The sequence below is a fragment of the Vanessa atalanta genome, chromosome 30 (genome assembly GCF_905147765.1).
Source record: "Vanessa atalanta chromosome 30, ilVanAtal1.2, whole genome shotgun sequence".
In the NCBI taxonomy this organism is placed as follows: Eukaryota; Metazoa; Arthropoda; class Insecta; order Lepidoptera; family Nymphalidae; genus Vanessa; species Vanessa atalanta.
Genome location: NC_061900.1, coordinates 1,592,798 through 1,869,844, shown reverse-complemented (window position 1 = coordinate 1,869,844; position 277,047 = coordinate 1,592,798). Strand labels below are relative to the sequence as shown.

Here is a 277,047-nt window from a genome sequence, read left to right as displayed (position 1 = left end):
CTAAAGTGGAAAGAAACAGTTAAATAAGTCTCAACAGTGGTTAATATAAACCATGTCTCTTAAAATCTTCTGAGCAGGCGTAGGCAAGTAATCTCTTGTTACTTGGGGCAATCCGCATTCAAGAACTTTGTCTTGAACGAATACAAGACGGATTGTTGTAGCATGAAGGTATACGCGCCTTTACCTCAGATCCGTTTAGTACTATTTGTTCCATCAAGAAATGAAGAATGTAATTTTTGTTTTGTAGGTACATATATAAAATAATATAAAAATTTAAATTAACATGGTCATTTTTATTACTACAAGTATTTAATACGGGATATTTACCATGTTTTTTATTTTTATTTGGTGGAGCTCGATATTTCGACGTTATCACGAGACTCGTGAACAAGACATTCGTATTCATTAAAACGTAACGTATGTACGTATGATTAAAACTTCTTCGACAATAAAATATTGTCAAAACGTTTTAATATTAAACAAGTTTTCGTGCTTAAAATAATTGTTATGATCTATTAACGGAAAAGTCACTCGATGTTATTTGACTATTTTTTTTTTAATAAATAAAAATCGTTAGTTTTGCTTTTGGATTGTGTTTATTTGAAGTCTAATTTATTTTTCATGAAGTAGAGAAATTCATATCGACTAAATGGAATCGAATCGATATGGTCAAAAATTTAACGGGCCCGATTTTTTCTTCGGTCTTGCCAGAATTTCCGGTGATGGGAGCCCACATTACTGAATGAAATTATCTTTAATGGCTTCAAGCCTGAGGCTTGTTAAAATAAGTGACTTTAAAAAACGGTTAAGCCGGACGATTTTGACGGCCAGTGCAAATCACCCAAACGAAAAATTAATCCATAAATTAACTCCTCAGAATTCGTTGTCGGGTCGTGCAGTATAAGCCGTTGCTCTATCCTGATGGAGCCACATGTTCTTAAGTCCCAATTCGTCCAGTTGTTAAAAGAAAAGATCGTTGTGCATGGCCTTGTAACGTTCGCTGGTCACAGAAGTGGTTTGGCCTTCTTACTCCTCCAATGTAAAAACAACACCATATGCCATTCGCCGATTTCCGATGCCCCAGAAACGGTAATTCTGCTTATTCACGCATCCATAGCGATGGAAATGGGTCTAATCGATCATGATTTTTTTTGGCATAAATGGCAAAGGAGCAATTGGCTCACCGGAAATGGGTAAGCTCTCTTATTGAAGGTTCCCAAATTGTATTGAGTCGACAAAAGCTGGTTCCACAGAATCTGCCTTAAAAATCGTGCTGTTGTAAATTTCTAGACATCAAGATGTTGATTATAAAATTTAATAGTCAGGTTGGCTTGAGAGTAGGTTACACGCATTTGAGGGGTCAACGACCAGCTAAATCAGTGTCTGCACTTTGTAAGGGAACATCTTCAAGTACCAAAAAAAGACCACTACCAGAAAATTATCGGTATCGACCGCCAATTGCTTGGTCGTCCGAGGACCTCGGCGACATCTTCAGCCTCATCCGCAATATTCTCAGCAAAGCAACTACTCCAGGGCGAAGACCTGACAACATACCGTGTTGTCCTATACTTTTCTAAGCGAGCAGCTAAACGCCGTACTGTTAGTGGTTGTTGGTTGGTTGCTCGCCGTGCATTTGGTGTTGGACTACGATACAACTTCACCACCGACGAAATTACCCAAAAATATCAAAACAATTATTCCGCATTCGTGAGCCATAGTATAGCGATTCATGACTTATTTTATATCCGTTTACTCCACAAATGACCAAGACATTGTGACTGATTAGTGATGACTTTTGCGCCACCAACAAGTCCGCAGAGGCTGTCTTCGTTATAATCTCACGGTATTATCCTTACTTATTCCTGAGATACATCTACTATCCCTTGCGAGGCATGGCAAGTCTGAATATTCTACCACCTACCACTACCGTAGGAGTCCCATTGTGTTTATAATACAACTGTTCTTAAACTCGCGTAGAACACTCTGGACAGATGAAGCTTGGTGCTAATTTTGACAGTATGCTGGACACATCTCAAATCAATTACCGGATGTATGGGACACGTCCCATATACATGTTAGACAAGCAGATCATTGCCACGACAAGCGAACATGTTCTATCTTAACAGTTCCATCTTGGGCACATATCAAACCATTAAAAAAATAGTACAATTTTCTATGTCAAAATCTCATAGTCTTTGATTAGCCTTAGAGGGTATATGTCATATAAACTTATCAGTGATAATAAAATACAATAATAATATAAAAACATTTAAAAAATTGGGGTACGCCTTTTCGTTTTAAGACTTCTCCATTAAAAACAACTGAATAAGCATAATTTTATATAAATATTCCGATCGTTCACTATCTGTGGCAATTCTTTACAAACAATATTAATAATCTTTTCTTAACGGATTATAATTACATACGATAAAACTTACATTAGAAACATTCAATTATTGATTTACTTACAAACTTCAACGATTACGACTAATCTTGTAAAAGTTTATTGATAGACAAATCGTACTCTTGGGACTAGAATTAAGATAGACGACTCTACCCAACAGACCGTGAAATGTCATGACCTTGCTATTAATGTGGGCGGTTGAAAGTTCTAGTGAGTCAAGTAGAGTTATCAAGGTTCCCGGTTCGGAAAGCTCTGGATATCTACCGATAATAAGTTACTCCTTGCAACCATTCCAATTAAATTTATACACATCCTGCCTAGAAATCAACAAATACAAAGTCCACGCTTTTTCGTTATAAATATAATCTTGTATTGAATTGGATAATATGCTTTATTTATCAATGTTCTTTTGGCACGACTTTTAATCTTTTAATAGATATATTTGTATTGAAACTATGGCCGCTAGACCGACACAAAAAACAACTTATCGACACTGGAAAAAAAAATCTCACTGACAATTGTTGATAGACGTGCATGGCCCGCGACGTTAGGCGAAGATTGAAGGGTCTATCGGGCTGTGTTATACTTCTCAATAAAAACAATATTTTCAATGTCTGACACGTACCTAGCACGGTCATGGAATGAGACGGTGTAATGGGCGGTCCTTAAGTCATATTTAAAAACCATAGACTACATTTATGACACCAACAAACGACAAATGATAACACAACAACAACCCCCCATAAAAATCCCCCCCCCCATTGATATTTCCAAAAGATCCTTTCTTTTAGGACGCTCTTACATTACAAAATAACATATGTTTTAAATAATACTTACTAGACTATAGTTCTGGTAGTCAGTCGGTACATATATCTAGTGATTATAAAACTTTGTCAAATAATAAATATAGACATATCACAATTCACGAACACACTACAACAATTGATTATGATACACTATGATACACTTGTATATTCTTTGGTACAAAATATCTTCATCCTTTCTTTTCATACGCAAGAAAGAGATAGCAAGCTAGTGCGTTACTAATCATTAAGTACACTGTCCACTTAAATTTTTTTTTCAAGTATTATACATAACATTACGATATTATTTTATATTATTATTTCCTTTATGTATCACCATTGAATTGTAAATACCGTCAGATTGTAATCTATCTCGCGAGATTGTAAACAGACGAAATATTGTGAACGGTGATTTAACTCAAAATAAAACCTTCAAAAATTTCGATAATTTATGATATATCGGTTAAGTTGTGTTTATAATTTAACTGAAATTACTCACTTCGATAGAATATAATCTACCTGCTTAAATTGTAAGAAGTATGATACGGTTAACAATCTTTCGATAGTTAACAATCTCGCGAGATAGATTATAATCTAACGGTATTTACAATTTTACGGTGACACTACTTCAATAAACAAAATACATATCCTGACCAACGTTCGTTCAGCTTTGTGCAATTGTCGGCACAGTTAGAAAAAATAATACAAAAACGTATATTTATACTATTCGAATTTAGAATTCGAGTTGACATTGAATTATAATTAATCTATTTCATTAACGTTCTTAACGTAATTCAAAACGACTATATTTTATAAATTGAACAAAATTTAGTTTAAAAAAATATTATTTAAATAACTTAAAAATTGTCTTACACATAATTCTATCAATTATTAATCTTCAAACGTAGAACTTTTTACGTTACTCATTTACTAACACGTACACAATGTTTAAAGACTTCACTAGACGACCCAACAACTGTATACAGAACAATTACAAAATATTCAAGCCAATACGAGCATAACAATATAAAAAATTCAATTAATTTAAAACCGCCATCTTAGTTTTCTTTCAAATGTCAAAACATTTTATACAATTTAACCGTAATTCTCTTGAACATTCACTATCTCATTCACTCCTAAACATAAGAACGAGACAACAGTTCATTCGCCCTTCCATACACATAAATATTTAATTAAAACTATCTTAATACTAATAAACAGTCTTCTTTCTTCGGGTACAATAAATGAAACTTCAATTACTTGTATTATTTAGTCAAATTAACTTATATTTTATTACAATACAAATAGTCGACTTATATTTAAATATATCTATAATTAGAGGGGATACTGGGATGCGATCAATTATTTCAATTCAATATAGTATATACCAATCACAGAAGAGACAAATAAACAACCTTGACCTTGAATTGAAGCGATATAATTGGTCGAGATTATGAATAATCTGTGGTGTTCATTTGTTTTTTATTCTTGCTTTTATTTATGCCAAGAGGGCACAGATTATTTCGCCAATGTCACGTGCGATGGAGAAGACACAATGGAGATTGAACGGTACGGGGGTGTTCATTGTGGATTCGTAAATGATATTTTTAAATGTCGAAAATGTTCCACTTCGGGATTCAAATTAAAGTGTATATGAGTAGTTAAGTGGAATAGTAATCGATTATAAATAGAGAGATAAGTCACCTGTTTGTGCACAATATAGCGGAGCTATTACCAAATCGCATGGAATATGAAAATCAACGGTTCGTTTACCTTAACTCCTCCTGCCATTGGAATAGACTACAGTACATTTCGACATCAATATTATGTATTACATAACATCAAATCGTTCTTAAAATGTCGATCCAGTTGCAATAGATACATTTTTAATCGCACACACATTTCAACATTACCAACGGACCCACACAGTATCCCTTACCCCCTCTATTCTACTATCTCACATATACACAAAGTTAAATCTGCACAAACTCTGCGACAGGGACGATATTATTGGTCCATAGCCCTGTGCGTTGTCGTACAACTCAAATAGAGGAGCTGCTACTAACTTATAGTTCTTCGGTACGGCGAAAAGTGCTCTGTCTTGTAGTTGAACTAGGAACAGACGTTTGTGCTCTTTCGGTTTCGTTATGTGCGGTGGAATGTATGGATATTGAGGAGGTTCGAAGTTTGGGCGCCACCAGTTACCTGAAATTACATAAACTTATTTATATATTGCAACAAAATAATGACATCCTTATGAGTGTTGTTGATGCGGCTATTATCAAAGACTTTTTATCTTATCAGATTATGAGATTGAGGGATCAGTAGTGTTACATAGATATTCCACCCCCCAGATAGTTAATAAGTCGATATAGGTATTCAAAATCTCTGTTAAACATAACTTTCTCAAAATTAGAGACGACAAATGTTTTTATTACATAAAATACTTTATACAAAGCTTGGAATTATTATATAATTTAGTACATATTTTTATTCTTTATTATACTAGTTATATACATTTGTTTTAAGTATTATGTATAAGAATTTGTACATACTAGTATGTATGTATATAATTGCAGCTAGTCAGTTACTATTTCAAGTTTCATTGTCGGAAGAAATGGCTAATTGACCACACAAATGAGTGAAAAGTTGCCGGGAGTCTAAGGGTTAAAAGTGTCCAAGTGTAGTAAATAGAAACAACACTAGACTAATAAAAACGTGTTATAAACATTGAAATCTCAAATATTTAACAAAGGCAAACCAGAAACTATTTAAGATGACGAGTTCAAATTTTGATCCTTCGAGCCGGATAATGTATGCTTCAACTTTTTAGTTGATGTTTTTACATCACAAAATGTGCTTAAACAGTGTAGTAGAATTAAACAGCTAGTCTAGTATATATCGAATACATACCAATGGTATCTTCTATGGACCACTCCTGTTTGACACCATCTTGTCTACCTAGCGTCTCAGTGAGTAGTCTTTTCAATCCTTCAATTTCATCCTGTAATAAAAAGAGCGTGATTAATTATATTGTCAATGTTACCATTTCAAGTCAAGTGTAATTGGAAATTGTAGACGGATATGTGATTCTCACCCAAGCCCAATCATGCCCCCTGGACAGAACGTTTATTTATTTAGCTATGATTTTGAACGTGCATCATGCAAAAACTGATGATGATGAGATTGCTATTTTCTACATGTAAAATCCTTTATAAGTATAATTTGATTTAAATACCTCTCCCGGATTCAGTTCTCCACCCGGTAACTTGAAGAAAGCTGTGCCCAGCTGGAGAAGCAGCACATGAGGTAGACCATGTTCATGAACCAATAGCACACCTTCTACTGATCTGAAATATTCATAAATATTTATAGAGAATTAACTTATATATGTGGTAATATGTATAGTTTTAAATCTTAAGGTACACAGCTTCGTCAGCATCTTATAAGAGTATGTTAAGAGTACACTGCATTTTTTTTAGTATATTATGTATACATCAAAACAATACTGTGTATCTCGATAATGGCTCTAAACGTGTATTTCCTGAAAAAAAGGCATTTTTTACAAAATACACGAAAAGAAAAACATCAAAGATTAATCACCCAAGTACTAAGACAATATTTATAGTTCATTAACGCTTAATAATATTTATTTATAATGCAAAATATATTCACAATCCATGTCTATACTAATATTATAAATGCAAGAATTACTCAGTTTTGATAAGTTAAGAGCGGAAATGCAAACACCATTAAGATGATAAAAGACTTTATTGTCAACACGTTCCAGCACATTCCAAAAACAAATGAGGGAGCTGTCATAAAAAAAAAACTAAACAGCTGAGAATCATTATTCGAGACCCAATTATTATTAACCATTTACACAGTTATATATATGTTATAAATTATAAATTGTTATATACCTTATGACATAGTGTTTATTATGACAGCTCTAATATGTTTGTCTGTTATGCTGAAACGATAAAATTGGTATGAAGCAAACATGAACCTCAAGATAGGACATAAGCTATGTTTTGACATCTCAAACCCTACAACGTACCCCTAAAACGCAAGGGAAGCCATTGATGACAACTACATATGAAATCATTTGTAGGAGCTTCAGTCTAAGAATGACTTTCAATTGTATAATCGAAAATAATTTCGCTTATGTAAATTTGGTATATAGCCAAGTGTGTACGGATCTCTATTTTCAATAATTTCTATGTAAAATTGTATTTGTATTTCGATTACTAGTAATTCATATACTGCCCGATTCTGTTTACAGACGATTACAATCGTCTATATGACAATATATGATAGGTTTAAGTTCCAATTTCCTTGACTACAAAATCAAAACACAGAAAAGGCAGAAAAATAAACAAAATCAAAAGGTAACGCCACTTATACCACCTACTATGCCCAGTAATCGATATTTTTTGTTAAATTAAAATGTTTTACGAACCTTCGCATACCAATTTTTCCAAACTCCTCGCGCATCCTTTGAAACCTAGCTGGTACAGATGCATCTTTCTCAAATAGTGGTTCCTTGGTTCCAAATGTGTAATTTGTTAAGGGGTAAAGATTTATAGTTCTGTTTAATGTTAAACTCGCATTGCTTTGACTATTTTGATGCTGTACACCTGGCCTCGCTGGCCATTGCTTGTTACCGGCTCCTTGTACTGCCGCCATTTTAACCGTTTCACACCCTTTGGGCAATTATTTTATAAAACTAAGTTCGGTTTTTCAATGACGAAAGTTTAATTTAAGTATTTTATTATAAAATATAATACAAAATACAGTTTTTACTACAAAGTAAATTTATAAAGAAAACAATACACTCGCGCAAGCTTCGGTCCGCCATGTACAAAATTACAGATTAAAAATGTAAGTTTCAATATACACGTTTTTGAACTTGTTGATAATTAAGATATATTGTATATTATAAAAATATTATAATTAAAACATCATTAGCTTTATTATTGTAATTGAAATAGAAAAAATAATTAATATCTTATTATGAATGATAAAAATTAAAATAATAAAATGATGTAGGTATTTAAAAATTTTATCTATTTGAGTGTGACGTTTTTTACTTTGGTTTTAAAATATAAAAGGAAATAAAGGCCAATATAAATGTTTCCGTTACATAGCTAATATTTACTAGAATATTACCTTATAGTAGTGAAAATGTTATCACAGCAATTAGAACTATTATCAGAGAGCCCTTTGCAATGGACATCTGTTTCTTATGTTACCCCGGAAATACAGAAAAAGGAAATCCGACCATTTGTTTTGTGTAAGTTTTCCAAAGTTTTAATAAATAGAGTTCGAGTGTAATGTTATTTGTTGCGCTATATAGAATACTGTTTAATCAATTAGAGTATTTTAAATGAACACTTTGTAAAGTATAAAGCGTATAGGATATTTTTTTTTAGTCCTTCGACTTAATCGAAGCGCCACCCACTTTTGAAAAAGTAAAAAATTCTGCTTATCAACAGTTCAGCATCACACACATACTAAAGTATTCTCGGCATAAAGATATGAATATTTAAAGAACCTTGCTATAATTTTACAAAGAGAAATTTGTGTATTAACTTTTAGTGGCTCTGAAAGAGTTGGAAGGTGAACCAGACAGTAGAACGTCCAGTTTACAGAATGCTAATAAGTTTGCAGCAGTCAGATCTATCGTAAGGCATGTTGCAAGGTCACGCTCGGCTACCAAAGAGCCGTGGAGTGCTAGCGACATGCAAATATTTTTAGAAGGACTAAGGTTTGTGTTAATTATTTAAAAAAAAAAAAAATTACTACTGGTGGCCTCTTTTCTTGACTAATAGAATTTGGATCTTGACCAAGATGCTCTTAGCAAAATATAACATATGTCTGGATATCTTTTGATTCATTTTTTTATTTAGTAAAAGTAGAATACTTGCATATGTGTCAGTTTATGGTAAATGGTCACCACTGGCTATAAACATTGATAGAGAATAAGACTAGCAACATTGTCCCGGCTAATTTTTGAATATAGAAAAAGTTATGATACAATTATGCAGTAGGCAGACCTTCTGGTAACTTCCCAGAAGTACTTACACATAGCCCCATCTAATACATGTCAGTCTTATTCACAAAGCTAATCAATAGATGCATGTTCTTTATAAATTAATGTTGTTAGATATTATGTATAATCCAAGTTTATATATTTGCAGACTTTCTCCGGAGTGTGCGGCCGAGTTGACAGCATTCCTTTGTACAGATAAAATATATGAAAACATACCGAAACATGTACGAGTGAAACCTGGAATAGTTAATATGCAATGGAAGATTGATTTATCTTTAAGGTAAATGATTTTCTCTTAGAAATTGAAGACCAGTTTTTTTAATTATAACTATTTTTAGCTATGTATCAAGACTTTTGGAATCAGAATCAGCCAGTGTAATCACAGGCACAAGGGACTTAACATCTTAGTTCCCAAGGTTGGTGGCGTATAGGTGATGTAAAGAATGGTTAATATTTCTTACAGCGCCTTTGATCATGGGCGGTGGAGACCACTTACCATCAGATGGACCAAATGCTCATCCGCCAACTGATACCATAAAAAAAAAAAACGTAGTGGGATTAAAAAAGATACTATAACCACAAATATTAGGTTATTTTTAAGAAATTGAGTCACTTATTATTTACATTATTAAGCACTCCTTTACATATAACCCTTACAAATTGACCTGGCTTGTGGGAGAATCGGGGTTGCCTTTTGTGGCTATGTGATAATTTTGATATAACGCGTCTGCGTAATACCCCCCTTTACGGTGCTCTTTGCGCATGAGGCAAAACTAAGCGAAAAGCGAAAGTAGAGACTTGTTCAATCCGGAAGAGAGAACTGCTTCTCATGTTCAATTTGTCATAATCCTGGCTACTTTATCATTGCTTCACTTGAATTCAATGGGACTTGCGTCAGCTTGGGGACTGATAAAGCCATTCTGGCTGACGTCCTCCGTTAAGTTTTTTAAAAGAACGGCTTGTGAACCATGCCCAAAGGTTGTTACGTGATCCTTTACAGACATCATCCCTACATCCACGAGTATGTTACTGACCCCAGACTACAATCTTTTGCAAAACTTGTAATGATTGTAAATCAAACCTGCTACTTGACAAAGACAAACTAACTGCTAAGATGTATACATGAATTTAAAAAGTTTTAAACCTTTCTTTCCAGCCAATCAAACATACAATTAGAAAATGCAACTCCACAGCGTTCAAAAGAAATCATGAACAGAGATACGCAGGTTATTCTTATATTTAATTTAACAGATGGACAGACGAAGACATACAGATTGTCTATAAGTAAATTTCACGAGCTAAGATATATTGTCGCAAGTGCCTTGAAAAGTATGATAATATTGGAAAAGAGGAAATGTATGAAAAGGGACTGACAAATACATTTCTGGGGGTAGTTTAACTTTTGGGGGTGAGCTGAGATCCATGAGCCGGACGAGCCTAAACGACCCATTCAATGTTGTGAAATCATTCGAAAGAGACTAAACTGTTTATTGTGTTAATTAACTCTATGTTAATGTTTATAAATTATAACAGAATATATTCATATTTAACGACGCTTGATGCGCCATCTTGTTTATTCAAGATTTTGAATGCCACTGTCGATCCAAGATGGCTGACTCGCTACCATTGACGCGACGCTTGACAAGATGGCGCACCATGCACCGTCATGTTTATTTATATGTAAACAATAATTTTAAATTTACTCCTGTCAAGTTAATAGTCTAATCAAAATATACTTTGTTAAAGTAAGCTCTTGTGAGCACATTTAAATTTTTATAATTAAATTTAAATTTACCTCTGGCGTGGAATGAACATTCTTCCAAGAAGAATCAACAAGAAAGTCAGTAGTTAATCGTTTCAACCATTTTAATTACAGATTATGTTAATAAATTACAATTATATTTATATATATCCTGCCTAGAAAATAATAAATACTAAGTCAACGTTTTTTAATCTGTGGTATAAAGCAGGTGAATCGTCATATTACAGCGTTAAATTTAATACCGATTCAGAAAGTATCTATCGAGAGGAACCGGCAAGAAACTCAGTGGTTACTCTTTTCCAACAATCATTTACATAGATTATTAAATATAACGATTGAATTTATTATTGTATTTATTACGTAATAATGGAAATCAACGAATATTAATTTCAATTTTTTTTTTAAATTGTTTATCAAGTAATATGTCTCACAGTCTCGTGAATCTAAAGTTTTATTATAGACGCGATCGCCTTGTCCAAAGATCAATTGACTTTGATACATCTTCTCGGTTTAGTATTTTTTCAGTGGGGCAATACAAAATCTTATGTAAATATACAAATTATTGGCCCATACGTAACGTCACAACAGCAAGAATGTTGGGATTGTGCCAATATAGTAGTCAGTTTCCCCTGCGGACGCCACACGTCATTGTCCCCCTGTGCCCATCCTTCTTTCGTCGGGTACATCACTGCTCTGCCCGCAAAGTAATCAGCGATGGTTCTTCTCAAGGTATGCTGGCACACTGTGGTATCTCATTCCCTCTTTTATAACTTCCCCGGGCATGGTGTTGAAGGCGTTGGAAATATCCAACGACACTGCCAACAGTACCAAACCCCGGGAGACCTCATCCTCTGCCAGCTCCCTTATCCTGGCGATCGCATCCAGCGTCGAGCGGCCGGGGTGAGAGCCGAACTGGAACTCGCTCAGGCCCTGCTCCATATTGCCGACTGGACGGGCTGCAAGTATACGCTTAAAGAGCTAGCTCGCCTTGCCGAGCAGCACGGTATCGGTATCGGTAGGCCGACGGCTGATCGGGGGCTCGTCCCTGCTTACGGATGAGTACGAGCCTACCCGTTTTCCACCGATGCAGAAACCTACCCTGAACCAGGCAGGCGGACAACAGCTGGCGGACGCTATCGCCTATCGCAACGGTCTCCCCCACGGATCTTTCTCGGGCGTCGCGAGCCATTTTTGCCACGCCGCTTCCTTCGCCTGGGCTATAGCCTTTTTCAATACATCGCGGCGGCTCTGTAGGCGGCGTAGAGGACGTCTTCCAAATTGTGATCGCGGACTCTCCTCCTCCTGCACCGAGCGTATTGGCGTCGGACGGCAAAGCATGCTCTCCGGAGTTGTCGGAGTTCCGAGCGCCAGTACACACGGCGTGTTGGAGTCTGAGGCTTCACTCTCCGCTCAACAGCGGGCTGGACGTCGTGAACCGCGGAGACATCAAATCGGATATATCTGTGATCCGATCCGAAGGTCGGCGATTTCGGGCGACCACCAATAGATGTGCCTTCTCAGCCAGCTTCCCTGCCTGCTCCGCTTGGGCCCTCGGTAGCTCGAGTACCCTGGCCACTGTCGCCGTCCGTCTCACTTTCAGGGCGCCACAGATGCCGAGGTCTTGGAGCTTCACTCCTTGCTCCGCCCTCTCCTTGACCTGAGCGTAAGTGACGCCCTTCTCCTCAGCCGCCGGCTGCAGCGTGAGCACGATGGCAGCCGTGCGCGGAGTGGCCAACTTCGGCTTGGCCACCTGAGGCTTCCCTTCCTGCCCTTCTTCACCACCGTGGACCAGGACGTCTCCTGGTTCGGTGTTTGGGACGTCGCCGATGCAACCGCTCACCGTCGCACATGAAGGACCTGCGGTTGGCGATTGTGCCGCTGGTGGGGCCGTTTTGCTGGCCTTTTTCGGTTTCGCCGACTGGCGGGCCGCCGACGCGTGAGACGGAGTCACCTCTTGCGGTTTATCCGCCGCGGAGGGACGTCGCTGCATCCTCGCAGGGAGGCGCTCCTCCAGGCCCGCCAGTAGGTCCTTCATCGCCGCGCAGGCGAAACCTTGTGCAGGCGGTTGTTGTCCGCCCGGAGCCTCCTGCTCTCCTCGGCCTCCGTCCGAGAGGCGAGGGCCTCGACCACACCCTCCAGACAGGTCGCTGCGTCTTTTAGTTTTTTAATAAACCCTCCTTTTAGGTTGGAGGATTTAAGTGCGACCTCTCGTATCTGGGCCGCATTTCGGCCAGCCTCCGCGCGGAGCTCCTCGGCGCTTAGGTCGGCTGGGTCTGCAATGTTTTTTGCAGGGGTCGGCTCGTTGACCACAGGCGCCGCAGCCGGCACCTTTTTAAAGGCTCGGCTGCGCAGGGTACGCTCGAAGGCGAGTTCCCTATCTTCCTCCTCCTTCTTTTTTAATTCAGCCCTAGCTTGGCTGAGCCCGTTCTTTGTGTTGCCGCGGCGGTCGGCAGTGGGTCTCGCCGAGTCGGAGTCCGAGTCGGAAACGTCATGGTCGACGAACCGGACCAAGGCGTCCGACGCTGTCTCCATGTCCGTATCCATATTTTAACTTGCAAAAGCAGCTAAAAAGCAGCTTCCCTCAGGAAGTACTGGGCTGAGGGTGGCTCTAAGGCATCATTTACTAATTATTTATGAAAAATGTACTTCCGACTGACATGTAATCCAGCCTCAACATTACCTTTTTTTTTTTTTAGTTTTACTAGGAGGAAATGCATTGACGCATTACGCCCGGCCGAAGGGGGGGACCGGGACTGATATGTGGGACTCACGGGGCAGAAGGCCCCGTCCTACGCACTAAAACCTCCTAGGATTTTCGCCTCACCGCAAGGCAACAGGGCTACGGGAACGCGCGTGGCTCACCACCGCGGCCCTGCCAGCGGCCGTCGCTGTAAAGTGGCGACCCGTCACGAAATGTACGCCAGGGTGTTACGGCGTACCTTCCGACTCCACCTCCGTCAGAACCGCGACGGACTGCCCCCGAGTCCGCCGCTGGAGGCTAGGCGGCAGCGGATGTAAAGTTCCGCCGCCGTTTACAATGTGTCAAGTCCGGTTTTTAGGGCATCCGGCCTAGATGGTCGCGGCGCCGTCGACCAGGTCTCCGTCGACGCAGCGGGAGGGAGTTGGTGTCGTCCTCCCGCTGTCGCTCTGCCGCCTCCTTTGCGGACATTACGGTTTCGCTGAAGACCCGTAATGCCGCCCACGCCTCTGCACTCGCGACCATCTTTCGCACTAAGGCCGGAAGCGAGATGTCATATCCGATAGCCGTGAACAGGGCAGCGCGAGGCTCCGCCCAAGCTGGGCACTCTGCGCGCGTGTGTTCGGCCGTGTCCACGGCTCCGTTGCCACAATGGTGGCACGTCGTTGTCGGCTCTCTGCCGGCCAAGTCACACAGATATTTTGCAAAACATCCGTGGCCGGTCAGAAGCTGTGTCAGGTGGTAGACGTTTCCGACTTTCAATGATGGCCTTATGGCCGCTACGAGTTCCCGACTCACTCCCGGATCCCGTAGCCTCTCTTTCCATTTTTCGAAGTGCCTTCCGCCGGCCTATTCCCTCCAGCTCAGAACTTCCCGGGGATGGGGTCGGTCTCCCTCCGCTCTCGCTGCCTTCAGCCGCCAGTAGACGCTCGAGTTGATCTCGGCCTCGAGGTCCCATGGCGGGCTTCCGGACAGCAGGCAGGCTGCAGTGAATGACACCGTACGGTACGCCCGAGCCGCCCTGAGCGCCATCGCTCGCTGCGGACGTCGCAGGGACGCGACGTTGCGTGTAAACTCAAACTCAAATTCCTTTATTCAATATAGAAGTATTACACTTTCTTATTGATTGTCAAGTTAAACACTACCACCGGTTCGGAAAAAGAAAACACCCTGACCTGAGAAGAACCGGCGAAAGAAACTCAGCGGGACTTTTTTTTTTTTTACGTCAAATTAATTATATACATAATTATATATGAGTAGAAACAGCCAGGAGGCGATCGTTTCATTCCCAAGGTGTGCTATCAAACATAAACTCACTAATTGTATAGTAACCTTTCGCACACAAGCGTTCCTTAACAATTTTTTTAAATTTCGCAACAGAAGCATTTTGAACGCTTTCTGGGATCCTGTTGTAGAAGCGTATACATTGCCCCACAAAAGAGTTACTGACTCTATGCAGTCGAGTAACAGGAGTAACAAGATTGTGTTTGTTCCTTGTACCAACGTTATGAGAATCACATTTTCTCATAAAAACATTAATATTTTTCCGTACATACAAAACATTACAGAATATATATTGAGAAGCAACAGTCAATATCTTAATTTCTTTAAATTTATACCTCAAAGATTCCTTGGCTCCCAGGTTATAGATTGCTATTGACTCAGAGCGTCCGCCCATATCGGCGCCCCGTACAGTGCCATCGATCGCACTACGCCGATGTACAGGCGCCTGCACGAGCCTCCCGGTCCTCCGACATTGGGGAGAATCCGCCCCAGCGCTCCGGCTGCAGCCACCAGTCTTGGGGCCAAGCGCCGGAAGTGCTTTTCGTGAATCCCAGGTACTTCATCGTCGACCCGATGGTGATGGAAGTTCTGCCCACTGTGATGTGACTTGTGCAAGGCCACCTCGAGGCCCAGTGCACGGATGCGGTGAACCGCGTGTGCGACGCCGGCTGTGGCTCGATAAGCCGCCTCGCGATGGGAGCTGCCGCGGGCCGACACGAGGGTGTCGTCGGCGTAGCATGTGACGCTGACCCCCCGCAGAGTGGCCCCGCGCAGCACCCAGTCGTACCCGATGTTCCACAGAAGGGGCCCCAGTACCGAGCCCTGTGGAACACCGCACGTCTTCTTCTCCAACCGTCGCTCGTCGGGTAGGAGACCGCTCTGCCCGCAAAGTAGTCACCGATCAGTCGCTGCAGGTAACACGGCACGTTGTGGTACCTCAGCGCTTCTCGGATGACTTCCCAGGGCAGGGAGTTGAAGGCGTTGGATATGTCCAACGAGACAGCCAACAAAACCCCACCCTGAGCCACCTCTTCTTCTGCCAGGTCCCTCACCCTGGCGATCGCGTCCAGCGTCGAGCGGCCGCGGCGGAAGCCATACTGGTCCGGCTCCATGCTGTCGACTAGGCGGACGGCGAGCACACGCTCGAAGAGCTTGCTCACTTCGTCGAGCAGCACGATAGGTCGGTAGGCCGACGGCTGATCGGGGGCTCGACCCTCCTTACGGATGAGTACGAGCCTTCCCGTTTTCCACCGATCGGGGAACCTGCCTTGAGCCAGACACGCTGAGAATAGGCGGCGGATGTTCTCACCTATCTCTTCTGAGACGATCACCAGGGCGCGCCCCGGAATACCGTCTGGCCCCGGGGCTGTCCTCTTGGAACGGAGCCTAAGGACAGCCGCGGACAACTCCGCCTCGGTGACCGGGAGCGCCAGATCTCGTTCGTCTCGTTCGCTGCGCAGTGGGGCCATCGATGGAGGGACGAACTCTCGACGCTCCGGGAACAGCGCGCTCGCAACGCTCTCCAGAAGGTGTGGCTGGAGAGTGGTGAGCGGGGGTGTCCAGGGTCGGAGTTTTTGTCTCACGACCCGGTACGGTCTCCCCCACGGATCCCTGTCGAGGGTGCCGAGCCACTCCGTCCACGCCGCTTCCTTCGCCTGTGCTATGGCCTTTTGGAGCGTAACACAGGCGTCTCTATAGGCGGTGTAAAGGGCCGCCTCCAGATCGTGGTCGCGGACTCTCCTTCGTCTGCATCGGGCGTACTGGCGGCGGGCCGCAACGCAGGCTCTCCGTAGCTGACGGAGTTCCGGCCGCCACCAGTATACGCGGCGACGTGGAGTCTGAGGCTTGACTCTCGGCATCGCCACATCGCAAATGCGGAACAGGGCGGCGCCGAGTCGGTCAGCCTCTCGGTCGACCTGGACAACCGGGTCGGAACCGGCGCACCAGGCCTCCACGATGGCCGCCTCTTTTGCCAACTGGCTGTCGAGACGGCCCAGACTCCACCGCGGACCTTCTGACCGCACAACAGCGGGCCGGACGACCGGTGCCGCGGAGACATCGTATCGGATGTATCGATGATCCGATAGAGTCTCCACGGCCGTCTCCACCCTCCAGTCTCGAACACGGCGGGCTAGGGCGATGGACGCGAACTTTACGTCCACGATCGACTCGCCCTGCTGCCGCACGCACGTGCTCTCCGACCCACTGTTGATCACCGCGAGGCCCAGTGACACAGCCCACTCCTCCAGCGACTAACACCGGGTTGGGCGATGCCTGCCCGACCAGAGCCCCGACCTCAACGAGTAGCTGTTCAAACTCCGCGAGACTCCGGTTGGGCGAGGCGTAAACGCCCACGACCGCCATACCCCCGACTGCAGCGACCACGAACCCTCTGCCCCTGGCTACCCCTTCGATAGCAGGGGAACCAGCGACGGCAGGGGCGACGATCGCCACCACTCCCTCGTGGTCGGACACCCAGTCGTCCCATAAATGAACGACATAGGGCTCCGAGACCACCGCCACGTCGATTTGCCACTCTGCCATGCTTTGGACTAGTAGGTCCTGGGCCCTGGCAGAGTGGTTGATGTTCGCCTGGAGACAGCGCCGGGCCATTATTGGGCGGTCTCCATAGGCTCCTCCACAGTCCTTTGGGACGCGGTGACGGGCCCTTTCGCCACCGCTCCTCCCTTTCTTGAGGCGAGACGTACTTTGCTGCCCTGGCACGCCTTACTACCGACGGCATGTGCCGCAGGCTTACCGGCCGCTGAGCACACGATACAATTGGCTTCAGCGGCGGTACACTCCCTGGCCCTGTGATCGGGAAGGCCGCAGCGGAAGCACAGACGGCTGCGGTCGACACCCCTATCAAATTTGGCCCCCATGTGGCCCCCCTCCAAGCACCTGAAGCAGCGCAACGGCCTCGGCTCGAGCAGTCTCACTCGTGCCGAGACCCACCCCACCTTGACGCGGCCCACCTCCAGCACTCTTTTCGCCGCCGCCACCGGGCAGCTCATCCAGAGGGAGCCGGAGCCGCCGGAGCGCCGGGCAATAACACCCGGTTTTATTGCTCCGGCGGAACAACCCCCCTCTTCGGCGACCGCAGACACCACCTCCACCGCAGTCACCGAGTCGTCTAGGTCCGAGACTCTCAACTCGACACACTTAGTCGGTCTATGGACCTGGACCGCGTCCGAGCTGAGGACCTCGCGGAGCTTGACCGCCAGGGCATCCGCCGCCTTCTCCGCGTCGTTGGTACCCGGCGGGACCTCCAGCATCCGTGCCCCCGTTGCCTTCGTGCGGAAGCGCACAGAGGTGAGGCCTACCTCGCCGAGCTTAATTCGGCTTTTGGCCTCGGCGAGAACATCCTCATACCTCACCCCTTTCTCCTCGGCACCGGGTTTTAGGGTGATCGTAATCACCGCGGTGCGAGGAGGGCGAAGTTTCCCTTTAGGGGCCTTCTTCTTCACATCACTCGAATCCGATTTCGTCTCAGCACCGGGCTTCAGGGTGATGGTGATCACCGCGGTGCGAGGAGAGCGGAGTTTCCTTCCGGGACGCCTTTCTTTCGGCTTCTTTTCCGGCGCCTTAGGCTTCTTGGGCGGCTTATTCGGCTGTTGACGAACAACAGCCGCCCAAGATGCTCCGGAGCCGCCTGGCTTCGGTGCTGGCGGAGGAGCGGTTTTCTTCGGTTTTTTTGCCAGTTTTCTCAGAGATTTTGGCAGTGGGCGGCTCGACTGGTGCCGACACCCTTACTGTTTTGCTGCTAGCTGCAGCTTCTGCCTCCTTGCGGTCTGCAGCTAGCGGAGGCCGCAACCGAGGCTCCGGAAGGAGGCGGCGCTCGATGCCCTCCATCCGGGCGTTCAGCATGTTGCCGAACTGCTCTCGGCTGGACCGCAGCGCCTCCTCCATGATGCGCTTGAGGCCTTCCTCGTTGTTATCCTGCGGTTTTCGGCGCATCTCGGCCACCTCTCTGCGCAGTTCGGCCAACTGGCCCGAAAGCTGTGCGTTAGCAGCTTCCAGGCGGGCCACCTCCTCTGACATGGTCAGAGCTCTAAGTTCCGCTACCGCACCTTTGATGGTGTCAGCGGCAGTCTTCAGAGCCCTGACGAAAGTACCCTTCAGGTTGCTCGACTTGTCGGCAACCTGGAGCACCACGTCTAACGCCTGCTGGACTGTCGGGTGTCGGAGCGTAGTCGGCACCCTCTGGGGTTCCGCCGGCCTGCGAGAGGTGGAGATCTCGAATCGGATGTACCGGTGATCCGATAGAGTCTCCACCTCCTCCTCCACTCTCCAGTCGACCACTCTGCGTGCAACGACAGGGGTGGCGAACGAAACGTCCACCACGGAACCCCCCTGATGTCGCACGCAGGTGTGAACCTGCCCCCTGTTGAGAAGGGACAGGTCGGAGAGCAGGGCCCACACCTGGACGGCCCTCCCTCGCGTATTCGTGGCGGGGTTGCCCCAGGCACGCGACTTTGCGTTTAAGTCGCCGAGAACCAGTATCGGTTTCGGCGACTGCCTGGCCACCGCAGCTCTGACTAAGCCGAGATAAGTCTCGAACTCAGCCAGGCTGCGGTTAGGGGAGAAGTACGTACCGACGACGACATACTCCCCCCACCCCACCACTACGTATCCCGAGCCCCTCTCGATGAGTGAGAGGGGGGGGCCCGTTCCGCTCCTCGTGAGAACCGCCACGGTGTCGTCCGAGTCCCCCAGCCAGTGAGGTAGGGGAGGGACGAAGTAGGGCTCGCAGGCCACCGCCAGGTCTACCTGCCACTCCGCCATGGACTGCAGCAGAAGGTCCTGCGCTCCGGTGGAGTGGTTCACGTTCGATTGTAGGAAGCTCAGGTGTGCTGGCATACTTGATTCTTCTGAGCTTCCTCCGTAGCCTGGCGGCTTTCCTCGCGCGGGGCGGTCCTGGTTCCTTGGACCGCTTTACCCTTCGTGATGGGGGGGTTGCAATCCCTGGCCCCCATCAGGTGCCCTGAAGGCTTGCCGGCCTCCGCGCAGACCGCGCAGCGCATCTTGGCCGTGCATTCCGCCGACTTGTGGCCGTCCGAGCCACAGCGGTAGCACAGGCCTCCCCTCTCCGCCTTCGACGGGCAGAGCGCCCGTGTATGGCCCAGGCCCATACACTTGTAGCAGCGCATAGGGCGCTGCTCCACGACGGCCACCTTGGCCGAGCTCCACCCGACGAGGAGGCGACCGGCAGCGGCCAGCTTCTTCGCTGCCGTGAGGGGGCAGGTGACGCGGACCATCCCCATATAGCCGGGTCCGCGCTGCATCACTCCGCACTTCACCGCCTCGGAGGAGCAGTCACCGGCGCGCGCGATCGCCGCGGCCAGTTTCTCCAAGGTGACGGAGTCGTCGAGCCCCGTCACCTTCAGGTCGGCCTTCTTGACCGGGCGCACTACGTCAGCGACCCCGTCGAGCACTGTGCGGAGCTTCGCCGCCAACCTATCGGCCTGCTCCGCTTGGGCTTTCGGCAGCTCGAGAGCCCTGGCTCCGGTCACCGTGCGTCGCACCTTCAGCCCACCGCTGATTCCTAGGTCCTGGAGCTTGACACTTTGCTCCGCTCTCTCCAGGACCTGCGCGTAGGTGACGCCCTTTCCTACTGCTTCCGGCTGCAACGTGAGAACGATTGCAGCCGAGCGAGGGGTGGCCAGCTTCGATTTGGCTGGCTGGGGCGTCTTCGGCGGCGCCTTTGCGGCCGTAGCGTCGGCGGAAGGGGTGGTCTTGCTCCCCTTCCTGCCCTTCTTCACCACCGTGGACCAGGACGTTTCCTTGTTCGGTGGTGTCTGGGACGTCACCGGTGCAACCGGGGCGCTTACCGTCGCACATGGAGGGCCTGCGGTCGGCGATTGTGCCACTGGTGGGGCCGTTTTCCTGGCCTTATTCGGAATCGCCGGCTGACGGGCCGCCGACGCGTGAGACGGCGTCACCTCTTGCGGCTTATCTGCCGCGGAGGGAGGTCGCTGCATCCTCGCAGGGAGGCGCTCCTCCAGGCCCGCCAATTGGTCCTTCATCGCCGCGCCGATCGACCTGACGATGAAGTCCTTGAGCTCCTCCATCGAAGGAGCGCCTCGCGGGGTGTTGGCCGCCTCGGTCGCCGCTGCCACCGTGGTACGCATCTCCGCGTACTCACGGCGGTGGGCCTTTAGCTCCGCCTTGAGGTTTTCAACCTCCCTGTGCAGGCGGTTGTTATCCGCCCGGAGCCTCCTGCTCTCCTCGGCCTCCGTCCGAGAGGCGAGGGCCTCGACCACACCCTCCAGAGAGGTCGCTGCGTCCTTTAGCTTTTTAATAAACCCTCCTTTCAAGTTGGAGGATTTAAGAGCGACCTCTCGTATCTGGGCCGCATTTCGGCCAGCCTCCGCGCGGAGCTCCTCGGCGCTTAAGTCGGCTGGGTCTGCGATGTTTATTGCGGGGGTCGGCTCGTTGACCACCGGCGCCGCAGCCGGCGCCTTTTTAAAGGCTCGGCTGCGCAAGGTACGTTCGAAGGCGAGCTCCCTGTCTTCCTCCTCTTTCTTTTTTAGTACAGCCCTAGCTTGGCTGAGCCCATTCTTTAAGAGAACTGAGTGAGGTATTTTTTTCAGATTTTTACGACAATAAATGGAGAAAAAATTTTGAAAAATGTACTTCCACCTAAACATTACCTTTTTTTTTTTTTTTAGTTTTACTAGGAGGAAATGCATTGACGCATTCCGCCCGGCCGAAAGGGGTTGACCGGGACGGATATGTGGGACTCCCGGGGCAGAAGGCCCCGTCCTACCCACTAAAACCTCCTAGAATTTCCGCCTCTCCGCAGGCGACAGGGCTACGGGAACGCACGTGGCTCACCACCGCGGCCCTGCCAGCGGCCGTCGCTGTAAAGGGGCGACTCGCCACGAAAGGCACGCCAGGGTGTTTCGGCGCACCTTCCGTCTCCGCCTCCATAAGAACCGCGACGGACTCCCCCCCAATCCGCCGCTGGAGGCTAGGCGGCGACGGATGTAAAGTTCCGCCGCCGTCCACACTGTATGTCACGTCCGGTTACTGCATCCGGCCTAGGTGGTCACGGCGCCGTCGACCAGGTCTCCGTCGACGTATTGGAAGCGAATCGGGATCGTCCTCCCGCTGTCGCTCCGCCTCTTCCTTCGCGGACATTACGGCCTCACTGAAGACCCGTAATGCCGCCCACGCCTCTTCGCTCGCGACCACCTTTCGAATAATGGCCGGAAGCGATATGTCCAATCCAATGGCCGTGGACAGGGCTGCGCGAGGCTCCGCCCAGGCTGGGCACTCTGCGCGCGTATGCTCGGCCGTGTCCACGGCTCCGTCGTCGCAATGAAGACATACCACCGACGGCTCTCTCCCGACCACTTCGCACAGGTATTTGGCGAAGCAGCCGTGACCGGTTATGATCTGCGTCAGGTGGTACGTCAGTGGGCCGTGTTTGCGATCGACCCACTCTCTCAAGACCGGGCGAATCGCCGCCACGAGTTCCCCACCGGCATCCGGAAATCGTAGCCGATCCTCCCACTTCTCCATTAGGCGGTGTTTTGCCTCATCTCTCCACCGTTGTATCTCGCCCGGATGGGGTCGAGTTCCTCCTGCTCTTGCAGCCTTGGCTCGCCAGTAGACGCTCGAGTTGATCTCGGCCTCGAGGTCCCATGGCGGGCTTCCGGACAGCAAGCCGGCCGCGGTGTATGACACCGTCCGGTACGCCCGAGCCGCCCTGAGCGTCATCGCCCGCTGCGGACGTCGCAGCGCGGTGACGTTGCGAGCGCTCAGAGCGTCCGCCCATATCGGCGCGCCGTATAGTGCCATCGAACGCACCACGCCGGTGTAGAGTCGTCTGCAGGAACTCCCCGGTCCTCCGACGTTGGGTAAGATGCGCCCCAACGCTCCGGCTGCAGCCACCAGTCTTGGGGCCAAGCGCCGGAAATGCTCCTCGAACCTCCACCTGCCATCGAGGACGAGTCCCAGGTACTTCATCGTCGACCCGATGGTGATGGAAGTTCCGCCGACAGTTATCGTCAACCCTTGAGGTGGCGCGTTCCGAGGTCCATTGAAGATTAGGGCCTCAGACTTGTGCAAGGCCACCTCGAGGCCCAGAGCACGAATGCGGTGGACCGCATGTGCCACTCCCGCCGTGGCGAGATATGCCGCCTCACGAGGGGTTCTGCCGCGGGCCGACACGAGGGTGTCGTCAGCGTAGCAGGTCACACTGACCCCCCGCAACGTGGCCCCGCGCAGCACCCAGTCGTAGCCGATGTTCCACAGTAACGGCCCCAAAACCGAGCCCTGTGGAACACCGCATGTCATTGCCCTCCTGCTGATACCATCCATCGTCGGGAACGCCACCGCCCTGCCGGAGAAGTAATCGGCGACGGTTCGCTGCAGGTAGTCCGGAACGTTGTGGTACCTGAGAGCTTCAAGCACCACTTCCCAGGGCAGAGTGTTGAAGGCGTTGGAAATATCCAACGATACTGCCAGCAACACCCCACCCCGAGAGACCTCCTCCTCTGCGAGCTCCCTCAGCCTGGCGACTGCGTCCAACGTGGAGCGGCCCCGGCGGAATCCGAACTGTGAATCGCTCAGGCCCGGCACCATGCTGCCGACCAGACGAGCTGCGATTATACGCTCGAAGAGCTTGCCCGCCTCGTCGAGCAGCACGATGGGTCGGTAGGCCGACGGCTGATCGGGGGCTCGTCCCTCCTTGCGGATGAGTACGAGCCTTCCCGTTTTCCACCGGTTCGGAAACCTACCCTGTGCCAGGCAGGCGGAAAACAGCCGGCACGTGCCGTCGCCCAACTGCTCCAGCGCGATCGTCAGCGCGCGTCCCGGTATCCCGTCAGGCCCGGGGGCTGTCCTTTTCGAACGGAGCTTCAGGACAGCCGCGCACAACTCCGCCTCGGTAACCGGGGACGCTTGGCCCGCCATCTCTCCGACGTATTCCGGTTCCATCGCCGGTGGGACGAACGCTCCTCGCCGCGGGAAGAGCTCCTCCGTGATTCGTCCCAGAAGCTGCGGCTGGATGGTGGTGGTGAGTGGGGGTGTCCAGGGTCGGAGCTTCTGTCTCACGACCCGATACGGTCTCCCCCACGGATCTGCATCGAGTGAGGCGAGCCACTCTACCCACGCCGCTTCCTTCGCCTGCGCGATCGCCTTCCGGAGTGATACGCAAGCCTCCCTGTAGGAGGTGTAAAGAGCCTCCTCCTGGTTGTGATCACGTATCCGTCTCCTCCTGGACCTGGCGTATTGGCGACGGGCGGCAACACACGCTCTCCGCAGCGTCCGCAGTTCCGGGCGCCACCAGTACACACGACGACGTGGAGTCTGAGACTGCACCCTCGGCATCGCCACATCGCAAATGCGGAACAGGGCGGCACCGAGTCGGTCAGCCTCTCGGTCGACCTGGACGACCGGATCGGAACCGGCACACCAGGCCTCCACGATGGCCGCCTCCTTTGCCAACTGGCTGTCGAGGCGGCCCAGACTCCACCGCGGACCTTCTGACCGCTCAACAGCGGGCTGGACGACGGGAACCGCGGAGACATCGAATCGGATATATCTATGATCCGACAGAGTCTCCACCCCCGTCTCAACCCTCCAATCCCGAACACGGCGGGCTAGGGCGATGGACGCGAACGTTAAGTCCACGATCGACTCGCCCCGCTGCCGCACGCACGTGCTCTCCGATCCACTGTTGATCGTCGCGAGCCCCAGTGACACGGCCCACTCCTCTAGCATCTCTCCTCGGGCATCGGTCGCAGGGGAACCCCAAGTCGTGGATTTGGCATTGAAGTCCCCCGCGACTATCACCGGTCTCGGTGAAACCTGCCCGACCAAAGCCCCGACCTCAATGAGAAGTTGTTCGAACTCGGCGAGACTCCGGTTGGGAGAGGCGTAGACTCCTACGAACGCGTTACCGTGCACAATTGCGGCCACGCACCCTCTGCCTCTTGCGACCCAGTCGATCGCTGGGGAACCGGCGATAGCGGGAGCAACGATGGAAATTACTCCCTCGTGGTCGGATACCCAGTCGTCCCGTAAATGAACGACGTAGGGTTCCGCCACCACTGCCACTCCGATTTGCCACTCCGCCATGCTCTGGACTAGCAGGTCCTGGGCTCGGGCGGAGTGGTTCAAGTTGGCCTGGAGACAACGCAGGGCCATTAGTGTGCGGTCTCCATGGGCTCCTCAGTCCGTAGGGACACGGTGACGGGCCCTTTCGTCACCGCACCTCCCGTTCTTTTGACAGGGCGAGCTCTGCTGCCCTGGCACGCCTTACTGCCCAAGGCGTGCGTCGCCGGTTTACCGGCCGCTGAGCACAGGATGCAGTTCGCTTCAGCGGCGGTGCATTCGCGGGCCTTGTGGTCGGGTTGGCCGCAGCGGAAGCACAAACGGCTGCGGTCCACACCCCTGTCACAAGCGGCCCCCATGTGCCCTTCCTCTTGACACCTGTAACAGCGGAGTGGCCTCGGCTCGAGCAATAACACCCGCGCCGAGATCCACCCCACTCTGACTCTGCCGGCCACAAGAACCTTCTTGGCCGCCGCGACTGGGCAGCTGAGCCACAGCGACCTGCAGCCGTTGGCGCTCCGGACGACCACGCCCGGCCTGATAGCGCCCTCGGAGCAACCTCCATCTTTGCTGACCGCTGCCACCACCTCCTCCGCCGTCACTGAGTCGTCCAGATCCACGACCCTGATCTCGACGCATTTCGTCGGTCGATGGATCTGGACCTCGTCCGGACTCAGGACGTCGCGGAGCTTCGCCGCAAGGGCGTCCGCCGACTTCTCCGCGTCGACGGTGCCCGGCGGGATTTCTAGCATCCGCGCTCCAGTGGCCGTTGTCCTGAAGCGCACCGCAGTCAAGCCGACCTCGCTCAGCTTGATGCGGCTCTTCGCTTGCTTCAGGACAGTTTCGTACTTCAATCCTTTCTCCTCAGCACCGGGCTTCAGGGTGATGGTGATCACCGCGGTGCGAGGAGGGCGAAGTTTCCCTTTAGGGGCCTTCCTCTTCACATGACTCGGATCCGATTTCGTGGTCTTCGTTTTGTTCTTCTTGGCCGCCTTGCTCGGTTGTTTTTGAGCAACGGCGGCCCACGATAGCGACGAACTGCCTGGTTCTGCAGATGGAGGGGCAGTTTTCTCCTTTGCTGTCGCTGTTGTTGCTGCAGCTTCTTGTGCAGCCATGTTCGGTCGTTTTGCCTTCTTCTTCTTCTTCTTTTACGTGACAGCATCGGCGGGCGACTCGGATGGTGTCGTCACCCTCGATGTTGCGACTGCGGTCTGGGCTGATTGTCGGTCGGCGGCCAGCGGAGGTCGCAGCCGGGGCTCCGGAAGGAGCCGGCGCTCGATGCCCTCCATCCGGGCATTCAGCATTGTGCTAAACTGCTCCCGGTTGGAGCGCAGCGCCTCCTCCATGACACGCTGGATGTTAGCGTCATCCATCTTCGCCGGCTGCGTGCGCATCAGTGCCACTTCCCGGCGCAGCTCGGCCAGCTGACCAGATAGCTGCGCGTTGGCTGCTTCCAATCGCGCAACTTCCTCCGTGATGGTCAGGGCTCTGAGGTCCGCTACCGCGCCTTTGATGGAATTCGCGGCAGCCTTTAGAGCCCTGACGAACGTGCCCTTTAGGTTGCCGGATTTATCGGCAACTTGCAGCACCACGTCCAACGCTTCTTGGACGGCTGCGTCCAGAGCAGCTGACGTCTTCGCCGCCTCGTCAGTGGACACGTCCGGTTGACGCCTCCTGTTTCGGGCCACCCTCTCCTCCATGGCCACCTTGGCCGCTTCATTATAAGCGGCCAGCGCGTCTTCGGTTTCCCGTCTCTCCTCTTTCTGGGACAGGGTGCTCAGCTCCTCCATTGACTTGCCCAGTCCGACGTATCTTCCGTGGGTAGATGGTCGTCCACGCCCCCTTTTGTTAGCAGGCTTTAACCACCTGCTAATAGAGGACTCCGAGTCGCTACGCTGTATTGTGGCGTCGCTATCGGAGTCCGAGAGGGTGTCTTCTCTGTGGGGCCGCTTCTCCCCTTTTCTTCTTTCGTTGCCGACCGACGAGACCGACTCGAGAGAGAGTCGTTCTAGCCGGACGACGGGTACCTTGGGTGCGCCTGGGTCGTTGGTTTTGGTGTGCGCCATCGGGGCGCCCACTTCCACCACCATGTCAACTTGTCCTGTCATCGTGCCTGTGTCCGTTATGCTCGCGGTATGGTCGTCGGGAAAAATCGATAATGCATCTTTGTCCCCCCCAGAATTCGAAGTGGGACAGCCCGATCCGTGAAGCGGATCGGAGAGGGATTGGCACCCTCCTGGGGTAGTTTTACTTTGAGCTGCATTCATTTTTAAAAATTTTGCCGGGGCTGCCGGCAGGAAGAAGGAAGGATAGGAGGAGGAAGGAATAAGGATGTGGAAGGGTGGGAAAGGAAACGCAGTCGGGACCGAAATACCCTTCGGCCATGCATCCCATCGCGCTGCGAGGCCACTTGGGATTCGGGGTGATTTTTTATCGAGGTTTTCTTCCTCAAAACAACAAAACAAAATTTACAAATTTATATACACCTAATTAACAAATAACAAAATAAAAATGAAATATGTATAACAACTACGACTAGATATTTACAAATATACAACACCCTCATTTGCCACGAGGCCGCGCACACAGTCCACTCTGGTGATCAAAGAAGGACCGGGGGCGACCCGTGGCCTAACCGCCGCGTCAGTCTTAGCCGTGGCCGGCGAGTAAACTCGAGCCGGCCCCGTTGCCCAGGGTACGCCACGAGGAGGCGACTGACATGTACCCCACCTAAACATTACCTAACCCAACCCAACCTAACCTAAAATCCTCCGTTCCGAAGATATTGGCCTAAAAGAAGATTGTGATTCTGACCTCAAATTTAGGTTGTTTATCAACAATTTCGAAACTAACTTCGGTGTTATAGGGTGTGTCTTCTATAGGAGGTATCTTAAAAAAAATCACTTTAGGGCTAAGACCGACAAGATCTTATGGAGTCAGAGTTAACAGTTTTTTTTTATGTTAGAGGTGGCAAACGAGCAGGAGGCTCACCTGATGGAAATTGACTACCACCGCCCATGGACATCTGCAACACCGGGGTGCTTGCAGGTGAGTTGCCGGCCTTTCAGGAAGAAGTACGCTCTTTTCTTGAAGGTTCCTAAGTCGTATTGGTTCGGAAAAACCGCCGGCGAAAGCTGGTGCCACTGAGTGGTTTTGCGAGGCAGAAAATGTCTTAAAAATCGCTCTGTTGTGGATGTTTTCATTCGGTGGTGCGGGTGATATTTGGAATTTTGACGAGATGTCCGAAGGTGAAATTCAGCAGCCGGGATTAATCCGAACCATTCCTCGGAACATTCCCCGTGATATATTCTGTAGAAGATGCAGAGCGATCCAACATCTCTACGCAAAGCCAAAGGATCAAGCAGATCGTCTTGATGGAATGAGATGGAAAGGGCTTGATCGTCGATAATTCGAACCGCTCTACGTTGGATACGGTCAAATGGAAGGAGCTGGTACTGGGGAGCACCCGCCCAGAGGTGAGAGCAGTACTCCATGTGTGGCCGAATTGTGCCTTGTAGTGTCTTAGACGGTGGGCCGACGTGAAATACTGTCTTGCCTTGCTGAGCACACCGAGCTTTTTGGATGCCAATTTGGCTTTGCCTTCCAATTGGCCGCGGAACTGAACGAGGCTTGAAATATCGACGCCAAGTATTCCGATACTAGCTGTGGCGGCTAACGGAATAATGATAATGATTGAACTGTATAATTTTTCATCAAATTTTTTTCGTCAAAATTCAAAAATCATGGCATTCGCCTTTTACAATAATAAAAAAAAAAGTTGTATTTAATGCTAAAATGTAAAAATTCCTTAACGTAAAATTATCAAAAGCAATATTAGGGTAATGTAAAGTTGTGTTTATGTAAATATTTGGAAATAAAGCAATAATTTATCTTCAAAGTTGTTTTATTTTTGTTTGTCTGAGCTATTTCCGAGGTAATATCTCGATAGAAGAGTGGTACGGGTGAGACTTGTGCGAAAATAATACTACAATTTTGCATCGTATAAATTAACCTACTAAATTACTAAATAGCATTTCAGTCATTCGTTTATATAAATGAATATGTGTAATTTCAGTAGTTCGGGATGGCAAAATAAAATTATGTTGTACCATGATGTTTCAATCTCTCTCTATATTTTACAATGCCCCCAATCATCCAATTGTTTTTCTTATGACAGCTCAATCACTTTTAAAATAAGAAATAGTTTTACATGCCAAGTATTAAATGTTATAAAATAATACCATAAGTTGTACAAATTATTGATCAATTAATTACAATAATATTTGTAATAATATGTAATAATAATAATGTGACATTATTAATTATGATATCCTATGACGTAGCACCGTATTGGAGGCTAGGGCTAGTCTCGTAACATATGTTTAGTTAAATTCATTAATGTTAAGAATGTAATGAAAATTTTGTGGAACAATGTCCTTAACATTCGGAAACTGACCTGACCAATACCCGGTCATTGCCACGGGTGGAACTAGCAACTTTTTAAAATTTCTTTTGACTAAAATGTAATATTCTAAGAAGTTTAGAGAGTATTTTGCATTTTCTACATTTAAAGCTATCTCATTTAATGGTTGCAATTGAATTAAGTGATTTATTATTTAATAAATATTTGATTTCATTTTTGTAATTCGTTTCGAAAATAAATAATAGTAAGGGCAGATTGAGGATTAAAATCTGGGGCACAATATGAAAATACACTGAAATTACCTTATTTTAACGAGTTGTTACGTTCCTACTCATGTAACACGGCTTGCACCATGATCGAGTTACTTTATAGAAATCATCAATTTCATAATTAAATAAATTGTTTATGAATTAACGACGGAATGTATTTATTTCTATCGGTACCTTTTAAAGCAATAATTAGTAAAATTGTTATAATTTGACCATATCTAGATATTATTTAACTCGTCGGAAACTTTGATGTAGGCCCCGTCTCATGCGGAGGCCCCAGCCCTGCAGTAATTTTTCTATCGGTTGGGTTTTTTGATAAAGGTCTGATTTATTAATGCAATAAGATATTATTACTTAATTAACCATTAGTTTTATCTGATCTTTGAATATTTTGATTTTATATTTTAAAATTGTATGCATTTTTAAAGCTGAATATTAGCGAGTTGATAATCAAATGATATATTAATTATACCTTCTGTTAACAATAAACATGCAAAATACGTTCCAAGAATCGGTCGAACTAACTGCTTTTAAAACTAACAACACTTCCTTAAATAAATATTATGCCCCTGATTTAAAATTCAATCAAACAAAAACACAATCAGGCGAGATTATTTATTCATAATTATAAATATTATCACAATTATTGAGATTCCTTGAGCATTTCAGTTCGTTTCTTGTTATCGTTCTTCAATTTCACTTCTGAAAAAAAAAACAAGACTAATTAAAATTTATTTCATTTTCATCCTTAAATGTTGCTATACAACTAACTGCCTGGTTTTCCTTAGATTCGAGCTTATAGCCAATATCAGTTATTAGGCTTAAGTTTCAAATATTTTTAGATGCAAGTCAAGTCAGTTATAGGTTAAATAATACTCTCATGTCTCTTGCAAAGTAGTGTTGGGTTCCTGGTCTCTTGGGCTGTGTTCTATTGCACTAGTACAGTGAGCCAAGAGTGTTTGAGTTCTCCTATGTAATTAATTATTCTTTTATTTATTTAAAATACTTTATTGCACAACACAGGAACACATAATGGAAACACAAAACATTAAATAAACCGTGCGCAAAGGCGTTCTTATCGCTTATAGCGATCTCTCACAGACAACCTTTGGTGTTAGAAGCTTAGAACGAAAACAGGTAAGTGCAGAAATAGAGGGAGGAGATAAAAACTATAATATAAAAATATTTATACTAAAGTATAATAAACTACACATAGCTACATCCCAATAATACACACATAATAGTATAGTATATATTATATAATTATCGACTATATATATACTTTTATATTGTCCACTATAGCTGCGATTTGGTTAGCAAGGTATTTAAAATTATATTGAATGTACCTTGTGCTTAGCGGCGCAGTGCGCTCGGAGGGCGGAGGCCTGCGCGAAAGCGGCCCCACAGGGGCATGTGTGCGGTCGCTCCCCTGTATGCGTACGCATATGTACACGCAGGACATATTTACGCTGAAAATAAAAATAAATATTAAAGTAATTTAAATAGAAATAATAGCTCCATGTTCAATAATAGTTACTAGAATTATTACACACAGTCCACTCTGGTGATCAAAGAAGGACCGGGGGCGACCCGTGGCCTAACCGCCGCGTCAGTCTTAGCCGTGGCCGGCGAGTAAACTCGAGCCGGCCCCGTTGCCCAGGGTACGCCACGAGGAGGCGACTGACATGTACCCCACCTAAACATTACCTAACCCAACCCAACCTAACCTAAAATCCTCCGTTCCGAAGATATTGGCCTAAAAGAAGATTGTGATTCTGACCTCAAATTTAGGTTGTTTATCAACAATTTCGAAACTAACTTCGGTGTTATAGGGTGTGTCTTCTATAGGAGGTATCTTAAAAAAAATCACTTTAGGGCTAAGACCGACAAGATCTTATGGAGTCAGAGTTAACAGTTTTTTTTTATGTTAGAGGTGGCAAACGAGCAGGAGGCTCACCTGATGGAAATTGACTACCACCGCCCATGGACATCTGCAACACCGGGGTGCTTGCAGGTGAGTTGCCGGCCTTTCAGGAAGAAGTACGCTCTTTTCTTGAAGGTTCCTAAGTCGTATTGGTTCGGAAAAACCGCCGGCGAAAGCTGGTGCCACTGAGTGGTTTTACGAGGCAGAAAATGTCTTAAAAATCGCTCTGTTGTGGATGTTTTCATTCGGTGGTGCGGGTGATATTTGGAATTTTGACGAGATGTCCGAAGGTGAAATTCAGCAGCCGGGATTAATCCGAACCATTCCTCGGAACATTCCCCGTGATATATTCTGTAGAAGATGCAGAGCGATCCAACATCTCTACGCAAAGCCAAAGGATCAAGCAGATCGTCTTGATGGAATGAGATGGAAAGGGCTTGATCGTCGATAATTCGAACCGCTCTACGTTGGATACGGTCAAATGGAAGGAGCTGGTACTGGGGAGCACCCGCCCAGAGGTGAGAGCAGTACTCCATGTGTGGCCGAATTGTGCCTTGTAGTGTCTTAGACGGTGGGCCGACGTGAAATACTGTCTTGCCTTGCTGAGCACACCGAGCTTTTTGGATGCCAATTTGGCTTTGCCTTCCAATTGGCCGCGGAACTGAACGAGGCTTGAAATATCGACGCCAAGTATTCCGATACTAGCTGTGGCGGCTAACGGAATAATGATAATGATTGAACTGTATAATTTTTCATCAAATTTTTTTCGTCAAAATTCAAAAATCATGGCATTCGCCTTTTACAATAATAAAAAAAAAAGTTGTATTTAATGCTAAAATGTAAAAATTCCTTAACGTAAAATTATCAAAAGCAATATTAGGGTAATGTAAAGTTGTGTTTATGTAAATATTTGGAAATAAAGCAATAATTTATCTTCAAAGTTGTTTTATTTTTGTTTGTCTGAGCTATTTCCGAGGTAATATCTCGATAGAAGAGTGGTACGGGTGAGACTTGTGCGAAAATAATACTACAATTTTGCATCGTATAAATTAACCTACTAAATTACTAAATAGCATTTCAGTCATTCGTTTATATAAATGAATATGTGTAATTTCAGTAGTTCGGGATGGCAAAATAAAATTATGTTGTACCATGATGTTTCAATCTCTCTCTATATTTTACAATGCCCCCAATCATCCAATTGTTTTTCTTATGACAGCTCAATCACTTTTAAAATAAGAAATAGTTTTACATGCCAAGTATTAAATGTTATAAAATAATACCATAAGTTGTACAAATTATTGATCAATTAATTACAATAATATTTGTAATAATATGTAATAATAATAATGTGACATTATTAATTATGATATCCTATGACGTAGCACCGTATTGGAGGCTAGGGCTAGTCTCGTAACATATGTTTAGTTAAATTCATTAATGTTAAGAATGTAATGAAAATTTTGTGGAACAATGTCCTTAACATTCGGAAACTGACCTGACCAATACCCGGTCATTGCCACGGGTGGAACTAGCAACTTTTTAAAATTTCTTTTGACTAAAATGTAATATTCTAAGAAGTTTAGAGAGTATTTTGCATTTTCTACATTTAAAGCTATCTCATTTAATGGTTGCAATTGAATTAAGTGATTTATTATTTAATAAATATTTGATTTCATTTTTGTAATTCGTTTCGAAAATAAATAATAGTAAGGGCAGATTGAGGATTAAAATCTGGGGCACAATATGAAAATACACTGAAATTACCTTATTTTAACGAGTTGTTACGTTCCTACTCATGTAACACGGCTTGCACCATGATCGAGTTACTTTATAGAAATCATCAATTTCATAATTAAATAAATTGTTTATGAATTAACGACGGAATGTATTTATTTCTATCGGTACCTTTTAAAGCAATAATTAGTAAAATTGTTATAATTTGACCATATCTAGATATTATTTAACTCGTCGGAAACTTTGATGTAGGCCCCGTCTCATGCGGAGGCCCCAGCCCTGCAGTAATTTTTCTATCGGTTGGGTTTTTTGATAAAGGTCTGATTTATTAATGCAATAAGATATTATTACTTAATTAACCATTAGTTTTATCTGATCTTTGAATATTTTGATTTTATATTTTAAAATTGTATGCATTTTTAAAGCTGAATATTAGCGAGTTGATAATCAAATGATATATTAATTATACCTTCTGTTAACAATAAACATGCAAAATACGTTCCAAGAATCGGTCGAACTAACTGCTTTTAAAACTAACAACACTTCCTTAAATAAATATTATGCCCCTGATTTAAAATTCAATCAAACAAAAACACAATCAGGCGAGATTATTTATTCATAATTATAAATATTATCACAATTATTGAGATTCCTTGAGCATTTCAGTTCGTTTCTTGTTATCGTTCTTCAATTTCACTTCTGAAAAAAAAAACAAGACTAATTAAAATTTATTTCATTTTCATCCTTAAATGTTGCTATACAACTAACTGCCTGGTTTTCCTTAGATTCGAGCTTATAGCCAATATCAGTTATTAGGCTTAAGTTTCAAATATTTTTAGATGCAAGTCAAGTCAGTTATAGGTTAAATAATACTCTCATGTCTCTTGCAAAGTAGTGTTGGGTTCCTGGTCTCTTGGGCTGTGTTCTATTGCACTAGTACAGTGAGCCAAGAGTGTTTGAGTTCTCCTATGTAATTAATTATTCTTTTATTTATTTAAAATACTTTATTGCACAACACAGGAACACATAATGGAAACACAAAACATTAAATAAACCGTGCGCAAAGGCGTTCTTATCGCTTATAGCGATCTCTCACAGACAACCTTTGGTGTTAGAAGCTTAGAACGAAAACAGGTAAGTGCAGAAATAGAGGGAGGAGATAAAAACTATAATATAAAAATATTTATACTAAAGTATAATAAACTACACATAGCTACATCCCAATAATACACACATAATAGTATAGTATATATTATATAATTATCGACTATATATATACTTTTATATTGTCCACTATAGCTGCGATTTGGTTAGCAAGGTATTTAAAATTATATTGAATGTACCTTGTGCTTAGCGGCGCAGTGCGCTCGGAGGGCGGAGGCCTGCGCGAAAGCGGCCCCACAGGGGCATGTGTGCGGTCGCTCCCCTGTATGCGTACGCATATGTACACGCAGGACATATTTACGCTGAAAATAAAAATAAATATTAAAGTAATTTAAATAGAAATAATAGCTCCATGTTCAATAATAGTTACTAGAATTATTAATTTCAAATTTAGATAAAAGGGGTCAACCATAAAAATACGTTACACGACTTTTATGGATTTTTTTTAAGATAAAATTGAACTGCTGTGCTAATTTAATCAAGTTTATTGGTAATTTGCAAAATGTGTGACGTCACCAGAGAGTGATAATTGTGACCACCTGTGACAAGGACTGGAAGGATAAAAAAGTCAAGTCTAAGTTAAGACAACATCTATATCAAACATTGCGCCATTGAAGTAGTAACTATTTTGATCGTTTTGTGCCATTTAGAGTTGCCATAACGATTGACAAAAATTTACTAATGATTCTTATTTTGTCTGTGTTTTTTGTTAATCTAAGTCATATATAAACAAAACAAAAAAAATCTTCAAAGCCATTCAACTTCATAATATTACTAACACGAAAATTCGTGATCATAGATTCTATATCTTAAATACATTCCAATACAATTACAAAAAGAGAAAAAACAATTATTATTTTTTTGTCAACAGTACTAGTCGTATCTATGACGTCATTTTGTAACGGTCGACAACGGCCAACTCGACGCGAACGCATACAGAAGACCATCACAATGAGAGGGAAAAGAGAATACACATATCCTTGCGTGCACCCTTGTACACTATACCACGTCCCGCATATATAAATATATGTTAGAGATAATTAGTTTACACTGGTATACGACCCCATTTATTAGAATGACAATAACACACAACGTGATTAACGTTTTAAAGATTGTCAGCACGTATTTTGTTACACTGCCGACTGATGGAAATATAAAGATTTAATGATGTATCTGTCAGTGTGTGTTCCCTTGTTGAGTGAGGCACTCGGTCTCTCGGCCTCGGGACAGCGCCAGCGCCAGACGTGCGAACTGACTGAATTAGTAAAATCAACGTCGGACGACAAAAGTAATCGTTTAGATGGCTATCCTTATGAATCTCCAACATATATACAGTATGGTCTCACGGAGAAGACGCGGTCGCAGAGCGGGCAGGGCAGCGCGTCGTGCGGCGGCGCGTGCGCGCGGCGGCGGTGGCCGCGCAGCGCGTCGGCGCTGCTGTAGCGGCGCGCGCACTGCGCGCAGCGCGCCGGCTTGTCGGCGCCGTGCGCCGCGCTGCGGTGCGTCGCCAGCGTCGACGCCGAGATGAAGCGCTGCTCGCAGTGCGGGCACTGGTGCCTGCGTAGCCGGAGTGTTACGTGATCGTTGGTCTCGCACTAGCTCGGGGGGCTCTAGATCTCGTAGGTTCTGAGTTCAACCCCAGATCAGAGCAAGGTGTTACTGGGTTTTTAACCGACTCGAAAAAAAAAAAAAGTTCTATATTCTCAAGGATTTGAAATTTTAGGTGTACTTTCGATTTGGTCACATTTAAATTTGAACGATAAAATACTATCTCTGAGGAGAGAAATACACAATTTATAAATAAATAATTTATCTACTCCAAGTATTGTTTGAAAAATAAGTTAATCATTTTATTTTGTAACTATAATAGTACATTACAACTTGTCAGTATTCACCATCATATATCTTGAAATGCGTTAAGCCGTTGTCATTGGCATGAATTTATATATCTATGGTCAGTTCGGATAGTCCCCCCCCCCTTTACATAAAAAAAGCTAGGTAGAGTGCGTATCTACATCTAAGAACAGTTGGCAATTCTTTCCTAAGATTGTCTATCAGTACCGAAAACGATCTGAAGGATCATTACATAAAATTTACTAAAACTTCTAAAATGCAGATGAAGCGCACGTAAGATTACAGTGAAGCCACAAAAGCGAATACACATTCAATTATACATACGAAACGACATCAAAAGTGCTGTTACTTTAATTATCAATTATATTAAATTCATTAAACCAACTCACTTGTACGACGACGAGTCGCGGTGTCTCTTAGCTCGTTTTAAATGCTGTTTCAAATTATCCTACAAAAAGAAAAATATAATTCCCTCAGTACAGTAGTATATAGCGATGGGGTACCGATTGCAAGTTTACTTGGTGGTAGGGTTTTGTACAAATCCGTCTGGGTAGGTACCACCCACCCATCATATATTCTACCGCCAAACAGCAGTACTCAGTATTGTTGTGTTCCGGTTTGAAGGGTGAGTGAGCCAGTGTAACTACAGGCACAAGGGACATTACATCTTAGTTCCCAAGGTTGTACAGTGCCATTGTCTATGAGCGGTGGTGACTTACCATCAGGTGGCCCATGTGCTCGTCCACCTACCTTTATAAAATAAAAAAAAAGAAGTAACTCACCATCGATTTGAACATTATATCACATTCCACGCAATAATAGTCCTTACGCTCATGCACCGACTGCATATGTTTCGTCAGCTGGGTGGCGTAGACGAACGAGCTGGTACACAAGTCGCACTGATGCAACTTTTTACCATCGTGACGCCTGGTTTGAGGAGAAATTGCATTTATTCAGTCAGAACATCGAAGAAGTAACAACAGTACCAACAATGTCGGTAACCGAATCACACCAGAACGGCTGAACGGTTGACCGTGATTCGTTCCAGTAATGGTGCCGTGAAAGAACAACGGACAGACAAAGTAACAAGATAATATCAGTAGATACATACTAGATATAAAATAACTTACATAATATGCACTCGCAGTGACTCCTTGCTTTTATAGAATTTTCCGCACAATTTACATTTCAAGGGTTCGCTCGTCGAATGCAGCCTCACGTGACGTTGCATCACTGTACGTTTACTGAAATAAATAATAATAATATACTCTAAATAATAATAACTGTTTGGAGGGGCCAGTGAGCCAATGTGAAAACAACCACAAGGGACATAACATTCTAGATAGTATTCAAGTGAATACTTACCATAACTTGACCTTACATATGCTCGCCTGGCTTCAAAAAAAAACAGCAATAAAAGATCATAAGTATTTAAGGGGTATGGGGCACATAGGACATTTATAATAACGCTAAAGTTCAAAACTACTAAAGGCAACAAAAGATGATAAACGCTTAGCGAGACGTGGGGCACTTAGGACATATTTATAGCTTCGCTAAAATCAATAACAGTTCATACGTACTTAGTGGTGTGGGGGCACTTGGGACATCTGTACAACGCAGCTGAATCCGTGTGCTCTAGCGAGTAGTGTTCCAGTATGTGCTGTCGCGATAATCTTATTAAATCGCACAATTTACATTTATATCTGAAAAATAATGTGTTAGTTACGATAGTTGCAGCCGTAGATGCCAAAAAAACTCCAATATTTAACCCAAAATGATGTTGAAATGCATCGTGTGCGGTACAGAGACATAAGGCTGGGCACACTTGGGTTTCTAACACTAGTTATTCATCTTCGTATGAAGTAAAGTTGGAAGCATACCGATAACGCGGTGTTAGGCTAGTGTAACATGTTAGTAAATATTTACTCGTTTATCCGACATCCGACTTTATTATCCGACTAAGCTATCGACAAAAACAAGACAAGTACGATTGATAGTCCACCAGACAGACAATATCCGAACGGACACAGGAATCCTAACATTTCATAAAGTTATGCACATATTTAGTAATAAATACCATGAAAATCAGTTACTACCTATTTTTATAATGTTGCTATTAGACATTCAGATAGGGGGCTACTTTGGTCCAAACCATCTCTTTGGTAAGGCAATTTATTTTATTCTTTTTCGTTGAATTTTTTCAAGATTAAAATGCTAAACAATCTGTTAGTGATTAAATTAAAACAGTTCGGAGAGAGTAACCGAAAAATTTTTGTCCCCTCTAGACGACCTTTCCTTTTCTATCCACTATAAACGATTATGTTTAAAAAAAATATTGGTTAACTTTACACGCGATTCTTAATAAAAAAATTATTTCGTTGCGTCTTTTTTTTATGATATCGGTAGGCGGACGAGCAAATTAACCACCTGATGGTAAGTAGTCACCACCACCCATAGACAACGGCGCTGTAAGAAATATTAACCATTCCTTACATCACCAATGCGCCACCAACCTTGGGAACTAAGAGGTTACATCCGTTGTGCCTGTAGTTACACACTCACTCTTCAAACCGAAACACAATAATACTGAGTACTGCTGTTTGGCGGTAGAATATCTGATGAGTGGGTGGTACCTACCCAGACCGACCTGCACAAAGCCCTACCACCAAGTAAATTGTTATTTAATACATAATATGCAACGAAAGCAACATCGTTAAACTCATTGGCATTTATTTTGGGCCAAAAATAATCCCAGGTGTACACAGCCTTACTACATGTTCACCAGAACCGTATTGATGGTTTAGAAACGTACAGAGGACGACTATACACTGTTATTTAGATAGATCTCTCACCTCGTTGAATGCGACTTCATATGACCCCGTAATGACACTTTACTTGGACAATATTGCTCGCATAGTTCGCACCGAAACGGCCCATTGCTCTGTGAAAGAAAACTCATTATTAAGGCGATTGTTTTTTTAATCTTCGTTTTGTCTTTAACATAAAATTTTAATTGTAAAATACGCCTCACTGTGTCCATGTTACTGCGCCTTAAATAAACTGTCTCTCAATCTTTACATTTTCAAATTATTTCAAACGATTCGATTTTGAAAATTTTGGAAAATATGAGTTGGTACCAAAATTACTTTAATTCATTTTGTCGCCTTACATATCATTGGAATGAATCTTATTAACAATTAGGGAAGCATAAATAGTTCTATAGGTAGAAATCCTTATAGAATTCTTAAATAAATAAATAAATATTGGACAACATCACATACATTACTCTAATCCCAATGTCAGTAGCTAAAGCACTTGCGTTATGGAAATTGAAATTAACGGCGGTACCACAAACACCCAGACCCAAGACAACATAGAAAGCTAATGAACTTTTTCTACATCGACTCGGGAGTGGCGTACCCATGAAAACCGGTGTACACTAAGCATTGCACTAAGTACTTACACTAAGCTTAAAAACATCGTAAATAAAAGATTACTAACAGGGGAGTGTTTGTCCATATGTGATTGCAGAACGTCCTCAAAATTGAATCCTCTGACGCACTTCTCACATTTATATGGTAATATTTTATACTTCTCGCTGTTCGAATGCTCCTTCATTTCTTCCAATATCTAAAAAGATTGGGATACATTTAAAATACCCTAACTTAGCCCTACGCCCTAGCCTGCACGAGCCCCAGACTGTGACTGTTCTACCTATCCTGTAGACAGGGCAGACAGACTTAGAAAGTTAAATGGAAAAAATTAAAAATGGCCACCTGTGACCACCAGAAATATTTCTCTTATCAATACTAATAATACAAAGAGGTAAAATATGTTTGTTTATATGTAAGCGATAATCTCCGGACCTAATGTTCTAATTCCAAAACTGTTTCATTGGTAGCAAGCTATATTATTCTTTAAAGCAATATTGGGGGTATATATTTATGTCATATCATGAGAAGTGTAAGAAAAGATAGAAACGAAATGGATTACTACATAAGAAATACTAAGCATTCCTTAGATCACCAATACACAACGAAGCTTGGAAACTAAGATGTAACATCCCTTGTGCCTGTAGTTACACTGGCTCACTCACCCTTCAAACCGAAACACAACAATACTATGGCTTTTTTTGTGTAAGTGTTGCTGTAGTGTGTGTAATAAGTTATGTCTGGTTGGTGCCCAACCAGGTGAGCTTGCACAAAGTCAAGTATATTACTTACCTGTTCCTTAGTCAGTTTGATGACAACATACTCATTCGTCTCAGTAACCATTCTTGATGTAAATCCTTCTTTTACTTGTTTCTTCTTAGTCTTCTTTGTTCCACCGTTCGGAATGATATCCTCTAAATCTTCGAACCCTTCCTTTTTGACTTCCATTTTTTTATTAGATTCATCCTAAAATATCACAGATAATATTCGCTCTTTATCAAGTCATCTGGGGGGCTAATTCTACTAACAGCTGTTACAATAAGTTTTCGATTCTATTCCGATCCAATTTCGACAATTCCTCAGAATAAACCTCAGCTTTATCGCAACTTAAGGAAATCTACTTATTTATATCAGTTACGATACGATCCCAATTATTTTCAGATCCAACATCAAGTGAACCGTAACTCGTTCGTTGTGTTAGTTAAATAGGAAAACGACTTTACGATAACGTTTCGAAATTGGCGCCCTGGACATGGTATCGACGTGATGTTAAAGCGTATAATGCTTGAAACTGTTCACATGTGCTGTGAACCGTTTCACACAGTAACAGCCTGTAAATTTTCCACTACTGAGTAAATGCCTCATCTCCCTTTGAAGGGAAGGTTTAGAGCATATTCCACGAAATTAGACACCTGCAGGTTTCCTCACGATGTTTTCCTTCACCGCCGAGCACGGGATGAATTATGAACACAAGCACATGAAAATTCAGAGCTTCCCTGGGTTTTGACCCGCAATCATCGATTAACACGCACACGTTCTAACCACTGGGACATCTCGGCTTCGTTGAAACTGTTACCTTATCGGAAAATGTCGAATATTCCTCGACAACGAAATCCTCTTACAGATTTCAAGTCCTGGACCCAAACTCCTGGTCGGTTCGATAAAAGTTATTGGATTTGTCTTTTGGAAAGCACGTAAAGCGGTTGTTCCTGCACCTGAACTCTTTCCATTGGCGTCGGATTTGCGGTCCAAACAGATCATAAGAGTGAGGGAACAGAGAGTGCACCTGTGTTTGCGGACACGCTTGTGTCTTGCACGTAATCAGCTGATCTAAACTTACCAGTGGCTCTTCGTAATCATTACAATCTTCATCGTTGCTGTGATTCAGTAACACTAATGGTATATCGTCTTCAGCATCTGATTCCTCGTCTTTGAGAGTATCTTCTGTGTTCAAATCTATATCGTTATTCGGTCCTATGTAAAAGCAGGTTGTTTTCGATGTACTTAAATGCTCCATTCTCACTTTAGGAAACACGTCTGGACTCTGTAAAGAACACTTATTGTTACGTCAACAATATTTTTGACGATATGACGACCTCCGTGGTCGAGTAGTGTGTACACCGGTTTTCATGGGTACGCCACCCCGAGGTCCCGGGTTCGATTCCCGGCCGAGTCGATGTTGAAAAAGTTCATTAGTTTTCTATGTTGCCTTGAATCTGGGTGTTTGTGGTACCGTCGTTACTTCAGATTTTCCATAACACAAGTGCTTTAGCTACTTACATTGGGATCAAAGTAATGTACGTGATGTTGTCCTATATTTATTATTTTCTAAATACAGTTCACCTCCGCTAATCTGACAAACATTATCCAAGACGACGTCGGACGATCGAATTTGTAGAACTATAGATAGAGTACCGCCACTTATAGTACTAGTTGTCAAGCACTAGTACATAGCTACTGAGTCGCGAACAAGTCAACAACAAATGTTTGTTTTTTTATGTAGGCAGTCAGATTAGCAAATAAACCATATGATGGTAATTGGTGACCACTTTAGACACAGTGGTATTGTAAGAAATATTAATCAGTCCTGATAACACAAATGCTCTACAAAAATTGGGAATAAAGATATTACATCCCCGGTATCTGTAGTTAAACTTGCTCACTCATGCTTTATATTAGAACACAATCATACTTACTATTACTGTTTTTATTTACTGTTGTATATGGGGTGGTTACCTGCATTTTCATGGACAGTGGGTTTTTTTTCATAATAAAAATAGGCGGGCGAGCAAATGGACCACCTGATGGCAAATGGTCACCGCTCATATACAATGGCGCTGTAAGAAATATTAACCATTCCTTACATCGCCAATGCGCCATGTTGTTACACAACACATTCACCCTTCCAACCTAAACACAACAATACTGAGTTCTGCTGTTTGGCGGTAGAATATCTGATGAGTGGGTGATACCTACCAAGACGAGCTTACATAAAGCCCTACCACCAAGTACCAAGGACGTTTGCCACTTATAAAAAAAAAGTCCTACCAAGTCGGACTTGCACAAAACCCTACCTAGCTCTATTAAATAAAACATAATATATATACCTCTAAGCTTACCTCATCATAATAATCGCAGTCTCCATCACCGTTGCTGTGATTTAGTAACACTAACGGTATCTCGTCTTCGTCATCTGATGCCTCGTTCTTAAGATTACCTTCTAATTTCAAATTTAAATCATTATGTTTAACATAATTGTTCGATCTTTTCGATTTAACACAATGATCACTTTTAGCTTTACGTAGTACTCCTGGGCTCTAGAAAGGAAACTTATCAATTAAAATCAATTTCAAAGTATCATTAACAAATCAGCTTAAGAGTGGTAGTAGTGCTTAACTGGGAACTCGATTCCTCTCAAAAAGCACCAGAGAAAAGAAGGTACGTACTTTCTTACAAATACAAATCTCATACTTCTTACAAATAGGTGGACTTACAAATAGGCAACCCAATGGTAAGTCTTTCATAGACATTGCCGCTGTAAGAAATATTGAACATTCCTTAAATCGACAATGTGATACCGACCTTTGGTAATAATTTATGTCCCTTGTACCTGTAGTTTTACTAACTCACTTACACTATGAACTTCGGTTCACACAATAATAATAAGTATGCTACTTGGCAATAGGATATAGGTATAGTATATTTAGGAATATAGTAGGTGATACCTATGGCCCACTCCATAGTAGGTGATACATATGGCCAACCAAATAATTTCTATGATCTTAACTTACCGATTCTTCATCATATTCATTGCAATCTTCTTCACCATTGCTGTGACTTAATAACACTAAGGGTATCACACCCTCATCACCAGCTGCCTCGTTTTTAAGATTACTTTCGACTTTCAAATCCATATCACTATTTGGCCCCACGTAATTGTATGTTGTTTTCGATATACCCAAATGGTCAACTCTGACTTTAGATAGTACTTCTGGTTCCTAAAAAGAAAAAAGATTAAAGCAAAATAATTTGACGTAAGTTCCCATTATGACATTGTTTTCTAAGTTTCATAAAAAAAGAGGCGAACAAATGGGCCACCTAATGGCAAATGGTCACCACCGGTCATAGACACTGGCGTTGTAAGAAATATTAACCATTCCTTATATTGTCAATGCACCTATGAGGAATTTGTGCAAACCCTTGTAAAAAGAGGACTATTCTAATACTTGCTCGATATTTTTTATTAATCCCATAACAATAACAGGTATTATTATAAAAATAAATAAATATTAATAATTGATACATAACTTTAAAAAAAAGAAAATAAAAATCTATCAATGTGGGTCAAATCATTCGAGAAGAACGACGAGCTCCAACTCCAGCGAAGACCTGCTGATGTTTAGTAAATAAGAAAAACTGTAAACCGCTACATCCAACCAAAACCAAAAAGCGAAAAATGCACGGACAACAGAACAGTGGGTGAAGTCTAATTTAAAAAAAAACTATATACAGCCAATAAAATACTTACTTTACTGAGCGCTTCCTTTATAAATATATCTGAGAGGTGACATTGCTCAATAAATTTCACAATTCTTCTCAGGATGCTTTTACAGTATATACAGATATACATAATAACCAATGGATCTTCTACCTAAAAAAGTATAAAGACAAATGAAAGTCCTGACGCACTCACTCTATGTAAATAAATTATAAAAATAAAAGTGCCCCATGTGATGATAACTTATGTGCCCCATAAAATATTCTTGGGGCACAGTGTGTAATTTTTTCAGAAGATTTGTAGAAAACTTTAGTTAATATGTACTATATTATAATTGATTTTATGCACCAATAGAACAAATTCATACAGCAGCAGAGCCGAGGATTGTTTTATTCACAGAAAAATGTAGGGGCCGAAGTGTGATGTGTTAAAGTGCAGATATATTTAAATTGATTGTTGTAAGTAATCTTATTGATTCTTGATTACTAAATTTTATTATTATCACACTAGCGTCCCACCCAGTGTTTTCATAGGTGCAATTTATTAATATAGAAAATTATATCATATAATATTATTAAGACCTAAGACAGGCCAATGGAATAGAAAGGATTGCATGATCAAGCCCACACAAGATCCACTGAATTTCCTAAACAGATGGTATTTTTTGGTTTATAATTAGTCTCGTGCTCGGTGAAGGAAAACATTGTTAGGAAACCTACATGTGTCTAGTTTCAATGAAATTCTACCACATATACATCCACAGCACCAGACCAAACCAGCAGTGAAACAATTACAGGTTTACTTAACTTTTTTTTAATACAATTTATACTAGCACTCAGGAATAATGTAAACATATACTGGAGATTTTTTTTTTAATTGTATTTCTAGTTCTAGAGATTATTACCAACACACAAACAAACCTCTTTATAATATTAGTAAGGATCTAAATTAGCCGACCAAAAAACTTTTATCACTTGTAAGAAATGATGTTCAATTTTTAACTATTTCAGTGTAGGGTCAACTGGAATAAATGATGACGAAACTGTATCATACTTATCATGAACCCAGAAACTCATAAGTTTTTAGGCCGCATTAAATAGCTAGGTTTTAATAAATAATACCTTCGTTATAAATAAGCGGTAACGTTTTAAATCTTCGACAGACATGGGATGAATACAATCGCCAGTTCTTAGACAGGCTTGGCATATTTCCATATTATATGTTACTCCTAGTTTAACATTCATAAGCGCTTGTTTTTCTTTCTTCAAGACTTTATAATATACGAAAACGGCAGACAAAAACAATGAACACAAAATCGTGTTTTTAGTATTCAAACAGTGTTTACATTTGTCAAAGTGTTTTTTTTTTCAATTTTCGAAACTTCAATTCAGTACAATGCAAAAGTATTGCGTCATACGGTCAAAAGAAATTTAGTTTTAAAATTTAACCTCCACTATATTTTTGCGTTAATCAAATTTATTTATTATTATTTTTTTACAAATGATATACAAATTTACTTTCTTTGTAATAAATCTAGGAAGCCAAATCACCACTTTGTTGATGTCTAATATCCCTTTGTTGAGTTTATTACTAATTTAAAAATAATTAAAATAATTATTTCATTCATATATTTTTCTGTCTTTTGTTTATTACAGTAGGTGATTAATTACTCTTTTATTTTTTATCATGTTTTTTTTTTCATTTATTGCAAATGGTATAAACGACGACCTGTATTGTTAGACTATACTTAAAAAATAATGCAAATATTTTTATTTTTATCGAATTGACAGTAGCTGTTGGCCATAGTAACTTCTAAAGCCTCTGCCGGGTGTTGAGAGCCTACTGAATTTTGATGGACTTAGAGTAGGCACTTTCTAAGGGCACCTCCAGCCTAGGCGCGGAAGGGTGGTAATATATGAGGAACCTCAAACGAGGTCTGTTTGTATTTATTGTGTAACCTAACGAGTTAGCGTTCGCCGATTTGATCGGTTTTCTAATATAATTATATTTTAATTTTTTTAATAATTTAATAATAGCTTTGACGGAAGTGTTTAAAACGTCCTTGGGCGTCTATGCATCGGATTAGTTAAAGCAATTGACATATCTGTTGATTATTTTGGAACACAGCACTGATTGTACATTATAGAGTATTATAAGGCATTTTAATTGTTGAAAAAAAAATCATATTTTAGTAAACTATGTTTTTTTTTTCGACTTTATTCTTGTCGTCACGACGTTATAGTTACGATTTATAATCCACAAACATCGACGCATAAAATCGAAACTTCCGTTTTGCGTCAGACATGTGTAATTTTTTTAACAAAACGTTAAAATATTAAAAACAAGCATGTTTCTTATATTTTTGTTTTTTAAACAACGTAGTGATATTTTGTTCTTTTTCATTGTACGACGTCGGAATTGAGTTATGGTTCACTTGTGCGCGCTCTAATAGATCAACGCAGTTTAAACATGATCAGATAATTAGGGAGTTAAAATCTTGGTTTTTTTTTATGGCATTGGTTGGCGGACGAGCACATGGGCCACCTGATGGTAAGTGGTCACCACCGCCCATAGACAAAGCCGCTGTATGAAATATTAACCATTCCTTACATCACCTATGCGCCACCAACCTTGGGAACTAAGATGTCCCTTGTGCCTGTGATTACACTGGCTCACTCAGCCTTCTAACCGGAACACAACAATACACTGTACTGTTATTTGGCGGTAGAATATCTGATGAGTGGGTGGTACCTACCCAGACGGGCTTGCACAAAGCCCTACCACCAAGTAAAGAGATTTTAGAGAAAAGAAGAATTTAGAGAAAATATGGTTTTCACTTTTTGCGGGGAGGGTGTCGATTTATACTTATTTCGTCCTAGTTCTCATCGTGCAAGACGCGCAATAAACTTCAAGTAAAACATAAAAAATAAAAAAAATATTTATCGAAAACAAACTTTATTAATACTACAACAAAAATTATTAAAATTTCAAATTATATTAAATATATTATTACAGTATTATATACAGATTAAGTCATCGTCTGAGTTTAAAAAAATACAGGTTCATAGACAATTTACATTTTTTTTTTATTGTATCACTTGTTAAAATATTTATTCAAGTAGGCACTTTTAAGTCGCCACAGAGTATAAGCCGTCACCTTTATACATTTACTCTAATATCCACTATTCGACTCATATAAGGCCTTCTGAATTAAGCTTCGCCTAGCCTATTCCAATCGAAGACAGAATAAAGATAACCAAACTTTAGCTCAAGCCGAAACATTACTTTATTTATAATACAAGACTATTACACTTACAGATCTAGACACTTTAAGGCTGGCCCCTACACGTTAAATTAATTAATATTCAAAAAAAAAAAACTTAACACGACGACTCTTTTTTCGACTCAAGCACACAAAGACATCTCGTAAGCACTAGCGTAACTCACTCATACTATTTAAATCTATAACTACTTATGTTTTTTCCAAAGTTCTGATAACAACTCTGCATGAGTTTAAAACGCCTTTTTTTGCTAATCCGTAATGATTATCACAGATTATCTAAGCTCTCGACCAATGATAACGCGTCAATTCAACATCAACCTTTTTTATTTGTCTTAACTCTTCCCGTGGACAGAATAGGCTATAATATGGAGGGTGGGGGTAAGAACCTTTGCGTATGAAGTGTCAGAATGTTTTTAGACGGCACTGCTAGAATCAGATGGAGAAAACTGAATGAACGCGCTAATACAAGATAACGTAAAACGGAAATTAAGACGTTAGACGTCCGCCTTCAAAGGGAGCTATTTTCAAATGAATCCGTCACTAAAAAATTATAAATAATTTCGGATACCTTCAGCCACCCTGACATTTGATGACACCCTCATCAGATACTTTATACCACTGGGCCAATTAGACCGGGCAAGGAGGGCAGGCAGAAGAGGCAGGAAGACCACGATGAAGTTGGTATTATGGAAGATAGTCCATATCTCATACCAACAGTTCAAGATACAATGATCGATTCATTGTTATATGCCATCGGTATACTACGGTACAGCACTGTACTGAATAACAATTAAAAAACAATGAATATACATAAACTTCAATTTATTCGTGATTGTTTCAAAATACTGACTTTTAAAGATCTATGTAACATTAAAAGTGCGAAAGTATTGTCTGTCTTTGTGTTACGCTCACAAAGCTAAAACGCTGAACTAAATTTGATGAAGTTTTAACCATGAGAAAGAATATAGACTACTTTTCTATACCAAAAACCTACGACCCCGAAATGTATATAGTCATAAATAAATTAAAGTAAATGTACGTACTAATATCGTAGTAAATATGTCAACAATAAAACTATCAATATAAATAATTTAAATAAATAAAATAAGATTACATTATTTATGTACAAGGAAAAATATGTAAAGCATTAAAATGAGTTACATTAAATAATTTATGTGTATAATTTATATGTATAACTAAATGTGATGTTAAATAATCTCGCCTCGGTTATACACCATTTAAATATCGTTTTTTTTTTTTGGAACGATTCGAGTAGACGTAATCGAAAAAGTTTTACCTAAAACTATGTATAGATCTATTCATCCAAGAAGGTCTCACGTTAAATTAGTATCGGCTTAGGTATGTGTGAGTGATGCACGTGCTTACAAGATAGCTTAGTGTGCGTGAGACGACTAAGAGCGAGAACAAATTAAAAACAAATCTGATTTTAAATTTTAATTCTATTCTATTGTAAAAAAAATAATTTAACGCAGAAGAGCACGACTTCGTGAATGAAGAGATCTATAATATATCAAATAATATATATAACGTAACGTAGTCTATTCCACGAGTCGAACTCCCAAGAGAATCAAATACTCGCACCTGATTGGTCGACGCAAAGCTAGAGACAAGCGAGACGAATTTGCCTTGAATTCTAAGAAATGTTTTGGCCAATGATGGTCACGCATATTAACCAATCAGCGCACTAGGATAATACCCTTCGGAAGCTCGTTTCGTGCAATGTATTAGTGTGTGTGTACCTGTATGTATCACCATTACATATGTAATCCTTAAGCTTTTCAGCTAACTGAATTGTTCATTAATTATTGCAATAATTGCAAGTGATTAGCCTTTTCAAGGTGGCTCCAAGCCTATTGATTGGTCAGTTTAAGGCAGGAGGACGGATAAACTAAAAACTTACACATTTCATGTAATACGCTATTTGACAATGCGAAAAATAAAGTGTCAATGATTGTAATCAGTATATATTATGAAATTAAAAATGGTTATTTATTAACGAGAGTCGAAAATAATAATTAATTCATTCAAAAATCCATAAATAAAAATGCATTATTTTAAACGTTTATCACGTGACACAAAGCGCTCCTGATTGGTCGGGCTTATGATGACGTCACTTGCTTGTTAAATTCGTTGGCCTACTGTATTATGTGCCACAGATTACAATACAGGCAAGTGACGCCACCGACCCCATTGCAGCGCCATATTGTCAAAGTAGCTTTTTCCCGCTATTTAACTATGGAATTTTTAATTTTGTAATTTTTCAGCAAATATGTACTAGAATTAAAAAAATAAAGAAACAACTTTTACTGGGTTCCATGACCTCTACTAAATAATATAAAATGTAATAGTATAAAAAACCAGTCAAATAGCCTATTTGCTAAATACTCTGTTTATTATGCACCACCAAATGTTCTCAATTATTATTTCCTTAGAATGCAATACAGGTCCACTTTTTACAACAATACCAAAAATTATTAAGATCTCGACCAATGATATCACGTCAATTCAAGGTCAAACTTGTTTATTTATCCTTAGCCTTTGATATCGAGTTTGGAGAAACATATCTAGATAAACTTGAAACTCTGAACATATTACGTATATACAAGTAAAATAAATTAAACAAATACAGAGTGAGTTCATCACAAAATTACAAACGATAAAAATATTGCGTCAACTTTAATCCAGTAAGGGTAAGCCCCCAATCATAGTATCACTAAACAGTATACTTTATATTTGTCTGAACAAATTTAAATGCTACGGTTAGTTACGCATTAACGATGAAATAAGGTCTTTAAACTTCACCTGGTGATTGGTGGTCAAATTAATTATTATTATTATATTCTTAATGACATTTATTTCTTGATAAAAACAAAGCTATAAAACATAGGAAATCGGTTGACAAATGTCAATACCACTATATCGATCCAACTTCGACTATTTCACACAAAAATCAACCTCAACTGAATCGCAATTATTCTACTAACTTATAACCATTACGATACTTTACCGATTCTATTTCGGTTTAACTTCGATCGAATCGCAACTGGATCGAAAAAAAAAACGCCTAAATGGCGACGATTACGTTTCCGATCAATTGCGATAATGTATCGATTTGTTAGAAGTAATCGATCTAATGATCTGTTTTGGTTTTGCCTTTTTATATACAGATAGCAGGAATGTTAAAAATGTCTTAAAACAGCAAAAACATAAAGATCACTAATTAATAAAATTCTGTTATTATTGGCGATTGAGCAAATTGACATCTAAAAGGTATAAGAAATTCTACGCATGGCATTAGGGCACGTAGAAACGATAGTTAATTACGTTAACAAAAGTATTACATTAAAAAAAGTCCCCGTTCTAAAACAACTAACGGCCAAGCAAGAGGGGCGTCCCCGAAAAAAAAACGTAAAATTGCGAGACGAGCCTGTAACAGGCAAGTCACAAGGATATGTTTCGTTTTACGTTTTAATTCCATCTAGTTAGAACTTTTGGTCCTTTTGGTCCTGACTTTATCCTATTCGAGGGTTGGAAGTGTAAACACTGCGTACTTACAGACGCTGACTTGCTACGCGGAATTTTTGGATCGAAAAACCCAATAAGCTTTAATTTGTTTGAAACGAGGCCTTAATCTAAACCTCAGGATCAGCGGCCTTGTGTTATTTTATAAGGAGCTATACGAGATAATTGCAGGTGGTTGGTTACGCAAAGAACACTCACTCTCGGAAATCCAGTACTTAAAACAGGATTACAAACAGTCAACTCGACACTGGCGACAACACGTACCCAGTAATGAGATGGGTTGACGATGTGGAGACCAACGCGGAGATTTTTGGATGGTCTCCGCTACAACAGTTATTGGTAGCAAGACGAGCACTCACTGATACAGCGGCCCTTTGGCTACGGGCGGAGCGGCCGTTTAAGAGTTGGGACGATTTAAAAGCAGCCCTGATTAAGGAATTCCCGGATACCGTGAACGTGAAGGCCATACATGAGCTTATGAGTTCCAGAAAAAAGAAGTCGACGGAAAGCTGCCTCGACTACATGCTTACAATGAAGGAGTTGGGAAAGCGCGGTAAAATGCCCGACTATGTCGCAATTAAATATATAGCTGACGGAATTATCGATATTGAGATGAATAAGATAATTTTGTATGGTATAACAACGTATCCTGAATTAAAAGAGAAGCTGAAAATTTATGAATTGATTACACGAAAAGCAGGAAAGCAAGAAGGGTATCTGAATCCACTAGAAAAGGAAAGTATTCCATTGCATACACTCCATGTGGATCATATAGGACCTTTAACGGAGACAAGAAAACAATACAATTATATACTAACAGTAGTAGACGCCTTCACCAAGTTTACTTGGATATTTCCTACTAAAATTACTTCTAGCAAAGAAACCTTAGATAAATTAAAAATACACCAACAACATTTTGGCAACCCTGTAAGAATAATTACCGATCGAGGAACTGCATTCACTAGCAATGAGTTCAAGGAATTTTGTCAGGAAGAAAATATTGTGCACGTTTCCATAACCACTGGCGTTCCCCGAGGAAATGGGCAAGTGGAGAGAGTGCATAGAACCATCATATCGGTTTTAACAAAGTTATGTTTACAGGACCCATCAGTTTGGTACAAACATGTCACCCGCCTGCAGCGAGCTCTAAATGGTACATATCAACGGAGCATAAATACATCACCATTCCAACTGATGATCGGTACCAGGATGAGATCAAAAGAAGACTTTGAAATTAAACAATTATTGAAGCAAGAAGAAATGGATCAGTATGATAAGGATAGGGAAGAGCTAAGGATGAAGGCGAAACAACAAATTCTTAAAGTACAAGAGGAAAATAGAAAAAAATATAATAAGAATAGAAAACAAAGTTACAAATACAAGGAAGGAGACCTTGTGGCTATTAAAAGGACTCAATTTGGAACAGGCCTTAAGTTAAAGCCTAAGTACCTTGGTCCCTATCGAGTGATAAAGGTAAAATGTAATGATCGATATGAATTAGAAAAAGTGGATCCTAACACGGAGGGCTCTAATAAAACTTCTAGCTCAGCTGACCAAATGAAAAGGTGGCCATGCCCGGATCCAGAATGATGAACCAGGTGATTCCTTAGAATAATAGACCCATATGGTAATTTAGGTTGAAATTGGCATTGTATTGTTGTACTTACCTTACACTTACTACTTACCTACCCTTAATATGTTATGTTACTTAGGTTTAATGATGAAATTGTTAATAGTTTATTTAAGTTAAGTATGTAAATGTAGCAAGCACGCAACAGCTATGTATGGAGGGAATGTCTGGGGTCAGACATGGTTGCAGGATGGCCGAATGTGGGAATGTTAGGTGTGTGATTAGGAGGTACAATGTGAGAGCGAAAGTATAATAGTGTAATGATGACAGAGACAGCATGACAGAGGATTATGTAGGAGTGAGCGAGAGGGAGAAAGAGTAGACATGATGGCGGCACGACGTATTGAGGTGTAACGTACTTTTTTGTGAATTCGAAGCAAATAATATAAATTGTGGTTATTTTGTGGTTTCTTTCAACCCTACATCTCACATAAATGAAGTCTAGGAATGAAAATCCAAATCCCATCAAACCGTGGAATGATAACAAATATTGAGAAACATATTTAAATAAGTCTCAAGCATCGGATATCACGCTTAAGTGTCGTCAGCATACTGGAGTAATTTGCGTCTGTCAGATGCGATTACGCTGAAGGTTCTGCTTTATAAGTAATTGATAATCAGACCTCATCTAAGAAAGTGAGATATTAAAACTATCGTGATGCCCTCGATAGGAAGGCGTACGTACGAGGCAGCCCCGGCATTTCGGTCAACGCTAACTTGAAAGACTGCTGAGGTAAGACCATGTGAATAGAAGATAACTTGAGTACATCGTAAAAGTAACTTAACCTTGATACCAGGACAGCGATGAAGAAGAATGTTGAAATGTACTGGATAGAGCAAAATGGAAGACAAAGAGCAGGAAGGCGGATCCCGTCACGAGATGGGACCAACGCTAAGGAGTATATGGGTATATACATATATAGATAACACCAATCTATACTAATATTATAAATGTGTAAGTAACTCGTCTGTCTGTCGCTCTTCCACTACCAAACCAATGAACCGATTTTGATGAAATTTGGTGTGAAGCAAGCTTGAACTCCAAGGAAGGACATAGGCTACTTTTTGCCCAACACATGACAACCAACCCCTAAAACGCGAACAAAGCCGCGGGCGAAAACTAGTATAGTATAAATGACAACCCAAAAATTGAGCAAGATAGCATGAGATCAAGAAACTCTCAATACAACTCTCTTCGTAAAAGGTATATTATCACAAAGATCATCATATAATATCACAAGAAAAGCCCCCCCCCCCCATACAATTTATATTTAAATCAAATGTGACTTAAGAAAATCAAAAACAATACTATGTTTTGTTCTAAAAGGCACAAGAAATAAGCCATCAGTGAATGGATTAGTTTAATTGTACATAAGCAAAGCTCCAAAAAATAAACAAGAGAACAAGAAAACAAATCGCCATACCAAAACATTAAATTCCAAATTTAAAATTGTGAACCAAAAAAATACCTTCAGACCTAGCAAAATGACAAATCTATAGTATACTCTCATTATATTAACACTTCTGAACTATAAAGGCCCCAATATAAGACATCTCACAGCTGGACTTAGGACTCCACTGCCTTTGAGAAGTATTTCAAAATCATTCCAAGTAAAATGATGGTGTGGTGGTAGTAGTGCCAAGCACATTTCAAGTAAAATTGTGGTGTGGTTGTAATAGCCCAGATTTAAACTTAAAACAATCATTACTTATCATCTAGTCCCTCTTTCATTACTTGTAATTATTTATTTATAAATTAAAAACAATGTCCCATAATTTCAACTCAAGAAACATCAGGAAGTATTAATTCCATACTAATAAAATTGTGACTAAAAACTAGTATAATTGTAAAACACAATGAAGGCAATTTGAGATATTATCATATCTTATCATGAAATATATTCAAACAGGAGAAGTAAAGCTAAACAAACCCTACAAATTCCATACGATTTGCTAATAGCTCAGCTATATTATGCACCACTAACCATTCTTTATTAATTTATCTTCAATCTTCAACTCTGTAACAATAACTACTTATATCCACTTTACTAGTCCTTCCAAAGTTCCGAAACAACTTCGTCGAATCCACAATGAACACCTCAGACTGCTTGACGGCACGTCACTTCAAGGTCAAAACTATTTATTTATCTCAAATCCTGCTAGCGGTTTTGGCTATAGTTACACTCGGGCCTGTCGACCTTGGAACAGACTATTTGAAACTCTTTAAAAAATCAAAAGATTATGTTGCTTTAAAGCAAATATTTATCAACAATCCATTCCACGAGTCGAACTCATAGGGAACTAAATTCTCACACCTCATTGGTCCAAATGACAGTGCAGTTAGACATAAGCTAAGCGAATCCGGAAAGACAATGCTCAGAAATGGTTTGGCTTATGAAGGTTAAGTATTACAAAATGAGCGCACAAGGGGTTTCCCTTTGGGAGCTTGTTTCGTAGAATGGACTTAAGATGTATTATCATACCTGTATGGGTGTTAAGCTCTCAATTTTACTAATCTTACATTGTAGTTTATTTCGTTTCCGTTTCTTTTTATTACATGTGTGACGTACGAAGAAGTACGACCGTTTAAATGTCATATTACAATTATTACAGTGATGTTTCTTTACTTCGCTGTGTTTTTCATCGTAATGCTTCTTGAAGTCCCTATCTAATATCACCATTTTACATATTTCACACTCTGTCGTTGTAACACGGTTACCCGTTGGATATAACGTTGATAAATCCAAAAGGACCTTGCATTCTTGTACCCTTACTTGCTTGTTATCAGTGTATTTTCTTATTAAAAGTACATTATTACCTGATTTCTTAATTTCTACAATACTGTCTGTGTTTAGAACCTTTTCAAACCAAACTTGATTGATTTGCTTTTTACTGTATGATGGTATTTTCGTTACTAGATTGAAGTGTGATCGTCTTATGTGGTACTTCAGCCCTCCCTTGTTAGCAAATGACTTCTCACAGGCACTACAGGTGTTGGACGGTAGCTGTTTTGTTTTCAGACTGTAAATAAAAGTTTTTAATAAATAATGTGAATATCAAAATATAATGTTTACTTTAGTGTTCCTATTAAAACTTAGTCTAGTATTTATTAAAGTATCTTTATGACTTCTTTATATTCCTAAAATGGTCCTGAAAAATATTTATAAGTAAGCCTGATTCTTTTTATTTATTTAAAATGATCTGGTATATTAGCAACCTGTTGGTAAGCGGTCACCACACATGTACATTGACACTGTAAAAATTAGGAACCATCCCTAACATCACGAATGCGCCAAGAACCTTGGTAACCAAGATGTTATTTCCCTTGTGCCTGTATCAACACTGGCTCATTCAACCTATAAGCGGAAACACAATAATACTGAGTATTACTGTTAGATATTACAGTATAGGATAAGTGGGTAGTAGACGGGCTCGCACAAAGGCCTACCAACAGCCAAGTAACATTTGAATATATTTCATAAAATTTAACACAATGCTAATTTCCATATACTAAAATCATTACATATAGAAACTACTTTTATATCCTAAGTCAGGAAACTATTTCAAATTAAACATAATTATATTTTATTCAAGTAGGCTCGTGCAAGCATTTTATAATTGTAATTTTATAATATGTAATTATATTCAAAAGTTACTACCAGTTACTATAAATAATACTGAGAAAAACAAGCATTTATATTAGTATTATTATTATCAAAATATAATACAAAATTTAATTAAATACGATCATATGTATTGCGCGAAAATCCACAAATACTAACTCCATGTTCTTATCATCTCTATAAACTTTCGTTCCCGTGATGTGTTACGTTTCAGTCTCTAACAATATCAACAATATCTTAAAAACGTCTTGTTAATATTGTATGCATTCCAACTTTGTTAAAAACATCGCAAATATATCGTTTATCTGTATTACGAACCTTTTATCGTTGTGGATGTAGTACGCATGTGTAACGAGATTACCACGATTTTTAAAAACTATATTGCACCACTCGCAAGTCCTTGCACTTAGGCAAGTTAGTACATGCTTCTCGATAATTTGTTTCGTTAAAAATTTCCTTTCACAATAATGGCAGATGAAATACTTATTAAAACTACTTGTATGTTCAAATTTAAACTTATTCTCTTCAGAGTTTGAATATGTGCTTTTTAAGAATGCCATTGTTTACAAAACTTTTGACCATTTTATGTTATGTACATGTTTATTTATGATTTTGATACAAGTTTTAAGATATCATTTTGTATGGTTCGTTTCGTAAGACCATCTGTTTGGATCTTTGTTTATTGTTATGAAATATTACATATACATTTGGCTTTGATTAAAAAAAAAAAGTACATTTTTGAACTGTTGACATTTTTGTTTGTGACAACAAATGGAAAAAGGTAACAACTTAAAAGTTATATAGATCAACAAAATTTGAATGATTTATTCCATTATCGAATAATTAATCATAATATCAACTATTGCAAAATATTCGATAAAATATTACAATAAATGTTTTTTTTTCTATCGTATCTGTGATTTTTAGATACATAATTAAAAGCTATTTTATATATAAAAATTAACTCAAAACTTTAACATTTTTATCTCTAAGAACATTTACATCGAGATGGGCAAACTCGAATGATACATATATTTTCAACGATATTATTATTATATTTTATTATGAAATATTTTTTACTTAATTGGATAATCCGAATGACGTGTATTTTAAATTAAGTATTTGAATTCTGAATATTGTCAGTTATAAATTGTAATAGGCGCCTTTGTGAATTTAAATTAGAACCAGTTTAAAAACATTGTAATATTCTTATTTTGTATTAAAAAATTTTAATGCCTTGGCAACATTGATAATAACATTTCTTTTTTTTTTGTTTATGACGTTTAACAATAATTACAATAAAATATTGAAAAAGTATAATTACGTGATGATTTACTTTCATAATATGTGATGTGTAAAAAAACTATTTGCTAATTATTGAAACTGTATCCTAGGTTATAATTGTTTTAACGATTTCAAAATGGGAAAAAACAAAATGATAGCGAAAAGCTGTCCGAAATGCGAATTACAGGTAAAAACTCAATTAATTATTTTTTATTTGATTTTGATTATATAATATTTATTTGAAAAAAAAACCTTACCAATAAAGGCACAAAACTTAATATACAATATATTTGTATACGTAGAAGTTCGGTCGGTACGATGTTTTTTTTAGTAGATAGGATTTATTCAGAGGTGTTATATATCCTTAATAACTCTATGAAGTTGATGCCAAATGGACCTCCATCAGAGTTGAAGGCCGTACATTTAACAAAAATCTTAGGGTTTGTTATTATATTTCATATTTCAAGGAGTTTTGGTAATGTTAATATTACCAAAACCCCTTGAAATACTTTCACTCTTTTAGGTCTTGCAATAAAGAAAACATACGTAAAATTTAAATGAATCCAAAAATCTGTTTGTTAGACTCCAGTTTTAGGGGGCACAGATGATTATTTTAAACTGCTAGAACCTCCAACAATAAGCACATATTTTTATTTAACACCACAAACAAGGGTACAACCTTGTGACTAAATATAATAAAAATTAAGAGCTAATACATTATCACAGTACACAAAATAGTATCCAGTTAAGTTATATAACTTGTATAAATATTTTTACACTTGTCATCATGATTTAGGCTGTACATGTAAGGTGATACTTGGTTGTAGGACTTCAGATAAACGTGTCCGGGTAGGTAACACACACTAATCACATATTCTAGCACCAAACAACAATATTCAGGATTGTTGTGTTCTTGTCTAAAGGGTAATTGAGTTAGTGTAACAGCAGGCGCAGGACTCATCATAGTTCCCAAGATTGGTGTTGCATTAGTGATGTAAGGAATGGTTAATATTTCTTTACAGCACCAATGTCTATAGGGTCTATCAGGTAGCTCATTTAACAATCCTGTACCTTTTCTATGTATGAGAATATTGTATTTCTTTCTATCAGATTTATAGCAGTCAGGCTTAACAAACACTCACATCCTCTCAATCGTTACTTATATTTATAACAAATATACATTTTGTAGAAGTAGGGAATATTGAGTTTAAAATGTAGGTAATTCAATAGTATATTAATAAAATAAAAGGACCAATTTATATGAATACTCTTAAAATTTTAAGCACTGTTCAATTTTGTAATTTCATGTTTACAACAAAGATCATATAAATTGGACATAGTTTCTCAAAAAGGATCCAACCCACAACCTAATCCAAAATGAGTTAAGTATACCACAGTAGTCGTAAAGGTTGATATTTTCGATTAGATTAACTTATTTGTATAATATGATACATTTATACAAATATTTCTCCAGGAAGCAATAAATACAAAAAAGTACAACAGTATAAACAATTACAGGTAAAACTTTAAACTTGAAGAACTCAGATGTAACGTTTTGTTGTTTTGTTTGGGCTGAATTTTAGAGAAACTATGTCCAATAAGAAACCAAACATAACCCAAGTCATAGTGGCACAGGTGAAAGATGTTAATTTATATTATTATGTAAACAATTGTAAAATGAAACAGGTTTACTATTACAAAGAGGTAAAAGTTAGTTATTTGTATGTAAATTCTCTGGAACTAATGATTCAATACTAAAAATGTTTTCACTGGTAGAAAGTTACGTTCCTGTGTGATAAAGGGTATAATAATTATATACAAAATATAAAACTTCGCCCAAGCAAAGCTATGTTGCTAAAAAATCTTGTTTAATTTAATTCAGAGTTAATTTATAAATATACATAAAGCAAAGAAAAAACCAACAAGCAATTGTGTAATCGTTAAAAATTTGAAAACAAGAGTAAACATAGGCCACATTTTGTCATTAGAAGACTATCATTTTGTTAAACTAGGCTTTTGTTTATCTTACAGTGCTTCGGCTATGGTATAGCTATGGTTATAGTGTCTAGATATAAGGCAACACATCTTGAAGTCCTGTGTCAAACCCCATGTTGGTAAAATATTCTCACAACAGCTTGGGGTCTGGAAGTTGGATATATGTACACTCCCAAGCCTTACAAAACACTTAAGCAGTTGATTCTGCTCTTCAACTCTTATTGCTGAGATTTGCTATTCCATCGGAGAAATAGAGATTGTTTTTGCATTTTAAAGTTGGTCAGTCTCTCTTGAGATTGACATTCGTGGCAGAAATCGGTCAGAACGACATCATCATGGTTGAGGTGAAAACTTACCACATCGTTGCTCATTTGCCATAAAGGTTACGAATCTGTTCATTGCTCATAACGCAGGTAGCGGTTGCATCAAAGTCGTGTAAATGCGGCCACACGTTCTTCGCAGCGAGGCGCGCAGCCGACACTCTGCCGGCTGTTGAAGATATTAAACGCAGGACCGGTAGAGTGAGGCGTTCGCAGCCACAGTTTTACGACGCGCAGCACTATCAGAAACAGAAGAGAAAGGTTATTACTATTTGAATCGGGTTACTTGTGGTGATAGGTATTTTTGTTGGGGTTTTTTTTATTGATATAGTAAGGCGGATGAACAAATAGGCTCCACCGCCCATAGCCTTGAGAACTAAGATGTTATGTCCCTTATGCCTGCAGTTAGACTGGTTCATTCAACAATACTGGGTACAGCTTTTTAGTGGTAGAATATCTGATGAGTGGTTGGCACCTACCCATACGGGCTAGCACAAAGCCCTACCACTAAGAAAAAAGTTAAAAGATGTTTAAAGTGTGAGTTAGACAAAGTAATTTCAGGCACAAGGGACACGACATCTTAGTTTCCAAGGTTGGTGGTGCAATGGCGAGGTAAGGAATGGTTAATATTTTTCACAGCGCCACTGTCTGAGGCTGTGGCCTCTTACTATAAGGTGGCCCATTTGCACGACCGCCTACCTATACCATAAAAACTATTGTAGTTAGCTTAATTTGCATTATGATACTAACATACTCTGTGCAGGCATTAAAATATTTTAAATATAAATTAAAGTCTTATAGATAATACATAAAAAATATCGTGATGGGACTCCCGGTTTGAGTGGTTATTCTATGTTAAGTCAAAATATAAGATCTCTTTTCATAAATTCATCCAAGTTCGTTCCGTGATTGAGCAAAAAATTTCTTGTAATATTAACTGGATAATATTTTATTTCTATTTCAGTCACCGAAGAAGAGGATAATATCGAAAACATACAGCGATGAAGATTACAAAGGGAAGGGAAAAATCGAAAGTGGTATGTTTATTTGTAAGTGAATCTTTGAAAGGTCATAAGTTGCTGGGCAATTATATTTATAACAATAATTATTATATTATTAAGAAAATAGATATTTTTGTCTCAAGCGTATTGTCTGTCAGCGTTTGTTCGTCACTGTTAGCGTCTGTTCGTCACTATCGGCGTCTGCTCTTCTCTGTCAGCCTCTGTTCGTCACTATCAGCGTTTGTTCGTCACTGTTTGCGTCTGTTCGTTACTATCGGCGTCTGCTCTTCTCTGTCAGTCTCTGTTCATCACTGTCAGTGTCTGTACGTCACTGTCAGCGTCTGGTCGTCACTGTCAGCGTCTGTTCGTCACTATCGGCGTCTGCTCTTCTCTGTCAGCCTCTGTTCGTCACTGTCAGTGTCTGTTCGTCACTCTCTGCGTCTGTTCGTCACTGTCGGCGTCTGTTCGTCATTGTCAGTGTCTGTTCGTCACTATCGGCGTCAGTTTTTCTCTGTCAGCGTCTGTTCGTCACTATCAGCGTCTGTTCGTCACTATCAGCGTCTGTTCGTCACTGTCAGCGTCTGTTCCTCACTCTCCCGTTCGTAACTGTCTACATGACACCGTTTCTTCCTGCGTCCGTCCGCGTTCTTTCGTATCGCTTTTATGTGGATTAACCTCGTTCTTTAGTGTTACAAACACGGTTTGTAACACTAAAGAACGAGGTTAATAAAAATTATTTTCTATCTAAGATTAGACATTATATAATATAAGTCACCAGACAAATTTTATAGATTTTTCAAAATATATTTAGCAACAGCACGGGCTAGACGTCGTCGTGCCCTCCGTAGAGCCCAGAGGGAGCCCCCCCAGGTCGACAGAACGAGGGATCCGACCCCGCAGCTCAGGCCGGCACAGCTAGCTCGCTGTAGATTGATCTTATCTGAGATTAATAGGAAAATGCGCGCTGTTACGTGGCAACCGCCAACGGACGGTTGAAAGTGTAAATTTTAGTATTAAATTAATTATAAATAAATCGATATTGTATAAAGTTACAAGTTTAAAATGAAGAATTAAAATCGATTATTTCTATATATCGATTACATTTTTAATCGATTTTGTATAAATATATCAATTTTATTTGAACGTGAATTAAAAATAAATAAATCTGTTATAAACTACAATAGGTCTAAGTAATCTACTAGTATATTGATTCAATTTATATTATTTATTGATTCAATTTATATAAGTATTATTTTATATAAATTGAATCAATTATTAACTATTTCGTTAATACAGACAGACAGTCGATTCCAATGGGAAGACCAGTAAAGAAAAATAAACCACTTTGATCTAGACATGCCATCATTGGAGCTCAAATTAACAGTGCTATTAATTGTGCATTTTTTTATATAAACCAGGTAAACCCATATGTCCCCACTCCACCCGATGCTAAGTGGTAGAGGAGGCCTAATCACATAAAAAAAAAAACCTGTGCGTATCGGCAATGTCGAAGTGATAACTTAAACTAAGTTGAACTATTTGATATTAAAATTTGAGAAAAGCTTAAGTTAGTACTTAAATTTTATTGATGTATATCAATATGATGACCGCTGCCGTATGCGTAACAGAAAAGGAAGCCAGACAGACAGGCGCCGTAACGCGTTACGTAACGAAGCGGTTTACCCCCCATTAGAAGTTATCACTTCAAAAATGAAGGAAAAAATGAATTTAAATGAAAGTACTGCCAAAGTTTTCATATGAAGTGGTTAAGTGGAATTATGTTGTATTGTATATAAAGATATATGATTCGAGAACTGTTTATAGTGTACAGTATATCAGAGCAATTAGCAAGTCGCATGGAATATGTAAATCAAAGGTTTGTTTCTCTCTCTCTCTCTCTCCTGTTATCTGTACTTCTCTTGATATTGGAATAGTCTTATGATTTATTGACAGTCACAGATAATAAAAATTGAACAAATAAATGTATACAAATAAAAAAAAACCGGAAAAGTATCGAGAACGAATTTATTACATGTAATTAGTTATTTTGATTAATTTTGAATTTACGATCTCGTTTATAAGTTTAATTTTTTAATGTGTAATAAAATATTTTTTTAGTCTGTCAACATTAAGTTTATTATATTAAGTGTAAAATAAATTTATTTCCTATTATTGTATCATAAATTTTAATTGTAAATAAATAACTATTATTAATAAATATTTTATTGTTTTAGTCTGATTCTTAATGGAATTATATTATTTTGAATTATATAAAAGCGACAGATAACTCATAATAATTTTCATTAGTATTAGATTGGGGGTGGAAAGTTAGGTACCCTGTATTCTTTTCGGTATCCCTGACGTTTATGCAAAATTTCTTGATGTCAAAACGTTAATTTGAAGAAAGTATCATAAACAAACGAACACTTTCGCATTTAAAATATTAGTATGGAATTATATTTTTATGCCTTGTGGCAATAAAAAAAAAAACAAAAGACAAAATGTTAAAAATATACTTATCATTTAAATGAAAATAGTTTAATTTTGTTTCATATTATTAAAAACATATGTTTAACATCTATAGATACTTTTAATTGTATGAATTTCTATTTTTATTACTTACCTCATTCATAATGCATGAGTTTGTCCGCAAACACAGGTGCACTTTTTTACCTCTCTCATAATCCAATGGTGCGGTAAATGCGAAATGGAAGGAAAAGGCGCAGATTAATAATATATATAGTTATATTATTTTCGAACCATAACAGGAAAAAGCCAAATAAACAACATTTGACAGCAAATTGACGCGATATCATTGGTCGAGAGCCTGATTAGTCTATGATATTCACTATGGATTTGTCTAAAAATGGCGTTTTGAACGTCGACGAAACTTATTGGAATTTCGGAAGTAAAATTTAAATGGAAATAAGTAGTTAAGTTCTATTATAAATAAAGATATATTCGTAGTGCCCAACATAGCTGAGTTATTAGCATATTGCATGAAATACATAAAGGTCTAAGGTTTGTTTTTTTTTCCTGCTTCCATTGGAATAGTTTTTAGCTATGTGTACTGTGTAGTCAGGCAAAGGAAATAGAAATGTTTGTCATAGCAAATATGATAAGATATGTTTTGTTTTTTTTTTTTTTTATTGCATTTGCTTTGTTTCAAATAATTTCATATATCTATAAAAAGGTTTAATAGAAAATAGTACCATATTAGTAGTATCAAGGTGTCAATTCAATAAATATATTATTATATTTATTGAATTAAAGTATTCAGTAACAGACAACTTAACTGCAATTATCTAAGAAAAACTGAACCGCAAGATCAGTGTTGTCATGTGTTATATATGTATAATAACATTATCCTCGTTGAATATATAGACATCTTATTTCCAATATCAGGATTGTTCGTGATCAGTGGGCGTATATTCAACCTATTATTCACAAATTCAGTAAGTTTTTTATTAAACGAATCAACTACACAGATAAATTCACAATAGTCAGCAATATTGTTTCGTTAATTTAACATATACACAAACACATATACTATTATAAAAGACAAAGATAATCGGAAATTAGTGAATTCGTCGTATACGTGGTGCGCGGGAAACCTTGAATGTAACTGACAACTGTAACCGTCGATCCAAGATGGCCGCACCGCTGTTATCGAGGTGACGCTTCACTAGAGCGCTGCCCAAATTCCATAGTAACTTTTTTCCGACAAGTATAAATAAACAAGATGGCGCAAAAAAATGTCCACGAAAATCATTTTGTTGCTAAATTTTATTTATTATATATAGCTAGAGTTGCCAGGTAACTAATCCTAATAGTCGGACAGACCAGACAGTTTGGCCGGACATTCTGGTGAAAAATCCATACACACTACATGTAAAATCAAGCTTTTGTGATGTCTTCTATAAATCTTGTTAAAATCGAATAAATAAAGACAATTTCAGTAGTAGTGTGTACACCGGTTTTCATGGATACGCCACTTCCTAGTCCCGGGTTCGATGTAGAAAAAGTTCATTAGTTTTCTATATTGTCTTGAGTCTGGGTGTTTGTGGTACCGTCTTTACTTCTGATTTCCATAACACAAGTGCATTACACAAGCTACTTACATTGGGATCAGAGTAATGTATGTGATGTTGTCCAATATCTATATTTATTAATTCATTTAAATAAATAAAATATAAAAATCCTAACCAAAGCCAGACACCGTTTATTTCGGCCGGACACGCAAACAAAAAGCCTAAATATGTCCGGCTTTATCCAGATGCCTGGCAACCCAATGCAAGGTCAAATAAGCTATCTGACGGTGACCACAACCGCACATACACTTTTGTGCTATAAAAAATATTAAGCACTTTTCACATCGTCAATGTGCTAACAACCTTCGCAACTAAGATGTTACTTACCCATCAAACTGGACCACAACAGTATTGTTGTTTGGTGATACCTAACTAGATGGACTTGCACATAGCCCTACCACCAAGTCCACCGAGGTACACTTTATCCTCACTCTCATAATCAAGGCAAAATGCGATTTATTTATGTATAGCTAGACAAAAGATAATAGAAGAATTGCGCGCTATGAGAATGGGATGAATCTATGTCTAAAATGGCAGTTCTCAAGGTTAGAAGCGTTATCAACGAATTTCTGAACAATAATTATCCAACTCTGACAAATTCAAAACGAAAATGAGATTATACTGGATTGCCTATGTAAGTGATTTTATATATTAAGTAATAGCAACCCGCCTCTGTTTCGCACGGGTGCAATGCTGCCACTAAATATACTATAGAATGTCTCACAACGTTCGTGGTTTTTAGTCATTAAGCAGTACAAACCGCTATGTCTGTCTGTCGCCTGCATTTTAAATCTGTAATATCTTCGAAAATATTCATTTAAATTACATGCTGTTAAGGCATTTTGCTTTTAATATACATCTACATTGATCTGTTTTAAATGCACAATGTATTTAAGGTACTTAGTTGTATATAAGTTAATGCTGCATTGCCTAAAATAGCTTCGAAAATAAGCCATTATTTATCGTAATAAGTAAAGAATAAAAAATTTGTTATTGTGGGCTATCCCTAAGAGATAGACATATACCATCGCGGACTTTTATGAAGACCTTTTTAAGGTTAATTAAAGACCTTTCACGTAGGGTTCAGCCAGCGTTTACAATGTAAGCGCAAAAATATTGTTTATTTACGACATCATTTTAGAAACCTCTAAAAGAAGTGTTTCTCTACTATACTGAGCATGTATTATATTTATAAACCTTCCTCTTGAATCAATCTATCTATTAAAAAAAACAAAAACCGCATCAAAATCCGTTATGTAATTTTAAAGATCTAAGCATATATAGGGACAGAAAGCGTCAAGCGACTTTATTTGTTTTGTATGTAAGGATGATTTCGTGTATGATTTTTAAACATGTTACCTCTCCAGTGATTATTCTAATCTAATACAAATCTTAACTCTTAAATAATTGTACAACTATAAAATAACGCTGAAACAAATCACGAGTAAAAAAATTCACATTGACAAATGCAGAAACGTCTCGCCGCTAGCGAGCATCGACGCGAGTTTGCCGTCAATGCAGGCGGACCGCGCGTAATTCGTAGTTCAAAAAGATCAAATTCGTAGTTCAAAAAGATCAGAACCCATTCGATCGCGCACTTATTATATGCGATAAATTGTAGTTATTGATTTGTAAGACAGATTTGTAAACGTGCATGTGTCAAATTATACATAATGATTTCAATCAATTGGACACACACCGTGTCCAAAGACGTGCTAACGCTTCACGTGAAAATTATCTCACTCGAAGGGAGCCACAGATGAGATAATAGGCCTGTATATATAAACTTGTTTATTGAGGAGTTCCGTTATTAACACTTATGAAACATGAGAGAATACACGAAATGGTGCCTGGTGCTATGTGTGCTCGGAGGCGCAAATTGTTATGTGTAAGTTTTTTTTTTAATTTACTACGAAGATGAAGATTATAGAAAATATGACGGCTTATTTTTTAAGTGTGTTTTTGTTTAAAAAAATGTAGTTTCGCTTTTGGAATTAATAAAAATTACTCACTACAAATAATAATATAATTCAAAAATATTATAAATAATTCGAGCCCATTAAAAAACACACCAGTATGCTTTCCATTAAATTTAATCGGGCCCCCAAAAAAAAATATATTTCCTACACAGAATATTGATAATTATTGTACTATTATTTATAATATAATAATTATGATTATATAATTAATTAATCCCTTTTTTTTGCACATTACAATTTTTTTGTATATTTTCTTTTATAATATGACCAAACGGGATGTAAACAGGATAAAAAAATAAATCCAATTACAAATCGGTTTATAAATGACGGTAACGGTAACGACCGAATTGAAAATCACCTTTGTTTATTAAGATAAAAATAAAAAAGTCGCAAATAACCAAAAATACTGCTGAATTTTTATTTTACGCTTGTGTCACTCGATAGATTGAATGTCATTATAACATTATTCTACTAAAAGCTATTAAACTAAGAATCTAATTGAACATTATTCTTGCTGAACATGTAAAAATGGCTTAAGCAACATAGTTCGTCCGTGACAAAAAACTGAATTTGATAATTATTTTTTAGCCGTTACACTAACTAGGACAAAATAATGCTAGTGCTGTGTACGTTTTTAGTGTAAATTTGCTAAAACCTAACCCAAAGGACGATCCTGTCTATAATGTCTGTAACGACAAGTCTATAATGTCTGTAACGACAAGTCTATTGCGGTTAGGTTAGGCTATTAAATACTAGTTGCGGATTGATATCAAATCAAAAAATTATAAATCATCATTTTGGACCTATGCAGTAGCATAATACTCCATACTGATTTATCGACCGCAACATTAGATTGAAATTGATAAGCACATATCAGATTCAAGTATATATTTATATTTTGTTTGTCTCTCTATTTGTTACTAATCTCGGAACCGACTTTGACGGCAATTCTAGTGGCAGATAGCAGATGTTATGAGGCTGCTTATGATACATTTATTTAAAAAAAAAATAGATTTTAGCGCGAAAAAATTAAACTCCATGAAATATTCAACAAAATTGCAGCTAGCCGTCAGTATATATGTATATTAGAAAGGCGAATGTGAGTCTGTTTGTAATGCGTTCACGTGATCATCGTTTCGAGCGATCATCATGAAAATGATACCTAGGTGTTGCTAGGGATATAGAAAAAGACATAAAGTTTAAAGATCCCCCTACCTCTCACTTGGGTGATGTCAACTACACTCTATTCCAACCATAACAGGAAAAAAGCCAAATAAACAACATTTGACAGCAAATTGAGACGATATCATTGGTAGAGAGCTTGATTAATCTGTCTTAGTAACTATGGATTAGCGAAAAAATTGCATTTTGAACGTCAGCGAAACTGTTATCGGAAGTTTGGAAGTAAAATCAAAGTGGAAATAAGTAGTTAAGTGTAATAGTGTTCTATTATAAATGAAGATATATTAATCATAAACTCTCAGTACTGCACAATATAGCTGAGTTATTAGCAAATCGCACGGAATACGTAAATCTAAGGTTTGTTTATATTTTTTCCATTTCCTATAGGAATAGGCTATAGTAGCATGTTGAAAATTCAAAACAATTCGTAAATAAGATAGTGCGTGACATTCACCTTATTTTTAGGGTTCCGTAGCCAAATGGCGTAAAATGGAACCCTTATAAATTCATGATTATCTGTCTGTCTGTCCGTATGTCACAGCCAGTTTTTTCGCAAACTATAAGAACTATACTGTTGAAACTTGGTAAGCAGATGTATTCTGTGAACCGCATTTGGATTTTCACACAAAAATAGAAAAAAAAAACTAACAAACAAATATTTAATTTCATAAATATAAACCTTGTTACTTGCTTCCACGGAACTCTTTATGGGCGAGTTCGACTCGCACTTGGCTGCTTTTCAATGCCGATGATGTTTTATCTGTGGTCGTAGGTGAGAGATACTGGCAAGGTTATACATTAATTAGACATAAATTTGTTATTTAGTTATATAAACAAATAGAAGTAATTCAAAATGTTATTGTAATAATTGACGCATTGGTTTAGTGGCTAAATAAGACCAAAGATAACAACAAGCTTTTATTATGGTTTTCTAGACGCAATAACTTTTAGCAGCCCGTAAATGTCCCACTGCTGGGATAAAGGCCTCCTCTCCCTTTGAGGAGAAGGTTTTGGAGCATATTCCACCACGCTGCTCCAATGTTGGCGGAATACACATGTGGCAGAATTTCGTTGAAATTAGACACATGCAGGTTTCCTCACGATGTTTTCCTTCACCGCCGAGCACGAGATGAATTATAAACACAAATTAAGCACATGAAATTTCAGTGCTGCCTGCCTGGTTTTGAACCCGAAATCATCGGTTAAGATGCACGCGTTCTAGCCACTGGGCCATCTCGGCTAATAACTTACGTCAAAAGAATTAGGGATGGGCGTGCCATTATAATTCCCGCATTTAATAATTTACATATACAATCTTTTTAAATAAATATAAATAAATATTGGACAACATCACATACATTACTCTGATCCCAATGTAAGTAGCTAAAGCACTTGTGTTATGGAAATCAGAAGTAACGACGGTACCACAAACACCCAGACCCAAGACAACATAGAAAACTAATGAACTTTTTCTACATCGACTCGGCCGGGAATCGAACCCGGGACCTCAGAGTGGCGTACCCATGAAAACCGGTGTACACACTACTCAACCACGGAGGTCACAATCGATTATGACATTAGCCTTAATTTATTTTTTATCACCAATTGAATTAGGTCCTGACCGACTTGGGCCTCATCGACGGTTTTCATGTTGTAATAAAAACAAAATTGGAAACTAAAGTGTACGCAAAAGGGTACACTTTAGTTTCCAATTTTGTTTTAAAAATTTGAAGGCGTGTCGAAATCAATACAACTCGAAAGAATTCCAACGCTTTAAATGTTTTCCAAGGCACGGGATGGCAAGCACTGTCAACTTCCTGATTTCCTATCAGGCAGATACCGATAATTCCTTACCGTTCTGCAGACTTATAAGCTTGTTACTAGACAGTCATTTTAAGAGCACTTTTTAATTTATTATCAAATACATACGAATAATATATCAAAATCAAAACATACATCATTCAGGTAGGCTTTTAGAAGCACATTTGAATCGTCATTTTACAAAACTACATTAAGTGTTGGTACCACCGGTTAGGAATGTAGATTCTACTGACAAGAACACATAACAAACTAAGTAGTTCTTTTCTGACACTTATAATACAAAGTTAGTTAAATACAATTATATCTATGTTACAGGGTTATTGGTAATTCGACGTATTCCCGTTAGGTGATAGGGGTGATTATTCGCGATAATTTTAACCCCCATATGCATGATGCAAAAGTTAACCATTTTTGAGTTAGCACGTTTTTAAGATTTTATCAAAGTAAGTCAAAAATGCAACTACAAAAAATTATTTAAAAAAATGTATCTATATTTTTCTTCTGATTTATAAAAACGAATAAACACTGGTTATTGGTAAATATTAAAACAATAATTATCGGTCCAAATTTAAAAATGCGAGACGGAAAAATATGTTATTTCAATTTTTTTTTTTCCACAAAAATGCCTTAATAACAAAAAAAATCGTTATGAAACTTGTCCTGCAGATTAATTTAAAAACATAACCGTTTTATCAGCTCTCCAAAAATGTATAACAACTAGGATCTTATTTCAAAACAACCGAAATAAAATGACTACAAAGGACGACGGTGGAAATTCGTATTCAATTTACTAATAATCCTGTATATATCACAAATCCTGCCTGGAATTCAACAAGTGTGTAATTCAACAAATCTGTAAAAGACGTGAATTTAACTTCCTTTACATAATTAATTATGAATATCGTTACTAAATTTATTTACTATTTAATGATGACGAATAAATCAAAAAAAATAATCCGTTATGAGATCAGAACTAATTATAAATACTCAAACTTTTTTTATTATTTAACATTGTTGATAAAAAGATTGCATTACTATGATACTAATAATATTATCATTTATTGTTAATATTCAGGCCGTCTCGCTTATCACCTATTTTGTGATAAGACCGTAAATGATGAAACGAAATGTTAAATGATTCAATTCAATTCTTAGTTTAATAGACTTTTAGTTGTGCCACAGGGCACAGATTATATCGCCAATGTCACGTAAGATGGAGAAGACACGAATGAGATTGATCGGTACGGTAATTTTAAAGCCAAGTATAGTAGTAGTAATTTCCTTGTTAATCCGTAACCTAGAACAACACAAACATTAAGGGTTAATAATAGGATAAATTACAAATAATTGTTAGTACTCTAAACTATATATAATAAGATATATCACTCAATTGGACTATTCACAACTTAATTTTATTACATTTAATATATTTACACAAAAAAGAACAAAATGGACTAAACACAACAGTCAACAAACATTCAACATTTATACTACGAGGAACTTTAGGAGGGAGAATGTCGTAAATGGGACGAAGAAGTTTAGGAGAAAGGAACAGGATGTGGGTAGCGGAACCTTCGTTTAGGCCACATTCACACAGCGAGTGATCTCGAACTTTTATCTTTGCTAGGTGGGTAGGTGTGCATGAATGGCCGAGGCGTAACCGACAGATAGTGGAAGTGACCCAACGGTCAGCGTGCCTGTGAAGTGAAAACCGAGGTCGCCTCGGAATTTCATGTTGTATCGCCGAATAATACTTACCCTTAACCGATTTTGATGAAATCCAAAAAGCATTCCGGGATTTACCCATTTGAGCTTTCACAAGAGTGAGCAAGTCTCGAGAGGAATTGTCAAAATGCTCTGATGAACCAGATTGGATAGTAATCTTAGCATATGAGTCAGCCATCTCATTTCTAATGACTGACTTGGAATCCAGACCAGCAAAACTTGAAGGCCTTGTTGGTGACAGGACAACAGGGCCTCTCTGATCTTAAAAACGATAGAAAGTCTTAATTTGCTAAGAAAAGGATTTTCTTTATTGGCCAACAGACAGCTTAATGAGTCACATAAGATAAGTGATTGTTGTATGTTGTGTGACTGGGCATACATAATAGCTTCCAGTAAAGCAATGGCCTCACCGGAAAATATAGAGGTTTCAGGGGGGCATTTAAATAAAAGGGCTATTTTATATTTAGGTATCCAGCAAGCTGCGCCAACGCAGCCGGTCGGTGAGAGCTTAGAGGCATCAGTATATATAGGGAGGTGAATTGGCTAATTTTGATGAAACATTTTTTGAAATTGGGCACTAGTATCAGGGGAACCTTTTATATTATAAATAAGAGTTTTAAAGGAGGTTGAAAAAAGAGGATTAGAAGGAAAAGTGTAAAAGGGATGAGGGAGGTTGGTATACTTGAGGAAACTGTTTAATAGGAATGAGGATTTCGGACTGTCTGGGTTGTAGAGGTGGGATAATTTGTTTAATCGGTTCAATAGAGGATGGGAAGATAGCTGTAACAATTTGAAGATAAAGCGGTCACATAAGTATTGCCTCCTTATATGTAGAGGAGGGTCAACACACTCAACCTGCAGAGCATTAGTAGGGGTGGATTTCATCGCACCCAAGATTATGCGCAAACATTTAAACTGAATTTTGTTTAATTTTTCTGAAGCTGATTTATTGAATGGATCTAGAACAAACAGTCCATAGTCCAAATGACTTCGAACTATTGCGTTATAGATCAGCTTCAATGTATAAGGGTGAGCTCTCCACCATACTCCAGATACTGCTCTAAGGGCATTTATTGATTTTTCACATTTCTTGGCTAAATGGTCAGAGTGTGAAATTCCGTTCAGTCGGTGATCGAGAATAATACCAAGAAATTTTGTTTTGTCTACAAAGTTAATGCGTTAACCCTCATAAAACAAATTAAAGGTAGGTATACGTCTTTTTTTAGTAAATACCACTGCTTGACTTTTAGCTATCGACAGCGATAAGCCATGGTCAGAGAGCCATTGGGATAGGTAATGCAAAGCAGAGTTTAATCGAAATGTTAAATTTTCAATGGAGCTAGATCGATAATACAAAACAGTGTCATCAGCGTACTAGAGTATGTTACAAAAATTGTTAACAGACAAATCGAGATCATGGGTGTATATGCTGTAAAGCAGAGGACTGAGTACTGAGCCTTGAGGAAGACCTTTCCAGACAAGTCTGGGGGGAAGTGAGAGATGTTGGTGTCTAACCGTTATTGGTCTGCAAGTTAACAGATTACATATGAGATGAACTATCCTCGGTGGAATGCTCAGCTGTTGCATTTTCTGCCTGAGCAACGGAAGAAGTACATTATCATATGCAGAAGATATATCTAGAAAGATTCCCACAAGGTACTCTCCTTTTGCAAAGGCAATTTGAACGTCTGTTGTGAGTATGCTTAGACTATCATTGGTGCTCAACCCTTTCCGAAAGCCAAATTGAGAGGGAGCAAGTATATTTCTGCTTTCCATTAACCATTCCAGGCGGTTATTCAAAAGATGTTCAGTGATCTTTGCCAAAGCTATCAGTCTATATGAGTTGCAATCTGAAGGGTTCTTACCCGGTTTAAGGATCGGGATAACAATTTGTGTCTTCCAAGATTGCGGGACAATTCCTTTGATAAAAACCGAGTTAATTATATTTAAAAAAAAAATTTTCGCTTTATCATTTAATTTAGAAATAAAAGAGTAAGGAACGCCGTCTCTTCTCCAGGAGTAGAATCAGATAAACCATTTAACGCACATTGAAGTTTGGAAAAAGAAAAGGGGGCATCCATTATATCCAAATTGGATGTGGATGCTGGCGTAGAATTTAGAAAACTGTCCTCATAAGGGACAAATGGCCAAGGGGGCAAGGGCAAGCTTGTCAGCGAAATTGTTAAGCCACTCAAAAGGAGTATTTGAGGAAGGGACAACAGAATTAAGGTATCGGCAGATTTTTTTAAGTTGGGACCAGACTACAGAGGAAGAGGAACGAGGACACAGGGATTCACAAAAATGAATCCAACTTTTTTTTTTTTTAAATAATTGTTTAAATTTGGCGTCGATTTTCTGATACTCACAAAAGTTATCCAAAGACATACACGATGAGTATGATGATGCTTCAGCCACTGTCTCTGTTCAGATAATCGTTTGCGTTCCTCATCCCGCCAGGGTGTGAGATGTGTTGAGGTGTGTTTTTTAGGGAAGTGGAGGTTAGCTGCAGTTAAAATACCATTAATGAAAAGATTACAGCTAAGAATTACATTTCCATAGTCTTGTGAAAGAAAGAGGGTGTCGTTATATGTATATATATCGACACCTCTTTGTACTGCCTGGAATTCAACAATTGTGATCTGTAAAAGACGTGAATTTAACTTCCTTTCCATAATTAATTATGAATATAGTTACTAAATTTATTTATTTAAAGATGACGAATAAATAAAAAAGATAATCCGTTATGAGATCACAACTAAATATAAATACTCAAACTTTTTTTGTTATTTAACGTTGTTAATAATAAGATTGCATTACTATGATACTATGTGATAATCGTTTATTGTTAATACTCAGGCCGTCTCGCTTATCACCTATTTTGTGATAAGACCATAAATGATGAAACGAAATATAAAATGATATCATAATCGAATAAGTCCTGTCTCCGTCACAACACTAAGGTAAGCACGTGTGACATTTAACGTCAATGTTATAAATAATCAAATAAAGTGGTGTATTTGTGATTTTTCATTTTAAAAATAATTTTATAATACTTAGATCAAGCCTATATGATTACGTAACACAAGAATATTGGATTATTACGAGTATATAGTATTATTCTGCGTAGAACGAAATATCTTACTACATATTTAAGGTTTGTTTTTAATTTTTTTTATGCAAAATTAATAAGAAACGGGTTTATTATCACGTTTGAGATAAAAGCTATTGCTCGATTCGTTATGTCTTTGTTTATTCTTACAATGGCAGTTAAAATGCTAATCATAAAAGTATAACGACGTTTTAATTATAATTTACGTATTGTTAAACATGACTGCTACAAAACTTATTAAATATATAAATAATTATATATAAGTTTCTAAATAATATTAATATAACAAGTGAGATAAAAATCAATAATATAATTTTTATTACTGTTGGCAGAATATTTTGCGCTCAATTGGCGTAGATAAGCGCAAGAAAAAAAAACTATAAAATATTTTTTTTGATTTATCTTCTTTACAATACCTACATGGACCTAATACACCTAGATATATATTTATAATTAAAAAAAATAAGCTTTGAATATCTATTAATTTTAACTATAAAAAATAAAAGAATTTATACCCAAACAAACTAACATATTCAACTGTTACCTGGCACAAATATCATAATATCATAGGCTGCTAATGCATAAAACAAATAAAAATTGCAACTACAATGTTAAAAAGATTATATTTAAAAATATTTTGTGGCATGTTGGCACAACTAAAAGCCATTAAACTAAGAATTGAATAAAGTTAAAAAATTAATCACATAATCTTAATCACTAAATTATAGTCACTCGATTTATGCTTCCTCCTCTACCCTTCCAGTTCTAGGCTAAATTAATAATTTGTACATTATACAAACATTTTGACGGGACTTTCTCTAGCACATAGTTGATGTAATAAGGACTAACTTAGGCTAATTTTATTTTAGAATTATATGTAAAATAATAATAAAGTCACACTTTTTTCATTAAATTCAAATGCACACAAAGTTGCGGGTGCAGCTAGTTTATAATAAAACACTAGTCCTTTTAAGTACTTATATCCGCTTTAATGTTACTTCCAAAGTTTTGATAAGAGCTTAGTTGACATTCATTGAGGCTTTTTTTAAGTCTATAATGTATATCTCAGATAATTCAGGCTCTCAACCAATCATATTGCATTAGTTTATTATCAATAGTCACTGGGGATATAGCGTCTAGATAACATAAGGAATGATTAATATTTCTTAAAGTGGTATCGTCTATGTACGGTGGTGACCACTTGCCATCAAGTGGCCCAAGCGCCAATCTGCCTATCAATCATCGGTAAATGTATAATTGACAACACATTATATGTATTATAATGTAAATTGCTTAATGCATAATTTTGTAACATATATATATGTGATTACCACAACTGATATAATTTACAACACAAATGTAATTTAAGCACTATTTAAAAAAGAAGCAATCCTTTTTTAAAACATCGGTTGCTAGTGACAATGTTTTTGACGAAATTTAAATATTTGAAAATGTTCCGTATACGAAAAATTACTTTTTTAAATTGTAAGTGTTTCAATGTGTTACCAAAGAGGTAGGAATATTTAATTTTATTTCAAATCAGTTGCTCCATTCGGTAATACTATACAAAAGATTTTTCTATGTTGACTGATTGATTCCGAATTTTGTGAGGTCAGACAAACCCTTCACTTCCATAGTTAGTATAGTTTTATACAGGGTTTTTGGTAATTCGACGTATTCCCGTTAGGACCCGTTAGGGGGTGATAGGGGTGACTATTTGCGATAATTTTAATCCCCATATGTATGATGCAAAGGTGAATCATTTTTTACTTATCATGTTTGTTAGATTTTTTCAAAATAAGTCAAAAATGCGACTTCAAAAATTTATTTTAAAAAAGTATCATTTCAAATCTATTTTTTCTTCTTATTTATAAAAGCGAATGTACAGTTCTTAGGATGGTCGCAAGTTTAAACAGCGATATTCTTCCAGATTTATTTATTAACACTATTTTCACATTTATTTTACCCACTAATCCGTGTCCCGTATTCTCCAAATCTCCCTATAATTCTAATTATTTAAAAACAATAATCATTATAACAAAACACTGCCGCCGCGTTCGATTTCTTGACATTCTTTTTCTTACCGGCCCGTATCAGACATACGGCAAATATTAATCGTGAAAAATTAAAATATTTAAAATTTAATTTAAAAATTACAGCATATTCCAAAAATAGTTAATCGGCATATTATTAATTAAATTACTCTAATAAATTATAGTTATACAATGTGTAAAAAAAATAAAAACAATGGTAATGGTATATGTCTATCTCTTAGGGATAACCCACAATAACCATTTTTTATCCATGATTTTGTTCGTTACCTTTTAACGTCAAACACTTTCAGTACAGGGTAGGATAAAGGGTAATTAACACATCGACTCTCCCCCCCCTTTTTACACGCAGAAAATAGTGCTAAGTATTTCATTCCGCAGTTCCACTATGCCTAATAACTATGACACTATCGTGGTCGGTCTCGGCTCGGCTGGCGTGACAGCTGCTTCTACCCTCGCGAATGCCGGCAGGAGGGTCCTTGGCCTTGAGGCTCAAGACCGGATTGGAGGGAGAGTTATGACTGTCCCATTCGGTGATGGCGTTGTCGAAGTTGGGGCTGAATGGTAAGTACCGTGTATATGTTAGAGATAATGAATTTACACTGGTATACGACCTCATTTATTAGAATGACAATAACACAAGACGTGATTAAAGACGTGATTAATTTTGTCAGTTGAGAGACGTCAATTGTAGAAATTATAGGACGAGCACGTATTTTGTTACACATGCATACGCCTACTGATGGACATATAAGATTTAATGGTGTATCTGTTAGTATATTTTCGGAATTAAATTCAGATAATATTTTTTAACATTTAAAAATACAAAGTCATGTTAGTTAAATACAATTATATGCCTCTATGCCTGGAAGTCAACAAGTATTAGATCCACGGTTTTTTTATCATCTATTCTATCGGAACGTCTACTTACAACGCCAATGTCTACGGGCAATGGTGACTTAACATCAGGCTGTTAATTTGCCAGTTTTTCTGTCCATTTAAAAAAAATCCCTAAGCACTACTAATGTTATCGTTTCTTTGATAGGATACATGGAACGGAAGGAAGTCGCGTCTACCAGACGGCTATCCGGAACAACGTTTCGGTCTTACCCCAGGACCTGAGCTTCCAGGTGTACATGTCCGACGGGAGCCTCGGTAACAAGGAGCTCGTTAACGAGCTCATAGAGTTCTGTTTACAAACCGTGGAGAAACCGCCAGAGGAGCCCGAGGCCCTCGGAAAGTTTATTACTAGAGAGTGAGTAGGTTTTAATTACCTTTAAAACATGATGGCGGTGATCGATTCGATCGTGTTTGTTATTTCAGAGCTCCGTCATTTATTAGCTGATTTGGCTTTTTGCAAGCGACTGGGTCCACCCACCCGGTGTCCTATAGGTCGGAAAAATGGACCTTTTGGTCAGTATTAGTTAAAGTCCATACCATATTTGGCGGTGTATGAAATTTCAATAATTTCTATCATAACAAATGCGCCACCAACCTTGTTAACTGTGAGGTTATGTCCCTTGTGCCTGTAGTTACTCTGGCTCAGTGCAGGAAGCAATTAGCAGAATAGTAAGCATTGCTGTTTGGTGAAAGAATGTCTGATAAGTGGGTACCTACCCAGACGGACTTGCTCAAGTACCCATGATAGATCTAGTTCAATCGATGTTGTCGGATGTTCATAAATGCAAAATCAGATGGAGCAGTGCGTCTATTGCGCAATAGTTTACGGGCCGACTAGTGATGTAAAAAGTTCGATCGATCCTGACCTCTGGGCTATTGTCGTCCCTAACACAAGCTTTAAGCTTAGCTGGAGGAGTATATAATAGCAACAGCCTGTAAATTTCCCAATGCTGGGCCAACCGCCTCCCTTTGAGGAGAAGGTTAGGAACATATTTCACCAATGCTGCCCCAATGCGGATGAATGGATTTCTACGTGACAGCATTTCGTCGAAATTAGACACATGCAGGTCTCGTCACGATGATTTTTCATCCCCGCCGAGCATGAGATGAATTATAAACAAAAATAAAGCACATGAAAATTGAGTTAAGCTTAAGCCGCGGAGCCAAGCCGCGGGCGTTAACTATCACGTAAAAACTCATCTATGTTTTCAGATTAATGAAATATATAAATGATAAACACCCAGAACTGTTGAACGATAAGGATTTCATCGCAGAGTTCCTGGAAATGATGAACCTGTTGATCAACAACTACGAGGCGTCGAACGATTGGAATGACGTCAGCGCGCAGACGAACTACGAGGAACTCGCTGGGCATCAGCACACGAGTTGGCACAGACACGGCTACAAAACCTTCTTCGAAATTCTCTTAGTAAGTGTCGATTTTAAGGAAATCTTAAGATTTTCCAGTAAAACCCAAGATTTACCGATTATGAATGGTAAATGTCCATAAAACTCTGGGATTCGAATTTTTACCATCATTCGCTTGGTAAAACTTTGGATTTACATGTTAGGTTGGGTTGGAATGGTAAAAGTCCGAAAAAGTCGTCCCTTTATAATAAATATATGTATGTAATCGAATTGTCAGTGAAAAGTAACTACCGAGTTACGTAAAACGTCATGAGGTAATTCGCCACTAATACAAGCGACTTTGTGTTTAAAACGAATTCATTTTAATTTTATGACCGAATGAAATTTGATTGTTTTGCGGGGTGTTATCTCCGAAACTAATGATCAGATTCTAAGAAATATTTTACTGGTAGAAAGCTACATTTTTTTTTTTATAATCGGTAGGCGAACGAGCAAATGGGCCACCTGATGGTAAATGGTCACCACCGCCCATAGACAATGGCGTTGTAAGAAATATTAACCATTCCTTACATCACCAATGCGTCACCGACCTTTGGGAACTAAGATGTTACGTCACTTGTGCCTGTAGTTACATGGACTCACACGCCCTTTAAACCAGATCACAAATACACTAAATATTGTTGTTTCGTGGTAGAATATATGATAAATCCCACCACCAGGTAAATAAGAACCAGAAGTACATTAAACAATTATATAAGTGAATTGAGTTTAAGAGCGAATATTAATAAATTAATCAATCCTGCCAACAGAATACGTACAACAACGGCACGGGCTTACCAACGTTAGACATCAAACTAAACAAGGAGGTAACATTAATAAAATGGCCGAAAAATGCAACGGGCAACGTCCAAGTCGTATGTAAAGATGGCGATGTTTATACAGCAAGTAACGTTATAGTAACTGTCTCGCTTGGGGTCTTGAAAGAAAGGTAAGAATCATCTAATTATATTTGACGACCTCCGTGGTCGAGTTATGTGTACACCGGTTTTCATGGGTACGCCACTCCGAGGTCCCGAGTCGATGTAGGAAAAGTTCATTAGTTTTCTATGTTGTCTTGGGTCTGGGTGTTTGTGGTACCGTCGTTATTTCTGATTTTCCATAACACAAGTGCTTTAGCCACTTACATTGGGATCAGAGTGATGTACAGATGTAGTGAATAATCCTTTCCTATCGGCAAAACTCGGAACAACGATAACACCCGAATGGTGCCGTGAATGTGGTGAATGGTGGTGGTGTATGAATTACTGTATTATTAAATTACGTGTAGGTATCAAATAAATCGCATACTTTATTTATCAATGTCAAATGTCAAACTGCTCGTTTGACGTATATTACAATGAGATGTTAAAACCACCCCGATTCTATAATATAAAGAATTCCTTAGGTAAACAAAAATATAACTAGTTACCGAGGACGTTTTATTTCAATAAAACGCACTGATAGAAAACCAAATTCCGGTTGAGATGATCTAATGATTCTATAAGGATTGGAACCCCAAAAGTCTAACTATAAGTCAAAACTACAGTAGGATTTTGCAGATCTTTTTATAACAATAAATTTTTGTAATTAATTAAAAATACTATGACATAACAAAAAAGACACCTCAACATAAAACAAAAAATACCAGCAGAGAAATTAATATAAATAAATATGATTTGTTAATGTGGATCGAATAAAATCAATGTTTATTATTTACAAAAATGACAGACAAGAGTGAAATGTAAAAAGTATATCAAAATATAGGTGGCCTGCATTAATACACGAGTCCATGAAGTTTATCACAAAATCTAACATAAATATCAACAAAATATTTCTGTGGTATTAACTACTCTATATAGATACTTCCTCTTGCAATGCGACCGTTCCCTACGTTGTCTCGATGGGTACTGAGTGCGAGTGAAGTAGTAAGACAAAAACGAACATTTCCGAGAAAATACGAAAGGAAAGGATTATTCACTACATCTGTATGTGATGTTGTCCGATATTTGTTTATTTAAATAAAAACGTTTTAAAGAATCATGATTTAATTATAATTGCATTGGACGCCCGGTAAACCGGCCCTTGGCTAATCCGGCAGCCGCTGTAATCCGAGATATCTATTTAATATTCTTTTGACAATCTTCGCTAATGTCAACTGATATAATGATATCAACGTAGAATTTTTAATATTGTTAGATTATAATCTACTAGCAATCCGCCCCGACTTCGCACGGGTGCAATGCTGATACTAAATATACTACAGAATGCCTTACAACGTTCACAGCTTTTTATAACATTAGACAATACAAACCGCTATGTCCCTGCGTTTTAAATTCGTAATATCTTCGAAAATATTCATTGAAATTACATGCTGTAAAGGGCCATATTGATCTATATTAAATGCACAACGTATTTAAGGTACTAAATTGGATAAATATCAATGCTGTATTGAATAAATAAAGGGGGGGGGGGGGGGTGTCGATTATTGTGTATACTTATTGATAATAAATTAAAATTGTAAATAGATACTTAATACATGTTCTAGACATTTTATCGTCATAGTAAGTTTAACCGTTTCGTTGGTCTTAAGGCTAGGTTTGAAAGCTGCAGAACCACTGAAGTCTTGGGATTTGTGGAATTGGTCTCTGTCAAGATATTCTTAATAACATGTCACCTTTCAGACCGCACCATAACAATACCGATTATTGCTGTTTGACGGTTGAATTCTGATGAGCTGGTGGTACCCACCCAAACAAAGCCCTACCACCAATTATATTTTTGCCATAAATTGATGAATTGCCAGTATTGAAAAAATGCTTACAAAGACAATCATTAAGGAATAAGATAAGTTTCGACTTTCACCCAAAATCCTCAGTGAATTAGTATCAGCTTGTTAATGTCCCACTGTTGGGCTAAATCCTCTCCCGTTCGATGAGAGATTTGGAGTTTATTCCACCACTCTACTCCAGTGAATTCAGTGATTTAGATTTGATTAAAAAATATAATTACAGATATTCATCCCTATTCTCACCACCTATACCCGAAGGGAAAATAACGTCGATAAATAAATTATCAATAGGGGTAATAGGAAAAATTATTCTGTCGTTTCCTGAGAAATGGTGGAACTACAACAGTTACTTATTCTTCTGGAAGAGTGAACATAGGAAACTGTATAGCCACGATGATTACTGGGTCACCAAGCTTCAGGACACGTCGTTTCCAGCCGGATCCAGTAACACGATGACGTTTTGGACTTCCGGCGATACAACCAAATTGGTCAGTTGCTTCGATACCACACTAATCAGTCACTCAGAGAATGACATCCATTATAATCAAAAAAGAAATAGAAAAAGAAGTAAATTTCGCGCTCAGTACTGGCCCATAACAGAAGTGAAACTTCTTAAATATTCTTCTCGTTAAAAAGCGAAATGTGGTCGAACGCGACGCATGCTTTATATTTAAATTTTATCAGGAAGTTTCACTTCAAATCTGCTGTACCATAGTTCTTGATGAGTTCTTGGGAGTCAAGCCTGGGCGTGGCATTAGGTTGGGCTTATCATAAAAGTGCATTGTTATTGGATCTGTACGAAGGAGGTAACCTCTCCAACTACGCAAAGTTTGGTCTAACTAACGTCAAAGTCTGTGAAAAATTAATTTAAATCGATTGCACAAGGTTTCATTCATTTGCTTTATTTTTCATAAATTTGCATTAAAATTGGATTCAAAAGACGTTATCCGTCTTAAATTTGCATGTTTCGTGATGTATATTATATTGGTATTTATATAATTTGGTAGCAGACGACGGTTTTGTAAGAAAAGTTAACCTTAGCTTACGTCTTAAATGCAATACCAGCTTTGAGAACTTAGGAGTTGGTAAACGAGCAGGTGAGCACCTGATGGAAAGTGACTCAACCGCCTATGGACATCTGCAACAACAGAGGGCTTGCAGGTGCTTCTCGAAGGTTTCCAAGTCGTATCGGTTCGGCGAAAGACGGTTCATTTAAGGTGCGGATGATACTTCGAATTCTGTCGCGATTTCTAAAGGTGAAATTCAGCAGCCGGGATAAATCCAAACAATTTCTGGGAACATTACTCGTAAAAAATGTGGTGGAAGATGCAGAGTAATCCAACTTAGAAAAGCTTAGAATCAAGCAGGTTGTAAAGGTGTTCGGTGGTCGATAAATCCCATAAGACAGGAAAGGGTTCAAGCGCGGAACCAACGACTTCACGTGCTCTCCGAGGAACGGGAGTGTGCACACTTCTAGACTCCGGGCTGTTACTGAGAATTTCTATAGAAAAAAACATTAAAATTTTATCAGCCGAACCTATATCTGCGGCCATCTAGACCAACGAAGTAGAGAGATCAACAATAATAGGTATTCGAAAAATAAATCGACAGAGTAACCTAATAATGCTACCACTTGGTGAATTTCGAAACGAAAAGTGACAGATGCCGGTGAGGTGTCGTGATTTACGCGTTTATATCCTATGAGTTCTTCATCGTCTAAAATATATAAAAATAGGCAAAGGTGATAAGTACACTACCTTTTTTTCTCTGTTTAAGCAACCGACGTTCTTTTTTTTTTTCGATATTTTAAATGTTGTCTATAAGAATAATTAGAAATGTTTTCCTCATTTATGGCGAATAGTAGTTTTGATAAAATGTCTAGAATGTATTTTTTTTTAATACGGTTAATTGCATAAAGGAAAAGTTATAAGGTATAGAATTTGTATAAAGTAAATAATAAATTGAACTGACAACTAATTTAAGTATTCGTTCGTAACTTATCAACAGTCGAAAGTGATTTATCAAATTATGTAAAGAATAAACACTAAGTACTATTAAATGAAAAAAGAATTGAAAATATTGCCATTGAAAAAAAAATTAAAAGGAAAAATACGAAATTTTCGCTTGCAGACATTCACATCTTTTCTTACCGTCATTGCCGCAGGAAAAGATTACGATAATTGAGAAAATGTCGATAGGTGTTATGGACAAAGTGATATTGAATTTCGAGAAGCAATGGTTACCGAACGGTTCCTTCTACGGGTTCATTTGGAAGGGGGAGGATAAGAAGAAACTAAGTGACGATGATTACTGGACGACGAGGATTTTCGGGGTTTCGACGCCCATGGGTTCGAAAACTTCGCTGACTTTTTGGACGAGCGGCGATGTCGGTAAAATGGTATGTCATTGACTATAAACGTTGTTTTATCTGTGTTCTTTTTTGACGTTTAAATATTTACGCGGGAATTGGAATTGAGAAGTTCATAGCGAATGTCTTAATTTTTTTTTATTTGAGTGTAAAGTGTTTATATATATATATATATACAACTGAATACAAATATGTATACGAAATTATAAATTGAATAAACTTGGACCTTCAAGACAAGATAATCAGTGATAACAAAGATGTTAAGCCTTTGACATAAAATACGGTTAAAAAAACAGAAAGACGCGTTGCAACAAATGGCATGTACTGGTTTATAAGTTAGTTTAATCGGGGGTTATGTTAATTCATTAATACATTATTCATAAATGCATGTAATTACTGGGTATCGTTATTAAATATCTTGATTGGGTGTTTGTTAATTGATTATTTCCAAATTAAATGTCATATTACAATTTATTCTGAGATTGTGATTGTACTGTCAGACGAGAACTGTCAATTTGAAGGACAGTTTATTTCCATAGATTAAAAACATATACAAAAAATTGTCGTGAACAGTAATTTAAAACAAAAGAAAATTTAAATTTCGAAAACGTCAAAATTCTCCAATTGTAGAAGGTCGGTTTTTTAATACGTGTGCTTGTTTTTGTTCTAGACGACATCGATTTTTTTTTTGCAATAATATATTAATACATGCAGACGAATTAATTACTTTGTGTTATTAATAGGTAGAAACGTTACCTGAAGACGTTGTTAAGAGGAAAGCGATGGAGCTCCTGAGGAAGTTCATGGGGAAAAATATGACGATACCGGAACCAACAGATATGATAAGGTATGTTAAGTTTAGTCTATTAATAATAATTATACTACATTCCATGAAACGAGCTCCCGAAGGATTTTTTGCTTGCGCTCTCATTGGTTAAAACGCGTGCGGCGTGACCTTCATTGGCTAAATTATTTCTTTGGATTGTTTAGTCTCTAGTTGCGCGAATCGACCAATGACGTGCGAGTATTTTGTCCCATAGGTGTTCGACTCGTGGAATGGGCTGTAATTGCACGTCACGACTTCATACATAGTTACTACCCTACTCCATTTTTTTTTTATATGTCATGGCCGTGGCCGATAATATAGATGGCAACTGTACAACGACTGCCCATAGAGAACCACCCCTTATTAACCCTCCATTGTAATGTTTGGAACTATAGACTATTACAATGGAATTGGCATGAATCCCTACCATCAAGTAAAAAAAATATATTTCTTGCAGATCGACATGGTTTTCAAATCCATTCACAAGAGGCAGTTACACTCACGATAATCTTCTCATGCACGAGTATCCGAACGCGAGAGCAATCCTCGGGGAACCCCTCGTCGACGATTCGGGGTCTCCCAAAGTATTGTTCGCGGGTGAAGCGACAGATTTGAAGCATTTCTCAACCGTCCACGGAGCTAGCGACTCGGGTTTCAGGGAAGCAATGAGGCTCTTGCCTAGTAGTAAGGTTTAAAAATATATTTTTATGTATCGAAAATACAGTCAAAATCTGTTATAACGATGTCGGAGGGATTCTTGATTTTTGTTTTGTTTTTTATCATTTTTTTTTTAAATTGTTATTCATCTATTCTTAAAAAGACCATCTACTAATTTGTACAACACTTGCGCTGGTTCTGATGTATTACACGAGGACACTGTTATATGCCCCCACCTCCCCGCAATAATTAATTAAGCGTTTAAATCAGCTTCATTAATATCGGAAGGTCGTTAAAGCCGAAAAACAAAACGTCGCAACAACCAATGACGGTTTTAAGGCACAATGTCGCTTAAATATAAGTCCATAAATAATATACTCGTGTAATTTTTTTTAACGTCTAATGTAAAAAATAACGAGAATTGTTGGGACACTCGGATGGAAGGAATTAAATAAATTACCAACTTTTGAGAGTAATTAATAGATAATAACAAAATTGTTATGGAAAATCCAGAGTGAATCAAAACTACAACAAAGAATAAGTTTAATTAATGGTATATTAAAGAGAAAGAGACAGAGAGAGAGAGAGAAAGAGAGGGATAGGTTTCTGTCGGTTCACTCTACAGTAAGCGACGTAAAAATGATTTGCCTACCTTATACGAGTAAAATTCATGGTTGACATTTTCCAAACTTTCTTAGCGCGTCTACGTATCAAAATATACTTTGTAAGTATAATCTTTACATGATAAAAATTCAATTTCGCTCGCGACTAGGCCTAGGGGCCTAAGCGATGTCGTAAACGGTTATGACTGTATTTTATTTTTTACACTTCCTTTTATATTTTTCAAACTCAAACTCCAATTCCTTTATTCAATATAGAAGCATTACGCTTACTTGTCGATAGCCAAATTAAACAGAAAGAGAAGAACCGGCGAAAGGATTTCAGAATTTTTATAATATGTACTTATGTTATTGTGGAATCTGTGTCAGAAATGTTACATTTAAACATTGCACACAGTTTTGACGTAGAATTGTTACTCCCTATCACCCAATTATGTCCAAAAATGTTTTAGAAAATCTTAATTTCGTTATTAAGGCTAACGAATGTTGTCATTGAAGTTTGTGGTGAAATTGTTCCTAATGAATATTTCCATATTTAAATCAGAGCCATTTTTTTTAATATATATTTTATCGCATTTAAAGATAATAAAATGTTTTTTCTTATAAGACTTACAGTGTAGCCATGTCTGAATTTATTAAGGCCCCCGCCTGAAGGGGGCCTCGGAGTATCGTTCCAGTGTTACTCGTACAGTTTTGCTAAAGTTGTATTAAAATATGACGATAGAGCCTAAATATTTTCTATTAGGTTCTTAAAGGCCCTATACGCCAAGTCGAATGGACCCTAAGACAGCTCTATTTGTTTTTTTTTTATATACATTTCTAATAAAATAGATGATTACAATTTTATATATTTTATACATATTTTATACAAGGACACATTTTATTCTTATATAACATACATACATAAATATGACTATCCCGATCTCTATATATAAAACTACTCAACATAATGTATTTTGTTTAAAATAATTGCTACAATATAATTATTCAATCTGAGCTTGATTTAACAATAATAAAAAAAAAAAAAAAAATTCTTTCATTCTCGATTTCAGAGAAATATCTAGAAATACTTTGCTATCTCTTTTTATCGTTGCACGCGAGAAAGAGATGAAATATCCGTCACACGTCTCAACGGTTACGATATCCGATTCTGTTCCAATACTGCCAACTGCCACCGAACTGCGATTATGGAAGTTAATCATTGCGATACAGTTGTTTTTTGTTAGAATTGGTCGCAGTACTAATTATTAGAACTCGAGATAAATAATAGTTAATTATTAATTTCCAAAATGTCACGTTGAATATTGATATGAAGTAATTTTGGTCGAAATTCTAGATAATATTTAATCTATATAGCCAAATGTATTACCATGAAACCGTGTTTAAATAGGGTCAGACGTATCGATGCTAATAAAGATGACCGTTAGTAAGGTCACTTTATAATCATTTAGGAAAATTAACTTTCGAGACCTGATAACATCGAGCAATATGAATTTTGTCTTAGAAATAGAAAAAAAATTATGGCGCCAATATTTTGACATTCTGCCAAACCGTCCGTCACAAAATGAATCCGTAATAAATTTAAATTTTTTATACAATCTTTTATGTATATTGCGAGTAAAATTCAACTGAATTATTAATATGTTTTACTAAACCTATTGAGCAGAGATTATCTTTTGTGTAAAAAAAATCTCGCAAAATAAATTCGTTTTATTTGTATTTAAAAGTGTGTTTTAGTCTCGTAAACTATTTTATTTATTGCTATTCTGATTTTTTAAATTTTATTATTAATTTGAATTAAATAAGCTACTAGATGTCTATCACCCCTTTGTCATATCAAATTAGGCATTTAAAAAAAAAATGATGTTGTCATTTCTGGTAAATATTTTCTAGTTTGTATTTAACTTGTTATTATATATTTAATCATAAAATAAACATTTTTAACATTATAATATTTAATTGTATGTTTAAATAATGCGCTATTTAAAAAAATACGTTTTTTTTTAAACTTAGAAATTACTTTGGACTATATGTGAGATAAAAAGGAATTGTACGATAGCCATTTTTATACCAAATTTTAAGAAAATAATAATAATATATTTTATATTAAGAACTATTTATATATTTATCTTCCAAATATGAAATGTTATGATTGTAATACAGATGTATTATTTGTACCATTTTTACAGCTTTTAATAAAATATGAGGAAAAGTTTTTTTTTTTTTTGTTCTGGTAAAGAGACTTAAGACGTGATTGATTCTGATTTGTAATTATTTTTTATAGCTTTGAAATTCAATTTAATTCGCATTATTTTTAACATTTCGAACTTTATTAAACAATGAATCGTGAAATAGATTTCAACTATATTTTTCTTAGTATTTTTTTATTAAAAACAGAGAGCGTTCCAATTGACACGAATTCGTCGAAAATAGCGGGAAACTATGATATTGATGCCCATTTGAATTTCGAACATGTCAGAAATATTTGCTCGAATAGTGTTCCAATTTGTAAAAGCAACGATTCGAATATTTGTGCCACGAGATTTATTAATGAAAAAATGGAATACAAAGATTTTGAAAACTCCTGTTTTTTATTCATAAATAACATGTGTCATAATTATGGTAAAGGTAAGTCTTACATTATAATTTTTTTTTTTTTATAAATTTGTAAAGAGTTAAGCAAAAATTGTCATTGGACTAAATTATTTCTTCTATTTGGTTGTTTAACCGGTACAGGCTGATTCGTTATTGTTCCCGTTTTATTTGTTTTTTATTATTTTAGTAGAATCAATTGCTCATTTGTTCACAACTGGAGCCTGTAAATTTCCCACAGCTGGGCAAATGCTTTTACAAATTATCATCCAGATTAAAACGGGTGTCACCACGATGAAGCCCACCAACACCGAACAAATGATAAAAAAAGTTAGCACACACTTGACTGAATTTAAATTCACAACATTCGTTTTTAATTTTATAAAATCCGTACAAGGAAATAATTATTAAGTCTATCAAATAATCTTTTAGAGTTCTCGATTATTACGACTGGACGATGTTCAGATTATTTCAAATATAGAAGGAGTGATCTAAAAAAGAATAAAAATAACGTGAAAACTAGTAGTGATAAAACTAAGACGGCTGTCACTTCGAATACTACGAAAGGGGGTAAATTAATCACGCCTTATATTATTTAAATATCTAGATATAGTGTCGCACTACAAAATAATAAAACCAACGTGCCAACTTTATTATCTAGGGACGCGTGACAGCTACGCTTGACAGTTGACACTCGCCAAACGTCACACCACTTAGGTACCTAGAGTGCGGGTATTTTTCTACTAATACTTTTTTTTGACTCGTTCTCACCTTGACAGACTAGACATATATATAATCAAAGACCCTAACAATCATTTTTAAAGAATATATAAACTAACAGTATTTAAAACGGGATATTTACCATGTTTTTTATTTTTATTTGGTGGAGCTCGATATTTCGACATTATCTACGAGTCTCGTGAACAAGACATTCGTAAAAACATGGTAAATATCCCGTTTTAAATACTTTTAGTAATAAAAATAACCATGTTAATTTAAAATCTTATATAAACTAATTTAACCAAGTTGGTTTTCCGTAGAAAAAGATTAATATTGCAAAACTTACTTTAGATTTTTTTATACATTTATAAATAATTCAATATGGCGCTTGATTTTAACGTTGCAACGTTTTCGCCAACATTTTGTATTTTCAACCGTCAGGTGCACCAACACGCAAATTTTATCTGCAATTATAAATACAAACCGTATCCGACTGGAATAGTTGTTTAAGTCTTTGAATTGCAGTTATTGCTTTTTATTTTCTTAAATATAGTCCGTATTCTTAAGTTGGTATTAAAGGTTTCCAAATTTTTTTCACGATATTACTTTAAATACATCGTCATTAAACAAGTGATTATTACATATTAAGTAACGGTAGATGTATTATACTAACATTATAATTGCTTAATATTATATTAATCAATAAAATACATAGACATAGTTATATAATTAAAATTTGTCGTTGAAATATATAAATATGTAAAAAACCATTGAACTAACCTTAAAATTAATGGTTTTATCTATACTGGTATTATAAATACTGATGCTTTTACATCAAATCATCTTAATTTTCATGAAAATTTATATATATGAAACATGTTTGATGACATAAACTTAGGCGAACGAAGCCGCTGTCAACAATTATTTTTTAATAAATTTGACAAATGATTAGGTTTTAGGCATAGACTTGACATCATACAGCCATTTTTTTAGTGACGAAGAAACAAATAAAACGTTCGGAAACAACAATAAGCCCTCTATATGAAATAGACACGGCATTTGATTTCCACATCTGTCCTCTGTCTTGTCCGAACGTCTACAGCCCTGTCTGCGTCGGCGTGAACCGTGGCCACGGCTTGTATTACAAATTCTATACGTTCGTTAATCACTGTTCCGGCGATTTGTATTATTGTAAGAACTGGAGAGGTAAGTATCCCAACATAAGTCAAATAAATAAATAATTTATTATTGAGAATCTTTCGAAGAACAGCTTGTCCGAAATCAAAAATATTCTTTTTTTTTATGATATCGGTAGGCGGACGAGCAAATGGGCCACCTGATGGTAAGTGGTCACCAGCGCCCATAGACAATGGCGTTGTAAGAAATATAAACCATTCCTTACATCACCAATGCGCCACCAACCTTGGGAACTAAGATGTTACGTCCCTTGTGCCTGTAGTTACACTGGCTCACTCACCCTTCAAACCGGAACACAACAATACTGAGTACTGAGTGGGTGGTACCTACTCGGGGTACATGTCAGTCACCTCCTCGTGGTGTACCCTGGGCAACGGGGCCGGCTTGAGCTTGCTCGTCGGCCACGGCTAAGACTGGCGGGAGGGATGCCGCGGGGCTGCTCCTGGTACGTCCCTGATCGGCGTCAGGGCGGACCATGCGAGTGGCCTCGTTGGCTAGGAGGGAGTGGGAGGGCTCGCTACTCGAGCCTCCCAGGTGTTTTACACCGGCGGTCAGCGGCGGAGCCTACCATCTTATCCGCCGCAAGGCGTCAGCTTCGTTGACGCCCAGCCTCCAGTGGCGGACTCGGGGGAGTTCGCCACATTCCCGCGTGGAGGATGAGGGGGAAGGCGCGCAGTAGGCGCGCTTTCCATGAATATTCAGCCGCCTTACGGCGGCTGCCGCTGGTGGGGTCGCGGTTGCATGCCCTTGGCGATCCCGTGGCCTCACCACTCGGCGGCATGGTGGAAACCCGAGGATGGTTTTAGTGGGTAGGACAGGGCATTAGCACTAGCGTGCCCTGGCACGGGGCATTAGTTCCCGGTTGAGTCCCACATACCCGTCCCGGTCCCCCGACCGGGCGGCATGCGTAAATGCATTTCCTCCTCGTTACCAAAAAAAAAAAAGGGTGGTACCTACCCAGACGGGATTGCACAAAGCCCTACCACCAAGTAATTCAAGTAGGCCCATAAAAGCACTGAATCATCATAATACAGTGTTCAATTAAATGTTGTCCTTGTACAAAGACCTCCTCCAAAGACTTCCACCTATCTTAGTATCATGCAATTCAGATCCATTCTGGCCTCCGCCATCTCTTTTGAGGTCATCTTTCCAACGTTTCATTTAATATTAATAATAATATTTTTATTGTTTTACATATATCAAAGAGGCCTTGTACCCCTAAATTAGGAGGAACATGCTTTCGTGGATACATCTGTGGCATAATTGGAGACCCAGTACCCATGGAGGTCCCATGGGTACTGGGTTATATACATACATTTGCATGCCTTTATAGGAAAGGCTGTAAGAATACGTCAGGTGTTAGTAAAAGTGATCTTATTTATTTATTAATCTATAATAGAGTTCATACATAGCCTTCTGGGGCTTCTGGCGTACACTAATCTCAGGTCCAAAGTCAATGAGATTTACATAAAGACGATTTTACTAATTGTTATATTCCTATCGAAAGGAAACTAAACAACCATACTTAGCTTTATAACCTTTTAATTTTTTTTATGAGAATTCAGCCCTCCCCCTGATGAAGAGGAAATGGTAAAAAGTTCACCGTTGAGCTGGTCGTATTGCGCAGCAAATAGGCAAGTCGAATATTACTATGGTAGTTAGTTTTAACCTTGTGGTCGAGCAGCGCTCGTTACATTTTATGTAAAATGAATGGATGACAGATCGGCTACTTGGGGTCAATTCTACTTCCAAAAAGTCGATTTTACGAAACGTTGGCCTTAATTTTAAGCGATTTTCCTATTTTTACTTTAAAAAAATATCCAGTTTTAGTTCGGTCGAAGTTGGATCGGAATAGCATCGGGTACGTATCGTAATCATTGTATATTAGTAGAATTGGTGCCACTGATGGCAAGTTGTCACCACGCCCATCAAAAGTGGCGTCGAAAGGAATATTACTAGAATACCAGCCCTTACGTCTACAAAGCACCTCCAACCTTGGGAACAAATATGCCTGTAGTTAATACTAGGTTAGTAACTTTATAGGTATTGCAGGTGGAAAACGTTATGAGTGAGTGGTACCTACCCAGACGAGCTTGCACAAATCCTTACCGAGTGCTTTTTTCTTTAGTTCTTATGTGGTTTACTACATAGTCCTAGATATTTGTTATTATTTCAAATTTATTCTATTAACATTGATGAGGTTACCTTACTTTTAAATATAAACTACCAAAAGTGGATTATTTATCATTGAAATCATACGTTTAAAATATCCTTTAGTTGAAACAAAAAGTACAAACTTTTTCGTTACTCACCTGCAACCATAAGCTGGATATTTTTCTGTTATAAAGCACTTATCAACCCTCTTTTAAGCATTACAAGCATCAAATGCAAGCAGTCTTCTGGTGTTCCAAAATAAGACTTCCATGAGACCGAGAGCGTAGACCATCTTAATAGATGGTCTACTAGATGTAGATAATTCTACAACTTGACTATTATCAGCAAGACGCCCTAAAATGGGCTTAGACTGACACTTATCAAGATTCCATATTTTAGATACATTCAATTCGCAAGGTTCACCGAGATGACGTCATCGATGGGCCACTACGGCTGGCTGGCTGGTGATCACAGGTATGTTATATCATGTTAGTCTTATATTTAAGTCATTATAGACCTGTGGTGCTATTACGGTTGGACCATAGCAACGGTTGCTATCAAATATTTGTTGCGGATTGATATCAAATCAATGGAGCATGCAGTGGCATAATACTCCATAATACTGATTTATCGACTGCAACAATTATCAATAATCGTAATAAATCTCCAAGCGTAATAGCTCCACTTGACTTTGGACCCAGTAAAATCAAGATAGTTGTTTTCGTTGATCACTTTATATCATAGAATTTAAAACTATAATTAACTTTTAAATACATAACTGGTTATTATATAAACAATTACACTTTGCGTAATGAATCAATCTCTCCTATGCAAGCCATTTAGATACGTGGGGTATCTAAATGGCTTCTCTTTGAACTTTCCACTACCGTCTCACACTTCATACACTAGCACCTCCTCTTTAATTGGTCTTCACTTTACTTTACTCGTTACAGTATACTAGCGGTCTAATTTTAAATACTTCCCGATCGCAGCACCACCTACCGAGTCAAATCCAAACCATCAAGGGAATTATTAAAATACTCCCAAAAAATGCACCAAAATAGGTCCAACCGAGTTTAGGAGTTCAGTTACATACATACATACAGAAGATTCATTGATCATTACGATGAGATTAAACAAGATACATCTGCTAGAAATTGGTGAGGAGTTCGGTATCCTGTTAATTCTAATGACGTTGCACCATCAGATCTGAGTAACCTCGTTATTGTAATTTCATTGAAATCACACAATACTAAATATTGAATCGATTGTATCGGTAAAATTTAGCTTAAAACCTCTTTACAACTAGAAACAGATGTCTTCAAACAGATTTTATTTAAACTAAGAACACTCTCGATCAAGTCGTTTTTCAAATAAAGAGTTACGAAACTACGACGTTACATACAGATACACACGTTAAACTTCTAACACTTTCCTGTTTATTTATTAAAAAAAGATACATTAACAATAAATATATTTTACACTAAATAAGAAAAACATAGACTTCGTAACATTCATACGTGTATCAATTAAACACTGTCCACAACATTCACAAATAACATGTAAACTCATTTTAAAATACATTATGAATAGGAAAAAAGAATGAAAGTTTGATTAGGTGTGTTGTTTAATTGGAACTTATTCAATTTATTATTTATTCCGAAAATTGTTTTGCCTATTTCAATGGAAGTAGGAGAAAAGATAAACAAACCTTAGATTTACGTATTTCATGCGATTTTCTAATAACTCAGCTATACTGTGCACTACTGAGAGTTTATGATTAATATATCTTTATTTATAATATACAACACTATTACATTTAACCATTAAAGTGGAAATAACTTTAATTTTCCTTCCAAAATTCTGATAACAGTTTCGTCGACGTTAAAACGCCATTTTTTCGCAAATCCATAATGAATATCATAGATTAATCATACCCTCGACCAATGATATCTTGTCAATTTGCTGTTAAATGTTGATTATTTGGCTTATGGTTGGAATAGAGTACATTATGTATGTTTGCCTCGGGTGTAAAAGATTGTGACTAGATGTTTATTTTTCAGTCCAACTCACATCGTAGAACCGCACGAGCGAATACCAGGTTATGGATGAAGATAATAAACGAAATATTAACTGATGGTGTTTTAATTATAGCTAATCAGCCATTTTTGAAGTGAATACTTCTTTAGCCGCGTTGAGGACTTATTGGTAGGGGAAAATCTTGTTGGGGTGCTGTGCGCTTTGGACGCTTTTTTGATTGATGAATCTCATGTGTTCGCGGCACTAAAATGCTTAATAGCAGTATATCTGTAGCTTTACACCAGTGGGGTTGTTACGGGGGGTTGTTTTTTGTTATTTGGATTGATAATTGGATGTTGCTACGGCATTGTCCATGATACTGATTTATAATTTTTGATTTGATTTGGTATCAATCCACTGACATATTGTGCAAAATGTCTACCTTGTATACGTTGTTTTTGTTCGATTATTATCTGAATTTCCAATTTAAACATTATGTAATTTAAATAGTAAAAGTTTTAATTTTTCACTTCCATCGGTAGTCTCTGTAACTGTCAATTCTCTATGCCGATAAAGTAAGTGAGCCAGCAAATTGCACACCTCATGAAGTGTTCGTCACTGCCCATAGACATAACTACTGTGAGATATATTAACCATTTCTCAAATCACCAATACGCTACAAACTGCAATAAATAATCTGCTTAAATAAACTCCATAATTACCACTAATCAAGTACTCAGTCGTATTTAACTACTTATATACTTATTATTAGTATTAGTCTTCCGGCATACACCCTAATATAACATAACCTTCTGCCGTACTGTCAAATATAAGTTCAAAGACAATTAGATTTAGACGTAGACAATTTGAATACTTTTTACTAATTTTTATATAAGTAACAGGTACTAAGATGGGATGTCACTAGTGCCTGTAGTTCGCTCACTAACACTTTAAACTGAAACGTTACGATCTTGCTGGTTGGTGGTAGAATGCATGAGTGGCTACCCAGGGTTGCACTGGCAATGACCTCGCCCACAAATTAGTCCATTGAGTTTACAAGGCTACTCGATCCGCAACTGATTCTATTGAGTTTACAATGCTGTTTAACTGCATTGTTGCTTATTCCAACAAACTCCTTCATGTTTGTTATGTAACTGAATCTTTATATTAGTAAAATTGGAAACGGCTTGATATCAACGCTTGCGTTTCGATGCGATTGCGATAAAGTAACTTTTCGTTAGTAGAATTAGCCCTCAGTTCTTACGGATTAACTAGTGTACTAAAAAAGAGTTCAGCAAGGGTCAATTTTTGGTCAGTTTTTGTTTTTAAGGTATATAAATGATATTCTATCATATATAATACTGCTGACACAGTATTTATTGTATTATATATGTATGTAACTGATATATTTCATATTACATACATAAACACTTATCACAATTAATTCGAGCGGCGAGTTAAGAGCATTAGTATAAATAAAATAGCAGTTCATAAGTTGTTTATAATTTAATATGATAATATAACTATTTTTATTTCAGTATAATAATTAAACACATAGGAAACCGTCTGAGGTTTCACTTGCGTCGGAGGTGGTAGGGTGTCAGATGTAAGAAATTCATCTCTTGGAATCGTGTAGGCCAAATTTTATAATGGTCATTTAAGTAGTAAATATACCGAGGCAGCGCGAGAGTTGGACGTACTCGCTCACTCGCTCCCCGCACAGCTTCCTTTGACTGCAGCCGCCATTACTTTAGGTTAATAATTTTGTGAATGAATAGTTCGGAACGGCAACTTTTGACATATTTTGGCCGTAAGTTACTGAATCGCTAGTATTTATGTAACAATATCTCCGATATTATTGTAATTTAATGAAATGAAAAAAAAAAATGTTCTGTGGCTTGTTAAGTTTGTTAGTTAGTTAATGATTGTATTTGTCTTTTTGGTCTTAAAACGAGGGCTAGGAAAACCATTCAAAGCATTGACGTCACAGACACATTGTATATATCTGTAGAATAGTATGGATTATCCCTAATCACGTCATAATACCGTGAGTCCTTAATATGGATATATCTATAACCTTCTCATTTACGGATTGGTTCGGATGGTGTATGAGGTGCAGGAGGATCCTGGGCTTGCTGTTCGACGACCAATCACATAGGGCGCATTTAAACGTGTCACTCTTCGCCTTTTTATATCTCTTGTCCGGTTTCCCGTGTTCCATTATCTTGTGAACCGTCAACAGAGTTTTCGTGCACGTCTTATGGTTGCACTCATCGCACTTTTTCTGTGCCTTCTTGTGCACGCTCAACGCTTCTTTATCGTCGAAGATTTTATCACAGGTCACGCATTTCGTTACGTTTTTATCCGTAACGTGACATTTCCTCTTGTGACACGCTAAACCCCGTCTGTGTTTCGCGATGTAGGTGCAATTCGGACACTTTAATGGATTGTCCGGCCGATGTATTAGTTCGTGCTTCTTCAAATTCTTCTTGGAGACGTTCGTGTGTGGGCAGAAGGAGCACTTGTACGGCTTTATGCCCTGGTGTATTCGCACGTGCTCTTCGAACAGTACCTTATTGCATGTGCTGTAGTCGCACATCGCACATTGGAACGGATTTTCTCCTCTGTGTATTTTTCTTATATGACGAATTAACTGTTCCTCGTTTTCGGCTGTGTATCTGTTACACTCCGGACACTGTATACGTCTAAAAATAAAAAAAATAAAAAATTAAACATCAATAACTTGAGTATTGAAATAAGTCTTGACGAAAAGGATTTTGTGCAAGCCAATCTGGGTAGGTACCACTTATCATATAGCCTACCGTCAAACAGCAATACTTAGTATTGATCCAGTTCGAATGGTGAGTGGGTCATTGTCCCTACAGGCACAACCGACATCATATCTTAGCTTCCAAGTGGTGCTTTGTGGTAGCTTGGTGGCGCATTGGCGATGTAAGGAACAGTTAATATTACAGCGAAAATGTCAATGGGCGGTGGTCAAAATTTACCATCAGGCGACCAATATGCCTGTTTCCATCTATTACATAAAAAAATACATTAAATAATTGTGCAAATCCTGTCCGATTTCGACCATAATGACGTAACTCAAAAGGACATGTTACGGTGTACTAGTGTGTGGACAAACACAAGTGTACTCAATTGCTTCACCAATGAAGGAATATTGATGGGAGGGTCAATTCAACAGAAGGAGAAACAGTTCAGGCACAAAATTAACCACCTTCCGAGGGACTGGTGCGTATGCTCTAAAATCATGACAATTCAGAAACTTAAGTCTGATGCTAATAATAGCATAACCATATTAGCATAGATATTCCTATTCTAATAAAGGGGGTCGAAATGTATAAACAGATTTACATATACCATTCAATTTGCTAATAGCTCTGGTATGCACAACGAATAATTCTTGATACTTGCCGTCCAATTGTCTCCATAACGGTGTCGACTAAGAACTTATTTTAAATATCCATATAAAATAAAAGAGACTATTTTGCTTCTGTTAATATATTTTTTTTTATTATATATGAATATTATCAAAACAAAAGTAACTCCATCTGTTACATCTGCATTAAACCGCTGCAACAATTTAATTGATATTCAGATGTATAGTTTGAATCCGGAGGAAGGACAAAGGTATTTTTTTCAATTCACTCTCGAGGAGGTAAATTTGCGACCGATGATTTATGTGCTAAAGGTTTTATAAATTTCGCAGCAGGTTTCACATATAATACAAATTTAACATCGGTAAACAGTAAACAGGCAGAGTACATTATTCGATACGAGATTATATTGATGATAAAAAAGCATGGAGTTAATGCTTGTTGACTTGCAGGCAGGAGACATGACATACTTATATAATTGTATTTAACTAACTTGACTGTATTTTTAGATGTCGAAAAAGAGTAACTACTGAGTTTCTTGCTGGTTCTTCTCGGTAGAATCTACATTCCGAACCGGTGGTATCTTTACTTTAAATAGTTTGTTAAGTGACGATTCAAAAGTGCTTGTAAAAGCCTACTTGAATAAAGTATATTTTCATTGATTGATTGATCGAGTACTATTAGTATTAAATCAACTCACTTTGATGCAACTGTTGTGTATTCAACATCATCACTGTTCAAATTCTCGGCCACTTCTATGAATATTGGTGCATCACTTGTTTTTTCTTCCATTTTGTTATTTATTACTAAGTTTAACTGCAAGAGGATGTCTTTATTAACACAGATAGCATTTGTTTACAACATTGAAAGTCGACACAGAAAATGATTTAAAAAAAGAATGCTTGTTTTAATTCTATATTTTGTATAATAAATCTTTACTAAGAAATGGTGCAGTATATATTATTTCTGTTTAAGCAATGTCTTTGCCTCTTCTTTGAGTTTTAAAAAGTAGGCATGTGAGTTTTCACTTCTAGTGCACCAACTTAAACAGTTATCCTACTCCTAAACCATATGGTATAATGGCCAGTAATTACAGACATAAAGAACAAAGCTCTTGGATACTTTATTTACCAGTAAATTAAATGTAAGATGTTTGAGATGGATCATATGCCCAACTGATTAAAAAAAAAAATGTATAGTTTTTTTAGTACACAGGGTACACCTTTATTGTGTAAAAGATGCTGTTAATTATTAAACTTATAAAAAACATTAAATAATATGGAATGATTAGGACTAAATAGCATTTAAGCTTTTATAACAGTTTCAAGTTATAACTTTATTTTCTTCTCATCCTAATTTTGCCGCCCTGGATACTAGTCCCGTGTGCTAGTAGAATAAATTAAATAAATCAATTTTTTTTTTTGTTTACATATAAGTAGTTTGTTAGATTACATATTTTCTTTTAAAGGTTTCAACATTTCATGAAATAAATACTATACATATCTTACCTTATTCGATTTTATGTCTTGATAATTTAAATTTTAAACAAATAGTTGAATTAAAGAATTATAGTTTGTTGTGTTTCGGCTTATGCCATTATTACAAATATATACGAATTTACGATTATGATTTATGACATTCCATCGTTTGTTTTGATACATTCCTTTTTCTTCTATTGTCTATTGCTTTGGATACTACAGTTTTAGCCCACGGTGAAGATGTTTTTTTTAAAAATCATATTTATTTTTTAAATAATTACTATCATTATGCAACATCTTTATTATTAGTGTGCACTTCCTATACGACATCTTTCCTAAGCGTAAGTGTCGCACGGCTGGGCTCCTCTCTATGCAAAGAGGAATACAAATAAGAATTTATTCCATCAAACTGCCACAAAGAGATACGTTGGTATTCGAGTGCCTGCAAATCAGAAAAACTTAGCAGAAGGAGATTCCTTCTCTGTATCTGTAGTTTAAAGACATTTACAGGAATTTCTGCCTGTTTATGAATCAATTTTGCTACTATATGAGAAGAACCAGCTCGTAGTAGAACTCACTTACGGCCCATATGTGGTGGACGCTCTCAAGCACTAAACAATGTATTTTTGTGAAAAGAAGTTAAGTTATACAATAATACTAAACGGTGTTGTCTTTTTCGTCAATATTTTAGTGCACCGCGCTTTACTTTATGCCATAATGCCAATGCCTAATCATAGTTGAATTTTCGATGTGTTTATTTTTTGAATACTGTCTTGTAAGCATTTATATAATATACCAACATTGCTATAATTTATCAGAATTTGCAGTTTTTAATTGGACTTCGATCCTTGTCTTGCAAAATTTATTATAACACATTTTTATATATTGTGAACTAATTTATTACAAGTCATTTAGTTAAATGTTTTTGAATATATTTTTAAATATTATTACATTTGTGAATAGATTTTATTATATTATACAATTAAAAACATTTGGTATCATCTATTACTTTTTTGTTATTTATGGTTAACTAAACATTATTTTGGTTTTAATAAAAAACGTTATGTTGATAATTTTACATCAAAAATAAATTTTAAATATTGGTGATTTGGTGAAAAGGAGGTTGCGTGATTTTCTTAAAACATCATAACAATATATTTTTGGTATCTCGGGCATACTATACAGCATAACATAATTTTGAATGTCATAAAAGTTGTTTAATTCAAATTTTTATTTTTTGAACATAATATTGAAAAATACCCTCACTGATTCGAATTCCATAAATTTGAATCCATGAACATTGACTTAGGGAAACGGGATTGGTTGAAGATGTCTACACCAGCTTTACGAAGACCTAAATTTTCAAAAGGATCGGATAAAAAGAATGTTGTTGATCAACAGTTTATAATATTAACTTTAAAGAACGGAATGAAATTAGTGGTATCCTCAGACAGTTTCCATGGAATTGTCATGATAGGAAAAACATTTAGGTGCGTGTTATGTGACGTGGAAATAGAGACTGCATTCAAAGAACATCATAAGAGTTTAGTTGAACACAAAAAGTTACTAAACAAATTTCCATATGTTACAGAATTTTCTGAAAATTTAATAAGACAGGTATGTTAATTACTTATAGATTTTTTGTGTGAAAAGTTTCTCGAAAATATATTTTTTATAATACAGTATATTTCAATCAGTATTTTTGAAATTGGAATTATACTTGAAACCTTATTACTTCCGAAATATGTCCATTAAGAAATATCTAAAATCAAAATTCGTTAATAAAAAAAGAAAATTGTTCATGATTTAGTAATTATTACAAACAAATCATTTAAAATAGGTTCTTGCCTTTTATTTACGAAGATGCAATGTTATTTTGGATAAAACAATAATTTAAGGGTGCTTGTATTTATTCAATGAAATATAGTTAGATTATTAAACAAATCTTTTCATTTCTTCAAGCAGATAAAGGTTTAAATAATTTATCACTAAGTTGATATGAGTGACCCATCTCGGCATTGCACGGGTGAGATTTATTATTAAAGAATGTTTTGATATAAAAATAATTCATATCCTATAGCACTCAATAATAATGCAGCATTCTACCAGTGAACTTTTTTTTGGAATTGGATTATTACATCCAGAGATTACTCATTACATATAAATAAAAATTATTACATCAAGAGATTACTCATTCAATACAAAAAAAATACTATTGTTTAATATAAGTATAGTTAGATTAGATTACACAATTAATATTTATTCCAACAAATTAATAATGAATATTTAATTTTTTTTTTTAATCTGTATTCATCTTATTTCATGATTTGTTACAGATAAACAAAATAAATTGTTATTGCACAATTTGCAATGTAACCATGGGATCGGTATCAGTAATGCTTCATATTAGGACAGACGAACATATCCACAAACTTAACAGAGCCATTTTAAGAGCGGACACTTATAAACCTCTTGATGTAAACAACAATAGTACATAAGTTTAATATATTATAATGTTTTTCAATTTTTTTTTGTGTAATTCTTAATAAAAATACATTTATATTATTATAAATATAGAGCCTTATTGATATTTTAGGATTTATGATTATGATCATGCGCATAAATGTAATGGTGAATTAAAAAAAAAAAACAGCTTGTTAATTTAAAGACTATATTTTTTTACTTAGAAACATATCTTACATGAAATGTAAGGAATAGTTAGTGTGGCTTGGAATTTTAAGTTTATAGTACATTTTTCAACCTTCAGCAGGACTTTTTTGTATAACCACATTCATAAAAACATTGATGCACTTTGTGGCAATTGAACTGGTTAAATATTGTTAAATAAAAACACATTTTTTATATACACCTATGGGACTTTACTACCGTCGACGTTTCTTTGATTTTTTCTTTAAACCTTTTTTTGTTTGAGTTAATTTCGCAACTTTTCGCTTGTGCAGCCAAACTGGATACTGGCCGTTTTGGTCTTTTAATGTTTTCGTGCTGAAGATCCGTTTTTTACCATTATCGGCGGCGACTTCCACTTTTTCGTCATCTGAACTCATTTCAACGTCTTCTTCCTCTTCAGGTGGCTTTTCCTCTTTCTTCTTTTTACCAATTTTTCCTGCATCCAAAAATATAACTTGGTCAGACTCCATAACCTCATTTTCGTTAACTTTTTCTTCCTCTTTAATGCCTAACATTTTCTTTAAACGGGCCAGTTCTTTTACTGCATATCGTTCTCGCTTTATTGCCCGGCATTTCCTCTTCCATTTGCTTCTGATTGACTTCGCCATTGCTTTAAAATTTGTTTTTATTTAAAAATAAATACTTGACTTCTGTCAAGTAACACGTGAAAGAAAAATTAAAAACAAATTACTAAATAAGTGCTGCCAGTCGACTTAAAAATAATTTTTTGAATAGGCAACATTATATTAGATATTTATTAAAATACTTAAATGATAATTAAATATTGTATTTAAATTTAATATTTTTTATAATATTATTATTGAAACAACTATATTTTTCCAAAATAGTTGAACGTTACTTCCTGAACTCCCATAAACTAAAAATATATGATTGTTGTCTATTACTGTAATCGGAAATCGGAATATCAATTCTTGTTTTTTGCTGACTGCTGGGTGCTGTCATAATTTTCTTATTTTCGGGTATTTGGGGATGATATTGCCTTTAGCTTGGAATCGTTCCAATTTCGTAAAATAAACTGTTTACCTCTTAAGATTAAGCTTACTCACCGGGTCATCGTAATGAATCCGCAGTCCTTTGTGTCGTGCGTATTTTAGTATTGACTTCGAAGGAAGTCAATAGTGGTATTTTGTGGGTCTTATACCAGTATTTCTGCTTTAAAATGGGTTCAGTGCAAATAGAATGTGATACAAAACGCGAATTGGATGATAGCGGCTGCGTACAAGATGGTAGTATAATAGATTTCAATTAAAACCTTTGTTTTCTTTGACTTAAAAGATCGCTGTCGATAATCAATAAAAACAAATTGGTATTGATTTTATAGGAAAAGTATAAATAAATATATGAAACGATTATATTGTTTTAAATAGTCGTCCTCCTTGGTGTATTATCTATTTATTTTTATTTTTTACGAAGTGATCTTTGTCTATTTTGCACAAGAAATAAAAAAAAAAACTTGTTTTCGTTGCATATCTGAAAGAATATGTTTAAAATTTCGTAATAAGATATTAGTATGTTTTATTGATTTTTTATTTATATCCAGACTCCATTCTTAATATCCTCATTAGATATTTTTTTTAAATAGAGATCAAATTCAATTAAAAACTAAACAATTATTTGCACAATATTTACATAATTAATTGATCCTTATGATTATTAAAAAAAAGCAAATAATTGCACAGACATTAGTAAAACATTTGTTTTATTCTTCTTTTTAAGTTATTTCTCTTTACACATTATTTCTTGTATTCTTTTTATATTTATAGTCCTCAAAATTACTTAATTTAATAAGTTTGTTTATTTTAATATCTTTTCAAACCATGCTTATAGGTGGGCAGTAAATATTATGACTGTAGCTATAACACTTAGTGTAAAAAAAAATGTTCTATTTTCAAATGTTTAATCATTTTCAGTAAATATTTTGTGCCCAATTATTTTAAAATTATGTTCAAACAAATACTTCGAAACATGATTCAATGAAGTTATTTCTATTTATTTTCGAAAATTTATAATTAATTTGAATACATTTCTATTTATGTTTGAAATAAATAATATTTAAAAAGAATCTTTATTGTTTAGTGAATATAATCAAATATCCTTTCCAATTGAAGAGATTTAGCTTTTTCATTCAATTGCTGGTAGGACTTTGTGCAAGCCCATACACCAGTGTATACCACCGTACATACCACCCACTTATCAGATATTCTACTGCAATACTTAGTGTTGTTGTGTTCTGTTTTCAAGGTTGAGTGAGTCAGTATAATTTATTTATTTTTTTTTAATTTTGGCTTTTATTTATGCCAAGAGGGCACAGATTATTTCGCCAATGTCACGTGCGATGGAGATTGATCGGTGCGGTCGAGATTACAGGCTTAATTTAATTTGAAGGCATAATAGAAGTTGACTCTCTGTTAGCCCATAACCTAAAACAACACAATAATGAATAATTAGATAAACAAATTATTATTAAGATAACATATATGAACAAACACAAAAATATTTACAACTTAATGTTATTAAGCTCAATATAGTTACATAAAAATTTACAAAATGGACTGAACACAGTCAGTATAATTAAAGCACAAGGTACGTAATTTAGTTGCCAAGTTTGGTGGTACTTTGGTTAAAATTTCTTATGAAACTGATATCTACACTCTATTCTAACCATAAGAGGAAAACAGCCAAATAAACAACATTTGACAGCAAATTGACACAATATCATTGGTCAAGAGGTTGATTAATCTATGATACCCACTATGAATTTGTGAAAAAATTGTGTTTTGAATGACGACAAATCTGTTATCGGAATTTTGCAAGTAAAATGAAAGTGGAAATAAGTAGTTAAGTGTAATAGTGTTTTATTATAAATAAAGGTATATTAATCATTAACTCTCAGTAGTGCACAATATAGCTAAGTTATTATCAAATCTCATGAAAAATGTGAATCTAAGTTTTGTTTATATTTTTTCCTACTTCCATTGGTATAGGCTGTATACTCCATTGTGCTAGTCTGCCTTGCGTGTTAAAAAAAAAACAAAAGAAAAAAGCGTAAACAAACCATAGATTTACATATTCCAAGCTATTTGTTACTAGCTCTGTAATATAGTGCACTATTTTACATAATTACTTATATACACTTTAATTTTACTTTTAAAGTTTCATTAACAGCTTTAATACATACATTATTTAGATCTCGGCCAATGATATTGCATCAAATCAAGGTTAAAGTTGTTTGTGTGTGTACTCGTCCTGTAATTGGATTAGGCTGTGCACATTATTAATTAAAATGTGCTGTGCTAAGTGTTTTGCCAGAATAATTATACTAATTTGTTGTAAATTATCCTATAAATATGGAAGTGAGTTTGCTATGCTTTTATGTCTTAACGAATCGATCGATTATCATGAAGTTTTATATAAGCATCGTAAAGGGTAGGTTTAAAGAGCTAGACGTCTTTTTCTCTCCCCGACAACCCCACTCAAATGCGTGTGGCTAGTAAGAAATATTTGAAATGTTTTGTTTCCTATTAGCAATAATTCTATAAAGTAACGTCACTATGAAGTCTCCTTTTATAAAATTCTGTACTTGAATTCACACCAATATGGTAAAATAAGTAAAATTTTTGCAAATCCTACTTAAATATTTTTAAAATGTTTTTTTTTTAATTAATAAATTAATTTTCTTAGCTAAATTTATATTTATATACTAACTATAGGCACAGTTATTCCATATACATATAGTAATATTGTACTGGTGACATTAATTTATTTTTAGTCGTGAAGGAGAATTTACAAGTTCATTTTCTAGAAGTTATATCTTCTTTTACTTCTGCGTTTTATTCTTTTACCGATCATTAAGTCTGACATTTTAATGATAAGGAATTATTATACTATATTGAATGGTTAATTAAAAAAATTGGAAAGAAAAAACATTTGAATTTTTTTTTTTTAACAAATTTGGCCAATGATATTTGTCACACTGTCCACTTAAAAAGTTGATAACTTATAATTTGTGTTGTAAATCATACAAGACAATATACACAAAGAAAATTTAGCTGAGGCACAGATAATAAAAAATTGCCAATAATTAAATACCATAAACATCATATGAAATTACTACGCTATAACTTTACTGATCCAAGTTCACTCTGAATATTACTGACATAATTTTTGAAAACTAATGAGTTGCTTGGAACATCACCCCACAGGATAATAATTAACTTTAATTCTTTCTTATATAGGCAAAGTTAATTTATTTGTCCGTATAGTCTACTTACGTAGTACTTTACAAAAGAATTTAACCAAACGAGCCAACTGTTCGTTCTCAGTCCTTTGACCTTTGACAGTCTATAGACTGTCATTAAGAGATATCAATAATCAAAGTAAATAGGCTTGATTGAATGACCTTAAGCAAAGAGGTTTGGTGTTGTTAGGTCTTACATCGACTATGCTAATTGAGATGTTATATCCCTTGTACCAATAATTACATTCGGTCAAGTAACTGGGATAAGCAATTATAATATAGGTATTATTAATATAAGGGTATAATTAAAATGTTTAAAAACTGTTTTGATATTAAAGGCAGTCATATTGAAGGGATATTAATTCACATAGGTGGGTTTTCTTACTGGAAAATATACATAATATATATATATATATGTTAATTTATATTCGATGGGAGGTCCGGCAAATAGACAAACTGGTGGTAAGCAGGCTCTATCGCCCATAGACATTGGTGCTGTGAGAAATATTGACAATTAATTTTATTGCCAATGCGCCATCTACCTTGGCAACCAAGACATGGGCAACCCTTCAAACCAGAACACATAAATAGTATTGCTGTTAGAATATATGATGAATGGATGGTACCACCCAGATCTGCAAAAAGCCAGCACAGCAAATTTTACAAATTAATGAATTGTCCACAGATTTCGTCCACCACAGCTACAATCAAATAAATTTATTGGATTTATCCGATGATGTTCTACTCTACGTTCTACGTTATTGTTCACCGAGAGATTTGAAAGCGCTTGGATTGTAAGTAGAGTTTGCCTATTTAATTATTTTTTTAATTCTATATCTATATAATAATTGTTTGATTTTCTACGATCTCACTGGCAACACTGTCGCTATTGCTGATACTATCTAATTAAACTGGATAGTGAGAGCAATCAGTACCACACCCATTCATAACATTTGTGTCTCTTCATGCACATATAGGTGCAATGCGATTTATCTAAAATTCAAATGTCGTATAAATAAACACTTATACATAACGAATTACCAACTTAAAATTATGTTTAACACTTATCCGACCTTTTTTTTATAAGAAATAATTAATAAAAGCTTTTTTTTTTAATTTAAAAATTGTTGCCATATATAAATAAGTATATGAACAAGTTAATGAGTTAATTGGGGTGTTTGGAAAGGCCTTATATTATATATAGTTCGATTTTATCTTCAATTGTAGTGATATATATCCAGATCTTACCTAATTCAGCCCCCCTTTTACCTATTTGTGGCCATTCATTTATTACCTAACTAGCGACCCGCTTCGGCTTCGCACGGGTGCAATGATGGCTATCCCTAAGATATAGACATATACCATCACAGACTTTTATGATGGCCGTTTTAAGGTGTACAATACTGTAGTACATTATTCTGATCTATCTCGTAGGGTTCAGACAGCGTTTGCAATTTAGGTGCAAAAATGTGTTAATTTACGACATCACATTAGAAACCGTAGTTTTTAAGATTTAAGCTTAAACAGGGACAGACAGCGGGAAGCGACTTTGTTTTATACTAAGTAATGATGATACGATTTTTACTTGTTTTTGAACCCCTCCCCCCTAAATTAGAAAAAATAAGAATACGCCGACCCCTTCCCCCCGTTTAATATTTATTACGTAAGAATCTAAAGGATAGAAATGAACATACGCTTGGTTGGTTTTGTATCGACGTTCGATGTTGCCATGGAAACATTTAAGCTATGCGCATCCGAGCGCATCTCGGCACTCGCGCAGTTGGCCACGCTTTTTCAAATATTAACTCTGTCTATATTTGTGATCTTACGTAAGAGAAAATAAAACGTGGTTGAAATCTCCTCTCTCTCCCCTAAAATGTCTTATGTAATAAATGAATGTCCCCTTTCGCCTGCGTGTTAGGGGCGGAGGTCGTATTTGTGAGGTAAAGCCTGTGTGCTTTCTATGGGTTCTGCTGCTTCATATCAAATTACATTAAATTTTGTTCTTTGGTCGTGAAAGCGTAACATACAGACAGACAGAGTTAATTTCGCATATATAATCTTAGTTATAAGTATATACGTCAATAGCGCAATCTGTATCGACTTGTTGCGTTACTGCGTCACGTGTTCCGAAGTCACGTGCACTCGTTGCTCGCGTTCCTGTAGTATATATAGCATTTGGCGAATTAATAAGAACTTTTAAAAATGTTATGACCATTGAAGGTTTTGTTGGTAGCAGAGAATTTTCATTCATCGCCGAGCACGAGATGAATACATATACATACATAAACAGCCTGTAAATTTTCCCATTCCTGGGCTAAGGCCTCCTCTCCCTTTGAGGAGAAGGTTTGCTCCAATGCGGGTTGGTGGAATACAAATGTGGCAGAATTTCGTTGGAATTAGACATATGCAGGTTTCCTCACGATGTTTTCCTTCACCGCCGAGTACGAGACGAATTATAAACACAAATTAAGCACATGAATAATCAGTGGTGCTTGCCTGGGTTTTGAACCCGAAATCATCGGTTAAGACTCTCGCGTTCTAACCACTGGACCATCTCGGCTCACGAGCACGAGATGAACTATGAACAAATTAGAACCTATAGTCCATTCCATTAAACGAGTTCCCAAAGCGAATTGCATTTGTCCTCTCATTGGTTAATACGCTTGACTTTCATTGGCCAAATCATTTCTTTGGAACGTCTTATACGTTTGATTAATATCGCTTATGTCTAGCCGCGCGCGTTGACCAATGAGGTGCGGGTATTTTGTTCCCTAGGAGTTCGACTCGTGGAATGGACAATGTTTGTTGGATTTACACTTTTTCCGAGCTTAAGATTTGGTGCTCTTTCCTAATAACACACACGTCGGAACATGCACCATTGTCATTTATGTAAAGCTTCCAATTTTATAAGTTTTTTTTTAATTAGTCTAATCTATACTAATATTATTATAGGCTATTTGACAATGCGAAAAATAAAGTGTCAATTATTGTAATGAGTATATATTATGAAATTAAAAATGGTTATTTATTAACGAAAGTTGAAAATAATAATTAATTTATTCAAAAATCCATGAATAAAAATGCATTTTTTTAAACGTTTGTCACGTGACACAAAACGCTCCCGATTGGTCGTGCTTATGATGACGTCACTTGTTTGTTGTATGTGGATTATATGTGCCACAGATTACAATACAGGAAAGTGACGTCACCGACTCCATTGCAGCGCCATATTGTCAAAGTAGCGTTTTCGCGCGCTATTTAAATATGGAATTTTTAATTTGATATTTTTGCGAAAGTAACTGTGTGTCTCTCTACTCTTTATCGCGGCAAAACGCCGGAACAGAATTTAATGAAAATTAGTATAAAGTGAGCTCGAAATCCAAAGAAAGACTTGAGCTACTTTTTTTGTCTAATACTCACAACTGGTATAGTATAATTGGAACCATGCCCTTATTGCTAAAAATTAAAAAAAAACTTCTCAATTCGCTGCCTGTCAAGTCTTCCTTCCAAGGCTCAAGCCTCTGATGAATCTGGCTTTGGTTTAGATACGCTTTAATTTACTGATAACTAAACAGCTCAGATGTATTAAATCTCAAAATTTTAGGTCGCCTTACAATTTCGCTAGTTTTATTATGAAATAAAAAATGTGAAGCAAATGTATGACGACTTCCGTGGTCGAGTAGTGTGTATACCGGTTTTCATGGGTACGCCACTCCGAGGTCCCGAGTCGATGTAGAAAAAGTTCATTCGTTTTCTATGTTGTCTTGGGTCTGGGTGTTTGTGGTACCGTCGTTACTTCTGATTTTCCATAACACAAGTGCTTTAGCTACTGACATTGGGATCAGAGTAATGTATGTGATGTTGTCCGGTATTTATTATTTATTTATTTAAAGCAACCGAATGCATTTGATAAAATTGTGTTTTTTTTTAAATGTAATATGTAGGGGGACCGGCGTATGTTCCACCTGATTTTAAGTGGTCACCACCGCCTATACACATTAGCGCTGATAGGAATATTAACCATCCCTTACACCACCAATATTATGTTATGTCCATTGTACACTGGCTCACTCACCTTTCAAACTGGAACAAAATGAATACCAAGTATTACTGTTTAGCGGCAGAATACCTAATGAGTGGGTTCACGGGCTCGCACCAAGTGGTGTCGATGATTGTTTTTAAAAATACATCCCTTGCTAGTCGAAGCCAGAATTTTTCGGATGTAAATCTGCCACCTGGAGCAGCGTGGTGTAATAAGACAAATAAAATAAATAAATAAAAATAAATTTATTGACATGAAAAGTTAACATAGTCACAAAACATCCAGTGGTCCCGCACTAGGCAAGCTTGTCTTGCGGGTACCAACTACCGGTTACAATTTCAAATGTTTAAACGAGAGCTCGGACGATATACGATCCCATAAAGAATTACAAAAAAAAAGCACTAAGTAAAATAAATGAACAATAATTATTATAATTGATAAGAGAGCTTATATGGAATAATAATATGTAAGTGTCATTTAATGAGAATGGAGCTTGAATGTACTACTAGTTTAGAAGCTAGTTTAGAGGTGCCAAAAAAAGTTCAACCTCGTCGTATGTCATGGAATTTAACCAGTCAAATAGTTTTTGTTTTGCTTTGCGAATATTTAATTTTTTGATATTGCATACACTGGTTACTTTATTGTAAATAAAATAAGATACAAGCCTTCCCAGAAAGTTAGACTAAGCCCACCAGTGGCACATTGACAAGTTGTTATTTGTGAACGTATTTCCATAGCTCGTGCATTCGTCTCGGGCGTCTCGTCCGTGAGCGCTCGTTGTGGAGGCGAGTCGACACGACCGCAGTACCCTGCAGCCAAGCGAGGCTGAAATGGTTCCTCGATAACACCCTCCATCAAGATACCCGAGCGTTAATGATCTCTGGATACTCAAGGAACGCTGACGGGTAAGTGTGGTGTATTTCGATGGCAAGATGATTAATAAACTTTGACCTTGAATCGACGCGACGTCATTGGTCGAGATTTAAATTATCTGTGGTGCTCGTTTTGGATTCGTGAATGGCGGTTTGAATGTCGAATGTGATTGAATGTGATTGGAACTTCTGAAGAAGAATTTAAGTCTATATAAGTTAATTAGAATAGTGTTGTATTATAAATAAAGATATTAATCAAGAACCCTTTGTGAATAAAATCACATAAGGTTCGTGTATCCTTCTATGTACGTACTTGTGGTTGTGATCGAAGATTTGTGAAGTAATATGGATGGAATGTGATCACCATCGCCCATATACATTGGCTGTTATAATATCAACCGTCCCTTGAGTAAACAATTTGCCAGCAAACATGGGAATTATGCCCCTTGTGCCTGTAGTTAAACTAACTAACTCCTCAAACCGGAACACAAGAATACTCAGTATTGATGTTCGGCGGTTACATTGGCACCGGTCTTCAAATCGGTATATGAAATATGTTCCGTTTGAGTTGTCGAGCCCCAACCAGGGTTGTCATGATTAATTTTCACGCTGTTCCTAGATGTCTTGGACTCATAAACGTCACGCGCAAGGAGGCCGCCGAGGAGAAAGACGAGTCCAGCGAAAGCGAAGCAGGTACGAACAATGAACCTAATATATGTGGTGAGTTTTTCATTATATGTAATCTCTTGAGATGGCGGAGCGGGTAGAACATAGTGCATCTTAATCGGTGTCTGCGGATTCGAAATCAGGCAAGCAAAGTTCAATTTCTCCTCCTCCTCTGGTAGAGGAGGCCATAGCTCAGCTGTGGGACATTAAAAAGCTGTTACTTTCATATTTTTTTCTTTGTATTACCCCACTTATAGTTAATTACGGTGGTAGACACCCCATGTCAATCGGTTGAGTAGCTTAAACGTTAAAGCGTAACAAACGAATTAACAAACTCGTGTTAATATTAGTTAGCTTAACGTAAATTTGAGGACTATTAAGTGTTTTTTAGGGTTCCGTAACCAATGGGTAACACGGAACCCCATTACTAAGACTCCGTTGTCCGTCCGTCTGTCGCCAGGCTGTATCTCATGTACCCGTGATAGTTAGACAGTTGACATTTTCACAGCTGATGTATTTATGTTGCCGCTATAACAGCGAATACTAAAAACAGAATAAAATAAATATTTCAGTGGGGCTCCCGCACAACAGACATTTTTGCCGTTTTTTATAGATAATGGTACGGAACCCTTTGTGCGCGAGTCCGACTCGCACTTGGCCGGTCTAACCGATCATTGCGGAAACCCAAGCAATCACCCATAGGTGTTTATAAAATTAGCTCTTTAAACAGCTGATGAATTTATTTATTGGCGATACTAGTACGAGAAAAGAATGGGCTGATCGTTCTAAGAATACGTGTCTCTTGTCTTCAGAACAGATCCACGAAATCCCGATCCCGGTGCACTTGGAGAGGCATCACGCGAGGCTTTTCATCAGTGCCCAGAGGACTCCAAATCTGCCGAGGTGAGTGTCAACACTGCACTATTATTCTGATCACACTACGCACTAGATGATAGAGATGATAGAGATAGATGATTGTTTGTCTAATTTTAATCTAATTATGCCACATCTAAGCTCTAAGCCATCTCCTTAAAGGGAGGGCAGGCCTTAGCCCAGCAGTGGGATATTTACTTAGTTACTGACACATTGGTGCCCAGAAACGGTGAATATAATTTTGTAATGTCATTGTTTTGTTCATAGATATCGTGGCTTTCCGTCGTGGACCGACGAGACCGACCTGGGCCGCAGTGGGCCGCAGCGGTGCAACGGGCCGCAGTTCTCGTTCTCGCCGAAGCTCCTCCAGCAGCTGGTCGCCACCTGCACGCAGTTGACCACGCTCGCCGTGGATTACTGTAATATTGATTGTAATCGGGTAATTATTTAATATACCTTCCTACTAATCAACTACTTTTGAATTAACAATTATAATATACTACTTTTCCTCCACGGTCTGTGTGTGTTGGGTGGGGGGGGGGGCAAAGCCACCATCTTGAATTTAAAGAGGTATTTGGTTGCCATTTTGAATTTAACTTACCAGTGGCTCCCTCTAAAGGTTAGAGGAGGAGAGGAGAGTTAGGTTAATAAATTGTAGGTTTGATATCTATACTACTTTTCGTCCACGGTCTGTGTTTGGGGGGGGGATTAGCCACTATCTTTAATATAAAGAGGTATTTGATTGTCTCTAAAGGTCATAATATGCTAATTCGTTTCGTTCGTTTTTATTCCAGACGAGTCTCGGTCACTTTCCGAAGATGTTGAAGAAGCTATCGCTCCGCGGGACGAGGTGCTTCAATATGGCGGTCGATAAATCGTTCCTGTTCAAGATTCAAGATCATCTACCGTTTTTGGAGGTGACTTGATTATTATACCGTATAGCCTTATAACTGTTGGTTTACGCGGCGTTAGTAAAGCCGGCATCGACTGTGATGTGATATTTTAGTCACTTTACACGAAATCTTTAATTAAAAAAAGCGTGGAGTTAATGCTCGTTGACTTCCAGGCAGGAGACATGACATACATATATAATTGTATTTAACTAACATGACTGTATTTTTAGACGTTGAAAAAGAGTAACTACTGAGTTTCTTGCCGGTTAGTAGTGGTAGCTTTACTTTAAATAGTTTGTTGAATGACGATTCAAAAGTGCTCGTAAAAGCCTACCTGAATAAAGTATATTTTTATTTTTGATTTTGAATGTCGAAGAGTGTGCGCAATGGTTTGATGTGTTGTAAAAGGTCGCAGGATCGATCCTGACCTCTTGGGCTATTGGCGTCCACACTCCAAACACAAGTCATTAGCTTCAAAGGAGAGAGAGTTCCTTAATTAATTCGGATCATTGCTACTATTCTTTAAAAAAAAAAAAAAACAGATTAAACCCTTATGAATCACTCCGTTTGTAATAAAATAGTATGAATATCCGTTCGGTATTCAGACAGACGTCTTTGCGGGGAAGAGTCAAAATCAAAATATACTTTAGTCCGAGTAAGTTCTTTCAGGAGTCATTTTACAGAATTATAATTAAATGAAGCTAACACCGGTACGGAATGTAGATTACTTCGAGAAGAACCGTCAAAAATTCAGTTGTTACTTTTTTCTATGGTTTAAAATACAAAATTGTATTTAATTAATGGTTATTTATTAACGAAAGTTGAAAATAATAATTAATTTATTCAAAAATCCATAAATAAAGATGCATTTTTTTTAAACGTTTGTCACGTGACACAAAACGCACCTGATTGGTCGGGCTTATGATGACGTCACTTGCTTGTTAACCTCGTTTGCCTACTGTATGTGGATTATTATGTGCCACAGATTACAATATAGGCAAGTGACGTCACCGACCCCATTGCAGCGCCATATCGTCAAAGTAGCGTTTTCGCGCGCCATTTTAATATGGAATTTTTAATTTGATATTTTTCAGCAAATATGTACTAGAATAAAAAAAAAAAAACAACTTTTACTGGGTTCCTTGACCTCTACTAAATAATATAAAATGGATTTAAAATATAATAATATCATTGGTCGAGAGCTTGATTAATCTATGATATTAACTTTGGATTTGCGGAAAAATGGCGTTTGAACGTCGACGAAACTGTTATTATAATTTTGGAAGTAAAATTAAAGTGGAAATAAGTGGTTAATTGTAATAGTGTTGTATTATAAATAGAGATATATTAAACATAAACTCTCAGTAGTGCACAATATAGCTGAGTTATTAGCAAATCGCATGAAATACGTAAACCTAAGGTTTGTTTATCTTTTTTCCTACTTCATTGGATCTATAGTGGTGCTATTGTTTTGATTACAGAGTCTCAACGTGTCGGAGTGCGAGTGGATGGATCCAGCGACGCTGCTGCCGCTCAGCAAGATGCCGAAACTCGAAGAGCTGTTCATGCGTGACTGTCCCAAGCTGGCCGAGTTCGTGGCGTACGCTTCCCTGACATCCAGATACGGGTTCAGAACTTTGAGGGTGGGTGACTTCAATAAATAGTTTAATTTAATTATCGTTGGACACGCAGTTGGAACGAAGTTGTCTAGACGCTCTATATATTAAGTATTAAATAACAGACACAATGAAATAAACTAACAATGTTTGAGAACAATTTAATGACAAGAGATATTAATTTTTAATCTATATATATATATGTATGTATAAGTGAAATACTACTCCCTGATTAATCACGAAGGATTTTACGAAACTCCACCCCTGAGGGGGTAAAACGGGATTGGAAGTTTGCTTTTTATAAATTTCGCGCGGGTAAGCCGCTGGTTTAGTTAGTGTTAAATATCTCGTTCAAAGTTTAAATAATGTTACATTAAATCGTATATGGAAAGAGACGGAGAGATAGAGAAAGAGAGGGGACGTAACGCTGTTTCCTTAGGCGAATTAACTCCACTGTAAGCCGCGTCTAAGAACTTTGTTCCAAAAACAACTCGACGAATGTATGGGGCCCGTCTCTCACGACCCCCTCGCCTTGCAGTCGCTGGACCTGCGCGGCTCGCCGGTGGGCGACTCCGAGGTGTCGGCGCTGGGCTGGCTGCCCAACCTGGAGAACCTGTGGCTGGCGGCGCGGCGGCACCGCTCCGTGCGCTTCAAGCACCACCACGCGCACTACGCCGACGACCCGCGCGTCGCGCACCACCAGCTCGACCGCTGGGAGGCGCGGGTGGGTGGACATTGCTACACGGCCGCCTCGTCGCCCGAGTGCCTAGCTCGTGAAATCCTATCCTGACGAAATATTCTCAGTAGCGGGCTGATATTTGAGGCTAATATTTGCACCTGGAATATCCAGTTTCATAAATTTTAATACAGAAAAGGACATGAGGAAACTAAAATCTTAACTCCCCCCCCCCAAATACTCCTGACGTTTGCCAAACGATCCTTCATATATGTCCTATAATAAGTTTATTGAAGTTGTAATTTCCTAATGTTTTATTTACGCTTTACAGGAACCGGATTACTTCAAAACGAAATCTAGTTCGGATTCGAGCGAATGCACGGAGACGGAAAATCCTCAGCCGTCGAGCAGCCGCACGGTGCCGGTCGCTGGGGGTCGTGCAAAAAACGAGACGTTAGTAAATTATACTTTATCGTAACCAAGGTACATTATGTGTATATATTATTTTAATATATAAACTCACACACACATAGACGTAAACTAACACATACATAGTTTATTTTACACTAACATCTTTCGTTTATAAGCTCAACGGACGTTATATCTTAGTCTTCGAATTTGCGTATTGAACACTAAACATATTGTCACAGTTAACAGGTAAGATATAGTATATATGTTACTGTAAAAACTCGCACTAAGGTAAATCTTAAGATTTTCCAGTAAAACCTAAGATTTACCGGCATGAGATGGCCCAGTGGTTAGAACGCGTGCATCTTAACCGATGATTTCGGGTTCAAACCCAGGCAGGCACCACTGAATAGGCTAGTTGACAAAATTTGGAAATTAGTTTAAAACTATAGCTTAGCATCTATTTCACCCCAAAAATATACTATTTTAAGAAAAATAGGTTTTTTATGTTAGTATTTTGAGTTTTTAGAAATGAACTTGAAATTGACCGCGAAAAAGGCCAAGACTGTCATGGCGTCTTGAATGACGTCACACCTCGCGAAACAGCCGTGTTTGTGTATGACAGTCAATTGTGTTTTTTAATAAATAATGAATTCCTCGTATTATAAATACTGTATGGTGCCCCAATGTGAAAGTACAACGATAAAAACGCCAGACAAATTATTCATATACGTACCAAACAATAAATAAATACGAATTAAGTGGTTAAAAATGGCATGGAGGCAAGATGCTCTTATTTTGTCAACTACCAATTTCACAATTTATTTCTGTGAAGATCATTTCGATGTAAGTATTAAATACAACTTGATATATCTATTTATAAATGTATAGTAAAAGAAATGAATTTAGCAAATATAATATATCACACATAACCTATAAAATGTTAGGACTAGAATAGGATTTTATGATTTGTTTGAGTTAAAATATTATTTTCGTTTTATAAAATGTAATAATTCAAACTCTTCTTATTTTTTTAGTTGCCAAATGATATGACTAATTAAACAGAGTATCATATTATGGGTAAAGACACAAGTGCGCATGAAACCAGGTTGTATACCAACGAAGTTCGAATGCCAAGAAGATATATGTTGAAAAAACAAAGTTTGTCAATAATCGCAGAGTGTTTGAAAGATCCAGAACCAAGTAGTACCCCCAGTTTATCTGCCATAATGATAATTGATAGCAACAACGTAGCGTTCCGCGCTTGTTTCGCGAGGTGTGACGTCACGCAACTCTGATTGGTGTTTAATGTCACGTGATTAAATGCCTCATTTTGTCGATTTTATTTTCCAAAAATATAATTAATCTTTTATTATTTTTGTAGAAAAGTTGTTTTTTTATTTACTAATTATCATGGTTAATCATTAGAAACTCAAAGCCATCCGATTTATTATTAGTGGAAACAAGCCTATTTTCATGTGCTTAATTTGTGTTTATATTTCATCTCGTGCTCGGCGGTGATGGAAAACATCGTAAGGAAACCTGCATGTGTCTAATTTCAACGAAATTCTGCCACATGTGTATTCCGCCAACCCGCATTGGAGCAGCGTGGTGGAATATGCTCCAAACCTTCTCCTCAAAGGGAGAAGAGGCCTTTAGCCCAGCAGTGGGAAAATTTACAGGCTGCTAATGTTAAAAAACATAACATGAGTGAGACCACTGCTGGGATTAAACATTTTTTTATTTTATAAATAAATAAATAAACAAATAAAGATTGGACAACGTCACATACATGACTCTGAGCCCAATGTAAGTAGCTAAAGCACTTGTGTTGTGGAAATCAGAAGTAACGACGGCACCACAAACACCTAGACCCAAGACAATATAGAAAACTAATGAACTTTTTCTACATCGACTCGAGACCTCGGAGTGGCGTACCCATGAAAACCGGTGTACACACTACTCGACCACGGAGGTCGTCAATGTTTAGAATGTTTAGAATGATTCGACAGCTTCAGGGTTTCAAGCGATGATCTCCTTCACCGAGCACCATTTAATGATGTATTTGTCAGTAGAGTTTGTCTGGATGTGTTTAGGTTAAGAACCACTACCAAGTCAGAGATTCTCGTCATGTCTATACACTTAATTTAAGGCAAATTAATCTGCGAAGCGCAGGTACTTATATACTTATAATATTGTATATAAAAACTTCTTATATTCTTATATTTACATTAAAAATAATTTAATCGTTCATTTGATACTAAATGTCGTCTGCGGTTTCGCCCGTTTAAAAAAATGTAGCCTTGGAGTTCAAGTTTGTTTAAATTTCATCGAATTTACTTCAGTGGTTTGGTCCTGAAAACGTGACCGACGGACAAACAGAAAGAGTAACTTTCGCTTTGTAATATTAGTTAATAAGAGTAGATATTAATGTGTAAAAAATTATTCTTTCAGATCGGACACGTTCAGTACTAAGACCGACAGGGATAAAGAAGGTTCCTCGAAGAGAAAACCCGAAGACGGTAGCGGCGATGGCGCCGACGTAAACGGTAAATCCCCGCTGAACAAACGTCAGAAGGTCAATAACGATTCGAATGAAACGAACAACGGTAGCACACAAAACGCGGGCCCGACGAACAACATCGCCAACGATGCTCAGAACCAGAGTAACGATTCAAAAAACGAGGAATATCCCAAGAATAGGATTATGAAAATCAACTGCGAGATAAATGTGAACGTTATCGGTGTGATCGAGACCGATAGTGACGATCCCGACGCGGTAAACGACGACGACATCGACAGATTCGATAACCCTGAACCGAGGAACGAGAACGATAACGCGAGGAACGACGAAAACGGTAACAACGCAGAACCGAACGCGCAAAACGTTCCAAATTTAAATAGAGAAGCTCAGGGCAACGACAATGCGAGGAATGAAAATTTTCGTATACAAAACGCTAGAGGCGGCAGTCCCGATTGTATAGTCGATTGTATTAAAATCGATCAGCTCATCGACGTCGGGGAACTCAGATGTGGAAGGCAGAACGAAGTTATCGTAATAGCGAGTACATCGCGAGCCAAAGTGAACAATACAGCTCGCCAGGAGGACGGACACCAATCCAGACCAGGAGGCCAGAACCAGGAGGCCGGGCAGGCTGATAACGTTAAAGTCGAGGAAACCGCGAAGCCGAAAAACGACGAACGGAACGATCCGGAACCCAAGCAGAATCTAAAACGTCCGAATGAGAACGTCAACGAGGGCGCGTCGACTTCGAAGGACGGAGAGAAGTCCGAAGAACCGAAAGAGAAGTACGTCTGTTTTCGGAAAAATCAAGAGCCGGTCTACGTGAACTGCTCGCCCGAGAATGCGGCCAATCAGAACCAGCAGAATCAGAGGCGGGAACCGCTGCCGCCAATCCAGTACCAGATTGAGCCGCGACATCACGTCCTGTACGTCAGCGTCGGCCCCCAACTGAACACGTACCGCTTTCCCCGCGATTCGTCCGAACTAGATCGCCATTTGAATTTGAACTTTCGTTCCACGCACGTCGACTCGAGTTCGCTCGTCACGGATTTCGCGATGCGACGTTTCGGTCGCGCTGACGGCGAGGACGTTAACATAATCCACATCGGTCCCAATGGTCCGATGGTCGTCGGTCACGATACCGGTTCTAGACCGGACCGGTCGAATCTACGTTTTCTGTCCGTCACGGGTTACAGGAATATCACGGATCGGAGTCTAGTTCACCTCGCGACGGCCGCTCCGAATTTGACGAGGATTGATTTTACGGACACAAACATCAGCGAAAACGGCGCGGAGAACTTCCGAGGCATTCGACCGGATTGCGAATTGATTTTTAGCAAATACAGAGATAATATGGATTAATTTGCATTCATCGTCCGCCTGTAAACAGATCTCACTAATTGATTTTAATTTTACTCGAATTTTAATCGATATAGACCGACATGAAGGTTTTAATGGATATTTTTTTTTTTAACGTTTGAAATCTTTAAAAGGAAATCATCGGACCTCATCTCGGAATGTTTCAAAATTATTATAATAAATTATTATCATAAACAGTAGTTTATAGTTAATGATATTTTAATTAAATGTTCTAAGTGTATCGGTGTAATAAATGTAAAGGTGGATGCGTACTGTTAAAACGACACGCTGTATGATAAAATCTATAATAAAATATCTTCATCGTGGATTATAATACTCTGGATTTACATAATTTTCAGTTAATATCGCACTGTTGGACCAAGAACTTTCCGGTCAAGTAGGTTTCCTTATGATGTATTTATGTTGCATGAAAAATAAACACTCGCTGAGCTATCTTGCGGCAACATGACTGAACATAGGTAAGATCCTAGCTACCGACGTCAAAGAAGTTAATTTCAGCCCTCCATACTTCAAATAACCGAGGCCGGCTTCGAATCACAAACATTCTACGCGACACTGGCGCTTGAATTGCAAAAAATAATACATTATTTACGCAACAAATTAAAATATCGAATGGAAAATTTTAGCCGCCATTAGATGTATAACATCAAAACGGATGGTTATTGAAAAAAATATATAAACATAGCTTCGTTACTATCATTTATATGTTTTCTTGTCGCCCGTGGTTTTGCTCACGTGTAAGACAAAAAAAGCAACCTTTAACATCACTTCATAGCTAATTTCAACAAATTTCGTTCAATGGTTTGTCTGCAAAAGAGCAACACGGACAGACAGAGTTACTTTCGCATTTATAATATTAGTACAGATGAGTATCACACACGAGACGGTAGAGATCGGATCGAGATTTTGCCGTAACGACATCGCACATAACTGAACAGCGTGTCGTTTTAACGGTGTGCTTCTATCTTAATAGTTTTTTAATTGATGTTTCATAAAATGGAGTTTGGACAATGTCAAAGTGCTATTATTGTGTAAGCGACTTCGGAATGGAGATGGAGATGGAGAGAGGGTAGCGATCGGAATGTAGAATTCGTGTAGTTTTTCATCTATCAGTGTATACGTGTATATAAAGTATTAGGAAAAGTAATTTGTTGATATCGTAGCGGGATTATCGTATCGTTGTGGTGATTAGTGATTAGGGAATGGTATTTTTATATCCCAAATGTGTAAATTATATTATGATTTGACACGAGCAAGATGCATTTATAATATCAATCAAGTTGTTTTTTTTTTTTTATTGGTAGGCAGAAGGGCATATGTTTACGTCCATGGACATCGGCGCTAATAAATGTTGATTCCTTACGTCAATGCGTCACCAACTTTGTTAACACAGTAAAAACTAAAATATAATTTATTCAAGTACGCTTTTACACTTTTGAATCGTCGTTTTAACAGAACTGTGTTGAAAGTAAAGAAATATTACTTTCCTATTTACCCCTTCAAACTTATCACTTGTGCTAGGAGTGGGGACGACAATAGCCCAGTTTAAATTCAACCGCCAAGAAACTCAGTAGTTACTCAGTACTCTGTAGAATGTTTATAATAAAACTGTCAAGAGGATTAATTTATTTGTATTTGAAAAGGAAAATGCCATTTATTTAAAGTATATACTTTTATTAGATAGGTATCTACGTACATAGTAGGTAATTAACGCCAGTTATAATTTTAAGATCCAGCTTAGACTTAAAACTTATTTATATTATTACAAAACTAGTAAGTTTTCAGAATTGGGGACAATAAGGTCTTATTACTGGATACGGGACAAGACGCAAAATTCCGGGACAATCCCGGATTTCCCGGGCCTCTGGCAAGTATACCTTGAACCGACCTTGCTGAGTTCAAACTTAACGTAACCCTCTTAGGAGTAACGTAGGACTCTTAAAATATCTCTTGATTGTCGTATTTGTTCATAATATCGAAGTGATGATAATTAAATAAATGAAATGACTCATCCATAGTTTTTTTCTTTTTAATTTCGGATTATAGTAAAGGATTTTTTTTCTCGTCCTTATTTTGTTCAAATCCATAACAGTTATTGAATACTTGGAGAGAAGATAATATTAGTTTTTGAGTTTCGAACACTTTTTTTTGTACTTGTATGTAATTTTTTTTTATTGATAACACTAAGGCTCAATTCATACCGGGAGAGCAGCGGCGCGGCGATGTTTTCAGTGTGAAATAATTTTAAACTTTATCTACATAACTAAGAGATCAAAATCGCTTGAGAAGTTCGAAAAGGGCGGCCGCGCGCCTATAGTTCACTTACCAAATAAAAATGCGTTATTAGGTACGCGCGTAAGACGATCTACTTTCATGCAAATATTTAAGAATTTTATTAAACAATAAATAATAATTATGATTGTTATGAAGAAAAATATCTTTTTTTTTTTCACCATTACGATAAAACATTAACTATTTGAATGTTTATTAAAACAGTAATAAAAAAAAAAAATCGTTTGAAACGGTGAAAACGGCACACGGTAAACCGTTTTACCTTTGTTGCCTAATCATCTTTGTCAATTTATACATGGAGTATTATTATAAAAGTTGAACTAAATTATGACGTACACATATCCGTCTTGATATGGATGCGTTCAGTTTTAAAAACTCTTAAACGAACTCGTAATTTAATTAATTTATTAACACGTACAATGTAGTACACGTGTAATTTATTCGAAATCTTAATGAATTATACCTAAAATCTATTCCAATGAGAATAGGAAAGAACCAAAAAATATCTTCATTTTTATAGGTCAGAATATTCTGACAATGTTTTCGGTAGGTTTTGAGTCCGTCGCGTTGAGGGGGGGGTTTACTTGGTTCGATAATATGTAAATTTATAAATCCCACTACGATATTAATTAAACATAAATAAATAATTAGTCTTTAAGACCTTTAATTGTATTGTCATCCATTTAGAATTAATAATCAAATTAGACTTCTAATATTATTTGCACAAGCCGAAGCGTGTCGCACACACAAACACGCGCCATAATAGTATTATATGGTTTATATTGTGATATTGGGTTTGTATGTTGAGATATATCCTAGTGGAAGGTCGGAGTTTGTAAGTTTGATATAAGATTCTATCGGAACGAAGGAATAGTTCACGCACACTTGTGAACAATTATATCTTTAGTGTTGTTGTCTAGTCTCAAATATAGGGTATCATCATCGTTTTCTTCATCATCACCACATCCATCATAATGACTCACCACCACCACCATAGTCATCATCACCATCACCATCATCATCACTCACCACCATCATCACCACCACCTACGTCATCAAAATCACTAACCACCATCATATATAACATAGAATTTTATGTTACGATATCTTAAAACAAATATCATAGTATCTTAAGATACAACAATGAAGGATACTTTTGACTTAAAATATTTGATTGTGCGAAGAAAGAAAAGCTTAAGCGCCATAATTGTGCTTTTGGAAAATGAGATTTAAACACTTTGTAAGATTTAATGTAAAAAAATTGTACGCTCTCGAATTGTTATTGTATTGTCTTTTAAAATTATGGAATTTTATTTATCATAGATATGGATGTTGCGGGTGTGTATTCCCGTGCCTCGGAAAGCATTTAAAAAAGCATTTAAAAAAAAAGAAAAGTAACGGTCAAATTCCTTTATTCAATATAGAAGCATCATATTTACTTATTGATAGTCAAATTAAACACTACCACCGGTTCGGAAAAGGAAACACCCTGACCTGAGAAGAACCGGCGAAAGAAACTCAGCGGGTCTTTTTTTGTCAATTTTATTATTTACATGTATTTAATATGAATAGAAATAGCCAGGAGGCGATCGTTTAATTCCCAACTCACTAATTGTATAGTAACCTTTCGCACACAAGCGTTCCTTAACATTTTTTTTTTAAATTTGGCAACAGAAGCATTTTAAACGCTTTCTGGGATCCTGTTGTAGAACCGTATATATTGCCCCACAAAAGAGTTACTGACTATGCAGTCGAGTAACAGGAGTTAAAAGTTTGTGTTTGTTCCTTGTAACGATGCTATGAATATCACATTTTCTCATAAAAATAATATAATATTTTTCCGTACATACATAACATTATATTTACATTACAGAATATATATTGAGAGGCAACAGTTTATATAATTATGTCATTAAATTTATACCTTTATAATTTGTTGTATCATTGGATTATGTTTTGGAATAAAGAGTGCATCTGTGTGGACACACACATGAGCAACTGATATGTCCTTTATAGTTGGTTTTTCCCTTGAGATTGACCACCTTTGCCGATCAAGGAAATCCAGCTATAATTTCAGAAATAATTAGAAGAAAAAAAAAATTATTTAAGGTTATATATCGATATTATGGTGTCTTAAGATACTGTTATGTTTAAATAAAATCATCATGTATTGTATAAATACCAAATGTTTCTGAACCAATGATCAACGTCGGATGTTTGATATCTGTCAAAATATTAAACTCTCATTGGTCGAATATTACGTCATTTGTTGCCGTCGACCAATCACGACTGATCAGCGTTTCAGAAACTGACGGTTAGTGTGCGACGCGCTCAATTCTAATGTACACTATTTCTAAACTAAATTATTTTAACAGAATTAAAATTATTGATATACTTCTAACTGGCTTTTATTTATAAACGGACTAAAGTATATTCCGCGGAACGAACTACCAAGCGGAATTGCCCTTGTACTGTAATTGCTCTCATTGGATAAAACTAATATTACTTATCGAGTAGCCGCGCAAATCGACCAATGACGTGCCAGTATTTTGTTACCTAGGAGTTTGATTCGTGGAATGGGCTTTAGTATTTTAAATTGTATTATTTTATGGGTAGGATGAACTATAAGCTTATTTAAGTTGCTTGGTGGTGAGGTTCAAGCTAGTCTGGGTAAGTACCTCCCACGCATCAGCTATTCTACCGCTAAACACAAATATTTAGTATTGAGTGCCCAAGGAAAATAACATCTTAGCTTCCAAGGTTGTTCGCATTTGCGAGACAAGTATTGTCCATTTGCACGTGCGGACGATAAAAAACTATCAATTACAGGCTAGCAACAGGCAAGAGTAAGCCAAGCATAGTTAGGATTGGTTTATACTTTTTATTTATATTCATGTGTAGATAGACTGTCAAAGTTAAAAAATATATATCAAAAGCGCCCCAAATTCGTGGGTGCCCAAGGGCCCCAGCACAGCTTGAGACGGCTCTGGTCACGAGTAGCTGTCACGCGCACCGAGATAATAAAGTTGGCTCTGACACTCTTCAAGATATAGGTATAAATAATCTAAGCATGTTTAGAAAAAAAAGACCGTCTGCATGGCAAGATGGTTTGGGTAATTTACCACCACGCTGCGATCTACACTTGCAGGTGACTCTACGATGTTCAACGAAGTGTTCAATGTACAGGAAATTACGTGGTTTCCCGCTCATATCCGATACGAGCACGCAGTGAAGTGCAAAATTCTATTTAGATATATAAATAATCAAAGTAAAAAGTATTCGTAACCATACCGAAGAAGTAGTCAACAAATATCATTCAATCCTGAGTTATATTCAAAACTAGCGACCCGCCCCGGCTTCGCACGGGTGCAATGTGGGTAATCCCTAAGAGATAGTCATATAGCATCGCGGACTTTTTTGAAGACCGTTTTAAGGTGTACAATACTGAAGTACATTATCTTGATCTATCTAGTATGGTTCAGCCAGCGTTTACAATGTAAGCGAAAAAAATGTATAAATTTACGACATCACATTAGAAACTTTTAAAATTATCAGTGTTACTTAACTATATTGTCTATATACAAAAACCTTCCTCTCGAATCACTCTATCTATTTAAAAAAACCGCATCAGAAAAAGCGACTTTGTTTTATACTATGTAAATATTGCAACGCTACGAATCATTCTCGGATATGGACTGTTATCCAAAGCAACTTAATTAACAAATTAATGTAGACGCTTGTAAATTTCAGAGAATATTCGTGTGGAAATATCAGAAATATTGACGGGCCGTATCTACATCAACTAATAAACTTATTTTTCTTTGAATCTGGACAATATATGATTATGATGGTCCCATTAGAGATTAGAATTTATGATAAGAGCAATGAATTGTGTTCTTTCCACAACAAGAGCCGAGATAGCCCAGTGGTTAGAACGCGTGCATATTAACCGATCATTTCGGGTTCAAGCCCAGGCAAGCACCACTGAATTTTTACGTGCTTAATTTGTGTTTATAATTCTACATCTCGCGTTCCGAGAGGAAACTTGCACGTGTCCAATTTCAACGAAATTCTGCCACATGTGTATCCACCAATCCGCATTGGAGCAGTGTGGTGGAATATGCTCCAAACCTTCTCCTCAAAAGGAGAGGAGGTCTTAGCCCAGCAGTGAGAAGTTTACAGGCTCTTAACGTGTTCTTTCCAAAACATTTAACGCTTCCCCCCATTTAAAATACAAATCTGATATCTAACATAGGGTAGTTTAATTGGATTTCGTTGTTTTGTTGTTCATACGAAAGAGAACCCGTGACGAACACTGAAACAGAGATTACCATCACCACCGCTACCACAAAGTACCAGGTGTACTAGGGCGTGCTAAGACTTTGGCACCGGCACATACCCCACATACCTCGGAAAAATTAATCCAGCATCAAAAAAAGGTAGTCAATAGTAGTTTTAGCAAGTAAAGTAACTTTTAACAATAAATTAATGTATTACTCCAGAGAATGAGCATATAATGTTTGATATATTTTTATTCAAGGAATTTTAAAAATCCTTTCAGAAAAGCTTAAGTATGTCATTTATATAACTTAGAAAAAAAACCGGATCATGAAAACATCCCTGAGGGACACATCCGTTTTTATGTCGCAGAAGGAGGCAGCGGAACGGGAGCGGGAGGTGGACGCTGCTGCAGACCCGATCCGCCGAAGAAGACCGGGGAGGAGGAAACAACGCTACGCGCACCTTCTCCCCCCGCCTCAATAGGCGCCACAGGGGCTAGGAGGGTTCTCAGTATCCCGGGAATCCCCCCTAGGAATTGGAGGCCCGCATAGGTGGGCTGACCGTCAGGGCGTCACGGTAGCATGCGAAAGCGATCCCGTGGCGCCTACCGATGAGACGGAGAGGGTACCGCTGGTTTTTTAGTGGGTATTCCGGTGTGCCGCTAACATCTTGGGCACCGGCGAGTCCCACATACCCCCTCACTTCCACGTGGGGGAAACGCGTAACGCGTTTTTCCAGCGATAAAAAAAAAAAAAAAGGGACACATCCGTTTACGTTAATTTGAGATTTTTTGGAATTTACATCAACTCTCTGAATTTCAGAACGAATATTAAAAGATTAATCGTAGACATTAAATTTAAGAGTTTTATTTTTAAAGTGATAACTTCTTATGCGAGCGTAATCCGCTTCGTTACGTAACGCGTTACGTTGCCAGTCTGACTGGCTTCCTTTTCTCTTACGCTTACGGCAGCGGTAGGCAGTATTGCCTGCCTAACAATAAACACACACAAAATTCTAATCAACACAAATTCAAAAATCTTTTATTAATTATAAAATATATTTTATAATTTCATTGATAAACAACCTTTCCGTACATTATCATATTCATTTACATAAAATTTAAGTATTAACTTAAACTTTTCTCAAGTTAAACAACTTAAATATTAAATAATTCAACTTAAATTAGTTTAAGTTGTCACTCCTGTCGGGCGTCCCGAGACCAACACGTATTTCTTTATTACATTAGCTATTATACTAATTTTATTATATATTAATACATTTTATACGAATATATAACAAGTTGGTTAAATTGTGTTTAAACTTGTGCAAACAAAATTATCATTTTCATAGAATTTCCGCCATTTTGACCGCACGTACCATAGCTGTAAACAGCCACGTTAAAAAAAGAACATCCCATCGTAAACAGTTCACTGGCGCGACCAAATAAAAGGTTTAATGTTATTAATCGTGACGAGCTTACAACGAACAGACAAAATTATTCTACAATAATATTTACTTCGACAGCTTGACAGATATTTCCTGTTAGGAATACATGGAATTAGTAAAAAGTAGTAAAATTATCTATGTTTAAATCTCATTGTCTATGATTCGAGATCCGAGATGACTGTTAGAACGCGTGTATCTTAACCGATGATTTAAGCACAGGCAAGTACAGCTGAATTTTCCATTTAATTTAGGTTTATAATTTACGACACATGCAGGTATCCTCATGATTTATTTTTAAAACATCCTGTGGAAACCTGCATATGTTTAATTTTAGTGAAATTCTTCCACATGTGTCCACCTACCCGTATTGGAGCAGCGTTTTGGAATACTCCAAACCTTTTCCTTAAAGGGAGAGAACTTAGCCCAATTTACAGACTGTTACTATGTTGTGTGTCTTTGATTTTTTATGCATTAGCAGCCCGTAAATGTCCCACTGCTGGGATAAAGGCCTCATCTCCTTCCTTGTCTTTGATTAGTATATATTATATTTAATAGAACACAAAAGGCTCTTGGTGGTAGGGTTTTGTGCAACCCGCCATTTTCTGCCGCCAAACAGTAATACTCAGTATTGTTGTGTTCCGGTTTGAAAGGTGAGTGAGTGAGTACAGGCCCATGGGATAACACCTTTGTTCCCAAAGTTGGCGGCGCATCGGCGATGTTACTAATGGTTAATATATCTAACAGCGCCAATGTATATGGTCATATAATGACATCTTACCATCAGGTGACCCATTTTCCTGAAGAAGTGAAAGATCACATAATGTCTCCGTGGCAAGTTCCGTAACGGCGGTCAACCTTAAAGTTTTCGATATTACAGGGCACGGAAGTGGTGATCATCACTCACCCTTCAAACTGGAACACAATAATACTGAGTACTGCTGTTTGATGGTAGAATATCTGATGAGTGGGTGGTACTTACCCCGACGGGATGTAGTGAGGTTATTATTTAACGTTATATAATTAAATTGTGGAACCCTAAATTCTTACGGAACCATTCAATCCCAAAAACTAGATCTCGTGCCTCGCAAATTTCCTTTAACGGATAACGGTAAAGTTTTGTTAACGCATGCGCGATAATCAGCTGCCCTACATCGTGGTCCGGTGACACTTTTAAGCTAAACGAAAGTTCAAATGATTCGACATTAAACTTGGCTTAGTAAATCAATGAGTAGAATTGATAAAGAATTTTCGAGAACTGTTTTGTTTATTTGCATTATACGATTAAATTTTATGGTCTCAGATGGCACGATATTTACGAAATAACTTAAATTATAACAGATAATATTTATAAAATTCTATTCGAAAAATTATAGCACACAAACTTTCACCCCTCATTTTACCTCCTCGCTGCACGACTGTTGCTACCAGATGGACGACCTTCAGTCAAAAACTATGAAATCCTTTTATAAAACACGTTACTCTGAACCGACATTAATGACATAGAGGAAAGGTAAATTTTCATTATGATTTTTTCTTTCAGTGAATAAGTACGACATTAATATAGCACATGAAAAACTAACATGAAAAAACACAACGTTGGTTTATCCGGATTTTATATTTTACGATCCTAGAAAAAAATAAGCAAAACAACCATACAAATCGAATGAAGTTCACTTTTATATTAAGAACCTTAGTTCAATTTTATATAAAAAAAAAATTCACATTTATTTATTAATCTGTGCTTGAATTACCGTTTAGAGAACTAATGTCACTTGCCAGTTAGTGTTCTTAACGCTAATTTTAAGTTAAATAAAAGAAATATTATTTGTGAATTGTGTTTTTACGAATTTGTTACTGTGACAAAATATGACAATGTTTTTTAGACCTCGATATAATAAAAATTTCAACTAGGCTGTATAGATTAATGCGTTACCTTGACAAAGATCTTTTAAAAAGTATCCTTAATGGTTGGGCTTTGTGCAAGCCTTTCTGGGCAATAAGTAACAATCCCTAGTTGTGTTGCGGTTGGAAGGGCGAGTGAGTCAGTGTAATTACTGGCAGAACAGACATAACATCTTAGTTCAAAATATTCGTGCATTGGCATTATAAGGAATTGTTAAGATTTCCAACGGAAAAGTGATCGGCGCCGTGAGCTGTTGAATAATTATGTTAAAATGTTTACTTATAATCTTCATCTAACTTTTACAAGTAAACGATACTTGATAATATATTTTCTTACCACTATATTAACGAGCAAAATTAAAGTTTTAAATGTCACATAAAGTTTTTTACAATTTGATATGCCAATCAGTGGCGTAGCTATCGTAGGGCCAGGTGGTGCAGTGCACCAGGGCCCCGGAGCTCAGGGGGCCCTCTAACCTAAGCTTTGAATAGAGATGACATATGGATTTAGCCTACTAATGATAAGTTTATCTCAATGTATCCTGTATCCTATTTTTATTCCTATTTATAATTTTGAAGTGCAATATAAGTTAAAGAGGGGGTGAGGGCTCATTTCTTTTTCTATGCACCGGGGCCCTTGTCCGCCTAGCTACGCCACTGATGCCAATACATATCTCTACATTGCGAAATCGCTTCCCGCCGTCTGTACGCTTAGCTCTTTTTAGTATGCGACAGATTTTAATGCGGTTTTCATCAATAAACAGACAGACACTCACTCAGAAGTTTATATGTGTAATCATTGCATACTATAGTAGAGCAAAAGCCGAGAATTTCAACATTACTAGCCAGAAAAAATAATAACTTTTCTGTATTATGTTTGTTCTTTAATCTAACTAGCGACACGCCCCGGCTTTACACAGGTGTGTGCTGAAAGACCTTTTAAAGGTGTACAATACTGTAGTACATTATTTTGATCTATCTCGTAGGGTTCAGCCAGAGTTTGCAATGTAAGCGCAAAAAATGTGTTTATTTACGACATTAGAAACCTCTAAAATTATCAGTGTTTCTCTATGTTGTACACATATAAACATTCCTCTTGAATCAATATATCTATTAAAAAAAAACTCATCAAAATCCGTTGTGTGTGTGTAATTTTAGAGATCTAAGAATTCATAGGGACAGACAGCGGTAAGTGAAGATTGAGACCTTTATTATACCGGTGTTAAGCAGGACGGATACCTAAAGAATAATAAAAATAATTGTATTATTTAAAAGTGTATTGATACTAAATTTTATTATACGAATAAATTAAAAAAAAAAGCTTAAACTATGACATTTAACTGGCTATTAATAGCATTTAAATTAAACAGGTTAGCAATTGTGAATTTTGTTTACACATCACAAGAGAATCACTACTTTCACAAATACTAGCCTCTGAATAACTCTGGCCGTGCGGAGTGTAACGTGTTATTATAAAGATAGAAAGAGATAGATGTACATATGACATACGAACGATTGAAATCGTTTTTATATATTTAAAGGTGGTAGGTAAGTTATATAAAATTAGGTAGGTCATTGATCATCTTTGACAAATGAGTTATCTGATGGCTGTATACGGCAAAAACAAAAGAAAATCCTATCCTATTTATCATCCCTTATATTATAGTCAATGCGTCTTAAGAGCTATGATTGTTACCGACTTTAGATATTTAGATTTAGAGCCTATTCCAATGGAATAGGAAAAAAAATAAACAAACCTTAGATTTACGTATTTCATATGATTTCCTAATAACTCAGCTATATTGTGCACTACTGCTACACTACAGCTATATTAACCACTTATTTCAACTTTAATTTTAATTCCGAAGTTCTGACAAATGTTTCGTCGATGATCAAAACGCCATTTTTTCGCAAATCCATAGTGAAAATCATAGATTAATCAAGCTCTCGACCAATGATATCGCGTCATTTCGCTGTCGAATGTTGTTTATTTGGCTTTTTTCCTGTTATGGTTTGGAAAACATTAGTTAATAAAGCGTAAATATAAAATATTTTAACAAATCACAAACTATATCCTACAAATATTTTAGTATTTCAATTGATTCTTTCCATTCCAATAAAATATTTATTTTGATTAATAGTATGGTTTTTATTTTGACTCGAAATTAAGCGTACAGTAAAAGTCGGACAACCAGCCATTCGTTTGGCTAGATACGAACAAGAAAGATGTGCTGTCAAATAAATACCTATATTATAAAAATAGTAAGTGTCTTTAATTTTAAATCTAACGGCCTAAAGTAAAGTTTAATAATGAAAAATAAAGTGTTGTGAAGCTTAAGTGACTAAGATAATAATGCCGTAACATGATGTTATGTCCTTAGTTAGCCTGGTTCACAAACCCTTCAAACCGGAACTCAATAACGCTTATTATTGCTGTTTGTTGGTAGAATATCTAACAATCTGGTGGTTAAACAAGTCGGTAGTGCACAAAGCCCTACCATCAAGTAAAGTGGTTAATAGATAGATATATAGATTCTAAATTTAAACCCGGGCAAGCACGAGTATATTTTCACGTGCTTAATTTTTGTATATCTGTGTCTGTACTCGTGGTCGATGGTGAAGTAAAACATCGTTAGAATATTTATATGTGGTGGACGACAATTCGCCACATGTGTCCACCAACCCGTGTTAGGGCTCCGTCATGAAATAAGCTTCAAATCTTCTCCTCCAGAGAGAGAGATTATAAATTAGCCCATATAGATTTACAGGCTATTAATTCTGAAATCTTGCGATTAAATCTCATCTGAATAGGACATCAATGTGTTTTATTAATAATTAAAGTTATACTAAAAATACCAAATGTATTTGTTACATGTACATAATAAATGATTCAGTTGATAACAAATTCATATAAACAAAGTTAAATCAATGAACGCAATCTCGTGATGAAAAACGCAATGAAATTATAGATAGATATTTAGATTCAATATTCGTTAATATAACGGCAAATAATAACTACAATAATTTCTTACTAATTCTTCTTTGTAGAATTTACAAACGATTAGAATATTTAATTAGCCGTTCCGCTTGGTTTTACAAACTTTAACCTTACGTAATTAGTAATATTACTATAGTTTAACTATATCTAGATATCTAAACATATATTACATTAAAATTCTTAATTCTTCAGAACCTTTATTGTGGCCCCCGTACGGTCTCCCCTAAGTACATCCCTGGTTACTGCTCCACTCCCGTGGTAGCGTAATGTTATATCGGTTAACACTTGACTTAGTATTAGGATGGGGATCAATTCTACTAATAACTGTGAAGATACGCTCCGTTTCAACTTCCTCGCAAAAATTAAGGTTCGCAACTAAATACTATTCTACTTATTTATATCGGTTACGATTATATTTCGATGCAAGTTTATCAGAACGGCAACGATTGCGTTTCGATTGCGATAAACTGTCAATTCATTAGAAGAATTGGGGTCCTGGTTCATCCTGAGTTAATGACGTCCACTTCCATGACATCGACATTTTCAGCAAAAACCTTAATTTTTGCTGTTGAAACACTAGGCTCTTGGAGTAGTAGTGCAAAAGGCTTCACTAAAGTAACTTAACTAATTAACATTTTTCAATTTGTGTTGGTTCTGTGCTGGCTGATACCAAGCTCAAAAAAATTGTCGACATGTCTATTGAATTAGGGATATCTTAGACAAATCCGTTTTTGAATTCACTTCACACTTTTCACACATTCACACAAATTTGAGCACGAGATGAATTATAAACACAAATTAAGCACATGAAAAATCAGTGGTGCTTGCTTGGGCCCATAATCATCGGTTAAGATGCACGTGTTCTAACCACTGGGCCATCTCAGCTCTCCTCCATAACATAAACATAACATAAGCAGCCCGTAAATGTCCCACTGCTGGGATAAAGGCCTCCTCTCCTTTGAGGAGAAGGTTTGGAGCATATTCCACCACGCTGCTCCAATGCGGGTTGGCGGAATACACATGTGGCTGAATTTCGTTGAAATTAGACACATGCAGGTTTCCTCACGATGTTTTCCTTCACCGCCGAGCACGAGATGAATTATAAACACAAATTAAGCACATGAAATTTCAGTGGTGCCTGCCTGGGTTTGAACCCGAAATCATCGGTTAAGATGCACGCGTTCTAACCACTGGGCCATCTCGGCTCTCCTCCCCCAATTTTTAATTCAATCAAAACGATAGAGATACACTTTAAGCAAATTCGATCTGACAAATTTCACTACACGAGTGTACTATATACGAAGAAAAATATATATTCATTTAAATTAGTAAAAGTCTATACTAATATTATAAATGCGAAAGTTTGACTCTGTTTGTCTGCGTGTCTTTTACGTTTTTACGGCCAAACTACTGTATAAATTGCAAGGATAGAATAAGGCTAACGTAACACCTAACGACCAACCCATAAAACAAGTAATTTAGTATAAATAATAATTGAAGTTCTCATAAAAACCTACTCTATTTTATTGTAATATTTTGATTCCCCGCACTCAGCGACCATTAGTTACGGTCAATTTTTCTAATTGACTGTGTAAGATGCGTAATCTGACTTATCGATTACTACTAACAGCAATTTTGTGGTTTTTTTACGTCAAAGAAAGGAGATGTTAGTGCACTGGTACCGTAACCGAGTAGGCATATGACTCTATTCCACCTGAAGGTAAGGAGTAGTGAAGTCTAAACACGAAGCCGGCCAATACAGTCAGGGAGAATGAACTGCACTAGTCACCATCGCATTCTTCATTTGTAGTTTAAAAAATAGTCATTATTCATATCACCAACCTTGAGAACTAAGATAATATATCCCTGGTGTCTGTAGTTAGACTAGCTCACAAACTTTTCAAGTTAGAACGCCACAATACTATTGCTATTGAGTGGGTAGTGTCTATCCAGATGGGATTTGTTTGTACAAAGCCCTAGTAACAAGGAATATTGTGGTATATTCGCTTTAAAGAGCGAACGAGCTAGTTCCATACTATAAGCCGTGATAGCCCAGTAGCTTAAATAATATTCTATAACATAATATACAAACAAAATTATAGTAAGTTTTGCTGTTTGTCATAATATACGATGAGGTCTGAGGTCCCCGAATGGGTTTGCAGTTTGTACAAAGTCATATCTTAAAATGAAAACATCATTGGTTTACATTCAGCTTCATTCATATTTGAACTCATGCTAAATTTATTTTTTTCCATTACCAAATAAAAAATAAATCAAATATTCTCAAACATTCGTTAAGAAAACAGAAAACATTGTATACCATACCCATTATATGTACCATATTCGTCACGGTCATGTGAAAGCGATCCCGTAGCGCCCTGGCTAGCTTTCGGTCTGAGAAGTCATGACCGGGAAATATTCGCAGATTATATATATATAGATTATAGATATAAATACTAGCTATGCTCGCGGATTTATCCGCAGCTATTTCACTTTCTAATTGTAAGAGTCTTATTGTTACTGAATTTAATTAAAATACTTAATTTGGATAACCGGTTCAACAGATTCAGATTTTATTTATTACAAACAAAGAAATTTTTATTCATAATATTATTTTATACGACTCGGATGGCACGGTAAAATACTTTTTATTGTTACAATAAAATATTTTCCTTATAATAGTAAGTAGTTGTTTACAATAATTCTTATACTTAAATATCATTTAAAATACTTCTGCCATAATTACGTTAACTTCAAGAACATTGGACTTTCATACAAACCATCCCCTGTTATAACCCCAGAAGGGGGTTGATTTCTAATGATAAACAACACCTCCATACCATAAATAGAGCATACATTTAAAATTTCAAGTCTCTTACTTACAAAATGCAGGACTTTCGTACAAACTGCCAACCCCGTTTTATCGCCTTAGGGGTAGAGTTTTGTAAGATCCATTCTTAGCGGACATCAGTCTTAGTCTACACCCTATAAGGTGAACACACTTCCAACTTCCATACTCCGGTCTTTAACGGCGAATTTTTGTATAGTAAAAATTATACCCGACTTGGGGTTTTATCCGGCACTTCGAGATCTGCCGCCTTATGTATAGTTAATGTCTTGCTACTACACAACAAGATTAAGTAACATTACTGTTAATGATAACTTACATAAGTAATTAATATAAATTTCGTAACATTACCCGAACATACGTTCTTTTTTGGGTAATAAATCTTCTATATATATATATATAAAAGCGAAATACTACTCACTGATTAATCTGAACCTATAATACCTACAAACTTGAAATTTGGCAAGTAGGTTCCTTATAGGGTTACATCCGCTAAAAATTTTACAAAACTCCACCCCTAAGGGGTTGGAAGTTTGTGTTTTATATATTACGCGCGGGTAAAGCCGCCGGTTCAGCTACTGTCTCTATAAACCTATGGTTCTAGATTTAAGTCAGTTAATATTACTTGTTTCTTGTTAGGTGACATTCTAGTACCACGAACACCTTGTAAAACCGTTAGTCTTCAGCTTCTCTAGTGTAAGATCGATAGGACATTGAGGATAAAAAAAAATCTTTAAAATGACATGACATACACTGCCCGTAAATATTCGCAACTTTGAGATTGACCGCCCGTACTGAAAATTACACTGCCTAACTCACCCTTTAAGCCGGAAAATCAAATTAATTTTATTCAAGTAAACTTCACAATGAAGCGTTTTTGAGTCAACGATATTTAAATACTACCACCATTGCGGAAAGCAGCCTTCAGCGAGAAGAAACGGCAAGAAACTCGCATAGTTATTTATTATTATTCTATTTACAAATAAACCTTTAAATTAAATAGTCCTAGTCTGTATAAAATACGCAATAAAAAAAAATCAAAGTCGCAGCACGCGCGGTCCATGCTACAATCCTGTCTCCAAGAATAACTGTTGTTGAAATTCGTTCAGTCGAGCGAAAACCGTCGTCGTGAGTGTACGTTCAGTTAACACGAACCCGTTTTGTTTATTTACGTTTATTTTAAAAATACATAACATTAAAAAGTTAGTTAAGTGATGTTATATAAATATCTATAGTGATTATATTTGGGGTGAGTTGTATTTTTTATAATTATAAATGTGTTATTTAAATTACAATTTCCTTTAAACGGTTTTAATTGGTACTGCATAAGACATTCTACGGTTGTTTTCTTTTTAAATTTTTAAATGTAGACTGTATAGAGATCAACTTTCGATGTAGTTTTACGATTATCGCAAGCTGTATAATGTTTAAAAAAAAAAGAAGTTATATTTGGTACTTATGTTATAATTTATTTATTAATAATAATAAATCAAATGTTAGTAACAATATTTCAACTTTTAAATGTTTCCTTAATCATAAGCACAATTTAGACAATTATATTAAACTATTTTAATAAATGGAGCATTTTTTGTATCCAATGTAAATACCTAACATTTTAGTACCTTTCACTTGACCTGTCAACCGATTTTAGTTTTTTTTTTTTTATTAGCCTTTGACGAGCTTTAGTGTTGTAAATATTGTATTTATCTGTATCTATAAAAAATATTGCTGTTTTTTTTTTTTTAGAACACGCGTCACGCAAAAACCGCCTAATATTTTTAAATGAAATTCGTAATATTCAGCGTATTTTTAAGGCTAAAAATTATCATACATTATGTTTAACGTAGCCTAAATCGCGATCGTACCCTGAAAATGTTTGTACATTATTTTGAACTATCTCGTAGGTCTTAGCCAGCGTTTACAATGTGAGCGCAAAAAAAATGAGTTTATATATGACATTAATTAGAAAATTATACATATAAACCTTCATCTCGAATCGCTCTATATATTAAAAAGATTGCATAATTTTAAAGATCTAAGCATACACAGGGACAGACAGACAGTGGGAAGCGACTTTGTTTTATACCATGTAGTTATGTTTATTAAATACTAGCGACCCGCCCCGGCTTCGCACGGGTGTAATGTTGATACTAAATATACTACAGAATGACTTACAACGTTCACAGTTTTTCAGTCATTAGACAATACAAACCGCTACGAAAATATTTATTTAAATTACACGCTATAAAGGGCCATATTGTTCTATATTAAATTCACAATGTATTTAAGGTACTTAATTGGATCCGGATTAATGCTGTATTGCTTAAAATTGCTTCGAAAATAAGCCACTATATATCGTAAAAACTAAACGATAAAAATGGTTATTGTGGTTTATCCCTTAGAGATAGACATATACCATCGTGGACATTTTTGTAGACCTTTTTAAGGTGTACAATACTGTAGTACATTATTTTGTTCTATCTCGTAGGGTTCAGCCAGCGTTTGCAATGTAAGCGCAAAAAATGTGTTTATTTACGACATAATTTCAGAAACCTCTAAAATTATCAGTGTTTCTCTAGTATATTGTGCACGTATTATACATATAAAGCTTCCTCTTGAATCGATCTATCTATTGAAAAAAAAAACATCAAAATCTGTTGCGTAGTTTTTAAGATCTAAGGATCATGGACAGACAGCGGTAAGCGACTTTGTTTTATACAATGTAATGCTTATGTGGCTATGTTTATTAAATATACAATTGTATTGTTGAATAATTTATATCAAACCGTATTACATGAAGCGGTCTTGACTTTTTTTTTATGTAGAACGTATTCGAAATGGCGTATGAGCCACCTGATGGTAAGAGGTCATTTCATTCATGTCAGCCGAAGGACGTCCACTGGACATAGGCCTACCCCAAAGATCGCCACAACGACCGGTCTTGTGCAGCCCGCAACCAACGCAGAGGTCACCACCGCGCAAAAATCATTCCCTACATCGCGCGCCACCAACTTTGAGAACTAAGTTATTATGTTCCTTGTACCTGTAGTTACACTGGCTCACTCACCTTTCAAACCGAAGCACACCTAAACTAAATATTGCTGTTTGGGGGTACAATATATGATGAGTGGGTGGTACCTACCCCGGGCTTGGACAAAGCTCTTAATCTTAATTATATTTCAGCCAATTAACACAATATCTTAATTAATTATACATTTGAACCTTCGTCTTGAATCACTCCGTCCAATGGTAATCGTATTAAAACCTGTTTGGTAGTTTTTGTATTACGTTCACACAGACAAAATGACACGGACTTCGTATTATAATATGTAGTCATTGGAATAGATATAGTAACTACAGTTATAAGTTAACTATAGTTCAAGCGTCTATATTGCAAGGGTACACGGGCCTAGCGATGTAAAAAGTCGCAGGATCGATCTGAAGAAAATCAAAATATACTTTATTCAAGTAGGTTTTTACAAGCACTTTTGAATCGTCATTCAACAAACTATTTAAAGTAAAGCTAACACCGGTTCGGAATGTAGATACTACCGAGAAGAACCGGCAAGAAACTCAGTAGTTACATCTTTTTCAACGTCTAAAAATAGTTAGTCAGTCAAGTTAGTTAAATACAATTATATATGTATGTTATGTCTCCTGATTGTGATGATTTCCCATCAGCCCTGTCTTAAGCAAAACAAGCGCTCAGTTGAAAGCAGTGTTATAAAGATTCCTCTACCTTTTTGGTAATGATCAATTCTTGGACCATAGATGAGGCGTTCCATAATGGCTTCTGGGTTTCTTTTCGTACCCTTGCATTCTTGATGGCCATAATTATATGTATATACTAGCAACCCGCCCCGTCTCTAGAAAATTACATGGTTATGAATGGTTTGGAATGTAGATTCTACCGAAAAGAACCGGCGAGATACTCGGTAGTTACTCTTTTTCAAATCCTGCCCGTAAATCAACAAGTATTAGCTCCACGCTTTTTTGTCATCTGTCATAATCTTGTGTCGAATAAATTATTTTATTTATTAATGGTTTATAACAAATTATTTGAATTTACGAATCGGCAAAGTTAAAAATATCTGCGATATTTTATTACAACGGATACCTTGCTCCAAGAAGGATTTATTGACTTTGCGGAGTCGGAAACTTGGCGTTATGAGCTTATCCTTACGTCTCGTGCACATACAATGATTATCACTGATTCTATGAAATAAACCTAGGGCATTATGCTGCTATGCCAAGAGTCTGCAGGCTATACAACATTCTTTCAAAACAACATGCCGAGTTAGATATTTTCAACTCTAAATTAAATAATTACAAGACAAGTCTCGCAAAAGCACTTTGTGAGACACTTTGTTGATATTTTTATTTTTATAAATAACTGTTGCTGCTGTTTTTTGTCATTGCTATTAGGTACCTTTAATGTTTTAATATTTGCTGTTTTTTTTTTTTAATTTTCTCATGCTTGTTTTTTTTTTTAATTTTTTAATATTAGTTTTTAACTATTATGTTTTGCTTAGTCACATAAATTAGCAAGCTGTGGTCTCCTGTAATTGAAAGAGCACAATTTTTGTAACATTTACCATTGTTTTGTTTATAATTGTATAATCTTTTGATGGAGATCCTTATATAAATAAACAATAAATTGTTGTAAATATATTGTGACGCAACAGTGAGTATTCCTATTTTATTAAAAACCAAAGGAGTCTAGCTCCAAGATCAGAAATAAACCGAACTGCTCTTTTCTGAGAAATAAAAACAGATTCAATAATTGCAGCGATACCAAAAAGTATCTTATGGTATGGTTAGAGAGAGTGTTACATGTGAGATGACGTCCGACAGAGAAGTATGGAAGAAGAAGACATGCTGCGCCGACCCCAAGTAAAATTGAGACAAGGGCAAGAGGATGATGACGTATTTCTCTAATATAAAGATATATATTAAAGGTAATGTTGAAATAATTCTTATTTATTTAATAGGTATGGACCAATGTGCCAATTGATAATGCATAGACATTGCTGTAAGGAATATTAACCAACCCCTACATCACAAATGCGCCACTAACCTTGTCAACTGAGATGTTATGTCCCTTGTGCCTCTTGTCTGTAAAATGGTTCAATGGCCTTTCAAACCACACACAACGATACTAAATATTGTCGTTGTACTACCAGACTCCCAGGAGTCTGGAGTAACATCTGGATGTTACTTTGAGGAATCGACAGAAAAGAGGACCCAGGACCTCGGGACCTGTGGCTTTATATCTGTATCTGGCCCTTACTAAAGCAGTTGAACGAGTGTGATACAAAATGACTCCTCACAGTGTTTATATACAAAATGTTTTGCGGTTAGAGAAAGTTTAATTAATGACTCTGGTGATAAATCACGCGCTTGTGACTTATGATTTCATTGTGAAGACGTTGTAACGCTCTTTGATATATTATTGTTACTAGCTGTTACCCGCGTCTTCGCTCGCGTAGAATAAGAGTATATTTACAAATTACCTTCAAATATTACGTTAATGTAAGTTGTATGTATTTCAGCCCTTAGGGTAGAATATCCAGAAACGCTTAAATGCGAATCAACTCGTTTTTAATCAGTAGCCCAAAAATAAAGTTTCATTTTAACTTAAAAAATGACGGACTTCCAGACTATCCTATGTACGAAATGTCTACCCAATTTCTCTTCTTAGGCGTAAAATATTCAAAAACGCATAAATGCGAATCAACTCATTTTGAATCGGTATTCCAAAAATAAAATTTCGAGCTTCTGCCTTAAAAAATGACGGACTTCCATACAAACGTTCAACCCCTATTTCAACCCTTTAGGGGTAAAATTTCCAAAATTCCCTTTTTAGTGGGTGTCATGATATGTTATATATAGCCCGAAAATATAAGTTTTATGCTTCTTAGTTCTATAAATGACAATATTTTCAACAACTTACAACCTTTCATCCCCCTTTTCACCCCTTTACAGCACTTTTTCCAAATAAAAAGTAGCCTATGTCCTTTCTCAGGCTCTAGACTATTTGTGTACCAAATTTAATTTAAATCGGTTCATTAGTTTTGGCGTGAAAGCGAGACAGACAGACAGACAGACAGAGTTACTATCGCATTTATAATATTATATATATATACACAAGCTACGCACTCGGTTTCGCATATAGAAAAAGAGTTTATAAATAAATAAATAATATTGGACAACATCACATACATTACTCCAATATAAGTAAGTAGCTAAAGCACTTGTGTTATGGAAATCAGAACTAACGACGGTACCACAAACACCCAGACCCAAGACAACATAGAAAACTCAAAGTCAAAGTCAAAAATCTTTATTCAATATAGAAGTTTTTACACTTGCTTATTGATTGTCAAAAATTTACCACCGGTTCGGATTTAGCACCTCGGACCTGAGAAGAACCGGCGAAAGAAACAGCGGGATATATTTTTTTTAATAATAACTATGAACTTTTTCTACATCGACTCGGGACCTCGGAGTGGCGTACCCATGAAAACCGGTGTACACACTACTCGACCACGGACACCACGGACACCATTAATATGCTCATTAAAACTTTGGCCGACTAGCCGACTAACCGACTATTCGGCAAAATCGATCGAAATTATTTAAAAAAAAATAATGTATTTTTGTTCATTAAAGTGAAAGAGTTTAAGATAATTAAAATAAAGCTTGAGAGCTTAAAGAGTTAACATTAATTCATGTCAAAAAGAACAGTCGCTTACCGCTGTCTGTCCCTATGTATGCTTAGATCTTTAAAATTACGCAACGGATTTTGATGCGGTTTTTGTATTAGATAGAGTGATTCAAGAGGAAGGTTTATATGTATAATACATGCATAATATAGTAGAGAAACGCTGATAATTTTAGATGTTTCTAATGTAAAGTCGTAAATAAACACATTTTTATTATATTTACATTGCAAACGCTGGTTGAACCCTGCGAGATAGATCAAAACAATGTACTACTGTATTGTACAGCTTCACAAGGTCTACAAAAAAGTCCACGATGGTATATGTCCATCTGATAGGGATAGCCCACAGTAACAAATTTTTATCCTTTAATTTTTACGAGAAATAATCACTTATTTTCGAAGCGATGTTAAGCCATACAGCCTTAATCCTTATCCAATTAAAAACAATGTGCATATAATGCCCTAAAAAAATCAATCAATATGGCCCAAGCAATTTAAATGAGTATTTTCGAAGATATTACAGATTTAAAAAGCAGGGACATGGTTTGTATTGTCAACTGAAAAACTGTGAACGCTGTAAGACATTCCGTAGTATATTTTAGTGGCTGCATTGCACCCGTGCGAAGTCGGGGCGGGTCGCTAGTAATCAAATACTATCAGATTTAGACAAAGACAATTTTTCCTACTTATATTTAAATCATAACACTTAGTACTAGTTTAGTATTGGTTCAACGTTATAACCTTCTTAGAACTTCTTAGAACATTCGTAAATGAAAAAAAATATTTCTTAGAACGTAAATAAAATTCGTTATACGATACGCTTACGTCGTAATTAAAATAACAAATATTGTTTAATATGCAAACGAACGAACAGGGCTATTGTTTTAAAATTCACATTCGTGTAAAATATTCGAATTGGTTGGCCATTTTGAATTAATGTATTGATTTCGTTCTTGAAAGATAACAATTGTTTTGAAAGATTAATCCATTATTTTATATGTTTATGTAGTTTAAGATTTTATTATTCAACTAACTAAACCAGCGGCTTTGCACGCAACTTGTAAAACTTTTACACGAGTACACCTCCCATTTCACCTTTCGAGGGGTGATTTAAAGATGTCCTTTGATGATCCCTGGCACACAATCAGTGGCGTAGCTAGGTGGGTAAGGGCCCCGGTGCATAGAAAAAGAATCGTGCCCTTGCCCCCTCTTCAACGTATATTGGCCTTCAAAATTATAGATAGGAATAAGAATAGGATACAGGATACAGTGAGTTGAACATATCATTAGTAAGTTAAATCCATACTTCATCTCTATTCAAAGCTCTTTTTATAGCTTAGGTTAGAGGGCCCCCAGAGCTCAAGGGCCCTGGTGCACTGCATCACCTGGCCCTACGATAGCTACGCCACTGCTCACAATTGTATGTTTAATAAACGTATTATTATTTATTATATATGTAAGTATTATACACGTTTTAATTATTCGCTAAGTCGTTAAAAAGTGTGTGTTCGGACCTACGTAAGCGCGTGCGAAGTTCTACATTTTGGACGTAATTAGAAATTGTTTTTAATTACTAGCGAATAATTTTACATACAGCCCTTAAATTTCCCACTGCTAGGCCTCCTCTCCCTTTGAGGAGAAGGTTCGGAGCATATTCCACCACGCTGCTCCAATGTGGTTTGGTGGAATACACATGTGTCAGAATTTCGATGAAATTAGACACATGCAGGTTTCCTCACGATGTTTTCCTTCACCGCCGAGCACGAGATGAATTATAAACACAAATTCAGCACATGAATATTCAGTGGTGGTATGCCTGGGTCTGAACTCGAAATCATCGGTTAAGATGCACGCGTTCTAACCACTAGGTCATCTCGGCTCTTTTTAAATATTGACAATTTAAATTTTATAACAAAATAAACATTGTTAAATAAGATAAGATGAGAAGTTGTCTATTTCGACCGACTTGACACTACCTCTCCTCAAAATGGAGAGGAGGTTAGGCCCGGGGAGGGCAATTATTTCAAGTTGTTGCTACGCGAAAGCCTATTTTTAAAGGTATCATCTACATTTTCGATTACTTTTGACAGCGTTCAGCGATCTATTAATGTATTTAGCCATTCGTATTTTTTTTTAATGCAAAAAAGCGGTTATCTTTTAATATTATATATTAATTAAAATAGTAATAAATTTTACACAAGGCGTAATTTTTTTTTCTTTCCATACTGCCACCGACTCGCATTGGAACAGCATGTCGGAAGTTCTTCAGGTTTGGGAAATTTACAAACTGTTACTAATTTTCCTTGCCTGGCAGTGCCATCTATTGTTAGATATTTGAACTTATCAAGTTTGACCTCCTTTTAAAAAACCCGGTCATATGGAATATACACAATTAAAGATTTTAATGTCCGTTCACGTAACTCGGTACGTTTTTAAGGTTAATCAATGATGTATTTTTGCGTGTCGATCGAAAATTTGCGTTGAGAAATGTCGATTTTATTAACTCAACTTTGCGACCCGCCCCGACTTCGCGCAGATTCAACGCTGATACTAAAATATACTAAAGATTGTCTTACAACGCTCACAGTTTTTCAGTTGACAATACAAACCGCTATGACCCTGCGTTTTAAGTCTGTAATATCTTCGAAAATATTCATTTAAATTACATGTTGTAAAGGGAAATATTGGTCAATATTAAATGTACAATTTATTTAAGGTACTTAATTGCATAAGGATTAATGCTGTATTGCCTAAAACTGCTTCGTAAATAATCCATTATTAAAAAAAGTAAAGGATGAAATTTGTGATTTATCCCTCAGAGATAGATATGTACCATCGCGGACGTTTTTGTAGATATTTTTAAGGTGTACAATACTGTAGTACATGATTTTGATCTATCTCGCAGGGTGCAACCAGCGTTTGCAATGTAAGCGAAAAAATGTGCTTATTTACATCACTTTGGAAACCTCTAAAATTATCAGTGTTCCTGTATACATATAAAGCTTTCTCTTGAATCACACTATCTATTAAAAAAACCGCATCAAAATCTGTTGCGTAGTTTTAAAGATTTAAGCATACATAGCGATAGACAGACAGCGGTAAGCGACTTTGTTTTATACGATGTAGTAATGTTTTAGTACTATTTATAAGGGAGAACAGTTTTTTGTAATACCAAACTGTAAAACTACTAAACCGATGTACATAAAACTTATACAAGAAGGTAAAGCGCGTTTCGGAGAAGGTTTAGTATATAACATTGTTATATAAGGAGCTTTCAGTTTTACCTAATTTAAAAAGACAAGCGTGACTTTCGTGTTGCCTTGTGTTATGTAACTGTGTATGTAATGAGGAAATATTTTCGTTTTATGTACGAATTTAAATAATTTTAACCAAGGAGGTCACCCATTCATTTTGTTTTTTTTTTGACAGTGAACTCAATTTACTCTGCCAGGTAAAGCGAGGCAAAGGAACTTATTTGATTCCAAAATTTTACGAATTTGCCAAATTAATTTTACTAACGTAATAATTGTCTTTGGAATTAAAAATGAAAATCAAAATATACTTTATTTAAGAAGATATTTGCGAGCACTTTTGAATAATTTTACATGATTAAATCTAATGCTACCACAGGTTCGGAATGTAGATTCTAACGACAACCGGTAAGAAACTCAGTAGTTAATGTAACACAGTAATTGAATCACTACCGACTTATTTTAGTATTTATTTAATTATGTAATTTGTCTGATAAGAGTATCTACTGAGTTTCTTGCCACCAAACAGGATTACTCAGTATTGTCGTGTTCCGGTTTGAAGGTCGAGTGAGCCAGTACAAATACAGGCACAAGGGACATAACGTCTTAGTTTCCAAGGTTGTAACTTAAAGGCGCAGTGGCGATATAGGGAATGATTAATATTTCTTACAGCGCCATTGTCTATGGCCGATGGTGACCATTTACCATTTATATAAAAAATGAGCATCTAGTTGAGGTATAATTTGATTCATTTCATTTAGAATGGCGGCAAAATTTAAATCTTGCTGATGCTCAATCAGTCAGAGAATACTTCCGCTAAATTCTCAGTAACAACCCGGAATCTGAAAGTATGTACATTCCCGTGCCTCGGAAGGAGCGTGCCATTGCCCGTGCCTATACAATAATTAAAAAAAAAAACATAAATCTTTGTTAAAAATAACTACGCTCATTGCTTTATGTCAAATTACTTTTTTTGTCCCATTTGCTGTCGAAACACTTGGCCTTTGGAGTAGTGGGGCAAAAAGCTTAATCAAAAGTATATCACCTCGCCTTATTGGCTCTACTGGTGACAGGAGGGCTGGTTCGTTTTTTGCCCAGAGGATTGGAATTGCGATTCAACGGGGAAATGCTGCTAGCATCCTTGCCACCATTCCACGCGGTCAAGATTTATACAGTAACTATTTTAAATTCATATTTGTAAATATTTAAGCACTTAATGTTATTAAAAGTAATTAATTTATTTTATTGCTCCAAATAGCTTGACCCTATGTTAGGTTAGATGCAATTAAAAAAAAAACAGTTTTTTTTTTTAAAGTCGTTAAAGTCCAAACTAGAACGTTCGCCCCTGAGAACCAGATTCGACGAAAATTATTTAAGATCTCAAAATATATACAAGGTGTCATTGTTATATGTTAGCTTTTAAGGCTGCAGTTCGCGAGGCCTGGTTTCAAACATCAGGTTAAGTCAATGAAAAAGTTAAAAGGGTTTCTCGGGTCATAAGCATAAAATATTATTCCAGAAATTGTGACGCACACATTATTAACACTTATTATAATATTAGCTTGATATGGTTACTTATACGGAACCCTTTAGCGTAATGGACGGGCCTACTGGCCTAGTAATGCAAAAAGTTGCTGGGTCGATTCTGACCTCATGGGATATTGTTGCCCCCACTCACACACAAGTGTTAAGCTTAAAAGGAGGGGTAAATATGAATATTAGTAATTCCTTAATTAAGTTGGGGCATTGCTAGTATATTTTAAAAAAAAATCGTCGAATCGTTATCCGGACCGAATTTGGAGGTCTGGAGGAGTTAGATAAATGGGGGGGGGGGGTCTAGTTATTTTTTTATACATTTTGAAAAAATCATTTCTGTCATTAAGGTATGTTTATATTTATTTATTCTTTGTATCAGTAACTTTTAAAACAGCAATACTATAAAATATAACTATTACTATCATTTGACTTTATCTAGATATCTAAACATATATTATTATCTCTCGTGGGGGCCCCAGGGCAGTTGCTCCGGTTGCCTTTCCCTAAGTCCGGCCCTGATCGTTAAGAAATGTTTTTGTGTTAAAGGATATTAAACTAATAAATTTGATGACGCTTGCACACCTTGAGAATTAAAAGATAGCTTCCAGCTATAATTAAAAAAATCAACACCTACTTTAGCTTTAAACACGTCGGACCTCAGAAGAACCGGCGAAATAAATTCAGCGCGTTTTTTTATATCTCAAAATTTTAATTAAAGATTTCGTACGATTATATATAGAGCAGGTAAATGAGGACCTCGATATCAGATTCGTAATTAAGATGTGACTTCAAAGTCCAAATATATAAGTCATTTTATCTTTGAGATTGATTCAAGACTAAGGTTTATATCAGTTGTTCCCAAACTTATTTTTCTCGTGGGCCACCTATTGGCATGTGTGCGTAACCACAGTTTGAGAGAAACACTAAAATATGAACTAAATTTAAATTTGTTTAATATTGGTGTTTTTAATTCTATCCTTAGTAACCGTACGAGTATATCAGCAATTAAAATCTATGTATTTTTTAGTGATTCTCTCAATTATTCGGAGACCTGGGGATCTCCGCCCACTGCTGGGGCAGGTCGTGGACCCCTGGGTGTCTATCTGGATCACTTTGGGAATCACTGGTTTATATGTATAATTAACAAAGGTTTGGGTGTGTTCTTATTTAAACCGTACGCAGTCGAAGCCGCCATTTTGATTGTTGATAATTATTACTATTAACTGGACAACATCACATACATTACTCTGATCCCAATGTAATAAGTAGTTAAAGCACTTGTGTTGTGGAAAATCAGAAGTAACGACGGTACCACAAGCACCCAGACCCAGGACAACATAGAAAACCAATGAACGTTTTCTACATCGACTCGGCCGGAAATCGACTCGTACCCATAAAAAATGGTGTTCACACTACTCGACCACGGAGGTCGTCAAATTGTTTAATAATCTTGTAGAAAAATTGTGAGAAATGATACTGAAAATGAGAACACTCAAATGAAGTGAAATCACGAAGAAGAATGAAGATGTCAAAGTCACGGTTACGGTTAAACTCTACCGTTATGGAATTTAAATGTCCGAAGCTAGATATTTTAAAATAATTCTAGTTTTAAATACCAAGCTTTGCGCTACTTTTATAAATAGACTTTATTTTATAAAACGGCATAAAAGCTCGGAAAAAGTACTTTAAGCTCTAAAGAGACGGCATACGGTACAAAACCATTCAACCTTGCTGTTATTCTTGGGTAGTAATTTGTGATTTAAAACGAGAATAAGATGGCGCTGAGTATGCATTCCGTACACACCCTGGGTAGGATTTAAGGGGGGGCAACGAGGACAGCCGCACCGGGCCTCCACGATGGAGGGGCCCCCCATGATCGAGTTTAAAAAAATAATATAATTTCGATGAGTTAATTTAAGTAAGTTGCTGTTACAAAAATAAGATATTAATTTGTAAAAAAAGGGGCATCCAGTACATAGAGCCCCAGAGCCTCTATCTTTAAATCCAACATCCATTCCATTAAATATGTTTGGATATTTAATGAAGAAAGTTCCTCGAATAGTCCTCCCGATTGCGGCATTGTCAAAGATGTGTACATTTTAATGGAATATGTTAGTAGTGAACGAGAGAAGATAGATGAGATGATAGATGAGGAGGAGGATGAGCCCTAAGAACATATGGATGGAGTGAGACATGGATGACGATCGAATAATAGAGAAAATCTAGCTGTGCCCGCGACTTCGTGCGCGTTTGAATCTAACAACTTAATTTAACAACAGGATTTTTTGTAGCTTAAGTTACTCCTCATTCCATCAACTATCTGCCAGTGAAAGTCCCGTCAAAATCGGTCCAGCCGTTCCTGAGATTAACCGGAACAAATAGACAGACAAAAATTGTAAAAAATGTTATTTTGGTGTATGTACTACGTATACATACATATGCATTTAGTAAATAACGGTTATTTTAATATTACAAACAGACATTACTACAAGCAACTCTCCAATTTTATTATATGTATATTCCGGTCTTCTCCCGCACCAATGAATGTCGTAAATCAAAAAATATTTTTGACATACAATTTCTTACGAGTCGTATTTGGACGATAAACAAATTACTATTTATAGACTTCATCCCGAAATCCTTACGTGTGACGTCAGTGTCGATAAAAGAAAAAATATCGACAGGTCAACGGGTCGACTGTTGACATCATTGTTTCTTAGTTATTTTAAGTCGTTTTAAAATGGAACAGGATAATTATTCATGTACTTTTACCAAGTGAAACTTCTTTAAAATAGTTGTTTTGAAACGGAAACTAATCAAAGATATAAATGAAAAAGCAATTAACGATGATAGAATTTAATAAATTTAAAAATAAGAACGTTATTTTTTTATATTTTTAATCTTTTTTTTATGAATTGACTTCGAAAGAAATAGGTCCTTCAAAAAACATTGTTGCGTTTATTTAATTTGAATTTAAAAAAAAAAATAAAACAAGAAACTTCTGACAAATAAAATTTCCTCTATTACTAAACTTATTTTTTAATAGTTTCTCCGACTAAAAATTACATTATAACATACATAAATTGATAATAGAATTAACAGTTATGTACATGCTTCTACTAGCTCTGTCAACTTTGTACGGACTTCATTTAGGTTTGTTTGAATTCCCCGGTAGGTAGCGCTATGAGAGGGAGACGTTCTTTTTTTAAATCTAAACTGTCAAACTCAAAATAATCCATCAAAATCAGTCCAGGTATCAACAAGGTCGGATGATTTTCTAAAGAAAAACTATACAACACAGTGCTGGCCTTAGGCAAATAAGTAGCAGTCGTATTAAAAAAAAACTCTATTTTGTTCCGAATTTAATGTTTTTTTCTTTGATTATTTATACATATGTCTATATTTCGAACTACAAAAGCACGAAATTTTTAACTTTGCTGTTTCATAGATTCAAGTCAATTGTAAAAAACACATCGGTAAAGAAGGCATATTATTCGATACAAGATTATATTGATGATAAAAAAGCGTGGAGTTAATGCCTGTTGACTTCCAGGCAGGAGACATAACATACATATATAATTGTATTTAACTAACATGACTGTATTTTTGGATGTTGAAAAAGAGTAACAACTGAGTTTTTTGCCGGTTCTTCTCGGTAGAATCTACATTCCGAACCGGTGGTAGCTTTACTTAATTTTAATAGTTTGTTAAATGACGATTCAAAAGCAGAACATTTAGCCGAGATAACTTTTAAATAAATATATTTTTTGTCCTACTGAATAAAAAACACCGAGTGTCTATGGGCGGTAGAGTCCACTTACTATTAAAGACAAACGGACTGACCTTGAAAATTGTCTCATAGCGAATGAGTTTCTCTAAGCCTAGCACATATATTATCTGAGTCGGGCATCGAACCCAATACGGATGCGAGATGCAAGTAGAGCATAGCGTAAAGACATAACTAGGAAGAAATTTAAGATGAAACCATGCATGAGCGGTTTCGTTCATGCTTGTTGATATCGCGTATGAGAGATAAGGATAGAACGCTGTTTGTCTGTTTCGCTTGAATTATCTTGTGATTGGTCATAATTTTAGGTTTTAAAGTCTTTGAACGGCTTTGAAGGAACCTGTATGGTCGATATTTGAATTCTATGATATAGGCCTTCTGTGAAAACTTCAGGCGAAAGATCATTCCTCAGCCGGTATGTTGACAACATGCCAAGCAACATGTTAAGTAAAAATAACAGTGCATAAACATCCCACTGCTGGGCTAAAGCCTCTCCCTACACATGTGGCAGAATTGCATTGAAATTAGACAGAATTTAGGTTTCCTCACGATGTTTTCCTTCGCACATAGCACGAGATGAATTCTTGTCTCTGGTTTGAACTTAGAATCATCGATTAAGATTCTACTCTTGACAGCAAATTGACGCGTTATCATTGGTCGAGAGCTTGATTAATCTATGATATTCACTATGGATTTGCGAAAGAATGGCGTTTTGAACATCGACGAAAATCGGAATTTTGGGAGTAAAATTAAAGTGGACATAAGTAGTTAAGTGTAGTAGTGTTGTATTATAACATTAACAGCCTATTAGCATGGAGCAAATTCCACCACGCTGCTCAAATGCGGGTTGGTGGAATAAACATGTGGCAGAACTTCGTTGACATGATGGTGTCCTCACGATTTTATCCTTCATCGCCGAGCACGAAATGAATTATAAACACAAATTAAGCACATGAAAATTCAGTGGTGTTTGTCTGGGTTTGAACCCGAAATCGACGGCTAAGACGCACGCGTACAATAACGATATATTAATTATAAACTCTCAGTAGTGCACAATATAGCTGAGTTATTAGCGAATCGCATGAAATACGTAAATCTAAGGTTTGTTTATCTTTATTCCTACTTACATTGGAATAGGCTTTATGATTAACAAGATCTCATACCTTACCCAGAACTCGCGGTAAACTAATTTCTTAAATAAAATGTAGCGGCCAGATCAGCGTCAATATGCAGATAACACAGATGTGTCCGTAGCGTAACAGCGGTGTAACGTTACAAAATAATAAGTTCTCACGATTCCTAAAGCGATTTCACGCTGCGCTGAATATTCGCACGCGTAATCTCAAACGCGTGTTACATGTAACTGTTGTTCATTTAAATATATATTATTATATGTGACATATATTTATTTCATCACATATATACCGTTTTAATACATGCACAATATAGTAGAGGAACACTGATAACTTTGGAAGTTTCTGAAGTGATGTCGTAAATAAATACATTTTTTTCGCTTACATTGCAAACGCTGTCTGAACCCTACGAGATAGAACAAAATAATGTACTACAGTATTGTACACCTTAAAAAAGGTCTTCAAAAGAGTCCGTGATTTTTTATCCTTTATTTCTTACGAGAAATAATGACTTATTACTTATTTTCGAAGCGATTTTAAGGAATACAGCATTAATACTTATCCAAATAAGTACCTTAAATCAGGATTCGCGGATATATGTCAATTGATTTTTATCTTGATATATATGAATCGATTTTTTCCTATCTTCTGAACAACACTCATAGATCCATGCTTAAGGCCTGACTCTGAATGATTACTTTTTATGATTAGTCGATTATAAATTAATATTAAAATAAAATTAGTTGATTTATCTCACAAACAAATGAAGATATAAGAATAAAAGGTACTTGTTTTTAAGTGTTCATTAAAAAATTCTTTCTCAAATAGATAGACACTAATTCCTTTGTTACTTTTTTTTAATAAAAAATGTGGTTTTTCGACACTTGTAGTATTTTACAAATTCCTTTCCCTTTTTTTTTGGTATATGTACCGTGTATACATAAATATGCATTTAGTAAAAAGCGGTTATTTCGATATTACAAACAGACACTCCAATTTTATTATATGTATAGATATAGAAATGAAATTTTTGTTTCAGATTGTAAAAGATGTTCCAATACGAATACGAAAAGCGTCCGCCATCGCGCGACAGTCGCACGACAGTCTCGCCGCACTGGCATTCCAGACCGTTACCACCAAGACCTGAAGACATCCTGCCCGTTAAAACCAGTGTAAGTTGACTTTGCACCTATAGGGACTAAATAAAAACTTACGTGAAGATTTTGAGAGGTCTTAGTGCAAGCCCGTCTGGGTAGGTACCACCCACTCATCAGATATTCCCAGGGCCGGATGTACCATATGGCTTTGTGGGCTTCAGCCCAGGCTCGTGGATTTAAGAGGGCCCCTGCTAAGTCAAGTCAAAGTCAAAAATAGACGATAATGCGAAACAATCCAAATCCAAGATCATATGGCTTGCAGTCCTACGAGTCCTGCAATTAATCAAACCCATTCAATTAATTAATTCAAGTCTACGTTCAGATATGTCTTAGGTGGGCCCCTAAGTAGTGTTTGCCCATTAGCATTATTAGCATTGGCAGCCTGTTAATTTTCCCACTGCTGGGCTAAAGGCCTCCTCCCTTTGAGGAGAAGGTTTGGAACATATTCCACCAAGATGCTCTAATGCGGGTTGGCGGAATACACATGTGGCGAATTTCATTGAAATTAGACACAGGCAGGTTTCCTCACGATGTTTTCCTACACCGCCGAGCACGAGATGAATTATAAACACAAATTAAGCACATGAAAATTCAGTGGTGCCTGCCTGGGTTTGAACCCGAAATCATCGGTTAAGATGCACGCGTTCTAACCACTGGGCCATCTCGGCTTAGCTTAGGCTTAGGGTGTTAGCCCAGGGCCCCCTAAAGTAACGGTCCTGCCTTGGATATTCTACCGCCAAATAGTAAAACTTAGTATTGTTGTGTTCTGGTTTGAAGGGTGAGACGGTTTTACTACAGACACGAGGGGTATAATCACAACACTTAAGGTTGGTGGTGGTGTGCTTCAGTTTGAAGAGTGAGTTATCCAGTGTAACTACAGGCATGTGAATGTGGTTAACATCTCAGTACCCAAGGTTGGTGGCGCATTTAAGGAAAGGTTGATATTTTTCACAGCGCTAATGTCTAGGGGCGGTTGTGACCACTTACCATCAGACGCCCTATTTGCTCTACCCAGATAATAATGAAACATACTTATAAATAAGGCTGAAAGATCTTATTAAAAACTAGCTGTGCTCGCGACTTCGTGCGCGTTTGAATTTAACAAAAAAGTTATTGTTGTAGCCTAAATTACTCCTTATTACATCAGCTATCTACCAGTGAAAGTCCCATCAAAATCGGTCCAGCCGTTCCGAGGATTAGCCGGTACAAACAGACAGACAGACAATTTAAAAAAAAAATGTTGGTATATGTACAGTTGCTCGATTTGTATTTATAATTCATCTCGTGCTCGGCGGTGAAGAAAAAAATCGCGAGGAAACCTGCATGTGTCTAATTTTAACGAAATTCTGTCACATGTAGATCCACCAACCCGCACTAGAGCTGCGTTTTGGTATATGCTCCAAACCTTCGTCTCAAAGGGAGAGCCTTAGTCCAGCAGTGGGAAATTTACAGGCTGTTAATGTATGTACCGTGTTATTTTAATGTTACAAACAGACACAACATCAAATTAATTATATGTATAGATGATTCTTGAAATGAGCTCATGTCTTCAGTCAATATAATAATAATTATTATTATTGAGAATGTCCTCTTTTATCTCGGACACGGCAGTCGTCCTCAAGAGAGAATTAATTGAGGGACTTATTATTACAAGTGCAAACACCGATGCACTCTCTATCAAAACGCAAAATCTAAATATACTTTATTCGAGTAGGCCATCACGGGCAGTCCGTCATTTTACAGAGATATATTAAAAGTAATTCTATCACCGGTTTTGGTACCGGCAAGAAACACAATAGTTACTTTTTTCCAACATTTGAAATACTTACAATATGCAATCAGACGTAGGACCAAAGATTGAACTTATTACTTTTTAAAATAATAACACTTAGTAGGTAGGTGTACTTAGTAGGTAGGGGTTGGTTTACGTATAAAGATGACTATTCCCTCCCTTGACGCTCAAGCCTGTTTCATAGAAAAATTTGATCCCAGTTTTTCAGACATTAGACAATACAAACCGCTATGTCCCTGCGCTTTAAATCTGTAATATCTTCGAAAATATGCATTTAAATTACACGCTGTAAAGGGCCACATTGATCTATATTAAATGCACAATGTATTTAAGGTACTTAATTGGATTAATGCTGTATTGCTTAAAATCGCTTCAAAAATAAGCCATTATATCTCGTAAAAAGTAAAGGATAAAAAATGGTTGTTGTGGGCTATGCTTAAGTTAAGATTTAATTGCCTCTATTTCTTAAGTCAGTTAAGATTATAATCTTAAGTTATAATAAATTCGTCATCAACACACATGAAGTTGAAGGCGAAGGTGATATTGTTGTTGATATTGCAATGTTACTTCATAAAAACTTTAAACGAAACTCACATAAATCCTCTTTAAGAAAAACCTTTGTACTTGCGAGGATTCAACGAGTAACCAGTAACTATTAAGTAGCATGTCCAAACGTCCCGTATTCCCGGGACGTCCCGTATTTTCAGGGATTATATTAAATGTCCCCACGGGACATACAATGTTGCATTACATGACGAATTTGAGTAAAATATAATTTATTTACCTAATTACCAACTAGAAAATTTATATAGGTGACCAGTTCAAGACCGTGGTTTCGCTCGCATTTAGGAGTTGTTCGTCAGGTTTAAGGTAGAAAAATGTCTTTGGGATTTATGCTTGCCTCATACCAAATTTTCTTAAATTCCTTTCAGTGGTTTGGCCATGAAACAGAGAGACAGACAGAGTTACTTTCGCATTTATAATATTTGCTGGCTGTGTCGCCTATGAATCAACCCAAAAAAAAATTGTTGATAATTGCACTTTTGAATCGTCATGTTACTGTTGATTTAAATGTAAAGAAACAACGGTTCGGTTAGTAACAAGTAGAAGAACCAACGACGGCGGTGAAGGAAAACATCGTGAGGAAACCTGCATGTGTCTAATATCAACGAAATTCTGCCACATGTGTATTCCACCAACCCGCATTGGAGCAGCGTGGTGGAATATGCTCCAAACCTTCTCCTCAAGGGAGAGGAGGCATTTAGCCCAGCAGTGGGAAATTTAAAAACTGCTAATGCTAAAATCTTTTCTACCATTACAATTACAAAGTATGTCAATGAAGTACTTACAGTTAAATTTATATAATAACCTAGAAATCAACAAATACTGAGTCCAATAGCCTCAAAAGTAAACAAAAAGTACCCCCAGTATTAAATGGTTGACATTTCTATGTATCTTTGCGCCTGTCGTGACATTGTTCCCAAATGGATGAGATGTAACAGTGCCTGCGTTCTGGGTACAATGCCACATACAATCTTTTGAATGGAGTGTTTTCTCTAGAATTAATGCCCGTTAGTTCATGGGGGCCATTCATTTATTACGTAAGACGATTTAGGGGGGAAGGGGCGTGGACCATGTCTTATGTTTTCTTACAAGGGGGCGGGAAGGAGTTTCGATAGTTCTTACGTAAGATCTATAAACGGAGACTTGTCCCTGACATTTTCAAAAAGCCTGGCAACCCTACTTGTAAGAGAACTCCAAGTACGCGTTACCGTTAAGTAATTATGTGGTAACGATAGACGGAAGCTGTTACCGTCGGTTTACAGCGGTCGTAAGATTCTAATATGATACTACGCAAGTGGTTTTTATAAATTAAATTATTATTCTTATTATTCAATGATGATTTTTGATTTATGTAACTTCAAATACCTACTTCATTTAAGCCCTTAATAAAACAACGTAAACTAGATGTCTCTTGATGTTTACCAGAATTTAATTATATTTGAATTAAGATTTTTTAAACCTCTTATCAACAAAACCTTTATAAATAAATAAACATATCACTCAATACAATATTATATTAAATATAAAATTAATTGTTGTTACTGACGTACTCTGTAATTGAAACGGTGGAAAAGAGTAACTACTGAGTTTCTCGCCGGTTCTTGATCACTATAACATGACGATTCAGAAGTGCTTTTATGAGCCTACTTCAATAATAACAGTACTCTATACTCTTACAGCGCCTTTGTCTATGGGTGGAGACCGCTTACCATCTGGTGGCCTATATGAAAAATATATATGTCGGAGAAGCAGGATGCCGAACAGTTGGGTTGGAGATATATGGAGATATTCACAAAATAAAACGTATTTAATATCGTCTAATCACTGTATTAATTGATTCAATAATCGTACATCACAATAATATCAAAGGATTACAATAATTCATCTCGATTAAGAGCAAATGGGTTTGCAAGCAACCATCGCATTCGAATCGCCTGTCAAAACATAACGACTCGCGTTGCCATGACACTTACAACTCCATTCGGGGTGACCCGCTCTTAAAAGTAAATCAGCCATCAAACATTATTGCCAACTACTCGATTCATTACTTATCCAAATCAACAACTAAAGTAACCACGCTCCGATATATATATATATATATATATATATTTTTGATTAACTTGAATTAACTTGTAAACATATAGTATATATATGTAGTATATTTCAAGTGAATAAGGAATTAAGCTAAACAACCCTGAAAACTAATTATTGCATGCGATTTGCTAATAGGGCAGTTATATTTTGCAAAACAAATAATTCTCGATGAATATATCTTTATTTATATTGCAACACTGCTCCACTTAACTACTTATATCCAGTTTAATTTTCACTTCTAAAGTTCCTTAAAGATACTTAATGAGTCGGACGGGAATTATCCCGTCGCGTACCTTCGTGCATTAGGGCTATATGATTGTAAGTGGTCACCAGCGCCCATAGACATTAGTACTGTAAGAAATATTAACCATTCTCTAGATTCAACCTTAGGAAATGAGTTATGTACACAATAATACTAAATTATGCTGTTTGGCGATAAAATGTCGGATAAGTGGGTGGTACCTACTATTGCACAAAGCCCTGCCGACAACGCATCTGCAAGCCCCCCGGTGTTACAGATGTTCATGAGGGATGGTAGTTACTGTCTATCAGATGAGCCTTCTGCTCGGGCCACCAATCACATAAAAAAAACCATCTGTTGCTTATAGGGCACCGATTATTTGATTACATCTTTCGACTTTCCAGGTGCCTTTGAAGGTCTGGATTATAGCAAGTGCGTCATGTTTTGCGGTATGCGGTGCGCTGGTTCTTGCGACCATCGTTATCACCAGATGGGGCACCAGTGAAAGCTACGCACCGAGGGAAATATATGCTGAAGCCAGGGTTAGTGATTGTGTTATGTTATCCTAGTCCCTGCAGCCTCTCCAACCCGTGACGACAACGGCCAGCGAAGTGGATTTAGTAGAAAAAATCCATTTAACCCTCCCCAGGTACCCGGTACCTTCCTGAAGGTTTCCAATTTGTGGAAAAAAATACATTTGAATAAAAGAAACTCCCATTTCGTGGTTTTACACCAGAATGGTATATAGGTCAGTTAAGTGATTATCCGTCACTGTGGCTTATCAAGAAGTGTAATATTTGGTATTTAATTTTGAGCTGATTTTTATGTAAATTAGTAAATATATATGTTTTAAATCTTGCATCAAAAAAGGTCAGAAGCGCTATTCTGTAATTCGAAACTAACCAAACTCAATCCTGAATTGTCAGTAAGATTCGATTATTGTCTGTAACCGTATTTATCCCACTGTTAGTTTTTCGTCATTTAACGAGCAAGATAGATTTATGTAAATTGTTTCAGAATAGTTCTATAACACTAATCCTTTACTATGTTTTGCGTGTATTTTACTTGGTGGTAAGGCGTTGTGCAAGCCCAGACACTCATCAGATACACAGACAGCAATACTTAGTAAAACTATGTTGCCTTTTGAAGGGTGAATCAGCCAATGTAAAAGGCACATGGGACGTAACACCTCAGTTCCTAAGGTTGGGGGTGCATGGATTATGTAAGGATTAGTAATATTAGTAATGTCTCGCTTGGTTAGTGGAGACCACTTACAGGTGACCCATTTACTAGTACTAACCTGTTTTAAATGTGTAGTCTAAAAAAAATGAACGTATAATTCATTTTAAATTTTAGGAACCAATATACGCAAATCTTCACCCTGAGCGACGACCAACAACAACAGAAGCTGAAGTCTCGACATCCCAAGAGATAGACAATGAAATCCAATTCCCCATCCTCGAAAAATTGTCCATATTCAAGAACATAGTCGCAAACCGGGGTAAAAAGAAATCAGACGAGAATCTCATAACCAAACCGCAATTACATCCCATCCACGACACATCCCTACATCACCCCGAGAAGAAAATCGAGAAGAAGGACCAGGCGAAGTTACCGCAAGAATTCATCCATGCAAACGTGCCAGAATTTAAACCTACACTACCGGACGTTTTCGTAGACGATTCGGAAACGAAACTCTCCGACAATTACATTGCTGGTCTGAAGAAGGCTGAATATAACTACGAAGAATATTACAACGACGACAATTTATACGACGATTACATGCAAAGCAACACAATGACCAGCTACTTGATAGAAAAAGTACAGGAACTTCACGATTGGATCACAACTGATCCGGATTTCGAGGGCAAGGGTGCCGATAAGCCGAAGACCGGTAACGAATTCGGTCAATTGCTTAAAGCTCTGAACGAAAGTCTCATCGAAGGTAACGTTACAATCGTAATGAGTAAGCTGAAAGACATATATTTGGGAGAGAATTTCACAATATCGAACCAAAGCAGGAAAATTATACTGAGCAACAGTACGAATCTGCTGTCGTTTGGTATACTCACGTTGGACGTGATGCTGCTTCATAATATACAACTCATGGCGTGGGAATCTCAGGTAAGATCATCTATCGACTGTGACTTCCAAACAGATTAAAAAAAAATTGAGAAGGTTAGAATTTTTCAGTACAGAAATTAGTTTGCATGCCGTTCGTTCTGTACTTCATCTAGTTCCATTATATCGTCAGGATCCAGACTATGAGAATTAATAGGTTCGAAATAGCATTAAAAATCTAATCGGGTTTGTTTTTTTTTTGGAACGATTTTCTATAACGCGGCTCACAGTAAAGTGAACTGGGGGAAATCGTCAAGTAAGACTTTTGCCTCCTCCAGTTGACCTTCTTTGTCTCTTTCTAATACATGCGGTTTTAAACGTATATTTTTTTATTATTTACATTGGATTTATCAAAACATTTCATTATTGTCTAACATTACATTAAAAGCCTGTAAATTTCCCACTGCTGGGCTAAGGCCTGCTCTCCCTTTGAGGAGAACGTTTGGAGCGTATTCTACCACGCTGCTCCAATGCGGGTTGGTGGAATACACATGTGACAGAATTTCGTTGAAATTAGACACATGCAGGTTTCCTCACGATGTTTTCCTTCACCGCCGAGCATGAGATGAATTATAAACACAAATTAAGCACATGAACATTCAGTGGTGCCTACCTGGGTTTGAACCCGAAATCATCGGTTAAGATGCACGCGTTCTAACCACTGGGCCATCTCGGCTATTTTAATTTAATCGTGTCTATTATTTAATACATAATATGAAGCGAAAGCAACTTCGGCCTTTTGATGTCTCTATTCATACTTTGTTCAATTCACGCACACTAAGACGTCTTGTAAAGACGAGGGTTACTCACATTAATGCACGTCGATTATTTCACGTGAAGGCACCTTCGTTTGTGAACATATCATACATACATATTAAATACATATATATTAATCACAAGCTGTGCCCGCGACTTCGTACGCGCTAGAATTTAACAAAATAGTTATTGTTGTAGCCATTATTACGTCAGCTATCTGCCAGTGTAAGTCCCGTCAAAATCGGTCCAGATGTTCCAGAGATTAGCCGGAACAAACAAACAAACAGACAGACAGATTTTTGACGCATTTGATTTGTGACTTGCGACTGATTTTACTATTCATTGTAGAACACTAATTCGAATGTAAATGTCTTTAAACTTTATTTTAAGTAAGGGCAAAAGAAATAACACATCAGTCGGTATTTGCACAGTACGAAAATTTTCTTAAAAAATTTTATGTAAATGAGACACTCCTAATATTAAGTTTCTTGCGTGTTCTCTGTACAATCTAAGTTCCGGTGGTACGTTTATGTATATTTCGATTGGTTTAGCAGTAATTTCCGTTTTACAACACTCTTTGCACTGGTAAAGATGCACGCGTTCTAACCACTGAGCCGAGATGGCCCGGGCAAGCGCCACTGAATTTTCATGTGCTTAATTTGTGTTTATGATTCATCTCGTGCTTGGCGGTGGAGGAAATCGTCGTAAACAAACACGCATGTGTCTAATTTCAACGAAGTTCTGCTACATTTGTATCAACCATCCCGCATTTGAGCAGCGTTGTGGAAAATGCTCCAAACCTTCTCCTCGTAGGGAGAGGATGCCTTAACCCAGCAGTGGGAAATTTAATGTAATGAATAAATGTAAAACACTCTTTGCCCATAAAAATTAGATAAAGATGAAGGGTTTAGAATATCTAGCTGCGGTTCCAATTTGCACTCGCTGAAGCGAATTAAGTGTATTGACGTCAAATGTTACCAAAACTTGTATTTTTATTGTTGCAGGAGTCGGCTCGTTACAAAATGTTGAAAGATCCGGACGTCTTTGCGTTCAATGCACTTTTCATGGAGCCCAGCAAAGTCGAAACTAAGCGCAATGAAATTTTCCATCAATACGATAATTCGGCTGCTTTTGGGTGAGTACTGGTTTTTAAAGATTTATATAAATATATGTTGGAAATAGGCAAGTATCTGAATTTTCATACGCTTATTTTTTGTTTATAATTCCTCTTTTAATCTCGTCGAGCACGAGATGATTTTACATGAAATAACATGACGTCATCGGTTAAGATCTTAACAATTTGCGGCCTTTATTGAAAGTGGCGTTTTTCTATGACATATTTATATTTAATATGATTTCGTTATTTTATTTCTGACGTTTCTTTCAAAAGCAAGCACTACTAAAACTCCATTAATTTGTGTTTATAATTCATCTCGTGCTCGGTGAAGGAAAACATCGTGAGGAAACCTGCATGTGTCTAATTTCATATTCGATTTCATTCAGAGGTCTTGCCTGGGTTTGAACCCGAAATCATCGGTTAAGATGCACGCGTTCTAACCACTGGGCAATCTCGGCTCTCTACCTAGAAACTTGTTATTAATTGTATAAATTGAAAAATCTTAACTAGGTCATCGTCATAAATAACATTGCTAATGCCTCGCAAACGCTTGCCAAATATTTCCTTTGATTTTTTGCACAATACACCGACACTCGTCCTAGTCGCAAAGCTAGAGAACATTAATCAAACGCAAGATCCACACGTTGGAGTTTCAATAAGGATTTCCCCAAATTTGGCACGAGTGTGGATATGCCATTAAGATCACCCATAACAAACTTTAAGCTAGATACAATAGCTGCACGTATAACAAGTTTATTGTTACTGTTAAATAAGAATATTTTGATTTCGTTAAAGCAAAAATATAAATGTAATTTTAACCTCATATTAATAACTTGTTAAATTTACAGGAAACGTCAAAATCGTTTAGACAATGAAGATCTCGATATGGGAAAGAACCTTCTAGAAAATGTATTGGAAATAGGAATGAGTACCGCCCGTGCTGCGATACATTTGGGCAGAGCATTCAAAAATACAAAGTACGTTTAAGTCAGCTTGATCTTCCGACAATTTTCGTTAAGCCTTTGATTATATCTTCCAATCTTTTTTTTATAGCTATACAGTTCATTATTATTCTTGTGTTTTTATCTTTTTACACAATTGTGAAGATTTATCTTCAATACAGTGATTAATCTTAATTCCTTTAAAATATTTGAGTAGGGAGTCCCTCAAGGGTTATATCTAGGTCCGATTGAACCTGAGTCTTTTATTTTGGTCTCAACTTCGGACGACTATAACTGTTTTTTTTGTATTGGGTATTTTTACTCTGTTTTATAATATGACTAGCGAACAGCTCCAGCTTCGCACGGGTGCAATTTATTAATTAAGAAAATGATATAATATAAAAATAATGTACCCTATAATATCAATCAGGAATAACGTAAACAACGATGAAATTTTCTTTAGAATTATATCATTAGTTCCAGAAATTACGACCGACACACAAACAAACAAATTTTAACTTTATAAAATCGTCGCGTGCTGTTTTGAGTTTCGTTTTTCTTTCTTGCAGAATTGTCCTAAATCAGCTCTCGAACAGGGAATCGTTAAATGCCAACATACAGAATCAAATATCACGCAACATTGATGCGAACACGCACGCGTTGAATCACCTACAAACGTCATTCAATAAAAATGACAGTTACAGTGTTGCCAGCAATAATAACGGAATTTACACTGAATTGGATTGCGTTTGGTTGTTGTATTGTAAAAATCTTGTCGCCACAGCGAAATTAAGTCCTCCATATGGAACAATGGCTAGGATTAATGGGTACGTATTTGATATGCAGTTATTTTTAAACCGAGCTCGATCATCACGTAATGGTACGTGGTCGCCATGGCCGTTAGACATTGGCGTTGTTAAATATTAACTTTTACATCGCTAATGTACCACCAACCTTGAAAACTAAGATTTTATGTCCCTTGTGCCTAGTAGTTACACTGGCTCACTCACTCTTTAGTAATGTTACACTTTTTTAAAATATATTATTATATATTGGACAACATCACATACATTACTCTGATCCCAATGTAAGTAGCTAAAGCACTTGTGTTATGAAAAATCAGAAGTAACGACGGTAACACATACACCCAGACAATGCCGAGTCAATGTAGAAAAAGTTTATTAGTTTTCTATCTTGTCTTGGGTCTGGATGTTTGTGGTGCCGTCGTCACTTCTGATTTCCATAACACAAGTGCTTTAACTACTAACATCGGTATCAGAGTAATGTATGTGATGTTGTCAAATATTTATTTATTTATAATTATAGCAAGAATGTTTTCGTCATATTTTTCAACGATTTCTTACATAATAAAAGCGCGTTAATCGTCAGACGTCAGACGTCCCGCTGAACGGACCTGTGGTACTTTTCCCAACAAACATAGGACAGATGAAACTTGGGAGCGTATTAGTAACGCCGAATCCAATAATTTGGACGTCGTACCTCTTAAGCAAAAGTCTGGCAGTTTCATAAAATGTGCCTTCAGTTAAAAATAATTTCGAATGTTATATTCTAGGTTAGCTCTACGCATGCTGACCGGTGAGTTACCAACTGATCGTGCGCTGGATATCATGCTCAATGAAGTACTGACTGGATGGACGGAGCTTAATTGTTCGGAAATGTTTCCAAGGTAAGTCAAATCGTCGTGGATGAAGCCGAAAGCAGAACCGAGATTGTTTGAACTGAATTTCAATGCAGCAACACTGAAACATGTGCTTAATTTGGTGATTAAGGTGTTGGAACTTGTCGTGAGGTAACCTTCATACGTCTAATTGCAAGAAAAATGTGTCACACGTGTATAACCAACCCGGATTGCAGCAGAGTGGGCAAGCTCTGAAACTTCTCCTCGAAGGGAAAGCCTAGCCCAGCAGTGAGATATTAAAAGACTGTTACTTTTACTTACATGTGTATGCTTGGCAAGTCGTTAATTTACGTAACAGCTGAGGAATCTTCCTTGAGGTTTTCCTGGAGGGAACGTCAATTGTACAGATACCTTCAAAGCCGGCAACTGTCATTATGTTGAAAATGTCCTTAACCATCTGCACGTACTAGACTTTTACGGTAAAAAAAAAAAACAATAACAATTTCCGGTCCAATTAGTTCACAGCGAATTTCTAAAGCGATAACAGCCGTGATGGCTGCACATTATAACCTAACCCGATGAGACGGGAAATCCAATATGAAAAGAGTTCAGTTAAGACAAACGAGAAAAAAAATTAAACTAGTGTGACATAATTATCCACACGATTCAATAGTTTTAAATTACACTGATGTTACAAAACTAATTAAAGTTTTTTTTTTCTTTATAGATGCAGCAAAGCAAATGCAGCGAACGTCGTTTTAGAATCCATCATTCAGCCGCTAAGGAAATCTCAAACGAATAATAGATTGTAATATTTAAAAATAAATATATAATGTTGCAACATTTATTTTGACGTCTAATGTCAAAATTGAAAAGCAACTTTTCGCGCCAAATGTTATCCAGTGACATATTTGATTATGGGACCAATGTTTTTTTAATACTTTTAACATTTATTATCTGTTTTAATTTTGATATATCTATCAAATATTATTTAAGTAGTACAAAAGTAAAAGCTTAGTTTTATAATTTTGACTGTTGTAGAGAGGCAATTTTTTAAGGTTATATTTAAGTTAAGAATTATAAAAGACTTAAAAATTTGATGTCTTTTTAATTTATTTAAATTTAGAATCGAATTTTGGTGTCTTTTAAATGCTATTTTTTTATGACCATAGACTTCTTTGATTGTGATTTAATCATTTATATTCTTTTTTTTTTTAATCTAGCATGAATCTTCTATTTTAACTAGAACAAAGTCGGATCAACAAAATGAAACTGAACAAAAATTAAAGTTAGTCTATGGTCAAACGTTATGGTAAGGAGGATTTATGTAATGAATTTAGTTTTTTATACACTATTTTATCATAAGCGAAGATGTGACAAGCGTGAGCTGAATTGTTATAGACTGATGTAATAAATAGTTTTTATATGTTTATACGTCTTTTGATTTAATTACGCTATTACAAACATACAACCGAAAATTATAAAGATTACCTAACTATCTTAAATATAGCCTATTCCAATGGAAATGGGAAAAAAGATAAACAAAACCTTAGATTTACGTATTTCACGCGTTTTGCTAATAACTCAGCTATATTGTGCACTACTTAGAGCTTATGATTAATATATCTTCATTTATAATACAACACTATCGCACTTAACAACTTATTTCCACTTTAATTTTACTTCCAAAATTCCGGTAACTGTCAATCAAAACGCCATTTTGTCGATAAAAGTAATGATGTCGCATCTATTGCAATTTGCTGTCAAATGTTGTTTATTTGGCTTTTTTCCTTTTGCAGTTGGAATAGAGTATATACTGAATAATTATACAATAATATTACAATGTTTTAGGTAAAGTACTTCAAAATTATTTTTTTGGAAAAAAATATTTTGACAAGTTTCCAAAGAGTGTTGTGATAAATTACTGCGTCAAAACGTAACTTTAAATACAGTAACAGCCTGTAAATGTCCCACTGTTGGGCTAAGGCCTCCCCTTTTCAGGGCGAGGCATGGAGCTTATTCTACCACGCTGTCCAATGCGGGTTGCTAGATACACATTTGGCAGAATTTCATTTAAATCTGTCACATGCATTTTTCTTCACGTTGTTTTCCTTTATCGCCGAGTACGAAATGAATTATAAACACAATTAAGCACTTGAATATCCAGCGGTGGATATACCTTGAGTGGGTTTGAATCTGTAATAATCGGTTAAGATGCAAGTGATCTAATCATTGGACCGTCTGAGCTCATAAATAAAACACATTAAATTGTTGTTTTATCTAAACAAACTTTACTGTTTTGTGAAATCGTGATCATATTTCAGGAAATATTTTATAGAAAAGTTATCGGGCTTTGTACTAAAAATGGGTAAAAAATTGGCGTTCCGTGGGGATCCATTCTAAGCCCTTTTTTATTTTTGGTTCATACAAGTGATTCTTAATCTTATTACAACACTACAATCATGCAATATCACTTAAATAGAATAGATTTAAGGGCCAATTAAACTAATCATGTTCAAAATTTTAAGCTTACATTATATAGTCATCTTACGGTGAGCCGAGATGGTCCAGTGGTTAGAACGAGTGCATTTTAACCGATGATTTCGGGTTCAAATCCAGGCAGGCACCACTGAATTTTCATGCGCTTAATTTGTGTTTATAATTCATATCGTGCGCGGCGGTGAAGGAAAACATCGTGAGGAAACCTGCATGTGTCTAATTTCAACGAAATTCAGCCACATGTGTATTTTGCCAACCCGCATTGGAGCAGCGTCGCGGAATATGCTCCAAACCTTCTCCTCAAAGGGAGAGGAGGCCTTTAGCCCAGCAGTGGGAAAATTTACAGGCTGCTAATGATAATGCTAATGCTTACGGCCAAATACTGAATCATCATCCTCCTGTCCTTATCCCAATTTACTTGAGGTCAGCCCAGCATGTCTTCTTTCATACTTCACTATCTGACGTCATCTCACAAGTAATATTTTTTCCAGCCATATCATCTTTCACACAATCCTTCTTCTAATCCAATCTTTTCATTGGTCGTGCCCTACCTCTATATCCATCCACGATCATGCTCAAGACCTTCCTTACAATTAGGTCCTCATTCCTCCGCATAACATGCCCATACCATGATAGCCGATTTCAACATAACTTCTCGGCTACCGTTGCCACTTTCAAACTTCCTCTTATGTACTCATTCTTTACTCTATCCATTCGCGTAACACCACATTCCTCTCAACATTCTCATCTCCCCTACATGCAGTTGCCTTTCATTAAGCCCTTTTATGGCCCAACACTCTGATCCATATAGGACAGCAGGTCTGACCGTGGTCTATAAATCTTCCCCTTAAGTTTAAGGGGAAAACGAATACAAATACTGAAACTCTCAAATAAATTAAGCGAGCCATTTGTCATTTGTCCAATGACGTTTCAATACAATACTTTTAGGAACCATGTTAAGGCATTTTTAATATGAATCGAGTTCTTGCAAGATGCATTAGCATCGTATCATCCAATCTCAGTTCAACTCTGATATGACTGAGGAAAACGAAATCTACATGACTTCTACTTGGAAGGGTTTTGCGCAAGAGCGTCTGAGTTGGTATCAATCACACAGGTACCAATACTTAGTATTGTTGTATTTTAAAGGTAAGTCAGCCAGTGTAACTAAAGGGACAAGGGACATAACATCTTAGCTTCAAAGTTCCTGTCACATTGTCGATTTAAGGATTAGCTAAAATTTCCTACAGCGCTAATATACATGAGCGGTGCTGACCTCTAACCATCACGTGGAATATTTACCCGTACGCTTACATCATACAAAAAAAAACAATGAAATACAAAACGCCGCTCACAGTTTAATTCGCATTTGAATTAACGTATTTCTTAAGTACGTCCATTAAATTTCTGACAGCCGTTGTTGATGACTTCACGGTATCATACAGACTTAATATCTTCGTGTCGTTCAATGTACGCTCATTTACATTCAGATGATCGTTCAATTTTCTCATATTAGCATCCAGGGAATCAAGATTGGCTATTATATAACCGATTTTATAATGGACATTATTTGAAAACGTATTCTTTAACTGTCGAAGAGATTCGATTTTATTCTTAATCTCATCGAAACCTTCATTAATATAATGTAACAGTCTCTCTTTGACTTCATTGCTTACAAAAGGGTTCCCTTGCATCGTTCGTCTTCCATCCTTTTCCAACTCCTGATTATCCTCAACATCTTTCCCTTTTTCCTGTTCCATAGTATTATTTAAATTTGTCTTTTCCTCTTTGTTCGTTTCATTGACGTCTCTTTTGTAACGATTTTTACTATAAATAGATGATTTTATCACATTATTGAGACTTTTAAAATGACCGTGTCTCGTATATTTGACGATATTTAGTATTTGGTTCAAAACGTGACTCAATTTCGTGAGAGTAACTGTTAAATTACGTTCTATATCACGGAAATTCTTCGTTACGTCAGCAGCGTCTTCACTTTTCTGTTCCTTAGCTCTTTCAACTGTTTTTTCCGAATCATTACTCGTGATTATATTATTGATCCAATCGAATATTCGTCTTTCAGTATCTATTTTACGGAAACCATCTTGATTCCGATCCTGGTAGTAACTATCATTAAAATCTTTAAGAGGAGGTAGAATATTTTCTTTTTTATTTTCTTTCTGATCTGTACTTCTCTTAATTGAATGAGTGAATGCTTCTAAACGCTCATTAATGGGTGGAATTGAGGCGAAAACAGCATTCGCAAGACCTGGAATTTCATTATTATTTTTGTTATATGGTTTAAATGGATATTTTCGAAGATATTACAGACTGAAAGTGCAGGGACATTGCGGTTTGTATTGTAATGACCAAAAAGCTGTAAACATTGTATATAAAGACGTTCTGTAGTATATAGTATCAGCATTGTACCCGTGCGAAACCAGTCTGTAATATCTTCGAAAATATTCATTTAAATTACATGTTATAAACGGCCATATTCATCTATGTTAAATGTACTATGTATTTAAAGTACTTAATTGCATAAGGATTAATGTTGCATTGCTTAAAATCGCTAAGACTAAGCATACACACGGACAGACAGACAGCGGGAAGCGACTTTGATTTATACTATGTAGTGATCATGATAATTTACTATTACGTCATAAACACCACAGAAATGTAATGCTATACTACATATATACATATAGTGTATAAAAAAAAACAATAAGTAACAGGTACGTCATCTAAATCAATCGAAGTTTTTTTTATATTTATTTTAAAATATAAAGGCACACATCTTTCATTTCAAAACATTAAAAAAAAAAAAACTTACATAAGAAAACGAAATAAGTCATATTGTCTTCAACGATGTTATCGAAAATAATGTTATTTTCAACTTAAACCTTTAAACGTACAAAGCATTTCTAATTAACACATTAACGAGTACAAAATTCAATTACACTGTACACGCTCAAAACAATTGACTAATTAAATAACTAATTTAAAATTATTGTATTAATATATCAACGATATAAATGCACTACGCACTGGATGTGGCGATCTGAAATTATGTGCCCAGCAGATCGTCGTGTGCGTCTGGAGTGTGCATGTAATAATATAATATTTTCTGAACGTGTTCTATTTTGACGTTTTTCAGTTTTTTTTTTTATGGTACCACTGCCCATAGACATTGCTACAATGCGCCAATCCCTTGTGCCTATAGTTACAATGGCTCACTCACTCTTCAAACTGGATACATACCCATGTTGCAATTCCGAGCAAAGAAACAAAGGAGTTATAAATTGTCTACAGTCGAGATTAATATTGTTTCTTGTTTACGATCCTACTATAAATATTTCTTCAACGATATTAACTGTAAAATTGCCGGAACTATTACTAAAGAGTATCAGGAACTATATAACTCAGCAGATCATTACGTCAATTAACTTTTTTAAACGTAAAAATGTCAGAACTATTTACGAAAACCTTAAGACACTGTAGAAATCTTCTGCGTGCTAACGGAAGCCATTTTTAAATTTGTCTGCAATGTCACTCACATGAATTTGTTCGCCTGAACTGAACTGCAGACTGTTCACCTGACGCGTATCGATCGGCGCTAATAATTCGCAAAATCCGAATCCAAAAGTTTGGACCAGGACTTTATTAGCATTCAATAGACTAGTTATAAAATTACTTGTTGTTCAAGTGATTAATTTCAGTTAATAAATAGTTAATCTTGAGAAAAATAAATTTAAAGAATGGAAACAATCAAACTTGGCGAGATGCTAGCGTTTCGTTGAGAGATTTGCATCGAGATGTACATCTTGGCAGAATCAAATTTAGAAAGTATACATTGAACTTAGCGAGGTGCTAGCGTTTCGCTTAGAGTTTTGGCTAAGTTAATGGTGGAAATTTCTTATTGCTTCATATTAGCAATATCGAAATTGCTGAGATGCTAGCATTTCGTTTAGAGGGCTTCTAACAGCTTAATTGGTGGTAGGGCTTTGTGACGTCTGGGTAGGTACCACCCACTTATCAGATATTCTACCGCCAAATAACAGTACTCTTGAGTGTTGTGTTCCGGTTGGAAGGGTGAGTGAGCCAGTGCAATCACAGGCACAAGGGACATAACATCTTAGTTCCCAAGGTTGGTGGCGCATTGGTGATGTAAGGAATGGTTAATATTTCTTACAGCGCCTTTGTCTATGGGCGGTGGTGACCACTTACCATCAGGTGGCCCATATGCTCGTTTTTTTAGGCATACAATGCCAGAAAAAAAAATAAACCTTAGCAAAACCAAATTTTTTAGAATGGAAAATATCGAAATTGCTTAGATGCTAAAAAATAGAACTGAGTGAGATGATAGCATTTGAATGAGAGTTTTGCCTGAGTTAATGGTGGTATAATCTATTTTTTTACAATGGAAAATATCAAACTTATTGAGATGAGCTAGATGGCCCAGTGGTTAGAACGCGTGCATCTTGACCGATGATTTCGGGTTCAAACCCCGGCAGGCACCACTGAATTTTTATGTGCTTAATTTATGTTTATAATTCATCTCGTGCTCGGCGGTGAAGGAACACATCGTGAGGAAACCTACATGTGTCTAATTTCAACGAAATTCAGCCACATGTGTATTCCGCCAAACCGCATTGGAGCAGCGTGGGTGAATATGCTCCAAACCTTCTCCTCAAAGGGAGAAGAGGCCTTTAGCCCAGCAGTGGGAAAATTTACAGGCTGCTAATGCTAATGCTAATGCTAGCGAGATTCTCGATATTAACCATTTAAAAAAAAAACAGATTATGCCAAGATAAACAAGGCAAAACTCTCAACGAAATGCAAGCATCTCAGCTATTTCTATATTTTCCATGATAAAAAATTAGTTTTGCTAAAAGTGTTAGCAAAACTAATTTTTTAGGCAAAACTCTAAGCGAAATGCTAGCAATAGGCTAAGTTCGATAAGTTCCATTTTTAAAAAATATAGTTTTTGTCTCGATCGCATTCATCGGGCTATATCCGCCTTCGTCTGACTATCCGCAATCGTCTTGCTCTATCCGCAATAGTCTGGACCTACCTGCATTCGTCTGAATCTATTAGCATTTGTCGAACTACCCGTATTCGTCTGCTTCTATCCGTATTTGTCTGAACCTATCCGCATTCTATACAATTATATGATAATCGGCTAATAAAATAAAATGACGGACGCTTTTCTTATTCCGATATCCAGTATGCGATCCGTAGTCGATGACAAAATTCGTTAATTTTTGGGTATCATTTAAATTGTTAACTTCTATAGCTGTTGCTCCGGTATCCTCCGTATGTACTTTTGGACTCCGACTCGTAGTCGTTGCCTTGTTGATAAATAACATTGTTTGTAAAAGGTGTTTATGTTTTCCGGTCTTGAGTGCAATGCATGCATCTTCTGATTAGCGTTCCTTTTTAGTTTACAGAATATTATATAAGTACTGCGTGTAATTTCAGCAGATCAGGATGACAAAATAAATTCAAGCTTGATACTAATTCTCCAACAAATATATTTCTCAATCCCTCGCAATTATTTTATTAATTCTTGTGACAGATCATCAATATAAAAAAAAAAAGAAATATACGCATTTGCGCCAGTCTTAAATATTATGCCACATAAAATAATATAAAAGTTTAACAAATTATTAAAAACAATAATAATGTTATATATAATAATGTAAAATAAATAGTTTCGGTTATATTAATTATATGCAACACTAATGTGATATAATCAATGATAATATTCTATGACATAGCACCGTGGAGGCTAGGGCTACTCGCTAACATACGTTTTAGATTAAATCAGAGTTGAGAGTAAGCGTTTATATCCAATAAAAAAGAAGAATGATAATGATATCTTAATAGAGAATAAAATTAAAGATATGACTGTCATTCTTCAGTGATTTTTCATTTTGCTACAGTTATATTACACCAGTAGTTTAATAAGGAATCTATTCGTTACTGTCGTTTAAATAGTATAATTATTGTAGAGTTTTATTATAAACTAGTAAAAAATATACTAATAAATATATCAATTTACTTATTAAAAAGTAATAATAAAATAAATATGTATACTTAAGACTTCATTGATTTTTGAGTACTGTGAATGTAATAAAACTGTTTAATTGATTGCCTTTGCCTTACCTATTTTAAAAAAAAGTAATAGACAATTATTAAAATTATCTGGCAACATTATTAATGGCGTCGAAGCGGCAACTACTCGGCTAATATTGATATTGTGTACAATTTGTGGAGAAATGAGAAAATGGATGGTTTCATTAATTCAAAGATAGAGAAACAAACGATATATGAGATATATCGAGCATGTCGGCTTTGTGGTGCTGGTGCTGGCTACAAAATGCCAATAATTCAAAATGTTGTCAACTTAGACGGCGCCGAAGTGGAACTCAAACAGAAAATACGCGAATGTGTCCAAATTGAGGTTAATAAACTCATAATTACTTGTCTATAATGTGATAAATATGAATATTTTAAGTGTAGTGAAGTGTCCTATAATACGACGTTTTATTTGTTACCAAACAATGTCTGTTTTTATTTGACAGTGTCCCACTTCTAATGTACTTGAAATTAATTTTAATCGGGGATGTTTGCGCGTATTTCAGTACTAAAATATTTTATTCCGCTTTCTTTTCAATTTCAATCATTACGACAACTTAATTACAAAAAAAATTAAACATATTAACAATTTCGTAATAATTGCGGTTTTCAAAGACTTCAATGAATTTTCTACTACTGTGCTACAAAGAAGCTCACTATTCACAACTAATATAAACAAAACTAAATACTTTTTACTAATATCACGTGCTTAAAGATATTAATTTTCAGGTCCACCAAGACGACAAAATGCCCCCGTTGATATGCGAATTATGCGTCGATAAAGTCAACGATTTCTATGAATTCCTGGAAATGTGCAGACACACCAACAAAAGGACAAGGTTGAGACTGGGCCTGCCTCCACAGGCTATGCCTCGAGGAGCGGTAAGGGTAAAAACTGACTCAAATTTATATACAACTTGAAAAAAATCCAATTTAACATTTTAGGAGTATACATCTTATTATATTATATAACTATATTAATACATATATTTATTGCGTTAATAGCGCAATGGTTTACAGGAAGCCTAGAGATGTAAAAAGATGCAGGATCGATCCTGACCCCTTGGGTTATTGTCGTACCCACTCCTAACACAAGTGATAAGCTTAACTAATTGGGAGCATTGCTAGTATTCTTTAAAAAATAAATAACGCCCCCCGAATTTGGCTTAAATTTATAAAACAACCTATATTTGTCATGACATGTATTTTTATTTATATTATATCAACTTTATATTGTCCTGAATAATCTTGATAATTACATAGTGCATAAACATGCATATACTCTACTTTCTTTTTCTCATTCTGAACCATCAGTAAACATGACTCGACAGCAGATTTATGTAGCCAAGTCAAGCTTAGGATATATAGTCTATTCCAACCATATGAGTAAAAAAACCAAATAAACAACATTTGACAGTGAATTGGTGTGACATAATTTGTCATGAGCTGTATTAATCTATGATATTCACTATGGATTTGTCAAAAATTTGCATTTTGAATGTCGACTAAACTTATAGGAATTTTGGAAGTAAAATAAAAGTATAAATAAGTAGTTTAGTGTAATAGTGTTGTATTATAAATAAAGATATATTAATCATAAGCTCTTAGTAGTGCACAATATAGCTGAGTTATTAGCAAATCGCATGAAATACGTAAATCTAAGGTTTTTTTATCTTTCTTGCTACTTACATTGGAATAGGCTATAGATTAGCTGCCAATAGACAAATTGCAATGTACTAGTTTGTTTACCTAATAGCTGTTTAATAATTTCCAGCCAGACGCCGGAGACTGCATCCTCGGTGTTACAGAACCTGTATTTATCAATGAAGATTCGAATGAACATTCATTAAGGTCTAGGAATAAATTAAGTAAAAGTACCAAGAATAAAAAAGGTGATAGCAATGTAATGGTGCGTATAGTCTGTGATGATTATTAGATAATTATTTAGAAGAGTATGTTTATTAATTTGTACAAGGTTATATTGCTTTATATATATATATATATATTTTATGTAATAGGTAGGCATACTGGCAAATGGGACACCTGATATTAAGTGGTCAGAACCGCCCATAGACATTGGCACTATGTACAAGGGACACCTGATATTAAGTGCTTAGGACTGCCCTGTTAGAAATAATTATCATCCTTTACCTTCCCCAATGTGCCAACCAACCTTGGCAACTGAGATGTTATGTCCTCTGTGCCTGAAATCACACTGGCTTACTCACCCTTCAAACCGGAACACAACAGTACCAAGTATTGCTGTGTGGCGGCAGAATATCTGATGAGTGGGTGGTATCTACCCAGATGGGCTTGCACAAAGCCCTACCACCAAGTAAATATCATAATATACCACAAAGACGTAGGTCGTTTCACACATTTGGCTGACTAATATTATAAAAAATAAAGATTCTGAGAAACTCATACTACTAAGCTGTTTTTCATATGGTTTTCACTACTGGATGCAGTGATTCATGAGGTTTCGTGTAATTTAATTTGTTTTTAAATTGGTTAAATATGATAATGATGGATTTGTAATAAATGTGTATTTATGTACACATGAGAAGCTCAACTAATTTGGCATAATTGAAATCAGTTTTTAGTTACAATGCGAATATATAAAAATATTAATAATCTATGTACGTAATTAATAATAAAATAATGAAGCAAATTATATGAACATCGTAAAGTAAGATAAATTGTGAAGTCATCTATTTTGATTGACTTGACACTAGTGTTGGTTTAGAGATCAACTTCATCGTGTATTGTTCACCCTGTTTGCATCCCTTATGATATTATTGATATTGAAAAAACAAGGTTTTTTCAATATCAATAATCTTGGCACTTAAGAGAATACCTCCTCCATGTTTTGTTTTTGTTTCGTTAAAAAACAAACTACTGATGTTATTAGAATGGAATATATGATCTGTTATTTCAATTATTTTTTTTAATGCAGTTAGGGTACAGGCAAATGGACCACCTGATGGTTAGTGGTCACCTCTTCACTGCGATACTAAGTACATATTGCTTTTGGGCAGTTAAATATATGACATCTGCCACTAATTTATTTTCTATAGAAAAAGCTTTTTTATTGGGTTATTTTAAGCTTTAATTTTATTAAACAAACCCATATTTCAAAGTCTTTCTAAAATATTTGAACAAATAAGAAACTTTTGAAAGAATTGTTAATATTGCTATTCCCCTCCCCCCTATTGCCCCCTCCATTTAAGCTTAAAATTGTTCTAGAATAGACAACAGTAGCTCAAGGGTTCAGGATTGAACCTTTTTATATCGCTAGGCTGCCTGTAAACCATTTATATGAAATTATTTTTGACCTTAAGAATAAACTATGCCTAAAATTTACAGATGTCAAATAATATGTCCAGAAGAGACTCTCACGATAAAAGGAATGAGGCGAGGGCTCTACGAAGCAAGCAACCCAGTCCGCCGCGCTTGAGAGGTACGAAGAGATATAACGATGAAGACGAAAAGCTCAGCAAGTTGCAGGTAGATTGTTTAACCGAGCTATTATTTAACCCACAATGTATGTTGTCTGTCATCTGGCAAGCTAAAATAGAAACTTTGGCTGAAAATATTCTTTTGTTGTGTGATGAAGATGAATTATAAATACATTACGGTTTTGAAATCGCAATCTTTTGTTAATATGCATCCGTTTTAACCGCTGGGCTCAGGTGTCAATCCGAATTGGATTGTTATTGAAAGCATTTATAGTTATTCGCTCATCCACTCACCCACTCACCCACTCTCACACACACACACACACACACACACACACACACACTCACACATACACGCACGCACGCACTCACTCACTCACTCACTCACTCACTCACTCACTCACGCACACACACACAGTCCGTATAATATAAACGTAATGAGGGTTATGCCGTTTGTCATCACGGCATCTATACATATAATAAAATTGGAGTGTCTGTTTGTAATATTAAAATTACCCATTTTTACTAAATGCATATGTATGTATACACGGTACATATACCAAAATAACATTTTTTACAATTTCTGTCTGTCTGTTTGTTCCGGCTAATCTCTGGAACGGTTGAACCGATTTCGACGGGACTTTCACTGGCAGATAGCGGATGTAATAAAGAGTAACTAAGGCTACTTTTATTTTAGAATTATATATAGAATAAAAACGCAATCACGCTACAATAAACTAATAACTTAAATTCAAATAACGTGCACGAAGTCGCGGGCACAGCTAGTACATAATAATAAATAATAATAATTGTTTAACGTTAAAAAGAGTTCTAAAAAATCGTGTAATATATTTAAAGTGACAAGCCGCTGATTGTGTAAGAATTCACCCCGTATCTCGCCTGTGAAATGTTGACAATTTACGATGCGACGTCACTATGATCTGACAACCGTTTAATAAATGAAATTGTGATCATTTTCAGAAATCGAAGAAAACGTCGGATTCAATGCCCAAGTCGATATTGAAGAGTCAAAGAGATATTAAGGTAGAATCACAAATATATATTTAATTATAATAAATATATATTGGACAAAATCACATACTAATGTATGTGATCTGATCCCAATGTCAGTAGCTAAAGCACTTGTGTTATGGAAAATCAGAAGTAACGACGGTACCACAAGCATCCAGACCACATAGACAAGACAACATAGAAAAATAATGAACTGCATCGAGTCGGCCGGGTTCGATTCCCGGCGAGTGGTGTACCCATGAAAACCGGTGTACACACTACCCGACCACGGAGGTCGTCAAAAAATCCTAAATTGAATCTGAAAGCACATTTGATGCTATAGGATTATTTATTAAATTAAATCTAAGACTACCACTGGTTTGTACTGTAAAGTAACTCGCAAACACATTGGCGTGTAGTAGACACGCAGTTCTCGGTAGAATCTACATTCCGAACCGGTGGTAACCGGTGGTGGTGGTGGTTTTTGATTTTGAGTGGTTTTGTTTATTGATATATTATATTAATGAATATTTTACACCAGTATGATTGCCAATATTCAATAATAATGGTTATTTCAGAGTGAAGATAGTTCGTATCTGTCCCCGAGGCTGAAGAGGCCGCGGGACAGAGACGTGGCTAGCAAGAAAGAGATGCAAAATAAAAAAGTCAAGTAAGTACTGTATATTTAATACTACAAGCTGCCTGTCTTTTGACTTATCAGATTTTTTTCACTTATCAGATTTTCTACCGCCAATCGGTGATACTTAATATTGTTCTCTTTGAGTGCCAGTGTAACCATAGACACAATGGACGGAATTATGTTACATTTTAGTTTCCAAGGCGGTGAACTGCATGCAAGAAATGCTTGTGGTGGGGGAGTAGTGCATAGCGTCGAACCCTTCTGCAGTCTTCTTCGGCAGAGCAAAGGCACTCTCCTCATGTCTTTTGAGTCTGTGGAAAACTACTTACCCTACTTACTAACCCTTCAAACCGGAACACTATCTGTATGACGATGGGTATCTGAGGACTACCATCCCAGACTTGCACAAAACCCTGCCAAGTGTCCGGAAATTTAACCACCGATTCCTCAATTCCAGGATCCAAGAGAGGCCGTTGCCGCAACGCGCGACGCGAACGTCACCGAACATTAAGTCCAAGTCTCCGCCAGCGTCGCACAAGTGTAACATTTGCAAGGCGGAGTTCGACAACTACCGGTCGCTGAACAATCACATGAGATCACATTCGCACAAGTCAGTATTATTGGTGTTTTCTGTCGAGAAATTGTGATGTTTACCTGGTATCCGTATGTTTTTTTTATGGCATAAACGGTGAACGACCGGGAGTCTCACCTGATGGAAAGTGACTACTCATGAACATCTGCAACACCGGAAGGCTGGAATTTAAGAAACATGACTCTTTCTGTTCTTCTTAAGAATAATAGCAAAGTCCGTTGTGGTATTACTAATATTCTTACTTACCTCCCCTTAAGCGTTGTATAAGGAGTAGAGGTGACAATAGCCTGTGAATTTGACGTCACTCGGCGGTCCTTAAACCATTGTGATATTGTCGTACTGGAAGAATGATGCTATTAACTAACTAGAGGCACAAGAGACATAACATCTCAGTTTCCAAGGTTGGTGGTGCATTGATGATGCAAGGAATAAATAAATAAATATTAGACAACATCACATACATTACTCTGATCCCAATGTAAGTAGCTAAAGCACTTGTGTTATGGAAATCAGTAGTAACGACGGTACCACAAACACCCAGACCCAAGACATCGTAGAAAACTAAAGAACTTTTTCTACATTGACTCGGCTGGGAATCGAACCCGGGACCTCGGAGTGTACCCATGAAAACCGGTGTGCACACTACTCGACCACGGAGGTCGTCAGGAATGGTTAATATTTCTAACAGTGGCGTTGTCTAAGGGCGGTGGTGATTACTTAGCATAAGGCCCATTTGCCCATCTGCCTACCTATATCATATAAAAAAAGTGTGTAAAATATTCCCCTTCCTGAATTCTGTGTTTATGCACACCCTTGTGCACTATCATAACTTCTGTGCACTAGATAAGGATGATACTTAATATACATTGCAATAATGTTTCCAGGCAAGCAGATAGGAAACAAAACAAGAAGGAGAACAAAGAGGTGAAGTGTACGGATTGCAGGAAGTCATTCACGAGCAAGATGCTTCTGAACATCCATAGGTGTCCCAAACAAGGAGGTTAGTTTTATTTATTATTATTATCTTAATTTTACTTTATGCCCGTCTGGGTAAGTCAAACAGTAATATCCAGTATTTTTTTGTTCTGTTTTAAAGGGTATATAAAAATTTAATTGTTCTTTACTGCATTACATTAGCATTAGCAGCCCGTAAATGTCCCACTGCTGGGATAAAGGCCTCCTCTCCCTTTGAGGAGAAGGTTTGGAGCATATTCCACCACGCTGCTCCAATGCGGGTTGGCGGAATACACATGTGGCAGAATTTCGTTGAAATTAGACACATGCAGGTTTCCTCACGATGTTTTCCTTCACCGCCGAGCACGACATTAATTATAAACACAAATTAAGCACATGAAATTTCAGTGGTGCCTGCCTGGGTTTGAACCCGACCTTTACCGTTCTTTACTGACCTACTCTATAGTTAAAATGGTGAAAAAAGAGTAACCACTGATTTCCTTATCAGTTCTGCTCGATAGAATCTACTTTCCGAACTGGTGTTAGCTTTACACTTAATTCAACGTGACGATTCAAAAGTGCTTTTATGATCCAATTTGAATCTATACTAATATTATAAATGTGAGACTAACTCTGTCTGTCTGTCAGTCTGTCTGTCGCTCTTTCATTGCCGAACTAATGAACCGATGATGAAATTTTGTATGAAGCAAATTTGAACTCCAAGGAAAGACATAGGCTACTTTTTTGCCGAACACATGACAAGCAACCACTTAAACGCGAGCGAAGCCGCGGGCGACAGCTAGTAAAGAATATTTCGACCAATGATATCGCTTCGATTCGATGTCAAAAGTTGTTCATTTGCCTTCAGTCCTCTTGTGGTTGGAACAGTGTAGAGAAATCAGTTCTTTGATAAGCATTAGAGTTTAATATCAAATTAAGTTTAACTTCGTTCTGTTTCAGGTGCTTGTAACAAATGCGACAAGCATTTCTATTCACATAAAAGTTTAATACAACACAAACGGACTTGCGTTCAAAGGAGGAAAGGTAATTTTTTCAAATCAAAACAAATTACACTTTATTGTACACCAATAAAGACATACTTTAGTCACATTCATGAAAGATGCACAAGCAGATTTTCGCTAGAACAGCTATCTCTTCCAGACAACCTTAAGGTAGAGGAAAGGCGCGGATATAGAAAGAGATAGGGGTGTACATAGCAGAGATAAACATTATATATAAATACATTACAGTTTATTAATTACCCCACCGGCTACGTTCTGAGCCGAGGTGCGATCTCATAGGAGACACCCACAGGACGAACGTCAACCCCGAGTCCGAAAGGGTTCAATTTCAAGGCTGAGTTTATTACTCGCCCCAAAGTCCGGTGACGCTGTAAAGGCCAGTAGGGTCAACAGCACTACATCATTCAGGGAAAATAAAAAAGTCAAATAATAATATATTTGAAATAAAATAATGTACAGTACTTGATATGTAACATTCATACACATATGTATGTATATAATTAGGTATAAATCATTACATAGTATAAAACAAAGTCGCTTCCCGCTGTCTGTCACTATGTATGCTTAGACCTTATAAACTACGCAACGGATTTTGATACTGAGGTTTTATTTTATTGATAGAGTGATTCGAGAGGAAGGTTTATATGTATAACACATGCATTGTATAGCAGAGAAACACTGATAATTTTAGAGGTTTCTAAAGTGATGTCGTAAATAAACACATTTTTTGTGCTTACATTGTAAACGCTGGCTGAACCCAACGAGATAGATCAAAATAATATAACACAGTATTGTACGCCTTAAAAAGGTCTTCAAAAAAGTCCGCGATGGTATATGTCTATCTCTTAGGGATAACCCACATTGCACCCGTCCGTAGCCGGGGCGGGTCTCGAGTTATATATAAAATTATTTCATTAAAATTATAATAAACTTAGTAATCCATACTCATTCTTTTGTTAGTTAATTTAAATCGGGCCGATTGTATGTTTGATGTATTCAGTAAAAGTCTTGAAGTTGGATGTGTGTACATTCTCGTGACTCGGAGAGCATGTTAAGCCTATACTCTTTCCGATTCGGATTTGCCGTACCATTGGATTTTGGCCGTCCGCCTTTGTCACCTTTGTTATAAAAAAGGGAAGGATCTATCAAAGTAAGGGATCCGAGAGTACACTAGTGTTAGCTTACGCACACACGCCTGCACTATCAAATGTCCTTCGTAGTTGGGCACCCTTTGACATTATCAATAAACAGAATACCATACGTGAGAAAGAGATAACTAATAGACAGAGATGCAATGCTCATAAGAATTACACTATTATTATTAAATAGAGGAGGGGGAGAAATTCGATCGTGATGACGTAATCGTTATTTAATTGCAGAAGTGTATATCCAACCGAAGATCCGTCGGCTACTGAAGCCGCTGCAAGTGCGCGTGGCGCGCTGCGACCCGATACTCGCGAACGTCTCGGGGGAGCACTACGACGTATCCGGTGTTCAACATGTAAGAGAGTTCACGAAATATTTGCATGCTAAAAGCTTTTGCTTGAGTAAGTGTTTCATGTACTAAAACGTAAAGTATTTTGATCGACTTTACTGTTATGGCATCAATAGTCCAATGGTGTACCGTCGATTTTAAACGACGGAGGTTCTATCTTGATCCCTTGCCCTTACCCAGCACCCCCCTAAACCCTATCGCAAACATTATGTTCAATCTAACTCTACACTATGCTAGCTAATCTATTTAAAAACGAAAATGTTAGTTTTCGTGGGTATATTTCAGTTAATTACATAGTTTAGCCAACTTAGCAGAGGATAGTATTGTTAGAGTTTGTAGTTTGGTAGTTGGTCGTGTCAGCTTGCCGTCACATCGAATTTGTAAATAGTCTACGAGTGTATTTAAAAATACTTGTACTATCATATCACCTGCACAGTTAGCTTGTATATTATAAGCAAAGCCAACTGCCAATATTGGCGCTTATATCGCCAATGCGCCAACAGTCTTGGAAGCTAAGATGTCATGTCCCTTGGGCCAAAAGTTACACTGGCTTATTCACCATTTGAACCGAAATACAACATTACAAAGTATTACTGTTACTTGGGATTCGTGATGTGTGTGTGATACCTACCCAGACGGACTTGCACAAAGCTTCAAGTGTTGTTGGTCACAAGTAGTGGTAAAAATATTGTTTAAATTGTACATTGTCATTCACAAAATAATTTAAGGTCCTATAAATGATATTACAAAATCCGTTGCTTATGTTATTTAATTTTTCACAGGATTTCGGCCTAGACAAGAACGTCCTGTATCCCTACATATCGACGGGAAGTACGCGCATTAAATTCGAACCAGGCTATATGGTTGACATAAACGATGATATAAAGGAAGCGTTAGATGCTGATAAATACGTCCACTGGGACTCCGATGACACAGAGAGTGACGGGGACCTAGCGGATGTTCCTAGGAAGAAAATCGAAAGCTTAGTCACGTTATCGATCAAGACAATATTCTCAAGAAAATTCCTCGGCAAAGTCCCGAAGAAACGCAGAAAAGTCAAAGCAGAAAAAGCGTTCGATTCGATATTGAATGTTAGCGACTTCGATACCGAACTGAAACGGGGTATCGATAATATAATCGATAGTCTCGATGATGAGAAAATCGATGATTCTATCGATACAAGTAAAGCAAATAGGAGCGGTGATAGCGATTCGTTGTTTGGCGATGAAAATGCACCGAACGTCACTAATGATGATTTTGATTCGTTGTTTTGTAATAAAGATATATTTAAAACAGATACTGTTAAAAGTGATGATAATCCGTGCAATATTACTAGTAGAGAATGTGAAAATGTACCAACATCAAAGGATTCTGATGCTCTAGACGTAGAAAGTGGAAGAAGTTTAGAAGAAAATGTGATAAATAAGGAAATTGAAGTAGCTGGTGATCTGAACTCAAAAGAAAATGAAATTGAATCAAGTAAACAGAACGAAGAAGGTCCAACTGACACACATATAGACAAAGACGATACTGTTGAACATTCAGAAGAAAATCTACAAAGTCAAGAGCTAAATAGTAATGTTTTAATTGAAAAAGATTATACTGAAACAAAAGATTTACAAATAGAGACGAAATCAAATGAAATTAACTCAGAAGATAACTCACAAAGTGTTAATAGTAATATTAAAGTTGTAAATGATAGTACCCTAAGTGAACCAACTGAATTAAATGCAATAGAAAACGCAGAAACTAGTAGAACTAAGGTTGATAGCGAAGATGTTTTAAACAAAATCGATAGTACAGATAATGTAACAGAAAACAAATCCATTGATTGTAAGTCATCCAATACAGCAACAGAATATACAGAAAATGTGAACAACGTCAAAGAAAACAGTCATATTAAAAACGTAACACATGTCAATGGTGAAAAGAGTCCAGAGGACAAGATCACGATGGATGATTTGGAAGATCTGAGTGATTCAGAAATGGATGACAATAAACTAATGGAAGCTCTCGACGCACAGATAGGCGAGAACGAGACGGAAGATGCGAAATATGAAGCGGAACGCGAGAAGGAAAGTGACAGTGTTATAGACAGAATAGCTGATGTGATACCAAGTTCTGTGAAATCGGCTGATCTTGAAAGCATATCCGATGATGACTTTAATCTCAACGAGTGAAGTTATTCATTATTGTATATATACTTCTTTTCAACAAACGTTCTCGTAAAAAGTTCAATATTATAATATATATTAAAGTTTTTTTTTCTATGATTAAAATATTTTAGTTAAAAGATTTATAGAGGATTTGTTTTATTTTTATTTTTATAATAGCTTTTAGGGTGGCCGTAGGTTTTAGGTGTAAAAACGTAGCCTTAAAGCTAAAGCGGGGTTAAACCTTGGTTCACACCAGATGTCATTAGTGTTGATTCAGTACTCTAACAGGAAAAACATAACAGACAGACAGAGTTACTTTCGCATTTATAATATTAGTATATTATTATCTTCTACTAATATCAATCAACTATCAATTTTTTTTTTTTTTATGGCATTGGTTGGCGGACGAGCAAATGGGCCACCTGATGGTAAGTGGTCACCACCGCCCATAGACAAAGGCACTGTAAGAAATATTATCATTCCTTACAACACCTATGCGCCGCCAACTTTGGGAACTAAGATGTTATGTCCCTTGTGCCTGTGATTACACTTACACGAAAATATATCTGAAGTTTAAATAATATAATTAATCATCTTAACCCACCTTAAAACAGCAACCCTAAGTTTGAATATTTTCGATTACTTTTCTCTTTTCTCTGAATAGCCAATTATATATATTTTCTTATGATATATGTTGGACGAGCAAATAGGCATGCTTATAAATGGTCACATAGGGAATGGTGCTGTAAGAAATATTAACCATTCCTTACATCACCAATGCGCCACCAACCTTGGAAACTAAGATGTTATGTCCCTTGTGCCTGTAGTTACACTGGCTCACTCATCCTTCCATTATCCTCATCCAACCCGAACACAACAATACTGTACTGCTGTTTGGCGGTAGAATATGTGATGAGGTACCTACATAGATGAACTAGTCCAAAGCCCTACCACGAAGTAAATATGATACAATTCTAAAGTTAAACCAAAGTTTTTTTACTCTTTATCTAAATAATCTTTGTAAAGAAAAATTATGATTATCCGTCATTAATGACTATCGATAACTGTTTACTAACAGAAAAGACATTTGCGATAAATTTTTTCAATATTTTTCAACCATATACAATGTTTCTAATACAATACCTGTCAATTCTGCACTAACTAAAATACATTCCAATGTAATTTTCCGATTAGTGATATAATTACTACTGAACAAGAAATACTATCATAATTAAAATCTCTAAATATTGATAAAGGAGTAGGCCCTGATATATCGCCAAGATTCTCGTGAATTATGTATCGGAAGGTATCCAAGTCTTTGGAAGAAAACACGAGTAGGTACTGGTAAGGGTAAGGATATAATAAAACCGTGGAACAATTTCTATTTTACCTCTGTTTTCAAAACTATTTGTAACTTTAATATGACACTTTCTCATTTAAAATCACACATATCAGAAAAATCAGAAGGGTTTAATTAAAATACAATATCAAACTTAGCAGTATTTGATGATGACATTTCGAAGTCGTTAGAAAACAATACTCAAGTGGACTGTGTTTAGCTAAAGCATTTGACCTCGTCGATCACAATGTTTTAAAAAGTAAACTTTTTAATTATGGATTTAATGGGAAACTTCTTGACTTTTTAGACACCTCCTTGCACATAGAGAAACTAATGCCGTTTTGGGGGGAGTTAAGTCAAAAACATTAGTGGCAACATCTGGAGTCCTACAAGGCTCCTGTCTGGGTCCAGTGTTCATTGGTATTTTTACTATTGATGCTATTAGTTGTTCCAAATATAGTAAATTTATACTCCGAGCATTTTGACATTCAAAGTGTACCTTTAGGCAGTTTTTAGAACTCAAAATTTGGATTTGAAAATCGAAATAATCGAAAATTCTAAAATTATATGAAAAAAAAAATTAAGTTTATGTTTTTTTTGTTTATGTGCCAATTGTTCAAAATATATTTTTTTATTGGGTCATTATTAATACTTTTCACCATCAGCACTTTTGTAGTCCCAAATGAAAAGCTGAAATTGCCTGATAACATATTAGAACCTGGGGGACAATTCAACGAATACATAACTGTTACGATACATTGGTCCTTAATATCTATTCCGATTCATATTTAATATTTCTTACATAAATAAAACTCAGCTGATGTAATTGGGAGTAATTCTACTAATTCCTTACGATTACGTTACGGTCCCGATTCTATTCATCTTCACCTGAAAATAGCAACGATTGCAATAAATTAACAACTGTTAGTGGAATTGCTCCCCTGATTTTATTATTTTTTTACGTCTTACGTCTACAAATTCAACTTAAGTGTCGTGTATCGATTTTATCTCCGTCTTAATAGATTATTCATTATATCATTTATGGCATTTCTTATTTCGATATCTGCTTTCTCCAACATATTTATAATTTGACGAATTATTAATTCTATCGTCTTCTGCACATCGTTCCGTTTCCCATCTCTCCATTCTTCCATTCTCTTAAGTATATCCGACCATTCGTTTTTATTTTCAACTGTTCCCATGTGTTTATTTAAAATGTGAATTAAACTGTGCACTGTTATAGTTTTATTAATCGCGTCCAGCTCAGAAACGCGTGCCATTATCATTATGGGTAGATTCTTATACGCTAAGACACTTCTAAACATTAAGAACATCGATCTTGTTACGAAGGGATCCCAAGTCTCTACGTTAGTCATTAGCTTCTTCAATTTATTTATCGTTTCAGCGTCAAGAACATTAGTAAAATCATTTGTTTTTACAGTTTCTGTTAATGCGTCGCTTACTTGTTTTATTTTACGATTATCAGTTAATAATATTATATCTAATATTTTTTTTATGAAATCGCTGTATTCTTCGTCGCTGCGACAGATTGATAATTTCATGCAAGCGTGCTTGTTTTCGATATTTCTTACTTTTTCAACTTCATTTTTAAATATGTTCACGATCCCGGATATCCTAACTGGACTCCCATCTTTATCTTCTGATAAGGAATTAACGATCCTCTTTAATATATAATTGTTCACATCAATTGTATGTAAGATAACATTTTGATTCGCTAATTTTGTTTTTAATTTATATTCTGATATGTCTTTGAGGAAATCACTGAATTTTTCGATAAAACTCTGCCTCAGTGATCTGAGTTTTCGTTTTATTTTCTCGTCGTCTGTTGATTTTTTCATCTTATCGAATATTTCGAGGGATTGGTTAAATATGTGGACGGTAAACTCCTTAATTTTGGCGTTGTCCTTAATTTTTTGTTCCTTTTTCTTAATTTTCATTCTCAAAAGACTATCGCTTACATTCCCGAGTGTTTGTTTGCTGATATCGTTTCTTTTATCTAAGATTCCATCAGTTGTGAGTTTATCAATTTTATTTTTAACTTCTATTTCTGGATTTCCATCATAATCTGACAAATTTGTACTACGTGAACTGGTATATTGTTTAGTATATGTACGAGGAGCTGTATTTTCGCTATAGCTCTCATTAGAGCTCTCGTCTGCTGATACACCTTCATATTTATCATTTTCGTCACTAACACTATCATTATCGATATTTTCTTGTGAAGCTGTTTGTTTAATTTTATGAATATCTTGTTTATTGGTTTCAACCGATTCAGCTACAAAATCATGATCTTCTACTTTATTATTAGTCCTTATTATATTTAGATTATTCTTATCAGTTTCTTTATCGTTTTCGTTCGAGTTATCCGTTTTGATAGGCGTTAATTTGTATGCATAATCCCATTTCGGACCTAGATCTATCAGGCCTTCTAATTTTAAGCCCAAACATAAGACCTGAAGAGGTAGCCCTGTAACAAAATATTACATATACTATATGCTACCCTTAAACCAGAACACAAAAATAAATTAAATAATTTTATAGACAGAAAGGTAAAGACGAATGTTTATATAGTAAACATTTATATTAATTTAATACAAATACTTTTTTTGTTTATTTTCCCTGTTTCTTTAATCAATGGTTTCTCTAAAAGTAATTTTTGAGGACTCGGAAGTAGTTCTACCCAGGCTAGTACAATAATAGTGAATTAAAAAAATAAATCTTACACAAAATAATAACAACTCGATAAGTGTAACGTCGCATTATGTTTTGTAATTTATCAAACGTAAGTTTTATTTCATTTTTATGAGCAATATTTTTATATTCATAAAAGGTTAGCAAGAATAAGAAAAGGCAACGTATGTATGTTTGTCGAGCCTAATTTGACAGTTCAATTTTTAATTAATTGTACTGTTTTATTTTTCAATTAAAAATCAGGATTATAATTGGCTTAGTCTTTTTTCCTTAACAGCAAATCTTTTTGAATCCAGAAAAGCAAGCTTGATTGAATGTCAGAAAAAAATATATATTAGAAACTAAAACTAGTTCTAGAATCTCGTGGTGGGAATTTGTATTCGGCGTTTCATACCCTGACTTAAAGCGCTGGATGGGGCCCAGATGCATTCATTGGCGGCGTTTATGAGCGGAAACCTTTCTCTGCCGAGCATCATCAACGCTATGCTCGGTAACAAGACCTGCTGGTCAGATATGCGCTCCTTCTGCGAAAACCTAATGGCACACAAGGATATAAAAAGAAAAGACATCTAGATAATCTGTACTAGACCATACTGCAATAAGAGTCTAAGTCATATATAAAAGTGTCTCGCCCAAAAACAACAAAACACGGCCCCCTCCAAAGACAAGATGGCTTATGTTAGAGAATGAAGAATGTACTAGTGGGAACCAAATAGTGGATAAAATGATAGAAATGAATGAGATGGAAGAGAAATTGGTAAATTAATGTTGGAATGAGATGGACAGATATATAAGAGAGGTCACAAAAGACGTGTTTGGAGAGTCGAAAGGAAAAGGCTTGATAGATAAGGATACATGGAATGACGAAATGTACTGAAAGAGATCAAAATGAGAATGCAAATCTAAAAGATGAAAAAAAGGAAGTTTACAAGGAATTTAAGAGTATAGCATATTTGCTATAGCGGTAGCAGTTGCCAGAGCCAAGGCACAGGAGAAGTTGTACAACTCACTGAACAGTCCAAGAGGCACAGGTAAATAAGGGATTAGTTAGAGAAATAAGCATGGACGAAGTAATGACAGCATGAAGAATGGGAAGGCCTTAGGTCCAGATGATATATCAGTTGATGTATGGAAGGTGTTAAAGAGAGACGGATGTATGTGGTTGACTTTATACTTCAATAAGTTGTTGCATGAAGAAACCATCCCACAAGAATGGTGCAGAAGTTCACTAGCGCCCATCTTCATAGATGGATAAAGCTCATGTCACATACTATGAAGGTACTGGCGACGGTAATAGAGAGAACATTGCGAGAGAGTGAGATTACCCAAAATCAGTTAGGGTTTATGCCAGGTCGAAGGACAATGGACACTATCTTTACACTCAGCCAATTGCTCACAAGAACCTGTACATGGTGTTCTTTGATCTCGAGTAAGATCTGAGAAGAACCAACGAAAGAAACTCAGATCAAACTCGAATCCAAAAATATTCTAACGCGCAAGGCATACGGCCGCTGCGCATGCGCCAGTCATGAGCAGGTCGGTGACGCGAACCCATAAGATTTTACTCCTACCAAAAAGTGTCCAACACTGCTAAAGAAGTTTTCACTTCAAAAAAATTGTTTGTACTTCGTAATTATTTTAGTGTTTATGACGAAAAACCAACACGTCTTTGACACAAAAAGTATACCAATTGTGTCATATGAGGATATATACCTCATTATGATTGTACAAAAATAAAAAATAAATATACTTTGTAAAGTTTATATTCTGTTAATAAAATATATTGAAAACTAAATTATTAATGGTAAAATATAAAAGCATAAAGTGGATTATAAAAAAATAAATACGGCCTTTAAAATGGAATATAATCTATGAATGCTGTCATGTGTGTTTAATCTGTGCGATGTTTATATGCTGTACTTCGCTTGACCATTTCTCATATTGTTGCGATTCGTAAAGGATTCGTTGGTATTTGTATTTTAAAAAGTGTAAGCGAATAATTTCTTCTGTGCTAAAGGTTTATAAGTTATCAAGTCAAGAATACAATAGTGAACAGTTTTCTAACTGTTTAAGTAAGTATTTTTAATTATACTGTAACGTAAATATAATTCTAAACTTCTTATAATTTTTGTAACCTATAAGTTAACTTTTTTAGCGCCGATATATTTATTGACAATAATATATTAGAAAATAAAATGAACGAGTTATTTTACTAAAACAATATCGTTGGCATGCGTTACCGTCAATATATTATCCTAAAAACGCAATAAAATGACAATATTGTGTCTTATACTATATAAACGTCAATTTTTCGTATTTCGTCAAAAATTTTCAGTATTTGCATAAGTTTTTCATGTTTAATAAATCACCAGTTCTTAAGAATTTTTGATAAAAAAAGAAATCGTACATAACATAATCTTTTATCGTAAGAATACCCTCTTAACGTAAAAAGTTGCAATTATATGAATTACCAGAAAACAAAGGTAAAACAAGGTAAATTTTGAAATTATATTATAATGTTTTTAAAGCCACAAATCAAAACATGTCAAAGGAATATTTTTTTCAGCTTAATATATTTTATACCAATGTTTACAAAACAATTTGCAATAAGGGTGCTTATGACGTCATTCGTATAAAATTTCACATTGTGTAATATCAAAATTAATTCAACATCGCAATTTAATCACATTTTACATAGAATATGAATTTAAATAACATAAATCAAAACTATCTAATTAGAACTGTTAAGACTACTCTATAGGTTTTTAAGTATTTTTTTTTTAATTTTTCTAATCAAAAACAGGCAAAGGAGACAACTTTCACAACTACTAGTACTTTTTTTTAATAATAGTTGGACCTAAGATGTTGTCTTGTGTCTATAGTAAAACTGGCACACTTATAACTTTAAAATAACATAACTAAACAATAATAATTAATGATTCATAATGTCTATGCCCAAATTCAGAGTGTGTTTTTTTTTTTTTATGGTATTGGTTGGCGGACGAGCATATGGGCCACCTGATGGTAAGTGGTCACCACCGCCCATAGACAAAGGCACTGTAAGAAATATTAACCATTCCTTACATCACCTATGCACCACCAACCTTGGGAACTAAGATGTTAAGTCCCTTGTGCCTGTGATTACACTGGCTCACTCACCCTTCTAACCGGAACACAACAATACAGTGTACTGTTATTTGGCAGTAGAATATCTGATGAGTGGGTGGTACCTACCCAGACGGGCTTCAAGAGTCTAACTAAAGTTAGTGTCTAACTAAATTTTTAACCTAACACAAAAAAAAAAAGTTTCATTAATAAGCTCTTCTTAATTTTTAAGTTACTAATTTATATTTGTTTTTTACTGCTACATATATTTTACTTATATATATATTTTACTTTTTATCTTAATTGTATTTAAATTATTATTCAGTGCATGCTGTGGTGGCTGTGTTTAATTTCAAGAATATATATTTAGTGTGTATCTTTTGTTGGAGACTCGAGAATTAAAAAAATAAATAAATAATAGAATAATAATTAAATGAATGATATTGGTTCTGATTATACTGAAATTGTTTGTATTGAAATGTGGAGCTACCAATCAGAAAATAGAGTCTACCGAGAAGAATCAGTAGATACTCTTTTCCACCATTTCAATTACAGCGTATGTCAGTAAAATACAATTAAATTTTTATATATATCCTGCCTAGGAATCAATAAATACTAAGTCCAAACTGTATGTTTAATATAATCACGTGTTGAGTAATATGCTTTTCTATCAATGTTGTTTTTAATGAGCTTTTAATGTTTTAATAGGCCTAGTTAAATATAGCTGGAATATTGTGATAGGAAGTAATACCATGCCCCATTTCAATATGATATTACCTATTCTAGTGTCAGACATACTAGAATTATTTAAACTGTATATTTATATACTCTAAACGACTTATATTATACACTACAAAGAGTTCTCGATCAATATATCTTTACTTATAATTCAGCACTATTCCATTTAAGTACCTATAATCGCTTTAATTTAACTTACAAAGTTCCGATAACAACTTTGCCAATAATTATGAATGTATTATGTAAATAATTACAAATTGACATACAGAAACACTGTCCGAGTTTCATTTTTCTGTTCTGTTCAGCACAGGATCGTTACTTATCTGAACTTATGGTAGATATAATAAGATGAATTATCAATCAATAAGTTCATATACTTAATAAATAATTATTTGGAATGAAATAGAAATATGGGTCGATGGACTTGTTAATTCAAGGCCTCAGTTGTTTATCTTTACATAATATAGATAGATAGATAGATATAATAATAAAACAAAAGATAAAAAAGATAGATTACTAGTCAAAGTATAATACATGTATTGTCTATTACAAATATAATGTGAAGTGTAATTACGAATAAAATACACATTTCTAATCTCAATAACTTTTTGACGAGTAACTTCTGAGCTGTAATTAAATTTATATCTGTATTGAAATAATCTTAAATCGCTCGTAGAATTGTGTCTATCATTACTAAAATTAATTGATCATTTTGCTTGGTACATTTATAATTTTCAGGGATGTTACGGTCCATAACGTTAATCCAAACTATCGGATATACATGCTAAAAATCTATCTATCTAAATATGTTTATTTTAAAAGATAGATTTATTCTAAGGCTATTTTTTTACCTTGTAATTTTCTCATTTAGAATTAAACTGAAACAATGAAACTATTCGAAACGATCGGATAATCCGAAATAATATCGTATTCGTAACCGGATGGGAGCCGTAATGGCCCAGTGGTTAGAACGCGTACATCTTAACTTGATTGCGGGGTTCAAACCTAAATTTGTTTATAATTAATCTCGAGATCAGCGGTGAAGGAACACATTGTGAAAATTTCGTTGAAATTGAACGCATGTCTTATGATATAATATGTGAAGACATTCATCATTTAATGTTTTGGAAGCATCACACTCACCATGACGTTGCCATTGCCAGTACTATTTGTACTGGCAATGGCTGATTTATATTTGTACTGAAATATCATTATTGTGTCTATGTTTCAGATACATCATGGTTTTCTAAATTCAAGAAGTGAATTTTTTAACTTAAAGTAAGGATAACTCCATCCATCATGTTTCAAAAGCAAACTTTTGGCGCGGCCAACACTGGTTTCGGTAAGTTTTAATCTGTTTTGAGAAATATATTAAAATATATTATTAGGCTGTATAATTAGGTGCCTTTGGTCTAACTGAGGTCAGGCAAAAGTAATTTTATAAAAGTCCAAAGATAACAGTTATTGTCTTTTCACAGGATCATTCAACGCAGGTGCCAGTACGTCCTCACCGTTCAGCGGGTTTAAGCCCACAGCTGGTACAAGTGCATTTGGAGCACCACCCGCGTTTGGGGCGAATGCTACACCCCAGCCTGCCGCTGGAGGAGGTATAGATTCAATACAAAATGTAATCTTTTATAATAATGACATAAAACTCCTTTACTGTGCGTCTACTTGAATAAAATATACATAAAACTCAAAGTCAGTGTTGAGTGTCACACATATAATTAATACCTTGTTAGTATTATTTGGTGGAAGGGCCTTAATTTTAAATAAATCCAATTTTAAAAAAAAAATTAAGGCAGTTATTTTTTTTTTGTAACAAAATTATTTTATTCTGCTCAGCAGAGTGAGAGTGAACTGGTAAAAATTATCACATAAAGAGTAATCCTTATACTCCTCCAGGCCAACTTCTCTTTCTCTAACCCACGACCATATTTTTTTTATATATTAATATAATTATATTTTTATTTTATCGTAGTTTATCTTGTCTGTAATGTCCAATGTATTCAGATACAATGTTTGTCTCTTTATTGTGATTTTGATAGATTGGTTGATCCACAGGTCTGTTTGGTGCCACCAACCCGTCGAGTAGCCTGTTCGGTGGTAATACTACTACCTCCAGCTTTGGTACCACCAGTGGTTTTGGCTTCGGTCCCAGCACGTCCACAGGCGGTGGTCTTTTCAGCAACACAACCAGCGGTGTTGGTGGTGGCCTGTTTGGCAATAATCAGAACAATGCTGGCTTTGGAGCAAAGCCTGCTGGTAAGTGCTGTCTATTCTTTTTTAAGGATACTACATTGTCTGATGCATTTCACCCGTCACGGCTTCGCACGGGTGTAATGCATCAGGATGCAGTGGTAGCATTTTGAGTACTAAATATACTAAACGATGTCTTTATATACACATTTTTGTCATTATACAATACAAACCACAATGTCCCTGCTTTGAAATCTGCTAATTGAACACAATGCATTTAAAATTGGTTAAGGATTAATGCTGTATTGCATTAAATCGCTTCATAAATAATCCATTATTTCACATAAAAGCATTAGCATTAGCAGCCTGTAGATTTTCCCACTGCTGGGCTAAAGGCCTCCTCTCCCTTTGAGGTAGCTTTGGATCATATTCCACCACGCTGCTCCAATGCGGGTTGGCTGAATACACATGTGGCAGAATTTCGTTGAAATTAGACACATGCAGGTTTCCTCACGATGTTTTCCTTCACCGCCGAGCACGAGATGAATTATAAACACAAATTAAGCACATGAAAATTCAGTGGTGCCTGTCTGGGTTTGAACCCGAAATCATCGGTTAAGATGCACGCGTTCTAACCACTGGGCCATCTCGGCTCATAAAAAGTAAAGGATAAAAAATGATTATTGGTAAATAGCCATATAACATCGCGGACTTATTTTGTAGACCTGTCTAAGGTGTACAATACCGTAGGACATAATTTTGATCTATCTCGTAGGGACCAGTATTTACAATGTAAGCCCAAAAGTGTGTTTATTTACGACATCACATTAGAAATCTCTAAAGTATGTCTACTATATTATACATGTATTGTACATATAAACCTTCCTCAAAACAAAGCCCGCATCAGAATCCGTTGCGTAGTTTTAAAAATATAAGCGGGAAAGCGACTTTGTTTTATAGTGTGTAGGGATTTATATTTCAGGTGTTAGCAATGTGAGGGTCAAGGTCAAGTCAAAATATTTCATTTGATATAGAAAGCAAATTTCATTATATTATATCATTTGTATCCAGGGTTTGGCTTCAGCAACACAACGAACACCAATACAACAGGCCTGTTCGGTTCAGCTCCATCGACGTCCACCGGTCTGTTTGGACAACAGAACACGACCATGGGAGGTGGCGGCCTGTTTGGGAATACAAGTGGTACGACCTATACACTACACTCATGTGTTAATGTATATAAATGTTTAAAAATAAAACAAAATCATGATTAACAATCTGTAAGGATATAAACTGATAAAAAATATAAAGATATAAAACAAAAAAAATAGGAGGTTGACATTTAAACTATTGCGATTATAGCAATTAAAAAAAAAAAAAGTTTTTTTTTTTTTACATACTATATCTAGACACGCGGTAGCGTGTCAGCCAAGTTCTAGTAACAGAACTGGCTAGTAGCACCGTGTGTAATATTACACGAACCATTTTGAGCCACTTTTGACCTCCTCATAACTCAAAAACTATTTGACATAGATGTGTCAAATTTGGCTCATATATTGAGACTCGCGAGATACATATGTTTTCCAAATTTCATAAACGCATCTCAAATGGTTATTTAGATATTAACGTCTAAAAATCGTCATTTTTATCACTGACTGACCTATAGATCAAAACTATATCCTACTTCCAGGTGACCTAGAAAGTTGAAATTTGACATGCAGGTAGATAATTAGGCCAATATAAAGGAAAAAATCTGAAACTGGTAATTTTTTATCATTTTATTATAATTTTTCATTTTATTGGGTCTATAGGAACACTTATATACTTAGTTCCTGTAATAACTGTAATAATAAAAAAATTATGTAAGAACCAGCAATCAAAACTTATGACAGCCGGTCTTCATGTGGATTTTAAGGTCTTCACGTGTATATATAACAAGTTGAATACCACCCTTAAGTTTTTTAAATCCAAATATTTCCGTTTTAGTACTTATGAGTATAGCCGATTTTCGTATTTATTACGTTATTAACTAGCATTTAGCGCACATCAATGGTGCCAAATAATTATACTTAAAAAAAATAATAATAATAGGCATTTCGGTACACGGCGCGCGACGTGACGCCGGAGCAGCGGGTTAGGAGCGTTGCGATTAAACCTTACCGCGGACGTGTCTGAGCGAGTGGCAACCGCGCTCATAAGAATTATTTCAATACCTTCCGATGGAAACTGCCTAGTCTATTCGACTGCATATTTTTTGTTTGAGTATACTAGTATACAACAATAAAATAGGTTTCGTGAGATTGTAGTAGAGTATGTATATCGTAACTGGAATGATTTAAGTTTGTACTCTAGCGCTACAAACGGGCATCCTTATTGCTTGGAAGAACAGTATCGAGCAAGCATGCTGATGTCAGCAAAGGACTGATGAATGGGTCCAATGGAAAAATAGAGAAAGTACATTGAGGACGTCGATAACAGCAATAGCGCACGTAAAATAACAATTCAATTTAAACATAATTTAATTTGCGAACTAGAAGTCAAAACCAAGTTACAGATATTAAGTAATGTACATATATGTTCAAAGGAAATAATTCTCTATTTGCTTAGCATATTCTACTATTATACACAAATTACAAGGCCTTCGCCTTGACGGTGCTCTTTTCGACATAGGCTCCTCTATATTAAGTAAAGAGCAGGCTTACGTTGGCCTCTCTAGAGTTAAAACCTTAGATGGAGTACATCTTATCAATTTAGGTCCAATTCAAATCAAGACACAAGAGAGCTCTATTGTAGAGTACAATCGTCTGCGCACGTTATACCACCCCTACTTGGCCAAATTAAGTATAAACAGAAAACGCGTAAAAAAAAATCCGGACACTGAATGGACAATTCACTCGAACATTTCAGAGGTACCTACAAGAAAAATAAGAACGTATCAAAAAAAAGACAATTATACCCCGTAAACGTAGGAAAATAGAATAGCTAAACAAAAACCATTTGGTATTAATTTTGTTATTAATAAGTACCTATTAATAATTTATATACAAAAAGTAGTGATATCCCATCAAAAACATAAATGTAAAAATGAGAGCCAAGTTAAATATTATGATATATACCTTGGTTGTTGACTTCAACGACAAAAGAAGTGAGATCTAAATTTTTGCCAAGTTAAATAGCCCTTCTGAAATTTATTTATAACTACATAAAATAGCATTTCTTCTTATAACTTGGGATAATATATTGTTGCCTAAGGTCTGACTTGGCTAGTTCTTATATGTTTATAAACACAACTTGTAGTTTGTGTTTAAAATAACAAATTATAACTCAGAACATCTAAGAAGAATGGAGGACAGCTCAGTATTGCTTAGTTAGTATATACGTACATTAAGAGCTGCGATGGTCCATTCACCAGAAAACATGAATCTTAACCAGATATTGCGAGTTCATATCTAGACAAGTACCATTGAATATTTGCGTGCTTAATTTGTGTTTATAATTCATTTGTAAAGGCTTAGAACTTACGAAGGCTATAATATAATTCTTATATGAGAACTAGCCAAGTCAGACCTTAGGCAACAATATATTATCCCAAGTTATAAGAAGAAATGCTATTTTATGTAGTTATAAATAAATTTCAGAAGGGCTATTTAACTTGGCAAAAATTTAGATCTCACTTCTTTTGTCGTTGAAGTCAACAACCAAGGTATATATCATAATATTTAACTTGGCTCTCATTTTTACATTTATGTTTTTGATGGGATTTAATCTATAACAGGTTAGGTTAGGACTAGTACTTGTGTGAGTAAGGCACATTCTTCAATTTAAAAAAATATATTAAATGTACGTCGAATATTCTAAAGCAATAGAAATAATTTAGACAAAACCTTAGACTAATATGCCTGTGCGTCTGAGTGTGAATAAGTATGTGTGTGTGTTTGTTTATTTATATAAATTTCATGAGAAGCGATGTCATTGTAACTTCTCATTCATGTGTCGGATTGCAGGCGAAAAATTCCCTGCTATTCACATATAGGAATGGTAAAGGTTACTTTATTCAAGGCTTTTAAAAGCACTTTTGAATCATCATTTTACAGAAGGTATACATATAATAAGTCAAAATCAATTTTATTTAATTTAAAAAAATCTATATTGAGTGAAACTACCATGGAGATCTGGTGAGAACCCTTCATTCGGATCTGTCCAGACATTCAAGCATGATTGAGTACCTAACATCCATCCATACATAGGAATTTACAATACTTGTAGCACTTGGTGGTAGCGTTTTGTGCAAGCCAGTTTGATGAGTGGGTGGTACCTACCGTACCACCGACTCATCAGATAATCTACCGCCAAACAAGAGTACTTAGTATTGTTGTGTTCCGGTTTGAAGGGTGAGGGAGCCAGTGTAACTACAGGCACAACGTACCTACAGGCATACCAAAGTTGGTGGCGCATTGGCGATGTAAGGAATGGTTAATATTTCTTACAGCGTCATCGTATATGGGCGGTGGTGACCACTTACCATCAGGTGGCCCATATGCTCGTCCCCCAACCTATACCATAAAATATAAAAAAATAAAAAATACTAGTAAGATGTTTGCAATTATTTTCATCACGTAAGAAATTATAGCTTCAAGTGATCATTAACCTGGACGAGGAGAATTCTCCAATTGATTCTTTGGATCTTCCTCCCATCCAGCCACCTCCAACTGAGGTCTACTTCGATTTTCAGCATATTTTAAATGATAATCATATTGTTTCAGGTGGATTTGGACAGCAGCAGGCAACGGGTACGGCTCACGTGAAGTATAACCCTATGGTGGGGACGGATGTTGTGGTCAAGAGTGGTACCTCCCAGAATGTCAATATTAAACACCATTGCATCACTTGTATGAAGGTTAGTGTTTATATACAGTTAGATACTAGTGCCAGTGAATTAGAATGGATAAAGGGATAGATTTGTATACATCGTCAAAATGTTCCCCCCCCCCCAACTCATTAAATGTTCTATGACCATATTAATTACATTGTTGTGTTTCAATTTGATGGTCTAACATAAGAGTCTATAAACCTCCCTCAGCTGGGCTGGGTTACTCGACTATTTAGAAGATAAAAAGTACTTTATTATCGAAATCTCAGAAACTGTAACACCGACAAATTTTAAATTTGTCAGGTAGGCTCCTTATAGGGTGTAGATATTAGCTAAGCACGGATGATACGCAAATTCATCCCCTAAGGGGGTAAACGGGGCTTGGAAGTTTGTATGAAAATCCTATGTTATCGAAGTTAAAGTAATTGTAGCAGAAGGATTTTAAATGATATTTAAGTATAAGAATTAATGAGAACAACTAGTACTTACTATTATAAGGAGGGAATTAAAAGAATTTTAGCGTGGACCGTGCGGAACGAGTCGTACATAATAATATTAAGAATAAAAATTAGTTTGTTTGTTTGTTTGTAATAGATAAAATCTGAATCAGTTGGACCGATTTTCCAGCAATAACATTTTATTTTATTACAGTTGTAACTAAAATCTGCGAATATTTCTCGGTCATGAATTCTCAGACCGAAAGCTAGCCCGCCTCGTTTCAATGAATACATCTTTCTATTAAAAGTGTTACATAATACATACCAATATTATAAATGCGAAAGTTAATCTGTCTGTCTGTTACGCTTTGTCGGCTAAACTAAAACGACCGCGGTTAAATCCGCGGGCACGACTAGTGCGTGTATAAAAGTGTAACTACAGAATTTCTTGCCGGTTGATCTCGGTAAAATCTACACCATCAGCATCTACAAACATGCTTGTAAAAGTCTACTTGGATGATTTAATTTCATTGTTGTAAATATTTGGTTAAGATTTTTTTATATATATTTTAAACACAAGACTGTCTCGATTCGAGTTTTGTATGGAAGTATGATATTCTAGTTACTATGAATTAAATGCTATTTAATTATTTTCAGGAATATGAAGGCAAGTCCCTCGAGGAGCTACGCTTGGAGGACTACGTGGCCGGCAGGAAGGGTGCCACCGGTGGTGGTGTTTTTGGTGGATTCCAGCAGACCGAAAACAAACCTCTCTTCGGTGGTCCCTGTATGTACATAACAATTTAATGTAATAGTATTATCTAATACAATTTTAGGTTTGACATGCAGACAGATATATTTATATGGCAAATTAATACGATACTTCGATCAAAATAATAAATAAATATTGGACAACATCACATACATTACTCTGAGCCCAATGTAAGTAGCTAGAGCACTTGTGTTATGGAAAATCAGAAGTAACGACGGTACCACATACACCCAGACCCAAGACAACATAGAAAACTAATGAACTTTTTCTACATCGACTCGGAGTGGCGTACCCGTGAAAACCGGTGTACACACTACTCGACCACGGAGGTCGTCTATCCCATCACCATCACAAACTAAGTTAAATAAATCTTGAACGTAGTTTGTGATGGTAAACAACTATTATAAATCTAAAGATTTTATTTATTTGTTTGAACGCGCTGGCCGCTGATCCTAGGAACTATTGGTGCGATTTGAAAAATGATCTTAGTGTAACACTAATCGCCATATAACACTAATAAACCATTTATCGAGGAAGGCTATAGGATATATACCACGCTACGAGCAATAGAAGCGAAGTACCAATGAATAATATTGCGAAAACCGGGTAAAAATGCGTAAACAGTTAAATTTATACAAAAATCATGTAGTAATAGCCGAGCGAAGTCAGGACGACTAGCTAGTTTATATAAGACACAACAAGGCACGGACAACATTTCTGTGGAGTTACAAATACAACAATAATTAAAAAAATATTGGAGCTGTGTATAGTGTGTCCTCATCCTTATTTCGTGTGTGTGCTCTGTGTATTTTATCGTTATCTGTGAGTGCAATAATAGTGTCTGTGTTAACGATCTCTTATAATCCGATTAGGCCTCAAATCCAACAACACCGGAAGTTTGCCAAGGGCTATTTAACTGTCTGACCTGGGGTTCGAATCTAATATTTCGGGATTTGCCGTATAGGACAAGACTAACGAGGCCGGTGTGACTAAATGTCGTTAAATGGGCCACCTGATAGTAAGTGGCTACCCAAAGACCCAAGTCCTTGCATCTCCAATTCTTCACCGACCTTGGGAACTAAGTTGACTAACTCATCCTTAAAAATAGAACTCAACAATATGAAGTCTTGCTGATGGACAGGAGAATTTTGGTGGTACCCAGACGGGCATTCATAAAGCCCTACCACCAATAATATGTCATTGAATATTTTTTTATTTATTTTTTCAGCCTTCGGTCAACCGGCAACTACCAGTGCACCGAGTTTATTCGGTACCGGTATAGGATCGACGCCCGCTTTCGGACAAACAAGTGAGTCTAGCTTAACTAATAATTTAGCAAAATCCGGTCGATGTTCTGTATGTTGATCTGTATAACTAGCTGTGCCCGCGACTTCACACGCGTTTGAATATAGAAAAAAAGTTATTGTTGTAGCTTAAATTACTCATTATTACATCAGCTATCTGCCAGTGAAAGTCCCGTCAAAATCGGTCCAGCCGTTCCAGAGATAAGTCGGAACAAACATACATACGAAAATTGAAAAAAAAATTTTTTTTTTGGTATAATTATGTACCGTGTATACATACATTTGCATTTAGTAAAAAGCGGTTATTTTAATTTTACAAACAGACACTCCAATTTTATTATATGTATAGATACGTTCCAACGGCAGGAGGAGTGAAGGTGAACAAACCTTAGATTTACATATTACCTCCGATTGCCTAATATATATCGACTAAGTGAAAATGACTTCAAAAATAATGGATCATTAACTATCTTACTTTATAATAAAATGAACTACTCTAAATGAATGATAATTAATAACAACAAACAACGTAAATTACATTTTAAATGTCTCAGAAATATGTCCGAAGTCACCTAAACTTCGCGCCAAAAATTCAACTCAAGCCAAGCCAAAATTTGTTTTGGAATTGTGTTGTTTTATTTATAAAACGAAACTAGTTATTCCCTTTAATTTCATTTTGATAAAGTTCATAAATCATTTAGATCTCGACCAATGACGTCACGTCAATTCAAGGTCGAAATTGTTTATTAACCTTAACTCCTCCAGCCATTGAAATCGACTGTAGCGTATTAATTTTACTGATTTTATTTCAGACACATTCTCGTTCGGAAACGCGGCTCAAACGAACACGAATACGACTGGTCTATTCGGGGCCAACAAGCCAGCGTTTGGAGCGCCTTCGACTGGTAATAATGATTTTGTTTTGCTAACCGTACTTTCATAATTTAAGGCAATTTTCGTAAAGGGTATGATTATAGCTCGTTGATCTAGTGGCTAGATATTGGGGAACAGAGAGTCCAACTGTGTTTACACACTTGTACAAAATAATATGTTCATGTTTATGTTAATATACTTAATTGTATACTACAACCATAAAATACAGAAATCTTAGGAATTAACACAAAAAACATTTAGAAATAATACTAAGAATAAAAACAAATATTTGATGTCTTGTACAGTCGGGGTAAGAAAAGGTTCGTCACCTTAAGGCCTATATTCGTGCTCAGTATGAGCGTTAATCTGCTTTACCGATTGAGTACGACATATTGCGCCGCAATGTACACTATTTTGAACCTTGTTATCATACTATGTTAGTTTAATTTTATGTGCAGTTTTCTGTTTTATTTTAGTTTTATTCAAAATGTATGTAGTTTACGACTTGATAAAGGAGGAAGGAATTTGAAAACTGACGAAGGTTTCCCTACTCTGACTGTACAACGGGTTGACTTATGGCTCTTCCAGACAACTCAATCTGAGGGATTGTTTAACAACATCTGGGTAGCCGCAGCCATAAAATATGTCCTGCATAGTTGGCTGGTCTCCCTTCTTCAATCGGTCAGGACATCATGAATTATTGACAGTAAAATTTCAAATAGAAGTAAAACGAAACTGCAAAAGAAATTGACTTTTTTGTAATTTCAAAATCGTTGCATTTCATGATTTTAACTTGCTATGCTGACTCTGAGTTTACTTGGTGGTAGCGCTTTGTGTAAACGTATCTATGTAGGTACCACCCAGTCATCATAAATTCTACTGCCAAACAGCAGTATTTAGTGTTGTGTTCCGGTTTGAAGGCTGAGTGTGTGTGTGTGTGTGCACTACAGGCACAAGGGAGATAACATCTTAGTTCGCAAGGTTGGTGGCGCATTGGCGAATGGCGATGTTAGTATTAAATATTAACCATTCCTTAACAAGGGTTATTGATATTGGTGCCAAAATATTTTTATATTAATTTAAGTGCTTATGTGTTATATTCAGTGATCGAATAATCGGATGCATATTTACCTAAAGTTATTTTTTCGCTAAGAATTATGGAAGCGTCTTCTTAAAACATATTTTTTAAATATAAATCCCGGGATTTCAAAAATTCGGGAATGCAAAACTAATTGCATACGAAGCATGTAGACGACTTATTTAGCGTGTAGTATTATGAATTTAAAAAAACCCGGGACTCTGGTATTACATAATTATTTATATGTGTCTTTGTTTAAAGTTCAAGGCACCGAGTTGTTTGTCGCTATGTAGAGTGAAGAAAGAAAATTACTTATCTTGACGTTTGCAATGACAGTTTGGCAATTAACTTTATAACATTAGCCAGCACCCGATCTATAGTCGGAAATCACTAAACGAAAATCCTCAAATAGCTTGATTTTTTACGATCGATACAAAAATGCATTCCATATTAGCAAACACCTGAACTTAATTCTATAACCAAAACACTGTATTCGTCGATTCCGGAATCCCGGGATTTTTTCGATACAAAAGTGCATTCCATAACAGCCAACACCTCAACTTTAGGCAAATATGCATCCGATTATTCGATCACTGGTTATATTGTTTCGACAGGCACGGGACTGTTCGGAGCGACGACGACGCAGGCGCCGGCGTTCGGCACGAATACGTCCACGTTCGGCTTCGGAAACACCACGCAGAATCAGGTATACTCAGATTATTTATATATTAGAAAATCAGAAGCGGGTTTAATTTTTTAAAAAGTACAATTTATTACCGAACTCTAAAATTTACAATTACTTAAACAGTTGTTGAAAAAATAAAATGAGACAAATTCTATCAAAATTAAAACAAATAACAATCTAAAAAAATATATGACAGAGCCTAAATTATGAGTCACGTCTATCTCGCTCGACGGATTCAAACCGAATAGGGCGAGGTGCCTTTTTTTTTCTTGTATCTTGTTTGAAATAGTGCTGGCCCTACTGGCCTCTACAGCGTCACCGAATGTTGGGGCGAGTGTTAAAACTCTGCCTTAAGGTGAACCCTTTCGGGCTCAAGAGTGACGTTCGTCCTGGGTCTCCTATAAGATCGCACCTCGGCTCAGAACGTAGTCGGTGGGGCCGGCGAGGTACCGGTATACAGCCGCTTATGTAGCAACCGTCATCATAACCCCACTCTTAACCTGAGAAATGTCCACCAAAGATATTGTTTGATTATTGTTGCATTTAAATAGCGTGTCGCATTACAAATGAGTACAGCATACAGCCGTACCACTAAATAATAACAAAAATTACATTTGAATACGTCATTGTATAATTTTAATGAATATTCCAGACTACGGGCGGCCTGTTCGGAGCTAAGCCGGCGACGACGGGCTTCGGCGCTCCGGCCGCCAGTACGGGCTTCGGTGCCTTCGGCAGCGGAGGTTTGTTTGGGGCGAAGCCTCAGCAGACCACCGCGCCCACCTTTGGCTCTACCGCGCCCAGTATGTACTTATTTTATAAATACATTTAAACGTCATAGACACACGTTAAACTATAAATGCGATGCCAGACATGAGATTAATGATATTATATCCATTGTGTATATATTTACATTGTTTACCCGCCCTTGAAACGGAAGTATCGATACTCAGTATTAATGTTGCCTGTACAATAATTTATGAGTAGGCGGTAGCCATCCCAGACGCAGAAACTCCCTACTACTTGTCCATTAAAGAGGTGCTATACTACAAATAAACTGACCAAAGTTTACATTATTATCTTAAGTAAATGAAACATTATTTTAATATATAATAATTATATTAACAAAATTACAGACACAATTAAATTGACAACGTTTGATAATTTAATGGCAATGTATGTTTTATTCTAAAAAAGTGCTAAAGTGCGCGTTTAAACAACAAAACTTGTATGAAGTCGCGGGCACAGATAGTTCTAAAATAAAAGTAGCCTAAGTTACTCCTTATTGCATCATCTATCTGCCGGTGAAAGTCTCGTCAAAATCAGGCCATTCGTTCCCGAGATACCCGTAACAAACTTACAGACAAAATTGTAAAAAATGTTATTTTGGTATACATACATATGCACTTATTAAAAAGCGGTTATTTTAATATTACAAACAGACACTCCAATTTTATCATATGTATAGCTTGAAATTCTTAGTGATTTGACAACAATAGGAAAAAATAAGTAAAAATAAAACCGCATATAAAAGAAAGAGACAGAGAAGAAAAGTGAGGGAAAGGTCGCCTGTTCACTCTATTTTAAGCCGGGTAAACGAATTTCTTTCCAAATAAAAAAGTACTATTTCTAAAATTTCGTCATTAGCGTTCGGCACGACCCCCGGCTTCGGTACGAACACGACGGGTTCGAGTCTCTTCGGTGGCTCGACGTTCGGGAAACCTCCGACGACGCAGGCGACGTTCGCATTCAACACGCAGCCTACACTAGGTGAGGAATATTTTTAGTCACATATATGTGCGTCCCTTGTCGATTCTTCTGGGAAACTACGGTCTGTTAATCTGCTAGTGATTGGGGGGGGGGGGGGTTTTAGCTCATTTAATGATCGTTAATTTTATATATTTCCTAAATTAATAATTTCTATGTTACATCTCAGGAACCGGTCTCGGTGGCGGCCTCGGCACGGCGTTCCAGGCGAAGCCGACCACGCCCGCTTTCGGCTCGCTCGGCGGCATGGGCACCGGCTCCATGTTCCAGGCGCCCGCGCAGAATAACACCTTCCGGACCGGTGAGATACTGCTCCCTACCTTTCTTTTTATATTTCGCCGGATAAACGCGTTACGCGTAAAAGTCGCACACTTGCTCCCTACTGTGTGTGTGTGTGTGTGTGTGTGTGTGTGTGTGTGTGTGTTAACAATGCGTCCCGTCGCCAGGTCTAGACTCGGGGCTGGGGGGCGGCGGCCTGTTCGGCAACACGTCCTCGCTGGGCGGGAACACGCTCGGCCTGGGGCAGCTCAACGCCAACAACACCAGTCTGGGGTGAGTTTGAAACTATTTTAATCTACTAAAGCGATCATTGTGATCACAGCTTTTTAAATATGCTGTAAGTCAGTTGAATATCAGTGATTCTCTTGCCCTTTCTTGTTGGGAACAAACGTGTTAGAGTATTGTTCGCTGATGATACCACCTTAAGTTTTAAAATTAATAGAAATTGCGGCATTATCGGACAATATTTGGACATATCGATGTTAATACGGCTCGCTTAGTATATTTCAGTATAATGTCCTACGGTATTATGCTTTGGGTTACCGCAGCCGCTATCCATACTGTATTTGAGCTGCAGAAAGGCACTATTCGCACAATCTATAGCATTATTGGTACAAGGAACAAACACAAACTTGTAACTCCTGTTACTTACTCAACTACATAGACTCGGTAACTTTTTTGTCGGGCTATGGGGCGTTCAAAATGATGCTGTTGACAAATAAAAAATAAAAAAAACAAATGGTAATGATTGTTTGTGTGCGAAAGGTAATTATACAAAAATTGAGTTTATGGTTGTAAAATAAACCGGTTAGTGTATGTGGTTATATGTGTATATGTGTATATTCCAGCAGCGGCCTGTCGGGCGCGTCGGCGGCGGGCAACGTGCACGAGCAGATCCTGTCGCTGGCGGCGCGGCCCTACGGCGACCAGCCGCTCTTCAAGGACCTGCTGCCTGACAATTGTATGTATACTTGTACTGTGACTACAGGAGGTTAGGATCAATAACATTTTAATTGATTTCACCAAAGAATACATTCTATTAGACATTGACGAATACAAAATTGACAATCAACAGAAGTATATAATTTATATGTTAGAAATTTATAAGTATATAATGTATAAATAACTTACTATTTGGAAGAGATTAATTATCTATAATAATCAAAGAATAATTTTACGTTAAAAATTTAACTATGGCAATACCTTTCGGTGTGCACTACTGCTGGGCGTAAGATTGACTCGTATGCCGTGACGGTGAACGGCATGCTCTCTCTCTCTTATCTCTGTGTGAGTGTTTGTGTTAGAGCGTTCGTATGTATGTTTAAACGTCAGAATTATTTCTCGTGACGAACTTTTCAAAATAGTTATCTTAATCCCTAAAACAACGATTCGACCATAAATGTGTATCACGTTGCGCTCAGCGCGCGCGGAGGACGCGCTGCGCGCCACGAACCCGGCGTGCGTGAAGGCGGCGCTGCAGGGCGCGCACTTCCGCGTCGCGTCGCCGCCCTCGCGCCTCGCGCTGGCGCCGCGCCCCGTCGCGCACGACCGGGTACGTCTTCCAATTGAATCCACTGTCTTCGTTTAATATTCAGGTGATCTAACCACTGGGCTATCGCTTTTTTTGGTGATTTTGCTAATCGTTTTATATGATTTTTCCAGAAGTCGCTCTTCGATGGCCTAGAAGAATCGGACGCCAGTCTAGAGGATAAGTTGAGTTTGAAACCGAGCCGGAAACGTTTAGTTCTCAGACCGAACACACGTACCGACGACGATGTCGCGAGACACGAAAATAACGGGTAAGTCTGAACTAATATAGATGATGATTCGAGAACATTCCAATTGCCGCCACAGCTAGTATCGGAATACTTGGCGTTGATGTTTCGAGCCTCGTTCAGTTTCGCGGTCAATTTGAAGGCAAAGCCAAATTGGCTTTAAAAAAGCTCAATCAACAACACAAATTAAGCACATGAAAATTCAGTGGTTTAAACCATCGGTTTAGATGCGTGCGTTCTAACCGCTAATAGAACGCGTGCATCTTAACCGATGATTTCGGGTTCAAACCCAGGCAGGCACCACTGAATTTTCATGTGCTTAATTTGTGTTTATAATTCATCTCGTGCTCGGCGGTGAAGGAAAACATCGTGAGGAAACCTGCATGTGTCTAATTTCAACGAAATTCTGCCACATGTGTATTCCGCCAACCCGCATTGGAGCAGCGTGGTGGAATATGCTCCAAACCTTCTACTCAAAGGGAGAGGAGGCCTTTATCCCAGCAGTGGGACATTTACGGGCTGCTAATGCTAAAAAAAAAAAAAAAATGTTCTAACCGCTGGGCCATCTCGACTAGGACTTTTATACTTTAAAATTTCAGCTGGCCTTCGTATATAGGCATAGGTGATCACTTACCGTCCCAATGCAAGACCTACTCATAAATAAAACTTTTCAACAGATCAATCGAAGACACATCCAGACAAGATGTGAACAACCAAGAGACGAGAGAAAATCAAGATCCGAAGGATTACATCTCGCAACGAGCGGAGAGGGAGATGATGAAACAGAGACACGTCGATAACAACAGTGAGTACATGAACATCGCCTTAGAAAGAGATAGGTACTGTTTAGTTGGTTCTAAAACTTTGTGTATGAACCGTGTCCTTTGTATGAAATCTATACGAAGTTAGAAGGAAGTTTGGGCGCTATAATACTCGGTAGAGTATGGAGTTAGACAGAGATAGCTAGACATCCGTCTCCAAAAGAAATTAATTTATAAATTACAATTATTCGAAATTAAAATCAAGATATTCGGTATTCAAGTAGGCTCGTAAAAACACTTTTGAATCGTCGTGTTACAGTGTTGAATTAAATGTAAAGCTACGACCGGTTCGGAAAGTAGATTCTACCGAGGAGAACCGGCAAGAAAGTCAGTAGTTATTTACCAACATTTTAATAACAGAGTATGTTGATAAAGTACTATTAAACCTAAATTAAAGACGCTGAACGGAAGCGACGTTCTGACAATTTCTTGAAGTCTAATTTCATATGATATAACATTTGTATTCAAGATTCAATAGCGCAATGGCTTAAGGATTGTCTGGCGATTTAAAGTCGCAGGTTCGATCGAGACCCCTTGTGCTTGTCGGCCCCACTCCCAACGCAAGCTTTAAACTGAATTAAGTAAAAAGGAATATTTGTTTTTTTAATCATTGTTTTTAAAATGAATTAAGCTTAGATTTAGAATGATATTCTGAGAAGAGCCGGCAAGAAACTCAGTAGTTACTCTCTTCCATAATCTGTGTTATAAATATAGACATATATTGAATAGTAAGTATATTATATAGTATATTTGAGATGTCAATTAATTTATGGTTCGTACTTGTTTCAGACGTAGACTCGAATTCCGATAGACACGGCAGTTGGTAAGTAGTTTTGTATATTTTTATAGACATATGTATTAAATAGAGATGGATATTTGATTGTATCGTGAAAATTCCTGGTTAACATGTTGGTGGTGTAGCTAGGTATAGGCATAGCATCGCCCCCCGCCCCCCTCCCAGAAAAACTTTACAGAACTATAGAAGTGCAAAAATACCTAGCTACGTCCATGAATAAGGGTCTTTTATTTCGTGGTCCCACTGTTGGGTAAATATACTCCTTTTAAGGAGGTTTTGGTCTGTATTCCATGATGTACCGCTACTAAAGGGTGAATCGTTTCAAAGTATCATCTGACACGTGCTGGTCACCTCACGATGTGTTAGTTAAACGAATATTAATTAAAAAAAACCTTTAAGAGTAGATTGAACAGGTTTCTTTTGGATGGGCGTGTACCACCTTCGTTTTCATCTACACTTTCCATCAGGTGATATGGAAGACAAACCCCTATTCCATAATAACTAAATTAAAAAAAAAAGTGTATAAAACTAATATCATTAAGTTTTTCAATTGTGTTTAATCACGAAGTCGTCGTCTGTAACGAAGTTACTTTTGCTTTATCGTTCGTTCGTTATGGTTTAAATGACGGACACAATGAAATGAATTAACAACTTTTGAGAATAGTTAAATGAGTAATAAAATTACAGACAATAAGTTATATTAAACCGTATATATTAGAAAGAGACAGAGAGAGAAAGAGAGGGAGAGGGAAAGGTCGCCAGTACGGGGCATACGGCTTTTTTCTTACGTAACGATTTCTACCAGTTTACTGTGAGCTGCGTAAAAGAACTGAATTCAATTAATTCCCTAAAAGATATATTATAAATAATTCGAACCCATAAAAAAATCATCCTGTATTTTTTATCTATAGGTATGGTACTTTTTCATTAAATTGATGAAAAAAAAAACAATGACAAAGTATTAGAAGATACAATATGATTCAATGTATAATAAATGAAAGCATGCTAGTACGTTATGAGGCTCTCGACAATTTATGTAGTCCTAGTACTTTTAGGTACAAGATAGATTTACTATAACGCATGTAGTGCTTCTGAAGCTCTTCGCGTTTTATGTTCGCCTAGTACTTGTGAGTACAAAAGAGACCTTGGATTAGACTTACTAAACGGCTCTATCTAGTGCTTATAAAGCTCTTAGCGTTGTATGTTCGCCTAGTACTTGTGAGTACAAAATGAGACAGGTCTGCAGACTTACTTGAAAAGTTATAAGTGCTTATGTGATCAGTAGGCGTTATATTTGCCTAGTACATGTGAGTTTAAAAGAGACCTCGGTTTGGTCTTAGTAAACGGCTCTATCTAGTGCTTATGAAGCTCTTCGCGTTTTATGTTCGCCTAGTACTTGTGAGTACAAAATGAGACAGGTCTAGACAGACTTACTTAAAAGTTATAAGTAGTGCTTATGTGACCACTATGCGTTTTATATTTGCCTAGTACATGTGAGTTCAAAAGAGACCTCGGTTTGGACTTACTAAACGACTATCTAGTGCTTATGAAGCTCTTCGCGTTTTATGTTCGCCTAGTACTTGTGAGTACGAAATGAAACAAGCTTAGACTTACTTAAAAAGATATATGTAGTGCTTATTGACCTCCAAGCTGTTTATGTTTGCCTAATACTTGTTAGTATAAAAGATTGAAGCTGAGTTCTAGACTGGCTAACCGGCTCTATCTAGTGCTTAAGAAGAAGCTCATCAAGTTTTATGTTGACCTAGTGCTTGTTAGGAAAACAGACATCCAGGTTTTGACTTTTATTTTTGTTTACTGTGTTGCCTTTACTCTCTTGGTGTATAAAACAATGAGAACAAAAAGGCCTCTAGGTCTAGACTTTAAAATTCTAGACCGACAGTAAGTATGTAGGTATCTAGCTAATTGCAATTGAAGTAGGAATAAAGATAAACAAACCTTAGATTTATTGTATTTCATGCGATTTGCTAATAACTCAGCTACATTGTGCACTACTAAGAGTTTATGATTAATATATCTTTATTTATAATACAACACTATTACACTTAACTACTTATATTCACTTTAATATTACTTCAAAAAATCCGATAACAGTTTCGTTGACATTCAAAACGCCCTTTATTCACAAATCCATAGAGAATATCATAGAGAAAATGAAAATGATAATTTTAAAAAATATTGTAATGGCGGCCAAGGGACATTTTCCTTCTATGACAGGCCGTCGCTAGATATTCGGACAGCTAACCGTATAGACGAGTACCGCCAACCGTCATCCTTATATATCCGGCCGCGGTGTTGCTATTTGTGACTTTTCTTCTAACAATAGATTAATCAAGCTCTCGATCAATGATATCGCGTCATTTTGTTTATTTGATTTGAAAAACATATGTTTGTGTGTATGTAACTGCCCTCCTATACTGTTTAATTTGGTCCCTATGCACTCAGACAGCTAATGTAAGTTTAATATAATTTTCATTGCAGGCTCGACTCGTCCCAAACTTGGTCAGAGAAAGGAAAGAGAATTGAATCTGGCGAATCGTCGCCGAGACTGTATCCGAACTTAGGTGAGTATTATCATTTTTCGTGAATATTTGAAATGATCCTTTAAATTGTTATGTTTTTTTATAAATATCGAAGTTTTATTATTTGTGTTGAAGTTTTACTCGGCTTTAGGTAGGTTCGTCTGGGTACCATCCAATCATCAGACACTCTATCGCCGAACAGAACAAATACTTAGTATAGTTGTGTTCCGGTTTGAAGGTTAGTGTGTAACGAGGTCCCTCGATACACACTAACCTTCAAACCAGAATAACGGCGTAGTTAAGGAATGGTTAATGTTTCTTACAGCGCTTGTTTCTTTGGATGTGACTTGCCAATCTATCTACGAAATTTTAATGTATACTCTAAACAAGCATTGAATAGTATGACTTATTACGAATTTTAGGAATTAAATTTATGCAATTCTTCCCCTTGAACTACGATCAAATCTTTCGGCTGGAGATCACTTACCATCAGGTGGCAAAATAACGAGACGAACTCACAGCCCATACATGGCTTTACTACCAAATAAATATACTTGCCGTTTTTCCGAAGCGATGTTTTTGATTTTCAAAAAACGACGATAGACATTGCGATCCTTACACCGATATTATGGTGTACCGACCATGTTAAATTAATTAGTCGGTTTTGATAAGATTATCTCATCGTTATAATTATTATAAATTGTTTTCAGATAAAGAGTTACCAGCGCAAGTACCGGAGAGACGGGCGAGCTGGTGAGTCATTTGAAATCATTAGTTTCGTGTTTGTTGTCGACCAACCCGCTTTGAACTGTCGTGGTGGGATTAAACTAACGAAAGAGTATTTATCTTGTATTCAATATTAATTATTGTTGCATCAGCTCAGTAGTTTGGCTTATAGAGTCGTGATGGACCACAGATACATGAATCTTCACCGATGATTCTGAGTTTAACTTTACCAGTTAAATAATGTGCCTAATTCGTGTTTGTAATTTATTTCGTGTTCATCGGTGAAGGGTGAGGACCAATTTTGGTGATATGAACTCTCAATTCTCTCTCATGAGAAGGTTAGACGCGATTGGTCCAGTTTGTCGTACAAAATCGAACCAATGTTTAAATAATCGAACCAAACCGAATATTTGACAATGCGAAAAATAAATCGTCAATTGTTGTAATCAGTGTATATTATGAGTTTAAAAATGGTTATTTAATAACGAAAGTCGATAATAATAATTAATTCAACAATCCATAAATAAAAATGCATTTTCTTTATTTCTTTTCAAACGTTCCTGCTTTGGTCTCGTTTTTGATGACGTCACTTGCTTGTCGACCTCGTTTGCCTACTGTATGTGGATTATATGTGCCACAGATTACAATACAGGCAAGTGACGTCACCGTCCCCATTGCAGCGGCATATTGTCAAAGTAGCGTTTTCGCGCGCTATTTAAATATTGAATTTTTATTTTGATATTTTTCAGCAAATATGTACTAGAATTAAAAAACACAACTTTAACTGGGTTCCTTAACCTCTACTAAATAATATAAAATGGATTTTAAATACCAGTCATATAGCCTATTGTGTATTGGTCTAACGCTATTGGATCAATTAGGAATTGGGCGATGCTATGAGATATTATATTTCATTTGATAGTCTGTGTTGAGTCGCCAACTCAATGTTGAAGGGCGACGATCGCCGCGCCCGTCCCCCCCTTTCTTTAGCCCTATGGACTCTCAGAACTGTCCTATAAGAGGAGACATTTCACCAATATGTGAATTTTCCACAATCCACTGGGCAATTTCGGCTCTTAGCAATGTCGTAATTTAATTATAAACGATGTTTTAAACATCAGGTTAACAACGAAACCACTGAGGAAGCCGCTGGTGTCGAATCCCGAATCCGCCGAGAACTCCGTCAGAGAATTGGGCGTGAGATCAGATCGAAGCGCTGAGGACAAGGAGAACATCGACACCTTATCTGGTGAGTTGTATCTGTATCAGTACATATACATATATATATATCATAATATATAAAAGCGAAATACCACTCCCTGATTAATCACGAAATCTCAGAAACTATAACACCTACAAACTTGAAATTTTCCAGCTAGGTTCCTTATAGGGTGTAGACATCCGCTAAGGATTTTATGAAACTCAACCCCTAAGGGGGTAAAACGGGGTTTGGAAGTTTGTGTTTAGGTTAAGCCGCAGGTTCAGCTAGTATAATATTTATTCTCTTTCCCTTCGTGTATTTTTTTTAAAGATAATTTGGAACGCCTCGTTATAAGAAATGACTAGTGTTCCTATTTATTGCTTAAATGGAGGGGTTCATTTAAGCTTCAAACTTGTGTAACGAGTGGGACGAAATCCTCAGCAGTTGGATATATCTGTACATATCCAACTGCTGAGCTGATCTGTGTTCATTTGTTTATAAATGCTAAGCAATTGAGCCATAAACGGATCTCCCCTCGCCCCCTAATTGGCAGTTCCCATATTTCGAGTGATAAATACTAAAACATTCTTCAAAAATTTGCAAGGTACGACAGGAGATCTTCATTTCTGTTGTCACCGCTGGGGAAAATTGCCAGGATGTTCGAAATGCGAGAAAATCGCCCATCAGATCAAAGGCGTTTACGGTCTTAACTTATATTTAATATACATTGGTTTAGTATTGTTTTGTACAATCTCTTAACAGTTTTGACAGGACTGAACACAGATTTAGAGTAGACTAGATACGGCAAGCCCGACCAAGCGTGCCTGAAGTCAACGGTGATGAATACCCGTGAATGCACAAACTTGACGCGCTACTATTTTATTGTATTATTCTGTTTGTGTAATAAAGGTTAGGCTTAAAGGTAGGTAGCATTGAAACCCCAGATAAGTTGTTTATAAAAGTGCCGAATGATATTGAAATGACGGTTTTTGCCTATCTGACGTCACACCTTGGCGGCTCGTGATTTAAGCCACGCGATATACAGATTAAAAATTACGACCTTTAATTTTAATTTAATAAAACAATCATTTTCTTGTTTGATTCAAAATCATATTTAAATATATATCGACATAAATTTGATTTTTTTTTCTTAACAAATATCATAATTTATTTTTCGACTACCGAAAGTACTTTTTTTGTGAACTCTTCTTGGGTGGTAAATTGAATCTATGGAAGTATTACCTACTAAGTAATTTTGTCGAAACAGCTGTTATTAATTTTAAAATCATTTTACGATCTTCAAGTATGGCTCGGGTGACGTCATCGTAGTTATAAAAGGGACGACAGGTTCGGTTTTCGTAATAACCAATGAACATGCGGTATTTGTTTACTCTAAATCTGTGGGACTCAAAAGTATTGCTATCCTTTTTTAGTACACGCTGTCAGAAAGAGTAGGAACGATACTTTAGTCCTGTCAAATTGAGAATGACATTAGAGCTATTATATGTAATTGGTATTAGTGATGTATTTAAAAGTAAATTAAATTAGTATTACTAGTTGTATATAACGCGGCTTCGCTCGCGTTGTAGGGACTCGTCGTTAGATTTTAGGTATAATAAAGTATATAGCCTAATCCAATGGAAGTAGGAAAAAAGATAAACAAACCTTAGATTTACGTATTTCATGCGATTTCCGAAGAACTCAGCTATGTTGGACACTACTAAGAGTTTATGATTAATGTATCTTTATTTCTATACACTTAACTACTTATTTCCACTTTTTACTTCCAAAATTCCGATAATACTTTCGTCGACGTTCAAAACGCCATTTTTCCGCAAATCCATAGTGAATATCATAGATTAATCAAGCTCTCGACCAATGATATCGCGCTAATTTGCTGTCGAATGTTGTCTATTTGGCTTTTTTTTTCTGTTATGGTTGGAATAGAGTGTACGTTGTTGAATTTCAAGCTGGATTCATAGCAAATGTCATCAAATTCAGATCAGTAGTTTGGCTGAAATAGTGACAGACAGACGGATAGTGAGAGCCGAGATGGCCCAGTGGTTAGAACGCGTGCATCTTAACCGATGATTTCGGGTTCAAACCCAGGCAGGCACCACTGAATTTTCATGTGCTTAATTTGTGTTTATAATTCATCTCGTGCTCGGCGGTAAAGGAAAACATCGTGAGGAAACCTGCATGTATCTAATTTCAACGAAATTCTGCCACATGTGTATTCCGCCAACCCGCATTGGAGCAGCGTGGTGGAATATGCTCCAAACCTTCTCCTCAAAGGGAGAGCAGGCCTTTATCCCAGCAGTGGGACATTTACGGGCTGCTAATGCTAAAAAAACGGATAGTTACACTCGCATTTATGATATTAGTATAGATTATTTGTGATAGTAGCGTAGTGTAATATGTATGTTTGTATAGTAGATTAGTTCCATACGCTTCTAGAATATTTGAAATGTTTACTGTTTTTTTTTTTTTTTTTAAATCACAGATCCAAAGTTTTCTGTACAGATAGTCTCATGTTGGTGTGTTTTAATATGAAAATATTGAAGTAAAGCGTATACCTTAATAGTTGGATTTAATTATATGAACTATATAATGAGTCTCTTAGCACGATCCCCTCTGGGTAAGTTTGACCCACTCATTAGATATTCCACCCCTAAGCAGCAATCATCTTAGTTCCCAGGGTTGGTGGTGCGATGAAGAGATGATTAATATTTATCACAGCGTTAATCTCCATGGGAGATGGTGACCGCTTACCGTTTGATGGTCCATTTGTTATTTTTATATCTTATGCCCTCCGTGGTCGAGTAGTATGTACACCGAGGTTTTCATGGGTACGCCACTCCGAGGTCCCGAGTCGATGTAGAAAAAGTTCATTAGTTTTCTATGCTGTCTTGGGTTTGTGATGCCGTCGTTACGTCTGATTTTCCATAACACAAGTGCTTTAGCTACTTACATTGGGATCAGAGTAATGTATGTGATGGTTTTTATGCCCTTATCCAGGTCTTGGGCTATTTTCATGTTAGATTTCATTAAACTCGGTACAGCGTGGAGTTTATGCTAGTTGACTTCCAGGCAGGAGACATGACATACTTATATAATTGTATTTAACTAACATGACTCAGATGTTGAATAAGAGTAACTACTGAGTTTCTTGCCGGTTCTTCTCGGTAGAGTCTACATTCCGAACCGGTGGTAGCTTCACTTTAAATAGTTTGTTAAATGACGATTCAAAAGTGCTTGTAAAAGCCTACTTGAATCAAGTGTATTTTGATTTTGATTTTGAGTAGTTAGTCGTTAACAAACGGACAAATATTTTCTACATTAGTTCTTAATTATTTTGTATACAATTGTTAGTTAATTAGATTAATACAACAGTTACTCATCGCATGAATATTCGTTCATTCTGTAATTAATTCGTCCATTGACTCGTTCGTTTCCAGTTTCCGAGGAGGAGAACGTCCCGACGCGGGAGATGCCGCCGCATCCGGCCGGTGTGAAGCTGACGAGACCCGGGTACTACACTATACCGTCGCTGGAGGAAATTACGAGTAAGCGTCTATCTGAAAACTAGGTTGTCTTGCCTCAGAATCATTTGAAACGAGATGGCCTAATTTTCATGTGCTTAATTTGTGTTTATAATTCATCTCGTGCTCGGCGGTGAAGGAAAACATCGTGAGGAAACCTGCATGTGTCTAATTTCAACTAAATTCTGCCACATGTGTATTCCGCCATCCCGCATTGGAGCAGCGTGGTGGAATATGCTCCAAACCTTCTCCTCAAAGGGAGAGGAGGCCTTAGCCCAGCAGTGGGAATTTTGCAGTCTACTAATGTAATGTAATGTAATAAGCATATATGAGACCGGGAAATATAATCAATGTACCATTAACGAAATTTAAAAAGTTTATTAGGATTTAAAAAAACGCTTGGATTTAGGCTCGGGTTCCATCACGGGACACGAATTATTATGAAAAAACAGCATTGTAAATCTGTTAATTTGAAAAGAGCAACTATGCCAGTTTCTTGCCGTTTCTTCTCGCTGGAGACTGCTTTCCGAAACGGTGGTAGATAGTGTTTAAACATTGACGATTCAAAAACGCTTCATCGTGAAGTTTACTTGAATAAACTTGATTTGATTTGATTATCTGTTCTTTCAGAGTATATGCGGCCGGATGGTTCGTGTATCGTCCCTCACTTGACGATCGGACGTCAGAACTACGGCAACGTGTATTTCGACTGCGAGATCGACGTCGCCGGAATGGATCTTGATGCACTCGGTGAGTTTCATGACACGATTTACAGTTCCGACGTTATATTGACAGTCTTTTGTCCACCGTGCTTCATTGAAGCGGCGTGGTGAGATATAACTGTCGCTAAACTAACGAAACTGTATAATTGTCATAATTTTGAACTATTAATGATTGTTACAATAGCTCTTAGTAGCTCGGCTGTAGAAGACTTGAATCTTGACCGATGATCCGGAGTTCAAATCCAGGGCAAGCATCACTGAGTTAATGTATTATCTTGTGCTTGACGGTAAGTCGGAGCGCGTATCGAAGCAGCGTAGCGGAGTTAGCTCTAAACATTGTCCAGAAATGGGACTATAAGGTCTATAATATTGTATCGTTTCCAGTTCACTTCCTAAACAAGGAGGTCATAATCTACCCTGATGATGAACACAAGCCGCCGGTGGGAGAGGGACTCAACAGACGAGCGGTTATCACGCTGGAGCGGGTCTGGCCGCGCGACAAGACCGAGAAGCGACCGGTCACCGAGCCCGACAGGTCAGTGAATGACAGATGAGAACGAATGATGTACGAGCAAATGGGTCACCTGATGGTAAATGGTCACCGCCGCCCATAGACAATGGCGCTGTAAGAAATATTAATCATTCCTTACATCAACAATTCGCTACCAACCTTGGGAACTAATATGTCCCTTGTGCCTGTAGTTAGTTGGCTCACACACCCTTCAAACCGGAACATAACAATACTCTACTGTTTGGCGGTAGAATATCTGATGAGTGGGTGGTACCTACCCAGACGGGCTTGCACAAAGCCCGACGACCAAGTAGACGAGATCATAGTCCATTCCAAAGGCAGGAGGGGTAAAGATGAATAAACGACTTTGACCTTGAATGGTTTTAACGTCACACCAACAGTTCTTGATTAATATATATTTATTTATAATACAACACTATCCGAGATGGCCCAGTGGTTAGAACGCGTGCATCTTGACCGATGATTTCGGGTTCAAACCCAGGCAGGCACCACTGAAATTCCATGTGCTTAATTTGTGTTTATAATTCATCTCGTGCTCGGCGGTGAAGGAAAACATCGTGAGGAAACCTGCATGTGTCTAATTTCAACGAAATTCTGCCACATGTGTATTCCGCCAACTCGCAATGGAGCAGCGTGGTGGAATATGCTCCAAACCTTCTCCTCAAAGGCAGAGGAGGCCTTTATCCCAGCAGTGGGACATTTACGGGCTGCTAATGCTAATGCTAAAAAACAACACTATCCCACTCAACTACTTATATCCACTTTAATTTCACTTCCAAAGTTCCGATGACAGTTTTGTCGACGTCGAAACAGCATTTTATTGCAAATCCACAATGTAAGCTCTCGTCCAATCATATCGCGTCACTTCGACGTCAAATGTTGTTTAATTGGCTTCTGTCCTCTTGTGATTGCAATCGACTTGCATTTATAATGTTAGTAAAGCACGTTATTATATTGATTATCTTATGTACAGGCTACAAAAGATGGACTACGAGGGGAAATTACGACGCGTTTGCGACAAACACGACACGAAGTTCATTGAATACCGACCGCAGACAGGGAGCTGGGTGTTTCGGGTGAGCTGTATTTATTTATATATACAAAAGCGAAATACTTTTTAAGTTAATTAATCACGATATCTCAGAAACTATAACACGTACAAAATTGAAATTTGTCAGGTAGGTTCCTTATAGGGTGTAGACATCCGCTAAGGAGTACGAAACTCCACTTCTTTAAAAGGGGGCTTGGATGTTTGTGTTTTATAAATTTCGCTCGGATATTGCTGTTTCAGGTAGTTATATGTAGGTACTAGTTTATAGAGATCCTCCTTTGGGCTTAACCTTGCTTTATTACAATACTTTATCGAATTCGGTTCCGTGTTATAGCCGCGAAAAAGACAGCCAGAGAGAGAGAAAAGAGAGAAAACAGATAGACAGAGAGAGTTACTACTTAAAATAAGTTCCCAATAACTTATAATGACAATCAACACAATGTTATGATAATCATATTTATAGTATGAAAAAATATATCTTGGTAACCTTAGACCATTTCGGGCCATCTTAGCTCCCATTGGTCCATTTCGGCCCCCACTGTACGACCTTCGCTCCCATTGGACGACTTCTAACTCATATTTTTTAATTGCAGGTGGAGCATTTCAGTAAATATGGTCTCACGGATTCGGATGAGGACGACGATATCACACCGGACGTGCTGAAACGACAGCTCGTCAATCAGAATCTACAGAAATCCGCTGCACCCGGTACGTTTAGACAGGATAGCGATATTCGGTTCGTCCGCCAATGATAAAGTCATCTTAACCTGATCGCTTGGATTATATAACCACGAAGCTTGGACTATAATAGCCGTCACTGCTAAGCGCTTTGAATTTTAATTCCGGTTTTGAATTATTTGAGTTTTGCTCCTATTTAGCACCTTAGTTGTATTATTATTATTAAAAATATAACGCGTCAAATATAAAAAAAAAATATCTGTTGTAATTATTGTATAAAGTTAGTTTCAAAACAATTGAATATTTTGGTTGGCTTAGCAATCTACAGAATGGTCAATGTTTAAGGGTGATGAAGATCCATTTGCCTTTTTCTTTGTCTCCTTCCTTTGTTAATTTATAAATAATGTAATCGAAATAAACTATTTACAGCACAAAAACAACCAGTTCCAGTATCGACTAACTCGACGAGCGTGGGTCTGGTGGGTCTCGGCGGTCTCGGCGGTCTCGGCGGCCTCGGGGGCTTAGGATCCCTCGGGGGTCTAGGTGGGACTACTGGACTAGGTCCCTCCGATGAGATGTTCGCTATGCAACAGAGCTCGCTCAATTTAATGAACGGCGCTTCTAGAGGTAAATTGCTTAAATTTATTCTAATTCTGTGTCCTGACGCTAAAAGAGACACCCGCCCCCCTCTAGCCCTCTCGTCTCGAAAAGATTGAGTCATTGTATATTATTATATTAATAATTAATAATAATAATATTTGTTTCAGTATTCGAAATGGATGCGACAGATACTAATTCGGATGCGCCGAGCTTCTATCAAGACAATAGTGGTGAGTCTATACCGTTCGAATTGTATGTTCCAACGGCAGGAGGACTAAAGATAAACATAACTTAGATTTACTTATTCCACGCGATTCGCTACTAACTCAACCATATTGTTTAAGAAATTATGATTAATACATCTTTATTTATAATACAACACTATTACACTTAACTACTTATATCCACTTTAATATTACTTCAAAAGTTTCGTCGACGTTCGAAACGCCATTCATTCGAAAATCCACAGTGAATATCATAGACTAATCAAGCTCTAGACCAATGATATCGCGTCAATTTGCTGTCAAGTGTTGTTTTTGTTTATTTGGTTTTTCTCCAAACGGTTGGAATAAGGTATAGATTGTTCTAGTTATTACATTAAAATTGTTTATTTATACTCGCCTCGTGTGGTGCCATTTATTTATAATAAGTACCACTTGATGGTAAGTGGTCACCACTATCCATAGACGCTGTAAGAAATATTAATCCGTCCTTACATTACTAATGTGCCAATAATCCTGGGAACTAAGATGTTATGTCCCTTATGTCTAGTTACTAGAAATCGGTTGTGTCGACATCCGATTATAGATGTCGCTCTGTCTCTGTTTAACTTTACATTGTACGATATGTGAGAAAGAGATGAAACGGATGTGATATCGATATCGGTTTGACATTCGCTTCATCTCTTTCTTGCACATGGGTTACTGTAAAGTTGAAGAGAGATAGGGCGAATATTTCATTAGTTTAATGCGGTGAAAACGGTTACCCGTCAACATCAAATCGATGACATCTGATATTCCGATGAAAACCGATTTTAGACGTGCTTCGATACATCGGACACATGCTTAGTAGTTACTGATTAATTCGTACGTTAATAGACTATTTGACAGTGCGAAAAATAAAGTGTCAATTATTGTAATCAGTATATATTGTGAGTTTAAAAATTGTTATTTATTAACGAAAGTCGAAAATAATAATCAATTTATTCAAAAATCCATAAATAAAAATGCAATATTTTAAACGTTTGTCACGTGACACAAAACGCTCCTGATTGGTCGGGCTTATGATGACGTCACTTGCTTGTTAACCTCGTAGAGCAAACGTACGTTAATAGTATGTTAGTTCACTTTACATTTTATATTCCAGCGTTCGGTGTGAAGAGTCCGACGACCGAGCTGGCCCGCTTGGAGAACAGGCGCAGTCACCACGTGCAGCTGATGAAGGCGTCACTGTACGCGGACACCGGTTAGTGGAATATTGTAGGGTTTCTAATGGATTATAACCCTTTTATTTTTTCATACACTTGTATATCCTTATGAGCAATATTTTTTAACCTTTATGGCCCTATTGCATTCTTATAACTAAGTTATTTAAAAGTAGTAGGAGGACACTATATGTATATAGAGAGAGAGGGGAGTTTTTACCTTCTTTTCCTTTTTCTTACTAAGTCTTTTTTTATGATATCGGTAGGCGGGCGATCAAATGGGCCACCTGATGGTAAGTGGTCACCACCGCCCTTAGACAATGGTGCCTGTAGTTACTGGCACACTCACATTTCATACCGGAACACAACAATACTGAGTACTGCTGTTTGGCGGTAGAATATCTGATGAGTGGGTGGTACCTACCCAGACGGGCTTGCACGATGCCCTACCACCAAATGAAGTCTACACACACTTGAAGAACACGAGCCAAGGGATGGGTGATATTATTTGTAGGATAGGAGAAGGATAACAGTTCGTTACACTAGCTAACTTCAAAGCGCGGCGCGCTTTGAAGATATACTGGCCTTCTTCGCGTTTGGGCTCCACTACCCCTCACCATAAGGTGGAGTGGAGTCACACGCCTACCCGGATAATAATTAACAAAAAAAAGTAATGGTCTCGAATCACAGTCTAGTATCGTTCCGAGATTTACACGTCGATATTTGGTCCGCAGAGATGGAGGAGGAGTCGGCGAGCGTGTCGAGCGGCGACCAGCTGGTGCCCGCGCCGCGCGCCCCCGCGCCCCGCGCGCCCTCGCCGCCCGCGCCCGCCGCCCGCGCGCGCGCCCCCGCCGGCGCCGACGACGCCGCACCCGGTACCGACTCGCTACTTCGCTTTGCTCTCTGCCCATAACGACGTACGCGTTTGAGTCGTATGGAATCTTTAACATTGCTTACATAATCAGTGCAATCGATGAAGCTTCCCCGCTAAGGTGTACTCCTCTTGTGTTTGGGTCACACTGGATCGCTAGTCTTCCTAATTGAACATAATACTACTGAATGTTGCTGTTGGTACTTATAATTGTTATTGTTTTTTTTTTCAGAAGTAGTAATGCGTCCTCTGATCGTACGTCCGCACACGATAGTGCTGAATTATCATAGAAAAGTGCCGCCGTTCAAACATACTATCGCCGGTAAGTTTAACTCTTGATAATATACTCGATTGTTGTGTACCCAACCGTGGTGCTTTCCTACTGCAATATATGTACACATGAAGTATTGCGCCTACAGTATGTCCCCTTTTTCCGCTGAAAAACTGGGCCTCAATGATGTGGCTCTCGCAAGCGCTGACTGCTCTCGAATACGCTACGCTACCGTCTAACATAAGTAACTTACGTGGCACCAGACGGATGAACCGCCTATGCGGGCTTCCAATACATATCCGGAGGAAGAACTCCTCCCTACGGGTTCTAACTTAACCTAACTTAAACCCGCCGGCTTAGGTTAGGTTAGGGAGGTTACGCTGATTGCGGAGAGAGAAAGTGTGCATAGCGGCGACGTTTTCTCCTGTCTTCTTCGGCAAAGCGGGTCAGCGAGGGCACTCTCATCACACTCCCTCTGCACGGACTTCTTATGACCAAAAATAATAGCTTTATACAATTATTAACAACCACGTGTCTTCTTGCTTCTTCTTAGTAGAATCTACATTCCGAATCTTAAGACCCTTGAATTTTTTAATTTGTTTTATCATTATATATATTTATTTATAATGTGACCGTCTTATCTGCGAGCAGGTCGTCTGGACGCGGCGTGTATAGCGGACATGTCGGTGTGCCGCGCCCGTCACAGTCGCATCGGTTTTGGTCCGGCCGGTACCTTCAGCTTCGTCACCACATACGACACCATTAACGATCTACCCAAGAGTAAGTTAAACGATTATTTTATTATTAAATCAGGGCTTTATCTATAGAAAGTATAAAAATCAGGGCTGTATTTAGGGGAGGGCGACTGGAGCAACTGTTCCACATGAGAGGGGCCCTCAGAGGGTAGAGGGGGAGAGGGGCTCCACAACAGATTCCGACGAGTTAACAAATATCTAGATATAGTTAAATTACGACTTACTTGGTCTAGGGCCTTCGCCGTTGAGGCCTCAGGGCCTCCAGATCTTTAAATCCGACTCTGAACTTCTGTATTAATACAGTAATAAAATATTATTTACATAGATACATACATATGTAATACTATATTTCAACTGCAAAGGAGTAAAAATCAAAATACACTTGATTCAAGTAGGCTTTTACAAGCACTTTTGAATCGTCATTCAACAAACTATTTAAAGTAAAGCTACTACCGATTCGAAAGGTAGATCCTACCGAGAAGAACCGTCAAGAAACTCAGTAGTTACTCTTTATAACTTTTGGGCGCATGTTGTTTGATTGTATAAGTTCATGAACGGGCAAATGTACCACTTAATGGTCACCACCGCCCATAGACATTAGAGCTGTACGAAATGTTAAACGTTTCTTTAGCTTTGAATTTAATTCAACGATGTAACATGCCGATTCTGGTGCTCCTATGAGCCTGAGAGAGTATTGTTATCAATAATAATATTGGTGTTTCTTCCCAGCGGCCGACCTCAGCACGCTGGGTGTGTACGTGTCGGGGCGCGGCGAGGACGACTGGAGCGAGTCCGTCGTCGCGAGGATGGCCGTCGGGCGGACGCACTCCAACTCTACGCAAGTACGAATTATGTCAACACGTTTAAAAGTGCTCGTTTAAGTTTAGTTGCTTATTAGCAGTATCCATTAAAGTTAAAAGTGTATTTAAAATTGATTCGTATATTAAATCTTAGGTTTTAATACGAATATCCAACACTCAATATCGTTGGATGATTCTGCAAGAGCGAGAAATGAGACCGATATATACGCTTGCCCCCTCTCCCACTATATATATTATTAGCTAATATTAGCTATCACTAGTAGCTCATGTCTCTCCTCGGGGCTCAAATTTGCTTGATACCAAATGCCATTAAATTCGAATCAATGGTTAACTGCGAGAGCATAGTAGATGTAATAAAAACGTAGCACAGTACTGTACACTCATGCCTCGTTGCTTATCCCCCCCCCCCCCCCCCCGCAGGATGTGCTGTGCCGGCAGCTGGCCAGCCTGCTGCAGTTCTCGTCGTTCGCGGAGGCGGCGCCCGACGCGTGCCCGCGTCTCGACGTGCAGCGCGAGCCCGCGCAGCGCCGCCGCCTGCTGCGCCGCTTGCTGCGCGACGCCGCCGACGCCGCCGCCGCCGCCGCCGCAGCCCCGGCCCCACATGGGGGCGCTGCGGTCGGTTCTCTATACCATCACATTGAATTTTATATTATTAGTCGTCGAATGGGGTTGACCCCATCATGGAACATTTGAGGAAAATACGTTTGCTTTTCTTCTACCCTTGTTTCCAAATGTTATTAATAAAACTAAAGCTAAAAAACGATTGACAAGCTGAAGACGAATAAATATTAAACTGTTTTGTCTTAGATTTTTTATACATGTGTGGTCTATTCCAACTAACAGTTGGAATTAAACGTTAAAAAAATATTACAACTTTTTCTTCCTACAGTACGGCATGTCGAACGAATACTGCTTGCAAGTTTGGAAGCTGTGTGAAGCGCTCTGGGGAGATGATTTGGATAACGATGGTTAGTATAGTTTTATTAAATTGGTATGATAATGAGTAGAGAAAGCACGCATAGACACTGAGCGCGTCGGCGGGGTTGAAGTTCCTCTTTCATAAATACCCGTCCGAATCAAGGCGAATGATCGTATAATACAAAACACCAGGTCCTACCTATGTTGATGGCGTCCGGCGTCCGTAACGCGTCCCTGCTCGGTAACAACGTTAAACAACAAAAACAATTTATAAAAAAATCTATTGCTGTCGGTACCATCACCGATGCGTGTGTGTACCATATACAAAAAAACTACATCCGCTGGACGTTACGTAACTCTTATATTTTATAGTGGGAGAGAGGTGATGGAATATCTTCCAAAGAGCTTCCAGAAGAGAACAGAACAGGTCTTCGAACACAAGTGGGTCGTTTACAAGTTATAACTTTAATAATAATTAATTTATATTCAAGGTGTGCCCGGTATGGACGAGAAGTCGATAGTGAATCGTCACAAGCGTCTGCTGGACTGGTTGAAGGAGTCCGTCTCGGACATAACGGATAAGGAACTCGCTGAAACTACACCCGGAGAACCAGAAGATGGTGAGGCCAAAGTTTTTTTTTATGATAAAGGTTGGCGGACGGGTCAATGTACCTGATTGTACCAACATTGGCGCTGTAAGTAATATTAACCATTCCTTATATCGCCATGTTCCACCAAACGTGGGAACTAGTATGTCATATCCCTTATGCCTGTAGTTACACTGGCTCACTCACCTTTCAATCCGGAACACAACAACTTATTGTTCTTACCCAAATAGGTCTGCGTAAAGCCCAAGTATATATTTTCATTAAATTCGTATATATTTTTGACTCAGCATAAAAATGCTATTTAAAGTTATAAATATAAATGTTATTTAAAGTTGAGACACATTCAATTAAATTATAATAAAAAATATACAGACCAATAATGATTATAAATTTTATTAAGAATGATAAATTATATTAAAGGTGGAATTGCTGTTATGTGTTTTGTAACGAAGTGTGTGTGTGTTGCAGAGAGCGACGGGCACAGCGCTCGCGTGTGGGCGCTGCTGGCGGGCGGGCGGCTGCGCGAGGCGTGCGCACTCAGCCGCCAGCACGGGGACCTGGCGCTGGCTGCGTTGCTGGCTCAGCACGGTAAGTCTGCTATGACTTCACTATGTCCAAAGACTAATCTTGAAGTGGAATCCTAGATTATCGCAGTTTTCATGGAATCCATTTAAGTGATTCAGGGAAATAAGTTTGTAACCGTAATCGGCAGATGATCCAGCCTTCAAGTCGCTGGTTGCCCGTCAGCTGCGCGTGTGGCAGCAGTGCGGGGCGGAGTCGCTGGTGGCCGGCAGCCGGCTGGCCACGCTGCACGTGTTGGCGGGCCTGCGACCCGAGCGCCACCTGCAGCGACTCGACTGGCTGAGGGCCTTTGCGGTTACTGCACGGTTAGACGTCTTGTATTCATTTAATGTTGTAAAATATTCTTCCGTGATTTTTTTTTTTAATAAAATCTATCCGTCTGCCTTGTCTTGTTTCATAAAAAAAAATGCGGAGGTTTTTTTTTATATATAAGTCGGAATATTAAAAATCCCGTCTGAATTAAAACAGTAAAAAAATAATTTTAATAATATGCCATAGAAAAAGAAAGGTCTCTTGGAAGGGGTAACGCTTATTCAATACGTGACAATTTCTACCAGTTCAGTGTTCACTCTACTGTAAGCCCTGTAAAAGGACTTTGTTCCAAAATACTAAAATAATTGATACTGGTACATTAATACCGAGAGCCTGGATGACTCCAATATTTCCTACATTTAAATCAAAAACTTATTTGTTTCTTATCACGTTCGCAGGTACCTCTGCCCTCAAATTCCCACTCTGGAGCAAGTGGTCCGCACTTACGAGGGCTACTTCAGTTCGGAGCCGGAGGCGGACCTCCACACTCTGCCGGACGATGAAATGGGGATGCAGTTTCCCTTGCCGCCGTATCTCGACCAGTACAGCGTCACCACAGCGGTTAGTTTTTCTAATTATGAAAGAAATAGTTTTGCTCTCGCGTGTGAGGGGGGGTTAGATACCCTATAGTCTATTCCAATCGAGGAGGGGATAAAGATAAACAAACCTTAGATTTACGTATGCCAAGCGATTTGCTCATAGCTCGGCCTTGTCGTGCACTACTAGCAGTTTTAGTTCCTAACATCCGATGAAAGCTTCATCGACCATATTTCGCAAATCCATAATGTAAATCATAGATAATTCGAGCTCTCGATCTATGATATCGCGTCAAATCGCCGTCAAATGTTGTTCGTTTGGCTTTTGTCCTCTCGGGTTGGAAGAGACTATATGTCGTATGTGAGCCGTACGTGCGAGAGCGGAAGTGAGAGTGTGCGTGTGTTCCGGCAGAGCGGCGGCCGGCGGCGCGTGCTGGACGTGCGCTACGAGCTGCTGCGCGCGCGCGCCCTCAACGCGCCGCCCGCGCTCGCGCCCGCCACGTGCTCGCGCGACCCCTTCGACTTCTCCCTCAGGTGCGTGTACATTCATACAAATAACAATACACTTAATTCGTACTTTTTAATTTTCTCTCCTGTTATTGGTTTCTTAAAATTTTTCGTTAACACGTAATTTATATGGCTACTAGTTTTCGATTCCGTTATTGTGAGGGGAGGGGGGGGGGAATAATGTTTCAGATGTACTTGCCCATTTATATCACTATCCAGACATAGTCTATACTTATATGTGAATTTTTACTACGATTGGTTCGACATGTACACGGTCGCGTTTCAGCTTTCCGTTGGCTTCGTGGCTGGGAGTGGGCAGTTCGTGCGTGGTGGGCGCGGCCGAGCAGCTCGAGGCGAGCGGCAACTGGCACCTCGCGCTGCAGGTGCTGGCCTACCATCGGGACGATAACGCGTGAGTTACTGGAAACCTAACGTTGGAATAAATGTACACTACTACGTATTGCGTAAGGTACTCAGTGTGCTGTGTATGTGTGTAATGGCTTAATGATATGGCTATCTATTGAAAAAAAATGTATATAGTAATGTGTAGAAAAGTTAAAAATTGTAACACAGGTTTATTTTATAATGTAAACATCTGCTGAGCTTGGTTTATTACAAATGCTTAAAAAGGTAAATGTGAGGGGTTCGTGTGAAACCAGCACAGGTAGTATTAGTATTGATTGAGAAATTGATAATTTTTTGTTTCGTTTTCAGCCGCAGTCACCTCATCCGTCAGGTGCTCTCTCGTCACGCACCATCTCAAGTTGAAACGCCGGAAATGAAGGAACGCTTTGATCTGATCAAGAAGCTGAAGATCCCGGAGAAGTGGGTGCTGATAGCTCAGGCCAATAGAGCCAAATACGAGGTAGATCGCTTTACAATATAGTTTCTTGAAGAACATATTTAAGGAGCCCACGTGACCCGAAATTAATGAATATTTTGTTTCTCGTTTCCAGCATAAGCCTGCGTTGGAAGTGGAGTACCTGGTTGGCGCTGAGCAGTGGAATGCAGCTCATCGAGTACTGCTCAAGGAACTGCTCCCCGACGCGGTGCTGGCCGGTCAGTATTCGAGATACCACAGAAAATCATTACGCAAGATTTTATCTGTTAATAATGTTGAATGTTGTGCTCGGTGGTAAAGGAAAATGTTGAATATGTCGGATGAAATTCCACCAACCTGCATTGGAGCACCGCGGTGGAAGCTCCCAACATGAAAGAGAATGCTGTATCCCAGCAGTGAAGTAACTGCAAATGCAAGTTACTTGTCAATTCAAATTCATTATTTGAATTGACACAATTATTTACTTCTACTTTACTTAGTAAATGTATGTTAAAACAAGTGACCGGAATGTGTGCTCTGTTTGCAGCACGTACTCGTACTGTACAATGTGTGTTATCATTGATATTCTTGTTACAGATAACCTCCAAAGCATAAAGGGTATACTGGAGAAGATGAACGACGCGGCCGACAGGCACGAAGTTAGCGGATGGGAGACCGGGGGGCAGGCCCTCTACCACTACCTGCGGGTCTGCGACGAGGTATCGTGTCCCGAACATTCGACAGACAACGGACAGGCGACGGGACCGTTCCGTGCAGCGCTCTCATACGAAATCGCTCGCTCCACAGATCCGCGGGCTGGTGCGCTGCGCGGGCGCGGCGGGCGGCGCCGTCTGCGCGCGCCTCGAGGCGCTGCGGCCCGCGCTCGCCGCCGCCTGCCGCAGTCTGCGCGGCCTGACGCCGCGGTAATGCCTCCTTCATATATACTTTGTGGGGTAGAGCTATTCACGCTCGACCGACCCCCCCCCCCCTCCCTTGCATCGCGGTGTAACATATGATACAGAGCTGTTCACTCACGAAGAAGAAGAAATGATTATCGGCGTGCAGTAGTAGGAGTGACGCTGCTTAAAAGGATGTCTCAGTGACCGTGAGACGACCGAGAGTAGAGACAGAAAAACAGTACAAATTAGATTATATTTGTTAAGTTTATATTAACGTGGTGGGTTAACGCCCCTTCCTCAGTATTTATATATGTAATATGTCTATACTTATGTGGTAGAATTATATTCCATTCATTGAGGATTTTGCACGCCATTCTGCTTCACCATCGAGAACGAGATGAATTTCAAACAGTATGAAATATTAGAAAAACTATTTGCAGTTCCCCTCGGCACGCTGCGGCTCGCGCGGAGATGGGCGCCCGACTGGTGCAGCTGGCGCTGGCCGGCGGGGAGCCGCCCCCGCACCTGGCGGCGCTGCTCGCGCAGCTGCGTCTGCCGCCCGACTGCGCCGCGCGCGCCGCGCACAGGGTACGCACACACACTTACACAGGGGAGCACAAGTTGACGAGTGCTGTTTTGTGCGATGGGTTGGCGATTCACATTCCATTTGCTAGCGATAGTACTATGAGATGTATGAACCGCTCCTCACGTTGTCTAAACTGTTAAATATCTTGTATCAGTACACTACACTGACTCACTGATATATCAAACCCAAATCATAGCATTACAAAATATTGATATTTCACGGCAGGTAGGGCCGCGTCTAGGTGAGGTACTTAAACCACGACTGACATTACTAAGCTAAACACGATTCACGACCTCAACGTAGTTACGTCTCCAGACGCTGGCGAGAAATGTGCCCGTACCACGGATATTATATCTTTAGCTCAATCTATAAATAATATACTCGGATTGCAGATAACGACGGACATGGCCGAGCGCGCCTCGGAGCTGTGCGTGGAGTCCGCGCCCTCCCCCGAGTCCTCGCAGCGAGCGACCGCCGTCGAGACGTAGGCCCCCTTCGGCACGGCGCCGGTACACGACCCGTTACTGAGCGAAGTCGTGCAAAATTTCACGTCAACAGTGTAGATATAAAGCAGGTGAACTGCGAAGCCAAAAATCTCCTCCAAAAGGCGCTGCATCTTCTGATAAGTTTAATGTACATTGGTTCAGTAATTTTTTATCAGTTAGAGCTTACAAAACTTAACGTCTAATTTTTTAGTACATTAACATAACGTAAATTATTTTCATGTTATCGTTTGGTAAGGGTTTTGTGAATGTATGTAAGTTTTGATGATTTTATTAAATGGTATGTTTGTATTCGGATTCAATACGTCCATACACACGAAACTAGTGTTGTTACAATGATGTTCGACGCGTCGGGGAGCGTCGCTCGACGCAAATGTTAGTTTTAATAAATACGTGTTTAGTTTTCACGCTTAACTATATTCTAATGGCGAGTGGATTAAATATATACAGATAGAAGTCCATAGGGTTTTCTAATACCTCAGCATTGTGCTCTACTGACAGTTCTCGATAGATATATCTTTATTTATAACACAACACTATGACCACTTTACTTACTTATATACACTTTAATTTTACTTCCAAAGTTCCGATAACAACTGTCGTTAATTCAAGGTCAAATTTGTTTATTTATTACAACTCCTGCCATTGGAATGAACAATTTCATTGATATTAACGAACGTTACGTAACGAAGTGACGTCATTAAACATTTAAAATCAATTAAATAGTGTTATGAAAACAAAATGTTACATTAATTCTATGAGCCGGTGCTAAAAGGGCTTAAGTATATGAATCGTTTGAAATTTAGTAAATGTGTTTGTGCTAAATCAAGATTATTACACGAAAAGGCGTATGTTGTATGGAAAGGCCGACGTGTGTCCGTCGTTTCGATTCTCATTACAAAAGTAAGGTTCATTGATATTGGACCTTTTAGCGCCAGGACACGAGAGTTATTCCATTTAAGTTCCTAATGTTAATTGTGAAGGCGCCTTAAAACGAAATGTATATCAGTACAAATACTTATGTAATCTTATGTAAAAATTCGTATTGAAGCGCCTGTTCGTGTTCTTTGTATGATGTACCAAAATTAATTGATCTTTAGTCGTTTAAGAGTCAATTTAGATGTTAGTTTAAGTTTTAAGTTGTGATGGTTTGGATTAGAGGGAGGGGGGGTATAACCCGCGCGGTGTCAGAATAGGATGGAACTTTGTCATGGTGTATTGGAAGTGACAGTTCTTGAAAGTTGACTACTGTCCGGAGGTTCCTCGTTCGAGTTCCGTCTACATTTACAAAGGATTTTCGGTGAGTTTTATAAAAACTCAAAAATGGATCTAAGGCATCTCTAATAAAATTAGCTGATCTTAAACTTCGTTCAATTTCAAGATTTGATGGGGTCCTTAGCCATGGTATCTGATCTACTCTACCGACACCATTGACCCTAGTTTGGTGAACCCTTACTGGTATGGTCTGAGAGTTGTCCAGTTGTGAAGTTGATAAGTATTTTAAATCAATAAATAAAAGCTGGATATGAATCATTTGAACTTTTAAATGGTTTTTTTTTTAGTAATAAAGTTAAGTATAAAGATTTAACTTCACCGGAATATGAAAATCACAAATGTACTACTTGGAAATACTGTGGGACTCGCTTGATTTCGAACTCACTACCTTCCTATATCGTTGGTATCAGGTATAGAAGAAAAAACAACTGAATTGTAGAAATCTCGGGCCCCCTAATGCTAGGGAAGGGCGCTGATGCTGCATCGACGAGGTTATTTTTGGGTATTAAACGTATAATATAAATTAAGTCAGTTTTGTGTAGTTTTTTTTTTAGTAATTTTGACGTGTATTATATAATAATAGCAAAAATTTAATCAATTTTGTCTCAATCGAAATGTCTTTTGATAATTATAAGTAGTAAATATTAAAAGAAAATATGTTCAATGGTATAACCTATTCTCCTGGAAGTGGGAAAACAGATAAACAAACCTTAGATTTACGTATTTCATGCGATTTGCTAATAACTCGGCTATATTGTGCACTACTAAGAGTTTATGATTAATATATCTTTATTTATAATACAACACTATTGCACTTGACCACTTATTTCCACTTTAATTTTACTTCCAAAATTACGATAAGTTTCGTCCACGTTCAAAACGCCATTCATTCGTGAATCCATGGTAAATATCATAGATTAATCAAGCTCTCGACCAATGATATCGCGTCAATTTGCTGTCGAATGTTGTTTATTTGGCTTTTTTTCCTGTTATGGTTGGAATAGAACGTATTAGAGGTGCCGCCTAACTGGGCCTAACAGTTCGGCTGCTGTACAGAACTTTTACAATGTTGATTTTCCCAGCACGTCACTACGTCCTAACGTGACCACTTACCCTGATCGTGACGTGTAATTGCATCGCTCGGTATCAAGAGCTTTCAGCTAGTTCAGTCAACAGGTTCAGTTATAGAATGAGAAAATTGTTTCAGCAATTCAAGAACTACCTCTAAGGGAGGTTCAGTACCCTCTTCAATGAATTTACTATTTTAAAGCAAAACATAATTCAAATTGAACGATTCGATCTCGTGGTACGAGGGAAACCTTGCATTAAACTTCGACCTTGAACTTCAATCGTTATATTCTCTAGTATTTAGTGTATATAACGGAATTTTGAACATTCAAAAAGGTTATTCAGTTGAATAGGAAAATGTCGATAGTTTTGTTTATTATAAGTAATGATCAGTTTTAGAATAATGTTTGATTCGTAATGTGTATAATTTAGAATAAGACATAAATTTGTAATTAAATAAATATTTTTTGAATTATTTTTTTGTTTTTGTTTTTTTGAGCACAATATGTTATAACAACTTACTACGTTTTGAAGTTATGCTTCTTTTGACGCGTTAAGAAATTATATGAGAATATTTTTATTACATGAAAACTACACGGTGAAGTTGCTCGGAATAGACAACTTGACACTATCTTGTTTGACAATTTTTATTTCAGATTTTAAATTAACATGGTTATTTTTATTACTAACAGTATTTAAAACGGGATATTTACCATGTTTTTTAATTTTATTTGGTTGATCTTTATTGATTATTATTATTATTATTATTGGATGGATTTTTATTTGCTCGATATTTCGACATTATCTACGAATGTCTCGTTCACGAGACTGACGTTTGCGGGTTTGACGTTTGTTGACGGCATTAGAAGTGTCCATATCGGACTACCTCCTATCTCGTACGTTTGCTGCGTAATTTTTATTTCGTTGCAAATTTAAATTGTAAAGGTATAATCTGCAATAATTAAACATGGTGACGACCAGTGTATAGGGGCCCTGGTGCAGCGTTGCATTGAGATGAAAGTCTGGGCCTGCCCCTAATTTTCACGTATTTTAAAAGAATGCAGCCTTAAATATTTCGCTCCGGGAGGCATCCTTAGTTTCGGGGCCCTATATACTACTATAAATCACTTAGCCATTCTAGTAACAAGAGAGTAGAAAATATTGTTCATGACTTAAAATTTAATTCCAAGATAATCTCAAAAAAAAAATACGTTAAAAATATTTTTTTTCGTGCTAAGCAGTCTGTGTAATATTGTGTAGGATTGACTTCAAAAATAAATCAAGTGCTTAACAAATATAAATTAAAATGAATTTTCTCGATGGTAGATCTATTCAAGCCCTTCTGGTACCACCCTCTCATCTAATGTTTTGTTTGTTATTTTTGTGTTCCGGATTGACCGGTGAGTGAGCCAGTATAACTACAGGCACTAGGGACACAACATCTTTGGTCCCTTTGTTGGTGAACTGGTGATATGAGGATTGACTAATATTCCTTGCAGCGGTGACCACTTACCATAAGGAGACCATTTTGCGAGTAGATAAATAAAAGTATAATATTTTGATTTTAAAACTAAATAAAATATGGGTTTGCTATATAAATATTTATTTACCAATTTAAGACTAATTTAACATAATTAATGCAATATTTAAAAATCAATTATTATGAATACTCGATAAAATTTATTTTATTTCACACTGCACTGGATACAGACAATAATTTTCTTATAATATAATATATACGTTTTTAAAAAACATTGATTTAAATTTATCTTATTTGAAACTGGATTATTATGTCTTCCTGAACGATTTAGGTTAAGGCTGACATCCTAAACAAAGAATATAGATCTTTACAAGCGCCAAAATATAATCTTATTGGTATTTTTCTGGCTTTACTCTTAAGCACTAGCGTCAGTCACTCATAATAACGCTGTAAATAATTTAACACAACATGTGTGTGCAAACACAGGTCCACTCTCACTGCCTCACTGACTCCCGTTTCAGCAAGCATAGGAATTGAACATGATCGGAGATACAAGACCAACGATTTTACGCGGGGTAGCGCCAACCCAGCCCACTTTCGGATTTCGAGTTTCTAACAATAATTTCTGTACAGAAAATCTTAAAATTTTTGGCCTGAACTGGAGACAGAACCTCAATATCTGTAACCACAATCCACTAATAAGTTCTACCCTTTATGCGAAGAGGCAGTACAATTTATTTATAGTCTAAATCAGTCGAAGAAGGAAGATAGAAGACTTGCTAATAGCTCAGCTATATTGTAAACGACTAACAGTTCTTGATTAATTTATCTTTATTTATAATGCAACAGTATTCGTAACTACTTATATCCCCTTCAATTTTACTTCCAAATTTCCGATAATTTTCGTTGACATTCAAAACGGCATTTTTTCGCAAATCCATAATATGATATCGCGTAAATTCGGTGTAAAATTTTCTTTATTTGGGTTTTATCCTCTTGTGTTTGGAATAGATATAGATACTTCAATTTGGAAGATCTAACAAAATCACACATTTAAATGAAAAATATTCAGATCCACGTAGGCTTATGCCACAAAGACCCATGTAGCGAGTAGCTTAGCATAACGGGGAATCCCTTTTTGATAATGTAGTTTATCAATATAATGATCAGTGCAAATTCAGTTGACTGGATCAATTTTTTTTGTAGATTTTCTCTTTGCGGGTGTTTTATCCAAAACCTTCATTGCTTTAACTATTGCTTGTCCAAAATCCTGCATTTTCGGCTTGTAACTGTAGGACTTATTTTTATACGGGTTCGATTTTGGAATATCTGCAACGCTCTTGTTACCTAAGAGGTGAGCCAGAGGATTAACGCTGACTAACTTTGTACCATTCGGCAAAGTTATATTCGTCTGTTTTGGCGGTTCGACTGTTGCTTGTCTCTCGTGTAAGACTTCGTCAATTTTAACGATTTTATAGAAAGGCGCTTTGGGCGCCAAGTGACCTATCCTCACGTTATTATACGACAAAAGATCTTTAAGCACAATTGTCTTTTTCAAAATATTATCTTTAGTTGGGTCTTTATCTGCTAAGAGAACTTCGCGACCAACCTCTGGTATTAATTCAGATTTGTTCCGGATCTCACTATCGTAGGACTCTTCGAAATAAGATCGATCGACGGACTTGTTGAAATCCGTGCTACCGGCTTCGTTTTCAAGGTTCAATGTTGGAGTAACATAGTCACAATAAACTAATTTTATAGTTACTTTGTGTTCTTGCTTTTCCTCCTCTCTGAACTTAACAGGCATTTTTAACTGCGGACGATCTGCTATTACCGTGGGCTCTGGGTTAAACTTTGTCATTTTTATAAGGGATTTCGTTTCACCTTTTTCAACCGAACGTATGGAAAGACTGTTTGATATTGAAATCTTTTTAGCGGCGGGATCGTTTGAATCTGGTTTGAAAGTCTCTAGGAATTTTTTGACCGATATTTTATCACTTTCGACCCTAGTTATAGTTGCTTGGGTGTCATTTATTTCGACGGGTACTCTCTGTATTGTTTTCGAAATTACAGTATCGGCTGTTTGATGTCTAGCTGTCGTCATTTCTTTGTCACTCTTGCGTTTATCTAACAATTTCTTGAGTGTTTCTGTTAGTTTCGAGCTCGAATGTTCAGTTTTCATGTGATCATTGAGTTCGTCTTTAGTTTTGAACTTTTCAAAGCACTTGACACATGTCTTGTGACCTTTCTTCATGTGCAAACTCATGTGGCGATGGTAGTTTTGATATGTGTAACAATTGCGATCACATTTAAAACAAATGAACTTCATCTTCTTACGACTGTATTGTATGGTCTCTTTCGATGTTTTCCTTCGTTTAATTTTCCGTTTTCTCGAACGTGTAGGATTTTTGTTTACAATTTTCGATAAGGGAACATCGGAATCGTCTGACGAATCAGAATCATCGCATGTTTTAGTTTTCTGTCTCTTCCTAGATCGTATCGGCTGAGATTTCGTTTTACGTTTCTGTACACGTGCTTTTCGTTTCACTTCGGCTTCCGTTTGGTCTGCTTCGGTTTCTGTGACTGTCATGAAATCTGAATTAACATTTACTAGTTTGACACTGGTCTTGTTATATTTATTATTTGAATTTGTATATATAGCTTCATCTTCTGGTTTATTATCTGGTAATTCACAGCATTCATTTGTGTTTTCATTCACAACGGACGTTGTTTTATTTTTCGGTTCTTCAGTTACTTCTAATTTCTGTCTTTCCAAATCAGAATCTCTTTCATTAGCTTTAGATTCTACTTTACTCGAGACTTGTTCAATAGCATTGATATTTTCACTTGTTTTTTTTTCAGTGTCTCCGTATTTTTTACTTTCATTTTTATTCTCATTCAGTGTTGTTTTAAAATCACTCTCATTATCTGTAAACATTTCATTATCGCTTTCTTTGTTCGTCGATTCAGCGATATCCAGATTTTTCGGTTGAAATGGTTTTTCAGACTTTTTATCCGTGAAAAACACGTGGTAATTGCTATTAAACTCGACGAAACCGACACTTTTATGATCTAATTTTATGTGAAGTGTAAAATTCTTACGAATCCTGTAATCTATATTACATATTTTGCACGTATAGGGGTTAATATCTCTGTGTTTTGTGAAAAAATGTCCGAACAACAATTTTGGATGCTTAAAAACAATGTTGCAATATATACAATTATATTTATAAAGGTGCAAGTTGTGTTTATGAGACCTTTCTATATGTTTTTTGAGTGCATTCAACCCGATGAACGGTCTACGACAGTATTTACAGTTCTCAAACTGTACAGGCGTGCGGTGGGAGTGTGTTGTGACATGATGAGCGAACTTCTCCACAGAATCGAATGATACATCGCACGGTATGCACTTCATACTAGAACATTCTTTTAAGTGTGATTTTAGTTTTGTAAAATGAAAATATTTATCACATTTCGGGCATTGCTTTTTTCCATTATTAATCTCTGTTTCCGTCTTTTTGTGAGTCTTACAGTGATGTTCCAGTCTAGACTTCCACGCATACACATTACAGCATGTATTACACGATAAGGATTTGCATTCGTTTTTCAAAAGATGATCTATGTACTCGGTAACATTTGGTGTCGATAGTTCACAAACGACACATTTATATAAATAATTTTCATGCAAACCTTTGAAAAATTTACGTATATTTATGTTGATTAATGATGACAGCTCCGGAAAGCAGTGCTGCAACATCAAACCGTCATCAATGTCACGATGTTTTTCATATTCATGGTACTCCAGGTCTTTTTTGTTTTTAAACACTTTTATACAATTCGAACATGCGATTTTCGGATAGTAAAATGAACTTTTATGTTTTTTCTCATGTCGAGATACACTCTGGGCATCATTAAACACTCTAGTGCAATATTTGCAAGTCTTGAACGTACTTAAATGAGCATTTCTTAGGTGTAACGAATAAGCTTCGATATCGTTGAAAATTCGGGAACAAAAATCACAAAATCTATTTTTGCTGGTTTCGTTCAAGTGATATTGAATTATATGCAGTTTCAAATCGTCGATATCAAGGAATTCAGCGTAACAAACACCGCAAATGTTATCGTTATCCAAATCTATATATTCGTCCATTTTTATTTAAAATGATTATCTCTGCTTGTTTACGTTCATAATGATTTTCTGTTAATAACTAAGTTTTGTTATTATCGTGGAATTCTAGCTTATTTCGTTGCTATTTTCATTTTTTTGATAAATATTTAAATATCAAATATTTTTTTATTAATCACAATTGACAGATCTCGTTGACAATCGGAAAAATATTTCTTTTTTTTTAAATCCATCAGTTAGCACAGAATAAACAGGCCGATTTATATTTTAGACTAAGTATAAGAACAAAATAACCTATTTATAATTATACAAAAATATTTTCAATCTTTTCATTCCATTTTATTGATAAGATTGCTGATTGAACATAAAAGTTACTTCTATTATAATTATCTACTTTAAAAATAAAGTCAAAACGTATCAATGCTTTTTCAAAATTATTGTATTGTGTCAAATTTATTAAGAGCGTAAACTAGTGAAATAAAGTTAATATAGCTCAAACTGAATAAATATTAGCTTTTCAAGCTTCATTTGAGAAATACATATTTAATTTCGACTTGTTTACTCATGTTTTCAATATTAGTTACGGATGATAAAAATATTAGTACTTCAAAATAATTCATATTTATATATAAGATACAAAATAAGGATTATTTTAATTGGGAAAAAGCTTTCGTAAGTGTCTAACCTCCTATGAAATTATTTTTATCCATTTATATTTATTATCTGTGTTTATACGATATATGTAGTCTGTAGAAGTTGTCTATAGCGTACAGTGGTTTCTATTCTCTATATCTAATATCTATCATGGTATCATGTCACCACAAGACTGTCACCAAATGCCCGTACTGATTTTATAGGCGGTTTTCGCTGCCATGCACAAATTCAAGATTTACAGGTAATTATTATATATATCCCAATAGTTATCTTTATCTAGACATATAAGCTTAAAACTCAAATACGAATTATTTGCACAATCATTATAACCTAACTTTTTGTATGTTCGTCGCTACTGGTTATATTGAATGTAAATAATTATTTTATCGTAATTCAACTCAAAAACGTGTTTAGTTTCCGTTTAATAGTATAAAATGTTAGTTAATATTTTTTATGTAGTGTTTAGAAACGGAAAACGTTATGAGTTCCATTTATTTGCGTTTTCCTGTTAAGTAGGCTAAACGATATTTTACGATTGTTGTTGACTTAACTAGCTACGTGTAATGTTAATTTATAAATATATAACTTCGATAATGTTTAATTTGAAAGATTTATGTGTTTAAACAAGAAAAACATTGTTATTTTTATTTTAGAATAAATATTATTGGAAGGTAACTACTTAAGATAGAATTATATATGTGAGCTTCGTAAAGGAAAATTAGTTAAAATCTAATAATATTGTTAACTAGCTGCCTAAGCATGGGTCTATTTTATTAATAAAAAAAATTATTTGATATTAATATGATGAATACCCTCTAGCACTCAGGAATAAATAAATAAATAATGTAACTACCTAACAGAGATATATTTTTTTTTAAATTAGAGCATTTGAAGATTTTACTTGGTAGTAGGGCTTAGTGCAAACCCGTCTGGGTACCCCCGACTCATCAGATATTCTACACCCAAATAACAGTACTCTTTATTGTTGTGTTCCAGTTAGAAGGGAGAACAAGCCAGTGTAATCACAGGCACAAGGGACATAACATCTTAGTTCCCAAGGTTGATGGTGCATAGGTGATGTAAGGAATGGTTAATATTTCTTACAGCACCTTTGTCCATGGTCGGTGGTGACCACTTACCATCAGTGGCCCATATGCTCGTCTGCCAACCAATGTCATAAATAAAAGAGTACCCACTAAAACAAAATATAAAAAATAACTTTAAAATATTAGTATAGATAGAAACAAACATATATATTATATTAAAGCCTGTAAATGTTCCACTGCACGGCTAACATTTCCATTTGAGGAGGTTCAGAGCTTCTTCCATGACGCAGCTGGTGCATACAGACATGGTTGATTATCACCTGACACATGTTTGTTTCTTAACAATCTTTTCCTCAAACCCCCAATAACAAGATATAAAAACAAAGAAGTATTTTATTAAAAATATTGTAACGAGGAAATTGATTAAAATTTTAAAAAGCCAATGCTTGTGTAGCTGTTGGTTAGTCCTACTAATTTAATATCATTAATAAATATTGTACTTTATAAATATTTACATGAATGTCTTGATATGAAAACATTGTTTAATTAGATGTATTACTTGATTAAAAGATTATATAGATGATACAAAGTGTGGAGTTAGCGTTTGTTGATATAATATTTATTTATGTGATTAAATTGTTGGAAATTCTGATACATTCAATTATTGTATCGTCAATATTTCAACTCTAATAGGTACTATCTACCTAGTAAATGGTCACCGCAGCTTTTAGACATTAATCCTGTAAGAATTACACATTCTTTGTTGTGTGCAAGCCTCTCTGGATAGATATCACCTCTCTAAAAGGTCTCCTAAAGGCACCTCTACTGAAGGGTACACAGGTGATTGGTCATAATATCTACTTTCAGGTTGGTGGTACAATGGCGCTATAAGGATTGTTTTTATTAATCCATAGGTGGGCGAATGGACCCCTTGGTGGTATGTGGGCACCACTGCCCAAAGGAACAGTAAGAAGTTTTGAGGATTCCTTATATCGCTCATGCACCATGCACCTTTGCGCTTATAATTAATCCCTTAAACCAGATCACAAAGATCCTAAGTATTGCTGGTTGCCGATAGAATATATGTTGGGGGGATTGGTACTTATCCAGACAGGCTTGCGCGAAGCTAAGAATTGGTAATTCTTATAGGATCAATATCTAAGGGCTTTTATTTACCATCAAGTAGCAGAATAAATAAATGCAGTACAGCACACCTTAGAGGTTGAGCAAGTCAATAAAATTAAAGGATGTAGCCTTTTCCAATCTTAAGTAGGAATAAAAATAAACAAACTTTAGATTTACGTATTTCATGATTTGCTAATAACTCAGCTGTATTGTGCACTACTGAGTTATTTATAATATAACACTATTACTCTTAACTACTTATATCCACTTTAATTTGACTTCCAACACTCCGATAACAGTTTCGTCCACATTCAAAACGCCATTCATTCGTGAATCTATGGTAAATATCATAGATTAATCAAGCTCTCGACCAATGATATCGCGTCAATTTGCTGTCAAGTGTTGTTTATTTAGCTTTTCTACGCTTATGGTGGGAATAGAGTATGAAATTACATGAATGTTATGGTATAACTGACCTCTACCGTTAGGTCAGTCTTAGATAGTTGTAATAATAATAAATTAACTAACCCTAAGGAAAATGTTTAGGGCTCAGTCCAAATTGTTTTAAAGCATATGCATAGATATGTTGAAATGTAATTACATTTATATCCTTTTTTGTAGTTTATCTACTGAAGGGACTGTTCCATCTTGTTGAAGTGAATTTCCTATATTAAAATTATTTTTATTTACATTACAGATCTTGAAATGCGGTGATAGTCTTCAGATCAAACCAGTTCAAACAAATAAAAATTCGAAACAACCTCTCTTGGACTTCAAAATCTAAAATAAAGCACAAATTTCCAAAACAATCGTACGGGCACCACATCACGTCGAAGTAAATTATTCGCGTGCGACATTATTCTCGGCGAAAACCGAGATTGGTCTATGAATCAGTTTTACAGATATATTTTATTTTGTAAATCTTTACCGCGAGGTGCGCTGATTATATAAATCCAAAATGTCCGAATCAAATGACAGTTTGGATGTTTTATGCAAAGGCGTGTCCGAACTCACCGTTCTTTCATTCCGGAAGCTTGACGATGTGAAACGATTGGCCAAGCATTTCCACAAGGTCATCAATGATCCCGTCACTCAACAGAGTGCCGTTGTTTTGCGTTATTTGAAAAACTTGGACGAGACTCACCGTAAGATATTTCTCAAGAAACGTGAGGGTGTTGAAGTTGAGTATATATTTACGACTGAGAAGAAGAGCAGCTTGCAGAGGCAGCGTTTCAACAGCTTGCCTGTCAGCGATGTGCCAGACATACTTAAAACTGAATTCTCGATCGCGGAGACAGCAAAACAAAGCCATATATGCACGGACTGTCAGGTCGAAATCGAGTTAAATGATGACGAACCGCTACTGGAATCTCTTCAGAAACACTTCAATCTTGATGTCCATTTACCCAAGTTGAAAAGGGAGAGCATTGATGTGGCTGAACCAATTATTTTGCCAAAAATGTCAAGGCGTCTCTCCGCTATGGAGTGCGGTGATAACCCCGGACAAAGCATCGAACATATTATACAATTAGTGAAGCCGATGGAGAAGTTGGAGAAGACATTCCTTAGTAAGCTGGAGGCGTCGTTGATCAGATACTTGCCGGATAACTCCGAAGCAAGCATTGACGCAGCCATAAAGTTCTATCAGACGGTGTACGATAAGCTCTGCCAAGATATGATGTCGATTGATTTTTCAACTCAAGCGAGCTCTGTCGCCCCGATAATTATGAGCATTAAGGACAATGTGAATCAGAATTTCGCAGCTGACGCTAATAAAAATTTCGACAATGATGATGGTGACCAAAACAACGATAGACCGCTCAAGAACCAAGTTAAGAAATATCGTTACTACGGACCTATAGAGAACTTAATAGTTAAGCTATTGACGAACCATAAACTATTGACTCTAGTTGATGATCGTACAGGGAAACTTGCTTTTTTTTGCATGGCCTGTGAATATTATACTTTAAGATTTCGTTATGACAGTGTCTTAAACCATGTGTTTAGTGAGACGCACATACACAACCTCGCTTGCATTTTAGAATCAGACGAAAATATACCGCAGTTCGCTAAAAATGAACCGACAATCGAAAAGATTAAGAACTTCAACACCTATATGACGAAGCAGTTTTTATGTGATTATGGAAGGACACGTGATCAAATGCAGGAATATTGCACTCTTTGCAAGGTCGCTCTTGAAACGAATGAAAAATTAATCTTGCACATATTGGACGAGAATCATCTATCTCGACTATCAGATAAGTTGTACCGGAAGATGAAAACGAAGAATCTTGACGGCCCTGTGCCTGATGAATGGGGCCCCAAAAGTTTGGATTGGGCGAAGTTTTTGGCCAGTGTCGGCAAACCTCTGAACAATCGCGATCATGTTGTGATCGAGAATTTTATAAAGCCGTCTGGGAAGATCGCTAATTACTGTTCCTGTTGTGACATGACCTTACGCGGTCCAAGACAAGTTTTGTTCAATCACATCCGCCAAAAGAAACATTTGCGCAACGCGGCACCGCACAAATTATCGCTGTTGTACAAAAATCAGTGCCGTCCAGCCGAATACTTCGCAAGCTTCGGCAATTATTACGTTTGCGCTATTTGTCCAAGTTACATCGCTCTGCCGTCATTCGCGGCGACTGTCGAACACTTCGAGAGCACGCTGCACATCGAGACGATATCGAAGTTGATAAATTCGGCCCTAAATTCTGACTACGATAAGAAATTGTTGGATATGAATAAAATAATCGTAAACGATGGCTTTAAATGCGAATTATGCGATGTAACATTCGCTGATATTAGAGAAACAATAACGCACATCCTATCGAACTTCGAGCATCAGAATTTGATGGTCGAAGCGAGAGTCAAAGCGAACAAAGCTGATATTATCAGCATATATATGCAAGGGAATTATGTACTGCATAGCGAAGGCGCGACGTTCACTTGCGTTCCGTGCAAAGGCGTTTTTAATTCCATAAGATCGTTGCTCTTCCATTTGGTATACGCGGAGCACTTCAACCATAAGCCGACAGCTGAGAACGTCTTTCGTTTTTATTTGGAATTAAAGCACAACGTCAATATGCTGTCGAGGAATAAATACGTCTACTATGATTTTGGTAAACTGAAGTGCGGTGTCTGTGATTCGGATGTCGATGAAGGGGAAAACGCGAAACGCCACGTTTTGTCGCCTCGCCACCGGGATAATATGGGGGCCAGTTACGTTAATATTAATTTAGATGCATCTGCTATGGAATGAGGTTAGTATTACGTGAAATATACTGTTTTGTTCTAGTTAATGATGAAGGGGAATTACTGTTTCAGTTCTAGTTGCTACTCCCGTGTTTTGGGCAAACGTAAGGTACCTCTCGGGCCGTTTTCTGTGAATGTCTTTGCAAAATTATACAATGATCGGTTTAGAACTTCGCGTTTATGATATTAGCATAACCAATGCAGGATGCATTTGATAAGAAATAAACTTTTATATGTGCTCTGTGAAATTTGTTTAAAAATATTTTGTATGACAAAATGTGGTGTTTGTGGATGATTGGCTCTCATCCGTCTGGTGAGAACCAATTCATAACCCATCTTGGTTTTAAACAGCAATATTAATTGTTGATTTCGGATTTTAAGGGTTTTGAACTAGAGCAACTACAGACATGAGAGACATAACATCATAGTTTCCAACGCCATTTAACGAATATATCGTTATTAATGTCGTTCATGTTAGTGTACAGTTTACATAAAACATAACAGCGAAGGATTTAGTATATAATATTATTTTATAAAGTAGCTGCCATCGCTATACACTACGCAATAGATTTCGCAATCCGAACATTCACTGTTTGACTGAACTGAACTGCAGTCCGTACAGATGACTTTAGTGTGGCTTTGCCATTCATTCAATGTGGTCGTATAGAGATCCGAAATCCGAATCAATTTGAGCGTGCGCTTTAATAATAACTCAGTAGTCGAGTAAACACGTAGGTAATAGAAAAATAATAATATTTAAAGACTAAAATCCTACTGTCTGTTACCATCAATCGTCTACACCGAATGAAAAGCGTAAACGTCAAGAAGTTAAAGACGCTTATGATATTTTAGCCGCGAGAAAACTATTCTCTATAAGCGGCTTGATCGCTGTATGTTTTAATAGTTTATTTCTTTATGTCATATAAAGAAGATTTATTGCTGAAGCGAACTTTAGTTCTAATTCTTACCAGTATTCGAAAAAATTGTTTACATGAACGTATCTATACGTATAATAAAATTGGAGTGTTTTGGGACTGTCACTGGCAGATAGCTGATGTAATAAGGAGTAACTTATGTCCAAATGACTGTCCAGTACTGCGCGCAGCCCTCGCGCCGCCGGCACGTCTGGTTCCTCCCATCAACGACTTTATATCACAAAAGCTGATACAGAATTAATAAATTATAGTAAAATCCGCTTTTTTTCTTTCAGTTATGAATGTATTGCGACACCCTGCGTCGCTCGACCTCGAGTGTTAATCATGTTATACCAATATTTGCGGGTGGAGTTCTACTGAGTGAAATTTTAATAAATGAAATAATTTTCTAATTTTACTATTGTTTTATTTGCACAAGCGTATCCTCAAGAATTCGTTTTAGTTTATTTAGTATTTTTTAATTGACTTTTATAGAAGATAAAAACTTACAGAGCTAATTTTTTTTTCAACTGCGTTAATATTAAATCTGACGTCTGTCAAATTATTACAAATGTCAAAGTCAAAAATTTTATTGATAGTGTAATTGCAGTAGTTCGGGATGGCAAAATAAAATTATGTTGTACCATGATGTTTCAATCTCTCTCTATATTTTTACAATGCCCCCAGTCATCCAATTGTTTTCCTTATGACAGCTCAATCACCTTTTAAAATAAGAAATAGTGTTACATGCCAGTATTAAATGTTATAAAATAATATCAACTAAAGTTGTACAAATTATTGATCAATTAATTACAATAATAATTGTAATAATATGTAATAATAATAATAATGTGACATTATTAATTATGATATCCAATGACGTAGCACCGTATTGGAGGCTAGGGCTAGTCTCGTAACAATAGTTAAGAAAAAGTCGACCACCAGAAACACGTCAGACTTGAGAAGAACCGGCGAAAGAAACTCAGCGGGACTTCTTTATATTCTTTTAACAACTGTATTTACAATGTAATTTTTCGTATTTTTAATTGAAACTGCCGCAAGGAGTATCATTATTATTCAGAAGTAATTTTATAATATCGATTAACATACAAACGTGTACCTTACTGATTTTTTTGCATTTGAATAATTATTAATGTCTGGCTCTTACCTTGCTGTAAAGAGTATACATTTTCTAACAAAAGAATTAGCCATGTGCATAAAATTATCGGCGTGTATTAAACAAATAAGTATACTCTAATGTAAGTATTTTTTCCCCGCCTCTAGTCATGAATTTCTTACATTAGTTATGTCACACACGCTTAGACATATTGTAAACAGTAAACACGAGCGTCGCCGTTGTCTAAGCGAAGTTCTTTTACGCAGCTTACAATAGACTGAACTGGCGCCTGGCGGTCGGTAATTGTCACTGAAAGAAAAAGCATTATACCCCCTCTAGGCGACCTTTCTTTGCCTCTCTCTCTCTCTCTCTCTCTGTCTCTTTTTATTATTAACGTTTTTATAAATCATCATTTAAGTACACTTATTTTTTATTTTTGTTATATTTCATACGTTTTTAATAACAATTTTTTTTTCTTCTTATTTAATTATCATCAAATGTAGATGTTAATTTATTTCATTGTATGTTATTTAATACGATATAAGTATGTATATACCTATAGCGACAGATACTTCCTTCCACCCGGGAGGCTCACGACATAGGTACTTATTTTTTGTCGTCTGTTCAATTTATCAAAGAATCATAGTAAGTGTAAAACGAAGTCGCTTCCCGTTGTCTGATACTGTGTATGCTTAGATCTTTAAAACTATGCAAAGGATTTTGAAGCGGTTTTTTTTAATAGATAGGGTGCTTTAAGGGGAAGGTTTATATGTACAATAAATGCATAATATAATAGAGAAACACTGATAATTTTAGAGGTTTCTAATGTCATGTCGTAAATAAACACATTTTTTTTTGCGATTACATTGCAAACTCTGACTGAACTCTATGAAATAAATCAAAAATTTTAATGTTCTATAATATTGTATGTATTTTTCATTGTACAGTTACAGTTTTCACAGCGCCGCCAAGACTTCACGGGATCGTAGACACGATTTCGCTAGCTCTTCCATCCTTGGCGGAAATAGCCAGACGGTAAAATCGTTGCACGGTTGCACGTTGATCGGTAGAGTCATTACGTAGATATTTCAATGTCCGGTTAAGTGCTTCCAACGCACGTTCACGTGCCATTGTGTATTCGTTCCAGATGATGTTTTTCGATGCTAATAAAACTGACCATTGCGGAGTTTTTTGCAAAACGTTGGTTCTTCAATAGTTTTAAGATTTCATGGCAATTTTTATGCCGAATGAGCAATACGGCATCCTTCTAACAAAGTCGCTACTATAATGTTGTCTTAGATTTTCGCGATTATTACACATTGAAATAAAACTAGTTTTTAACGGATTTAATCGCGTATATTAATTATTTTAACATCCCGACGTTTCGAGCACTTTGCAGTGTTGAGTCTGCCCGTGACCACGAACACTGCATTATTTCAAAGTCGCTACTATTCCAGAAGAAGCAACTGCAATCTCAATGTTATATCTCGCACGAAGAGCAGCTAAAACTACTGCCATAAGAAATGTCTTACCAGTTCCACCAGGGGCATCCGGGAAATATAAACCACGTATTCCACCATCAATTGCCTTCATTAATGTATCATTAACTTCCATTTGTTCAGGGATTTAACAGGGGTATATTCGTTAGAACTACTAAATGAGCAGATTTATTGTATCTAAGGCGGAACAAAGTTCGGCGGGTCAGCTAGTTTAATAATAAATATATCTTTAAAAAGTTATGGTTAGTTAATTAAATTAACGTTAAAATTTAAATAACGTTGGACTATTTTAGCGTTACTAAATTTTCGGTTTTTAAATTATAATACACAAAAATATATACTTACTTAAATTGTATTTATCAAACCAAATAGGTAAGATGTGAAGAAATTGTTAGGTTATAGCGAAAAAAGACTCCAAATGTGTCCCTGGTATAAACTTTTACAGCCTAGTTGATGAGGTTGTATGTAAAAACATGTTTTTCAAAAAATATTTAAATTTAATATTTTAAATATTATTAACATATAATAAAATAAATTTTAAATATTATTACTGAAAATATTCATCGTTAAGAAAAGTTAAAAATTAAATAAAAAAAAGATATACCTATAAATATACTCTGGGCATTCAAAAATGTTCCATAGCCATATTAAAGTTATTATAAATGGTATTCAAGAACGACCGAGAGAATTGATTGAAAAATTGAGGTTACAAATCCACCCATAAAATCTCTTTGCTCTGATTGGCCGACGAACCGACCAATGACATGAGTTTCTATCCCTTTCCGTATTTAACTGTTTGGCTTGATTTTTCTTTTGTTCGAAATTAGAACGATATTTCATTGTCTCTATTAAGACGGATATTTAGAGTTTTTCTTTTTATGTATGTACGCAAAATGATTAAAGATTTTTGCAGATATTGAAACGTAATACTGTTAGCACTTGGAATTAGCAAACTTAAAAGCTACACAGGTTTACTAAGTCTTTTGTGGGACAATGTTTTACAAAGGGATCCCAGAAAACGTGCGAAAATATTCGTATTAAGTATATTAATATACCTACCTAATTATATAATTGTAAAATTTCAAAGAATCGTTAAGGAACATTTGTGTACTATTAAAAAAGTAATGAATTTTTGGACGACTGAACCTTGGAAATGAAACGATCGCATCCATGATACATCAAATAATATTTAAAAAAAAACATGTTATTGTAATTTAAAAAAAAGTACCACTAATTCTCAGGCCCTATAGATTTTTGATAACCAATAAGCAAGTGTAGGAACCCTTCTACACCTGTAAAATACTTAATAAAATATTTATATTTAGGTATATAAATTAAAGTTATTAGGGGGGGGGGTGTTGGTTTATTTACCTAAAATAATGGTATTATGAAACGTGAAGGCACATTTAAATCGTTTGAATCTCAAACGAACATTGCAGCTTAAAACTCGACCAAGCACCCATGAGTGTATACGTGCTTATTCGTTTTTGTTATGGCGATATTATCAATATAAAAAAAAAAAACAATTTATACACCGGCTCCGCCAATTGAACGTCTACTAGTTCAAGTCAATCCGACCTATAGAGATCTCGTGTTGAGTCCGTCAGTATTTGTAAGTACTTATATGTCTATCTAGGTATACTTATGTAATAAAAAAAAATTATAGTCTATTGCAACTACAAGAGGACATATGTCACATAAACTATTATTCATATGGATTCGCGACTTAACGTTTTTGAACGTCGACGAAACTGTCATCGGAACTTTGGAAGTAAAATTTAAATGGATATATGTAAAGTGTAATAGTGTTGTATTATAAATAAAGATATATCAATCACGAACTGTTTGTAGTGTATAATAAAGCAGAACTATTAACAAATCGCATGGAATACGTAAATATTTATTCCTAATTCGATCGGTATAGACTATACAATAACAATTCGAGTTCTACCCACTATGCCTCTTGCACCTTAAATAACAAAATTTACATAGATATAGGACTATAGGTACTATTTCTCTAAGTAAACAAATTACAGAACTTTTCCTTGGTGGTACGGCTTTATGCTCGCCCGCCTGGGTAGGTAGCACCTCATCAGATATTGTATCGTACCAGTAGGTAGTAGGTACCTACTCAGTATTGTTGGATTCCGATTTGAAGGGTAAGTGAGCCAGTGTATCTACAGGCACCTCTTACGTAACGTCTTAGCTACCGAGGTTGGTGGCGCGTTGGCATAAGATATGGTTAATATTTCTTTTTTGTCTATAGGTGGTAGTGACCACCTACCATAAGGTTGCCCATTTGCTATTTATATATCATGAAAAAAACTCATTGAATCCTTTTTTAATGATATTTGTTAAGTATGAAGCCTCACACCTACTAAACCAACCCCTAAAACGGGGCGAAGCTGCAGGCCACGACTAGCTAAAAATATATCCGCTTATAATATTCAACATCATTCATCTCTCTCTCTTTATTATTAAAGGTATATGTTCTGTCTCTTTCTAATCAAACTCCGCCCTGTAGAGGCGGATCCTCGTTCGAAATCAGTTCAAATGTCATCCCCGCAACAGAAAGACGTGTCTGAGGTTACATCGAATAACAGTATTTTAGAATTCGTACAATTTTGTGTCTTTCCTTCGGTATTTTTAAGAACAGTGTACGTTTTTGTGCGATTAATGAAAGTTTGTGTTATGTGAATTTGTTTTTGTGTTTGTTGTTTTTAAATAAAAAAAGTAAGTAGTTTTTTTACAGTAAATGTAATACTTTTTTAAGGAATTATAGGATACTATAGGCCCTAAATTTTATTCTAAAAATTTTTTAGGTCTTTCAAAAGCTATGATAGGTTTTATTTTGATTTCATTTCATTGTAAACCGATGAAACCTTTTTTAAGTGACATTTTTAATATCAGATACTTTATTTCACTATAACCGACCAGTAACCTTTTTCCGCTCTATAAAATTAATTCCTTATTAAATTTTAATAATTTAATAAATTGCAATTAAGAATTCTCTTTAACTTTCTGCACATCTACGGCTGGAGCTCTTCGAAATGAGACCATAGCCGATTTTTTATGTGCAGCCATCGTCCCATAGTCACTGGGACAAAAATCGACTTATGCTATTATTATATACGTAAGATGGAAATTTACCCCTCCAATGAAGGTTATAGGTTTGTATGGAGTGGGAACGATAGCTCAAGGGTTTAGGATCGATCATGCAACTTTTCACATCGCTATTGAATCTTCGTATATAAGGCAACGAGAGTCAAATGAGAAGTCTTAGTCTTATTTTTTTTTATTAGATCTTTCTACGGATGGTTCCGCGTCGATCGACTTAATGTGCACAAGAAGTAAGGATAAGCTTATAACGCCAAGTTTCCGGCTCCGCAAAGTCAATCAATTATTCTTGGGGCAAGGTATCCGTTTCTATAATAAAATTCCGCAGACATTTTTAACTTTGCTGTTTCATAAATTCAAAGGATTTGTAAAAAAATACATTGGTAAAGAAGGTATATTATTCGATATAAGATTATATAGATGATAAAAAAGCGTGGAGTTAATGCTTGTTGACTTCCAGGCAGGAGACATAACATACTTATATAATTGTATTTAACTAACATAACTGGATTTTTAGATATTGAAAAAGAGTAATTATTGAGTTTCTTGCCGGTTCTTCTCGGTAGAATAAAACGACGATTCAAAAGTGTTTGTAAAAGCCTACTTGAATAATGTACATTTTGATTTTGATTGTAATCGGTCACAAGTTTTATACCGACATTTTGAGTCGTTTGTTGTTTTTGATTGACGCACAAAGAAACAAAAAAAAAAATAGATATATATATATATAACATTGAATTTAATCTTGGTTTTATGGCTGGATATAAAGTTATTAGGTTCTGCTAACAAAAAAATAATTATACTCCATTGACATATTCTATAATTAAAATGGCGGAAAAAACAATTGAGTTTTTTCCCGTTTCTTTTCGGTAGATACTTGCGAACCGGTGGTAGTTTTACGTTTAATTCAACACCAACATGACGATTCACAAGTGTTTTTATGAACTTGGATATAGCAAGTTGCGCTCAATGTTGGATGTAGTTACACCTTATCCGAGGAAAGGATATTGATTTTCAGCCATACTTAATCAGTAACTGGGTTGTTTTTAATAATTCTAGATTTTCTAGATTATAGTGCATTGGAAATATACAATAAATGGGTACTTTAAGCATCTATATCGCTCGTATTTTTTATAAAACTTTTGTCGCCCGCAGTTCTGTTCGCGTTTTAGGTTTCATGGTCAAATGTTATATAAAAATGTCCTTCAACAAAAGTTATTTAGCCTCAATCTTTATTCTGGATAATACTTATTTATAACATTTGAATATTAACGTATATTCAAATGTTATGTAACCGTAAGCCTTTTATTTCGATTGAGAAATTAAGTGAGTTACGACAGATGACATCTGTAAATATTGATCGACGGTTCGCCTGATTAAATCAATAAAAAGGTGCGCGTAATTATGTACGATAGTGAGAAGTTCTATTTCTTTTGCGTAATTTAAAAATAGCTTTTAATTGCACGCGAATAATAACAGTAAAATAATAATTATTTATCACTACATAGTATAAAACAAAGTCGTTTCCCGCTGTCTGTCTGTCCCTGTGTATGCTTAAATCTTTAAAACTACGAAACAGATTTTGATGCAGTTATTTTTAATAGATAGAATGATTCAAGAGGAAGGTTTATATGTATAATACGTGCACAATATAGTAGAGAAACACTGATAATTTTAGAGGTTTCTAATATGATGTCGTAAATAAAAACTTTTTTGAGCATACATTGCAAACGCTGGCTTAACCCAAAGAGATAGATCATAGAAAAAAATGTACTACAGTATTGTACACCTTAAAAAGGTCTATAAAAAAGTCCACGATGGTATATGTCTATCTCTTAGGGATAACCCACAATAACCATTTTTTAATAATATATCCTTTACTTTTTACGCGAAATAATGGCTTATTTTCGAAGCGATTTTAAGCAATACAGCATTAATCCTTATCCAATTAAGTACCTTAAATACATTGTGCATTTAATATAGATCAATATGGCCCTTTACAGCGTGTAATTTAAATGAATATTTTCGAAGATATTACAGATTTAAAACGCAGGGACATAGCGGTTTGTATTGTCTGATGACAAAAAGCTATGAACTTTGTATATAATGACATTCTGTAGTAAGTATATTTAGTACCAGTATTGCACCCGTGAGTCGGGGCGGGTTACTAGTTTTTAATAAATGTACTTTATCTTTTATCATCACTGCTATAGCACTAAATATTCACTATTTAAATTTGTGGTTCTATAAGCTGGACCGGATTTTATAGCCTTGAGGTCGTGGGGCCACAATGGTACGAAACCCTGGAGCAACAGAGAAATGGATGCCCCATACATAATTTAATTACTCTCAGCGTCGGTAAAACATGACTATATCAAGTGGTTAGTTTGTAATTCTCTATTGTGGGTCTCTCTTGTGGCCCCAGGGAAGTTGCCTCGGTTGAGCTTCTAAATCCGGCCCTGAAAATAAACATTGCCAATCAAGATAAGGTGTGAAGTTGTCTATTTCGAGCGGTTTGACATTTAACTGTCAGTTAAGCGAGCAACTTCACCGTGTAACTTTCATATCTGTGCGCGCGCATCATAAAAAAAAAACAATGAATTTTCACTTCAAAAACATTCAACGAGGAAGTAAAACATTTCCTTTGAATATTGTGATGATAAAAAATTTAAATATTATTATACGTATACGAGTAATAAAGTGTCCGTGTGTTCGTAACGAAACGTAAACATATTATAAACGAAATCTGGCCAACACGTGTAGGCTTCAAAGTTCCTTAATAAAAATTATGAGTCTCAGACTAAAGTTGCTATCGGAAGTAACGTGAATTAATATTATTATAAGAGCCGTAACGGTTCAGTGGTGAATGTGAATATTGACAATGAATGCAGGTTCAAACCCGAGAAGGCACTGAGTTTTTTGTCATTTGTGCTAATATTGTCATTGCGACATATTTAAATCCATCAACCTACATTGGAGCAGCGTGCTGGAATAAACTCCAAGCCTTCTCAGAGAGGAAGGTTTAAGACCAGCAGGAACATCTATATCTACCTTTTTTTAATCTATTAATTAATATATATTTTTTTAATTAGTTATTTCGAAGAATCAAGTTTTTTATTTAAAAAAAAAAACTAAGAAACGTAATAACTCAAAAATGGTTCACCTTTGCATCATGCATATAAGGGTTAAAATTATCATAAATAATCACCCCTATTACCTTCTAACGGGAATATGTCGAATCACCAAACTAAAATAAACTATCAAAGTTTGACAATAATTAAGTATCATTAACAAAATTGTTATTAAAAAATATAAAACAAAATAGTTTAAATATATACAACAACAACAGAACGAGACAGAGATAAAGAAAGAACGAGAAAGGGATAGGTCGCGTGGAGGCAGAACGCTATTTCTTTACATGAAGATTATTGTCAGTTCTACTGTAAGAGAACTTCGTTCCAAAAACATTTTGTTGTTCAGTCAAGTAATGCTGTCTCTTTCTTTCGAATGTCTGTCTCTTTCTTTCGAATGTCTATCTCTTTCTTTCGAATGTTACATTAATGGTGAATAAAAGAGACCGAATGAGGCAGTTTTAGATAGCCTTTTAAATCCAACAATACATTATGTTAAAAGGTTTTTGTAGATTAAATCTATACTTATATTTAATATTATAAATGCGAAAGTAACTCTGTCTGTCTGTCTGTCTCTCTTTGACTGCCAAACCAATGAACCGAATTTGACGAAATTTGGTATGAACCAAACTTGAACGCCAAGGAAGGACATAGGCTACTTTTTTCCCTAACACATGACAACCGACCCCTAAAAGGCGAGGGAAGCCGCGGGCGACAACAAGTTTGTATTATATTAGTAGAGCTGCGATGGCCCAGTGGTTAGAACGCGTGCATCTTAACCGATGATTTCCGGTTCAAACCCAGACATGCACCACTGAATTTTCATGTGCTTAATTTGTGTTTATAATTCATCTCGTGCTCGGTGGTGAAACAAAACATCGTGAAGAAACCTGCATGTGTCTAATTTCAACGAAATTCTGCCACATGTGTATTCCAGCAACCCGCATTGGAGCAGCGTGGAGGAATATGCTCGAAACTCCTCTCCTCTTCTCCTCAAAGAGGAGGCCGTAGCCCAGCAGTGGGAAATTTACAGGCTGCTAATGTATGTATATTAGTAGGGCTTTGTTCAAGACCGTCTGTGTAGGTACCACCTAATAATCAATATTCTCCCACCAAATAGAGAAGTACATTATTGTTGTGTTCCGGTATTTAGTGACTTAGTGTGTAGTACAGGCACAAGGGACATAACAACTTAGCTCCCAAGATTGGTGGCGAATTGGTGAAGCAATGTTTGTTACTTCTTACAGCTCTAATATCTATCGGTGGTCACCACTTACCATCAGATGGATGTGATCGTTCACCTCTGTTATAATCAAGGCAAAACATCCCCAAAACAACAATAATAAGTAAAACCATTATCATTTAAAATTAATATACCTACACAAAAAAATGAAGAGTTTATCTTCTATGTTGTATGAGATTTAGTTGATGCTGGCTAGCTGGGGCGCACCAGGCATTCTCAGCACCTGCGAGTCCCACATCCACCCCCCCCCTCCCTCCAATACTTTACTTTACTTTTTGTATCCATTACAGTTTATTCACGTGTTCAGTGGCGCTCACTCATTGAAACATTTCAAGTGTTTAGGATAATGACTTGTTCATTTCACTTAAAATAGACAAGCCTTTCATCTCCAAGTATTGAATCGTAAAAGGTTATTTTGTTCGTAGAGAGATATCGTGTTTGATTTTAAGTTCTTACAAGTATGTTTCTATAGCCTACTCCAATGGAAGTTGAAAAAAGGATAAACAGACCTTAGATTTACGTATATATTGTGCACTACTGAGAGTTTATGATTAATATATATCTTTGTTTATAATACAACACTTTAATTGTACTTCCAGAATTCCGATAACAGTTTCGTCGACGTTCAAAACGCCATTTTCCGGAAATCCATAGTGATTATCAAAAATAAAACAGGCTCTTAAAAATGTTGTTTATTTGGCATTTTTCCCGTTATGGTTGGAATAGAGTATTCGTGGTAACACTGGCTGTTGCCCGCGGCTTTACTCGCATGGCAGTTGAATATACTTATAGATTAACTTAAAATATTACGTTAATATAAGACCTCTTTGTATATTTTTTTTTCACCTCTTTCACCCCTTATATATTATATATCTACTCATTTTTAATCAGTTTTTCAAATATAAAGTTTCATGTTTATAACTTACAAAAACGACGGATTTCCATACAAACTTTCAACCCTTATTTCAGCACTTAAGCGGTAGAATATCCAGAAACGCTTGATTTTACGTGACATTTTTAAGCGGTAACCCAAAAATTAAATTTCATATGTCTATACTACATCAATAAAACGATCCCACTCACCAAATTTCATAGCCCTAACTTTAATAGTTTACGCTCGGCGATTATGAATCAGTCAGTCAGGAGATGTTATTTTATAAGTATATATATTTACTAGCGACCCGCTCCAGCTTCGCACGAGCGCAATGCAACGTTCACAGTTTTTCAGTCGTTAGACAATACATTAATAAAAATAAACCGCTAATAAATACATAAAAACTACTATGTCCCCGCGGTTAAAATCTGTAAGTCTGTAAAATATCTTCGAAAATATTCATTCAAATTACATATATACTGTAAGCTGTGTGTGTGTGTGTGTTTATTTAAAGTACTTAATTGGATAATGATTAATGCTGTATTGCTCAAAATCACTTCGAAAATAAGCCATTATTTCTCGTAAAATATAAATGATAAAAAATAGTTGTTATGGTCTATCCCTAAGAGATACCGTTGGGGATTTTTTTGAAGACCTTTTTAAGATGTATAATACTGTAGTACATTATTTTGATCTATCTCGTAGGGTCTGCAATGTAAGCGCAAAAAATGTGTTAATTTACGACGTCACTTCAGATATCTCTAAAATTATTAGTGTTTCTCTACTATATTGGGCACGTATTATACATATAAACCAACCTCTTGAATCAATCTATCTATTAAAAAAACCGCATCAAAATCCGTTGGGTAATTTTAAAGATCTAAGCATACATAGGGACAGACAGCGGTAAGCGTCATTGTTTTATACTATGTAATGATTAATTGAAGTTACCACCGGTTCGGAATGTAGATTTTACCGAGAAGAATCGACAAGAAACTCAGTAGTAACTCTTTTTCAACATTTAAAATACAAAAAATGATGTAAAAAAAAAAGCCAAAAGCCGATTGTCATCATTTGTATATAATATATCCTGCCTGAAAGTCAACAAGCATTAGCTCCACGCTTTTTTATCATCTATATAATCTTTTATTGAATAATATGTTTTTTTTTTATTAATGTATTTTTTACAAATGATTTGAATTTATGAATCGACAAAGTTAAAAATATCTGCAGAATTTTATAGAAGACACGTATCTCGTAATATTTTGTTTACGTCTAATTATTTATTGCGAGAGGTCGGGCATGTAATGGTATCCTCGCTGACCCTACATCAGAACCAGCTCAAGTTTTGTACAAATTAGTGGATGTTTTTTAAAGAATAGATGTAATTAAGGAATTTATAAAGTTTAATGTTCTAATCACTACGAGGGTAGCATATTATTGAAGATAAAACCCTCTTTAAAATTAATGATAAAAAATATATAGGAAACACGTATCAAAATGCCGTGTACTCGTACGTCGGCTGTCAACATTTCACGAATGAAACATGAAGTGACTTTTTAAAAAACCGCACTGCAATTTAGTTTTCTTCTGCTGGTACCCAGACGGGCTTGCACAAAGCCCTACCACTAAATAATTAGCTTAGATTCAAGTCTACTCAGCTTACTGGTAAATCAATAATAGGTTCACTAATTGTCCGTTTTGATTTTGTTACAGATCAAATGTCGAGTTACGGCAGTACTTCACCATCGGACGAAGGTTTCGAGAGGTACGAGCCACCATTCTACTGTCCTCCATCACATCAAGGTAATGATTTAAAACTACTTTTTTTATGAGAATGTTGTCGAAGGCAGGAAAAGTTATTGTATTTAAATATGTAAAAAAAAAGTTATCGAAACTATTGAATGAAACCAATATGACTGGCATGACTCGTTTGTACTCGTTCGTTCGTTCTTTTGTAGCGCGACACTCTATCTTGATATATGAATTATCTAAGGTGCTAGAATATGATTTAAAATTATCAAAACTATTTCTAATGTTCACTTCTAGCGATTAAAACTAAAATAAATAATATATACTATATGTTAATATTTTTATTCCTTTTCTTAGGTAGTCCAATGGACGGTGGCGTGTACTGGCCGGCGAATAGCGAAGCTCATGAGTTCGATGCCCAGGATATGTACCATGACAGTAGCCATTACATTAGCAGGAATTATGGTGAGTTTTTAATAAGTCTTTTTAATAGACAAAACATTCATCCAGACGGGCTTTCTACAAGCCTGTCTGGGTAGGCACCACCCACTCATCATGTATTCTACCACCAAACAACAACACTCAGTATTGTTGTGTTCCGGTTTTAAGTGCCTACAGGGATATAACATCTTAGCTCCCGAGTTTGGTGGCGAATTGGTGAAGCAATGTTTGTTACTTCTTACAGCTCTAATATCTATCGGTGGTGACCACTTACCATCAGATGAATTTGTTCGTTCACCTATATTATGACAAAAGCAAAACATCCCCCAAAAGAACAATAATAAGTAAAACAATTACCATTTAAAATTAATATACACAAAAAACTGAAAAGTTTATGTTCCCGTTATGTAGTTTCCCTTCAGGTTATTCCAGCATTGGTGTGATGTAAGGAATTGTTACTGTTTCTTACCAGTCGTGACCATTTACTATGGTGGATAATTTGTCCGTTAGCCTAACTATAAAAAAAAAAAAATTAAGAAACTTAATTTGTTTATGAGACGATTTGGATTTTTTTGCTCAGTAGTACTTCCAGTTTGTCCCCACTAAAATTTGAGTAACAATATCACCATTAAGGGTGAAAATAAAAACAGGTTAAATTTTTTAAATTGACAAATTTAATTCATAATAATATTTGAAGTCGATTTTTTTGTTAAAATTTTACATTGTTTCTTAATAGACGACATCACTTTGACCGTTCCCAGCAGGACGCATTACGTACACGTATAGTGCACTAGTGTGTGTGCACACATGTGCATTATCTATACGCACATAGTCCGACGGTAAATCGTCCACAACCGAAGCGAGTTCAGGCGTAGCATCATCTGCTTTATTTGCTTTTAACTATTCTTATTTATATTTGGAAAAAGCTGGACGCGATAGAGTCGATATTTAAAACATTTAAAATGCTTCTTAACCTTTATTTATTTTATGATGACAAAAATTTTCGTTTCCTTAGACCCTATTCTTTTTAACCTTGGTCCGAGGATAGTAAAGAAAAAAAAATTGTTACAGGTTACGATGAAATGCAACTATCAAGCAACGAGCCATACGAAATCTATCACAGTAATATGATACATCATAATTTTACGCAAAATAATCCAGGTAATTGTTCAAATGTACATTTTATTTAATCGGATTTATTTAAGGGAATCCAGCTTAGACTTTAATTCAAATTATATTCACAGACAAACAATAATAACACATTATTTATTTAATTTTATTATTGGCAACATTATTATTAATTATGACAGTTTCATAATCGATTACTTAATAACAATATATACAGTGGCGTAGCTATCGTGGGCCAGGTGGTGCAGTGCACCAGGGCCCCTGAGCTCTGGGGGCCCTCTAACCTAAGCTATGAAAAGAGCTTTGAATAGAGATGAAGTATGGATTTAATTTACTAAAGATATGTTCAACTCAATGTATCCTGTATCCTATTCTTATTACTATCTATAATTTTGAATGCCAATATACGTTAAAGAGGGGGCGAGGGCCCGATTCTTATTCTATGCACCGGGGCCCTTACCCACCTAGCTACGCCACTGAATATATACCAAAAAAAAACATGAAAATCGATTAAATATTAGTAAATAAACACAGAGAATCGTTGTTATGCACGGTAAAGCTTCTAAATGCCCCACAGTTGGGTAAAGCATGACTCTTAAGGAGAAGACTTAGTTGATGTCATGAGGTTGTTCAAATTACTTGGTGGTAGGGCTTTGTGCAAACCCGTCTGGGTAGGTACCACCCACTCATCAGATATTCTGCCGCCAAATAACAATACACTGTATTGTTGTGTTCCGGTTAGAAGGGTGAGTGAGCCAATGTTATCACAGGCACAAGGGACATAACATCTTAGTCCCAAGGTTGGTGGCGCATAGGTGATGTAAGGAATGGTCAAAATTTCTTACAGTGCCTTTGTCTATGGCCGGTGGTGACCACTTACCATCAGGTGGCCCATATGCTCGTCCGCCAACCAATGCTATAAAAAAAAATTGGTAGTAATCTAGTCACGTAATATAGTTTCCAAGGCATCCTGTGTTTACTTTCATAATATTTCCTAGGTATGGACTGTGAAATGCAAACATTGCCGCGCTACGATCGAGCGCCGCCATCTTTTGTCAGAGTTGTCAAACGGAGAACAACAGCCAATAAGAAGGAGAGGCGACGAACTCAAAGCATCAACACTGCTTTCACCGATTTGAGGGAGTGTATACCAAACGTACCCCCAGACACAAAACTATCCAAGGTGAGTTAGTAAAAACAATATCATAAAACGGTTAACTTTAAGAAAGCGCATGGCGCCGTTTGATCTGAATGTCTAACAACTCAAAAACCTCTTCCCTCTGTGTGTGAGAGAGTTTTTTTACAGCCTTCTATATGTTTTACGTGAAATTTTCCACTTAGTCTTAAGATAATTACAAACAACAAGGAAGTAGTACTTTTTGACAAAAAATCCATTATTCAATATAGAAGCATTACACTTACTTATTGATAGTTAAATTAAACACTACCACCGGTTCGGAAAAGGAAACACCCTGACCTGAGAAGAACCGGCGAAAGAAACTCAGCGGGTCTTTTTTTTGTCAAACTAATTAAATATACATATTGAATATGAATAGATATAGCCAGGAGGCGATCGTTTAATTCCCAAGGTGCTATCAATCATAAACTGTGACAAAAATCAAAGAGGTATTAGACTTTTGCGTTCTTCGCTCATTTGCAAAACATTTTAATGCTTAAAGCACATTTGTGCAACACAATACGGCAAACACAACGGAGAGGATTTTGAGTTGTTAAGTTTACGAGTGATGCCAACATTCCAAACTGTGCTGTACAGACATGCCCTTTCTGGGGAAAGCTATTTAAATCGGTTAGGAATGCACGTTTATACACACTGAACGAAAATAAGTTTTCTTTTGTTTTTCATATTCAAAATGGCGTTTGCGCCAATTTTCGTTATATTTACGTCAAAATACATTGTTATACCAAATCTTAGACTCATCGACATCTCAATCGAATCATATCGAAATATCTTACAAGTGTTTTATTGGATAAATTTAAAATACTCATATCTTTGTGAAGTGATGGTATTTATCAAATCAAACAATCATTAAATATTCACAAAATTATAGCAGAAAATAAAAGTCATTTATTATACTTAGTAAAATTGCAGTTTTGGCGATACGTTTTTTTTTTAATATGGCGCCTCAAATATTCATTAAATTCATTCAATTTGTTGAAATTTGAATACTTGTATATTCAAAATTAAAATAAATGTTTTTGTCGAAGAAAGACATATTCTGTCAAAGATTATTTAATGGACGCAGATTTAGAATTGACATTTTTAATGAAGCAATTGATCAAACGTATCAATGAGGGTCGAGATGACCCAGTGGTTAGAACGCGTGCATCTTAACCGATGATTTCGGGTTCAAGCCCGGGCAAGCACCACTGAATTTTCATGTGTTAAATTTGTGTTTATAATTCATCTCGTGCTCGGTGGTTAAGGAAAACATCGTGACGAAACCTGCATGTGTCTAATTTCAAAGAAAATCTGCCATATGTGTATTCCACCAAACCTCAAAGGTAGAGAAGGCCTTAGCCCAGCTGTGGGAAATTTACAGGCTGCTAATATATTAATTTTAACAGCATATATTCATTTTAAACTTCAGATTTTGTATGTATAAATTACTAGCGACCCGCCCCGGCTTCCCACGTGTGCAATGCTGATACTAAATATACTATAGAATGTCTAACAACGTTCACAGTTTTTCAGTCATTAGACAATACAAACCGCTTTGTCCCTGCGTTTTAAATCTGTAATATCTTCGAAGGTATTCATTTAAATTACATGCTGTAAAGGGCCATATTGATCTATATTAAATGTAAAATGTATTTAAGGTACTTAATTGCATAAGGATTAACGTTATATTGCTTGAAATCGCTTCGTAAATAAGCCATTATTACTTGTCAAAAGAAAGGGATAAAAATGGTCATTGTGGGTTATCCCCAAGAGATAGACATATACCATCGCGGACTTTTTTGTAGACCTTTTAAAGGTGTACAAAAAGTAGTGCATTGTTTTTCATTAGACGTTTTCTCTCCTGAAGTTTCTTTACTTTACTTAACTAGGTGGTAGGGAATTCTGTAAGTCCATCTGGGTAGTTCACTTAGTCAGCCGCCAAACAGCGATAATTTGTATTGTCGTGTTACGGTTTGAAGTGTAACTACACATACAAGCAGGGCCGGACCGTAAGTTTAGGGGGCCCTGGGCTAATACTACTTAGGGGCCCACGTAAGTTACACCTGAATGTAGACTTGAATTAAATGAATTGAATGGGTTTGATTAATTGCACGATTTGCAGGGCTGCAAACCATACGAACTGTTTAATTTAATAAAATTAGGTAATTCTTTCGCATTATCGTCTATTTTTACTTGACTTAGCTGGGGGCCCCTTGATCCATGGGGCCCTAGGCTGAAGCCCAAAAAGCCATATGGTAGATCCGGCTCCGTATATAAGGGGCATAACATCTTAGTTCCCAATGTTGGTGGAGTATTGGTGGTGTGAGGAATGTTCATATTTCTTACAGCGCCAATGTCTGTGGGTGTTGGTGACCATTCGACATTGTGGTATATAACTTATTCGAACATAAAACATATGGAATTAGCAAATTTACAATACAGACCTATAAAACTTTGGTTATGTTTTAAAGTAGAATTTACATTAAATATATCTGTCTCACTCTAACTTATACGATTGTCAGATGGTGCGACCGAGATCGCAGAGCATCAATACAGCGTTCTCTAAGCTTAGAGATCGCATCCCAAGCGTCCTACCTGACACAAAGATGACTAAGGTTTGTGGTCATAAATCTTAATTTAAATGATCGATGGTCGAAATTTTAATTAAATATATGTTTTTATATAAAGTTTGACTAATGGTATTCTTTTAAAAACTAATTCCATGTGTTTTATGGTGATGATTATTTAAATAAAATAGATCGTTTATAAATATTGTTGAAATTCGACTACAATATTTTTTTCTAGTTTTATTACATAGCAAGCATGTATGTGTATGTCGGAGAAGTAGTCGGGTTTACAGCTTCCATCGCAGTGAAACGCAATCAATATAAATAATCTTTATTAGTTCTGTTAACAATTTATTGTCTATTTTAAAAAATGTGTCAATGCAATACGGCGTTGCTATAACAATGCCCGTTTCTAACGCGTCCTTTTCGAATGAATCAAACGGATATTCACAACTACAACTTTTTATTATATATAAATTAATGCAATTACTGTAAATTCATTCTTAAAATATAGTTTAATATTAAAGATGAATATCTATTTGGTTCTTATTATTAAATATAGCTCTTAATTAATTACAATTGAATTACTTAAAAATAATATAATATTTTTATTACATAGTCCGTTATGACACATTACAGGTGGCGCTACAAGACGGATCCAAATTAAGTTTTACTTATTGAATAATAGTGTTTTACAAATTTACATAATAAAATATAAACATTAAAATGATAATTGACAATATACTTATAATTATTATTTTATATTACTAATATTTTAAACCATTGCCGATAAATGGCGACTTGCGCCCATATGTACGTAATTTATGTACATATATATTTCAACTTATAAATACAAGATGGCGTTATGTCAAATTGTAGACAATTCTAAATCGCGATGGCAAGATTCGCTAATTGTTTACATATAGCACATAGGAATTTTTCGAATAAAAATGGTTACCAGTGGCACCTAATAGTTTTTTAGTAAATCCTAAGTATTGTGGAGTATCCTTAGAATCGACTGGGCCAGTTGTTCAACGTCAAAACAATTGAATGAGAGTTGTTCTGTAAGAATAAACTCGAAACGCAACTCACCGCAGATTCGTTGACACTGATGTATTTATAAGATACACGTATCAAAATGGCGTATCACCGTCGGTTGTCACATTTCACGAGTGAGACACGAAGTGAAATCTTACAGAATCGTAATGCTGAACTGTTCTCTTTGCCCATTATTATTTATAATAAATATTATTTATTAAACCTTATGGTTTTTTTTTTTAAGTTTTTACTGTCTGAATTTGTTTTTTTTTTGTGCAAATGCATTGTTAAGGGCTATAGAATATATAACATGCCATTTCATAAATTCAAATCATTAGTAAAAAATACATCGGTAACGAAAGCATATTATTCGATACAAGATTATATTGATGATAAAAAAGCGTGGAGTTAATACTTGTTGACTTCCAGGCAGGATATTACATACATATATAATTGTATTTAACTAACATGACTGTATTTTTAAATGTTGAAAAAGAGTAACTACTGAATTTCTTGCCGGTTGTTCTCGGTAGAATCAACATTCCGAACCGGTGGTAGCTTGACTTAATATAGTTTGTTAAATGACGATTCAAAAGTCTACTTGAATAAAGTTTATTTTGATTTTGCTAGATCAGGCCCATCGTAGCCGGAGTAGATTCGGGAGTCCTCTCACAGGACTATATAAAGCCCTGTTGTAAACTAAAAACCGACCAAGTTCGAGTCGAACAGGTGCACTGTGGGTTCCTGCTACAAAGTTATTATTATAGTGTATTTAGACTTCGAAAGTCATTTCCTCGTTTAATCCTGAAATATTTTTGTTGGACAATGAATGTCTAGAGTAGGAGAATGATAACAGTTTAAGTGAACCCGCCATTCGAGGCCCCCTAGACTGGCCGCAAAAGCGGTGCGGATCAGGTAGTTTCTAAGTAAGCTAGTCGTTGATCAGTTAAGTAAGGAAATCTTTGTCCTCAGATTAAAACGCTCCGCCTCGCCACCTCTTACATCTCCTATCTCCTGAAAGTCCTGGAGACGGACGGAGAGCCAGCGGGTGGGTTTAGAGCTGAGTTACATCACACCCCCCCGAGGAGGAGAAACGCTGAGCACACGTCACAGGTTTGTGATACAATACAATATGCCGACCTCCGTGGTCGAGTAGTGTGTATACCGGTTTTCACGGGCACGCCACTTCGAGTCGATGTAGAAAAAGTTCATCAGTTTTCTATGTTGTCTTGGGTCTGGGTGTATGTGGTACCGTCGTTACTTCTGATTTCCATAACACAAGTGCTTTAACTACTTACATTGTGATCAGAGTAATGTATGTGATGTTGTTGTAAAATATAATTATTATTGTATATGCAAAATGGAAAAAAAATAGATCGCTGAGTTTCTTTCGCCGGTTCTTCTCAGGTCCGAGGAGCTAAATTCCGAACCGGTGGTAGATTTTTGACAATCAATAAGCAAGTGTAAACACTTCTATATTGAATAAAGATTTTTGACTTTGTCCAATATTTATTATACTTATTTATTTATTATTATTAATCTTTATAGCGGCTTGAATTAAAGTGAACTGGTGGAAAACGTTACGTATGAAAAAAAGCGGTTTTTTTTTAGGCGATCTTTCCCTCTCTTTCCTTTCTCTATGTTTGTCTCTCTTTCCTTTTAAACGACTTTATATAATAGTATTTAAACTTATTTCTTTGTTATTGTTTTTAATTCACTCGTGATTTTTAATAACAATTTTGTCATTAATTATTAATAACAAATGTGTTGCCTGATGGTATGTAGTCACCACTGCTCATAGACAATTTACATTACATTAGCAGCCTGTAAATTTCCCACTGCTGGTCTAAGGCCTCCTCTCCCTTTGAGTAGAAGGTTTGGAGAATATTTCACTAGGCTGTTTCAATGCGGGTTGGTGGAATACATATGTGACACATGCAGGTTTCCTCACGATGTTTTCCTTCGCCGCCAAGAACTCGATGAATTATAAACACAAATTAAGCACATGAAATTTCAATGGTGCTTGTGGGTTGAACCCGAAATCATCGGTTAAGATGCACGCATTCGCATTCCCTACACCGTCATTGCGCTAATAACATTGGGTACTAAAGGTGTAGTCACATAAAACTTACCGTTCAAACACGAAACACAAAATTACTAAGCATTGCTGTTTAGCGGTAGAATGTCTGGCGATTGGGTAGTACCCACCCAGATGAACCGTAACCGTAACAATAATGTGATAAGCGCTTAGCTTGGTGCTTTTTCGTTTAGCTCGCTTCACAAATGCCATTACTTCTGGAGTTATTCAAATCGGTTCATTGTTTTCGGCTTGGGAACCTTCAGAGATTTCATATTTCTAAAGGGAAACGCACGTCCCTGGTGTTGCAGGTGTCTATGGGCGTTTGTAATCACTTTCCATCAGGTGTGGAATCTGCTCATTTGCCACCTAAGTATACATATAAAAAACAGTTAGAGTCTATTTGTCATCACGAACAAACACATGGTTCATCTTTGTGATCTGTAAAGATATACTTTTAACTACAACGGTTATACTCTCTTTTAAAATCAATGCATTCCATTTGTACAATATTATATATAGATAATTTTGTCTGTACGTCTGGCGCCCGGTGCACTTGAACGCGTTCCCTTGTGAAATAATTTCAAGTGGATTTCTTGTATCGGAACTTTGATAAGTTTAGAAATGGCGTCGGACTTTTTATAAATATACTGGATACCCGTCCTGCCTTCGCACGTGTACAATAATGGATATATAAAAAGAAAATTGTTGTCTTTTTCCGGAAAAGCTGGGAAACTTGACATTGTTAGCTTTTCTCTACGATAATCTGTATGTATAATACATAGAAAACCTTCTTCTTGAATAGCTCTGTTTATGTATGGATACCGCATCAAAATACGTTGCGTAGTTTTAAAAATATAAGCGCACAGACGTCGGGAAACAACCTTATTTTACTGGCGACCCGTCCTGACTTCGCACGGGTGCAATGCTGATACTAAATAAACTACAGAATGTCTTACAACGTTCACATTTTTTCAGTTGACAATACAAACCGCTATGTCCCTGCGTTTTAAATCCGTAATATCTTCGAAAATATTCATTTAAATTACATGCTGTAAAGGGTCATATTGATCTGTATAGGTATATTAAACGCACAATGTATTTATGGTACTTCGTTGGATTATTGCTATATTGCTTAAAATCGCATCGTAAAGCTTATTTAAGCCAATATTTTTCGAAAAAGTAGAGGATAAAAAATGGTTATTGTGGGTTACTCCTAAGAGATAGACATATACCATCGCTGACTTTTTTTATTTTTTTTTAAGGTGTACAATACTGTGTTATGTTATTTTGATCTATCTCGTTGGGTTCAGCCAGCGTTTGCAATGTAAGCGCAAAAAATTTGTTTATTTACGACATTATTTCAGAAACCTCTAGAATTATCAGTGTTTCTCTACTATATTGTGCATGTATTATACATATAAACCTTCCTCTTGAATCAATCTTTCTATTAAAAAAAACCGCATCAAAATCCGTTGGGTAATTTTAAAGATCTAAGCATACATAGTGACAGACAGCGGTAAGCGACTTTGTTTTATACTATGTAATTATATTATACCTGAGTGTTATAGGTTATATTTCATCAATGCGAATACAGTCGCTAGTTCGCTAGTAATAACGGAAATAGAATTTAAATAAATCTGGGCCCCCGACAAGACGAGACAATGGAAACTAATTTGTTTTTCTCGAAGCATTTCGTCGTGTATTTAAACCCCTATTAGATTCGATCTGAATGTTACATTTCTTTTTTTTTTCTTTCTTCCTACGAATTTGGAAAATTCTAACAAGTGCAAGGTAGCAAGCATTGAACCGCAAGCAAGCAAAAAATTAGCAGAATTATATAATAAAATAATTAAACTACCTCCAAAACACTACAAATTATTCAGTAAAAATTGTCTCTGTCGGATTTAGGGGAGAGTTGCTCTGGGGCCCCCCTCAAGAGTGGGGCCCACAATTGTGATTCACATAATTACGACGAGTTAAAAATTTAATGTAATAATGTATTAATTATTTTTTTTTAAAGTTACCGATACAAAGATTAAATAAATTATTGACAAACCTTACTGACTGAAATGGACTTGTTCAGATGAAATAAAATAATAATTGGGGGGCCTCAACTTCTTTGTTGTCAGGGCCTCAAGAACTTTGAATCCGGCCCTGAATTAAATACAAATGTATATACTACAGCGGTATATCAAACTCTCCTCGGTCTATTTATGTTCCTCCGACATTTTATAGGGCCACGTGTTTTTCCGATATTAAATTAGCAGCGATAAACTGCGTCTGTTTCGTAGCGAGATAAACGTGTAATTCGATTAAATATATCTCGTGGTTTCAAGTAATGATAATATCAAGAGTTGCCATATAAATAAAAACAGTGTGTTATATGTAAAAAAATGCATTGAAAATTTGTATGGGCTGGTTTCTGAATCGCGCTAACGTTTGGTTCGTCCCAATATATATAGGGTCTCGATAATAATAATATGATATTGGAACTTTTGGAACATTGTGTTATATTTTGGAACATTGTGTTATATTGCAATTACAAATGTAATAAGTGCCAACCAGAAGTACAGAGGAGAGGAGGTTTGTATGGTGTAACTCTCTACCACCAGCATACGTCCTCTCCTCTGATAACTTGGGCGCCTTCAAACGAGGCGTGAAGAGGCATTGCAGGCCGCCATGGCGAGGATGACTAGTGCAGTTCATTTTCGCTGACTGTACTGGACTTCGCGTTTGGACTTACCTGATGGAGAGGACTCATATGCCTTCACGGATTACATAAAAAATGACATCTTAGTTCATAAGCTTGGTCGCACATTGGCGATGATTTTTATGGTTAATGCTAACCCAGATTGTACATTGGTCATAGTGGCCAAACTAAAAGGAGATCAGCCAACTACACCAGTATGTGCGCCAATATAGGAGCACTCTCATAATCCGATATAACCGGGAAGAGTTCAGGCGCTGGATCAACATCTTTACGGACTTTCCGAGATACGGGAACACTCGTCCAACATCCAGACTCCGGCTGAATGACAGACTGAAAAAAATTCAAAAACAACCCAATAAGTTTTGGGCCGACCTGGGATTCGAATCCAGAATCTCGGAATCTTCGGCCAATAAAACAAAACAATAATAAAAATAGCACATAAGTTTTATATGGAATTTTATTTTCATTTATCGCGTGCTAAGGAAGTGTTTAGGGCATTAAAAAAACCAGATGCCGATACGCAGACGGGAAGACGTTAAACATTGTTTACGAAGCGAAAATGTAAGCAATCAGGTAAAAAAAAAATGACCTAGTTCAAGCGTCATGTAAATATTCTGTTCCTTTTTACGGAATTCGAAGAATTCTCGGTGTTTTTTTAAGGATTTTTTTTTAACTTCACCTGTTTGTGTGTCAAAACTTATAAATAGATTCCATCCGGTTTGAATTAATATTTTGCAAACTCGTGTTGACAGGATTAAACATTTAAATTGTCTATACTAATATTATAAATGCGAAAGTAACTCTGTCTGTCGGTTGCTTCCCGATGAGTGACGACGAACCCCTAAACCGCGAGCGAAGTCTCGCGCGTCAACTAGCTCTACATAATTTGATCGTAATAATCGCAATTTTTTTTATTATGGCAGTTGGTATGGCGGTTTTTGGCCCAAAAATAAATTAACACAATGTGACGTATAAATTAGAATTAAAATATCATTTTTATCCTAAAATGCCGCGTTCCACATGGACAATTTATCTTCGTCTACGTTCAGTTTATAAGCTATCTGTTAAAAAGTATACAACATATAAACAAACAATAGTCTTGCTTCGTTCTGAAACTATAAATTAGTGTTGCATATCGATAGTCCACTATCGAAAGACTATCGATAGACTATCGATAGTATTGTCACGTGTTAATACTATCGATAGTATGGACAGTATCGATAGCTCCCCGTGAGCAATACTATCGATAGTATTGCAAAAACTATTACTTTTAAACTATACTATCGACAGTCCAATACTATCGATAGTATTGCTTACAGAGAGCTAGTATTGCCGTAATCAATAGTATTGCTCACGTAGAGCTATCGATACTATCGATAGTACTATCGATATCCTGAATAGTTCTCGAGGTCAACTGTCGATAGTCAAACTATCGATAGTTCTGCAACGCTGCTATAAATTAAAACAATATAAAAATTCCACATCAATCACATTAATAGTTTTTGCGTGAATAAAAAAACAAACAATTTGTACAAATGTACCGTGTAACCATACTATTAATAGATTTTTAAACGCATCCGACTAAATACACTGTAAACTAGAGATTTGTAAATAATTTCAAGTTAAGAAAAAAATGTAAACGGGAGCTCTTGAAATTTTTTTTTTACGTTTCGACTCATCTGCTTGCAATCACGCGTGTAACGAAAAAAAAAACATGTAACCTTTTTGGTATTATCTGTCGTATGCGGTTACACGGTTTTTTTTTGACACATTAGTAATTGATATTTTTAATCTGTTATTGATTGAGATTTTGTTACAAGATAATCTGTGCCAGAGATTAAAATGACATTATTATTTTTTAACCGATACTAATATTATAATCGATAAAAGTAATTTTATCTTTACGTCCGTCTATCTATGTATTTGTATATCTGTCTGTCTGTTAATTTTTCATGACAAGCCTACTAAACCGATTTTGATGAAATTCAGTATTATAAATCAAGCTTGAATTACAAGGATGGACTTTTTATGCCTTACACTTGACTCTTTTTTCTATTCAATACTGTAAATGTGAAATGACTTTTCAAAAGTTAAGTTGTAAAATCCTACTTAATATCGTATTTTTTTTAAATTTCATTGTACGTAGTACATACATATTATTAAAGGTATTCAAACTTCATCCTTATATTTTTTAACTTAATATGTATTTACAATTAGAATTGTCTCGTAACATTAATTTTGAGAATTATAAATTGTAATAAAAAGGAGGTAAATTTCAATAACAGTTTAAATCTCGAAAAAACAAAAAAATATATATTTGACTTCCCGCCAATTTTTTTATTTGACATTTGTTTTTTTTTACAGAACTCTTCAGAAAAGAAAGGCAAAGGACGCACCGGTTGGCCTCAACACGTCTGGGCGTTAGAATTAAAAAGCGAACAGAATTTGCAAACATAACTCATAACAATATTGAATTGTAAATAAAACATAGTCTAATTATATTAATTTTAGAAACACTTTAATTTAAAAAATGCTACCGAATTTTTTTTTACGAAATGTCTTAAATCATGTTTTTATATTGCTATCTCTTTGTTCATTAAAGCATACTTTGACCCGTCATATCAAGTTTAATTAAGAATTGATGTACGTATATCTTGGTAATAGTGTTTTCCACGTAAGACTTTTCAAGTTTTTAATGTTAGCACATAATCGAAACTTTTGTTTATTTTTTTTTGCAATAGTGCATAGTTCAATAAATAATTCTTTTTTATCTGTGATTCTTAGTTTCTCAGTTTAACATTGTTATGACCTTGTACCGTAAGTATTTACTAGTTTTGTATATAAATAAAGTCTAGTTTTAAATTTAATATAAGTGTATGTACATAATATAATTATATAAGATTATTAAAATAGTCTAAATAAACATAAACATAACATGGTAGATAATCTTTAATTTTATTAAGATTTGAATAAAGATGTTTGTTTTGTTCCTAAGAGTAACTCTTAAACGATGAAAAAAAAAAACAAAATTAAAAATGAAATATTCTAAAATAATATTAACTCTTACATTTTTAAATTAAAATACAATTATTATGTTTTTATTTCAATGTTTAACTTTTAATTATTTTTTTGTGTTAAATCCCATCATAAAATTGTTATACCCTAGACCCGAATACTCAAACACAAAATTTATTGCTCTGGCTGTATATAATTAAACTACTGACACACTATTTCTTATGATTTTTATAAAAAGTAATATTAAACAATTTTTTTATTAAGCTAGCCTAAGAAATAGTTGTCAGCCTTTAGAGATTGTAGCTCTTGGAAATTGGAGTTAATTGAATTTAAGCATGTTAATAATTCGGGACAATGTTGCTCCGTAAATTCGCGGGACTTCAATTAAGAAACGGGACGTCCTGATATTGTATATTCTATATAAGTAAATTTAATGTATATTTTTACGTCTAGTCTCATGTTATTATTAAATATTATTTAAGTTCAGTTTAGTTAATTATTGATGCCAAAAATATGTGCCAAAAATAAATAAATAATAAGTTATAGTATTCTTGTTTTTCATTATTACCTATATATATTATTATCTGTGAGTTAAACATAAAAATAAACAGAACGCATCGAAATAAATTTGGCCAGCAGTTGACCATTAAATCAGCGTTGCAGAACTATCGATAGATAGATAGAACTGGCGCAAATTTATTAAATTTATTAAAATATAGTGTCGTAATCTGACGTAATTAATAAATTATGTTAAGAAAGTAATACTATCGAAAAATAACTGGCTATCGATAGCACAAAAATATCGATACTTTCGCTAACACCTTAACTATCTACTAGCTTTCGATACACTTGTATGAAGTCCGTCATTTTTTAAGTTAGAAACATGAAACTCAATATTTAGGATACTGATTAAAAATGAGTTGATACGTATTTAACCGCTTCTGGATATTCTACCCTAAGGGGTGAATTACACACCAATGTAGTATACAGAGAGGTCTTAAATTAACATTAGCGCAATGTTTAATTGGATTCCTAGCGTTGTAAAAAATGGACACTTTGACGGCCTCCTTGCACAGTCTTTAGGCTAATTCGAGAAGTAAAAAGGAATACTAATACTTCCTTAAAAAAAGAAACTTAACCGATCTGTAGGCACGTCCGTCCCGTCGACATACTTACTGCCGATATTAATTTTGTACATTTATTAGGAACTGCATATTACACACACCGACCCCACTTACGAGGTCCTTTATTCGTTACGACGCCTAGGCGTATAACAATGTACACGCTATTTCTTCTGAAGCCGAGATACGGCCTAACAGGAGGCAACCTTAGTGGCACTGTCCTTAAGTGGGCTCCCAAAGTTTGACTTCAGTATTTTAGCCGGCTAGATGACGCTGTAGAGGTCATTACGACGAATAGCAGTAAAAATTCAAAAAATACTATCAAAATAACCACATGATGAATATAAACGCATGGCATGACGAGTACCGACGTTGACAAGGCGTTTTTCTTGTTCTATGTAATTTTAGTAAGTAAATAAAGTAATTGGTTCATAAAACAGTTGTTTTTTTGTGATAAAGGCGGTCGAGCAAATGGGCCACCTGATGGTAAGTGGTCACTCCCACCTACAGACATTGGAGCTCTAAAAAATATTAACCCTACCTTAGATCGCCAAATAACCACCAACCAGCTAAGATGTCCCTTGTGCCTCACACTGGCTCACTCACCCTCCAAACCGGAACAAAACAATACTGAGTACTGCTCGCTTGTTTGGCGGTAGAATATCTAGTGTGTGTGCTACTTGCCCAGACGGGTTTGCACAAAGCCTACCACCAAGTGATTGATTGAATATAAAGCACGATTCTTATTTTGAAGTAATTAAAAGTTCTAAAGTGGTCTAAAGTTTGATAATTTGATGATTTTTATAAAAGTTTGTTATTTTAGTGTGACGCTAAAATGTTACTTCAATCGTGCATCAAAGCTTGTACAAAATCTCAAGAATCCCGGTTAATATTTATCTATGACGTAAACATTAAAAC

General features: G+C 36.9%; 20 protein-coding genes across 32 annotated transcripts; 12 read left to right on the top strand and 8 right to left on the bottom strand.

Moving 5' to 3' along the window:
- Positions 1 to 4,100: 4,100 nt before the first annotated feature.
- LOC125075183 (cleavage and polyadenylation specificity factor subunit 5) lies at positions 4,101 to 8,062 on the bottom strand. Its single transcript, XM_047686818.1, has 4 exons — positions 7,670 to 8,062; positions 6,446 to 6,557; positions 6,121 to 6,211; positions 4,101 to 5,412 (listed from the first exon to the last, which is right to left on the bottom strand). The coding sequence occupies exons 1-4, from the start codon at positions 7,894 to 7,896 to the stop codon at positions 5,165 to 5,167; spliced, it is 678 nt and encodes a 225-aa protein (XP_047542774.1). The 5' UTR covers positions 7,897 to 8,062; the 3' UTR covers positions 4,101 to 5,164.
- Positions 8,063 to 8,306: 244 nt separating this feature from the next.
- Positions 8,307 to 13,638, top strand: LOC125075184. Its single transcript, XM_047686819.1, has 4 exons — positions 8,307 to 8,503; positions 8,809 to 8,977; positions 9,411 to 9,542; positions 10,419 to 13,638. Exons 1-4 carry the CDS (start codon positions 8,395 to 8,397, stop codon positions 10,633 to 10,635), a joined length of 627 nt encoding a protein of 208 aa, XP_047542775.1. The 5' UTR covers positions 8,307 to 8,394; the 3' UTR covers positions 10,636 to 13,638.
- Positions 13,639 to 14,079: 441 nt separating this feature from the next.
- LOC125075390 lies at positions 14,080 to 17,619 on the bottom strand. The gene is made up of 4 exons (XM_047687130.1): positions 17,302 to 17,619; positions 15,446 to 17,258; positions 14,521 to 14,760; positions 14,080 to 14,477 (listed from the first exon to the last, which is right to left on the bottom strand). The coding sequence occupies exons 1-4, from the start codon at positions 17,617 to 17,619 to the stop codon at positions 14,080 to 14,082; spliced, it is 2,769 nt and encodes a 922-aa protein (XP_047543086.1).
- Positions 17,620 to 25,150: 7,531 nt separating this feature from the next.
- LOC125075387 lies at positions 25,151 to 26,102 on the top strand. The gene is made up of 2 exons (XM_047687129.1): positions 25,151 to 25,365; positions 25,830 to 26,102. Exons 1-2 carry the CDS (start codon positions 25,180 to 25,182, stop codon positions 26,100 to 26,102), a joined length of 459 nt encoding a protein of 152 aa, XP_047543085.1. The 5' UTR covers positions 25,151 to 25,179.
- A 7,922-nt stretch (positions 26,103 to 34,024) lies between these two features.
- Positions 34,025 to 45,717, bottom strand: LOC125075171 (zinc finger protein ZFP2-like). Its single transcript, XM_047686797.1, has 15 exons — positions 45,493 to 45,717; positions 44,402 to 44,524; positions 43,665 to 43,871; positions 42,993 to 43,190; positions 41,714 to 41,917; positions 40,666 to 40,839; positions 39,944 to 40,072; positions 39,295 to 39,383; positions 38,023 to 38,145; positions 37,573 to 37,686; positions 37,225 to 37,369; positions 36,832 to 36,890; positions 35,935 to 36,145; positions 34,768 to 34,890; positions 34,025 to 34,123 (listed from the first exon to the last, which is right to left on the bottom strand). The coding sequence occupies exons 1-15, from the start codon at positions 45,613 to 45,615 to the stop codon at positions 34,118 to 34,120; spliced, it is 2,028 nt and encodes a 675-aa protein (XP_047542753.1). The 5' UTR covers positions 45,616 to 45,717; the 3' UTR covers positions 34,025 to 34,117.
- An 8,117-nt stretch (positions 45,718 to 53,834) lies between these two features.
- LOC125075178 (zinc finger protein 54-like) lies at positions 53,835 to 57,167 on the bottom strand. Of its 2 annotated transcripts, none has more exons than XM_047686810.1 (3): positions 56,769 to 57,167; positions 55,311 to 55,848; positions 53,835 to 55,025 (listed from the first exon to the last, which is right to left on the bottom strand). In XM_047686810.1, the coding sequence occupies exons 1-3, from the start codon at positions 57,008 to 57,010 to the stop codon at positions 54,987 to 54,989; spliced, it is 819 nt and encodes a 272-aa protein (XP_047542766.1). In that variant the 5' UTR covers positions 57,011 to 57,167; the 3' UTR covers positions 53,835 to 54,986. The 2 variants fall into 2 exon arrangements, with proteins under 2 accessions (XP_047542766.1, XP_047542767.1); XM_047686811.1 differs by lacking the exon at positions 56,769 to 57,167 and adding an exon at positions 56,610 to 56,707.
- A 569-nt stretch (positions 57,168 to 57,736) lies between these two features.
- LOC125075185 (UPF0547 protein C16orf87 homolog) lies at positions 57,737 to 62,590 on the top strand. 2 transcript variants are annotated; one of them, XM_047686823.1, is made up of 4 exons: positions 57,737 to 57,921; positions 60,143 to 60,310; positions 61,014 to 61,086; positions 61,862 to 62,590. In XM_047686823.1, exons 1-4 carry the CDS (start codon positions 57,871 to 57,873, stop codon positions 62,044 to 62,046), a joined length of 477 nt encoding a protein of 158 aa, XP_047542779.1. In that variant the 5' UTR covers positions 57,737 to 57,870; the 3' UTR covers positions 62,047 to 62,590. The 2 variants fall into 2 exon arrangements, with proteins under 2 accessions (XP_047542779.1, XP_047542778.1); XM_047686822.1 differs by having other exon boundaries at positions 61,014 to 61,098.
- A 4,238-nt stretch (positions 62,591 to 66,828) lies between these two features.
- Positions 66,829 to 87,495, top strand: LOC125075176 (spermine oxidase-like). Of its 4 annotated transcripts, none has more exons than XM_047686804.1 (8): positions 66,829 to 67,029; positions 77,390 to 77,572; positions 78,054 to 78,263; positions 79,121 to 79,337; positions 80,086 to 80,264; positions 84,234 to 84,501; positions 85,215 to 85,318; positions 85,755 to 87,495. In XM_047686804.1, the coding sequence occupies exons 1-8, from the start codon at positions 66,968 to 66,970 to the stop codon at positions 85,990 to 85,992; spliced, it is 1,461 nt and encodes a 486-aa protein (XP_047542760.1). In that variant the 5' UTR covers positions 66,829 to 66,967; the 3' UTR covers positions 85,993 to 87,495. The 4 variants fall into 4 exon arrangements, with proteins under 4 accessions (XP_047542760.1, XP_047542761.1, XP_047542764.1 ...); XM_047686805.1 differs by lacking the exon at positions 84,234 to 84,501 and adding an exon at positions 82,327 to 82,591; XM_047686808.1 differs by lacking the exon at positions 66,829 to 67,029 and adding an exon at positions 74,724 to 74,808.
- Positions 87,496 to 88,882: 1,387 nt separating this feature from the next.
- On the top strand, positions 88,883 to 95,349 carry LOC125075182. Its single transcript, XM_047686817.1, has 6 exons — positions 88,883 to 89,202; positions 89,599 to 89,691; positions 90,868 to 91,092; positions 92,642 to 92,717; positions 93,637 to 93,711; positions 95,301 to 95,349. Exons 1-6 carry the CDS (start codon positions 88,914 to 88,916, stop codon positions 95,347 to 95,349), a joined length of 807 nt encoding a protein of 268 aa, XP_047542773.1. The 5' UTR covers positions 88,883 to 88,913.
- Positions 95,350 to 96,789: 1,440 nt separating this feature from the next.
- LOC125075180 (gastrula zinc finger protein XlCGF49.1-like) lies at positions 96,790 to 100,418 on the bottom strand. 2 transcript variants are annotated; one of them, XM_047686815.1, is made up of 4 exons: positions 100,163 to 100,417; positions 99,989 to 100,040; positions 99,355 to 99,470; positions 96,790 to 97,961 (listed from the first exon to the last, which is right to left on the bottom strand). In XM_047686815.1, the coding sequence occupies exons 3-4, from the start codon at positions 99,444 to 99,446 to the stop codon at positions 97,289 to 97,291; spliced, it is 765 nt and encodes a 254-aa protein (XP_047542771.1). In that variant the 5' UTR covers positions 99,447 to 99,470; positions 99,989 to 100,040; positions 100,163 to 100,417; the 3' UTR covers positions 96,790 to 97,288. The 2 variants fall into 2 exon arrangements, with proteins under 2 accessions (XP_047542771.1, XP_047542772.1); XM_047686816.1 differs by lacking the exon at positions 99,989 to 100,040 and having other exon boundaries at positions 100,163 to 100,418.
- Positions 100,419 to 101,220: 802 nt separating this feature from the next.
- LOC125075187 lies at positions 101,221 to 102,656 on the top strand. The gene is made up of 2 exons (XM_047686825.1): positions 101,221 to 101,749; positions 102,469 to 102,656. The coding sequence occupies exons 1-2, from the start codon at positions 101,426 to 101,428 to the stop codon at positions 102,628 to 102,630; spliced, it is 486 nt and encodes a 161-aa protein (XP_047542781.1). The 5' UTR covers positions 101,221 to 101,425; the 3' UTR covers positions 102,631 to 102,656.
- Positions 102,657 to 102,785: 129 nt separating this feature from the next.
- LOC125075186 (protein LLP homolog) lies at positions 102,786 to 103,505 on the bottom strand. The gene has a single exon (XM_047686824.1). It carries the CDS (start codon positions 103,426 to 103,428, stop codon positions 103,015 to 103,017), a length of 414 nt encoding a protein of 137 aa, XP_047542780.1. The 5' UTR covers positions 103,429 to 103,505; the 3' UTR covers positions 102,786 to 103,014.
- A 232-nt stretch (positions 103,506 to 103,737) lies between these two features.
- On the top strand, positions 103,738 to 122,464 carry LOC125075165. 2 transcript variants are annotated; one of them, XM_047686789.1, is made up of 11 exons: positions 103,738 to 104,067; positions 107,764 to 107,872; positions 111,861 to 112,028; positions 112,615 to 112,688; positions 113,474 to 113,564; positions 113,802 to 113,973; positions 114,329 to 114,451; positions 115,909 to 116,070; positions 116,582 to 116,767; positions 117,051 to 117,172; positions 119,582 to 122,464. In XM_047686789.1, the coding sequence occupies exons 1-11, from the start codon at positions 104,001 to 104,003 to the stop codon at positions 121,011 to 121,013; spliced, it is 2,706 nt and encodes a 901-aa protein (XP_047542745.1). In that variant the 5' UTR covers positions 103,738 to 104,000; the 3' UTR covers positions 121,014 to 122,464. The 2 variants fall into 2 exon arrangements, with proteins under 2 accessions (XP_047542745.1, XP_047542744.1); XM_047686788.1 differs by having other exon boundaries at positions 112,615 to 112,715.
- A 15,447-nt stretch (positions 122,465 to 137,911) lies between these two features.
- Positions 137,912 to 167,080, top strand: LOC125075174. Of its 3 annotated transcripts, none has more exons than XM_047686801.1 (9): positions 137,912 to 138,047; positions 154,269 to 154,401; positions 159,482 to 159,619; positions 160,434 to 161,201; positions 162,959 to 163,089; positions 163,920 to 164,048; positions 164,582 to 164,839; positions 165,586 to 165,699; positions 166,379 to 167,080. In XM_047686801.1, exons 2-9 carry the CDS (start codon positions 154,279 to 154,281, stop codon positions 166,461 to 166,463), a joined length of 1,746 nt encoding a protein of 581 aa, XP_047542757.1. In that variant the 5' UTR covers positions 137,912 to 138,047; positions 154,269 to 154,278; the 3' UTR covers positions 166,464 to 167,080. The 3 variants fall into 3 exon arrangements, with proteins under 3 accessions (XP_047542757.1, XP_047542759.1, XP_047542758.1); XM_047686802.1 differs by lacking the exon at positions 137,912 to 138,047 and adding an exon at positions 144,137 to 144,164; XM_047686803.1 differs by lacking the exon at positions 159,482 to 159,619.
- Positions 167,081 to 174,385: 7,305 nt separating this feature from the next.
- On the top strand, positions 174,386 to 185,764 carry LOC125075166. 2 transcript variants are annotated; one of them, XM_047686791.1, is made up of 11 exons: positions 174,386 to 174,616; positions 175,021 to 175,173; positions 176,066 to 176,200; positions 177,658 to 177,798; positions 178,731 to 178,793; positions 179,339 to 179,430; positions 179,858 to 180,010; positions 180,877 to 180,992; positions 181,907 to 181,990; positions 183,348 to 183,469; positions 184,246 to 185,764. In XM_047686791.1, the coding sequence occupies exons 1-11, from the start codon at positions 174,440 to 174,442 to the stop codon at positions 185,641 to 185,643; spliced, it is 2,634 nt and encodes an 877-aa protein (XP_047542747.1). In that variant the 5' UTR covers positions 174,386 to 174,439; the 3' UTR covers positions 185,644 to 185,764. The 2 variants fall into 2 exon arrangements, with proteins under 2 accessions (XP_047542747.1, XP_047542746.1); XM_047686790.1 differs by having other exon boundaries at positions 175,021 to 175,179.
- A 2,068-nt stretch (positions 185,765 to 187,832) lies between these two features.
- Positions 187,833 to 189,750, bottom strand: LOC125075386. Its single transcript, XM_047687128.1, has 3 exons — positions 189,703 to 189,750; positions 188,484 to 189,446; positions 187,833 to 187,846 (listed from the first exon to the last, which is right to left on the bottom strand). Exons 1-3 carry the CDS (start codon positions 189,737 to 189,739, stop codon positions 187,833 to 187,835), a joined length of 1,014 nt encoding a protein of 337 aa, XP_047543084.1. The 5' UTR covers positions 189,740 to 189,750.
- Positions 189,751 to 191,609: 1,859 nt separating this feature from the next.
- LOC125075163 (nuclear pore complex protein Nup98-Nup96) lies at positions 191,610 to 233,806 on the top strand. The gene is made up of 42 exons (XM_047686786.1): positions 191,610 to 191,742; positions 194,745 to 194,855; positions 194,992 to 195,120; positions 195,578 to 195,778; positions 196,784 to 196,915; positions 200,476 to 200,609; positions 201,677 to 201,806; positions 203,020 to 203,100; positions 203,908 to 204,000; positions 205,661 to 205,752; positions 206,384 to 206,534; positions 207,379 to 207,501; positions 207,668 to 207,799; positions 207,945 to 208,050; positions 208,626 to 208,738; positions 209,199 to 209,329; positions 209,440 to 209,576; positions 210,230 to 210,357; positions 211,163 to 211,196; positions 213,669 to 213,751; positions 214,420 to 214,462; positions 215,557 to 215,684; positions 219,095 to 219,202; positions 219,809 to 219,928; positions 220,285 to 220,435; positions 221,406 to 221,508; positions 222,077 to 222,114; positions 226,854 to 226,923; positions 227,323 to 227,517; positions 227,792 to 227,870; positions 228,312 to 228,440; positions 228,897 to 229,016; positions 229,141 to 229,315; positions 229,721 to 229,883; positions 230,271 to 230,392; positions 230,652 to 230,777; positions 231,080 to 231,230; positions 231,322 to 231,424; positions 231,783 to 231,904; positions 231,993 to 232,108; positions 232,525 to 232,672; positions 233,063 to 233,806. The coding sequence occupies exons 2-42, from the start codon at positions 194,813 to 194,815 to the stop codon at positions 233,156 to 233,158; spliced, it is 4,779 nt and encodes a 1,592-aa protein (XP_047542742.1). The 5' UTR covers positions 191,610 to 191,742; positions 194,745 to 194,812; the 3' UTR covers positions 233,159 to 233,806.
- Positions 233,807 to 237,217: 3,411 nt separating this feature from the next.
- LOC125075164 (zinc finger protein 107-like) lies at positions 237,218 to 241,310 on the bottom strand. The gene has a single exon (XM_047686787.1). It carries the CDS (start codon positions 241,144 to 241,146, stop codon positions 238,174 to 238,176), a length of 2,973 nt encoding a protein of 990 aa, XP_047542743.1. The 5' UTR covers positions 241,147 to 241,310; the 3' UTR covers positions 237,218 to 238,173.
- Positions 241,311 to 241,881: 571 nt separating this feature from the next.
- On the top strand, positions 241,882 to 248,534 carry LOC125075169. Its single transcript, XM_047686793.1, has 3 exons — positions 241,882 to 242,017; positions 244,645 to 247,210; positions 248,413 to 248,534. Exon 2 carries the CDS (start codon positions 244,906 to 244,908, stop codon positions 247,207 to 247,209), a length of 2,304 nt encoding a protein of 767 aa, XP_047542749.1. The 5' UTR covers positions 241,882 to 242,017; positions 244,645 to 244,905; the 3' UTR covers position 247,210; positions 248,413 to 248,534.
- Positions 248,535 to 252,867: 4,333 nt separating this feature from the next.
- LOC125075179 (heart- and neural crest derivatives-expressed protein 2) lies at positions 252,868 to 274,526 on the top strand. Of its 3 annotated transcripts, none has more exons than XM_047686813.1 (8): positions 252,868 to 252,891; positions 260,814 to 260,903; positions 261,207 to 261,314; positions 262,362 to 262,451; positions 263,417 to 263,601; positions 266,121 to 266,213; positions 268,176 to 268,316; positions 274,358 to 274,526. In XM_047686813.1, exons 2-8 carry the CDS (start codon positions 260,819 to 260,821, stop codon positions 274,448 to 274,450), a joined length of 795 nt encoding a protein of 264 aa, XP_047542769.1. In that variant the 5' UTR covers positions 252,868 to 252,891; positions 260,814 to 260,818; the 3' UTR covers positions 274,451 to 274,526. The 3 variants fall into 3 exon arrangements, with proteins under 3 accessions (XP_047542769.1, XP_047542768.1, XP_047542770.1); XM_047686812.1 differs by lacking the exon at positions 252,868 to 252,891 and adding an exon at positions 253,301 to 253,465; XM_047686814.1 differs by lacking the exons at positions 252,868 to 252,891; positions 266,121 to 266,213 and adding an exon at positions 253,301 to 253,465.
- The last annotated feature ends 2,521 nt before the right edge of the window (positions 274,527 to 277,047 follow it).

Coding starts and splice junctions, on each gene's coding strand:
- LOC125075174 (XM_047686801.1), top strand. CDS start 154,279: ATGTTCCAATACGAATACGAAAAGCGTCCGCCATCGCGCGACAGTCGC. Junction 154,402..159,481: donor TCCTGCCCGTTAAAACCAGT/GTAAGTTGACTT, acceptor TCGACTTTCCAG/GTGCCTTTGAAGGTCTGGAT. Junction 161,202..162,958: donor TCATGGCGTGGGAATCTCAG/GTAAGATCATCT, acceptor TTATTGTTGCAG/GAGTCGGCTCGTTACAAAAT.
- LOC125075164 (XM_047686787.1), bottom strand. CDS start 241,146: ATGGACGAATATATAGATTTGGATAACGATAACATTTGCGGTGTTTGT.
- LOC125075387 (XM_047687129.1), top strand. CDS start 25,180: ATGGGCTCCTCAGTCCGTAGGGACACGGTGACGGGCCCTTTCGTCACC. Junction 25,366..25,829: donor TGCATTCGCGGGCCTTGTGG/TCGGGTTGGCCG, acceptor TAGCATCCGCGC/TCCAGTGGCCGTTGTCCTGA.
- LOC125075165 (XM_047686788.1), top strand. CDS start 104,001: ATGGGTTCAGTGCAAATAGAATGTGATACAAAACGCGAATTGGATGAT. Junction 114,452..115,908: donor ATCATCTACCGTTTTTGGAG/GTGACTTGATTA, acceptor TTTTGATTACAG/AGTCTCAACGTGTCGGAGTG. Junction 116,768..117,050: donor TCGACCGCTGGGAGGCGCGG/GTGGGTGGACAT, acceptor TACGCTTTACAG/GAACCGGATTACTTCAAAAC.
- LOC125075183 (XM_047686818.1), bottom strand. CDS start 7,896: ATGGCGGCAGTACAAGGAGCCGGTAACAAGCAATGGCCAGCGAGGCCA. Junction 6,558..7,669: donor GGAAAAATTGGTATGCGAAG/GTTCGTAAAACA, acceptor TGAATATTTCAG/ATCAGTAGAAGGTGTGCTAT. Junction 5,413..6,120: donor GTCCATAGAAGATACCATTG/GTATGTATTCGA, acceptor ATGTAATTTCAG/GTAACTGGTGGCGCCCAAAC.
- LOC125075386 (XM_047687128.1), bottom strand. CDS start 189,739: ATGCGACGTTACACTTATCGAGTTGTTATTATTTTGT. Junction 189,447..189,702: donor TCGAGTTGTTATTATTTTGT/GTAAGATTTATT, acceptor ATTTTGTTACAG/GGCTACCTCTTCAGGTCTTA.
- LOC125075182 (XM_047686817.1), top strand. CDS start 88,914: ATGAATCGTGAAATAGATTTCAACTATATTTTTCTTAGTATTTTTTTA. Junction 89,692..90,867: donor AAATAACGTGAAAACTAGTA/GTGATAAAACTA, acceptor GACATCATACAG/CCATTTTTTTAGTGACGAAG. Junction 92,718..93,636: donor TCGTATTGCGCAGCAAATAG/GCAAGTCGAATA, acceptor TCCATATTTTAG/ATACATTCAATTCGCAAGGT.
- LOC125075187 (XM_047686825.1), top strand. CDS start 101,426: ATGAACATTGACTTAGGGAAACGGGATTGGTTGAAGATGTCTACACCA. Junction 101,750..102,468: donor CTGAAAATTTAATAAGACAG/GTATGTTAATTA, acceptor GATTTGTTACAG/ATAAACAAAATAAATTGTTA.
- LOC125075180 (XM_047686816.1), bottom strand. CDS start 99,446: ATGGAAGAAAAAACAAGTGATGCACCAATATTCATAGAAGTGGCCGAG. Junction 97,962..99,354: donor TACACAACAGTTGCATCAAA/GTGAGTTGATTT, acceptor TTTTATTTTTAG/ACGTATACAGTGTCCGGAGT.
- LOC125075186 (XM_047686824.1), bottom strand. CDS start 103,428: ATGGCGAAGTCAATCAGAAGCAAATGGAAGAGGAAATGCCGGGCAATA.
- LOC125075390 (XM_047687130.1), bottom strand. CDS start 17,619: ATGGCCCGGCGCTGTCTCCAGGCGAACATCAACCACTCTGCCAGGGCC. Junction 17,259..17,301: donor TTGAACAGCTACTCGTTGAG/GTCGGGGCTCTG, acceptor ACCCGGTGTTAG/TCGCTGGAGGAGTGGGCTGT. Junction 14,761..15,445: donor GGAGGCTCGTGCAGGCGCCT/GTACATCGGCGT, acceptor CGACGTCCGCAG/CGAGCGATGGCGCTCAGGGC.
- LOC125075185 (XM_047686822.1), top strand. CDS start 57,871: ATGGGAAAAAACAAAATGATAGCGAAAAGCTGTCCGAAATGCGAATTA. Junction 57,922..60,142: donor GTCCGAAATGCGAATTACAG/GTAAAAACTCAA, acceptor CTCATAACGCAG/GTAGCGGTTGCATCAAAGTC. Junction 61,099..61,861: donor CGAAAGTGGTATGTTTATTT/GTAAGTGAATCT, acceptor AAATATATTTAG/CAACAGCACGGGCTAGACGT.
- LOC125075179 (XM_047686813.1), top strand. CDS start 260,819: ATGTCGAGTTACGGCAGTACTTCACCATCGGACGAAGGTTTCGAGAGG. Junction 262,452..263,416: donor TTTTACGCAAAATAATCCAG/GTAATTGTTCAA, acceptor AATATTTCCTAG/GTATGGACTGTGAAATGCAA. Junction 263,602..266,120: donor CAGACACAAAACTATCCAAG/GTGAGTTAGTAA, acceptor TACGATTGTCAG/ATGGTGCGACCGAGATCGCA.
- LOC125075184 (XM_047686819.1), top strand. CDS start 8,395: ATGTTATCACAGCAATTAGAACTATTATCAGAGAGCCCTTTGCAATGG. Junction 8,504..8,808: donor AATCCGACCATTTGTTTTGT/GTAAGTTTTCCA, acceptor ATTAACTTTTAG/TGGCTCTGAAAGAGTTGGAA. Junction 9,543..10,418: donor AAGATTGATTTATCTTTAAG/GTAAATGATTTT, acceptor CTTTCTTTCCAG/CCAATCAAACATACAATTAG.
- LOC125075169 (XM_047686793.1), top strand. CDS start 244,906: ATGTCCGAATCAAATGACAGTTTGGATGTTTTATGCAAAGGCGTGTCC.
- LOC125075163 (XM_047686786.1), top strand. CDS start 194,813: ATGTTTCAAAAGCAAACTTTTGGCGCGGCCAACACTGGTTTCG. Junction 222,115..226,853: donor TATGGTCTCACGGATTCGGA/TGAGGACGACGA, acceptor GTCGGGGCGCGG/CGAGGACGACTGGAGCGAGT. Junction 229,884..230,270: donor AGTACAGCGTCACCACAGCG/GTTAGTTTTTCT, acceptor GTGTTCCGGCAG/AGCGGCGGCCGGCGGCGCGT.
- LOC125075176 (XM_047686804.1), top strand. CDS start 66,968: ATGAGAGAATACACGAAATGGTGCCTGGTGCTATGTGTGCTCGGAGGC. Junction 84,502..85,214: donor GCGGCGATGTCGGTAAAATG/GTATGTCATTGA, acceptor TGTTATTAATAG/GTAGAAACGTTACCTGAAGA. Junction 85,319..85,754: donor GAACCAACAGATATGATAAG/GTATGTTAAGTT, acceptor TATTTCTTGCAG/ATCGACATGGTTTTCAAATC.
- LOC125075166 (XM_047686790.1), top strand. CDS start 174,440: ATGGATGGTTTCATTAATTCAAAGATAGAGAAACAAACGATATATGAG. Junction 177,799..178,730: donor AAAAGCTCAGCAAGTTGCAG/GTAGATTGTTTA, acceptor GATCATTTTCAG/AAATCGAAGAAAACGTCGGA. Junction 181,991..183,347: donor TTGCGTTCAAAGGAGGAAAG/GTAATTTTTTCA, acceptor ATTTAATTGCAG/AAGTGTATATCCAACCGAAG.
- LOC125075171 (XM_047686797.1), bottom strand. CDS start 45,615: ATGAATGTTAAACTAGGAGTAACATATAATATGGAAATATGCCAAGCC. Junction 37,370..37,572: donor TCACTGCGAGTGCATATTAT/GTAAGTTATTTT, acceptor TCCTCAAACCAG/GCGTCACGATGGTAAAAAGT. Junction 36,146..36,831: donor CGCGACTCGTCGTCGTACAA/GTGAGTTGGTTT, acceptor CCGGCTACGCAG/GCACCAGTGCCCGCACTGCG.
- LOC125075178 (XM_047686810.1), bottom strand. CDS start 57,010: ATGGCATTCTTAAAAAGCACATATTCAAACTCTGAAGAGAATAAGTTT. Junction 55,849..56,768: donor TACATCCACAACGATAAAAG/GTTCGTAATACA, acceptor TTTTATTTACAG/TCTGAAAACAAAACAGCTAC. Junction 55,026..55,310: donor AGAGCTTAACACCCATACAG/GTATGATAATAC, acceptor GTCTGTTCCAAG/GTCGACAGGCCCGAGTGTAA.